Here is a 288,358-nt window from a genome sequence, read left to right as displayed (position 1 = left end):
ATGTCTTTTCCTCATAAACGGTCTATCCAAATGTTCCGATGCCATGCAACCCAAATGGACCATGCCGAGTCGGGTCAAGTACATACCAATTATAGTTATGGACTTAGACACTAATCCAACAGAAGTGTATGACATAGGCATCACTTTGGCTTCGGTAGAATAATATTCCTGAGTATTTTCCCGTGTTATTTTTATTTCTGCTATTTATGATAGCAAAGCTATACCTTTGACCATGTGATCAGTTTAAGAACTCAGATTCACAGTGGTACTGGTATGTAGCCTCTGGCCATGTAGAGCATGTCCCCCAGTAAGTGAATGACTCTATTCTATGGCATTGGCAGAAGGTTAGACAGGGCATGAAAACCTGAAATCTACCTTAATGTTAATCAGAATTTGTTTGTCTTCAGTGCCATTTGGGTCGAAGCGTTATTGATGTTTATCAAGTATGGAAATTGTTATGTCTCAATGATTGTATATCTTTGAATCAAATGAATAATTGTTAGGGAAAACTTATCACATTATGCCTTTGTTGTTCCTTGCTCCTATTTGCTTCTGCCATATTGGTATATATATGACATAACGTTATATTGTATCTATTATTGAACTCACTAAGCGTTATCGCTTACCCCTCCCATTGTTTTAACATAATGCAAGCAATAAGCACCCAGTATAGTTGGAAGACTTAGAATAGTTGTAATATTATTTTTTTTGTATTTTGGTTTAGGTTTGTATAGATTTACAATATCCTGCGTAGTCATGTAAAATCTTAAAACATAGTCGGTTTGTATCCAATCTTTTGTAATGACTTTATCAATGTAAAAATATTATTTTATAAATATGCATGTAGCATGTTTTGGAATAACTATATTGTCAAGTATGAAAGTTTGGGTCTTTTAGAAATATGAAAGTATAGAAAGGGGCCCTTTCAATCATGGTATCAGAGCAGTGGTTTAAGTGAACTAAATTCCACGGATTGGTATTTAGACTTAAACTATTGGAAGTTCAATATATGAACTTAATCATTGTAAGTATAGGGATACAAACCATAGGAAATATATATATATATATATATATATATATATATATATATATATATATATATATATATATAAGTATTAGGTAATAGTAAACCCTAATATTCTAAAAATACAATATTACTCCCTATTGCAGAGCGATGGCTGAACAGGTTAGTAGCCATACCCCCGAGGTTGGTAGAGGTCCTCAAGCTGAGGAAGTGAACACTCCAGTATCTCCTCGTGAGGAGCGACTCTTAGGTAAACTTACCGGCATTATTCGATAGACTCTCGAAGAACACAAAAAGAATGGTGATAAAGGAAAAGAGAAAGCCACTGGAGAATCTTCGAGAGGAGAGGTGAAGCGTCCCTCGTTCAAGGATTTCAAAAGTAGCGGTGCTACAGAATTTTCTGGTGTTCTTAATCCAATTGTTGTTCTTACTTGGATCCAGAACACAGAGAAAGTGTTTCGTATTTCTCATGTGGATGATGAAGACAAGGCTAACTATACTTCTGCAATGCTCATCGGAGAAGCCTTGGTCTGGTGGGAAGCAACCTATGAAGCTCTCAGCAGGTTTGACCAGGAGAATTTATCTTGGGAAATGTTCAAAACTCGTGTGCTAGAGAAGTACTGTCCTGTAGACATGAGGAGGAGGTTGGAGAAAGAATTCCTCGAGCTTAAACAGGGAGGAATGACTGTGAATGAGTATGAAACTCAGTTTAATCAAAGAGCAAGGTTTGCTACAAAGTATATCTCAACTGAAGACGAGAAAATTCAGTTGTTCATGGAGGGACTACGGCACGAAATCCACAATTTCGTTGCCAATCGGGAGGTTCTATCATTCGATAAAGCTGTTGAGTATGCTCGAAGGCGTGAGCATGACTTAGAGATACGTGGTGCCACTCTTACTGCTCCGAAGCATCCACGTACTGAAAGAACTGTTCATGTTCCTTCTTTTCTACCAGCTCAAACCGTTCGGACTGAGCCTTGTAATCAAGTGCAAACTCAAAATGCCTCTCGTGGACGCAGTAGATCACAATCTTTTTCTATTCAATCGCCTTCATGTCGTGTTTGTGGTAGGAATCATCCGGGCCCATGAAAAATAGACAAGGAATCTATTGTCTGTTTTGGATGTGGAGAAAAGGGTCATATTAAGCCAGCTTGCCCAAGAAAGGATGTTACTTATTTTGTATGTGGTATTACTGCCACAAGAAGCAATTTTGCCCCACTCTTACTAGTCAGATGACGGGAAGTCAAGCTTCTGTTCAACAACCGGCGAAAAGTCGAGCTCCTGTTCAACAATCAAGGGGTACTTCAACTAAAAAGGAGGAGGTTCCAAAAGCTAAGGGTCGTGCATTCCAGATCACCACAGAAGAGGCACGCGAGGACCCGAATGTTGTGACATGTACATTTCTTGTTAACTCTAGACCAGCTCACATCTTATTTGATTCTGGTGCCTCAGATTCTTTTGTGTCTTATGAATTTGCGCATTCTTTTCAAATTGCTTGCTATGCACTTGCGCAACCTTTTCACGTAGAGACTGCTGGAAGTATATCATTACTTGCCGATAAAGTCTATAGGAATTGTGTTATAGAAATTGAAGGCTACAATTTTCTTGCTATTCTAATTCCTATCTCCTTGCCCAACCTTGACATTATTCTCGGCATGGATTGGTTGTCAAAGAACCACGCAGACCTTTTGTGTTATGAAAAGATAGTGCGTATTCCCATTGAAGGGGAGAATCCTATCTATGTCTATGGTGAACAAGGAACCTTAAAAATAATATCTTTCCTCAAAGCCCGTAAATTCATATCGAAAGGGTGTTCTATCTATCTGGCCTACACAGTCGATGTCTCGAAAGAAGATAAGAAAATGGTGAATGATGTTCCCATTGCTAAGGAATATCCAGATGTTTTTCCCGAAGAATTGCCTGGACTTCCTCAGGACAAGCAAGTAGAAATCTGAATTGATCTTGTGCCTGGTGCTGCTCCGATTGCTAAGACTCCTTATCGTCTTGCGCCAGCTGAGATGAAAGAAATGATGATCCAACTGCAGGAATTACTTGACAAAGGCTTTATCCGACCAAGTACCTCTCCCTGGGGTGCTCCGGTATTGTTTGTCAAGAAGAAGGACGGATCGATGCGGATGTGCATTGATTATCGTGAGATGAATAAGGTGACTATCAAGAACAAATACCCACTACCTCGCATTGACGATTTATTTGATCAACTTCAGGGTGTTAGCTATTTCTCAAAGATTGATCTAAGATCTGGCTATCATCAGTTGAAAGTTCACGAGCAGGATGTACCGAAGACAGCTTTTCGTACTCGATATGGGCATTACGAATTCCTTGTTATGCCGTTTGGTATAACGAATGCTCCTGCTGTATTCATGGATATGATGAATCGGGTATGCCGCCCAATGCTCGATAAATCTGTCATCGTATTCATTGATGATATTCTAATCTATTCCAAATCTGAAGCTGATCATGCCATTCATATTCGTGCGGTATTAGAACTTCTTCGAAAGGAGAAACTTTATGCTAAATTCTCGAAATGTGAATTTTGGCTTCGCCAAGTTTAATTTCTCGGCCATGTTATTTCTAGTGACGGTGTATCCGTAGATCCTACTAAAATTGAAGCTATTCAAAATTGGGAAGTGCCTCGTAATGCTTCCGAAATGCGTAGTTTCTTCGGTCTCGCGGGATATTACCGGAGATTTATTAAGGACTTTTCTCGTATAGCCGTACCTCTCACGAGTCTTACACGAAAGGAAGTGAAGTTCGAATGGGATGAAGCCCAAGAAAAAGCTTTCTCAACTCTAAAGGATCTTTTGACCCATGCTCCAATCTTATCACTTCCAGAAGGTGATGATGATTTCTCTGTATATAGCGATGCTTCAAGATTAGGACTCGGTTGTGTGTTGATGCAACGTGGTAAAGTGATAGCCTATGCCTCAAGACAACTGAAAGATTATGAAAAGAATTATCCCACTCATGATCTCGAACTCGCTGCAGTGGTGTTTGCCCTAAAACTTTGGAGACATTACCTCTTTGGTACAAAATGCCAATTGTATACCGACCACAAGAGTCTCAAGTATATATTCAGTCAGCAAACTCTGAATATGAGACAACAACGAGCCATGGAGCTGATCAAAGACTATGACTGTGAAATCCTATATCATCCTGGAAAAGCTAATGTAGTTGCCGATGCACTTAGCAGAAAGGTTTATCGTAATAGTATGTGTTATGCTATTACTCACACCACAGTAAAGTTCACTATTCTAGATGAACTAGAGAAATGGCAAGTAGAGGCCCTAAAGCCAAAAAATGTGAAGAAAGAAGGGATGGTACATTACACCGATGTTTTACTTGATGATCCAAGAGGACTGAAGGTATTCAAGAATCGGCTATGGATTCCGAAAATTGGTGGATTACGAAAGAAGATTTTAGATGAAGCCCATAAGTCTAAACTGTCAATACATCCTGGTACAAGTAAAATGTACTATGATGTAAGAGCTGATTATTGGTGGCCTGGAATAAAGAGAGACATTGGAAGATATGTACAGGAATGCTTAGTATGTTTACAAGTCAAAACAGAGCACCAAAAGCCTTACGGAACCCCAGAAAGCCTTAGTGTACCTGTATGGAAATGGGAAGAACTGTCCATGGATTTTATTACCAAATTGCCAAAGACTGCTAGACAGCATGATAGCATTTGGGTAATCGTCGACCGCCTGACTAAAAGCGCTCATTTTCTTGCCATGCGTGAAACGGCTCCAATGGAGAAATACGCACAAGTATACTTGGATGAAATTGTTGCAAGACATGGTGTGCCACTAAAGATCGTTTCCGATCGTGATACTCGCTTCACTTCTCACTTTTGGGCGAGTATGCAACGTGAATTGGGATCTCGAGTTGCTCTCAGCACAACCTATCATCCCCAGACAGATGGTCAGACGGAGAGAACAATCCAAACTGTAGAAGATATGCTTCGTGCATGTGTCTTGGAGTTCGGTGGTAACTGGGATAAATACTTACCTCTTGTCGAATTCTCGTATAATAACAGTTACCACGCTTCAATTAAAATGCCACCATATGAGGCATTATATGGTCGCAAGTGTCGTACTCCATTATGTTGGCGTGAAATAGGACATAAAATCCTTGGAGGCCCTGAAATGATTCAAGACACCACCGACAAGATTCAAATTGTACGAGAAAGAATGAAAGCCGCCCAAGATTGAAAAAAGTCCTATACGGAAAGGAGGAGGCGACCAATAGAATTCCAGGTGGGGGATTTCGTAATGTTGAAGGTATCCCCATGGAAAGGTCTTATGCGATTTGGAAAGAAAGGAAAACTAAGTCCTAGATTTGTTGGTCGTTTCAAAATCCTCCAGAGGATTGGTAAACAAGCATACCGCTTGGAATTGCCTGAAGATTTGGCAGGTATTCATGATGTCTTCCATGTGAGTTATCTGCACAAATGCTTGAGCATCTATGATGAGGCAGTTCCATTATCCGAGGTGAAACTGGATAATAAGTTAACTTATGTAGAAGAGCCAAAAGAGATTGTAAACGAAAGAACGACTAAGCTACGTAATAAAGAAGTAGAGTTGGTGCTGGTCAAGTGGAAACACCATCGAGGCCCGAACTATACTTGGGAAAATAAGAATGAGATAAGAGCAAAATACCCCCATTTATTTTAATCGATGTAATTTCGGGGACGAACTTCTCAAAAGGAGGAGGTATTTGTAACATACACGTTTTGAGATCGTGTTTTATATAAATAATATTATGAAATATTATGTGATATTGAGTATTGAGTTCTAATAGATAGTTTTTACTAGAAATAAGGTAAAACTATGTTTAGAATCACTCATAAATTATTGGAAGTCTTATGAGATTCCAATTAAAAGCTAAATAGTGAAATTTAGTGAAAATATAAAACTTGAAATAGGTAAAATTTTATTGTTGAAAGTTGTAGATAATCTCGTTAGAAACACGTAGGCGAAAACCTCGTCGAAATCCGAGTTATAACGAAGAAGTTATGACCAATCGAAGATCCGCGATAAAACCGGCACGGTGCCGAATGACGTAAAAAGTGAGTTTTTGATAAACTACTTTTTATCCTTAGTGATCTAAATGAAAGTCATAGTATTCGTTAAACCGAGAAGTTCGATAAAAAGAACGCCAAAATCTGACTTCGTATGAGGAAGTTATGATTTTTACAAGTTTCAGCTTAGTAGTAGACAGCTAAAAACTCGAATTTTAGATCGATTGAAGCCGACACGACCTAAACAAGAATCGAAGGTCTCGTCATTAGTATTACAACGGTAAAAAGTCTGACGAAAACGGACGTCGGATGAAGAAGTTATGAATTTTTAACGGATTTACCAGTTCCGGTCTGTTAAAAATAATAATATAAAAATAAAGTCAAAATTTTCCGACGAAGTCTAAACGAAAGTTGTAGAGCATAATTTTCTCTACACGTGAATATAAAGAACGTAAAAAACGGAGCTTGTATGAGAAAGTTATGGATTTTACAAGATTTGGCACAATTTTCGAGAAAAATCGCATGAATAGTGATTGCCACGTCACCCTCGCTCGGAGCTGGCCACGTGTCCGAAGCTGCTGAGTGGCAGGTCCGAGAAGCGACGTGTGTCTCATAGGTGTCCGAAGGAAGCCACGTGATCCTAGCATGCTCCCACGTGATCTGACCCTCGTGTAAGCTCCTGATTCGACCGAGGAGGAGGCCCAATCCGAAGCAGCCAGCTCTCCGGCCGAAGCTTTGCCCTGCTGCCGCGTTTTCCGAGCCTCGCACAAATGCCCCCCTCTCCTCGCTTCGGATCCGAGGCTCGCACCTATATAAGGGGTGCGAGACCTCCCGGTTAAGAGTTTGAATTTTGGCCTTTTTCACCCCTTTTCAACATTTACTTTCATTCTAACTTCCCCCGAAGCCCCGATACTTATTCCAAAGCCCGAAACGCGCCCCGAGATTCCCGAGAAGCCCAAAAAATTTATCTTTTCGGTTTCGAAGCTCTACTTTCGCAGAGCCCGGTTTTCAACGACGAAAGTCATATTTAGAGCCGAAGTGCTGCCCAAATTATTATTTTGACCCCCGGTTAATTCACGGTGAGTTTAATATGTAGAAACATATGTATGTTATGTGTTATATGTGCTATGTGCTTTTCCATGTTATCATCTCGAGTTGTTGTATCCACTATTTTTATAGCAAGGCTGTACCTCTGACTTGAAGTGTATGACATAGGCATCACTTGGGTATTGGTATGAACCGTTGACCATGAAGTGTATGACATAGGCATCACTTTGGCTTCGGTAGAATAATATTCCTGAGTATTTTCCCGTGTTATTTTTATTTCTGCTATTTATGATAGCAAAGCTATACCTTTGACCATGTGATCAGTTTAAGAACTCAGATTCACAGTGGTACTGGTATGTAGCCTCTGGCCATGTAGAGCATGTCCCCCAGTAAGTGAATGACTCTATTCTATGGCATTGGCAGAAGGTTGGACAGGGCGTGAAAACCTGAAATCTACCTTAATGTTAATCAGAAATTGCTTGTCTTCAGTGCCATTTGGGCCGAAGCGTTATTGATGTTTATCAAGTATGGAAATTGTTATGTCTCAATGATTGTATATCTTTGAATCAAATCAATATTTGTTAGGGAAAACTTATCACATTATGCCTTTGTTGTTCCTTGCTCCTATTTGCTTCTGCCATATTGGTATATATATGGCATAACGTTATATTGTATCTATTATTGAACTCACTAAGCGTTATCGCTTACCCCTCCCATTGTTTTAACATAATGCAAGCAATAAGCACCCAGTATAGTCGGAAGACTTAGAATACTTGTAATACTATTTTTTTTGTATTTTGGTTTAGGTTTGTATAGATTTACAATATCCTGGGTAGTCATGTAAAATTTTAAAACATAGTCCAATCTTTTGTAATGACTTTATCAATGTAAAAATATTATTTTATAAATATGTATGTAGCATGTTTTGGAATAACTATATTGTCAAGTATGAAAGTTTGGGTCTTTCAGAAATATGAAAGTATAGAAAGGGGTTCTTTCACAAATGAGGCTATCATAAGGTTTAAATAGGGTGAAAACCCTAAAAATTAGGGTTTGGCTCAAACTCACGTACGCCATGCGTACTCTACATACGCCCCGCGTACGTGGTTAAGTCCCGTGACCAAGGCATTGGGCTAGTATGCAAAACGTACCACCTAATACGCCCCGCGTATTAGCTAAAGGACCAAAATGCAATGTTTTTTGATAAAGAGGGTTAAATGCAAAACTTACCAAACTTGATTGTTACAATTCCCCTCCACTTGAATCAGACTTCATCCTCGAAGTCTGCTGCTCCAAATAACTCCGGATAGTGCTCCCTCATCTCATCTTTCGGCTCCCACGTCCATTATGAACCCTTGCAATGTTGCTAGTGGACTTTCACCAACTCAACAACCTTGTTCCTCAAGGTTTTCGTCTTTCGGTTAAGAATCGCCACCAGTCTCTCAATATAATTCAGGCGGTCATCCACCTAAATATCCTACAATGGAATCGCTACATAATCATCCACTAAACACTCATGCAGCTGAGAGACATGGAACGTGCTATGGATCTAACTGAGCTTATTTGGAAGATCCAAACGTTATGAAACCTGGCCCACCGGGGCCAAAACCATGAAAGGACCGATGTACCGGGGCCCTGCTTGCCCCTCTTTCTGAACCGAATGACACCTTTCCCTGGTGACACCTTTAGGAGAACCATATCCCCCACCTGGAACTCTAGATCTGAAAGAAACTTGTCAGCATAACTCTTCTACCGACTATGAGCTGTCTGGAGTCTACTCCGAACCTGCTGGATCAACTCGGTAGTCTTAAGTACCACCTCGGTACTACCCATAACCCGCTAACCGACCTCACCCCAACAAATCAGGGTCCTGCATTTCCTCACATAGAGCATCTCAAGAGGAGGTCAATCGATGTTGGCGTGATAGCTGTTATTATACGAAAATTCTGCTAATGGAAGATACATATCCCAAATCCCACCGAAGTCCAAAATACACGCCCGAAGCATATCCTCTAAAGTCTGAATGGTCTGGTTGCTCTGACTGTCAGTCTGCCGATGAAAGGTCATGCTGAAATGCAGACAAGTACCCAACTCGTCATCGAACCTCTTCCAAAACCTGGAAGTAAACTGGACATCCCAGTCTGAAACCACAGAAACTGGCACCCCACGCCGTGCTAGAACCTCCCTGATGTATACCTCAACTAACTTCTCTGCAGAAATGCTCTCCTGAATCGAGATGGAATGCGCGCTCTTGGTCAACCGATCCATGATGACCCAAGTCGAATCCACTGCGCGCCCAGTTCGAGGCAACTTTGTAATGAAATCCATGGTAATATCCTCCCATTTCCAAATGAGAATATCCAATGGTTGCATCTTTCCATGAGGTCATTTATTCTCGGCCTTTGACTTTCCTACAAGTCAAGCACCGCTCCATGTACCAGGCTATATCCCGCTTCGTGCAAGGCCACCAATAATCAATATGAAGATATCGATACACCTTTATCGCCCTCAGATGAATGGAGAATCTCGATTTGTGCACCTCCTCCATCACATCTCCCCAATACGGAACCCATACCCTCCAATGAAGAGTCAAAAACCCTCAACTATCATAATCAAAGGAAGCCACCTGGACCACAATGCGCTCACTTTTCTGGTGCTCTCCTTCATAGCCTTGATCTGAGCCTCATGAATCCGCTCCAACAACGATGTAATCACGGTCATCCTCAAACAAATATCTCTGATCGGAACCACGACGTCCTTGTGGCTGGGAGCATTGGCCACCATATTGGCCTTCCCCGGATGGTAAAGGATCTCAAAATCATAATCTTTCACCACGTCCAACCATCGGTGCTGCCTCATATTCAGATTTGGCTGATCCATCAGATACCTCAGCCTCTTGCGATCTGTGTAAATAGTATAGCGGACCCCATAGAGGTAGTGTCACCAAATATTGAGGGTGAAAACCACATCCCCCGACTCCAAATCATCCATCAGATAGTTTGCCTGATGAGGCTTCAGCTGCCTCGAAGCATAAGCGATCACATGACCCCTCTCCATCAAAAATTCCCCCAAACCCGTGATAGAAGCATCAAAATAAACCAGAAAATCCTTAACACCCTCCGGCAGGGTCAAAATCGACGCCTCGCATAATCTCTGCCTTAGGGTCTCAAAAGCTGCCTGGTGCTCAGGCCCCCAACAAAATGTGACTATTTTCTTCGTCAACCGAGTCAAAGAAACAACTATCTTGGAGAAATCATGGATGAATCTATGATAGTAACATGCTAAACCAAGGAAACTCGGAATCTCAGATGGAGACCTCGGAACCTCCCACCTCATCATGGCCTCGACCTTGGCCGGATCAACCAGAACTGGTTGACAAGGTGCCCCAGAAATTGCACCTCGCGCAACCAAAAATCACACTTGGATAAATTCGCACAAAGTCACTCCCTCCTCAAAGTCTCCAGTACCTCCCTCAAGTGCTCATCGTGCTGCTCCTGGGTCTTGGAATAGACCATGATATCATCAATGAATACAATCACAGACTGATCCAGCATCGGCCTGCATACGCGGTTCATGAGGTCCATGAACGCGGTTGGAGCATTGGTGAGCCGAAGGACATTACCACGAACTCGTAATGACCATAGCGAGTCCGGAAGGCCGTCTTCTGAACATCCTCCTTTCTAACCCTCATCTGATGATAACCCGAATGCAAATTAGTCTTGGAAAACCAAGATACACCTTGAAGCTGGTCGAACAAATCATTAATCCTCGGGAGCGTATAACGGTTCTTCACCGTTACCTTTTTCAGCTCCGGTAGTCAATGCATATATGATGATACCCATCCTTCTTCTTCACAAACAAGATCGGTGCTCCCCATGGCGAACTGCTTGGTCAAATGAATCCTTAGTCTAACAGCTCGTGTAGTTGTGTGGGAAACTCCTGCATCTTAGAAGGAGCCAACCGATATGGTGTTTTGGCTATCGGAGCCGCACTTGGAACCAGATCAATCCTGAACTCAACTTGCCTCTCCGGAGGCACCCCAGAAAAATCCTCCGGAAACACATTCGGATACTCCCGCACAATCGGCACATCATCCACAGTCGCCTTACCCTTATCCTGGGTATCCATAACATAGGCGACGAATCCAGAACAATCCTGGTGAATATAGCGTCTGGCCCTCGTTGTTGAACACAAAATCGGCCCACGCTGAGCTCTATCTCCCTGAACCACTTAGGCTCCCCCACTTGGGTTTTGAATCTGAACTAACTGGTGCTCACAATCGATCACCACCCCATTAGGGCTCAACCTATCCATACCCACGATAACCTTGTTCCCGTGTAAAGGAATGGGAACCAAATCAATCGGATAATGCTCGCTGAACATCTAAAGAATACAACCCTGATGAACCCTCGCTACCCAGACAGATCGATCATCCGTTATCTAGACGTCTAAAGACAATCCAGCTCCCTCGGAGCTCCAACAAACTCTTGCTAAGCACAAGCGATACAAATGATCGGGTAGAACCCGAATCAAACAATACCAAAGCAGAAATATCGCTCACGAGGAACGATCCTAAAAATAAAACACATTAATATAAGCAGGGAAATCGACATAAATAAAGAGATAATGAGAAGATACATACCTGTCACCACATCTGGTGCCGTGCGAGCCTCCTCAGCCGTCAACTACAAAGCCCTGCTCTTCACCATCGGTGTATCCTCCTTGCCCTGGCGGCCGTTGGTGATCCGTAGAGTCGTAGGAGTGGCTGCTGACACCGACCCTGCTGCAGTCAAACTCGGACAATAGGCCTTTTGTGGCCCCTCTGATTGCAATGAAAGCAAATCAGATCAGATCCTAGGGTGATGGTGGTAGCAATAAAGTCCCTGCAAAAATGACCTGTCCGTCCGCACTTGAAGCAGACCGAACAACCCACCCTACACAATCCCTCGTGCGTCTTGGCACACTTACCACAGTGTCTCCAGCCCTACTAGCCTCTCGATCTAAAATCTTGAACCTTAGGCCTCTTTACCGACCCCCTGAAACCTGAGCCTTATCCGGATCCCTCTTCCTCTCCATCTCAATATCAATCTCTCTCTCTCTCTCTCTCTCTCTCTCTCTCTCTCTCTCTCTCTCCCTCGCTATCATATCCTTTAGTGTCTTGCAACTGGATCGGCTCACAAACTACCAAATACCACTCGTCAGCATCTCATGGTACCTCGACTTCTTCATCTCCTCGTCGGCCACATACTGCGGAACCAAAAGCGCCCTCTCATGAAACATCACGGTGATCTCATCCACCGTCTCTTTAGTCTGGCGGAGATCCTAAAACTCTCGTGCCAACTGTTGCACCTCTATCACTGGTGCAAACTCAACCCTGAATCTAGTCACAAAATCATCCCATGACATGGACTCAATCGCCTTGCCTCCCAAGGCGTGTCCTACCTCCTCCCACCAGTCTCGAGCTCTGTCTTTTAGAAGACAGGAAGCCCCCCCCCTGATAAAACTGCTGGTGTGGAATGCGTTAGTGACATCTGCTAACCATCACCTGCTCACTATCGGGTCCTTCTCCCCGTAGTAGTCTGGAGCCCCACATGCTCGGAACTCCCTGAAGGTCAATGAACACAACCCTATCAAGGCCACCATCTCAGAACGGAAAGAGCCCAAGCGCTCCTCCAACACCTCCATGATACCCTCCTTGATCGTACCAAAGATCACAGGAGGCTACTCAAGAATGGTGCGGGTAATCTCAGACGAAATAAATTCCTGCATCTTATCATCCAACTGCCCGACTCCAGAGCCTGAGCCTGAGCCCTCACCAGAACCAGAACTACCAACCGGTCTGCCTCAAAGAGTCACCATACTGAAAATAGACGATATAAACCATTAGAATACAAATCAAAATATATATCGAGGAATCTCATATCTACAAGCTTCCTGGTTTCATCGCAGCTCTCCTTGACTCGAGTACGGATCCTCTACTTCCAGTAGTACGGGCCCATACTACCTTCCACATCTATCCGTACTTTCCTCAAGGATTCCCTTGAATTCTCCAAGTCACTCCTTATTCATACAAATAAATCCTCATCAAGATAAGGCTCCCGACACTAAATCTCTTCCTAGGTTTTCCTAGGGCAACCACCACGCCACTGTCCACCATCAGCTACAGAAGGAACTCCTACCAGCACCCTCTAACTAGCTCACGAATACAATTACATACCACATACAACAGATAATTCTTTAAATGAAAGGTCTCAGTTTACAACGGTTGGACTCAGACAAGAGCTGCGCAATAGAGTTAAAACCTAACCTTCTAAAATTATCTAGTCTTAGTAATACGTAACTTAACATATTCTCTTACTAGTTAACTGATGTTAGTGAGAATGCCTAAAAAGCACAAAGTAAGCAACATTCGACATCAAGTAATCGGAATCAAGCTTAACCTAATCAGGCCATCCTATCACCGACTGATCAGTACTAGCATCCAAGTCTACAAGATCATATAGAAGGCATACATAGGCATCTCTCCTAGCATTCTATCATGAAAATCCTGAGCAGATCCTTAGCCCTAACTAGCATGCGATTCATAGATAAATCAAGGCATATCATGTATGGGTATTTTGGGAAAACTTACTTGAGCTCAGTCGATTGCACGCACCTCACCCTTTCCTTTTATGAGAAATTCTTTTTATAAAACATTTCCTTTTTGAAAAAATTTACCAAACCCTCAGTTTGAGTTCATACATACCCAAGAGTACGTCTACATCCCTCAAACTAAGGCTTTGATACCAATTTGTAACGTCTCAAACATATAACCCAAAAAAATTTCGTTTTTGAAATTAATAAAATAGTAGTCCAAAACATCATCATAAAACCAGATGGTTCAAAAGTGTATCAATACATCATAAAATATTAGAGTAAATCACAAAATCCGGAATAAGGTAATGTGTGCTCTACAATCATCCCGGGCTCTTCCCTTTCGAACTAGAAGTACCTGAAACATAAACTGAAAATCGTAAGCACAAAGCTTTGTGAGTTTCCCAAACTACCACATACCATACATAATAAACACATACTGGGCCCCCGCCCAACATCGAGCCACGCTCGGTATACAGACCTGCCAGTCTTCAAGCCCAGCCTGGCAATTGGGCCCTGTCCGGTACACATATAAACATATAAACATATAATCATATGAACACATGCGATAATCACAAAGATAATAGCATACAATACAGTCCTCGAGTCCCCCGGTATCGAGCCTTGCCTGGTAAGCATACCATCATATGACACATGCAAGAGTCACACAAACATTTAGCACCCTAACATAATAAACAATGGGCCGACATTGGTGCATTCGACCCGCTAAACACAGTGATGAAACTCACCTCAAACTGCTGAATCACTCAAATGAATCTCTGCCTGCTGGTCCGACAAATCCCCGTGCTAGCAATACCAATAAAATCCAATTATTAATTGAATCCCAATCCATAACCATCAGTCTAGTTAGTTGGGCCCATCATCAGGGCAAAAGACCTTTTTACCCTCTATCTAACTTGGCCCAAGACCAAGTCCAAATTCAACTACTATGAAGGCCCAAATTCTACTTGGCAAGCCAAGGCCCAAACATGGCCCAATCTTGTAATGACGATTGAATCGAGTATAAAAACGAAATCAGATTAAGAACAAATTTAGAACACACAATCTAAATAATATATGGTTGGCTCGTTGTATTGCTTGATCAGTGAATACAAGAGGATTAGAGAAAATGAGTACTATCGAGAGAAAAAGTTCTTAACCTCTAGGTGTATCCACCCCATATTTATAGGGATACTGAAAGCACAAAAAATATAAGGACGTTCCACATTACAAGCTTCGAAACTAAGGTGTCCGTATAATAAAATTACAAGCAAACTTTCAACATTACAAACAACAAAGATATATTCGACATCTCACAATATTCTTCGAACCCCAAATTTCTCCCCCTTTGTGAGAAGTGTCGAATCTAAATTGTAAACATTTGAGCTGCTTGATGCAAAACCCTTCGAATCTCTGTGTACCTACCAATTGACAATATTCTGAATTTCAACTTTCTCCTTGTCATTATTCTTAGCACAACTATTCATACGAACTAAGAGGTTCGTGTAATGAGATGAAGTATACTTTTCGATATCACACACCTGAAAAAGAAATTTTGTAGTGTTTCCCTTCTTGTTCTTGCTTACAAACACAATCCCCAAGGGTTTCAAACAAATCTCCCCATCTTCATAATCTTTCAGCATGGCTTGATTCTTCAACATTGACTTGGGAACAAAAACTTGTTTTCCCAATGTAGTAGCTAACTCGATATCAGTGAAAGCTAAAGCCCCGTAGTAGCCATCAATGAATACCTTCAGATGTGCGAACCCAATCATAAAATCTTCTTTGTTAGTTACTTGCAGTTTCTACACATCAACTGACTTCAAAATCTTTGCAACAATCAGCATATCATAAATATTCATCAACAAAAAGTCAGCAACCGTGAAGTCGAAAGTGACAGTGTTTGCTCGGACTGCATAGAATCGATAATTCTGCAACATACCCTCGAACAAAACTTCTTTGGATACATTGAGAACTCGAACTATTTTGACTAACGACCAGATTTCCTCCTCACTTTTCCCCAGAACTGCATGGAATCAAAACTTCATGCGTTTGAATTCAATTTTATCCTTGTACTGATTGGCGAGTTCAAATTGTTCATCAAGAAACATCATTGGACTGATCCGAAAATCCAGTTGATTAAAGTCAGTGTTTTCAATGTCATAACTCTTCTTGGGTGTCTTGCTGAAATAATGCATCTCACCAGAAACAACATTGGCTTCGATATACTCGTAATTGTAATGTTTTGAAGGGTCACCTTTGTTAAGACATGGTGGATCATTGGATCTCTTTCGAAGGATGTTCTGAATCTGCCTTTGTTTTTCCATTTCTTGCTCCAATGCAGCTTTCTTTTCTTCAGCTGTGAGCTCATGAAGAATTCCTTTTCCTTTGTTTCTATCTGTTACGTGGTAGGAGGTGGTTTTGAAGAACTGGACCCTCCACCAGTAGAACCAATTACGACTCCTTTTGTTATCGGCTTTGTTCTTGTTGTTGTAGAATTCGAAATTGTAGACACATTAATAAGAGAAGTTGGAAGTTGAGTAGAAGATACCTTTCCAACAACCTTCGCATCCTCTTCATTTTTCTTTGATGCACTTCCACCAATACCAAACTTTGATCCACCGCCAACACTTCCCTTTTCTCCACCTTGCACCCCTGTGGAAACAGGTGGGGCATCCGTTGGCATCATGTTGATCAATTTCGCGAGTGGTGCTAACTCCTTCTGAATTGTCGATTCCAGCAGTGAAAAGTTATCAGAAAGAAGTTCAGGAGTGATCAACGAAGATGAAATAAAGCTTGATTTCAACACCAATCCCTTTAACTCTATCAACAATTTATCAATTTTCGCAAAACTTTGAACATCAGCATCAACCATCTTCTCAACTTTCAGAGCAAGAGCTTCATACAAAGTAACAAATTTTGTTACAACATAAGTAATTATATCAACCTTCTTGTGAAGAGATGAATAATTATGTTCTAATTATGCAACTTCCTTTCCCAGATCCTCACGAAGTTCTTGAATTTTAAGATTCACATCTTCTCGAACCTTCTTCACATCTTGAATAAAAAGAACATGCCTTTCCCTTGCAGCATCCTTTATTCCTTTCAAGTCAGAAGTAAACGAAGAAGATTGTGCCTTGACCCTTTGCTCATTATTTTTATCAACATGATCAATTGCCTCTTGAATTCGATTCTCTTTTCGTTTTAGCAACACATCAACCTCGAGACTCGAAACAGAATGTTTTCCCCCTCCATCAGCCTGAAGTTGTAATAGAAAATTGAGTTTTCTGTTGAAAATTTTGAATTGTTTCCCTATCAGCAACATATTATCCGGAATGTTCTTTTCTTCAGGATCAAACTCAATATCAACATAAGTACCATCAAACTCATCATCATCATTTTGCTCATCTTCTTGAACAAGTGGGGGGGGGGTCAGTGGATTGAGAAGAAAACAGAGATGTAATGGGTTGGTTAATGATGTTATCGAAAGTGGGTGAATGGGTAGAAGTAGAAACAGTGGTGATAAATGGTGGTAGAGAAGTTGAAGTATCAACTGTGGAGGTTTCGAAGGATGATGAAATAATAAAATCAGGATTACCTTGATATTGATTGATAAGATCTTCGTTATGCGAAGCCTCAGGTGGTACAACTGTTGTATTCTCTGGAGTTGATACCTTCGAAGGATCACCAAGATTAGTGGTTGTGTCCACAGTAGATGCTTTCACAGGGCCACCAGAATTTCGAATCTCCTCGAAGTTCGACTTGATTGGAGAATCCCTCTGTGGTGATGGAATATTAGTATCATGAAGCGGTGATTCTGGAATAACAACATCTTCCTGAGAATCTTCGATAATCAACTTTCTTCTCTTCTTGGAAATCTTCTTGGCCATATCCTTCGCAAATCTCTTCTTCGAAGCAGGTGATGGAGGAGGTGGAACATCACGAATTATAACACCTTGTTAAGTGACTTGATGTTTACGAGTAAACTTTGGAGAAAAACTACCTGACCTCTCAGGTGAATGAGGTGGTCTATGGGCCATTTTCTTCAATCTCTTCAAATTCCCAGATTTCGAAGGTAAAACTTCAGTTTCAGGCTGAGAAACTTCTGTAATAAGAGGTTTCGAAACTGGTTTAGGAACAACAATCGGAGGTGGCTCAGTTTGCACTTTCTTCTTTGGAGTAGACTTAACAACCTTTTCGACTTTCTCAGGTTGTGGTTTTGATGGACTTTCCTTTGTATCTTTCTTCGACCCCTTCTTCTTCTTTGATGGACTAGTGTTTTTAGGTAACAAAACACCAGTTTCGATATCAGGATTAATTGTTTTCAAATAACTCACCAATACAGGGTGAGATGGATCAACCTTGCGAAGCATTGCATATGGAATTCTTGCAACAGTTAGAAAAACCTCCTCATCATCTTCAACTATTTTAGGATGATGAAACATCGAAAATTCAGCAGTTGCATCGTTTTCTGGAACCAAAATACCTTCCTTCTCATAAGCAAATTGTAAAATTAAGCTCCAATAACGAGCACACGAAATCCCATCCACTGCATTCATTTTCCCCACACTTTTCATAAACTCATTCCAGAGTTGAGTTGCATAATCCACTAATAAATCATAGTATAATCCTGCCACCATTGCATAAACCTCCAAACAACCTTTATCTAACCCCACTGTTCTTCCAGTTAAACAACGAAGGAATATCCCAAAGGAAAATTTCCATATACACAGTAATCCAGACTTCTTAATTCATTGATTTTGGTAAGAGTAGGTTGATAACCCATCTCGTTGAACATATGAATGATTTTTTCATTCGTTACCTTGTAGAAGGGTTCAATATTAGGAATACCGAGAATCTGAGCAAAATTCTTCTTCGACAATCTAAGCTTCTTGTCATTCATCAGTTGAAAAGTCACAATGTTCATCGTCATGCTGTAAGTAGCCGTAGAACCATCAAGAGATAACCAAGAAACTAGTACTGTAAAAGAATTAAACATCGCCTTGGATAATACAGAATTTTGAAGAGCAACGATTAGCATCTTCAATTCTTCTGGATAAACAGAGACATTGCCTTGAACTTGAAAGTTTGTGCTTTGAATCTTAATCAGCGGTTGCGATGTGATATCTTCAGTAGTTTGTGATGGATCACCATTGACATTTGGTGCGGCCATGGTTAGGGTTTTAAGAATCGATGAAGAAGACAGAGATTTCTTTTGATTTGGGGATTTTCTAAATGCGTAAAGTTGGAATGAACACCAAAACCCCTTTTTATACGTAAGCTGAATTTGAATTTGAAGCGGTTTGTGGCATTAAATGCAGCTGACGTGGTTCCTTGAAAATCGTACCAGTCGCCGGAAAATTAGCCACGTCTGAAAAAGTGATTAGCACTTTTTCCTTGAAAACCGGACAGGAACTCAGAACGTCACATCATACAACCTGTTAACTTGCCCAAGAGAATTAGAACTGTCAGAACCCTTCGACATGGAGGTTAGGCTCTTTTGCTTTTGGGTTTGAGAAGCGAAGTCATTTACCAGACTTTCGAAATCATCAGCCTGAGTTGGTATTACTTAGAAGCTCAAGGATTTCGTAAGTGCAAGTGTGCCAAAGAAATAGATAAGAAGCAAATGTAATAAAATTTGGATCTGTGATGTCAATTAAAAATCAACATAAAGCAGTAAGATCCCGGGCAAAGATCACTTCATTCAACATCAAGAGAGATGTCGAACTGCTTGTGTGGTTTCCCGTGAATTACAATCGAATACTTATAGAGAAGTATTGAAGGGCTTCTTTTATCAGGATTCGTGGGTGGCTAAAAATTTCGTTACAAATCACATCTAAACATAAGAGTGACAAATTGTAAACGAAATTACCTGTTTGACCAGTGTAGTCAGGGACAAGTAATATTTGGAAAAAATTATCAAGTAATGAAGATTCAGATTGATACTCACACTAAAATCATATTCCACAAAACAAAATTATACCTGTATCTTGTTGGGTAACAAATGTCGTGGGTTTCGAACATTTGATCAAGATCACACGAAATGAAATAATATGATTTGGAGTATCAAAAATTTGTACAGAAACAAATGTTTCGTTAAAGTCTGGAACAAAGTTCCCCGTCAATTCCTTGAATGGTTCGAAACGTTGGGTTTCACTTTCATCACGGTCTCAAGAATCCAGATCATAAACACAGTTGTTTGATATGTCTAAATCCTGATTGGTTTAAATCAGAGATCTCTTGAACATATGTCATTGTGTGTGAATGTGAAAGAATCTTAGGATGAAAAAGAATGGTTGAAGTTTCAAAAGTACCTTTGCTATGATTGGACCAAGCAGTTAACTCTTAACTCATATGAGAAGAGTGAGGTAGCTTAGGAACTAATGTGAATATATCTTGATTGGGTAGGAAACCTCGTGATGAGAAATCCATTAAGGCTTCGATACACATTGAGTTATGGAGGCTTAAGTCGACATGCTGCAGCATGCTTCTAGGGACATCTTAACTAGTATATAGTATCGAAATTATACCTTCCGATAAAGCAGCCGCAATCATTTGGCATCAAAACTCTTTGCTAATAGCTACACGAGAAAAAAATTAAAATAACACAAAAAAAATATTTTTGGATTTTTGTATTTTTGAAAGAAAATTACAAAAATAAGAAAATCTTTTTGGTATTTTTGAATTTGGAAGAAACAATACAAAATTGAAAAATCTTTTTGTTGTTTTTAATTTTTAAAGAAAAGTAGAAAACAATAAAAGAAATGTAAATGATTAGCGAAAACAAGATAAAGACAAAAATAGCGAAGATTTTGTCAAACCATGATGCACGATGTTGAAAGCAAAGCATGTTGAAGCGTTCACTATGAACAATAACCGCTGACTCGACAGTTGTCCTCCATTTTGGCTTGTCATTCTTTCGATATCAGTCCTGGAACAAAATTCGCATCGATCATCCCTAAGCCCGTTAGTATTCTTACGAAAGATTTTTCGTCCAATGGTTTTGTAAAAATATCAGCAACCTGATCAGTAGTTTTTACAAAATGAACTTCAATGTTTCCATCTTCGACATGGTCTTTTATGAAATGATAACGAAGAACAATGTGCTTTGTTTTCGAATGTTGCACAGGATTGTGACAAATGCGTACGACGCTTTGTGAATCACAATACAACAAAATTTTCTTCATATTGATTGCATAATCACGCAGTTGACTTTGAATCCATATGATTTGAGAAGTACAAGCTGCAGCAACAACATATTCTGCTTCTGCTGTGGAAATCAGAACACATGTCTGTTTCTTCGACTGCCAGGTGACGAACTTCCCATCTAAAAGTTGACATCCATCACTTGTGCTTTTTCGATCAAGTTGACACCCACCAAGATCAGCATCAGAAAATGCTTGAATGAAAAACCCCGTTTTCGAAGGATACCATAATCCTAACGAAATTGTGCCTTTAAGATAGCATAAAATATTCTTTACAGCAGTAAGATGAGATTCTCTAGGATTTTATTGGTACCTAGCACAATTGCACACAGAAAACATAATATCAGGTCGACTATCCGTGAGGTATAGTAACGAACCTATCATGCTTCGATAAAATGTGAGATCAACAGCTGATTTTTCCAATGAAGGACTTAGTCTTGTTCCAACTGCCATCGGTACTCTCAACTTTGTGTTATTCGTCATTCCGAACTTCTCAAGCAGATTTGTTGTATACTTCTCTTGATTGATGAAAACTCCTTCTCTGCTTTGACGAATATTTAATCCTAGAAAATTACTTATCTTCCCCATCATGCTCATCTCAAATTGAATTTTCATCATATTTTCAAATTCAATAGATAACTGAGGATCAGTTGAACCAAAAATAGTATCATCAACATAAATTTGAACAAGCATAAGATGATTCCCAACTTTCTTTCGTAAGAGAGTGGGATCAACAGAGCCTTGTTTAAATTTCGAATATTTTAAGAAATTAGTAAGAGTAGCATACCAGGCACGAGGAGCTTGTTTAAGACCATAAAAAACTTTGTCTAAAATATAACAATGATCCGGGTATTGAGTATTGACAAAACCTGGTGGTTGTTCAACATAAACTGTCTTTTCGAGAACTCCATTGAGAAAAGCACATTTAACATCCATGTGATATACGTTGAAATCCTTATGTGCTGCATATGCTAAAAAGATTCGAACAGCCTTGAGTCTTGCGACAGGGGCGAAGGTTTCTTCATAATCTATTCCTTCTTGTTGCGAATATCCTTTAACAACTAGCCTAGACTTATTTCTCACAATGTTACCTTCTTTATCCGTTTTATTTTTATAAATCCATTTAAGGCCAATTATCGAAGTATCTTGTGGTTTTGGAACAAGTCTCCACACTTTGTTTCTTTCGAACTCAGCCAATTCAGATTGCATAGCAACAATCCAATCAAGATCATCCATATCAATCTTTACTAACTCTGGTTCAATTTTTGATATAAAAACACTGAACATGCAAAATTCCTGGTGAGTATTGAGTACCTCATTTTTCACACGAATCTGAGCCCTCGTTAATACTCCAACTTGTGGATCACCAAGAATTTGTTCACGTGGATGATTTCGAGTCCATCTATCCATCGGAGGATATTCTGGATCAAAATCCAACGGTGCATCTTCGAATTCTTCTTCATTGTCCAAGTCATCTCTTGCATTCGACACATTGTTAACCAAATCATGAAAAACATCATTTGAAGAAATTGGTATAGATCCATTTTGCTCCCTCTCAACAATTGGATCATTTGTATGATGCTCCCCCTCAACATTTGCAATTTCTTAATGTTGCTCAACTTCAGAATTTTTCTCCCCCTCGACTTCATCAGTCGAACTCAAGTGCTCCCCCTCCACTCGAGCATTGGGTTGAACTGGTATACTTTCTACATGTATAGGAGAATTTGTTGTTGAGTTTAAATCAGCACTTTGTTGTATCACTGTCGAATCCTCAGAGTGTTTCGATGCTTCAGGAATTCGATTATAATCAGCATGAACTTCAGCATTAATAGCCTTATCAGGAGTGCCAAAAATTAAATCATAATCAAAATCTACCGAATTAATAATTTCAGATTCATCATTTGATTCATTAATGATTGGTTTTTGTTCAAAACATTTTTCGACTCTTTTGACATAGTGATCATCGAATGTGAGATTGAAGGTTTCTTCGATCTTCCTTGTTCGCTTGTTAAGCACCCTGTATGCCACATAATTATGAGAATAGCCTAAGAATATTCCTTCATCAGCCTTGGACTGAAATTTTGAAAGATTATCCTTTAGATTCATAATGAAGCACCTGCAACCAAAAACATGGAAAAATTTAACATTTGCTTTCCTTTTGTTAATGATTTCATAAGGGGTGATCTCAACTCTTCTATGAATAAAAGACCGATTTTGAGTAAAGCAAGCGGTAGAAATAGCTTCAACCCAGAGATATTGTGGAAGATTCGCATAAGTAAATATTGTTCCTGCAGCTTCGCAAAGTGAACGATTTCTCCTTTCGACAACACCGTTCTGTTGAGGTGTGTAAGGAGATGAAAAGTTGTGCGAAATTCCTTTGTTAGCCAAAAACGAATCAAGAATCTTGTTCTTGAATTCTGATCCATTATCACTCTTGATTTTGCAAACCTTTTTCTTCAAACTTAATTCGATGTGTTTGATGAAATCGATCGTCACTCTTGATTTTGCAAACCTTTTTCTTCTTGTTGAGTGTTTCAACTGTCGAAGGACTATATAGGGCAATATGGAGAAGTTCCAAAGGTTTGACGATCTTCGAATCAATTACAATAGGATGACCTTGTCTATGATGTTTTCCTTGTTCACAAGCTACACATAAAGTATCATTATCAAATTTTAATACAGGCAAACCTCGAACAAAATCTTTTACCACCAATTTGTTCAGATTCTTAAAGTTCAAATGGGACAATCTTCGATGCCACAGCCAGCTGATATCTGAGGAAGCCTTCGAAAGTAGACAAACAGAAGGAACACCAACAATGGGTTTGATGTCAAGTGTAAACATATCGCCTTTTCGCTTTGATTTAAGAACTTCTTTTGTTTCTTTGTTCGATATGACACTTCCTTCTTCGTCCAAAACAACTTGATTGCCAGTTCCCACAACAAGTTGCGAAATGCTGATCAAATTGAGTCGAAGACCTTCGACATAAGCGACTCTGTTGACTGTAAAATTTCCATTGGTCACCTTTCCATAGCCTTTGACTTTACACTTGTTATTATTTCTAAACTTCACAACACCAGCATTCTCAAGACTTCGAAAGTCTCTCATGTTTTCCTTCTTCCCAGTCATGTGACGAGAGCAACCACTATCGATATACCATTTATCATCATATTGCTCGTCACTCAAAACCTACGATCATTTAAAAAATTTAGGTCCCCAAGGCTATTTGGGTCCTTTGTTATTAGAACAAAATGCTTGATGAAATGAAGACCCTATTATTCAATTACGAACTTTTGATTTAACACTATCAATTAATTCCAGTTCATTATTTAAGGGTATCGAAATGTAATCATTCGAAGGTTTAAAGTCAACTTTAACTTTCGCCTCATTCTTCTTAGTTTGTTTCTCACTGACCTTTTCTTTCAAAATTGCTCACCATTTTTGAACAGAAGGATTTGATTCTTTCGATGAAGAACTTCCATTTGATGATTCATTCAGATACTTCTCATATGTGTTAAGGTCGAAGTTAGGTTGTAAGATGTCGAAATTGTAATGTTATTTTACAAAGGCAGTTTATGTCGAAACTTCATGTTTAGTCCTTTGTAATTTTTTTGTATGCTTTAATGTTCTCCTATAAATAGGGGTGTTGCTTAGAGTTAGATAAGAAATTTGATGAAATCTTGTCTATTTTTCTCTCTGTAACTTTGAAGCATAATATGAGCTGAAATCAGATTCTATTTACATTCCGTGTTCATCATTCTCGTTACTCTGATTTACTTTACATTTCTCGATTCAATACTTCATTAATTCGTATCAGAGCAGTAATCATATCTTTGCGATCTGATTTTCATTCTGAATCAAAAGGTTTTTGAATCAATTTGTGATTCAAAAGTTTCCTCACCTTTTGAAGTGAAAATTGTTCTTGATCTACAGTTGTGATTCGATTCTGCAACTGATTTGTTGAATCGAGTGTTCTACTTGAAATCTCTGATCGTTTCAGCAATTTGCTTTTAAAATCTCTTAAGTTTTTCTGGAAAATTTGTCCGTACATTCATGGCAAATTTCAACTTGAATTCAATGACTTCTTACTCTCATATACTAGGATCTTCAACTAAGATTCCTATGCTCATTCCAGAATACTATGATCAGTGGGCAGATCGTATGCAAGACTACTTGAACGGGCTGGATGAGGAGCTTTGGTCATGTATTACTAAATTGTACTCCTCCATCAAATGTTGAAGCATTTGGATCTTCATCTGGTGTTTCAAGTGTTGTTGATGTTGGATTAGTGTCTAATTCCATAACTATATTTGGTATGTACTTGACCCGATTGGCATGGTCCATTTGGGTTGGATGGCATCATGCATTTGGATAGACTAAAATGAGAGAAATAACACTTAAGGTTTACTAATATATTATAAGTTCTAATATATTAATAAGATTATTTAACTAGTATTGATCAAGAATTAATTTGGAATTAGTTAAGTGATTAAAAGGAGACTAATTAAATATATGGGTTGATTGTGTAAATCATCCATACTTGTATAGTGGGCTAATGCTCCATGGATTATCAAGTTGGGCTAAAACCCATAGGATGCTCCATGGATGCTCCATGGTGTTTTTGTACCCATGGATCATGGAAATGAAAGGCTATGACAATTAGGGTTTACATGGTGTAACCCTAATTGTGACAAACTATATAAGCATCTTATTCTTGTCAAAATCGGCAACCATGAGAGAACTATCTGTGTATGGTGAGGGCTAGCCGATTTCATGAAGTGATTCATTTCTCTCTAAGTTATTCCAAGTGTATTTGATGTTGTGTGAACCATTTGAGGTGTCACACTTGGGGCACTCGGCTCATAAGCATCAAGGAATCAAGCTACATAAAAGGTATGTCTTCAAACTTGTTTTTATTACCCAAGTATCAAAGATTGTATGCTAGATAGGGTAATACCTTGGAATATTCATATTTGCATGTATAATAGAGAAAACATAGATCCAAGGTATTTAGGGTTGCATGTACACTTAGGAGTGTTAGAATGCTCAAAACTCAACAGTGGTATCAGAGCCTAGGTTTGTTTTCAATTATACTTGATTCAAAGTGCTGAAAAATGCTGAAAAAATCGATTTTCGGGCTGTCTGGGCACTGGACTCGCCGAGTCCACTGATGGACTCGCCGAGTCCATGAGGAAACTCATCCTACTCGTCGAGTAGGTTCATACACTCGACGAGTAGGACCCCCTAACAACATATTTTCGACTTTTAAGGCTGGAATTGGACTAGAATCATTACCCTAAGCTGTTTTTGAACCTATAAACCTGTTTTTGATGTGGTAATGTTCATTCTAATCCAATTTCAAAGATAATTGTCAATAGATTCATGTTTTGTATTAGTTTAATGGTTAGTCTAATTACATGAAAAAGTTTGATTGAATTATCTTGTTCTTATGAGTTGCTTAGATTAATAGAAAAGTTATGTGAAATTGTTGTTTTCAATCCATTTTAATCTAAGAGTTGATTCTAAAATGTGTTTTTGTAACTTGTCCTCAAGTTACATGAAAAGTCACATTTAAGAATCATAAAACTCATAAATATTTCATAAGTTATGAATAAAGGAAAAGTTACATTCTTTTAATAGTTTAAAGTCTTCCATAACTTGTCCTGAAGTTATGGAACTTGAAGAGTTTTTTGTATTAAAACTAATTTAAACACATAAGTTATGGAATTGAATAGTTTCAAAACTTGCCCTCAGGTTTTGGAATTTGAAAAGTTTTCCCTTATGAATACTTTAATTCCAAGTTAAGCCCATAGAATTTTAAAAGTTAAAATTCAACCCTTATACTTTATAATATTAAAAGTTAATAATATATATATGTATAAGAGCAAGTCAGTCTTACCGTTAGTAGGCCTCATTCACGAAGCCGGTCTATAAGGGGGTATAAGGTTACTGCCTATAAAATGGCAGTTTAATGGGTGTCCACTCTCACCCACCGCTTCCTTGACTGGTGGAGGGTCGTTAGCCGAACGGGTAGGACAAGGACTAGAATTCTCCCTTCATTAAAAGTATTAATGATAAATACTAAGTAACTAAACTTTTATAAATTCCCAATCTTAGTTACTTAGGAAAAATGTGAATTTGGTGCTAACCCATGAAATTACACTTTGCACTTTGCTTAAGTCGGTTAGTGGAGCATGTGTGGTTAACCGGCACACTAACTTGACTTAACAAGGTAGGCAATTGGTAACTTAATGTTTATCATAGTATCGGTGGAGCGCGTGTGATTAACCGACACATCGATTAAGGGGTAAATATTAAGGGTACCAAGTATATTTGCATGGTTATTCACACCTTGTTTTGTAATCCTCGGCATCCCAGTCATAAAACTTGAGAGGGCACAATCGAGATTGAAACATGCCATTGAAAAGTTCAATGAATCTCAAAAGAATCTAGGAGTTTCAAAACCAATTAAAACCTAAAAAAATTATTTCGTTTTTCATGGTGGAAATTGGTGAATCGTTATTCACCTACCTTCAAATATTTTATAGCCTGGATTACGGCATCCCTCTTCCAAGTTATAAAATATTGTGTTGGGTCCTAGCCTTAATATTTCATATTGGGTGTTATATTAAGGACTTTAGATCAACTATCTTGAATATCTCCCAAAAGATGTCTAGTTCAGACATTTATGATCTTCCCAAATCTCTTGGAACTTCACTTCCTCCACCTCCTCCAATTATTTTTCCTAACCCACAAGTTCAAGGTCACTCAAGCCCTATTGGCAAGCAAGGTCTATGTGTGATTGCATCTTGGAGATGAAGTCACATATTGACAAGCCGGGAGAGTTGGGTGTCAAAGTCTTAAGAAAGTTGAATGTTCAATCACTTTCTAAGTCACATAGTGAGTTCCTTTGGGACTACCATGAAACAGACTATGACATGACCCTTAAATGATCTTATCTATTTGCTTGGTGTTGCTGAATCAGCAATGATTTGGAGGACTAGTGAATCAAGTTTGATTAAGAAGATCAACTTCCCAAACCTTAAATGGACATTGACAATGGTAACATTGGATATCCAGAAAAAGCTTTCTCTTCCCAATGGAAAGGGATCGGCCATAGTCAACTCGATTGACCAAATGGTAAAGAGAAAGTCTAAGACTGTGATAGTCCTATGTACCATTTCCATAGAGTCCATATGTTTATATTGCCAAAGGAAGGGGCATTGGTTACAAAACTGCCTATTTACCTGAAGGATCATAGGGTTGATCAAGTCAAGATGTTTGATTCTACTTCAGGTGAAGTCCACTATCTAACTTTGTTAAGTTTTTATTCTGAGATTCTCATTACAAGATGTGACTGGGTCACATGTTGTTTTAAGAATCAAAGAAAAGTGAAGAAACTTAAAGGAAATATATGCTAATTCTGATCGCATGATTCGGTGATCAGAATTTTTGAGCTATTGCTTAGGAGTTATGATATATTGCTTAGGAATAGATAACAACAAGTTTTTCATATGCATTTGCACTATTAGGATAAGTTTTTCCACAAAGTTTTGAAATAAAATAAAAAGGTTTTCATTTTATATTTATTTTAAATATCCTTACAGTGGCATTTGTGAAAAATGGTTGTTTATATGATTCCATTGATAGCAATACTGGAAAATTGGACTTGATTCTTTCGTTTGTGGTAGTGTCATAATTTACCAAATAAGGAAAGATTCTCATCAACCAAGGTTTTAGTTGGATAGAAACTTGGAAATCATGCAAGTTGTATAGTATGATGAATGAGAATTTTCATCTTTGGAAAATTAAGATTAATTCCTTGTTCACATGTATATGTGAGTCAAGTGAAGGACTAAGGGATCAAGTACACATTCTGTTGCACTGATCAAGTCCACCACAAAAGATCGATAAGACTATTCGTCATGATTTACTAAAGTTTAGTAAATATGATTATATTTACAAGTTTAAGTATAGTTCTGAAACATTGGAAAAGTTTTGAAGTATGGCAGAACGAATGAGAAGAATCAAATTAGGCAGAAGGATAAAAGTTTCTCAAATCTGAAAAGATAGGAGAGTACTTTAGTATCATGTTTTATGATCATCTTAATGATTAAGATACCATATCACAATTAGTCCTCTAAGGAAATCTTAGTGCATTCCTATGGCTAAGAAGAGGAATCAAGAATTGCTGAAATGGTTAAATCAAGAAGATGAGTCATACTTCGTTCCAAAAACAAATCTTAGAATCATACTCCAAGATTGTAACTTGAGTGACACATCTTAAAGAAGGTTTATAACACTTGTCAAATGTAAGAGTAAAAGTTTTCTATTATTGTACATTTGAAGTTGGTAAGTTGTGTTGTTTAGGATAAAACAAAGACCAACTAAGGCCAATTGTGTGAAGTGTTTGTCTTGATTAGAATCCACACTATCTCTTGAATATTTGGCAAGAAAGTCTTATAGGCCAAGAGGACAGTGGGAGTCTAAAAGATCCTGAAATAGTTTCAAGAACTAATCAAGAATAAAAACTCGTGTTTCATCACTAGCACACGACTAGAGGTTTATAACCTATCATGTTGACATTTCTGTGCCCCATTCCAGTTAAAGTTGGCTATACATTTGAGTTCTACATGTTCTTAATTGTTTGCATAACTACTTGGAAGCAATGGCAGGCCCTTGTACTGCCCGGTGGCAAGAAGATAGCACAAGTGCAGTCCATATGAGTTTGGATTTGTCACTAACCTAGTCTTGTGATTATGGTTTTGACAAATTCACTTGGATAAGAACACATACACCATAAAATCTAAGGGTCATAAGGTTTCTCTCCGATTCATGAAAATGATGGTGAGGAAACATTTCCACCAAGTAGACTTTAAGTAAGATAGCAATTGTGATATTTGCATTCTCAAAGTCGTTAGTGGAGCGTGTGTGGTTAACCGGCACACTAACATGGACTTGTGAGAAATGGAAAAAGTCTAAACAATCGAGACTATGATTATGAAATCCCTTTTCATAGTTCTAAAATTGTTTAGACACACCTGTGAGCTATCTAAGATAAGGTGTATGATTTTGATAATGTCTTATCAAAGCAATCTCGTATCAGAAATCTGAACTTTGGTAAGAAAGTCAATAAAGTATTGGGTTCTAGAAGTCCAGCTGTTTTCTAGATACATGTCAAAGCTAGTGGGAGCATATGTGTTATGCTAATAATCATCATGTTAGTGGGAGCATGATAATTATGATAAGTATTGCAAGTTAGCAATGTTAATTATAGAAAACAAAACTTTCAATCCGTGAAGTTGCAGGGGTTGAAAAGTTGTTTTGCTATAACTAAGGGAGAGGAAATTATACTTCATTTCAATTCTAAAAGCTTAGATTGAGGTTTTAATCATCTTTAGTCAAGGATATATATGAATTTTGTGTTGGAATGGCTCAACATAAGGAAATTTTATATAAGGGTCCATTATTTGCATTCTAAAATTCGATTATGATTACGGCATCCCTTTTCATAATCTGAATTATGAGAACTTGGCAAATAGACATAGAAATATTATAGCAAAAAGACTGGTCTAGTATCATGTCTTTATGTGAGACATCATGAATCGTGTTCCATATGCTTCGGATATATGATCGATTGCATGTGCTATAATATTCATCCTTTCTAAATTTTCCAAATGCTCTGGGCATTAAGGGGGAAAAATCTAGAATTGGATATGACTAAAATGATTAAGCAATTGTCGAGAACAATCTAAGGTTTACCAAAGATTGGTTGCTCAGGGACAGTTGGAAGTATAGTGTTTCTGGAAGGACCATATTGACATGTTCTGAAAAGAGGAAACTCTTGTTCATAAATGATAGTCAAAATGGGAATATGGAGTTGTCTCCATAGGTGGATTCAATCTGTGTAAGATTAAAAAAAAACTTAATGCAAGAAGGATATTTCCATGCAGTTGATCTCCATTGGAATACTCTGTAATGTCTGTTGACAAGTCTTTGTGACTTTGTGCATAATCATTACAAGAGGATCAATGCATATAAGTTTAGAATCTAACAGATTTTGGTAAATGGCAGGATTTGGAATTCTTGCATTTGCGGTAAGGAATTGGGATTGTGAAATGAGAATCAGTAGAATTATGTTCAATCGACCTATTTCACAGAGTAAAGATCATAGACAAACTTAGTGTGCATACTTGATGTATGGCATAACTAATGTTTCGACAAACATAGTGTGCATACTTGGTGTATGGCATGACTAGTGTTTAGAAAACATAGTGTACATGGTTGGAGCATGGGACAACTATTGTTTTAATTCAAGTATAACGTTGACAGTCGAAACAGTATACAATGAATAATGGGTAATCAATATGGTGATAAATAAAAGGTGTTTTATTTATATTCATATGTTCTGAGACCATATTGGATTCGATTATTCTTGTCTTTCACTTTGCATGTTTTGACTTCCAGAATAACTAGGTCGTTCTTCCTGAATGACTAAGTTATTCAAACCATCCATAGTCGGTCATATGTTGGAAGTAGATATGAATCAAGACTGTCATGGGTTGGCTTGTAGATGTCTAAGATGTTGGACATAGAAAAGTATTGCTATAACACTCATGAGTACTCATAAGTTCTGAGTATTGGATTCAACCCACGCTCATTTAAATCACTTCATGGATTTTATCACGAGTGATCATGAGACGATAATATCTTATATTCTTCAAACCTAGAGATATGATTTGTTACTATGAGTTGGTTATACATTGATTGCACGAAAACGCATTGGTAACTCGATGTTATAAAACGAGCCTTTGTGTATGATTCAACAAGTAGTAGAACAAGCAATATGAGTCTAAGTTTATCCATTCCTTTTACCTACGGGATAAAATCGATATCTGTGGGCCCCTCGATGATTTAGCGATGACACATGTGAGTGCTTGGCCAAGCCAGGACTGATTTGATCTGTTCAATCAGTCAGTCATCATGAATTGGAAATCGAGAAACAACAAATGGACTGAGAGAATGATTGATAATCCATGTCTTAGTTCTTATGATATCTAGAATGGAGGAATATATGATCACTTATGTAATGGACAAGTCATTGACGAGATCAGAGTACAGTTACAACGTCAGAGTTCGACAGCGGCTTAAAGAGCTACGATTGCCAGTCGGTTCTTGAAGTCATACTCAATAATAGTTTTAGACTTATCCAAGTGGGAGACTGTTGGATTAGTGTCTAAGTCCATAACTATATTTGGTATGTACTTGACCCGATTGGCATGGTCCATTTGGGTTACATGGCATCAGGCATTTGGATAGACTAAAATGAGAGAAATAACACTTAAGGTTTACTAATATATTATAAGTTCTAATATATTAATAAGATTATTTAATTAGTATTGATCAAGAATTAATTTGGAATTAATTAAGTGATCAAAAGGAGACTAATTAAATATATGGGTTGATTGTGTAAATCATTCATACTTGTATAGTGGGCTAATGCTCCATGGATTATCAAGTTGGGCTAAAACCCATAGGATGCTCCATGGATGCTCCATGGTGTTTTTGTACCCATGGATCATGGAAATGAAAGGCTATGACAATTAGGGTTTACATGGTGTAACCCTAATTGTGACAAACTATATAAGCATCTTATTCTTGTCAAAATCGGCAACCATGAGAGAACTATCTGTGTATGGTGAGGGCTAGCCGATTTCATGAAGTGATTCATTTCTCTCTAAGTTATTCCAAGTGTATTTGATGTTGTGTGAACCATTTGAGGTGTCACACTTGGGGCACTCGGCTCATAAGCATCAAGGAATCAAGCTACATAAAAGGTATGTCTTCAAACTTGTTTTTATTACCCAAGTATCAAAGATTGTATGCTAGATAGGGTAATACCTTGGAATATTCATATTTGCATGTATAATAGAGAAAACATAGATCCAAGGTATTTAGGGTTGCATGTACACTTAGGAGTGTTAGAATGCTCAAAACTCAACAGTGGTATCAGAGCCTAGGTTTGTTTTCAATTATACTTGATTCAAAGTGCTGAAAAATGCTGAAAAAATCGATTTTCGGGCTGTCTGGGCACTGGACTCGCCGAGTCCACTGATGGACTCGCCGAGTCCATGAGGAAACTCATCCTACTCGTCGAGTAGGTTCATACACTCGACGAGTAGGACCCCCTAACAACATATTTTCGACTTTTAAGGCTGGAATTGGACTAGAATCATTACCCTAAGCTGTTTTTGAACCTATAAACCTGTTTTTGATGTGGTAATGTTCATTCTAATCCAATTTCAAAGATAATTGTCAATAGATTCATGTTTTGTATTAGTTTAATGGTTAGTCTAATTACATGAAAAAGTTTGATTGAATTATCTTGTTCTTATGAGTTGCTTAGATTAATAGAAAAGTTATGTGAAATTGTTGTTTTCAATCCATTTTAATCTAAGAGTTGATTCTAAAATGTGTTTTTGTAACTTGTCCTCAAGTTACATGAAAAGTCACATTTAAGAATCATAAAACTCATAAATATTTCATAAGTTATGAATAAAGGAAAAGTTACATTCTTTTAATAGTTTAAAGTCTTCCATAACTTGTCCTGAAGTTATGGAACTTGAAGAGTTTTTTGTATTAAAACTAATTTAAACACATAAGTTATGGAATTGAATAGTTTTGAATAGTTTCAAAACTTTCCCTCAGGTTTTGGAATTTGAAAAGTTTTCCCTTATGAATACTTTAATTCCAAGTTAAGCCCATAGAATTTCAAAAGTTAAAATTCAACCCTTATACTTTATAATATTAAAAGTTAATAATATATATATGTATAAGAGCAAGTCAGTCTTACCGTTAGTAGGCCTCATTCACGAAGCCGGTCTATAAGGGGGTATAAGGTTACTGCCTATAAAATGGCAGTTTAATGGGTGTCCACTCTCACCCACCGCTTCCTTGACTAGTGGAGGGTCGTTAGCCGAACGGGTAGGACAAGGACTAGAATTCTCCCTTCATTAAAAGTATTAATGATAAATACTAAGTAACTAAACTTTTATAAATTCCCAATCTTATTTACTTAGGAAAAATGTGAATTTGGTGCTAACCCATGAAATTACACTTTGCACTTTGCTTAAGTCGGTTAGCGGAGCGCGTCTGGTTAACCGACACACTAACTTGACTTAACAAGGTAGGCAAATGGTAACTTAATGTTTATCATAGTATCGGTGGAGCGCGTGTGATTAACCGGCACATCGATTAAGGGGTAAATATTAAGGGTACCAAGTATATTTGCATTGTTATTCACACCTTGTTTTGTAATCGTAGGCATCCCAGTCACAAAACTTGAGAGGGCACAATCGAGATTGAAACATGCCATTGAAAAGTTCAATGAATCTCAAAAGAATCTAGGAGTTTCAAAACCAATTAAAACCTAATAAATTATTTAGTTTTTCATGGTGGAAATTGGTGAATCGTTATTCACCTACCTTCAAATATTTTATAGCCTGGAATACGGCATCCCTCTTCCAAGTTATAAAATATTGTGTTGGGTCCTAGCCTTAATATTTCATATTGGGTGTTATATTAAGGACTTTAGATCAACTATCTTGAATATCTCCCAAAAGATGTCTAGTTCAGACATTTATGATCTTCCCAAATCTCTTGGAACTTCACTTCCTCCACCTCCTCCAATTATTTTTCCTAACCCACAAGTTCAAGGTCACTCAAGCCCTATTGGCAAGAAAGGTCTATGTGTGATTGCATCTTGGAGATGAAGTCACATATTGACAAGCCGGGAGAGTTGGGTGTCAAAGTCTTAAGAAAGTTGAATGTTCAATCACTTTCTAAGTCACATAGTGAGTTCCTTTGGGACTACCATGAAACAGACTATGACATGACCCATAAATGATCTTATCTATTTGCTTGGTGCTGCTGAATCAGCAATGATTTGGAGGACTAGTGAATCAAGTTTGATTAAGAAGATCAACTTCCCAAACCTTAAATGGACATTGACAATGGTAACATTGGATATCCAGAAAAAGCTTTCTCTTCCCAATGGAAAGGGATCGGCCATAGTCAACTCGGTTGACCAAATGGTAAAGAGAAAGTCTAAGTCTGTGATAGTCCCATGTACCATTTCCATAGAGTCCATATGTTTATAATTCCAAAGGAAGGGGCATTGGTTACAAAACTGCCTATTTACCTGAAGGATCATAAGGTTGATCAAGTCAAGATGTTTGATTCTACTTCAGGTGAAGTCCACTATCTAACTTTGTTAAGTTTTTATTCTGAGATTCTCATTACATGATGTGACTGGGTCACATGTTGTTGTTTTAAGAATCAAAGAAAAGTGAAGAAAATTAAAGGAAATATATGCTAATTCTGATCGCATGATTCGGTGATCAGAAATTTTGAGCTATTGCTTAGGAGTTATGATATATTGCTTAGGAATAGATAACAACAAGTTTTTCATATGCATTTGCACTATTAGGATAAGTTTTTTCCGCAAAGTTTTGAAATAAAATAAAAAGGTTTTCATTTTATATTTATTTTAAATATCCTTACAGTGGCATTTGTGAAAAATGGTTGTTTATATGATTCCATTGATAGCAATATTGGAAAAATGGACTTGATTCTTTCGTTTGTGGTAGTGTCATAATTTACCAAATAAGGAAAGATTCTCATCAACCAAGGTTTCAGTTGGATAGAAACTTGGAAATCATGCAAGTTGTATAGTATGATGAATGAGAATTTTCATCTTTGGAAAATTAAGATTAATTCCTTGTTCACATGTATATGTGAGTCAAGTGAAGGACTAAGGGATCGAGTACACATTCTGTTGCACTGATCAAGTCCACCATAAAAAATCGATAAGACTATTCGTCATGATTTACTAAAGTTTAGTAAATATGATTATACTTACAAGTTTAAGTATAGTTCTGAAACATTGGAAAAGTTTTGAAGTATGGCAGAACGAATGAGAAGAATCAAATTAGGCAGAAGGATAAAAGTTTCTCAAATCTGAAAAGATAGGAGAGTACTTTAGTATCATGTTTTATGATCATCTTAATGATTAAGATACCATATCACAGTTAGTCCTCTAAGGAAATCTTAGTGCATTCCTATGGCTAAGAAGAGGAATCAAGAATTGCTGAAATGGTTAAATCAAGAAGATGAGTCATACTTCGTTCCAAAAACAAATCTTAGAATCATACTCCAAGATTGTAACTTGAGTGACACATCTTAAAGAAGGTTTATAACACTTGTCAAATGTAAGAGTAAAAGTTTTCTATTATTGTATATTTGAAGTTGGTAAGTTGTGTTGTTTAGGATAAAACAAAGACCAACTAAGGCCAATTGTGTGAAGTGTTTGTCTTGATTAGAATCCACACTATCTCTTGAATATTTGGCAAGAAAGTCTTATAGGCCAAGAGGACAGTGGGAGTCTAAAAGATCCTGAAATAGTTTCAAGAACTAATCAAGAATAAAAACCCGTGTTTCATCACTAGCACATGACTAGAGGTTTATAACCTATCATGTTGACATTTCTGTGCCCCATTCCAGTTAAAGTTGGCTATACATTTGAGTTCTACATGTTCTTAATTGTTTGCATAATTACTTGGAAGCAATGGCAGGCCCTTGTACTGCCCGGTGGCAAGAAGATTACACAAGTGCAGTCCATATGAGTTTAGATTTGTCACTAACCTAGTCTTGTGATTATGGTTTTGACAAATTCACTTGGATAAGAACACATACACCATAAAATCTAAGGGTCATAAGGTTTCTCTCCGATTCATGAAAATGATGGTGAGGAAACACTTCCACCAAGTAGATTTTAAGTAAGATAGCAATTGTAATATTTGCATTCTCAAAGTCGTTAGTGGAGCGTGTGTGGTTAACCGGCACATTAACATGGACTTGTGAGAAATGGAAAAAGTCTAAAGAATCGAGACTATGATTATGGCATCCCTTTTCATAGTTCTAAAATTGTTTAGACACACCTGTGAGCTATCTAAGATAAGGTGTATGATTTTGATAATGTCTTATCAAAGCAATCTCGTATCAGAAATCTGAACTTTGGTAAGAAAGTCAATAAAGTATTGGGTTCTAGAAGTCCAGCTGTTTTCTGGATACATGTCAAAGCTAGTGGGAGCATAGGTGTTATGCTAATAATCATCATGTTAGTGGGAGCATGATAATTATGATAAGTATTTCAAGTTAGCAATGTTAATTATAGAAAACAAAACTTTCAATCCGTGAAGTTGCAGGGGTTGAAAAGTTGTTTTGCTATAATTAAGGGAGAGGAAATTATACTTCATTTCAATTCTAAAAGCTTAGATTGAGGTTTTAATCATCTTTAGTCAAGGATATATATGAATTTTGTGTTGGAATGGCTCAACATAAGGAAATTTTATATAAGGGTCCATTACTTGCATTCTTCGATTATGATTACGGCATCCCTTTTCATAATCTGAATTATGAGAACTTGGCAAATAGACATAGAAATATTATAGCAAAAAGACTGGTCTAGTATCATGTCTTTATGTGAGACATCATGAATCGTGTTCCATATGCTTCGGATATAGGATCGATTGCATGTGCTATAATATTCATCCTTTCTAAATTTTCCAAATGCTCTGGGCATTAAGGGGGAAAAATCTAGAATTGGATATGACTAAAATGATTAAGCAATTGTCGAGAACAATCTAAGGTTTACCAAAGATTGGTTGCTCAGGGACAGTTGGAAGTATAGTGTTTCTGGAAGGACCATATTGACATGTTCTGAAAAGAGGAAACTCTTGTTCATAAATGATAGTCAAAATGGGAATATGGAGTGGTCTCCATAGGTGGATTCAATCTGTGTAAGATTAAAAAAAACTTAATGCAAGAAGGATATTTCCATGGAGTTGATCTCCATTGGAATACTCTGTAATGTCTGTTGACAAGTCTTTGTGACTTTATGCATAATCATTACAAGAGGATCAATGCACATAAGTTTAGAATCTAACAGATTTAGGTAAATGGCTGGATTTGGAATTCTTGCATTTGCGGTAAGGAATTGGGATTGTGAAATGAGAATCATTGGAATTATGTTCAATCGACCTATTTCATAGAGTAAAGATCATAGACAAACTTAGTGTGCATACTTGATGTAGGGCATAACTAATGTTTAGACAAACATAGTGTGCATACTTGGTGTATGGCATGACTAGTGTTTAGAAAACATAGTGTACATGGTTGAAGCATGGGACAACTATTGTTTTAATTCAAGTATAACGTTGACAGTCGAAACAGTATACAATGAATAATGGGTAATCAATATGGTGATAAATAAAAGGTGTTTTATTTATATTCATATGTTCTGAGACCATATTGGATTCGATTATTCTTGTGTTTCACTTTGCATGTTTTGACTTCCAGAATAACTAGGTCTTTCTTCCTGAATGACTAAGTTATTCAAACCATCCATAGTCGGTCATATGTTGGAAGTAGATATGAATCAAGATTGTCATGGGTTGGCTTGTAGATGTCTAAGATGTTGGACATAGAAAAGTATTGCTACAACACTCATGAGTACTCATAAGTTCTGAGTATTGGATTCAACCCACGCTCATTTAAATCACTTCATGGATTTTATCACGAGTGATCATGAGACGATAATATCTTATATTCTTCAAACCTAGAGATATGAGTTGTTACTATGAGTTGGTTATACATTGATTGCACGAAAACGCATTGGTAACTCGATGTTATAAAACGTGCCTTTGTGTATGATTCAACAAGTAGTAGAACAAGCCATATGAGTCTAAGTTTATCCATTCCTTTTACCTTCAGGATAAAAGTGATATCTGTGGGCCCCTCGATGATTTAGCGATGACACATGTGAGTGCTTGGCCAAGCCAGGACTGATTTGATCTGTTCAATCAGTCAGTCGTCATGAATTGGAAATCGGGAAACAACAAATGGACTGAGAGAATGATTGATAATCCATGTCTCAGTTCATATGATATCTAGAATGGAGGAATATATGATCACTTATGTAATGGACAAGTCATTGACGAGATCAGAGTACAGTTACAACGTTAGAGTTCTACAGCGGCTTAAAGAGCTACGATTGCCAGTCGGTTCTTGAAGTCATACTCAATAATAGTTTTAGACTTATCCAAGTGGGAGACTGTTGGATTAGTGTCTAAGTCCATAACTATATTTGGTATGTACTTGACCCGATTGGCATGGTCCATTTGGGTTACATGGCATCAGGCATTTGGATAGACTAAAATGAGAGAAATAACACTTAAGGTTTACTAATATATTATAAGTTCTAATATATTAATAAGATTATTTAATTAGTATTGATCAAGAATTAATTTGGAATTAATTAAGTGATCAAAAGGAGACTAATTAAATATATGGGTTGATTGTGTAAATCATCCATACTTGTATAGTGAGCTAATGCTCCATGGATTATCAAGTTGGGCTAAAACCCATAGGATGCTCCATGGTGTTTTTGTACCCATGGATCATGGAAATGAAAGGCTATGACAATTAGGGTTTACATGGTGTAACCCTAATTGTGACAAACTATATAAGCATCTTATTCTTGTCAAAACCGGCAACCATGAGAGAACTATGTGTGTATGGTGAGGGCTAGCCGATTTCATGAAGTGATTCATTTCTCTCTAAGTTATTCCAAGTGTATTTGATGTTGTGTGAACCATTTAAGGTGTCACACATGGGGCACTCGGCTCATAAGCATCAAGGAATCAAGCTACATAAAAGGTATGTCTTTAAACTTGTTTTTATTACCCAAGTATCAAAGATTGTATGATAGATATGGTAATACCTTGGAATATTCATATTTGCATGTATAATAGAGAAAACATAGATCCAAGGTATTTAGGGTTGCATGTACACTTAGGAGTGTTAGAATGCTCAAAACCCAACAGTTGATCAATCTGACAAACTGAAGAAGCTTGAGGGATGTAACATTGAGAGTGTATGTATGTATGTTATTTATGTAGATTTAGATCTAGATCCCTTTTTGTGTAACACCATACATAATTGAATACATCTCTTAAACACCGAAATCACCCAATTGGAGCATTTTTGGTGAGTCTCTCTCTATGATCTCTCTTAATTTTGTTGAATGGCGCGTCACGTTTTTGAATTTTGATCAATTTGTTTCGTTGAATCTAATCCGTTTTTTACCCCATTGGTGATTCAACAAATTTTGTTTAAAGATCAAGCCCAAACAAAAGTTTTAATTCATTCGATTCATTCAAATCTAAATGTTTTAATCGGTGTACTGTTCATCTTGACACTTCGAAGCCCAATTTAATAACAATTCATTGAATTTTGCTTCATAAGCCCAAATTATCATAATCCATTATTGTTCAAGTATCTTTAGTCCAAAAGTGTTTGATCCAATTTCTTTAAACTGTGAGCATCTTAATCTGATTAAATTCATTCGGTTGTTCGTTCGTCAATGACATATACAATATCAAATTGTATGTTCGATTCAAGATCTTTCCAGTTCTTTCATCGCTTGTATTTCAATTTTGTGTTCTTGAGTTTTCTTTTTCGTCTATGTGATGTTTGAAAATCGATCAATGATTCATGATTCGGACCTTGTGAATCAACTTTATTTGATGTCGTTATCATCAATCGATTATGATCAAGCAATCAGTTGTCAATATAAGAAAATTTAAAACCGTTAGAAGTCAAAATATGTTTTGTGATTGGGTTCGATTCGATTGAATGTTGTTAATTGTATTATCGAATCCACTTGAAAGCTTGAAAGGTGAACTCGATTCAGTAGATTGGAATTGAAAGGATGTTCTTTGCAGTCAAAATCGATTTCGAAGGATTTATAAGACTTATTTGGGAACGAATTCAAGAAATCGATTTGGCAGTTGACTTTTTGAAGTCAAACTTTGTTCGACTGATTTTGAATCTACATGACAATTGAATTAGGTTTCGATGTGTATGGGTTGATTGATTTCGAAAGTATTTGATATCGGTGTTGATTTGGTGATTTGGTATCGACCGGGAAGCAATAGTAGAAAAGCAAAGAACGATGCGATTGTTTCATAGTTGAGTTTGGGTTGAATTGTCAAGAATCGTTGATGTCGAGTCGATCTTGAATGCAAAGCGATGAACTGGACTTGTTGATGTCAATGTGGGTTTGTTGTTTGAACTAGAATTGAACTATGTTTTGAGTCATTGGAGTCTAAATTGAAAATGGGATGAGTCAAATAAAGATTGTGTTAACAGTCGAATGAATTCTTGACGAATTGAATCGGAAAGGTTTGGGATCAAGATGGTGAGGTTGATAATGAATATTCGATAATTGATTTTGGAGTCGATGGGTTTTGTTGATGAAGTGTGACAGAGGAGGACTGGTTGATTTCATTATCAAGGATCTGTATTTCGTTAGCAAATCCTAAGCTACGCTTCGTTGATAAAGAACAAAGATTTGGATTTTGGTGTCTTGATTTCGAAAGGTTAATGGTAATTTCGAAAGTTTTGATAACGAATTGAAAAGAAAATTTTCGTTATTGAGGCATGAAGATGAAAAAGCGAAACATGTTGTCTGTTAACGAAGCTAACGAATGGGAAGGAAGCAAACCTTTGTTGTCTTTGTAACAAATTGAGAAAAAGGAAGAAACACATAAATTTTCGACATTAGTCTTTATTGTTTCGAAAGTTTGTCGCCTTTTACACATTTCGACATTTTGAGTTATTTTCGATAGTTTGGAAGAAAGGAGGAAGAATTTTCGAAAACAGTCCCTGAAATTTCGATAGTTCGGCACAACATAACCAACTTCGACATTTGGGGTGATTTTCGACATTGTGGGACAAAAAGCAGAAATTTCGAAATTAGTCATTGAAGTTTTGAAAGTTTGACAGTTTTTGCCCAATTTCGAAAATGGACTGATTTTGCTGAGAAATTGAAGAAAATGCATTTCAGGTCCCTGTAGTTAATGCAAATTGACGCTTTCTACCCAACTTCGGAAAAAGGGGAGAGTTTTGCATTTTTGGATGTTTTGGGCGCACCCGGTCATTGCAGAATTTGAAATTGACAATTTCTACCCATTTTTGAGAAATTATGTCAAAGGCGGTCCGTGAACGAAGCTAAAATTTGAAGATTTTTTCAGTTTTCCGGATTGAAGAAAAAAGTTTATGTCACATGTTAAGGGAGAGTTTTGACATGAAAAATTCCAAATAGAGCACGTTCTCTTTCCTTCATGGTTTTATAATCAAATTTTGATTATAAAAAGGGGGAGAAAATTATATGGAAATTCGAAGTTGAATTTTTCATACTACGCGAACTTGAAGACCGAAGTGACCTTGAATTTTTGAAGTTTATGAAATGATGCGATTGGAGATTCGGAAGTGATTTCGGTTCGAGATGGGTTTGGATTTATTGAAGATTTTCAGGGTGTGTTTTTATGCTCAACTTTAGAGTGATTATTTGGAGTTTGAGAAGCTCTTGATCATTCATTGATGCTCGGTTCGTATGGTCTCACATCCTAGAGCCCAAATTGAAGGATCGTGGAAGAATTGAAGATTTGAAGTTCATCTCAACATGTGTCACGCTTGAGGCTCGGATCGCGTATTTGCTCTATTTTGGAAGATTTGAAGTGGGTCATCCATTCCTAACTTTGAGGGGGAGAATGTTGGGTGCAAAGTTATCCATGTATGACTTTGTAAATGGGTTGACTTTTGTAGACCCACTTGCATGTGGTGCATTAGCCTTGTGACATGAGATAGAGAGTGAGAGAGAGACATGTAAACACCTCTATATAAGGTGGGTTCATACCACCTGTAGAGGTGTACTTGAGGGATGTAACATTGAGAGAGAGTGTGTGTGTGTTATTTATGTAGATTTAGATCTAGATCCCTTTTTGTGTAACACCATACATAATCGAATACATCTCTTAAACACCGAAATCACCGTGTTCATTTTGCGTTCTTTAATTCCGCATGACAAACCATGTTCATAATTCACTACATTTGGTATCAGAGCGGGTCTTCAAAGATCAACGTGATTTTTTGAAGAACGATTCTCGGTTTGGCAAAATTTGTAACAATTGGAGCATTTTTATAACTATGTCAGAAAAGATGTATGAGAGAGTTGCGTGGTGATTTGCCTCATGTTGTTTATAACTATGTTAGAAGTTGTACAACTGCAAAAGAGTTTCATAACAATCTCCAAGAAAAGTTTCACGGAAGTGAAAAAACGAAGATCAATTCTGTGAAACACTGTTTGATTGAATTGAAAGATTTCAAACAGAAGGATGGTGAATCGATTGAAGATTACTATGATCGGTTGAACGAATTAATCTACAAGTGCAATCGCCATGGAATTACTCGTACAACCATGGAATTCAATCTGACATTCATCATGGGTTTGCGTAAAGAATGCAGGAATGTTACATTGATGGTGAAAACTCAGCAGAGTTTCGATACTTCGACGCTTAATGATTTGTACAATCTGCTAAAAACACATGAAAGAGAAGTTAATGAAATTGCTGATGAATCAAAAATGAGCATTGGAGGACCATTAGATTTGATGTCGAAAGTTAATGAGAAAGAGTCAGTTGAAAAGGAAGATTATGATGAAGAAGGATTTTTGGTTAATTCGGATGATGAGGCTGTTGCATTTTATTCGAATAATAGGGTGAAGAAGTTCTTCAAGAAACCTTTTAATTCAAAGACGAAAATTGGTGAGGGTAAAGGAAAATTCATGACAAAAGCAGGAGGAGAAGAGAAAAAGAAGAGTGGAAAGAAAGATGTGGAAAAAGAAGAGTTGAAAGTTGAGAAGAAGATTAAAGGAGATTCTGGCATTGATTGTCACTACTGCCATGGAGAAAATCATATGGCTAGTGATTGTCAACTTCGTAAGAAAGAGGAAAAGAAAAATAAGGTGAAAGGCGAAGCATACTATGTCGAACGATTGGAGGAAGTAAGGGAAAAAGCGAAAGGAATCTCTCTAGTGGCGAAAGGTGAGGATGAAGATGAAGGAACATATCAAATCTGGTCCTCGGGCTCTGATGATGAGGAAATGCGTAATCCTACGCATGGAGCTATGTATGCGAAGTCTGAAGAGGAAGAGAACGAAGTGGTGACTGGAAAGTGTTTCATGACCAAAGGAGGAGATAAATCACCAATGACCACAAAGGTACGTTATATTCTTCAATATTTTAATATTCCTTTAAGTGCGTATGATTCTGAATTAATTGCTTTTGATGATACTGTTGCTTATTTCGATACTTTGGTTATCTCTGCTAGTAACGAGGCTAAGAAATCAACTTCTCAGTTGATATAGCTTCAGAAGCAGTTAGATTCCAAGAAAATAAAAATAGAGTGTTTAGAGTTGTAAATTACAAATATAATGTGTGATAGGGACTCATTGAATAGTGAAGTGAAAATGTTATTAGCCCAACACAACATTTATTGTAATTCTGCAAAACGTCTTTATGCTAAACTAACTGCTTTGCATCATTCGTCTGATATAAGCAAGGAACAACATATGAAGTTATTACCTTTTCTAGCTTATGAAAGAGAGAAGGTTGATAACATTTCTTATGATTGTGAGAAAACAATTGCAGAATTTGATAAAATTCCTGATGATCGATATGCTTATGGAATAGTGAAAATTGATGAATATCTTGATACAAATGAATTAGTTGATATTGTGAATGATACCTTGACCAAAACTGAACAAATTAAAATTTTGAAAAGGACTGAGAATTCAACATCCGATTCTCAATCTAATTTTGCTGATAACGAAGATAATTCTGATAATATTAGCAAAATTAGTGATATTGAGGATGTTGATTGTTCTCAGTTGTCTATCGTTAATGTTGCATCTAAGTCTAAAGGAAAAGAAAAGTGTAAGGATTCGTTGGTTAAGATTGACACTGACAAACCCTCAACTTCAAAAGTTTGTGATCTTGATCATGTGGATATCAGAGATAGTCAGACTGATAGCAGTGATGATGATGAAATTTCACACAAATCCATGTCCTCAAACAAAGGTTCGAAAGAAACAGCAATTCCACTAATTGTTGTTGATCAGGTGTATGGTGATACTGAAAACTTCGACAAAGTGATGATTGAAAAGGGTGCTCATTATCTCGAAAATAATTCAGTGGTGTATCCTAATTTCAAATGCACAGATGACGTTGTTTTTCCAAACCAAGTGTTCGTGACAACAAGAAATGTCGAAAACATCAAACCTGAGATTAAGAAATTGGTTGAAGAAGATAACAAACATACAACTGATGAAGGATTCTTTTCAAATCAAAGCACTATCGAAAATAATCTCACAAAGAACACATACACCTTTCAAAGACAAAAATCTCAACGAAAATGGGTTGAAAAACAAAAGTTGTGAAAGAAGTTTCAAAACAAGTTGTTGTGAAAAATGAACAAGTTATCAAAATAAATTCACATGCATTCAAAGATCAAATTGACAAATTTTAGAAATATAATGAAATTTCAAAGAGACAAGCTCGAAAGAAAATTTTCTAGCAAACTGTTGAGTCTCTAAAGAAACAAAACAGTTTGACAAAGAAAACATCTGAAAAGACAGAGTCTAAATCTGTTAAGACTATGTCTTCATCACATTCAGACAATCAGAAAAATCCCACTAAATTTACTAAATCATTGTCTGAATCTCTTCCACAAACAACTTTTTCAAAAGCTAAAACCACATCATTTTCAACAAATGTCAATCATTCATCATAGAAATTTCAAAATTAATATTTCACAATTCGATTTTCTTCTAATTCACAACAAAGATTTTCTCAAAATCCAAACTTAAAACACACTTATTTCCCAAATCATTCAAAGAATTTTCAAAATCGATTTTCTCAAAATACAAATGTCGAAAACAGGGTTAAAAGTCGACAATTTGAGAAATTTCGTCCTAAATCAAATGTTGATTTCACTCCACAAAAACCAAATTTTCCAAATCCTTCTGGGAAACAAAATTTGAAAGTTTCATACACTAAGGGTTTGTCTAATGAGAAAAACATAGACCATTGGCTTGAAGGAAAATGAAAAATGTTTCAATCTCGGAAACTTTCCCAACAACAATTTCGAGAAGCTTATGAGAAGTATGTGAATCATTCCTCAAATGAAAGTTCATCCTCGAAAGAATCAAATGTTTCTGTAAAAGCTTGGAAACCAGTTTCGAAAGAAAAGAATGGTCAAAGACAAACTGAGAAGAAGAAGGCATGTGTCAGTGACAATCCTGAACCATCGAAAACTTATGTTTCTTCTCCTTTACCTAATGATGTGGACTTAATTGATAGTTTCAAATCAAAAGTTCATGATTGGGTCTTAGGTTCTTCATTTCACTATGTTTTTAAAACTAATTTCCAAGGACCGAAACAGCCTTGGGTGCCTAAATTCTTTCATTAATTGTAGGTTTTGTGTGACGAGCAATATGATGATAAATGGTATATTGATAGTGGTTGCTCTCGTCACATGATTGGAAAGAAGGAGAATTTGCGTGATTTTCGAAGTTTACAAAATGCAAGGAGTTGTTAAGTTTGGAAACAATAACAAGTGTCAGGTAAAAGAATATGCAAAGTCACAAATGGCAAGTTTACTGTTAATAGAGTAGCATATGTTGAAGGTCTTCAACATAACTTGATAAGTGTTTCGCAACTTGTTGTGGGCACTGGTAATCAAGTTGTGTTTAATGAAGAAGGAAGCATAATTTCGAATGTTCACACAAGGGTAATTTTGCTCAAATCCAAACGAAAAGGAGACATGTTTACTCTGGATATCAATCCTATTGTTGGCAAGCCATCCGTGTGCTTACTTTCGAAATCTTCATCTGACATCAGCTGGCTTTGGCATCGCAGGCTTTCACATCTGAATTTTCGAAATTTGAACAAACTGGTGGTTCAAGATCTGGTAAGAGGCTTACCAGTTTTAAAGTTTGATAATGATACTTTATGTGCAGCCTGTGAACAAGGGAAGCAGCATAAACAAGGTCATCTAATAACCATAGATTCAAAAATTGTCGAACCTTTGGAATTACTTCACATTGACTTATGTGGCCCTTCGACAGTTGCAACTCTTAACAAGAAACGGTACATTCTCGTTATTGTTGATGATTTTTCTAGATTTACTTGGGTTTATTTTCTCAGGTTGAAATCTGAAGTTGCACAAATAATGATCGATTTTATCAAAAAGATGGAAACAAGCTTAAAGAAGAAAGTTCGAAAAATCAAAAGTGATCATGGTTCTGAATTTAAGAACAATGTTCTTGAGTCTTTTTTAGTGGACAAAGGAATTTTGCATAATTTCTCGTCACCATATACACCTCAGCAGAATGGTGTGGTTGAAAGAAGAAATCGTTCTCTTTGTGAAGCAGCACAAACAATGCTTACATATACGAATCTTCCTCAATATCTTTGGGCGGAAGCTATTTCCACTGCATGTTTTACTCAAAACAGATCATTTATTCATCGTCATTTCAACATTACTCCTTATGAAATACTAAATAACCAAAAACCTAATGTCAAATTCTTTCATGTTTTTGGTTGCAGGTATTTTATCATGAATCTCAAGGATAATCTCTTGAAATTTCAGTCTAAAGCTGACGAAGGAATTTTCTTGGGATATTCTCATAATTCGGTTGCATACAGAGTGTTGAAAAAACAAACATGAAAAGTGGAAGAAACTTTTAATCTTACCTTTGATGATTATTTTGTTAAACAAGTCGAAAAGCGTTTTGATCATCAACCAATTATCAATGAGTCAAATGATGCATCTGAAATTTCAAATCCGACAGATTTTGATTATGATTTAATCTTTGGTATTTTAGATAAAGCTGCTGATGCTGAAATTAATGCATATGATAATCAAATACCATAATCTTTGAAGCATTTTGATGATACGACATTCACACAAAGTGTTTCAGACTTGAATTCAACATCAAATTCTCCAAGAAATGACGAAAGCATGCTTACTAATCATGTGGAGGGGGAGCACTTGATTTGGACTACTCAGGTTGAGGGGGAGCATCCTTTCGAGGGGGAGTATAGGAGAATGGATAATGATGTTGAGGGGGAGTGTCCAATTGAAGTGAATATCGAGGGGGAGCAAAATGATCCAATAATGTCGAATATTGATCATAATGAAAATTTTCATGATTCAAATGACAATGTTGCTATTGCAGGATCTGAAAATGACGAAATGTTTGAAGATGCACCATTGGATTTTGATCCAGCATATCCACCATTAGATAAATGGACAAGAAATCATCCAAAGGAACAAGTTCTTGGAAATCCACAAGAAGGCGTGTTAACGAGGGCTCAACTTCGTGCAAAGAATGAGGTACTTAATGTGCATCAAGATTTTTGCATGTTTAACGTTTTCATTTCGAAAATTCAACCAAAAACTGTTAAGGTTGCAATGGAACACTCAGATTGGGTTGTTGCAATGCAATCTGAATTGGCTGAATTCGAAAGAAACAAGGTTTGAAGATTAATTCCTAAGCCAAAAGACGTTTCGATAGTTGGGTTAAAATGGATTTTCAAAAATAAAACAGACAAAGATGGTATATTGTTCGAAATAAAGCTAGGCTTGTAGTAAAAGGTTATTCGCAACAAGAAGGAATAGACTATGAGGAAACCTTCGCCCCTGTCGCAAGACTCGAGGCAGTTCGAATATTTTTGGCTTATGCAGTTCATAAAGATTTTTATGTTTATCAAATGGATGTGAAATGTGCATTTTTGAATGGAGAGCTCGAAGAAACTGTGTATGTTGAACAACCTCCAGGTTTTATAAATGAAGAGTATCCTGATCATTGTTATATTTTAGATAAGGCTGTTTATGGGTTAAAACAAGCACCAAGAGCATGGTATGGCACTTTAACTTCTTTCTTATAACAATCGAAATTTAAACAAGGATCAGTTGATCCCACTCTATTTCGAAAGAAAGTAGGGGATCATCTAATGCTTGTTCAAATTTATGTTGATGATATTATTTTTGGCTCTACTGACCCTGCTTTGTCTAATGAATTTGAAAATCTGATTAAAAGTAAATTTGAGATGAGTATGATGGGAAAAATACACAATTTTCTTGGTTTAAATATTCGTCAGAGCAGAGAAGGGATTTTTATCAATAAAGAAAAATATACCAAGAATCTGCTCGAAAAATTTGGTTTGACAAATAGCACGAAATTACGAGTACCAATGGCAACTGGAACAAGGCTTACACCTTCGTTAGATAAACCAGCTGTTGATTTGACTCTTTACACAAGCATGATAGGTTCGTTACTTTACCTCACGGCAAGTCGACCTGATATTATGTTTTCTATTTGTAATTGTGCTAGGTATCAGTCAAATCCTCGAGACCACATCTCACTGCAGTGAAGAATATTTTTCGTTATCTCAAAGGCTCAATTTTGTTAGGATTGTGGTATCCTTCGAAAACTGGATTCTTCATACAAGCGTTTTCAGATGCTGATTTAGGAGGTTGCAATCTTGATAGGAAAATCACAAGTGACGGATGTCAATTACTGGATGGGAAGTTAGTAAGCTGGCAATCGAAAAAGCGAACATGTGTTTCAATTTTGACAGTAGAAGCTGAATATGTTGCTGCTGCAGCTTGCACTTCAAAAATCATTTGGATTCAAAGTCAACTGCATGATTATGCAATCAATATGAAGAAAATTCCGTTGTATTGTGATTCACAAAGTACAATACGCATTTGTCACAATCCTGTGCAACATTCGAAAACCAAGCACATTGCTCTTCGTTATCATTTTATAAAAGATCATGTGGAAGATGGTAACATTGAAGTTCACTTTGTGAAAACCACTGATCAACTGGCTGACATTTTCACAAAACCATTAGATGAAAAATCTTTTGTGAGAATTTTGGGGGGACTCGGAATGATAGAAGGAAATTTTGTTCCAGGTGCTAAGTGATAAGATTACAAAAGTGTCTATTTAGAGGTGCTGAATGAGTTTACAAAAGAATTTCATTAACCATTCAGAGGTTACTGTTCATGTTCAGCGCTTCGACACGCTTCGATTTCGACAACATGTGCAATTCGTTTTGTAGCAAAACTTTTCGTTAGTCTGTCAAAATTTCGTTAAATTTACACATAATATTTTTGATAGACTGTTACAAAATTTTCATTAGTGTGAACAAAAACTTTTCGTTAGATTATCTTAATTTTTTTTTCAATAGTATGTCTCAAAAGAATTTTCGTTAAGATGTCCATAAATTTTTCGACAAGTTGTCATGCAAATTTTCGTTAATATGGAACAAATTTTTTTTGGTATTTAGTTAAGTTGTTTTCTTTTCGAAAAATCAAAAACCCCAAAAATATTTTTGTTTTTTTTTTCTTCTATTGAAAATTCAAAAAATTCAAAAAAGATTTTCTTATTTTTGTTATTTTCTTGTCATTAAAAACAAAAATCCAAAAATATTTTATCTTTATTTTTTTGATTTGTAGGTTTGCATGGATTATGAAGAAGAGGGTGATCACGTTTTTTGAGATTACATGTTTGCTGTTTCAAGGGAAGGTAATTTTTCGACATTTAATGTACTAGTTAAGTTGTCCCTAGAAGTATGCTGCAACATGTCGACCCAAGCCTCTTTTGACTCAATGTGTGTTTTGAAGCCTTAATGAAGTTTTCATCACGAAAATTTCTTCCCAATCAGGTTGTATTCACATTAGTCCATGAGCTACCATACTCTACTCCGATGAGTTTAGAGTAATCTGCTTGGTCCAATATATAGCAGTGGTACTTTCGAAATTCTTTACCCACCCTTTTTCATCACAAAATTCTTACACTTTCACACACAAATGACATATGTCCAAGAGATCTCTGGTCAAACCAATCAGGATTTAGACATATCAAACTTTTGTGTTAATGATCTAACATCATGAGACCGTGATGAAAGTGAAACCCACAATATCGAACTCATTTAAGGAATTGACGGGGAACTTTGTTCTAGATCTAACGAAACAATCGTTTCTGTAGCAAACTTTCAAAACTCCAAATCATATTCAATTCTTTTGAGTGGTCTTGATCAAATATTCGAATCCCACGATGTTTGTTACCCAACAGGATCCAACGCACCTTTTTTTTCTTGAATACGATTTCCGTGTGAGTTTCATTTGCTTTCTAAGTCACTTTCTATATTTTTCCAAAGCATACTTGTCCCTGACTACACTGGTCATACAGGTAATTTCTGTTACAATTACTCACATTTATGTTAAGTGTTGATATGTAACGAAATTTTCAACCACCCAAGAAGCTTGTTAAAAAGAGGCCCTTCGATACTTCTCTACAAGTACTCCATTGTAATTCACGGGAAACCACACAAGCATTTGATCATCTCTCTTGATGATTAATGAAGCAACCTTTGCCTGGGGTTTAACTGCTTTTATGTTGAACATTTGTGTTTCGACATCACAGATCCAAAATTTTCGTTTATTTGCTTCTTATCTTATTTTTTGACACACTGCACTCACGAAATCCTTGACGTTCTAAGTATTACAAACTCAGGCTGATGATTTCGATAGTCTGGCATATGACTTCGCTTTTCATCCTAAAAGTGAAAGAGCCTTACCTCCATACCGAAGGTTTGTAACGGTTACCATTTCATTGGGGTATACAAACAGGTTGTTTGACAAGACGCTTTGTATTCTATCCGGGTTTTAAGGAGATGTGATGGTTACTTTATCACACGTGGCGAGTTTATCGGCGTGAGGGTGCGATCTTCAAGGTGCCACGTCGGATTTCATTTAATGCTGATCCCGCTTCACATTCAAATTCAAGGGTCACTTATAAAAGGGGTTTCAAGGGTTCTTTATTCGGTTACACTTTCTAAATAAAATTCCCAAATTTCCACAGAACTCTTTACTCGTTCTTCAAGCTTCAAACCCTAATCATGGCTAATCCTACTGATGCTGATGTTCCAGCTCAAACTACTGAAGATGTTTCTTCTCAACCCATCATGAAGATCCAAAGCACCAATTATCAAGTAGAGGGTGATGTTTCTGCGTACCCTGAGGCACTGAAGATGTTGATCGTAGCTTTGAAACATTCTGTTTTATCTACTGCGATGTTCAACTCTTTTGATGTTCCATTATCCTGGCTATCTCTAGCAGGATCCACTGTAACTTACAGCAAAGCTCTAAATGTGATTACATTCAACTTGGTGAATGATAAGAAGGTTCGTCTTTCCAAGAAACTGTTTTGTCAAATTCTTGAAATCCCCAATTCTCCACCATACTGTGATCTTTCAAATGCTCAAATCATCCATATGTTCAACGAGATGGGTCATCAACCCCCACTCACCAAGATCAGTGAGTTCAAGAAATCAAGCCTTCTAAGCATTTGGAACTTTCTTTTTGGTACTTTTCTTCGCTGTTTGACTAGTCGCAGTGTTGGATTAGACAAAGGAAGAATGGAAGTATATGTCATGGTTGTTGGGATTTACTATGATCTTGATGTTGATTATTCTACTCAAATGTGGAAAGAGTTTCAATAGAGTGTGGAGAATAGAAATGTTGTACAAGGAATTTCATGTGGAAGGTACTGGAGTTTAATTCTTCGTTATATGTATGGCAAAGAAGGAATTGAGGTGCCTATTGATGAACAAAAAGCTGAGTTTTTGAAGTATCACTTTTCGAAGGATATTATGGATGATGAAGAGGTGTTTCCACACATTGCAAGAATTCCAGATGCAATGTTAAAACGAGTTGATCCAACCAATCCGGTATTAATGGAGTATTCAAAGACAATTAATCCAACTGTCGAAATAGGTGTGTTGTTGTCAAAGACAGATGAAGGTCCTTCTAAGAAGTCTAGACGGTCAAAAAAGGATGCTAAGTCTACTCCTGAGAAAACTGTGCAAGAACCGAAAGTTAAGAAGTCTCCGAAGAAATAATCTAAGGACGTGGGGCAAGTTTCTACGACAGTTACAACGCCTGTTGAGCCTGATCTCGTTGAACCAGTTAAAGAAACAATTCCTTCGAAGTCTGGTATGTTCAAGCGAATTAAGCAGAAAGCTCGTGGTTCACGAAAGTCTCCGGAAAGATCTTCTAGTTTTTCTCCAACTATGGTTCGCAAACCTCATGTAACACGACAAGCGGTTGTAATTCGTGAAGTCCAAGCTCCAGTTTCTCCTTCATCAAAGAAACGAAGAGCTGAAGATATGGCGAAACATATTTCTAAGAAGATTAAAAAGCGAAAGTTGGTTCTTCAAAAAGAATCTTCCGAAGATGAAGAAGTTCCTGAAACTCCTGAAGCTATTCTTTCCAAGACAGTTTCATCTCCTGAGAAGACTCAAGTCACACCACCCGAGGTTTCGTTAACCAATTCATCTAATGAGGAGGTTCGAACTTCAGACATCACTACACACGTATCTGATACGGATGTAAATGTCACCATGGGTGAAGGAGATTTGAATATAGAAATTCCAGTATCGACTCAAGGTATTCCTGAAACTTCTACAATCGATAATTCTGTTTGCTTACCACCATATATCATATATGTTGCTACAACCACGAATTCACCCACATTTGATCATGTTATCAATCATCCCCTTCACTTCTCTTTTCTCATCACAATCCACTGATCCACCCAAGCCTATTAATGATATTGATACTGATGATTGTGGCTTTGGATGTACTTTTTGAGGATCTTGAATTCGATTCTGAAGAAGAAGACATCCTAGATGACATGTTAATGTCAGGGAAAAAATTCAAAATTTTGAACAAAAAGCTGAATTCGATACTTCAGTCTCAAGCAGATGCCCGGAAGGAATTATGTTTCCAGTGTTGAAGTTGATGTGATGCTCAAAGCACATGAAGTTCGATTGTTCAATAAAATCTCTGGTTTGATTCAAGACTCTGAATCTCGAATTCTTGAGAAGGTTGATGGTAATGATAAAAGTAATGAGTTACGAGTAAAGTCACAATCTTCGACTTTCAATGAGGAAATCAGAGATCTTAAAAATGTTGCTAAAGAACGTCATGTTTTATTTGTTCAAGATGTTAAAAAGATTCGGGAGGATGTGAACTTTAAACTGCAAGAACTTCGTGAAGATATGTCTAAAGAGATTGCTATTGTGCAACAAGATTATTCATCTCTCAACCAGAAAGTAGACATTATTGCAGATGCGGTGACGAAATTTGTCAAATTGTATGAAGCTTTAAGTCCTCAGCTTGCTCAACTGTCTACTCAGGAAAGTAAAAGCTTAACTGAAATCACCACTTTGTTGAACGAATTGAAAGCTTTAATCTCGAAGTCTGGCTCGTCACCTGTGATTACACCAGAATTTTTATCACAAACAATTGGCCCCATTATCGAGAATTATCAGTCTTTTACCAACGGATGCCCCGCCTGTTGTTACAGGGGTGCAAGGGGGAGAACACGCGAAGGTTGGTAAAGGAGAAGGTGCATCTGGTGTAAGAAATGAAGAAGCAAAGGTAGTTGGCAAGGTGTACACAACTAAAATTCCAACATCAAAACCAACTGTGTCGAAAGCTGAGCCAGTAAGTTCGACGGTTGTCATTACAAGGCCAATTACGAAAGGCATTGTAATTGGTACAGCTGGTGAAGGGGGAAGTGGATCAAAGCCTAAGAAAACTCCTGTGAATCAAGATAGAGGGAAGAAAATTCTTCTTGAAAAATCCAAAGAAGAAAGAAAGGCTGAAATTGAGGCGGAAATGGATTTACAAAGACAGATTGCAAGTGCTCTGAGGCTTCGACAAAATGATCCTCCGCATTTGAATAAGGGAGATCCAAACAAGATGCACAGTTACGAGAATATCGAAGCCAGGGTGTCTTATAATGAAATGTATGCGTTTGAGATAAAGCCCAAGGGAAGTTATGCTATTGAGAATTCTGTTCTTAATCAACTTGATTTTCCCATCAACGAAATGTTGTTTCTTTCTACTCAGTACAAGGTGGTGGAAAGATTTAAGAATAAGGATGATTTTTTACACATGAAATTAAGGTTTCATGCTGTCTTGGGATAAGATCAGGAGGAAGTTTGGTCGTTAGTAAAAATTATTCAAGTTGTCAGCATATCGAAAGGTGAACTCTTTGAAAATATGCTACAAAATTTTCGTTATCATGTATTAAGGGCGAATAAGGTTCCTTTAGAGTTTTCTATTGCTGATTTCCCTCTGATGAACTTGAATGACTTAATTCAAGTTGCATACATGCTCAAAGACATTGATGTTTCAAAACATCAAAATACCAGCAAAGAGGAGTTAAGATTGGGATTCGAACACGTCAATTTGTTTATAGACAATTATTATGATTGTCTAGCAATGACCGATGTTGAGTTGGTAGCTTCGATTGGAAAAGAAATAATTGTTCCTCTGGAGAAAGTTTTTACTGAAGCTCAATTGAAGAAATTTGTTGATGGCGAAATTTGTTTGAAGCCGTTCAGATTAGTTTTTGCTGGGAAGAGCAAGAAGGGAAAGTCATCGAAGTATTTTTTTTCCAAGCAAGTGAAGTCGAAAGATATACAACTGCTTATTATACGAACTTAATCATGCGTATGAATAGTTGTAAAAAGAACAATGACGGAGATAAAGCGGAGCTAAAGAAAGTGATGAATTGGTATGCTGAGATTTGTAGAGCATTACACATGGCAGGTCAACTTTTGATCAATTGATATCGACATTGCTTACAAAGGGAGATTGTTAAGGTCGAAGTTAGGTTATACGATGTCAAAATTGTAATGTTATTTTACAAAGGCAGTTTATGTCGAAACTTCATGTTTAGTCCATTGTAATTTTTTTGTATGCTTTAATGTTCTCCTATAAATAGGGGTGTTGCTTAGAGTTAGATAAGAACTTTGATAAAATCTTGTCTATTTTCTCTCTGTAACTTTCAAGCATAATATGAGCTGAAACCAGATTTTATTTACATTCTGTGTTCATCATTCTCGTTACTCTGATTTACTTTACATTTCTCGATTCAATACTTCATCAATATGCATCCTTGATCTGTTCTTGAGAGAATTTCCCAGATTGAAAACTTTTTCCCTTTCCTTCCAACCAGTGATTTATATTCTTCACATTCATTTTTCCTTTAACAAATGAATCTTTTACTATTTGTTTCGAAGGTAGGTTTGGAAAATAAGGTTGATCAGGCTTGAAAGGTTCATATCTTCTACCTTGAACTTTCAACTTTTCATAGTTTCTTGTTGGCATTCTTGTTGATACATGAGGTTTATAACGATTCTGAAACCAATTTTGATAACCAATGTTATTTCTTGGAAAAACTTTTTGTGAATTCGAAAATTTATTTTGATAGGAACACTATGATAACTCTTTTGTTCATTTGATTGAAAATTACTTCTTTGAAAATTATGTTGTGAAAACTTTTGATTTTGAGAATTCTTAACAAAATTCTTTGACTGTTGATTCTTCACATAACTCTCATGATAAGAAGTTTGAACATTAGATGTTTTTCTTGGTTTCGAAACATGTTCCTTATTTTTAGAAAAATCGTTTTGTGATTGTGAAGGTTTTGAAATCTGTTTCTTTTCAACAAAAGATGGATTTTGTGACTTTGACTTAACAGATTCAGACTTTTTCTTTTCAGACTTTTTGGATGAAAGACTTTCTTGTTTCTTTTTAGACACATAATTTTGCCAATAATCCTTATTTCGAGCTTTGTTCAACGAAATTCCATTTTCTTGAGAAATCTTTTGGACATTTTCTTTTAAACTCTGAACTTTTTCAATTTGTTTTTCGGAAACATGGACATTTGTTTATTTTTCAACTTTTGATGTTTCTGTTTTAACAACCCAAGTTCGACTTGGCTTTTGTCGTTGAAAAGTATATGAGTTTTTGGTAAGATTATTCGCAATCGTGCTCTGATTTGAGAAAAATCCTTCCTTCGAATCTTTCTTATTGTCCTCTTCAACAAGTTTGTTTAGCTCTGGTTTTACACTTTCTCCATTTCCCTTTGTGACAAAAACTTGATTTGGAAAGACGACATTATCAGTGCATTTGAAGTGTGGGTAAACCACAGAATTTGGTTCAAGATCGTGGGAACCTTTTTCTTTCATGATTTTGTCAAATTTCTTTGTCTCTTCATAAACTTTGATCTTCAACAATTCGGGGAATGGTTGTTTCATTCGAAACACGTAAAATGGTTGTTTCTTTTGATACATCTTCATCGTCATCACTATCAGTTTGAGTATCTTCGACAGTCACATGGTCAGGATAAAAAATTTCGAAGTAGAGGGTTGGTCTTTGTCAACTTTAACATTTGAATCATGACATATTTCTTTACCCTTAGCTAATGATTTGGCATTAATGATAGCTAACTGAGAACAATCTACAACTTCCTCTTCTTCAATTTCACTGATATTGTCATCTTCGATATCAGAAAAATTGTTTTGGGAATCAGATGTCGAATTCTCGGTATTTTTCAAAATCTTGATTTGTTCATTTTTAGTTAGGGTCTTATTAACTATATCACAAGATCATTTGCATTCAGATATTCATTAATTTTCACAATTCCATATGGATATCTATTATCAGGAACCTTATCAAACTTCAAAATTGTCATCTCACAGTCATAAGAAGTTGCATCTACTTTCTCTCTTTCGAAAGATAAAAACGGTAGAAGCTTCCTATGTTGTTCTTTACTTATATAAGATGAATGATGCAATTCAGTTAGTTTACCATATAATCTTTTAGCTTAGTTACAGTAGATGTTTCTTTGTTTCAACAAAATCTTATTATCAGTACTTAGACTATCCCTATCACACATGATGTTTGTAATTTGTAATTCTAGATGATCTATCCTAGCTTTCTTCGCGTCCAACATCCTTTGTGTTTCAAGTAATTGTGTATTAGACTTTTTTAGCATCATTGCTAGCAGAGATAACCAGATTATTGACATAAGTAATAGCATCATCAAACTCAGTTAAAACAGAATTATAAGCACTTGAAGGAATATTAAAGGACTGAAGTAGAGAACGTACCTTCGAAGTCATTGGCGCATTGTGCCCAGATGTCGAAACAAAACAGCTACTAGTGGTTTTCTCTTCTTCTTCCTCCTCATACCTCGCAAACATGGCTTCATGTGATGGATTTCGCATTTCTTCGTCATCCGAGCCTGAAGACCATATTTGGTATGCTCCTTCTTCTTTATCTTCTCCTTTTGCAACCAGTGACACTCCCTCTGTCTTAGCCGTCACTCCTTCCAATCTCTCTAAATAGTATGCTTCATCTTTGACCCTGTTCTTCTTTCTTCCTTCTTGTGCAACATGTAGTCATTCGACATATGGTTTGCTCTATTATAGTAGTGACAATCAACTCCCAAATCGCCCTTAAGCTTTTTCTCTTGCTTTGACTCCTCACCCTTCGCTTATTTCTTTTCAAACTTCTTTTCATCACTCACCTTCCCATAGTAGCTTCCCTTCACTTCCCCAGCTTTCGACTTCGCATTGAAATGCTTTTTGTAAAAATTCTTTACTCTATTGTTTGAGTAAAAAGCTACAACTTCGTCATCAGAGTTGACGATAAGACCTTCATCTTCCGAACATTCCTTCTTAGTCACTTCCTTCTCAGCTTCTCTTCCTGATACCTTCAACACCAATGCTAATGGACCATCCATATTGATCCTTGACTCTTCAGCAATTTCATTCACTTTAGCTTCGTGAGCTTTTAGCACATTGTAAAGGTCGTTTATAGAAAAATAATCGAAGCTCTGTTGTGTCTTCACCATCAAACTCACATTCCTCCACTCCTTGTGAAGCCCCATTATGAAGGTGAGATTGAACTCCATAGTTGACCTGGTAATACCATACCTATTGCACTTATAGGTGAGCTCATTTAGACGGTCATAGAACAATTCGATCGATTCTCCTTCTTTTTCTTTGAACTCTCTTAATGCAATCAAACATTGCTTGACCGAACTGATTTTGGTCTTCTCGCTGCCCTGATACTTTTCCTTCAGCGTGTTCCAAATTTCTTTTGAGGTTTTGTAGCTTCGAACTTTATTGTACACAACAGGAGGAAGAGCTCCACGGAGTTCTCTTATACACCTATTCTTGTTCTTCAGCAGCCTTTTTGTTTGATCATTGACATTTGTATTAGTTGCAGAAGTTACAACACTTTGAACAGAAGGAGGAGGATGAACACCATCGGTAATGCACTTCCATAGCTCTTCATCAATTCCGTTCAAGTAATCCTTCATACGATCCGCCCATTGATCGTAATATTCCGGAATTAGCATAGGAATCTTAGTTGAAGATCCTAGTAGATGAGAGTAAGAAGTCATGGTGTTCATATTGAAGTTCGCCATTGATGTATGGATGAATTTAGAGAAAATCTTGAGAAATTTGAAGAAAACAAGATGAATCAACCAGAAAATGATTAAAAAACACTCGGTTAGTCAATCGAAATGCAGAATCAAATCAGAACTGAAGATCTGCAGAGATTTTCAGAATCAAAAGTGCGATAACTTTTGAATTTTAGAACGAGATTCAAAAAGCTTTTGAAATAGATGAAAATCATATCAAAACAGTATGATTCCTGGTTTGATACCAATTGTAGTGACGATTGAATCGAGTATAAAAACGAAATTAGACTAAGAACAAATTTAGAACACACAATCTAAATAATATCTGGTTGGCTTGTTGTATTGCTTGATCAGTGAATACAAGAGGATAAGAGAAAATGAGTACTATCGAGAGAAAAATTTCTTAACCTCTAGGTGTATCCATCCCATATTTATAGGGATAGTGAAAGCACAAAAAATATAAGGACATTCGACATTACAAGCTTCGAAACTAAGGTGTCCTTATAATAAAATTACAAACAACTTTCGACATTACAAACAACAAAGATATATTCGACATCTCACAATATTCTTCGAACCTCAACAAATCTTTCAAATTGGCCCCAAACCCATCATGGGCCAAAAATCCAAAGAGCCCAAGAAACTAGCCAAAAGCCCAAATAAGAATTCTAATGGCCCAACAAAGCCCAAATGAAGAAAACCCAACTTATGGCCCAAACCGAGAATGCAAGCCCAAAAAGCCCATCTGGTGAGTACGCGGGGTGTACTCAGCTTGTACCACTTAGCATACACCTTCTAGGGATAGTACGCACAGAGTACCAACGTGCTACGCCCAACGTACAAACTTGGTACGCCCAACGTACTCCCCAACTTGCCACCCCACTTCATTAAGCACTTAATCCATTGAGACTTCAAGCTAAACTCCCAGATCTGATTCTATTAGACCGCTTATCACATAAAGTTGGCAACTTGACACACATGAATGTCTTAATGGGGCTCAAGAGCTCAAAAAGAGCTTAACAAAGGTCTTCACACATGCATGGTTCAAGATACACCATAAAGCTTGCATTTTTATTGTTTAGTATTAGATGTTTCGTCATTGGGCCTGTTTATTTAGTCTGTTTTGTATTAACGAGTTGGGCCTGTCCACTCGTATTTATTTCTAGGGTTAGAGTATTTAAGGTACATGCATGCCTTGTATTTTTGTTAACTTTGATATTATCTCTTGTAACCCTAATCACGCCTCTACATTAGCAATTCTTCATCGAGTTCTTCTGAGGCGTGACATTTAATCATTCAGCAACAGTTTGATTATCATTGTGTTCTTGTTTTACCTGTTTGAATCTTATCGATGAACAAGGATTTTCATCCTAACAATTGGTATCAGAGTCGGAGACTGTGTAATCTATACACATCTCTTCTGTTTACAGAGTTTTAGGGTTTCCTTTGATATAGGATCTAACTTAGTCGTGTTCATTGTCATATTGGCAACTTAAAGTGATCTTGATATTACCCTATAAACAATCTCAGTTTACACGTCTGATTCTTTACAGGTATCAAAGAGTATATCATCATGCAGCACGACGATTCCAACATCAATTCCTTGAATATCTCAAGCAGTATAGGATCAACAACCAGGATCCCGATTCTCTTTACTCATGAATATGAAGTTTGGGTGTTCCATTTTGAAGATTATGTTCTTGGTTCAGACGATATTGGTTATTTGATATGGGAAGCAATTACTCTAGGTCCATTTGTTCACACTGAGACCAAAAGAACCATCAAAACTAAAAAAGAATACAACCAATTACTTCTTGACATGAAGGATATGTCGCAGGACGAGAAAGAGAAACTTCTTAGCAACGTTAAAGCAATGAGGATCATCAAATTCGATTTGCAAGCAGATACTTTTCGTCTAGTTAGTTCATGTGATATAGATAAGGCCATCTGGGATAGGCTAAAGGAACTCTACTCTACATATGCATATCTAGAGCACTCCACTCAAACGCTTTTGCTATCAAAATTTGGTGAATTTGTATAGAAGCCCGAAGAAAATCTCAGTTCCAGTTTTAATCGTTACAATCATCTTCTGAGCAAGATGATGAAGCATAGAATTGGACGAGAATTGATTGAACAAAAAGTCACGTTCATGAACGGACTTCGATCAGAGTGGAAGGCGGTGGTCTCTACTGTTAAAGCACACGAGCAGTTTAAAAGCTACACTCTTGCGAAACTGGTGGATATCCTAAAGGCACAAGAAAGTGTGGTGTCAAAGGAAGCAAAAGTGGTGTATGGGATGGGATCTTTGGCTCTTGTCGCGAAGGGAAAGACGATTGCTGATGATGGGTCTGAGTCGGATCATTCTGAGTACGAGCTTACGAATGAAGAATTCTCTTTGATGGTGTCAAACCCTAAGCGATTCGCAAAGAAAAAGTTTCCCTCAAACAAGAATAGAAACTGGAAGGGAAGCTATAGCTCGGAAAAGGTGAAAGAGGAGAACAAAAGCGGTTCCCAGAAGGAAGAAGAGAAGAAGGAGAAAAAGCTTGCAGGTGATTTCGGCTATGACTGCAACTACTGTCATGGCAAAAACCATCTATCCAAGGAGTGCATGATGAGAAGATTGAATGAGAAAAAGGAAGGAGAGGATGATGAGGCCTATTACCTACGAAAGCTAGAGGAGATCAAGAAAAAGAAAAATAATGATAACTCAATGCCTGTTTTGATTGTGCAGGAAAATATGGCTCAAAATGAATTTGGTGGCGTTGAAGTCCGGTCGACAGACTCTGAGGACGAGGAAGTTCTCAAGCCCACACATGGAAGGGCATTCGTTGCGAAAGAGGAGAGTTTGAAGTTTTCGGGTAGATGCTTGATGGTGACTAACAGAGAGTCACAGATGCAGGAGAATGCCACCGGGAGTGGAAGAAAAGATGACAGGTGTTTCGCAGCACGACCAGTTCTAGAGCAGATCAATGAATGCGAATAGCTGATTAACAAGGTAAACTCCATTCTTGAATCTCTTAATATACCTGTATCTAGATACGAAACTGAATTAAATGACTTGAAATTCACCTTTTCAAGTATTAGTGATAGTTTAAAGTGAACCCGATTGTCAAACTCTAACCTAACCGATCAATTGAGCAGCGTTTCGTCGAAAACTGATGAGAGGCGCATGTGGATTTAGAAGATCGAGTCTGATTTGTCTAAGTCTAGAGATGAATCAATTTATTTGCAACGAGACAATTTAATGCTTTGAAAACAATATAACATTTTTTGTTTAATTGCTAAAAGGCTTTATTTTAACATTACTCAGTTCGACCTTGATTGTGAGATTGGTAAGAAAATCCACAAGATGATTTTACCTTTTCTTGAATTAAAGGAAGACGAAATAGACGCTGATTGCTACAAATGCGAATCCATCGTTTCGTTTGAAGAAACCTCTGATGCGTACAAATATGGACTGGAACGAACTGAAACATACATTAAGTCCAAGGACCATAAAAACATGTTGAAACAGATTTTAGATGAGAATGACAAAAAGCAAATCAAGTCTGATACTATGCAGAAATATGACTCATTGAGTGCCAAATTGAGTTCAGAGAATAAAATAAATGTTGAAAGCACATCTAAATTCGACGAGGATAGTGATATGAGTGAAATATCTGTAGAGGATGAGGTAGATTGCTCAGAGTTTGTTAAAAACCAATCTCAACCTGCGAAAGCTCTAATTTCTGAAAATTCAGTTGAGTTTGCAAGAATTTCTCAAAACAAACCTGAAATTTTGAAAGAAAAAGCAACTGTTTTTCCTTAGGTCCAAACTGTGCCCAATCCAGTTTTTAAAACTAATGTAGTAGATGAAACTCAAACTGTTGAACTAACGTCCATCGTCGACAATGACAACAAAGATGGTTGTGATGAGTTTTTCTGATCTGCCCTAATAGATAATGCAGACGAAACCATCGGCTTATCTGAATAGAGTTCGTGGAAAGTGAAGGGAAGATATGTGGCTGAACCATTGAACAATCGCTCAGCATTTGAGAAAGGTAGCCTAGGTGGTACCAAGGAGGTTCAAAGCGAACCCAAAAAGGTTAAGAGCAAATATCAGTCCTTGAAGAACAAACCTCGTGCAAGCAGAGCAAAAGCGAACATTCACAAGTCGTCAGAACAACTTGCAGATAAAAAACGCCAGAGAAATGTGAGATATCAAAGAAATCTCAACGAAAGGAAGCAATTTTGGCAATCCCAAAATTCTAACTATATTCGCAAAGAAAAACGGGTCAATCAGAATGCGAAAGCTTCTTCGCATGCGAATCCCAGTCAATGTTCGCACTGCCAATCTCACAGTCCAAAGGACTCTAAGCAAAAGATCGTTCAAAAACCTTTCTTTTCAAAGAAACCCATGGAAAAGCCAATACTTTATCACTCTCAATCTACAAAGGCTATACCTAAGGATATCAAAGGAAAGGGAAAGCTAGTTTCAGATCCTAAAGTTCCAAACAAGAAAACGAATGCTAACCCAAAGAGAGCTGAAAAGAAGTTCGTTAAGAATCAAATTAGAAATAAGCAAAAGCCGTCTGATTCAAAGGAAATGAAGAAGAAAAATAACAAAATAAAAGTTTTCACCATCAAAAGAAAAGATGAAACCACACTAATTAAACGCACATATATGGTTGATCTTGCTGTTACTTTTCCTCTTTCTGTGAAAGGCTCACAAGGAACCAAGTGACTTTGGGTTCCTAAATCTGCTTAATTTTTGCAGGTAATTCGTGACGAGTAGTTTGCACTGAATGATACATCGATAGTGGCTGCTTCCGTCACATGACAGGGAGGAAGGAAGAGTTACTAGAGTTTCGGGCTCTTAAAGATGGAGGAAATGTGAAGTATGGGAATAACTCTTTTGGAAGGATCAAAGGCTATGGAATGATAACGAATGGAGAATTCTCGATTCGCAAAGTGGCATACGTTGAAGGTTTACAACACAACCTTATCAGTGTCTCGCAATTGGTTGTGGGAATTGGATTGAAGGTGTCGTTTGATGACGAAGGCTTCAAAATTATTAAAAAGAAGACAAAGACTGTTCTTTTGAAATCACAACGAAAAGGCGAAAGGTATCCGTTAAATTTGAATCCAATACGAGGGAAGCCAGCCATTTGCTTGCTTACAAAAGCTCATTCAGACGAAAGCTGGTTATGGCATAGAAAACTTTCGCACTTAAACTTCAAAGACATCAACAAGCTCGTTCTTGGTGATGATGTGCGAGGACTTCCTCTCTTAAAGTTCGACAAGGATGATTTGTGTGCAACCTGTGAAATGGGGAAGCAAAGCAGAAAAATTCATCCAACGATTGTGAAGACGAAAGTCATTGAACCATTGGAGCTTCTACACATCGACCTTTGTGGACCTTTTGCTATTGAAAGCGTTGGTGGTAGTAAGTACATTCTTGTTATAGTTGATGATTTTTCACGTTTCACTTGGGTATTCTTTCTTAAACAGAAATCTGAAGTAACGCCAAAGCTCAAAGATTTTATCAAGCAAATCGAGCTTCAACTGCGAAAGCTGGTTTGCAACGTTCGCAGCGACAATGGGCTTGAATTTAAAAACCAAGTGTTTGAAGAATTTCTTGCTGAAAAGGGAGTATCACACAATTCCTCTGCTCCTTATATGCCACAACAGAATGGTGTAGTTGAAACATGAAACCGTTCTTTGTGTGAAGCTGCACGAACCATGCTGACATTCGCATGTATGCTACTCTACTTCTGGGCAGATGCTATTGTGACAACTTGCTTTACCCAAAACAGATCCATCTTGAATAAGCGATTTTCCATCACACCTTAAGAAATCTTAAATAATCGCAAACCTAATGTTAAGTTTTTCCACGTATTTGGTTCCAGGTGCTTCATCTTCAACTCCAAGGAACAACGAAACAAGTTCGATGCGAAAGCTGACGAGGGTATATTCTTGGTATATTCGCTGACCTCTAAGGCCTGTAGGGTTCTGAACAAACGATCCAAGAGGATAGAAGAAACCTATTATGTCACGTTTGATGACAACTATTTGAAGAGGATTCAGTCGAACGAAATTCACACGAAGGAAATATTTCCAAAGCCTAGTCCAACCACGATTCCCATCTCTAATTTGTATGAAGAATTCATGTTGCTCTTTGATGAGCTTGAGAAAGCCATCACATCTGATGCGAAAGCAGTTCACAAAAAAGTCGATGAATTAAAGAAGATCATTGACGACGCTGCGAAATTCATGCACCATCAACCGTCAACTGCGGATATCCCTCAAGACACGAACACTACTTTCCAGGGGGAGAATTCTGAGTTTAATGCACATTTCCAGGGGGAGGTTTCTACACCTCAAAGTTCGAATACTCCACTACAAGGGGAGGGTTTTACTTCAACTTTTTCTTCTAAGCCTCCTTCTGATGGGGATGGTTCACCTACCACAATGACTCACGAACCTCTGTTCGCAGGCGACGACTCTATTCTAGAAGTTAGGGAGCTCTCATCATTCGAGGAGGAGAATAAGGAAGCAAATGATGATTCGGAAGTTCAATCTGAATTCGAGGAAGTGAACGCTGAACTGGATCCATCCTATGATCCTAACTATCCTCCACTAACCAAATGGACCAGAGATCACCCGAATGCTCAAGTCATTGGTGAATCGTTTGCAGGTGTCCTTACACGATCCAAACTCAAAGCGAAACAAACTGCATTATTCTCTAAAGTAGAATTTTGTATGTTTAACTAATTCGTATCCAAGATTGAACCCAAAACCGTCAACAAAGCTCTTGATCATTCTGATTGGGTGCAAGCGATGCAAGACGAACTCAATGAGTTCGAGCGTAACAAGGTTTGGAGACTGATTCCAACTCCACCAGATGCATTGGTTGTTGGTTTAAAATGGGTGTTTCGTAACAAGATGGATAAAGAAGGGAACGTTATCAGGAACAAAGCGAGACTCGTTGTTAAAGGATATTGCCAGGAAGAAGGTATTGACTACGAAGAGACCTTCGCACCCATTGCAAGGTTAGAATCTGTTCGCATCTTCTTGGCATATGAAGAACACAAGAACTTAGAAGTATTTCAAATGGATGTCAAGTGTGCATTCTTGAATGGAGAACTTGAAGAAACTGTTTACGTGGAGCAACCACCTGGGTTCGTAAATGAAAAGTATCCCAATCACTGCTATATTTTGGACAAAGCAGTTTATGGTCTAAAGCAAGCTCCTAGAGCCTGGTATGAAACTCTTACTCGTTTTCTCAAAATGTCCAAATTTAAACAAGGTTCGGTTGACCCAACCTTCTTTCACAAGAAAGAGGGTGACCACTTGATGATCGTCTAGATTTATGTTGATGACATCATCTTCGAATCTACTAATCCCAGCCTAACAGTTGAGTTCCGAAAGTTGATAGAAACTAAATTTGAGATGAGCTCCATGGGTCCAATTAACTTTTTCCTTGGATTGAATATAAGACAGGGACATGAGGGCATTTTCATAAATCAGGAAGCTTACACAAAGACCTTACTTGCTAAGTTTGGAATGGTGGGAGAATCAAGAGCGAAGGTTCCAATGGCATTCGGAACCAGTTGTAGATATGACCCTTTATCGTCAGATGATAGGTTCTATTATGTATCTAACAGCTAGTAGACCAGACATGTTTTCCGTTTGTTATTGTGCTAGGTTCTAAGCCAATCCTCGCGAACCACATATGGTGGCAGTCAAGAATATCTTCAGATACTTAAAAAGAACTTCATCTCTTGGCATATGGTATCCTGCGAACTCAGGCTTTTTTGTACAAGCATTTTTAGATGCCGAACTTGGCGGATGCGGCTTAGATAGAAAGAGCACTACTGGTGGATGCCAATTTCTCGATGGCAAATTAGTCAGTTGGCAATCCAAGAAGCAAAAATGTGTATCATTATCAACAGCTGAGGCCGAATACATAGCTGCAACTTCATGCACATCCTAGGTCATTTGGATTCAAAGCCAGCTTCCTGATTATGGGTTGATTATGAAATAAATCCCTCTTTATTGTGACTCTAAAAGTGCAATTCACATTTGTCACAACCCAGTGCGACACTCAAAGACGAAACATATAGCACTGAGGTATCACTTCATCAAGGATCATGTGGAAGATGGCAACGTTGAGATACATTTTGTGAGATCCTTTGTTCAGTTAGCTGACATATTCACCAAGGCCCTACCTGAAATAACCTTTAATAGAATTATTCAAGGGCTAGGAATGATGGAAGCTGAATCTATACCAAAACCACTTTTCACTTTCATAAAGGTATCGCTGCGAATCGGTGCGAACGTTCGCAGTCGTTCACAATCTACTGTTCATTCGCAGTCTACTTTATCGAAGCGAATTGGTGCAAACGTACGCAGTAGTTCGCAGTCCACTATTCATTCGTGGTTTGGTTTTTGTTATATCCTTTTGTACTTTATGTATATTATTGCTTATCCTTGTTTCATTCTTGTATATGTTCTGTTTTTTTTTTCAGAAAATCTCCAAATCCAAAAATAATTTATCTATTTTTTGTTTTTAATTCTTTTTCAGAAAATTTTAAAATCCAAAAATAATTTATTTGTTTCTGTTTTATTTCTTTTCGGAAAAACCAAATTACAAAAATAGTTTCTTTGTGTTTTATTTTTATTTCTTTTATTTTCACAAATCATATAAAAACCAAAATAGTAGACATATAAAGCCTATGGAGAATGTTCGTGAGTTCTATAAATTCGTATGATGGGACAGGTATAAAATTCTTTATCTTTGTATTAGCTAAGTGTCCCTAGAAGCATGTTGTTGCATGTTGTCCTAAGCCTCAACGACTCAATTGTGAAGCCTTAATGAATTGATTCTACTAATCGATTCTTCCCAATCAGGCTGCGAATTCACATTAGTCATGAGCTACCTTACTCTACCTTCTTTGAGATAAGAGTTATCTGCTCAGTCACTTTCGCATAGCAGAGGTACATTCATTTTTCTGAAACCACCTCCATATTTCTCCATTACCTTCACTCTCATAAATGTAACCCATGAGACTCTCAGCAATACCACTGAGGTTTATGGTTGCACAACTTCTGTGTTAATGATCTTAGCTTCGTTCACCATGAACTGAGTGAAACCCAACATTCAACGCACGTACATGAATTGAAGGTGAATAATTAAAGGTTCTAGATTTTCACCATGGAATTAACGAAAGCCATATTCGTGGTTGGTACCTAGGAATCTCATTTCTTTTACGAGGTCTTTATGAAGTGTTTTTTTATCAAGTCACTTCTTCCCAAAAGATCCAGTTTTAATTTTGTTTGAGATTTTAAAGTTTTATCTCATCACCAAAATAATTCCAAACCTACTCGTTCAACTGACTACACTGGTCACACGAGTACCTCTTTCAACTTTCGTACTTATGTCAAGTTCGTAGTTTGATAGAAGATTGAACCACCCCTTTAGCCAAGTTAAAAGATGCCTTTCAATGTTACTTATCAAACATTTGATCGTATTTCAACGGGAAACCACACAGACACTTCTTAGTCTCTCTTGACTTCGAAGGAAGAGATTTATGCCAGGGATCAACTGTTTTGTGTCTATAGTTAAGACATCACAAAATTCATCAGATATGTTTTGCTTTATTTCTTTGTCTTTGACACTCTTGCACGAAGATCCTTGTGATTTTCCAAAATTCTTGTTTGTGGTTCTTAATGTTATTTCAGGTTCGTAGTTCAATCAATGTCCTGTGAAAACGAACGTTCGTGTTGGATATGTTAAATGATGTTTAAACTGTGAAAGAGCAAAGCTGACGCGGCAATTTCAGATGATAAGAATTCAAATGGGCACGTGAAAATTGGAATTGACTGCTACTTTATCGCCGCGTGATGTATAGACCTGACATCTATATTTGTCACGTCGCGCTTTTTCAGGTGACATTTCAGTAACCGATGCACTCTCTCTCTCCGGATTTTCCTCACAAATCGAACCGTATATAAAGATTTTGTCGATTTACCTCTCATTACCACTTACCAAAATCTCTCAAAAAGATTTCCGGCGATCAAAACCTCTCCACTGTTCATCTTCTTCATCAAGCATCTCCAATGGCGGCTTCATCTGAAAAAGTCTCTGCTCAAGATCAAACAGAGCATTCTTCTCTTCTTTCTATCAAACAACATCAAAACTTAGTGATTGATCTCGATCTGGTCAAATACGGCAGCTTCATGCTTCCCATTATCGAATGCCTCAAGTATTCTCCTCTCATAATCTCTTTTTCGAGAATGGAGAATGTTCCTCTCTCTCTCTCTCTCTCTCTCTCCTGTCCAAGGCTTACTCATCAGAAAACTACATCAAGGAAGAACAAAGGATTACGTTCGAGATAAATGATCGCAAAACCTCAATCACAAAATCTTGATTTTTTACTCTTCTTCAACTTCCTCGGTCTGATGATATGATCAACCCAGAATCTGTGTCAAATGCAACGCTTCTTGAGATGTTCTTCCAAATGGGTTATAAAGAACCCCTGTCTGCTGTCTCAAAATTCAGATAACCCAACTTGCCTCCTCAATGGAATGAACTTTTCACCTTACTGTTTAAAGGGTTCTCTGAAAGGGTGACAGTATCAGACTGTGCTAGCAAGCCCTTAATGTCTATTCTCTACGGTCTCTACACAGGTTCCAACATTGACTATGGCTCTGTTATATTGGCTCAAGCTATTAACAAAACTCTCTCTGTTACACGTCACAGTGAAATATCCTATGCACGTTTTTGGGATCTCATAGTTCACCGCTCTATTCAAAAGCTCCAAATCCCAGTGATGCAAATATCTTTGATGGCTTCAATCTCTACTTTTCACACTACAGGAATTATCATTTCAGATTCTTCGAAATTTTCCTTCGTTGGTTCAATCCCAGAAGTCATGTTTAGAGATGTGCCTCCTTCTAGCAAGATCTTGGATGGGTACAGGAAGTTAACTCCATCAGGGCCTCGTGAATTGACTGAAGAAATGCAACTTATCCTTGCTGAAGCAGACAAGCCCAAGAAAGGGGGCAAGTGTGCGAAGAAAGGAGGAAAGAAAACCACAGATAAGGATGGATCTTCTACCACTGAGAAACCTCCAACTAAAAAGCGAAAGGCTGCAACAATTTCTTCTACAGCTGCTCCTAAAAGGCGAAAGCAGCCTGCTCACAAGCTAAAGTCTCCCACTCCGAGTGCTACTGAAGATTCAGACTCTAAGGCAGATTCAGATGTCAGGGTTGAGGGAGATCAACCTGTTCACAACGAGGAGGAAGAACTGGTTCAGAACGAAGAAGAAGTGGTTCGTAATGAAGAAGAGCAAGGTCACAATGAAAGGGAATCCGTTCACAACGAACAAGACACTACGAACCCTGAGGTAAACCAAACCTTCAATGACTCTATTCCTTCACCAAACACTACCACTATACCTATCACAGTTGCACCTTGTCCTCCACCTGTTTCCTCATCAAAACAAACCACTACTCCACTTTCAACACCCTTATTCACAGATTCAATTGTTCCACCCACTACTTCAACCAACCTTGAAGTCACAGTCAACGTATCTGATACGGGGGCTAAAAGATCAGACTTCTCATCCCATGTCTCACCTCCCATCTCCCCTATCCGCACTGATGATCCAGATATGATATTTGGGGATGATGATGATGACCTTGGCGGATTCACTTACAGTCCATTTTAGATAAGGACCGACAGTGAAGTTGAAGCCACTGTCACGAAATGGCAGCTGAAGTCCCTTCATGAAAAGATTGACCAGCTGCTTCTCGCTTCCAAGACTTCCTCTTCTGAAGCTTATTCAAAAGCAGCAGTTGAATCTTTGTTTGAACGCATCACTAAAGAACATGTAGATAACGCTGCAAAGATGAACAAGACAGTGTCTGATTCTGATGATGTATGCAAGACTACGACCGAAAAAGTTGATAAACTAATCTCCGAGACAACTGCTTTAATGGAGAATTACCAATCCACCTACAACACCAACACTGCATCTGCGAATGAAGCTCTCCAGAACTTGGGTTCTATGTTCAAAGCTGAGAAGGCACACTTGCAAGAGATTCGCACCGGCTTACAAAAGGACCATGAATCGTTTCAAACATCACTCTCTTCGCAGATTACAAAACATCAAGATGATTTGGCGATGGAAAGTAAGATCATGGATGCTCTCGCCATCAAGACAGAAAAGGTCAAAGTGTTGGATCTCAAGCTTCAACATGCTGAGAAACAGGTCAAGGATCTGTTATCTGAGAAGTCAGTTATGTGAAGCTGTATTTCAGATGTTATAGGATTGCTCTCAGATATCATTGAGACCAGGGACTCAATGATTTCCATCACTGTTCGGAAGCACTTAGCTGAAAAGTTAAGTCCTGTATTCGCTATGTTGCACAAGCTTCAGGGTGTTTCGCCTCAATGCTTTGATCTGAAACAAGGGGGAGAAGGTGGATCTAGTGTAACAAGAAACAAACCTCCCAAAGCCCCAGTCAAACCAATCGTCAAGCAGGAACCTAAGGGCAAGGAAAAATTGGTTGATAACGAGCCCATAATTGACGATGACGAAGATGAAGAGCCTGATGAAGCTGTGCTTAAAAGGCAGAAGGCTCGTGAAGCATAATTGAATGAAAATGCTCATGTCGCCAGGGAGGCAAAAGAAAAAGAAAGGGTTGAAAAAGAAGCTCAGGGCACTCTCAAAAGCAAAATACTCTTATTTCCAAAGTGGACCCTGAAGCGAATCCATCATGAAGCTGTGGGGTTGCCCAGCCAGTATTGGTTGGATCCGATTGCATCCTTTGATCTCCAAAATTCTCAGGATTCGCAACTAGACCTTCCCATTACTCCTAAGGCTTTCAGGTTTCGTGCTTTTGTGAAGGTTGTGAATGCTCCTTTTTCAGACAGCGGAGCTGATCACTTACTGTTCTCTTTTTACTTAAAGCACATGAAGCCTTAATACGAAACTTGGAGTGCGAACAAGATTGTTGCTGTGAAAGTCACTGGGCCAATCGAGATTGAAAGCTTCCCCAATGCGAAGTTCAAGGTAAGGAGAGGTTCGACTTGTCAAGCCTACGAATTCACTCTCGCAGACTTGCCCTGTCTGAATCCTCATGACTGGATCGTGCTACATAACATGCTGTTGAAAGAGAAAGAGAAGTAGGAACCTGTTATGTCCCACCTCCAACTGATGATCAAGTCGTATATTCAAGAAGTTGGGATGATGGATGTGGATATTGTTGCAGTTCTGAGGAAGAAGCCTACTGCCGTTCACAAGGAAGCTCCGAAAGACTTCGAAAAACTAAAGCCAGGAAAGATATACAAGGAAGCATGGTTCGTAGTGTACCAGTCTAGAGAACACCCTTGAGCTGACTTTCGCAAGTCTTACTTCTATCTCGAAGACAAACATCTGTACACTACTTCGTGTCTGGAATTTATATTGGACTTGGTTACCAAGTTCAAGGGCAACCACAAGGACGAAGTTAATTGCTTTTTGGATATGATTTTTTGGTATATCCAGGTTCGCAAGGTGTTGTTGTGCTTCATTCCCAAACTCTATGCAGTGCTGAAGCGAATCACTAACTAATGGACTATAGCCTCAATTGACGCAAAGGGGAAGATTGTTGAGTATTAGATGTTGCGTCATTGGACCTGTTTATTTAGTCTGTTTTGTATTAACGAGTTAGGCCTGTCCACTCGTATTTATTTCTAGGCTTATAGTATTTAAGGTGCATACATGCATCGTATTTTTGTTAACTCTGATATTATATCTTGTAACCCTAATCACGCCTCTATAGTAGCAATTCTTCATCGAGTTCTTCTGAGGCGTGACATTTAATCATTCACCATCAGTTTGATTATCATTGTGTTCTTGTCTTACCTGTTTGAATCTTATCGACCTACAAGGATTTTCATCCTAACATTTATGAACTTGGGGACTGAAAGGAGCTAAGATCTAGCATTCATAGCCTCTAGAGTAGATCAAGAGCTCTCCTTTAATACAAAGGACTCAAAAGATGCACAAAAGTTCCATGAACTAGATCTAGCATAGAAGAGCACAAAGGTGTAAGCTTTTTACCTCAAAAAGTTTGCAAATATGGAAGTGATCCTGAATCCACAAGCTTAATCAACTTCTTCAAGGGTTCCTTCTTCTTCTTCTTCACCTTAAGACACAAAATCTCTTTATCAAGCTCACAAACTCACTAACACACTTAGTGTTTAATTTATGGGACAAGGAGAGGTGGAGGCTGGCTAAACTTGACCAAATGAAGCCATCATAAGGCTTAAATAAGGTGTAAACCCTAAAAATTAGGGTTTGTCTTAGACTCGCGTACGCCATTTGTACTCCACGTACCCCCCCACCCCCCGCGTACGTGGTTAAGTCCCGCGACCAAGGCATCGGGCTTGTTGTCACACCCCCAAACCAGACGGCGGAAACGTCCAAGGGCTCATGTGACTAAAATTGAAATATCATCACATTGAATAAACATGAAACATAACATAAACATCACCATGCATTAATATATTACAACTGGCATTGTTCACATCAAGTACATTGTTTCATATTACATATTCCAAAATATAGACTATTTGATGATTAACATTTCACAAAAGAAGTTCTCGAAACACACTTGAAGGTTCTTCAATCTAACGATTACCTGAGAATACAAGTTATTTTGAAAATGGTCAACATATATAATGTTTGTGAGTTCATAATCATGTTTGATCGAAAGGTTTTTGTATCGTTTGTATAATCCAGAAAATCCGATATTTTCTATAAAATTTGTCTGAGAAAAATTGATGTGATGATCAAGTATAAATGTATGTGTGATTCTCATTTCAAAAATATGCATGAAATAAATGAAACCAAAAGTCTCGTTGTTTTGTATTTGATGTAAGAGAAAGGAAGTGAATGATAGTAATTTTTCCCGGAAAATCCGATATTTTCCGATCTAAATCAGTATTATAGTACTTGCATTATCGTATGAATTGTTTTGTATCGTCACATTGTATGAATTTGATTTCCCCATAAATGTTTAGATGGTAATGGATCTCTATGTGAGTCGTTATAACCATGAATGATAGTGACTAATTCGCCTATCTTGGCATTTTTCCAAACGCCGGTTTTGATCAAGATTTTGTCACCCTAGACTGGCCGAGTCTAACTGTAGCGAACAAATCAGTGTGGGGGAGTCACCCCCATATAGATCTATACACAAACTCTCGCTCTCCCTCCAGGAGACTCTGATTATAACTACAGGCTACGGCCAAACACTCAATGGTGTCAACCGATAGGTTTCACTAGATCCCAATTATTACCCCATGAATATGTATAACGCGGTATGTATCTTGATGATAGTTCACAATTTGTTACGTGATTATGAGAGAATAAAGCCCAACAAACATGAAAAGGAACGACCGTGGCCCACTAATCATGTAAGTTACTACTAGGCTCATAGGTATGCTACGAACCCGATATAGCCCATTAAGCATATAATGAATGATCCAGGCCTAATTATCATGTAAATGGGCCACTAAAACCCAATAAACATGTAAAAGATAAATTGGCCCCATTGAGCATGTAATTGAGTCACTAAGGCCCAATAGACATGTAAGGATTTTATTCGGCCCAATAAACATGCGGTTGCGTCACGGAGGCCCAATATGCACGTGTAGGAAATACTAGGCCCAATAATCGTGTCGTTGATTCGTTTTTTGTATATTAATTGTGGTATAGGGTTTGTTTTACACGGAGTATTTATTACAAAGTTAAAATACCCAATGTTTGATTTATAACGATACTATGGTATTATATATATATATATATATATATATATATATATATATATATATATATATATATATATATATATATATTTAAATCCATATGTTATAAAAATTTATTTCTTTGGCCCAATTGTTTAAATATTAACATATTTGACCCAAAATATTTATTTGATCATTTCAGCCTCTTTTCACATGAAGTTACATTTTCAGCCCCTTCTTAGTGTAAAATGACATTTTTAGTCCTTTTTGATGAGAAATGACATTTTTAGTCCTTAAATCATTTTACTTGACTTTTTTGGCCCAATCACAATTTAAATTACACTTTCAGCCCAGAAATGCAACTTTGGACATTTCCAACCCTTGTTTTGTGAAAATTTACATTTTCTGCCCTTATTTTATAAAAATGACACTTTCGGCCCAAATTTTATAAAAGTTACATTTTTGGCCCAATTTCGAAATAAGTGTCACTTTTCAGCCTTTATTTTGTTCATTTGCAATTTTTGGCTCATGTTTTGATGAAATAATATTTTAGCCCCTAAAAACTTAAAATTTTCGCAATTTGGGCCCAAAAACCGTAAGGCCCAATTTTTAAGCCCATAAGGCTAAAATTTACATCTTTGGTCCTTTAAAAAGTGTGATTGTCTAAAAAATTCAGTTTTATACAAACACTCTTTTGATCCTCATAAAATCGAAAATGACATAAATGGCCCAATCTTTTGTTTAATTTACAAAAATGATCTTACTACACAAGTTTTGTTTGAATTTTCACATCTTAGCACATAGAACACTTGTATCTTTGTTATATGTTGTCTAAGGTGTTTAGTTTATAGATCTCACCCAGTTATGCTATAGATCTCGAAATATATCAAGTTTTATCACATAATAACAACATAAATCAAGAAAATCACACATAACATGTATAAGCACATAGATCTACACATAAGACTTGTATTCTCCCCCCAAAAGCAAGTAAAAACCAAAAACAAGGGGGTATGAACTCACCTTTGCTTGTTGTTCTCAGTTTTGAAGAAGAATGGAAGAAGATGATGTGATTTTCGGCTCTAGCTAACTCCTTGAGTGAACTTTCGAACTTAGATGAGTTCTAGGAAGTTAGATCATGGAGTAAAGCCATGTAAGAAGGAGTTCTTAATATTAAAATGGAAGTAGATGTTTGTGCTTGATAACAACTTACCAAAACTTGATGAAGATCCTTGAAACACAAGCAAAATTTCGAGATTCTTGATGGGAGAAGGAGGATGATCTTGAAGGTATTTTGGAGAGAATTTGAAAGTGTGTGTGTGTATAGTTTGTTGCTCTCGGTCGTGAGTAGAAAAAGAGGGGGGAAGAAAAGGTTTTTGCATGGAGGGCAATGTGTCTTATGGATGTTTATGATTGCATGGATATATGTTAGTCCATGTTGTGTTGTCACCTTTTCCTTAATCCCCTTTTATCTATTATTTTTTTTATCACAATGGCCGAGAACTTGGGCTAGAAGAAGAGAAGTTGAGTAGTTTGGGCCTTTAATTGTCTTTACTCGAAAGTATGAGGCCCAATAATTTCTTTTCGGCCCATTGGGCCCTCATAGATGTTCACGGCCCAATGAAGCCTAATTAAGGAGGTTTAGGGTCCATTAAAGCTATTGGAATTACTTTAGGCCCACAAGGCCCATTAGAGGTACTCCAATCCATTTTAGGCCCATTATGCCCCAAAATGTTAAGTTTCATGAAAGTGGGTCCAATTAGAGCCCATATAACGGTTCTAAGCCCAAGATAGTTAAAGTGGAAACTTATTGGTCCATTAGGCCCAATAAGGGAATCCTAGACCATATTAGACTTGAACTGGGATTTTTAGAGTTTCAAACTCTTTGTTGAACATGAGAGGTTTATCTGAATGAACATTGAGTGATATTTACTTAGAGTACTTGCTTTACAATGGCTGAGTGATTACATGAAAATAGAATTTCCTAGCTAAATTGCTAGTTGTGACATCATCCCCCCATTAGAGGGAATTTCGTCCCGAAATTCTTTTGAAAACTAGGTTTGAAGATGCGAGAATAAGTGAGTGTACTTCTGCTTCATTTGGTCCTCGCGTTCCCATGTGAATTTCGGTCCACGCTTCGAGCTCCATCGAACCTTCACAATTGGAATGCGGCTTTGCTTAGTACGCTTCACTTCCCTGTCCATGATTTCAACTGGTTCCTCAATGAACAGGAGATTCTCGTTGATTTTGATTTCTTCTAATGGAATGGCTAGAGTTTCGTTGGATAAGCACTTTTTCAATTTGGATACATGGAACACGGGGTGTATGTTGCTGAGCTCCGCAGGTAGCTGCAGCCTATAAGCCAATGGACCGATTCGGGAAAGAATCTCAAATGGTCCAATGTATCGCGGGTTTAGTTTCCCTCGTTTCTCGAAACGAATCATCCCTTTCCAGGGAGAGACTTTCAATAGTACCCGGTCCCCAACTTGAAATTCCAAAGGCTTTCGCCGTTTATCAGCGTAGCTCTTCTGTCGGTCTCGTGATGCTTGGAGTCTAGCTTTGATTTGAGTTATCTTCTCCGTCGTCTCGCGAATAATCTCTGGCCATGTTAAAGTACGGTTCGGTGCTTGCCCCTTTGCTAGATGAGAGTCACCAACCTCAGCCCAGCATAGAGGTGATCTGCATTTGCGACCATATAATGCTTCTAAAGGAGCAACCTTGATGCTCGTGTGATAACTGTTGTTGTATGAGAATTCAATCAAAGGCAAGTGGGTATCCCATGATTTGCCGAAGTCGATCACACATGCTCGGAGCATGTCTTCGAGCGTTTGGACGGTTCGTTCGCTTTGACCATCCGTTTGAGGGTGGTAGGCAGTGCTCATATCTAGTTGTGTTCCCATTGCTTTTTGTAGCGACTGCCAAAATCATGAAGTAAATCTACTATCTCGATCCGAGATAATAGATACTGGTACTCCATGAAGTCTTACAATTTCCTTGATGTAGATTCTAGTCAATCTTTCCATCATGTAAGATTTCTTTATTGGCAGGAAATGGGTGGATTTTGTTAATCTATCGACAATTACCCATATAGCATCTGATCCATCAGTTGTCTTGGGTAATTTGGTCACAAAGTCCATAGTAATCCTTTCCCATTTCCACTCGGGTATCACTGGCTGTTGTAATAGTCCTGAGGGCTTTTGATATTCCACTTTCACTTTAGCGTAAGTGAGACACTTGCCCATGTAAGTGGCAATTCCTACCTTCATATTAGGCCACCAATAATGTCGCTTGATATCCAGGTACATCTTATCTGAACCCAGATGGATAGAGTATCGTGTCTTGTGAGCTTCATCCATGACTACTTCTCTGAATCCCCCAAGTTTAGGGACCCAGATCCTGTCCATGAAGTAGTATGCTCCATTTTCTTTGACTTCAAGGTTCTTCTCCATCCCACGCAATGATTCACTTATGGTGTTCTCTGGTTTCAATGCATCCAACTAGGCTTCTTTGATCTGCGAGGTTAGGTGGGATTGAATGGTTATCGAGAGAGTTTTCACGCGACGACTTGAATATTCTTTTCAGCTCAGGGAATCAGCTACCTCGTTAGCCTTGCCCGGATGATACTTGATATCGCATTCATAATCATTTAGCAGTTCAACCCATCTTCGCTGCCTCATGTTTAACTCTTTCTGATTCAGAATATGCTGGAGGCTTTTGTGGTCGGTGAAAATGGTGCACTTAGTGTCTCCAAATCTTCAATGCGAAGACCACAGCTCCCAGATCGAGATCATGTGTGGTGTAATTCACTTAATGAGTTTTCAGTTGTCTGGATGCATAAGCTATCACTTTTCCTCGTTGCATAAGTACACAGCCTAAACCCTGATTTGAAGCGTCGCAGTAGACTATAAAGTCTTCGGTTCCTTCTGGTAAGGATAGCACAGGTGCACTACAGAGGGCTCGCTTCAAGGTTTGGAAGGTGGCTTCTTGCTTTTCCGTCCAGTCGAAGGGCACGCCCTATTGCGTCAACGTGGTGAGGGGTTTGGCTATTTTGGAAAAATTTTGGATGAACCTTCGGTAGTAGCCTGCGAGTCCCAAGAATTGACGGATTTCGGTCGGGGTTTTCGGAATTTCCCAGCCTTCGATGGACTTGATCTTGGAAGGATCTACATGAATCCATTCCTGGCTGACTACATGGCCCATAAAGTTCACACTGTGGAGCCAGAACTCACATTTGGAGAGTTTCGCATACAACTTTTCAGCTCGCAGTGTTTCAAAAATTTGACGGAGGTGTTGACTGTGCTCTTCTCTACTTCTAGAGTATACAAGAATATCATCGATGAAAACAATTACAAAGTTATCAAGGAATGGGCGGCAGACTCGATTCATAAGGTCCATAAATGCAGTGGGGGCATTTGTCAGACCGAAGGGCATCATGATGAATTCGTGATGACCGTAACGAGTTCGGAATGCGGTCTTTGGGATGTCCTCCTCTCAAACTTTGAGTTGGTGATATCCAGATCTCAGATCTATCTTAGAAAAGTAATTTTCCACTTGAAGCTGGTCAAATAGAACATCGATCCGAGGAAGTGGGTAGCGATTCTTGATAGTGAGCTTATTCAGCTCTCTATAGTCGATACACATCCTGAAGGATCCGTCTTTCTTTTTAACGAAAAGGAACGGAGCTCCCTATGGCGAGAAGATGGGTCTGATGAATCCGTTATCCAAGAGTTCCTCATTTGGCTTGATAATTCTTGCATTTCAGTGGGAGCCAACCTATAGGGCGATTTGGCGATTTGAGTGGCTCCTGGTACAAGGTCAATTCGAAATTTGACCTGTCTATCAGGGGGTCTTCCCGGAATGTAACATCCAAAATTCTGGTATGTCTTGAAAACCCTAAGGAATGATAATTTTTGCATAAATGGTCCCTTAACTACGCTGGGCGTATTTAAGTGTACGCTTAGCGTACTGCATGGAAGCTGGTCGCGGAGGAATTAAGGTACGCTGGGCGTACCTTGAGTTACGCGGGGCGTACGCGCCAGGGACTCAAAACCCTAATTTCCGGACTTGAGGTCTATTTAAACAACTTTAAGTCCCTTGGACTAAACCCTAGAGAGCCTCCACAGCTTTAGAACGTCCATATACTCCTCGAAACCTTGTGAGATCATTATTGAGCCTTAAAGAGTGCATTTGTGGCCTTTTAGTGTGTATTTCAAGAAGAAGGGGTGGTCAAGCAAGCTTGGATCAAGTGGGTGCTTCAAGATCCTGTATCATAATCATCCTGCAAAGCTTCTGGAGGTAAAAATCTTGCATCTTTCCTTTCTACACTTTAGATCTAGCTAGGGTTTTGGTGGTTTGTCCCTTTGATGAACTTTGGACCGCTTTTGTTGAGCTAAGCGTCCCCATTTGATAAAAAGGCAGATCTGAGGTCCCTTAGTCATTTAGAAGTATAAAAATGGAAGCTTGATGAGAGATTTGACCTCATGCATGGGTAAAGGACCTTGGAAAGGTCTTAATGGAGTAGTTGGGTGTGTATGAGACATGCAAAGGCATAAAGTTGCCAACTTTATGCCTTAGGACATCTTTTCAGACCTAGATCTAGCTTTTGGACGTGAAGGATTCGAGCATTAAGCACTTAGCGGAAAAAGTGATTAAAATGGTTGTACGTTGGGCGTAACCGGCTATACGCGGCGCGTAGTCCCTAAACCTTTAGTACGCCGCACGTACCAGGGTGGTACGCTGGGCGTACGCAGCTTAGTTGGGCCCTAAGCTGTTTTGGGCCTTTGGGCCTCATTTGGTTGTTGGGCTTGATTGGATTCTGTGAGTTAGAGGCCTTTTCATCTGTTTGGGCCGTGGACATATCGGTTGGGCCTTATTGGGCCAAGGGGCCCATTAAGGATATTGGACTTGGACTTTGGGACCCATTTGTAAGGAAAGGGTAATTGGGCCTTGGGGGTAGGGTTTGAAGGTTAGGCCTTTCCTTGGGTAATTTAAGGTCCTATCATTGATTATATTATTATTGTTATTATTCAGCTCGGGAGGTTGTGGATTATTAGGAGGACAATATTCGTATTCATCGGACAGAGGTGAGTCTTCTCACCATACCTATGGGTCTACATCACCAAGGCCGGCCCATTATATGAACATGTTATGTGTGTGCTATTCATTTATGAATTGATATGTTATGTGATATTATGTTGGTATGGAAGACCCCGAGGGGAGCCCGTGGCATTGGATATAAGACCATGTGGGGTAGCCCATGGCATTCCTAGGTAAAGACCATGTGGGGTAGCCCATGGCATTGTATGTAAGGCCATGTGGGGTAGCCCATGGCAGTCCTAGGTAAAGACCATGTGGGGTAGCCCATGGCATTCTTACTGAATCGTATTGCATGGTTTCTGTGGTATGTTTATAGCTTTATTAGCTATCAGGATATGTGTATGTGAATGTGTGTGGTATGCTCTGGGAAACTCACTAAGCATTTCGCTTACAGGTTGTTGATTTGTTTCAGGTACTTCTGAGCCCAAGGGCAAGGGCAAGGCGTGATGATGCGGCGTGCACTCTATCTCTGTTTTTAGTGTGTTTGGGACCCTCTGATGTTTTAATAAGGAAAACAATGATGTAATAATGTTGATTTGAAAATAAATGTTTTGGGAATTTATGGTTTATGCAATTGGTTTTGATTAGCTAAAAATGAAAATTTTCTTTGTAAAAAATTGGGTTGTTACAAGTTGGTATCAGAGCCTTGGTTTGAGGGATTCGGGCACATCCTCGGGAGTGTTGGGACTTAAACTAAGGAGGTGGTAAAATGTTTTCAAAAAGTAACCTAAAAAAAGGGTTTAAAAGAAACCCAAAAGATGAGAGTGCAACGCGCGTGATCAGCCGAGCCAAGTAAGTAGTTTCCCAATTTGAATAGCCATATTATACTGATATTGAGCTTTGTTGATTATATGGAATTTGCTAAGTGTATGCTTTTAAAATTATATACAGTTATGAGCTTATAGCCTCAGAATGATTGATTTGGCCTTATTTTCTTTTCCTTGTTTGGATGTGGTCTTAGGGTAAAATCTCTTACTCGAAAGTCTATTTGATCCCTTCTGTGTATAATTTGCATGCATAAAAGCAGCCGGTTGTGATTGGTTTGACTGTTATGGGTAGAGCAAATTGTAGGGCAACCTAGGATTTGATTCATGCGGTCATTGTGGGATATGGTTTTGTGATGGGACGAATTGGAGTCGTCAGGTAAAGCAATGGGGGAAAGGTACAGGTAGGCGTGTAAGGTAGTATTGGTCCCGTACTACTGGAAGCACAAGACCTGTACCCAAATCCATGTCTTACCTGGGAGCTCCAAGGGGGACCAGTGTGGAAGGAGCCTCGTTATGGATATCCTGATCATTATGTTTTGGTATTTCAGTTCAGCATGGTGATGACACGGTTGGGAGCAGGGGGATCAGGATCGGGATCTGGATCCGGGGTTGGGTTAGGCAGCACTACTGATGGTATTGATGAGAGGCTACGTGAGTTGATTGTGGCCGAGGTTACGAGGGGCATCGTTGACGCAACCCCGGTCATCTTTGGGACGGTAAAGGAGGGTATGGTGGAGATCATGGAGGAGAGACTTAGGGCATTCAGGGCTGATGTTTCTGCGGGTCAGAGTGGAGCCCGAACTCCCTTGTTTCGGGAGTTCAAGGCATGTGGAGCTCCAGATTTCTCTGGGGTCAGGGACCCCATTGTGAGCAGACACTGGGTAGCGGACATTGAGAATGCCCAACGCATGAGTTCTTGCTCGAAGGAGGCAAAGGTTGGATTTGCTTCCTGTATGCTGAGGGACAAGACCCGAGATTGGTGGGGCGAGGTTACTAGCCAGGTGGGAGCAGCCGATGTGGCTGAGATGTCGTGGGCTAAGTTTGTTCGACGTTTCGATGTGGAGTTTTCACCACCTATTGAGGTGCAACGGTTGGTGAGGGAGTTTCATGGGTTGCAGCAGACCACCGAGACTGTGGCGGAGATCACCACCAAGTTTCAAGAGCGAGCTTTGTTGATTCCTCAGTATTCTACAGATGATGAGATGAGGCGGACCCGATATCATGCTATGCTGAGGGATGATATTCGGGAGTTTGTGAGCTTTAAAGGGTGCAAAACCCTGAACGAGATGGTGGAGAAGGCCCGTGAGAGGGAGATGGAGTTGGAGTCCCGCACGAAGGGGAAGACTAAGCAGGTACAGGCAGCAGGGGCTCAGGCTAAGAAGCCTAAGACGTTTGATTCTTCGGGTAAGGGCCAGCAGGGCCGGGGCCGGTGTGCCAAGTGCGGGAGGTTTCATAGTGGGGCTTGTCGGATAGCCGGGATATCAGGATGTTACTCTTGTGGCTAGCAGGGCCACATGAGAAAGGATTGCCCCAAGAAGGGCTTGATATGTTTTCACTGCAACCAGAAAGGCCATAAAAAAGCCGATTGTCCGAGGTTGCAGGGAGGAGGAGGAGGATCAGTGGCGGCACCCGCGCCCGTCACTATGAGGAATACTGATGGCCGCCTTGTCAAGGCGGAAGCTCCAGCGGTGAAAAGCCGCACATTTCAGCTGACTACCGAGGGGGCTCGGGCAGCGCCAGACGTCGTGGCTGGTATGTGTTTATTCTTCTATGCCTTATGTTTGTTAAATGCTTATATGTATGTATTATGCTTTGTATAGGGACCTTTTTGGTCAATGGTATGTCGGCTCATGTTTTGTTTGATTCGGGTGCTACCCGATCGTTCGTGTCTCTTGCGCTTAGCAGAAGTTCCGAGACGCGCCGGGACTCTAGATACCCCGCTTGAGGTGGAGATTGCAGATGATCGCACTGTGAGTGCTGCGAGAGTATATCGGGGTTGTGTCCTAAATGTGTATGGCGAGAGGTTCCGCGTTGATTTAGTTCCGATATCGCTGCGAGGATTGAAGGTGATTGTTGGGATGGACTGGTTGGGGGCCAACGGGGCCATGATTGATTGCGAGCGTCAGTTGGTCACGGTTCGAACCCCAAGTGGGGGAGAACTGGTTATTCCTGGCGAGAGGGCCTCGCAGGGACCGACTCTCTGTTCGGCTGCGAGAGCTAGGAGGCTCTTGCAGCAGGGTTGCACGGGAGTTTTGGCTTATGTTTCGGAGACGCGAGTAGAGACGGTGACAGATATTGACAGTGTGCCAGTAGTGCAGGATTTTCGGGACGTTTTTCCCGAAGAGTTGCCTGGAGTGCGTCTGGAGAGGGAGGTGGAGTTTCACATCGATTTGGTGCTGGGTGCCGCTCCGATAGCCAAGGCACCGTATCGGTTGGCACCACCTGAGATGCATGAGTTATCTACGCAGCTTCAAGAGCTGCTAGACCAAGGGTTCATCCGTCCGAGCAGTTCTCCATGGGGAGCACCGATCCTTTTCGTGAAAAAGAAGGACGGATCGCACAGGATGTGCATTGATTATAGGGAGCTAAACAAGCTGACGGTGAAGAACCGTTATCCTTTGTCAAGGATCGACGATTTATTTGATCAGCTTCAGGGTGCATCTTGGTTCTCCAAGATTGATCTTCGGTCCGGGTAGCATCAGATGAGGATTCGGGATGAGGATATACCTAAGACAGCTTTCAGGACTCGTTATGGGCATTATGAGTTTGTGGTGATGCCATTTGGGCTCACCAATGCCTCGGAGATTCGTAGCTTCTTGGGTTTAGCGGGTTACTATCGGAGATTTATCCAGGATTTACCCAAGATTGCTATGCCTTTGACCCGTTTGACCAAGAAGAATGTGATCTTTCGGTGGGATGTGGATCAGCAGAGGGCTTTTGAGACCCTGAGGCGGAGGTTATGCGAGGCTCCAGTCCTAGTACTGCCTGAGGGGTTGGATGATTTAGTGGTATACTGTGACGCATCGATTTTAGGGTTGGGTGCAGTGTTGATGCATAGGGGGCATGTGATTGCTTATGCCTCGGGGCAGTTGAAGCCTTACGAGGCAAATTACCCCACGCATGATCTGGAGCTGGGGGCGGTGGTGTTTGCCCTCAAGATTTGGAGGCATTATCTGTATGGGGTGCGGTTCATTATTTATACCGATCACAAGAGTCTAAAGTATTTGATGGATCAACAGAACCTTAATATGCGGAAGAGGAGATGGTTGGATGTGTTGAAGGATTATGATTGTGCGGTCCTATACCATCTAGGGAAGGCCAACATGGTGGCCGATGCATTGAGTCGCACAGAGACAGGGTCCCCGATCAGGGATATTTGTTTGAGGATGACTGTGAGTTCACCTTTGTTGGACATGATTCGAGGGCCCAAGTCGAGGGGGTGAAGAAAGAGAATTCAAAAATGGAGAAAAATCGGGGGCAATATCCTTTGTTTGTTAAGGGTAGCCGCGACTTGTTGACGCAGTGTGGCCGAGTATGGGTGTCGGTATCAGGAGGAGTGAGACAGAGGCTATTAGAGGAGGCACATAAGTCAAAGTTTTCTATACATCCAGATGCAACAAAAATGTATAGGGACTTGAGGCTGAGTTATTGGTGGCCCTGCATGAAGCGGGAGATCGCCTGGTTTGTGGAGCGATGCTTGACCTGCAGGAAGGTCAAGGCCGAGCATCAGCGGCCTCATGGCAAGGTTCAGCTGTTACCCATTCCCATGTGGAAGTGGGAAGAGAGCACTATGGACTTCATTACGAAGCTACCGAGGACGGAGAGGGGAGTGGATGCCATATAGGTTATCGTGGACAGACTGACGAAGAGTACCCACTTCATTCCGATCTCCAAGAGTATATCCGCAGAAAAGTTGGCGGACATCTATGTTCGAGAAGTGGTGGCTAGGCACGGGGTGCCGGTGTCGGTGGTTTCGGATAGGGATGTTCGGTTTACATCCAGGTTTTGGAAAAAGTTCCACGAGGAACTGGGTACTCAGCTACATTTCAGTATAACATATCACCCTCAGACTGACGGTCAGAGTGAGAGGACGATACAGACATTGGAGGACATGCTGCGAGCATGCGTGCTGGATTTTGGAGGAAGTTGGGATACGTACCTCCCACTGGCAGAGTTCTCGTACAATAACAGTTATCATGCCAGTATCGATCGAGCTCCATTCGAGATGTTATATGGTCGGAGGTGTAGGACCCCAGTATGGTGGGACGAGGTTGGACATCGGGTCATGGGAAGCACGAAGGTGGTGCTCAAGACCACCGGGTTGATCCAGCAGGTGCGCGACCGGTTGCGAGTCGCGCAGAGCCGTCAGAAGAGTTATGCTGATCGACGGTGATCGGATCTTGAGTTTCAGGTGGGGGATTTTGTTTTGCTGAAGGTGTCACCCTGGAAGGGGATTATCAGGTTTCGTAAGAGGGGCAATTTGGGGCCTCGATTTACAGGCCCGTTCTGGATCACAGCCCGAGTGGGCAAGGTAGCATATCGTTTAGAGCTTCCAGAGGAGCTTAGTCAGATTCACAACACCTTCCACGTGTCTCAGCTTCGGAAGTGTGTTGCTGACGAGTCCGCAGTTATATCTTTGGATGATATTCAGGTGGATGGGGGCCTAAATTATGTCGAGAGGTCGGTTTCTATTTTAGACAGGAAGACGAAGAGTCTTCGGAACAAGGAAGTAAAGTTGGTAAAGGTGCAATGGCAGCACCGAAGAGGCTCCGAATGGACTTGGGAGCCAGAGGAGGAGATGCGTGAGCATTACCGCGAACTGTTTTCAGCCACAGACTTCGAGGGCGAAGTCTAGTTCAAGTGGGTGAGAGTTGTAACATCCAAAATTCTGGTATGTCTTGAAAACCCTAAGGAATGATAATTTTTGCATAAATGGTCCCTTAAGTACGCTGGGCGTACTTAAGTGTACGCTTAGCGTACTACATGGAAGTTGGTCGCGGAGGAATTAAGGTACACTGGGCGTACCTTGAGTTACGCGGGGCGTACATGCCAGGGACTCAAAACCCTAATTTCCAGACTTGAGGCCTATTTAAACAACTTTAAGTCCCTTAGACTAAACCCTAGAGAGCCTCCACAGCTTTAGAACATCCATATACTCCTAGAAACCTTGTGAGATCATTCTTGAGCCTTAAAGAGTGCATTTGTGGCCTTTTAGTGTGTATTTCAAGAAGAAGGGGTGGTCAAGCAAGCTTGGATCAAGTGGGTGCTTCAAGATCCTGCATCATAATCATCTTGCAAAGCTTCTGGAGGTAAAAAGCTTGCATCTTTCCTTTCTACTCTTTAGATCTAGCTAGGGTTTTGGTGGTTTGTCCCTTTGATGAACTTTGGATCTCTTTTGTTGAGCTAAGCCTCCCCATTTGATAAAAAGGCAGATCTGAGGTCCCTTAGTCATTTAGAAGTATAAAAATGGAAGCTTGATGAGAGATTTGACCTCATGCATGGGTAAAAGACCTTGGAAAGGTCTTAATGGAGTAGTTGGGTGTGTATGAGACATGCAAAGGCATAAAGTTCCCAAACCTTCAATACGTTGTGTGTACCAGGGTGGTGCGCGGCGCGTAACCGGCTGTACGCGGCGCGTAGTCCCTAAACCTTCAATACGTTGTGTGTACCAGGGTGGTGCGCTGGGCGTACGCAGCTCACTTGGTTTTGATTAACTAAAAATGAATTTTTCTTTGTAAAAAATTGGGTTGTTACACAGAAGGTCCTAGGGAAATACGTCTGGAAAGTCACACGCCACTGGGATATCTCGAATGTTTATTTCTTCCTTGGACTTATCCACGATGTGAGCAAGGAATGCGCAGTTCTTCTTATGCAAGCACTTTTGTGCCTTAATGCATGAGATAAGACGGAGATTGTCGCCAGGTTTATCACCATAAATTATTAGGGTTTCTTGGTTAGGGAGATGAAGGCGCACGGCCTTCTCGTGACACATAATATCAGCATGATGGGGGCTCAACCAATCCATGCCGATTATCACATCAAAACTCCTAATATTCACTGACATCAAATTTATTTGGAAAGTGTGGTGGTTTAAGGTTAACGTGCACCCTACATAGATATCCCAAGTTGATTCTGTTTTCCCATTAGCCATTTCCACCGTGAAGGCTTCATTGAGCTTCTAGGGTTGTTGTTTTAGTAAATGTTTGAACTTATTACTCACAAAGCTTCGCTCTGCTCCACTGTCAAACAAAATGCATGCGTATGTGTTGTTAAGAAGGAACATATCGGTGACAACAGTAGGGTCTCGGACTGCTTCGCCTTGTCCCAAATTCAAAACCCTTCCCGACCCTCCATTTCCTTGGTTATTAGCGTTGGGACAGTTCCGACGGAAATGTCCAGTTTTCCCACACCCATAGCAGGTGTGGTTGGCCCCGGTGTTGTTGTTGTTGTTGTTGTTGTTGTTGTTGTTGTTGTTGTTGTTGTTGTTGTTGTTGTTGTTACGGTTGTTGTTGTTGTTTCCTTGTTGCTGGTTCTGCGGAGGGTAGGTCCTACAGTATCTTGTCGTATGACCTTTTCGGTTGCAACTGGTACAATGCATCTCCCTGCACTCACCGTGGTGATGGAAATTGCATTTGTTGTACTTTGGGAGATTTCCGGTGTATTGTCGGGGAGCATGTGGTGTGGATGAGGCTGGAGCATGTGGTGTGGAGGGGACTTGGGTGGTTGCAGCATGAACTGTCACTGTTTGTTGTTTCTTTGATGACTATGAGCTTTGTCGTCCCTTCCTCTTGTTATTCTTTCCCTTCTTGTTATCGCCTTCCTTCTTGCTTTCGGTTTCCCCTGCTTTTTCTTCCTTCTTGTTGTTGTGATCGTACAACTTTTTAGCTAACCTCTTCGTGCTGTCAAAGGTTTCAGGATTTGCGGCTATTACATTTCCTTGGATTGGGGAGGTTAATTCCCAGATGAATCGTTCGATCTTCTTTCCTTCCGAGGTAATCATTCCCAGGCACAATAGAGACAGTTCACTAAACCTTGATATGTAGGCATCGATGTCGTAGTTCCGGACTGTGAGGTTCCATAACTCTTGCTCCATTTTCTGAATCTCTCCCCATGAGCAGTATTCAGCCATTAGCATTTCTTTCAACTCTGCCCATGGCATGACATTAGCTACTGTAAGTGTCATGGCCTCCACATGTCCATTCCACCAGGTGAGAGCTTGATCAACAAACGTGAAGGCTGAAAACTTCACCTTGAACTCCTCAGGGCATCCGTATATCTCAAACACCGATTCAACCTTTTCTATCCATCTCTTGAGAGTTATCACGCCTCCTATTCCGTTAAAGGTTCATGGTTTGGCGTTGGTGAAATCTTTGTAGGTACAGGTATTTGTAGGTCCTCGATTCGTTCCGTTGTTTGAACTTCCGGCTCCCTGACCGTTTCCTCCGCCGTTGTGTCCATTGTGAAACTGTGCCAATGTTGTTGTGACTGTAGCGGATACAGCTGCTTGGAATGCGACGGAGTTAATGTCCGGTGGAGTTGGAGGCTGATTGTTTCCGCGGATGGGTCTTTGAGGCATCTTTTTGTCATGGAACAGAAGGATGTTGAGTGCATAGTATATCTTAAGTTTAGGGTATTACTATCTAGATGAATTGATTTGTGTATGTAGTTAGTTTCAAGATTTATAACATAGAACAAAGAAATAATTCACATAGTAGATAACAACATCACGATAAAACACATAATATCTTTCATTGATAATAATATCCGATTTGATACATGAAAATTTGCCCGAGAGGTCATACATAATAGTACAAAGTTTGGCAGCATGACGACTCTATGAGTAGTGTGATCACTTAAACATAGAGTCAGTAGTACATAACATAGTGCACATAAAGGAAACATAATACTACTAGGGGGGTCAACTGATCCTGGGTGCACCGAGATATTGTTGGATAAGGTGTCTAAGTCCATAACTATTTCTGGTATGTACTTGACCCGACCCGGCATGGTCCATTTGGGTTGCATGGCACCATGCAATTGGATAAACTAAAATGAGAGAAATAACACTTATGGTTTATTAATATATTATAAGTTCTAATATATTAATAATATTATTTAATTAGTTTGATCAAGAATTAATTTAGAATTAATTAAGTGATCAAAAGATAACTAATTAAATATATGGGTAGATTATGTAAATCTTCCATATCTTATATAGTGGGCTAAGAGGCTCCATGGATTATCAAGTTGGGTTCCACCCATAGGATGCTCCATGGATGCTCCATGGGAGTTACAAACCCATGGGTCATGGAAATGAAGAGTCATGACACATTAGGGTTTACATGGTGTAACCCTAGATGTGTCAACACTATATAAGAAACCCATTCTCCACCAAAATTGGCGACACTAAGAAACAAGAGGGCTAGAGCCGATTTTGCAAGTGTAAGATTCTCTCAAAGTTTACTCCTTTGCATTTGGTGTTGTGTGAAGCATTTGAGGCATCACACTTGGGGTGCTAGGCTCACAAGGTTTCAAGGAACATAATCAACAACAAGGTAAGTTATTCTATCTTTCATTCAAGTTAAAAATGTTCCCCATGTATGCTAGATAGGAATATAACCTTGGAATTCAACTTTGCATGATTATTAGACAAACATAGATCCAAGGTTATTAGGGTTGAATGTACACTTAGGAAGTGTTAGAATGCTCAAAACCCATCAGTGGTATCAGAGCCTAGGTTTGTTTGTTGTTTTTTTTTTGTGTGCAAACAGCTTGAAAAAAAATCGTTAAATTACAAGTTTTTTTTAAGTGTAATTTTTGATTCTTGAAAGTGTTCATATTCATGTTCTTGAACTTATGAAGATTAGATGATCATAGGAATTGTTTGTAACCTTCATGGTAGTTTAATTCATGATCATAATGTGTTTTAATGGAGTCCATAACTTGTCCTCAAGTTATGGAAAACCAAAAGTCTCACTTTTATTAAAGCCATTAAAAGAACACAAGAGTTATAAAAATGAAGAGTCTTCATTTTTATTACTCAATTAATTCATAAGTTATAAGAAATGAAAAGTTTTGGAAGTTTACAAAACTTGCCCTCAAGTTTTGAAACATGTAAAGTCTTGATTAAAACTTTAGTTCCAACCCTTAGAATTTTAAAAGTTAAAATTCAACCCTTATACTTTATAATATTATAAGTTACTAATATATATATGTATAACAACAAGTCGTCTTACCGCTAGTACGCCTCATTCACGAAGCCGGTCTATAAGGGGGGTATAAGGTTGTTGCCTATAAAATGGCAACTTAATGGGTGTCCACTCTCACCCACCGCTTCCTTGATCGGTGGAGGGTCGTTAGCCGAACGGGTAGGACAAGGACTTATAAATTCTCATTAAAAGTATGATGAATATTATAAAGTAACTAAATGCTTTTATTAAACTCCCAATCTTAGTTACTTTAGGAAAATGTGAATAAGGTGCTAATCCATGAAATTACACTTTACACTTTGTTTAAGTCGTTGGTGGAGCGTGTGTGGTTAACCGGCACACTAACTTGGACTTAACAAGGTAGGTAAAGGGTGACTTAAGGTTTACCATAGCATCGGTGGAGCGTGTGTGGTTTACCGGCACATCGATTGAGTGATAAACCTTGAGGGTACCAAGTGATTTGCATGGTTACTTCACACCTCGTTTTGTGATCCTCGGTATCCCAGTCACAAAACTTGGAGGGCACACTCGAGATTGAAACATGCCTTTGAAAAGTTCATTGAATCTCAAAAGAATCTAGGAATTTCTAAGAACCAATTAAAAACCTAATATCTATATTTCGTTTTTTCATGGTGGAAATTGGTGAATCGTCATTCACCTACCTTTCAAATATTTATAGCTTGGATTACGGCATACCTCTTCTAAGTTATAATATATTGTGATTGGATCCTAGCCTTAATATTACATTTGGGTGTTTTATTAAGGACTCTCTTAATATCTAAACTAATCTTGTTCTCTTCTTTCAGATGTCTTCAAACAATGCTGCTTCTGGCTCTAATCCTAATGTCTCCTTTACCCTTATGAACTTGTGTGGGACAGTCACTTTTGATGGATCCAACTTCAATGAATGGATCAAAAACATCAGGATGATTACCCGCTACGAGGACAAAGAATATGTCCTTGACAAGGAGCTTAAGGAGATTGATGAGACCACTGCAACTCCCCAGGAGATCGCTGACTTCCGGGCACATGAAAGGGATGCTACAAAAGTGGCATGCATCATGTTGGCCACCATGACAGCGGAACTCCAAAAGTCCTATGAGGACTTCTACCCTTTTGAAATGCACCAAGATCTGATGGAAAGATACCATCAAAGTGCACGACAAGAGAGGTATGAAATCATATGCTCTATCATAACAACCATGATGAAGGACGGGGAATCCGTCACGAGCCACATGCAGAAAATGAAAAGGTATGTGGATCGGTTGCTGAAGCTTAATGTGAACTTCCCTGAGGAGCTTGCAATAGATATCATTTTGCACTCCTTACCATCGTGCTATGATCAATTCCGCATGACATATCACATGAAGAAGGAAGAGGTCACACTCAGCAAACTTCAGGGACTCCTCAAGACCGCAGAAACAGGTCTTAAGGGTAAGTCGGTTGTTAACACTCCTACTCCAAACTCCGCCCCGGTTTTGGCAATCGGGAAAGGTAGAGGGAAGAAGAGGAAGAGGTCTATAAGAGCAAGTCAGTCTTACCGTTAGTAGGCCTCCTTCACGAAGCCGGTCTATAAGGGGGGTATAAGGTTTTTGCCTATAAAATGGCAGGTTAATGGGTGTCCACTATCACCCACCGCTTCCTTGATTGGTGGAGGGTCGTTAGCCGAACGGGTAGGACAAAGACTATAATTCTCATTAAAAGTATAATGATGAATATAAAGTAACTAAACCTTTTTATAAATTCCCAATCTTAGTTACTTTAGGAAAATGTGAATTTGGTGCTAACCCATGAAATTAACATTGTGCACCTTACCAAGTTGTTGGTGGAGCGTGTGTGGTTAACCGGCACACTAACTTGGACTAGTAAAGATGGCAAAGGGTGACTTAATGTTTATCATAGATCGGTGGAGCGCGTGTGGTTAACCGGCACATTGATTCGGTGATAATATTAAGGGTACCAAGTGAATTTGCATGGTTATTCACACCTTGTTTTGTGATCCTCGGCATCCCAGTCACAAAACTTGAAGGGTACAATCGAGATTGAAACACGCCATTGAAAAGTTCAACGAATCTCAAAAGATCTAGGAGTTTCAAACGAATTAAAACCTAATTTTATTTCGTTTTTCATGGTGGAAATTGGTGAATCGTCATTCACCTACCTTCAAATATTCTATAGCTTGGATTACGGCATCCCTCTTCCAAGTTATAAAATATTGTGTTGGGTCCTAGCCTTAATATTTCATATTGGGTGTTATATTAAGGATTTTAAATCAACTAACTTGAATCTCTCCCATTATAGATGTGTGGTTCAGACAATTATGATCTTCCAAATCTCTTGAAGATGATGTCCCACAACATCATGATTCACTTCCTCCACCTCCTCCAATTATTCTCCCCGAACCACAAGCTCGAAGACTTGAAAAGTTCAAACTCACGCAAGTCCTATTGGATAGTAAACACAATGATGGAAAGCCAGTGTGTGTACATGTCTTGGAGATGAAGGCACACATTGACAGGCTAAGGATGATGGGTGTCGGGTTCCCAAGGAAGTTGGCTATTGACTGGGTTCTTCACTCACTTCCTGAGTCATATAGTGAGTTTGTTAAAGACTACTATGTGACAGATCTCGACATGACCCTAATAGATCTTACCTATTTGCTAATTGCTGCTGAATCAGCAATTATTTGGCGCAATGGTCAAGCAACTTTAATTGGAAGGTCTGCCTCCCAAGCTGACATGGACATCCCAGAAATGATTCCTTCTCCGAAAGGGAAGGAATTGGCCATGGTCAGAAGTGATGATCATAAGAGAAAGGCCATTTCTGAGACTGCTCTATGTGATGGCTCAGATGAGCCTGTGTGTTTCTATTGCCAAGGAAAAGGACATTGGAATCGAAGCTGCCCTGACTACTTGAGATCTTTAGTCAGAATGTATGGTTCTACTTCAGGATCAAGCAACGGGAAGGAAGCTTAAAGGAAGAGTATGCTGAATCTAATCACGAAGAGGAATTTCAATCACATGGTTCGAAGATCGGATTCTTGAGCTACTACTTAGAAGTTATGATAGATTGCTAGGAAATATGTAATAGCATAGTTTCCATTTAAAGTTGCATTGTAAGGGAAAAGTTTTTCCACATTTATAATAAATAAAATTTTTGTTTTACTTTATTTTATATCTCCTTGCAATGGCATTTATGGAAAGTTAATGTTTATATGTTTCTAGACATAATGAATTTGATTCTTTCATCTGTGGTGGTGTCTAAATTTACCAAATAAGGAAATATTCTCATCAACCAAGTTTCAATTGGACCGAAACTCGGAATCATGCAGGTTGTATTGCATGATGAATGAGAATTTTCATTTTTGGAAAGTTAAGACTAATTCCCTGACCATATGTATATGTGAGTCAGGTGAAAGACTAAAGGATCAGGTACACTGGGTGTGTGTAGGTTAAAGTCCACTACAAAGATCGATAAGACTATTCGTCATGATTCACCAAAGTTTAGTAAATATGGTTATACTTAATAGTTTAACTATAATTTTGAGACATTGGAAAAGTTTCGATGTATGGCAGAACGAATGGGGAGAATCAAATTTGGTAGAAAGATAAAAGTTTCTCAAATCTGGAAAGATGGGAGAGTACTTTAGTATCATGTTTTATGATCATCTTAATGATTGTGAGACCATATCACAATTCATCCTCTAGGGACATCTTAGTGCATTCTTATGGCTAAGAAGAGGAGTCATGAATTATTGAAGTGGTTAAATCGAGAAGATGAGTCATACTTCGTTCCAAAACAAGTCTTAGAGTCATACTCCAAGATTGTAACTTCAGTGATACATCTTAAAGAAGGTTTATAACACCTGTCAAATGTAAGAGTAAAATGTTTTCTACTCTTGTGCATTTGAAATTGGTAAGTTGTGATGTTTTGGATAAAACAAAGACCAACAAAGGTCAATTGTGTGAAGTGTTTATCTTGATAAGAATCTGCACTAACTCTTGAATATTTGTTTGGTTGTCAAGGAATGGTTCTTGACAAAGAGAACTTATATGTCAAGAGGACAGTGGGAGTCTTAAAGGTCTTGAAAGTTTCAAGAGCTAATCAAGGATAAAACCTATAGTTTATCGCTAGCACACGACTTGAGGTTTGTAACCTATCGTGTTGACATAATTCTTGTTTCTGTGCCTATTCTGGTAAAGTTGAGTATGTATATGAGTTCTGTGAGTTCTCAGTTGTGTGCATAATAGCTTGGAAGCAATGGTGGGCCCTTGCGCTATCAAGAGGCAAGAAATCAAGATTGAACAAGTTCAATCCATATGATTTTGAGTTTGTCACTAACCTTGTCTTGTGATTATGGTTTTGAGAAATTCTTATGGACAGGAACACATACACCATAAAATCTAAGTGTCATAAGGTTTCTTTCCGATTCATGAAAATGATGGTGAGGAAATGCTTTCACTAAGTAGATTTTAAGGAGATAGCAATTGTGATATTTGCATTCTCAAAGTCATTAGTGGAGCGTGTGTGGTTAACCGTCACACTAACATGGACTTGTGAGAAATGGCAAAAGGTCTAAACATTATGATTACGACATCCCTCTTCATACCTATTTAGACACACATGTGAGCTATCTAAGGAAAGATTTATGAGTCTGAGAAGCTTAGATAAAGTTTTATCAAAGCATCTCGTATCAGAAATCTGAACTTTGGTAAGAATGTCAATAACGTATTGATTTCTAGAAGTCCAGCTGATTTCTGAGTACATGTCAATGCTAGTGGGAGCATAAGTGTTATGCTAATAATTATTATGCTAGTGGGATCATAATGATAAGTATTGTTAATTATAGAAAACAAAAGTTTTGCTTGGAAAAAAGTTGCTTTGCTATAATTAAGGGAGAGGAGATTATACTTCATTTCAATCCTAAAAGTTTAGTTTGAGATTTTAATCATCTTTAGTCAAGAATATATATATGAATTTTATGTTGGATTGGTTCAACATGAGGGAATTCTATATTGCGTTCTCAAATTTCGATTATGATTACGACATCCCTCTTCATAGTCGATTTTTAAAAACATGGCAAATAAAAAATATTGTAGCAAAAGACTGATCTAGTATCATGTCTTTATGTGAGACATCATGAATCGTGTCCCATATGTTTCGGGTATAGAATCGATCGCATGTGCTACAATGTCTATCCGTTCTAAATTTTCAAAATGCCTAGAGCATTAAGAGGGAAAAAGGAATAGAACGGATATGACTGAAATGATTAAGCAATTGTCGAGAACAATCTGAGGTTTACCTAAGATTGGTTTCTCATGGACAGTTGGAAGTATGATGCTAAATTTTGGAAAGGGCCATATTGACATATTCTGAAAAGAGGTAGCTCTTGTTCAGAAGTGATAGTCAAAATTGGAATATGGAAATGTTTTCCATATTGGGAGTTGGATTTTAAAATTCTATGAGAAAGTTAGAATCTTTTATGCAAGAAGGATATTCAAAGGAATGTACTTTGAATGTGAGACTTCGTTTCCATGGAATGGATCTCCACTGGAATACTTTGTAATGTCTGTTGTCAGGTCTCTGTGACTTTTGTGCATAGTCATTGCAGTAGGAACAATGCATATGAGTTTAAAATCTAACAGATTACAGTAAATGACAAGAATTTGATATTCTTACGTTTACGGTAAGGATTTGGGATTGTGAAATGGGGATCATTAGAATCATGTTCAATTGATCTACTTCACAAAGTAAGGATCATAGACAAACATAGGTTGCATACTTGGAGTATGGTATGACTATTGTTTAGAAAACATAGTCTACATGCTTGGAGCATGGGACAACTGTTGTTTTAATTCAAGTGTTAAGTTGATAAAACGAAACAGAATAATGTGTAATCAATATGGTGATGAATAAAAGGTGTTTTATTCATATTCATAAGTGCTGAGACCATATTGGATTCAATTATTCTTGTGTTTCACTTTGCATTTTTTGACTTCCAAACTAGGTTATTCTTTCCGAATGACTAAGTTATTCAAACTTCCACAGTCGGTCATACGTCGGAAGTAGGTATGAATTAAGACTGTCATGAATTGGGCTTGTAGACGACTAAAGGTGTTTAGCCATAGCAATGGTTGCTACAACATTCATGAGTGCTCATAAGTTCTGAGTATTGGAATAAACACACGCACACTTGCATCACTTCATGGAATTTATCTCGGGTGATCGTGAGACGGTAATATCATATAAGTCTTCAAACCTAGAGATATGAGTTGTTGCCTATGAGTTGGTTATGCATTGATTGCATGAAAACGCATCAGTAACTTGATGTTATAAAACGTGCCTTTGTGTATAATTCAACATGGAGTAGAAACAAGTATATGGTCGAAGTTTATCTGTTCCTTCTAGTCCTTGGAGGATTAGAAGCGATATCTGGGCCCCTCGATGATTTTGTTTTGACCTGTGTACCGGGCCCGGTCAGAACCTAATTGATGTATTCAATTTAGTTCTATGTCAAACAAATCGGGAATTGAGAAACAAAACTGTTGGACAATAAGCAAGACATTGTTCCATGTATTTGTCCGGCTGATATCTAGAACAGAGGATTATATGATCACTTATCTAAAATGGCGCTTCATAGTTCAATAGAGTTTTGAGAGCTACGATTGTCGGTTGGTTCCTGAAGTCATATCTGCAAATATAGTTATTAGACTTATCCAAGTGGGATACTGTTAGATAAGGTGTTTAAGTCCATAACAATATTTGAGATGCACTTGACCCGACCCGGCATGGTCCATTTGGGTTGCACTTCACCCGAACGATTTGGATAACCTTTTGAGAATAATATGTTTATGATTTGTTAATATATTATAAGTTATAATATATTAATATGAAATCGTATTATTTAATTAGTATTGATCATAAATTAATTTAGAATAAATTTGGTGATCATAAGGTGACTAATTAAATATGGGCTCTTGTATTTTATATAGTGTGGGCTAATACTCATTTGGAATGGGCTTGGCATGCATGGGAGTCCATGGATAGTCCATGGAGCTTTTAACCCATGGATGCTTGGAAAGGAAGAGTCATGGGTATTAGGGTTTACACGGATGTAACCCTAATCCTCCATACTATATAAAGGAGTCCTTGGCACTTGATTTGGCACTAGTTGTGTGTGTACAAGAGTGGTGGCCATTTCAAGAGAGTGTATTATTCTCTCAAGAGTTTCCTAAAGTTTGTGGTGATTGGTCATTTCTATTTGAGGCATCCACACTATTGGTGCTAGGCTCTCAAACTCCAAGGAATCAACCACTATTAAAAAGGTATGTCATTCTACTAGTACTTTTATGATACAAGTTCCCCATGCCATGCTAGTTAGGATGAAAACCTTGGAAATTCTTATTTGCATGTATTTTAGAGAAAACGTAGATCCAAGGTTTATAGGGTTGCATGTACACCATAGGAGTGTTAGAATGCTCAAAACTCAACAGACTTAACCTCCTGCAAAGTTGGGATGTCATTTCCTATGAGTAGTATGTCATCTACATACAATACCAGAAAGCTAACTATACTCCCACTAGCCCTAAAATACACACAGGACTCATCCTCGCTCCTCGAAAAGCCAAACTCTTTGACTTTCTCATCGAAGCAACGATTCCATCTGCGAGATATTTGTTTTAATCCATAAATGGATTTCTCAAGCTTACACACCCTATTAGGGTACTTTGCATCGACAAAACCCTCTGGCTGAGCCATGTAAACATCCTCAGCCAACTTCCTATTAAGGAAAGCGGTTTTGACATCCATTTTCCATATTTCATAATCATGAAATGCAGCTATGGCCAGCAAAACTCTAATAGACTTAATGTTCGTAACGGGTGAGAAGGTCTCATCATAGTCAACTCCCGGAGTTTGAGTAAAACCCTTTGCCACCAGTCTTGCTTTGTAGGTGTGTACCTTCCCATCCATGTCGGTCTTCTTTTTGAAAATCCATTTGCACCCAACTGTCTTACGACCTGGTACATTGTCAACCAAGTTCCAAACTTGATTCTCATACATGGACTGAATCTCGATGTCCATGGCCTCCTTCCATTTAGCAGACTCAGGGCCTGCCATGGCTTCCCTATAATTATTAGGTTCATCCAAATCTATTAGTGTACTATCACTAATAAATGTATCACCTTCATTGGTGATGTGATAACCATAATAAAAATCAGGTGTGTTCCTAACTCTAGTGGAACGCCTCGGAGGTACGGACTCATCTATTGTCTCAACAGGAGTTTCCTCCTCAGGTTGGTAGATAGTGTTTGAGGTTCCTTCACTACTTGACTCTTGAAGCTCTTCAAGGTCAATTTGCCTCCCACTGTTTCCTTGGCTTATGAATTCTCTCTCACGAAAGACTCCCCTTCTTGCTACAAAGACCACATTTTCACTAGGCCTGTAGAAGAGGTAACCAAAGGATCTTTGTGGATAGCCGATGAAAATACACCTCTCACTTCGAGGTTCAAGCTTGTCATGAGATTCGCGCCTCACAAAAGCCTCGCAACCCCAAATCTTGATGTGGTCCAGATTGGGAACTTTCCCAGTCCACATCTCGTGAGGTGTTTTGGCAACCTTCTTAGTAGGGACTAGATTAAGGATATGGGCGGCAGTTTCTAAGGCATACCCCCAGAATTAGATTGGTAACCAAGCCCGACTCATCATGGAACGAACCATGTCCAATAAGGTCCGATTGCGCCTCTCGGCAACACCATTCAGCTGTGGTGTCCTAGGAGGTGTCAATTGTGAGACTATCCCACATTCCTTAAGATAGTCAAGGAACTCAATACTAAGATACTCTCCTCCCCGATCGGATCGGAGCATCTTGATATTCCTGCCCAACTGATTCTCGACTTCCTGCTTAAACTCTTTGAACTTTTCAAAGGTTTCTGACTTATGCTTGATTAAGTAGATATATGCATATCTGCTATAATCATTAGTTAAAGTCACATAGTACCGATTAGCATCCCTTGTGACGGTTTTGAAGGGTCCACACACATCTGTGTGTATGAGGTCCATCAAACCTTCACCCCTCTCACAAGAACCAGTGATGGGTGACTTCGTCATTTTTCCAAGTAAACAAGACTCGCAACTATCATCCGACTTTAGGTCAAATGATTCCAAAACTCCAGCCTTCTGGAGTTGGCCTATGCGCTTCTTGTTAACATGTCCAAGACGACAATGCCACAAGGATGCTTTATCTAAGCTCATCGAAGAATCGATATGATACACATTATTTCCTAAGTTGTCTACAATCGACACAGTTTCATATACACCATCACAAGGTAATGCTTTAAAATAAAACACATTATTATAAAAAGCATCAATAGCACCAATTTTATTATCAAAACAAAATGTGAAACCTTGTTTGTACAAACTATGAAGGGAAATAATATTTCTCGCCATTTCTGACGAGTAACAACATTTATTCAAATCTAAAGTTAACCCATTATTAAGCAATAAAGAATAAACTCCAATCTTTGTCACAGGTCATGCTTTCCTATTGCTCATGATTAGGTTTATCTTCCCGTGCTCCATTTCTTCACTACTTCGTAGGCCCTGCAAATCAGTACAAATGTGAATACCACAACCTGTATCGAGCACCCAAGAGTTAGTATGCAATGAGTTACCAGACAATATAGTATAAATACCTGCGTGGGTGGGTTTAACTTTCCCATCCTTCACATCCTGCATGTATTTAGGGCAGCTTCGCTTCCAGTGCCCCTTTTCGTGGAAGTAGAAGCATTGTGCTTCCTTTGGGTTTGAAGAAGGTGGAATGAGACCTTTCTTGGTCCCACTTGAAGAGGAGCCATCAAGGGACTTTCCCTTGGTACCCTTCGAAGGGGTCTTCCTCTTCTTCCCCTTTCCCTGCCCAATTTCCAGAACAGGGGCTGCTGTAGGAGTAGGAGTAGAGATAACAACCGACTTACCTTTAAGGCCACTCTCAGCGGTCCTTAAAAGTCCTTGGAGTTTGCTAAGTGTAACTTCCTCCTTGTTCATATGATAAGTCATACGAAACTGATCATAACTTGGAGGTAAGGAATGGAGAATGATATCAATCGCCATGTCCTCAGGGAAGTCCACATTAAGCTTCAGTAACCGGTCCACGAACCTTTGCATCTTTTGCAAGTGACCGGTGATGGATTCACCCTCCTTCATCCTGACTGTTATCATAGAGGAGATGATTTCATACCTCTCTTGACGTGCGCCCTGATGGTACCTTTCCATCAGATCCAAATGCATCTCATAGGGGTAGAAATCTTCATAGGATTTCTGGAGTTCGGGAGTCATGGTAGCCAACATGATGCAGGAGACTTTGGTAGCATCCCTCTCATGTGTAGTGTACTCCGCAAGCTCCTCAGGAGTAGCAGTGGACTCATTGATGACCTTAAGCTCCTTATCAAGGACATATTCCTTGTCCTCATAGCGGGTAATCATCCTGATGTTTCTAATCCATTCATTGAAATTAGACCCATCAAAAGTGACTTTCCTACACAAATTCATGAGGGAAAAGGAGCCTGTAGGGTTTGAGCCAGCAGCAGTGTTGTGTGACATCTGAAAAGAAAGAAGGACAAGTCTAATTAGATGAAGAATCCTTAATAAGTCACCCAAATGAAATATTAAGGCTAGGACCCTACAAACTATTTCATAACTTGGAAGAGGGATGCCGTAATCCAAGCTATAAAATATTTGAAGGTAGGTAAATGACGATTTACCAATTTCCACCATGAAAAACAAAATGAATTATAAAGTTTTAATTGGATTTGAAACTCATAGATCTTTGAGATACATTGAACTTTCAATGGCATGTTTGAATCTCGATTATGCCCTCTCAAGTTTGTGACTGGGATGCCGAGGATCACAAACAAGGTGTGAATAACCATGCAAATTAACTTGGTACCCTTAATTTTATCACCTAATCGATGTGCCGGTTAACCACACGCGCTCCACCGATCTATGATAAAACTTAAGTCACCCTTTGTCACTCTTACTAGTTCTTGTTAGTGTGCTGGTTAACCACACACGCTCCACTAACAACTTGGTAAGGTACAAAGTGTAATTTCATGGGTTAGCACCAATTTCACATTTTCCAAAAGTAACTAAGATTGGGAATTAATAAAGGTTTAGTTACTTTATAATTTCATTATACTTTTAATGAGGATTTAGGTCCTATCCTACCCGTTCGGCTAACGACCCTCCACCAGTCAAGGAAGCGGTGGGTGAGAGTGGACACCCATTAAACTGTCATTTTATAGCTAGTAACCTTATACCCCCTTATAGACCAGCTTCGTGAATAAGGCCTACTAACGGTAAGACTGACTTATTATTATACATATATATAATAATTAAACTTTTAATATTATAGAAGTATAAGGAATGAATTTTAAACTTTTAAAATTCCAAGGATCTATTTGGAATTAAAGTATTAATGTGTTAGACTTTACAAATTCCAAGACTTGAGGGCAAGTTTTGAAACTATTCAAGACTCTTCAATTCATAACTTATGAGTTTTAATGGTCCATAAAAATGAAGACTCTTCATTTTATGTAACCTCTCATTCTTTAATAACATTTTTAAAGAAGTGACTTTTGGTTATCCATAACTTGAGGACAAGTTATGGACTCCATCATTAGCCATTAAGATCAAGAATTATACTACAAGCAAATTACACATAATTCCTATGATCTTCTAAAAACTCATAAGAACATAACCATTTATATCAAAATTTCAAGAATCATATTAACACATATAAAACATGGAATTTTGATATTAGCCATTGTAAATGGATTAGCATAAACATTACACCATCAAAAACAAGTTTTAAATCACCAAAACAGTTTAGGGTAATGTTTCTAGTCCATTTCCAGCAACAAAACTCGAAAATCTGCATTCAGGGGCTCCTACTCGTCGAGTGCAAGAACCAACTCGATGAGTAGGATGAAATATCGCACAGACTCGTCGAGTCCCCCCATGAACTCGGCGAGTTCATGCTGCAGACAGCAGATTTTTGAGTTTTTTCAACAAGTTTGCATCAAGTATCAAGAAAACAAGCCTAGGCTTTGATACCACTGTTGGGTTTTGAGCATACTAACACTCCTATGGTGTACATGCAACCCTAGAAACCTTGGATCTATGTTTTCTCTAAAATACATGCAAATTTGATTTCAAAGGTTTACAACCTAACTAGCATGTTATGGGGTACTTGTAATACAAAACTTTAAGTAGAATAACATACCTTTCTTTTGTGGTTGATTGCTTGGAGTTTATGAGCCTAGCACCAATAGTGTGGATGCCTCAAGTGGTGTCACAAATCACCAACACAAGTTGGAAGCTCTTGAGAGAATAAGAATACTTCTAGAAATCGGCCCACCCTTATGCTCACACACACTCTAGTGCCAATTCTAGAACCAAGGACTCCTTTATATAGTATAGAGGATTAGGGTTAAACCCTAATACCCATGACTCTTCATTTACCTAGGATCCATGGGTTAAAAGCTCCATGGACTATCCATGGACTCCATGTACTCTTAGCCCATCCTAAATAAATCTTAGCCCAATCCATATATATAAACAAGAGTGCATATTTAATTAGCTACATTTTGATCACCAAATTAAATCTAAATTAATTCTTGATCAATTTAATTAAATAATTATGATATCATACTAATACATTATAACTAATAATATATTAATATATCATAAACCTCTTATTCCCAAAAGTATATCCATACAAGTTGTTAGGTCAAATGCAACCCAAATGGACCATGCCGGGTTGGGTCAAGTTGATACCAAATATAGCTACGGACTTAGACACCTTATCCAACACAAACATGCTGAAGGCTCTCTCTCTCTCTCTCTCTATATATATATATATATATATATATATATATATATATATATATATATATATATATATATATATATATGTGTGTGTGTGTTGTTTGTTGTTATGTTTATGATTATGTGTTGTGACGGTATTTTAGGGGAACTCCTTAAGCTTCGTACTTACAGTTTTGGTTTATGGTTTCAGGTATTTCAATGGATCTTGTCAGGGCGAAGGCGTGCCCGTACACATCCTCGCGTTTTGGACTTATGATTTCTGAGAAAACTCTGATAAAGCGAATGTTTTGAAAACTATGTGGAAAGCGATTCTGACTTTTAAATAATGTCTTGGAAAACAATGCTTTTTGTAAACACTTCTTTTTTTAAAGGGTTGATTTGAAAAGTTTAAATTTTATTGAAATTTTTGGGATGTTACAGCTACGGGCCACCCCGCAGTCTCGCAACACTTCCCACACTAGCTGACCACTAGTGAATGATACGGCCACCCCGCAGTCTTATAACACTTCTACACAAACTGCTAACTAGTGAGTGTTACGGCTACCCCGCAGTCTTACAACTCTTTACACTGCCACTACCGCCGCCCAATGCCTTACAGCGGATCTATCAATCTGAATGTCGCTGGATTCAAACACACACCTAACGAAACTCCCCAAACGAACTCCTATCATGACTCGAACCCCACCGCGGGTTCCCCTCCATAAGCTTGCTCGCTGACACCAAGAAGACGCGAACCCAATGTTGGGAAGTTTCGAACTCCCAACTCACGCAATCCTCAATCCAGACAGCCACTTGGGCCACCCTCCTTCCCGACGGGGATGAGAAACTCATCCTAGTTTCCAACCTGCTTCTGTTCCTGAATACCTGAACGATTCTCCCCCACTTTGGTTCGACTAAGTTCTCACAGCACACCAGAATTGAAGGATTCCCAATCCTTCTTACCTTCCAATGATAGATTTGTTGACAATCAGCGCTTACCAATGCAAGTGCTCCATCACTAGCCAAACCCCAAAAGACCGCACAACCTTTAAAGAGCAGATGAACACTTCCCGAATCCTAACGAAACTGATAAGCCCATATGCCTTGAAATGATACCACACGACGTGAGCATGATTTCTCACGACGTGAGGAGTCAACGGACACTAATAGGAGCTAGAAAACACGTGTTAAGACCACGGGATGACTCATGGAAGTTCACGACGTGAACCTATCATGTTCACGACGTGAATGGGCCTAGAACAACCTATAAATAGCCATCAAGGCTCATTCAATCGTTACATCATTCTCGTTCATTCTCTCTCGTTTTCCGAAGTCCGTTTCCCTTCCCGAGCCTGACAACGATGAACCGCTGACCGTTTCTAGCTAGATTCTAACCACAATCAAATTCGAGGTGAGTTCATACCCCTACACTTTTCTAAACTTTTTCTATGTTTTAAGGGGGGGGGGGAATACAAGTAAAACACAAGAAATATTGTGTTTAAAAATATAAATCGTTTATTACGTTCTCTTATACTTTATAAACACTTTACGTGAAAATGCTAAATAAACGTTATTACCAAACTTATAAATTTTAAAAAGTTGTTAAAATACCAAAGTTTTATTACATAATTTATATGCATGTAAACTATAATAGGTATAGTTTATGGAAATTACAGACTATTTTACTAAGCAGGAAAGACGTTATGAAAACAAACATATAAATTATAATAGGTATAATTTATGGGTCAGTTCACAAAATTTATCATCATAAACATGTATAAATAAAAATTACATTTTTATTTACTAAAAGGTTTTTCACTGTATTACTCGTGAACTCGTTGAAGCAATAAATTGTGAGACACATCTTCATGTACTTACCTAAGTACCATCGGAAGTCCTGACTTATTAACCAGAGTCTCCTGGAGGGAGAGCGTGAGTTTGTGTATAGATATATACGGGACTAACAATCCCGCACCCTGACTGTTAGCTACAGTTGTTCTGGGGTGACAAATGTCATTAACGATACCGACGTCCGAAGAACGTCGTATCAGGATATCCGTCATGTTAGTATGGTTATAAGAATTCACATGTAGAAAACAACGATACACTTACGTACTAATATACTTTTAAAAAGTCTTAAGGGGTGTTAACTCTGTGATTACTTGGGGTATACATTAAGGTTATATATAATGAAGAACCGATAGACAGTGGAATGTGTTATTTCCGCCTTACTTCATTTTCCTTGTTTGGATGTGGACTTAAGGTAGAATCACACAATAGATTGTCCGTCCGATCTTGATTATATATAACATGTATGTACTTGTTGGATTAGTGTCTAACTCCATAACTATTTTGGTATTTACTTGACCCGATTGTGAGCATGGTCCTTTTGGGTTGCCTTCACACTGGTGACTAGACAGGATGACAGTTGAGGAGAGAGGTTGATTAAGGCATAAATATGATTTATTTGTTATATTATATGAATAATATATTAATTTGGAATCATATTATTAATTAGTATTTAATCAGAAATTAATTAGGAATTAATTTTGGGATTAAAGGAATTAATTAAAACTACAGGGGCTGTTTTGTAATTATTTGATAGTTGAGACTTTGGGCTATTGGATCACCTTTATTAAGGCTTGAACGAAAATCCTAGAAGGATCTAGGAGTTTTCGTCCAAGGGCTTAAGGAAAGGAGTCCATGGACTTGCTTAGGCCCTAAGCTAAGGGATTAGGGTTTCCACCTTGAAACCCTAGCTAGCCTCAAGTATAAATAGCACCCTAAGGCACTAGAATTCGTCCAAGCCTTGGGAAACCCTAAAAGGGACGAATTTTAGGGCAAGATACCCTTCTCTCATCTCTCCCATATTCATCCTTTCACCTAGTGTGTTTGTGAGCCATTAGAGGTACTACACTTGTGGTACTTGCTTTCAAGAGCTAAGGAAATTCAAGGAACTAGTTGTTATTACTACATAACAACAAAAGGTATGTATTCTATTCTTCTATGTCAATTTCGAAAATAGTAGATGCATGCTAGGGTTCTTTTGTGTTCATAAAGTTGTATAACTAATAGTGAAAACATAGATCCAACTCTAGGGTTGCATGCACACATAGGATTGTTTGTAGAAAACCCAACAGTGGTATCAGAGCCAGGTTTTTGTTTTCAATTAGCTTTATTCAAATGTATGAACTTGACATACTAGGGTTTATAGCCAATAAACCCTAGGAGGCTAGAGATTTCGAGATTAGGGTTTCTATACCCTAATTTGCGAAATTTTGAAAGGGTTTTCAAATCCTTTCCTTAAGCCTCAAGATTTCGAAATCTAGGGTTTGTAAAACCCCATGATTTTCGAAATTAGCCTCTTCCCCAAGATAAGATCCTAAATTTTAGGGATTTGGATTACCCCATATCTTGTAATTATCCTTTAATGGTTATATATGGTAATTAAAGATTTTGAATTATCCTATCCCATGATTTTCGAAATTTAGAGGGATTAAAAGGATTAGGATAAATTAATTGTTTAATTGGTAATTATCCTTTATGATCTAGATAATCGCTTATGATTTAATAATTTAAATTAATAGTTTAATTCAAGATAATTATTAAATCAAGAGTTTTAATATTTAAAATTTTAATTTAAATAGTCTTAAATTTCGAAAAATTTTAAAGTGAGATTAAAACCTAATTGTTTTGAAAAGTTTCAAAACTTGCCCTCAAGTTTTGGAATTTAAAAGTTGATTAAAAGTTTAATTTTGAAATGTTAAATTCTAAAACCCTCGTATTTTGAATAAGTTCAAATTACACCCTTATGGTTTTGGAAAGTTAATAAAACCACCTAGTATTTTAAAAGTGTAAAATACACCCTATACTATATATATGTAACATTAAAAGTCTAAAATTATATATATGAGTAAACAGTCAGTCCTACCGTTAGTAGGCCTCATTCACGAAGCTGGTCTATAAGGGGTGTTTAAGGAAATTGCCTATAAAATGGCGATTGAATGGGTATCCACTCTTACCCACCGCACTCTTGACTAGTGGAGGGTCGTTAGCCGAACGGGTAGGATGGGACGAAACCTTCCATTATAAGTATAATGAAGTACAAAGTAACTACATGCTTTTACAAATTCCCAAATTCTAGTTACTTTAGGGCAAAATGTGAATTTGTATGCTAATCCATGGAATTACACTTCGTACCCTTGTCAAACGTTAGTGGAGCGTGTGTGGCTAACCGACACACTAATTTGGGATTGACATTGGTGGCGAAGGGTGGCTCGATGTTTATCATAGATCAATGGAGCGTGTGTGGCTAACCGGCACATTGATTAGGTGATAGTAGCAATTGGGTGCACCACGTGATTCGTATGGTTATTCACACCTTGTTTGTGATCCTCGGCATCCCAGTCACAAATAGAAGGGCATAATCGAGATTAAACATGCCATTGAAAAGTTCAATGAATCTCAAAAGATCTAGGAGTTTCAAAACATTTAAAACTTAAATTTCTTTTTCGTTTTTCATGGTGGGAATTGGTAAATCGTCATTTACCTACCTTCAAATATTCTGCAACTAGATTACGGCATCCCTCTTCTAGGTTGTAGAATGTTGTGTTGGATCCTAGCCTTGATGTTTCATTTGGGTGTTACATCAAGGATTCTTATCAACTAACTTGAATTTTCTCCCGTTTTGTAGATGTCTAAATCTTACAATGGTCTTCCCAAGTCCCTTGGAACAAGCTTTCCAAATGAAGATGACGTTCCACGATACGATCAAGGAAATGAGTGTCATGCTTCACTTCCTCCACCTCCTCCAATTATTCTCCCTAACCCACAAGTTCAAAGGCTTGAAAAGTTCAAGCTCAGTCAAGCCCTATTGGCAAGTAAACACAAAGATGGGAAACCTGTGTGTGCACACATCTTAGAGATGAAGTCACACATTGATAGGTTAAGGACGATGGGTGTCGATATCTCAGAAATGTTGGCTGTTGACTGGGTTCTTCAGTCACTTCCTGAATCATATAGTGAGTTCGTTAGAGAGTACTATATGATGGACCATGACGTGACCCTCATTGATTTGACCTATTTGCTTATAGCTGCTGAATCAGAAATGATTTGGCGTGCTAATCGAGCAAATTTGTCTAGCAAATCAAACTCCCAAACTTCAATGGACATTGAAAATAGTGACATTGGAAATCCAGAAAAGGTAAATTCTGAGATAGTTCCTTGTGCCATTCCAAAAGAGTCCATCTGCTTCTACTGCCAAGAGAAGGGGCATTGGAGACGAAGCTGCCCTGTTTACCTGAGAGATCTAAGAGATGGGAGAGTCAAGACGTATGGCTCTACTTCAGGTAAAATCCAATAACTAACTCTATAAGTTCCTATTCTTTGATTTTCAATACATGATGTGATAAGATTACATTTTGATGTTTTGTAGGATCGAAGAAAAGAGAGGAAGCTTAAAGGAAGAAGTAAGCTGAATCTGATCGTGAATAAATGGATTTCGATCGCATTGCTTGAAGATCGGATTTTTGAGCTACTACTTTAGAGTTAGAATAGATTGCTTAGAAATTGAAATAGCATAGTTTTCATTTGAATTGCATTGTAAGGATAAGTTTTTCCGCAATAAAATGAATTTTGATTTCGTCCTATTTATTTATCCTTGCAATGGCATATGTGAAAATGGATGTTTATGTATTTCTAATTTTAGCAATGTTGAATTGGATGTGATTCTTGATTATGTTATTTGTGAAATGTCGAGGATTTGCCAAATAAAGGAAGATTCTCATCACCCAAGTTTCAATTGGACATAAACTTGGAATCATACAACTTGGTTGCGTGATGAATGAGAAACTTCATATTTTGGAAATTAGACTAATTCTTTGGCAAAGTGTCAAGAGAAGGACCAGGAGATCGAGTACACTAGGTTGTGCGTTGATCAAGTCCACCACAAGAGTGATAAAGATATTCGTCATGATTTACTAAAGGTTAGTAAATATGATTATACTTATAAGATTAAGTATAATTCTGAGTTGATTGAAAGAGTTTCAATCAATAGCAGAACGAATAAGAAGAATCAAGTAGGCAGAAAGATAAAAGTTTCTCTATTCTAAGAAGAAGGGAGAGTACCTTTTATTGTGTTTTATGATAAGTCTTAATGATTAAGAACCATATCCCAATTGATCCTCTAAGTGAGTCTTAGTGCAATTGCATGTCTAAGAAAAGGAATCAAGAATTGTAGAAATGGTTAAATCAAGAAGTCAATCATACTTCGTTCCAATATCAAGTCTTAGAGTCAAGATTCTGACATGAGTGACAAGTCTTAAGTAGGTTTATAACACTCGACAAATGTGGAATTTGGAAAAGTTTTCTTATTCTTGCACATTTGAAATTGGTAAGTTGTGATGTCTTGGATAAGACAAAGACCAACCAGGACCAATTGTGTGAAGTGTTAAACTTGACAAAAGGCTACACTAACTCTTGAATATTTGTTTGTCAAGAAATGGTTCTTGACAAGAGAATCTTATATGTCAAGGAGTCAGTGGGAGTCTTAATGGTCTTGAAAAATTTCAAGAACAAATCAAGAGTAAACCTAGTTGATCATCACTAGCACACGACTTGAGGTTTAAAGCCTATCGTGGATGACATACTCTTTTTCTGTGCCATTCCAATTGAGTTAATTATGCGTGTGAGTTCTATGAGTTCTCATTTGAATGCATAAAGACAAAGCACCTTGATCAATGGAAAGTACATTGATATGAAAGGGTGAGTTGCTTGGAAGACATGGTGGGCATTCATGTTACCATGAGGCAAGAAATCAAGATTGAACAAGTTCAGTCCATATGGTTTTGGATTTGTCGCAAACTTTCGTTTTGACAAATTCACATGGATAGGAACACATACATCATAAAATCTGAGTGTCATAAGGTTTTCCTCCTTCATGAAAATGATTGTGAGGAAATGCTTTCACTAAGAGAGATTTTAAGAAGATAGCAATTGTGAAAATTGTATTCTCAAATTCGATTATGATTACGGCATCCCTTTTCATAGTTCGAATTGTGAGATTTGGCAATTGATCTGAAATTTGGGACTTAGTAACATAAATTCTGAATTGTTTAGACACACATGTGAGCTATCTAAGGCAAAGGTGTATGAGCTTAAAAAAAAACTTAGATAAAGGCTTATCAAAGCATTAGGTATTAGAAATATGAACTTAAGGAATTCAATAAGCATTGTTTTCTAGAAGTTCAATTGTTTTTTGAATACTTGTCAAAGCTAGTGGGAGCATAAGTGTTATGCTGGTAAGAAAATAATCGTCATGTTAGTGGGAGCATGATTATTATGGTAAGTATTGCAAGTTAGCAATATTAATTATAGAAAACAAAGATTCATTTTTGCAAAGTTGCAAGGGTTGAAAAATAGTTTTGCTATAATTAAGGGAGAGAATATTATACTTCATTTCAAAATTCTAAAGCTTAGATTGAGAAATGTTAATAAATTTAGTCAAGGATACATAGTGCATTCTCAAAATTCGATTATGATTACGGCATCCCTCTTCATAGTTCGAATTGTGGGAACAGGGCACATAAAATATTATGGCAGAAGGATGATGAAGTATCATGTCTTTATGTGAGACATTATGCATCGTGTCCAATACGCTTCGGGTATAGGATCGATTGCATATGCTATAATATTTGACCATTCTAAAATTTTCCAAATGCCTAGGGCATTAAGAGGGAAAATGGACTAGGACTGGTTTTGACTAAAATAATTAAACAACTATCAAAGGACGATCTGAGGTATACTGAGGATTTGTCGCTTATGAGTAGTTGGAAGTATAGTACTGGATGGACTATATTGACATTATTATGAATAGATAAGATTCTATTAAGAATGAGTTGTCATATGGAAAATATGGAAATGTTTCCATTAATGGGAGTTGGATATTAAGAAATATGTCTAGATTAGAAACTTTTATGCGAGAAGCATGTTCAAAGGAATGTACTTTGAATGTGAGACTTCACGTCTATGGAATTGTCTTGTAACAATTTCCGATAGAATACCTTGTAATTTCATTAGCCGGGTCTTCGTGACTTTTGTGCTATGACATTACGAAAGAATCATTGCATAAAATGTTAGAATCTGACATATTCTAAAAGTGGCAAGAATTTGGTATTCTTATACTAATAATAAGGATTGGGGATTGTGAAATGAGTTTCATTGGAAAAGTTTTCAATTGATCTATTTAACAAAGTATGGACCATAGGAAACCAAAGTGTGTATGCTTGGAGCATGGGACAATTGTGGTTATAATTCGAGTAATAAGTTGATTTTCTGAAACAGTAAGCAATGAATAATGAGTAATCAATATGGTGTTTAAATAAAAGTGTTTTTATTCACGCTCAAGAGTTTTGGGACCATATAGGATTAATATTATTATTGTGTTTCATTTTTCATGTTTTGACTTCCAGAATAACTAGGTTATTCGAACCTCCACAGTCGGTCATACGTTGGAAGTAGGTATGAAGGAAGACTGTCATGAATCTGTCTGCAGATTGTCTAAAGTGTTTAGACATAGCACAAGTTTGCTGCAGAGTTCATGAGTGCTTTGGTAAGATTAAAGTATTGGATTAAACCCACGCTCACTTGAATCACTTCATGGATTTATCACGGGTGATTAGTGAGATGATAACATTGTATATTCTTGAAACCGAGATGTGTGAGTTGTTATTTGCTGGTCGATTGCACATTGATGATAAGTAAACGCACCAGTAACTTGGTGTTATAAAACTTATTGTTGTGTGTGATTCGATTAGTAGGTGCAAGAAAGCATTTGAGTCAAAGTTTATCCATTCCTTTTACCCAAAGTGGGATAAAAGCGATATCTGTGGGCCCCTCGATGATTTAGTGATGACAAAGGAAAGTGCTCGGCCGGGCCAGGACTGATTTGATTTGTTCAATTAGTTAGTCATCATAAATCGGAAATCGGGAAACGACACATAGACTGAGAGAATGATTTCAATCCATGTCTCATGTCTATACGATATCTTGTAGAATGGAGGAATATATGATCCCTTATCTAAAGGACACGCGTATCTGATAAGATCAGAGTTGACAGCGCTTTTGGATGCTACGATTGCTGATCAGGTTCTGAAGTCATACGCAGAATAGTTATTAGACTTATCCAAGTGGGAGACTGTTGGATTAGTGTCTAAGTCCATAACTATTTTGGTATTTACTTGACCCGATTGTGAGCATGGTCCTTTTGGGTTGCCTTCACACTGGTGACTAGACAGGATGACAGTTGAGGAGAGAGGTTGATTAAGGCATAAATATGATTTATTTGTTATATTATATGAATAATATATTAATTTGGAATCATATTATTAATTAGTATTTAATCAGAAATTAATTAGGAATTAATTTTGGGATTAAAGGAATTAATTAAAACTACAGGGGCTGTTTTGTAATTATTTGATAGTTGAGACTTTGGGCTATTGGATCATCTTTATTAAGGCTTGAACGAAAATCCTAGAAGGATCTAGGAGTTTTCGTCCAAGGGCTTAAGGAAAGGAGTCCATGGACTTGCTTAGGCCCTAAGCTAAGGGATTAGGGTTTCCACCTTGAAACCCTAGCTAGCCTCAAGTATAAATAACACCCTAAGGCACTAGAATTCGTCCAAGCCTTGGGAAACCCTAAAAGGGACGAATTTTAGGGCAAGATACCCTTCTCTCATCTCTCCCATATTCATCCTTTCACCTAGTGTGTTTGTGAGCCATTAGAGGTACTACACTTGTGGTACTTGCTTTCAAGAGCTAAGGAAATTCAAGGAACTAGTTGTTATTACTACATAACAACAAAAGGTATGTATTCTATTCTTCTATGTCAATTTCGAAAATAGTAGATGCATGCTAGGGTTCTTTTGTGTTCATAAAGTTGTATAACTAATAGTGAAAACATAGATCCAACTCTAGGGTTGCATGCACACATAGGATTGTTTGTAGAAAACCCAACAGTACTAAGTAATCATAGGGTGGTATTAACATCACATCTAGTTTACAGGGCAAACACATCTTTAGCTAGTTTTACTTATGAATAAAACTACGTATTATTAAATTAATTATGGTAATTATACTGGTACTTTGCGGTCTTGGAACGGTTTAGACTACACTTCAGCTTTATTGGAAAATATAAGATTTTCTGGGATAAACATCATCATTTTACAAGCAAACAGTTTACAAATTAACTTTCTGGAAACAAATACGATTACTTACCAAAAACAACACTTTATAGTAGAGTGGGTGAAACTAGGAATATATTTACAAAAGGTTCAACATAGAGCGCTTATACTACTATAACATAAAGGACCCTTAATTGTTAATTCTATGATTCCTTAGCTTATACACTAGAGTTATATATAATGAAGAACCGATAGACAATGGAATGTGTGATTTCCGCCTTACTTCCTTTTCCTTGTGTGGATGTGGACTTAAGGTAGAATCACACAATCGACTGTCCGTCCGATCTTGATTATATATAACAAAACTAAGTGATCATAGAAGGAAATTAGTATGGTCACATTATTATTAAGAAAATATAGGATTTTCTGGAGGAACACACGATCATTTTCAAAGAACAAATAATATATCTTTTCAAACAAAAATACTTATGAACTCACCAACTTAAATGTTGACACTTTTTCAAACCACTTGTATTCTCAGGAAATTAGTAGACTGGTACCCTCGCAGGCGTTACGAAGACGGAGCATAGTAGCATCATGTCATATCTTTTGTTATAGTATTAATGTTAAACAAACAATGTTTTGAACACAATGTAAATAATATGTTATCAATACAATGGATGTTGTTGCTTTGATTACTATTATACTATTGTTGTGATACTGTACATGACGTCCTCCGCCCCCGAACGTTTCTGCCGTTCCGGTTTGGGGGTGTGACAGATTGGTATCAGAGCATTGTTTATAGTGAACTAAGTATATCAACCTATAAAAAATATACAACTATAAATACAATTGGATAAAAACACTCTGACCAAGAGTTATACTTTTTGAATATAACGATATTTTTATAAAAGTATACATACATGTATATATATATATATATATATATATATATATATATATATATATATATATATATATATATATATAGTAGAACAAGTATCACAAGAAGAACAAAACAAAAGTATTTAGATGTTCGACACTACAGCCAAACCTAGACAATTATGTAATCATATTTGGGATAAATATAGCCTGATCAACTATATTTATTTGAGATACGACCAACATGTGTTTGGGAGTGATAGTGGTGTTGCAACAAGTCTAAAACTTACCAACTCTACATACAAACGAACATTGGAACCAAAGATAAAGTTTAAAATACTATAGGAGTATTTTATGATACTATAAGATAACAACAAGTCTAAAAACTTACCAAGTTCATATATCAAGAAACTCTAGAATCAAACATAAAGCTAAAATACTATAGGAGTATTTTGAAGTACTATAAATAACTTATGTAAAAATTAAAAGAACCTTACTGGTAGATATATAATTACAGAGTGTATGCTCCTAGGGTTATATATAATTAAGATCTTATAGACTTAGAATTTGTGGTTTTGCTTTACTTCCTTCCCTTGTTTGGATGTGGATATAGAGTAGGATCACTTATTCGAAGGTCTATTATATCTGAGGTATATATAACTTGTATACACTATGTGATTATAGGAGGATCCGGTAAGGATCACACCATAAAAATTTCAATAGAAATGTTTTATTAATCTCATAGATTCTTTAGACACTCCCATTCTTGCACCAATAACATAGCTAGATATAGCCACTCCACTACGACATTCAACAGAAGAGTCGAGGAAGAACCATAAGGAGTTCATGAGAAGGATTCCAAGAAGGGATCAGACGAAGAGAAAAGCGCTGGAGAGATCGTTAATGAACCTTACACTATTAGGAGCAGACATGCGAGGCCCACTCAGACATTCGGGTTCAAACTCTCTATCATAAAGTAATGGGGATTAGTGTCAAAAACTGAAGCATGACAGAGCAAAGATCCAACACATCTACGAAGAACAAGAACACCATATAGATGCCAGGAGACAACAAATCATTACAACTGAAGATAGGACATAGAACAGATGAAACCACTCGCGAGACATGCGAGGTGGCAGAGCACTTTAAGTATCACTTTAATAATAAATAAACTAATATAACTTAGTGAGTTAGTGACTACACTACTCACACTATGTGTTAGGCTTATCGCCTCTTTCATCGCAACTAGTAACTGTTGGATTAGATGTCTAAGCCCATAACTTTTATTGGTATGTACTCGACCCGAGAGTAGCATGGTCCATTTGGGTTGCATAACACCAGGACAATTTGTTAGGATGGATTCTTGAGAGAAGGTTACACTACAAGAAAAACGCGATTTTGCTACGGAAGGAATCCATTGCGAAAAGCTGAAATTCCGTTGCAAAAGACGAATAGCGACGGAATTTGCAACGACCTATTTTTGTCCCTAAAAACGTCGTAGCGAGGGCTTTGCAACGGAAACGATAATTCCGTCGCAATTGTGACAACAGAATGAAATTCGTGGTAGATGGTATTCCGTCGTGTATTCCGTAGTACGTTTCCATCACAAATTCTGTGGTAGTTCTTCCGTCACAAATTCCGTTGTAGTTAATCCCTAGCAAAATCCGTGGTGATGAATCCCTAGCAAAATCCGTGGTGATGAATCCCTAACTAAATACGTTGTGATGAATCCCTAGCAAAATCTGTAGTGATAAATCTCTAGCTAAACCCGTTGTAATGAATCCCTAACAAAATCCATGGTTTATATTCCATAGCAGATTCCATAGAAAATAACGTAGAAATATTTTCGTTGCAAAGCTGGATAGCTACGAATGGATAATTAATTTACAAATTAAATCCAAATTATTTTGTATTAATATATATAAACAAAAATAAAAAAATCAAACAACATTTATATCATAAAATAAAAAATAATATGTATTACATGGAAAATGAAAAGCGGTTAATCTAAAATTAATACTTTGCGATAAACAAATCAACACTCTATTATCTACTATTTTTGCAGTTCTTTAAAAGTCTTAACAATTTTCTTTGAAGATTGTAGTTGTCATTCAAGCTGCTTGCGTTTTGTGTTGTGTTGTTGATCTTTGGCTTTCATTATTTCCATAAGTTATTCGTTTTCCTCTTTTTGTTTAGTTGGAAACTCTCTCAATTCTTCTAATTCATCATTTTTTTCCGAAATATACCATAGTTCCATTGTACCGTTAATCATCGGAATCACCTTTACAAATGAGCCAAATACAAATAAAATACAATTAGCATGTAGCAGGAATGTAAACGGAATCAAACTAATAGCAACCACCTAAAAATCAATTGACACTTTTAAATTTAACAGCAACCAAACCTACTCCATTGTGGGGACATATAGCAAAACGACATTAACTTTTGGGGCTTCACCAAAAAAGCATCAAACCAATAAAGCAATGACCTGCATAGAACAACAAACAAATTTAATATACGATCCAATCAAAACCCACAAATTTTGATGAAAACACCTGAGCAAAAACATATCCAACAATCTCCAATGAAACCAATTAAGAATGATATCCCTACATGCTAATTTACAATACCATTGACCCTTTCAATGGTATTGTAAATTGTTGACTCCACCAACATTTGAAACTAAAAAAAACAGCAAGCACTTGCATTAAGAAAAATAAATATATAAACTCCATAATTATCTCATTAACAATCATGTCTAAAGAAAGTTAAATAATTGACTCATTCCATCACTCCCTTTCTCTACACACACTAACACAAACATTACATGAAAGATGTAATACATTAATACAGATAAATCATAATAATACTAATAAAGATGGTATGAAAAAAAGCACAAAATCAAACAAAACTATAAACTGACGCACCCATAAGCTATAACATAGGTCAACAACAAGACGATAAAAATGCATGTCTTGGATACTCATACACTATGACACCTTTCTTAATCCATTAAAAGATTTCTTGCCATGGCCACTGTACCCTCTCTTAGGCATTTAAACAAACAGGTTGTATGCGTATCAATGTTCCACAAGGTAGATATGAAAGTAGTACCTTCAATGAACCTGTGTAATTAGATGTATTCCAATCGAGCAATAGAAACATGAAGTACATGAAAAATGCAAAATAGGGCAGCAAAAAAATACAACCTGTAAAACAGCAAGCAAAACATATGAAAAAGAATTTAAATAGAGAAAATAAATCAATTGAGAATATACAAGATACCCAAGAACCCTAATTTATCAATCAGCTTAGTTAGGGTTTTGAAAATACCTCGTGTTTTTATTTAATTTAGCATAACAGAGAACTGGGTAGACATATTTAACATCAATCTCAGTCATTGATGACCAGTGCCTTCGTGAGTACCACATCTGACACCTCCCCCAACCGTATTTGTATCGCCTTCCCGAACAGCCCTGCTCCTACTCTCGAACTCTCTTCGTCTTCATATATGTGATATCTCTGATTCAGTCGATCGAACACACACAGTGTGTGTGATGTTCGTTTCTCCCTATCGCAGACAAAACACACACACACACATATCTTGATTTGTTTCTCTTTGTTTTGCCCTCTTTTGATCGTTTTATAGGGATAGATTTTGGGAAGTGGGGTTTTCAATTTTTTTTTGGTGATTTGCGTTTAGGAAGGAGGGAACACCGAAATATTTTAAAAATATATGAGGGAATATCAAAATTTAAAAAAATTTAACTATCTTAAATTTAGGAAAAAAATTTAATACATAAATTTTTTTATTATGTAATTTTTATTTTATAATATTTATTATTATTTTTTATCTTATAATTAATAAATTTTTAATATAATCATTATTTTAAAACTTATATATCTATTAATATTTATAAATTCTGAATGATAATATAAATATTTTTATTTTTCTACTCATGGCTTGAGTAGTGAAAAATAAAAATTTAGTAACTAGTGGTGAAGTGGTGAAGTAGGTGTCAATGGTAGTTGCTTATGATGTCCATGGATGACATATGGATGACATATGGGTCATTGGTCAACATGGTAGTTGCTTATGAATGACATATGGATGACATATGGGTCATTGGTCAAACATGGTAGTTGCTTATGGTGTCCATGGATGACATATGGGTCATTGGTCAACATGGAAGTTGCTTATGGTGTCCATGGATGACATATGGATGACATATGGGTCATTGGTCAACATGGTAGTTGCTTATGGTGTCCATGGATGACATATGGTGTCATTGGTCAACATAGTAGTTGCTTATGGCTTCCATGGATGACATATTGGTCATTGGTTAACATGGTAGTTGCTTATGGTGTCCATGGATGACATATGGGTCATTGGTCAATATGGTAGTTGCTTATAGTGCCCATGGATGACATACGGATGACATATGGGTCATTCGTTAACATGCTAGTTGCTTATGGTGTCCATGGATGACATATGGGTCATTGGTCAACATGGTCGTTGCTTATGGTGCCCATGGATGACATATGGGTCATTGGTTAACATGGTAGTTGATTATGGTGTCCATGGATGACATATGGATGACATATGGTTCATTGGTCAACATGGTAGTTGCTTATGGTGTCCATGGATGACATATGAGTCATTGGTCAACATAGTAGTTGCTTATGGTGCCCATGGATGACATATGGATGACATATGGGTCATTGGTCAACATGGTAGTTGCTTATGGTGTCCATGGATGACATATGGATGACATATGGGGCATTGGTCAACATGGTAGTTGCTTATGGTATCCATGTATGACATATGGTGTCATTGGTCAACATGGTAGTTGCTTATGGTGTCCATGGATGACATATGGATGACATATGGGTCATTGGTCAACATGGTAGTTGCTTATGGTGTCCATGGATGACATATGGGTCATTGGTCAACATGGTAGTTGCTTATAGTGCCCATGGATGACATATAGGTCATTGGTCAACATGGTAGTTGCTTATGGTGTCCATGGATGACATATGGGTCATTGGTCAACAATGTAGTTGCTTATGGTGCCCATGGATGACATATGGGTCATTGGTCAACATGGTAGTTGATTATGGTGTCCATGGATGACATATTGATGACATATGGGTCATTGTTCAACATGGTAGTTGCTTATGGTGTCCATGGATGACATATGGTGTTGGATTAGTGTCTAAGTCCATAACTATAACTGGTATGTATTTGACTCGATTGGCATGGTCCATTTAGGTTGCATGGCATCATGCATTTGGATAGACTAAAATGAGAGAAATAACACTTAAGGTTGTTAATATATTATAAGTTCTAATATATTAATAGTATTATTTAATTAGTATTGATCAAGAATTAATATGGATTTAATTAAGTGATCAAAAGGAGACTAATTAAATATATGGATTGATTGTGTAAATCATCCATACTTGTATAGTGGGCTAATACTCCATGGATTATCAAGTTGGGCTAAAACTCATAGGATTCTCCATGGATGCTCCATGGTGTTTTTGAACCCATGGATCCAAGAAATGGAAAGCCATGATAATTAGGGTTTACATGGTGTAACCCTAATTATGACACACTATATAAGCTTCTTATTCTTCCCAAAATTGGCGACTATGTGTGTATGGTGAGGGCTAGCCGATTTCATGAAGTGTTCCATTTCTCTCAAATTATTCCAAATGCATTTGATGTTGTGTGGACCATTTGAGGTGTCACTTGGGGCACTAGGCTCTTAAGCTCCATGAAATCAAGCTTCATCAAAAGGTATGTCTTCTAACTTGTGTTATTCCATTTGAATCAATGTTTTGTATGCTAGTTAGGATAATACCTTGGAATAATCATATTTGCATGTATAATAGAGAAAACATAGATCCAAGGTATTTAGGGTTGCATGTACACTTAGGAGTGTTAGAATGCTCAAAACCCAACAGTGGTATCAGAGCCTAGGCTTGTTTTCTTGTTATACTTGCAAAATTGGCTGAAAAATCGAAGTTTGATGTTGTCTGCCCAGCAGACTCGCCGAGTTCATGAAAGGACTCGACGAGTCCAAGGCTAAACTCATCCAACTCGCCGAGTTGGTTCATGCACTCGACGAGTTGGACCCCCAGACAGCATATCTTCGACTGTTTTGGATGAAATTGGACTAGGAACATTACGCTAAGCTGTTTTTGGACTTGTAAACCTGTTTTTGATGTGGTAATGTTCATGCTAATCCAATTTCTAAAATAATTGTCATAATTTCATTATTTGTATTAGTTTGTATGTTCATGCTAATTTCTTGAAGATTGATGATTTGAATAATCTTGTTCATATGAGTTGCTTAGATTAATAGAAAAGTTAATTGATAATGTGTTTTCAATCCAAATTAATCTAAGAGATGATTCTAAAATGTGTTTTTGTAACTTGTCCTCAAGTTATATGAAAAGTCACATTTAAGATTCATAAAACTCATAATGTATTCCATAAGTTACAAATTAGGAAGAGTCATTTTCTTTAGTGGTTTAAAGTCTTCCATAACTTGTCCTCAAGTTATGGAACTTGAAGAGTTTTTTAATTAAAACTACTTTAAACACATAAGTTATGGAATTAAATAGTTTTGAATAATTTCAATACTTGCCCTCAAGTTTTGGAATTTGTAAAGTTTCCCTTATGAATCCTTTAATTCCAAGTTAAGCCCTTAGAATTTTAAAAGTTAAAATTCAACCTTTATACTTTATAGTATTATAAGTTAATAATATATATATATATATATATATATATATATATATATATATATATATATATATATATATATATATATATATGTATGTATAAGAGCGAGTCAGTCTTACCGTTAGTAGGCCTCATTCACGAAGCCGGTCTATAAGGGGGTATAAGGTTGTTGCCTATAAAATGGCAGCTTAATGGGTATCCACTCTTGCCCACCGCTTCCTTGACTGGTGGAGGGTCGTTAGCCGAACGGGTAGGACAAGGACTATAATTCTCCCTTCATTAAAAGTATTAATGATAAATACTAAGTAACTAAACCTTTTATAAATCCCCAATCTTAGTTACTTGGAAAATGTGAATTTGGTGCTAACCCATGAAATTACACTTTGCACTTTGCTTAAGTCGTTAGTGGAGCGCGTGTGGGTAACCGACACACTAACCTGGATTTAACAAGGTAGGCAAAGGGTAACTTAATGTTTATCATAGTATCGGTGGAGCGCGTGTGGTTAACCGACACATCGATTGAGGGGGTAAATATTAAGGGTACCAAGTATATTTGCATCGTTATTCACACCTTGTTTTGTGATCCTCGGCATCCCAATCACAAAATTTGAGAGGGCACACTCGAGATTGAAACATGTCATTGAAAAGTTCAATGAATCTCAAAAGATCTAGGAGTTTCAAATCTAATTAAAACCTAATAAATTATTTCGTTTTTCCATAGTGGAAATTGGTGAATTGTCATTCGCCTACCTTCAAATATTTTATAGCTTGGATTACGGCATCCCTCTTCCAAGTTATAAAAGTATTGTGTTGGGTCCTAGCCTTAATATTTCATATTGGGTGTTATATTAAGGACTTAAATCAACTAACTTGAATATCTCCCATATTAGATGTCTAGTTTAGACATCTATGATCATCCCAAATTCCTTGGAACAATCTTTCCTAAATGAAGATGATGTCCTATGGAAATCATACTTCTTTCACCTCCTCCAATTATTCTCCCTAACCCACAAGTTCACAAAAAGTTTAAGGTCACTCAAGCCCTATTGGCAAGCAAGGTCTATGTGTGATCACATCTTGGAGATGAAGTCACATATTGACAAGCCGAGAGAGTTGGGTGTCAAAGTCCAAAGGAAGTTGGATGTTCAATCCCTTTCTAAGTCACGTAGTGAGTACCTTTGGGACCACTATGAAACAGACTATGACATGACCCTTAATGATCTTATCTATTTGCTTGGTGCTGCTGAATCTGCAATGATTTAGAGGACTAGTAAAGCAAATTTGATTAAGAAGATAAACTTCCCAAGCCTTCAATGGACATTGACAATGGTAACATTAGGATATCTAGAAAAGGCTTTCTCTTCCCAATGGAAAGGGAACGGCCATTGTCAACTCGGTTGACCAAACGGTAAAGAGAAAGGCTAAGTCTGAGATAGTCCCATGTACCAGTACCAAAGGGTCCATATGGTTCTATTGCCAAAGGAAGGGGCATTGGTTGCGAAGCTGCCAAATTTACCTGAAAGATCATAAGGATGGTAAAGTCAATAAGTTTGACTCTACTTCAGGTAAAGTCCATTGTATAACTCTATTAAGTTCCTACTTGGAGATTCTTATTACATGATGTGACTGAGTCACATATTGATGTCTTAAGAATCAAAGAAAAGAGAGGAAGCTTAGGAAGTATATGCTGATTCTGATCGCGAAGATGGATTTCGATCGCATGGTTCGGTGATCAGAATTTTGAGCTGTTGCTTAAGAGTTATGATATATATTGCTTAGGAATAGATAACAACAAGGTTTTCATATGGATTGTAAGGATAAGCTTTTCCGCAAAGTTTCAAAATAAAAGAGGTTTTAATTTTATTTTAAAATATCCTTACAATGGCATTTATGAAAAATTGTTGCTTATATGATTCCAGTAATAGCAATATTGGAAAGTGGATTTGATTCTTTCATTTGTAGTAGTGTCTAAATTTACCAAATAAGGAAAGATTCTCATCACCCAAGTTTCAATTGGACCGAAACTTGGAATCATGCAAGTTGTATAGTTTGATGTATGAGAATTCTCAGTTTTGGAAAATTAAGACTAATTCCTTGTTCACATGTATATGTGAGTCAAGTGAAGGACAAAGGGATCAGGTACACTTGGGTGTGCGCTGATCAGGTCCACCACAAAGACTATTCGTCATGATTTAGTAAAGCTTAGTAAATATGGTTATGCTTACAAGTTTAAGTGTAATTCTGAAACATTGGAAAAGTTTCAATGTAAGGCAGAACGAATAAGAAGAATCAAATTAGGCAGGAAGATAAAAGTTTCTCAAATCTGAAAAGATGGGAGAGTACTTTAGTATCATGTTTTATGATCATCTTAATGATTGTGAGACCATATCGCAATTGATCCTCTAAGGACATCTTAGTGCATTCTTATGGCTAAGAAGAGGAGTCATGAGTTGTTGAAGTGGTTAAATCAAGAAGATGAGTCATACTTCATTCCAAAAACAAGTCTTAGAGTCATACTCCAAGATTGTAATTTGAGTGACACATCTTAAAGAAGGTTTATTAACACTTGTCAAATGTAAGAGTAAATTGTGTTTCTACTCTTGTACATTTTAAATTGATAAGTTGTGATGTTTTGGATAAAACAAATACCAACTAAGGCCAATTGTGTAAAGTGTTTGTCTTGATAAGAATCCACACTATCTCTTGAATATTTGGCAAGAGAGTCTTATATGTCAAGAGGACAGTGGGAGTCTTAAAGATCTTGGAAAAGTTTCAAGATCTAATCAAGAATAAAAACCTGTAGTTTATCACTAGCACACGACTTGAGGTTTATAACCTATCGTGTTAACATATTCCTATTTCTGTGCCCATTCCAGTTAAAGTTGGCTTTGCATCTGAGTTCTACAAGTTCTCAACTGATTTCATAACAACTTGGAAGCAATGGTAGGCCCTTGTGCTGCCAGGTGGCAAGAATTTAAGATTGCACAAGTTCAATCCATATGAGTTTGGATTTGTCATTAACCTTGTCTTGTGATTATGGTTTTGACAAATTCATATGGATGGGAACTCATACACCATAAAATCTAAGTGTCATAAGGTTTCTCTCCGATTCATGAAAATGATGGTGAGGAAACGCTTTCACTAAGTAGATTTTATTTGCATTCTCAAATTCGTTAGTGGAGTGTGTGTGGTTAACCGGCACACTAACATGGACTTGTGAGAAGTGGCAAAGGTCTAAACAATTGAGACTATGATTACGACATCCCTTTTTATAGTTCTAAAATTTTTTAGACACACATGTGAGCTATCTAAGGAAAAGTGTATGATTTTGATAAAGTTCTATCAAAGCATCTCGTATCAGAAATCTGAACTTTGGTAAGAAAGTCAATAAAATATTGATTTCTAGAAGTCTAGCTGATTTCTGAGTACATGTCAAAGCTAGTGGGAGCATAAGTGTTAATCATCATGTTAGTGAGAGCATGATAATTATGATAAGTGTTGCAAGTTAGCATTGTTAATTATAGAAAAACAAAAAGTTCAATTGGGAAAAGTTGTGTTGCTATTATTAAGGGAGAGGAAATTATACTTCATTTCAATTCTAAAAGCTTAGATTGAGGTTTTAATCATCTTTAGTCAAGGATATATATATATATATATATATATATATATATATATATATATATATATATATATATATATATATATATATATATATATGAATTTTATGTTGGAATGGCTCAACATAAGGAAATTCTATATATGGGTCCATTATTTGCGTTCGAAAATTCGATTATGATTACGGCATCCCTTTTCATAATCTGAATTATAAGAACTTGGCAAATAGATATAGAAATATTATAGCAAAAAGACTGGTCTAGTATCATGTCTTTATGTGAGACATCATAATCGTGTCCCATATGCTCCGGATATAGGATCGATTGTATGTGCTATAATATTCATCCTTTCTAAATTTTCCAAATGCTCAGGGCATTAAGATGGGAAAAGTCTAGAATTGGATATGACTAAAATGATTAAGCAATTGTCGAGGACAATCTGAGGTTTACCAAAGATTGGTTTCTCAGGGACAGTTGGAAGTATAATGTTAATTTTTGGAGAAGACCATATTGACATATTCTGAAAAAAAGGCAACTTTTGTTCAGAAGTGATAGTCAAAATGGGAATATGGAAATGTTCCCATTGGTGAAAGTTATTCGTTCAATCTGTGTAAGATTAGGGAACTTAATGCAAGAAGGATGTTCAAAGAAATGTACTTTGAATTTGAGACTTCATTTCCATGGAATGCTCTCCATTGGAATACTCTGTAATGACTGTGACAAGTCTTTGTGACTGGGTGCATATTCATTACGATAGGTTCAATGCATATAAGTTAAAATCTAACAGATTTCGGTAAATGGTAGAAATTTGGAATTCTTACATTTACAATAAGGATTTGGGATTGTGAAATGAGAATCATTGGAATTATGTTCAATCGATATATTTCACAAAGCAAATACAAACTTAGTGTGCATACTTGGTGTATGGCATGACTAGTGTTTAGAAAACATAGTTTACATGCTTGGAGCAGGGGACAACTATTGTTTTTAATTCAAGTATAAAGTTGATAGTTTGAAACAGTATGCAATGAATAATTTGTAATCAATATGGTGATAAATAAAAGGTGATCTATTTATATTAATAAGTTCTGAAACCATATTGGATTCGATTATTCTAGTGTTTCACTTTGCATGTTTTGACTTCCAGAATAACTAGGTCGTTCTTTCAGAATGACTAAGCTATTCAAACTATCCACAGTCGGTCATATGTGGGAAGTAGATATGAATCAAGACTGTCATGAAGGTGGATTGTAGAAGTCCAAGGTATGGGACATAGCAAGAGGTGCTACAACATTCATGAGTGCTCATAAGTTCTGAGTATTGGATTCAACCCACGCTCATTTGAATCACTTCATGGATTTTATCACGAGTGATCATGAGACGATAATATCTTATATTCTTCAAACCTAGAGATATGACTTGTTGCCTATGAGTTGGTTGTACATTGATTGTACGAAAACACATTTGGTAACTCGGTGCTATAAAACGTGCCTTTGTGTATGATTCAACATGTAGTAGAACAAGCATATGAGTCGAAGTTTATCCATTACTTTTACCCTTAAAGGGATAAAAGTGATATCTGTGGGCCCCTCGATGATTTCGTGATGACACCCCGAAGTGCTTGGCCAAGGCAGGACTGATTTGATTTGTTCAATTAGTCAGTCGTCATAAATCGGAAATCGGGAAACAACAGATGGAAAGAGAGAATGATTATAATCCATGTCTCAGTCCATATGATATCTAGAATGGAGGAATATATGATCCCTTATCTAATGGACGGGTCATTGATTTGTTCAGAGTTCGACGGCAGCGACTTTCAAGAGCTATGATTGCCAGTCAGGTTTTGAAGTCATACGCAATAATAGTTTTAGACTTATCCAAGTGGGAGACTATTGGATTAGTGTCTAAGTCCATAACTATAATTGGTATGTACTTGACCCAATTGACATGGTCCATTTGGGTTGCATGGCATCATGCATTTGGATAGACTAAAATGAGAGAAATAACACTTAAGGTTGTTAATATATTATAAGTTCTAATATATTAATAGTATTATTTAATTAGTATTGATCAAGAATTAATATGGAATTAATTAAGTGATCAAAAGGAGACTAATTAAATATATGGATTGATTGTGTAAATCATCCATACTTGTATAGTGGGCTAATACTCCATGGATTATCAAGTTGCGCTAAAACCCATAGGATACTCCATGGATGCTCCATGGTGTTTTTGAACCCATGGATCCAAGAAATGGAAAGCCATGACAATTAGGGTTTACATGGTGTAACCCTAATTATGAAACACTATATAAGCTTCTTATTACTCCCAAAATTGGCGACTATGTGTGTATGGTGAGGGCTAGCCGATTTCATGAAGTGTTCCATTTCTCAAAAATTATTCCAAGTGCATTTGATGTTGTGCGGACCATTTGAGGTGTCACTTGGGGCACTAGGCTCTTAAGCTCCATGGAATCAAGCTACATCAAAAGGTATGTCTTCTAACTTGTGTTATTCCATTTGAATCAATGTTTCGTATGCTAGTTAGGATAATACCTTGGAATAATCATATGTGCATGTATAATAGAGAAAACATAGATCCAAGGTATTTAGGGTTGCATGTACACTTAGGAGTGTTAGAATGCTCAAAACCCAACATATGGGTCATTGGTCAACATGGTAGTTGCTTATGGTGTCCATGGATGACATATGGTGTCATTGGTCAACATGGTAGTTGCTTATGGTGTCCATGGATGACATATGGGTCATTGGTCAACATGGTAGTTGCTTATGGTGCCCATGGATGACATATGGATGACATATGGGTCATTGGTCAACATGGTAGTTGCTTATGGTGTCCATGGATGACATATGCGTCATTGGTCAACATGGTAGTTGCTTATGGTGTCCATGGATGACATATGTTGTCATTGGTCAACATGGTAGTTGCTTATGGTGTCCATGGATGACATATGGATGACATATGGGTCGTTGGTCAACATGGTAGTTGCTTATGATGGGTTTTGAGCAATTCTAACACTCCTAAGTGTACATGCAACCCTAGAAAACCTTGGATCTATGTTTGTCTAAAATACATGCAAAATACTTTTTCCAAGGTTCATAAACCTATCTAGCATACATGGGGAACTTTAATCATAAAAGATGGCTAGAATTACATACCTTGTAGTTGTTATGATTCCTTGAAAACCTTGAGAGCCTAGCACCCCAAGTGTGATGCCTCAAATGCTTCACACAACACCAATTGCTCTTGGAATGACTTTCAGAATGTATAACACTTATATAAATCGGCTTGCCCTCTCTTGTTCTTAGTGTAGCCGATTTTGGTGAGCAACATGTTCTTTATGTAGTGTGTCACATCTAGGGTTACACCATGTAAACCCTAATGTGACATGACTCTTCATTTCCATGACCCATGGGTTTGTAACTCCCATGGAGCCTCCATGGAGCTTCCAATGGGTTTAACCCAACTTGATAATCCATGGAGCCTTTTAGCCCATTATACAAGTTATGGATGATTTACATAATCAACCCATATATTTAATTAGTCATCTTTTGATCACTTAATTAATTCCAAATTAATTCTTGATCAATACTATTAAATAATACTATTATAGAACTTATAATATATTAATAAACCACAAGTGTTATTTCTCTCATTAAGTCTATCCAAATGCATGATGCCATGCAACCCAAATCGACCATGCCGGGTCGGGTCAAGTACATACCAGAAATAGTTATGGACTTAGACACCTTATCCAACAGTCTCCCACTTGGATAAGTCTAATAACTATAACTGCAAGTATGACTTTAGGAACCGATCAGTAATCGTAGCTCTTTTCAAGGTCTCTCAGAACTAAGAAGATGATGATATGCCATTTAAGATAAGTGATCATATAATCCTCTGTTCTAGATATCAGCCGGACAAATACATGGAACAATGTCTTACTTTTGTCCAGCAGTTTGTTTCCCGATTTCCGATTTGTTTGACATAGAACTTAATTGAGCACATCAACTTAGTTCTGACCAGGCCCGGTACATAGGTCAAAACAAAATCATCGAGGGGCCCAGATATCGCTTCTAATCCAAGAAGGAACAGATAAACGTCGACTCATATGCTTGTTCTACTACTTGTTAAATCACACACGATGGTACGTTTTATAACATCGAGTTACCAATGCGTTTTCGCACGATCAATGCATAACCAACTCATAGTCAACAAGTCATATCTCTAGGTTTGAAGACTTATATAATATTACCGTCTCGCGATCACTCGAGATAAATTCCATGAATTGATACTAACGAGCGTGGGTTGAATCCAATACTCAAATCTTATGAGCACTCATGAGTGTTGAGGCCATGTCCAAAATCTTAGACCTCTACAACCAACTCATGACAGTCTTAATTCATACCTACTTCCAACATATGACCGACTGTGGATAATTTGAATAATGTGTAAAACACAACATAAATATTCTGGAAGTCAAAACATGCAAAAGAAATAATAGTAAACGATTGACAAAAGATAGCAACACTTTACTCATAAATAAACATAACTTTTATTCATCATCAAATGTCAATTACACTTTACAAATTTCGAAAATTATCTAACTACTAAAACTAATATCATCCTTCAGCCCTATGATCCTTGCGTGCTGGAGATGCTTAACCCTACCCAGTCCCTTCCTGAGGGGATCTGCCGGGTTCTCATCCGATGATACCCTCTTTGCCACGAGGAGTCCTTCTTCTATACGATGTCTGATGAAATGGTATTTTCTGTCAATGTGTCTGGATCTCCCGTGATCCCTTGGTTCCTTTGCTAAGGCAACAGCACTTTCACTATCACATAAAATCTCTATGGGATCCTTTATAGCTGGTACAACTCCAAGGTCTCCATTGAAGTTCTTTAGCCATATCGCCTCCTTGGCTGCCTCGCTTGCTGCTATATACTCTGATTCTCAAGTTGAATCAGCCATTGTCTCCTGCTTGGAACTTTTCCAAGATATTGCTCCTCTGTTTAAGGTAAAGACCCAGCCTGACTGAGAGCGGAAATTATCCCTATCAGTCTGGAAGCTAGCATCACTATACCCTATAACTCTCAAGTCATCACTCCCACTAAGGGTAAGGACCCAATCCTTAGTCCTTCGCAGGTACTTGAGAATGTTATTTACCGCAGTCCAGTGAGCCTTACCAGGGTTCCCCTGATACCTGCTAACCATGCTCAAAGCAAAGGCTACATGAGGACGAGTGCAGGTCATAACATACATGATCGAGCCTACTGCAGAAGCATAAGGTACTCGACTCATTTCTGCTATCTCAACCTCGGTACTCGGGCTCTAAGTCTTACTCAATCTAACGTTACTCTCGATGGGTAACTCTCCTTTCTTGGAATCTTGCATGCTGAACCTCTTCAGCACCTTATCCAAGTATGTACTTTGACTAAGTCCAATTAGTCTTTTACTCCGGTATCTCAGAATCCTTATCCCTATAATATAGGCAGCTTCTCCTAGGTCTTTTATAGCGAAACACTTCCCAAGCCAGGACTTCACTTCCTGCAGGGTTGGGATGTCATTTCCTATGAGTATTATGTCATCCACATACAATACCAAAAAGCTAACTATACTCCCACTAGCCTTGACATATACATAAGATTCATCTTCACTCCTCGAAAGCCAAACTCTTTGACTTTCTCATCAAAGCAAAGATTCCATCTGCGAGGTGCTTGCTTTAATCCATAAATGGATTTCTCAAGCTTACACACTCTATTAGGGTGTTTTGTACTAACAAAACCCTCTGGCTGACACATGTAAACATCCTCAGCCAACTTTCCATTAAGGAAAGCAGTTTTGACATCCATTTGCCATATTTCATAGTCATGAAATGCAGCAATGGCTAACAATACCCTAATAGACTTAATCTTGGCTACTGGTGAAAAGGTATCATCATAATCAACTCCTGGAGTTTGAGAAAAGCCCTTTGCAACCAGCCGTGCCTTATAAGTGTGTACATTACCATCCATGTCGGTCTTCTTCTTGAAGATCCATTTGCACCCCACTGTCTTACGACCTGGTACATTGTCAACCAAGTTCCAAACTTGATTGTCATACATGGACTGTATCTCGTTGTCCATTGCCTCTTTCCATTTGGCAGACTCGGGGCCTGCCATGGCTTCCGCATAACTGTTAGGTTCATCCAGAATTACTACTATCTCATCACTCATAAGTGTCTCACCTTCCGCAGTAATATGGAAACCATAGTAGTGCTCAGGTGCATTCCTAACTCTCGTGGAACGCCTCAGAGGTAGAGACTCGTCAATTGGATCAACAGGAGTTTCCTCCTCAAGTTGACTGCTAGGGTTTGAGGTTCCTTCACCACTTGACTCTTGAAGTTCTTCAAGGTCAATTTGCCTCCCACTGTTTCCTTGGCTTATGAACTCTCTCTCTCGAAAGACACCCATCCTTGCTACAAAGACCACATTCTCACTGGGTCTGTAGAAGAGGTAACCAAAGGATTTTTGTGGGTAGCCGATGAAAATACACCTCTCACTTCGAGGTTCGAGCTTGTCGTAAGTCTCGCGTCTCACGAAAGCTTCGCAACCCCAAATCTTGATGTGGGCTAGACTAGGAACTTTTCCAGTCCACATCTCGTGAGGTGTTTTGGCAACCTTCTTTGTAGGGACCAGATTAAGGATATGGGCGGTAGTCTCTAAGGCATACCCCCAAAATGAGATTGGTAGCGAAGCTCGACTCATCATGGAACGAACCATGTCCAACAAAGTTCGATTACGCCTCTTAGCTACACCATTCAGCTGTGGTGTCCTGGGAGGTGTCAATTGTGAGACAACCCCACATTCCTTAAGATAGTCGAGTAACTCTGTACTAAGATACTCACCACCACGATCTGATCGAAGCATCTTAATGTTCCTGCCCAATTGATTCTCTACTTCCTGTTTAAACTCTTTAAACCTATCGAAAGTTTATGACTTGTGCTGAATTAAGTAGAAATATCCATATCTACTATAATCATCTGTAAAAGTCACATAATAACGATTAGCATCCCTTGTGGCAGTTTTGAAGGGTCCACACACATCTGTGTGCACTAGATCCAACAAACCTTCACCCCTAGCACAAGAACCTGTGAAGGGTGACTTTGTCATTTTTCCAAGTAAACATGATTCACAACTATCATCTGACTTTAGGTCAAATGACTCCAAGACTCCATCCTTTTGGAGTTGACCTATGCGTTTCTTGCTTACATGTCCAAGACGACAATGCCATAATGATGCTTTATCCAAGTTATCATCATTAGTAGCATCAATACACAACACATTATTTCCTAAATTATCTACAACAGACACAGCTTCATACACACCATCACAAGGTAATGCTTTAAAATAAAACACATTATTAAATAAAGCATTTATTCCACCAACTTCATTATCAAAAGAAAAGGTAAAACCTTGTTTGTACAAAACATGAAAGGAAATAACATTTCTTGCCATTTCAGGCGAATAACAACATTTATTCAAATCTAAATTAAACCCACTACTTAGCAACAAAGTATAAACTCCAATCTTGGTGACAGGTGAAACTTTCCTATTCCCCATGATCAAGTTTATCTTTCCATGCTCCACATTCTCACTTCTTCTTAGTCCCTGCAAATCAGAACAAATATGAATACCACAACCGGTATCAAGGACCCAAGAGTTAGAATAAGGTGAGTTATTAGATAATATAGTGTAAATACCTGCATGGTTGGGTTTCACTTTCCCATCCTTCAAATCTTGCTGGTACTTTGGGCAGTTCCGCTTCCAGTACGCCTTTTCGTGGCAGTAGAAGCATTCAGCCTCTTTGGGATCAGAAGAAGGTGTAACGAAACCTTTATTGGTTCCGCTTGAAGAGGAGCCATCAAGGGTCTTACCCTTGGTAAACTTTGAAGGGTTCTTCCTCTTCTTCCCTCTACCTTTCCCGATTGCCAGGACAGGTGCTGAGTTTGGAGTAGTAGTAGAAGTGGTCACAACCGACTTACCTTTGAGACCTGATTATGCGGTCTTTAGGAGTCCTTGAAGTTTGCTGAGGGTGACTTCTTCCTTGTTCATGTTATATGTCATGCGGAATTGATCATAACACGATGGTAAGGAGTGCAAAATAATATCTATTGCCAACTCCTCTGGGAAGTTCACATTCAGCTTCATCAAACGGTCCACATACCTTTGCATTTTCTGCATGTGGCTTGTGATGGGTTCACCATCCTTCATTCGAGTTGTGATCATAGAGGAGATGATTTCATATCGCTCTTGACGAGCACTCTGATGGTAGCGGTCCATCAAATCCTGGTGCATCTCAAAATGATAGTAGTCCTCATAGGACTTTTGGAGCTCGGCTGTCATAGTGGCCATCATGATGCATGCCACTTTGGTAGCATCTCTTTCATGTGCCTCATATTCAGCAAACTCCTCAGGAGTAGCAGTTGGCTCGGGTACCTTAAGCTCCTTGTCGAGAACATATTCTTTGTTCTCGTATCGAGTGACCATCCTGATGTTTCTGATCCAATCAGTAAAGTTGGATCCATCAAAGATGACTCTCCCACAAAGGTTCATGAAAGAGAAGGAGTCAGTAGGGTTTGAGCTAGGAGCAGCATTGTTGGAAGACATCTGAAAAGAAGGAAAAACAAGTTTAGTTTAGATATAAAGATAGTCCTTAATAAAACACACAAATGTAATACTAAGGCTAGGATCCAATCACAATATATTATAACTTAGAAGAGGGATGCTGTAATCTAAGCTAAAACATATTTGAAAGGTAGGTGAATGACGATTCACCAATTTCCACCATGAAAACGAAATATAAATTATTAGGTTTTATTTTGTTTTTAGAAACTCCTAGATTCTTTTGAGATTCATTGAACTTTTTCAATGGCATGTTTCAATCTCGAGTGTGCCCTTCATGTTTTGTGACTGGGATACCGAGGATCACAAAACAAGGTGTGAAGTAACCATGCAAATTACTTGGTACCCTAATGTTTTTCACTTAATCGATGTGCCGGTTAACCACACACGCTCCACCGACCTATGAAAAAAACCTTAAGTCACCCTTTGCCTACCTTGTTAAGTCCAAGTTAGTGTGCCGGTTAACCACACATGCTCCACCAACGACTTAATCAAAGTGCAAAGTGTAATTTCATGGGTTAGCACCTTATTCACATTTTTCCTGAAGTAACTAAGATTGAGAATTTATAAAACATTTAGTTACTTTATAATAATCATTATAATTTTAATGAGAATTTTTAAGTCATTGTCCTACCCGTTTAGTTAACGACCCTCCACCAGTCAAGGAAGCGGTGGGTGAGAGTGGACACCCATTAAGCTGCCATTTTATAGGCAACAACCTTATACCCACCTTATAGACCGGCTTCGTGAATGAGGCCTACTAACGGTAAAACGACTTGATCTTATACATATATATATATATATATATATATATATATATATATATATATATATATATATATATATATTATTAAACTTATAATATTATAAAGTATAAGAGTTGAATTTTAACTTTTAAAATTCTAGGGGTTGGAACTAAAGTTTATTAGATGACTTTACATGTTCCAAAACTTGAGGGCATGTTTTGTAACTTTACGAAACCTTTCAATTCATAACTTATGAGTTATTAAAAATGAAGACTCTTCATTTTGTAACTTATGTGTTCTTTTAATGGTTTTAAAACAAAGAGGCTTTTGGTTATCCATAACTTGAGGACAAGTTATGGACTCCATTAAAACACATAAAGATCATGAATTCAGCAATAAACAAGTAATTCCTATGATCTATCAAGAACTCATAAGAACATGAATAATCATATCAAAATTTCAAGAACATATGAACACATATAATCATGGAATTTTGATATTAGCCATTGTAAATGGATTAGAACAACCATTACACCACCTAAAATAAGTTTTATAACACTAAAACAGTTTTGGGTAATGTTTCTAGTCCATTTCTAGCAGCAAAAGTCGAAAATCTGCATTCTGAGGCTCCTACTCGTCGAGTGCACGAACCTACTCGACGAGTAGGATGAGTTTGGTCATGGACTCGGCGAGTTCATCATGCAGACAGCAAGAAAATCGACTTTTTTCACTATTTTGCATCAAGTATCAACAAACAAGCCTAGGCTCTGATACCACTGATGGGTTTCGAGCAATTCTAACACTCCTAAGTGTACATGCAACCCTACAAAACCTTGGATCTATGTTTGTCTAAAATACATGCAAAATACTTTTTCCAATGTTCATAAACCTATCTAGCATACATGGGGAACTTTAATCATAAAAGATGGCTAGAATTACATACCTTGTAGTTGTTATGATTCCTTGAAAACCTTGAGAGCCTAGCACCCCAAGTGTGAGGCCTCAAATGCTTCACACAACACCAAATGCTCTTGGAATGACTTTGAGAATGTATAACACTTATATAAATCGGCTTGCCCTCTCTTGTTCTTAGTGTAGCCGATTTTAGTGAGCAACATGTTCTTTATATAGTGTGTCACATCTAGGGTTACACCATGTAAACCCTAATGTGACATGACTCTTCATTTCCATGACCCATGGGTTTGTAACTCCCACGGAGCCTCCATGGTGCATCCAATGGGTTTAACCCAACTTGATAATCCATGGAGCCTTTTAGCCCACTATACAAGTTATGGATGATTTACATAATCAACCCATATATTTAATTAGTCATCTTTTGATCACTTAATTAATTCCAAATTAATTCTTGATCAATACTAATTAAATAATGTTATTAATATATATTAGAACTTATAATATATTAATAAACCACAAGTGTTATTTCTCTCATTAAGTCTATCCAAATGCATGATGCCATGCAACCCAAATCGACCATGCCGGGTCGGGTCAAGTACATACCAGAAATAGTTATGGACTTAGACACCTTATCCAACAGCTTATGGTGTCCATGGATGACATATGGTGTCATTGGTCAACATGGTAGTTGCTTACGGTGTCCATGGATGACATATGGGTCATTGGTCAACATGGTAGCTGCTTATGGTGTCCATGGATGACATATGGGTCATTGGTCAACATGGTAGTTGCTTATGGTGTCCATGGATGACATATGGATGACATATGGGTCATTGGTCAACATGGTAGTTGCTTATGGCATCCATGGATGACATATGGGATGCAATATTAATGAACGTAATATTATGGTTTTTCAATTAGATGAAACGGAAGTTAATTTAGTTTAGCTGGCAAACGCGTCTTACTTTCCACCCGAAGTCGGAGGTTCGAATCGTACTTATGTCATTATTTTCATTTAAATTTGTCTTTATAAATTTAATCAATAATTTTATTTAACTTCCTCTTTTTAAATTTAAACTGTTAATTTATTTACAAAAATGCCCATAGGTATTTACAAAAATACCCTAACCATTTACGTAGTAATCTTTGTTACTTAAAGGGCAATTATGTCAATTCACAGTCTACATATTTAGGCGCCATAATTCGTAGTCAGAGTCATGCCGTCGATTCAGTTTATCGGCGATTGATCATCTACATTCCATCCCCACCAGTCAAAATTTCGGCACGTTGATCAATAAACCCTAAACTCGTTGTTGTTATATAATTTGAATACATTCGACGCAGTTCAACATAATGGCAACGAGTTGTTCATCAGAAAGAATGCAAACAAGACAACAAGGAACAAGAATTACTGCTTTGCCATCGCACTTGATCGAAAAAATAGTGCTTACAGTTGGAGGAAATTCAACAATCGATGCTTTTAAGTGCCACTTAGTGTAAGTATGATGTGTATTACTTATATTATACTTATATACATATTTAATTTAGTGGTTAATAGTTTAACTTTGTTGATTTGTGTGAATTACAGTTGCAAACTCTTTAGAGATTCCGTAACATCAGACGCAATATATAAAATCATAGACACAAACCGACTAAGGTTTCGTCCCTTGAGTATTCAACAGTATGAAGTCATAAGCAGATGCAAAATGTTGAACAACCCACACGTACTCTTCAACGATGGAATGATAATCTTTTTTTAAGCAATCGGATAATTGCGAATTCAATTAGTTTTCTATATTTGTATTTTTAAAATTGAATGATTACTTATTTGTATGTCAGGCGAAGTATTTTACGTTAGGGGAAGAATTAGCAGGGAAACAGTTGCTTCAAAATGCAGCCGATCAGGGGCAGTTGGATGCGATCTTCGTTCTGGGAATGATGTTGATGGCCGAAGGCATTGAAAGGAAGCAAGAAGCTCTGATCATGTTAAATAATGCCTACGTTAATACTAGAAGAATTTGGAATCTAAGGCATGCCTGTAACAAGGTTCAAAACCACTTGGTAAGGAGGTCAAAGCAGATAACATTCCATGGCTTACATAGAAGTTGTGCAAAGCATCCTTCTGTGAGCAGTTATGGAATAGCTTTTATGAATCAATACAGTTGGTTGTTGAATTGTGAAATTTGTTTGTGGGATGCATATTTTGTGAAGTTTGCTAGGATGTTTGACATTACTGTTGAGTAGTTATATATATGATAGTTGTTTGATTCACACAATTAGTGATGAATATGGTATGTGTATTTTGTTGTTACTTTTGATATGTATGTATATATATGTTACTTTTGATATGTATGTTATTTTTGTATTTTCCATTTTACTAACCAAAAGTTCATTGTGACCTATTTGGTTAGATTTCAAGGGCATTTTGGTCTATTTGCAATTTATAAAGTGAAGGCGGCATTTTTGTTATGGAAATAAAAAATTTTGTTTAATCAAGTCGTTATTAAGAAAAATGCTATATATATAGAATTTATATTTTAGGTAGATCTATATTTATATTTATTATGAATGTTATTTAAATTTATAATTACCTGTATACTACATGGGTGTTAACCTGTTATTGAATAATATCGACCCAATAATATGACCTAGTATCCATCCAACGCATTGAAATCAAGGGTTGTCGAAGGTTCCCTAATCGATACACACTCTGTTTGAATATGTGTTCTGCAAGTGTCGATCTCAATTAAAACATTCTACTAATATTCTAAGCCATTATCCAATTATATAAGTTGTTCATCCATTCAAATTAGAAAACATTGAAGATTTGTTCAGCATTCGGTCATTAGCTTTGTGAAACGAGTCCTTGTGAAGGTACCTTTGTGATGTTTGTATGGTAACTATATATTTAATTCAAATGTCATATATGAATTCAAATCAACATTAATGAACATACAATTAATATTGTGTTATTTAAATTTATACTTTACAGATTTAAGACAATGAACAATCCAAGTAGAAAGTGGATGTATGAAAGAAAAGATACTAGTAGTTGTATATCGCATGTTTTCATACAAGGAGTGAAAAAATTTATAGATTTTGCTACCAGTCAACATAGGTTCATGGACGAAGATAAAATCAAATGCCCATGCATAAAATGTCGTAACATACCATATATAGAAGTTGATACTGTTAAGACTCATTTGTACAAGTTTGGTTTTGTTGAGGAATATTGGTGTTGGGATAAACATGGGGAAAAATCAATTGATGATGACAATACGTTTTTAGGGGTGGATGATTCAAACACAAATTTTAGTGAAGGTGCATGTTCTTATAGAGATATGGTCATAGATGCAATGGCTTCTGATTTAAATAATAGTGATCCTGAAGAGTAGCCAAATGCACTAGATAAAAAATTCTTTGATATGCTAGATGAGGCCGATAAAGAATTGTGGCCTGGATGTAAAAAAGTGCCACAACTATCTGTTGTAGCTAGAATATTGAATATAAAATCAGAGTATCGCATACCTGAGCAAAGTTATGATGCTATCTGCCAGTTGATAAATGATGTGTTACCGGAGGAGAATAATATGGTAGGTAGTTTATACGAGAGCAAAAAGTTAATACAAGCACTAGGTTTTCCTATGGAGATGATTGACTGCTGCAGATCTGGATGTATGATATATTGGAGGCAAGACAAAGATCTTTATCGGTGCAAATTCTGCAATGCAGATAGGTACAAACGGTCAAAAAAATTTGGCCAGATGTTCTCGTGTATCCTTCAAGAAAATGCATTACTTTCCTTTGACTCCAAGGTTGAAGAGACTGTATGCTTCACAAGCCATAGCTGCTTCCATGCGATGACACTCCGAGAATCATGGACATGATGCTGGAGTAATGTGTCATCCATCCGATTCAAAAGCTTGGAAGCACTTTGACAAAAGTCATCCTTCATTTGCAGCAGAAGTACGTAACATAAGATTAGGCCTAAGTACAGATGGGTTTGCACCACATGGAGCATTTGGAAAACAATATTCATCTTGGCCTATTATTATAACTCCTTATAATTTTCCACCTTCTATGTGCATGAAAGAGCCTTACATGTTTTTGACCACACTTGTGCCAGGACCGTCAAACCCTAAGCATAAAATAGATGTATTTTTGCAACCAGATGTTGCAGAGTTGGAGCAATTATGGGAAGAAGGCGTAGTAAAATATGATATATCTTTAAAACAAATTTTCCATCTAAGAGCAGCTTTAATGTGGACAATAAGCGATTTTCCAGCATATGCAGTGTTGTCCGGATGGTCTACAGCAGGTAAGCTAGCATGTCCACACTGTGGGAAACATACACAAGCATTCAGACTAGAGAATGGTAATAAGATATCATGGTTTGACTGCCATAGAAGATTTCTACAGGTAAATCACCCATATAGAAAGGATAAAAATAAGTTCAGGAAGAATCGTCAAGTGATAGAAGGTCCTCCTCCAAGTAAGAATGGTGAACAAACTTTAAGGGAGATTGAACAATTAGGTTTGGTAAAAGTAACTGAACTAAATGCTGATGATGTAAACAAAAGATGTGGCGATCATGGTTGGAAAAAGAAAAGCATATTTTGGGATTTACCATATCGGAAAACAAACCTCATTAGACATAATTTTGATGTTATGCATATTGTTAAAAATGTATTTGGAAACTTTTTTTACATTGTAATGGATGTCAAGGGGAAGACGAAGGACAATGTAGTAGCCAGAAGAGATCTGAAGCTCTATTGTAGGAAGAGAAAAGGATTCGAAGATAATGAAAGAGCATACTACACTCTGGACAAGAATCAAAAGAAAGCCATATGCCAATGGCTGGAGAAATTGCGTTTTCCCGATGGTTATGTTTCTAATTTGGGGAGGTGTGTTGATTTAACAGGGTGTATACTGTTCGGAATGAAAAGCCACGATTGTCATGTTTTATGCAAAGATTGATGCCAATTGCATTCCGTGAGATGTTGCCACAACAAGTGTGGGAAGCATTAACAGAGTTGAGTATTTTCTTTAAAACATTAACAACAACATCAATCACAACAAAAGACATTGAAAGGATTGAAACCGAGATCCCAATAATATTATGTAAATTAGAGACCATCTTTGTCCCTGGTATTTTTAACTCCATGGAACATTTACCAGTACATTTTCCATACGAAGCGAAGATAGCCGGTCCTATCCAATATCGGTGGATGTATCCATTTGAAAGGTTTATATGGTACATCGTAATGTATGTTGCTATTTTTGTAAGCTAATTTAAATAATCTTCACTATAGGTATCTAAATCAGTTGAAAAAAGATGTGAAAAATAAAGCTCGAGTGGAAGGGTTCGTTGTTAACGCATACTTGCTACGTGAAGCATCAATATTTTGCTCTCATTATTTCGAGACTGGTGTCCCCACACGTCATAGAAAGTTGCCTCGAAATGATGATGGAGGAGGAGATGAGCAAGCGGATGCTAACAACGACATGTTATATATATTTTCATATCCTAGGCGTCATTATTGAAGATTCACGAATAGAATGATGTCTGATGAGGAAGTGCATGCTGCCCAAACTTACATACTCCTTAACAAAGATAAGATCAAGCATTACATCAGGTTCGTACGTAACATATGCACCACTTTTAATTATAATAATCATTTGTTGTGTAATTGTTATGATCGAATAACACTTACATGCATGATTTTGTTTATTACATTCATAGTTACTTTAAAATGTTATTGAAATGGTGATACAGAATATTTGAAGAACATTTGAATGAACTTATGGGGGATATGGATGAACAGGTCCTTACAGCTGAAGTTGAGAAGAACTTTGTATTATGGTTTCAAAACTATGTGGGTGTTATTTTTGTATATTTTAAAATTTATTATTTTTTGTTATGGTTATAATTAACTCTAATTAAGTGTTTTACCATTTTTCATATAGGTACGTAAGATCCCGATAAACAACAAGTATATATCTGACCTTTCCAAAATGCCATTCAAAAAAGTGAAATTATATAGTGTATACTTTGTCAATGGTTACAAGTTTCACACAGAAGCTCATAGTCTGAACAAATCAACAACCAATAGCGGATTGTGTGTTAGTAGCCAAGGAGGTGATTATTATGGTAAGGTAGAGGAAATTTTAGAAGTCGAGTACCCTGGTTACCCAATTAAAACCACGGTTTTGTTTAAATGTCATTGGTACGATCCAACACCTAACATAGGAGTTAAGGTTCACAAACAATATAACTTGGTCGAGATAAACGTTAAAAGAAAATACAACAAGTTCGAGCCATTTGTTTTAGCCATGCAAGCCACTCAAGTGTGTTACATTCCCTACCCAAGTTCGAAAACAAACAACTCGGACTAGTGGGCTGTATTTAAAGTTAAACCTCGTGGTTGGACCGATGAAAATCATCCTCAGAAAGACGTTGCTTTCCAAGAAGATGAAGTTGAATCAAATGAAATCATTATACCAAGTCTAGCCGATACAGACAATCATGATGATGATCACGAAATGTCAAGAAACGGTTCAGATAATGAAAATAATATTGATGAAGAAGGTCAAATTCATGAGGATGACAATGATGGTATTCCTGACAGCGGGGGTAGTTATGAGTATAGTACATCGAGCAATGAAGAAGAAGAGGATGAAGAATTGTAGAGATTATAGAACATGGTTTGGCATGCGGAATTAAAGATTGCACAATGAACACGGTGATTTCGGTGTTTAAGAGATGTATTGAATATGTATGGTGTTACACAAAAAGGGACATAGATCTACATCTACATAAATAACACACACTTATACACTCACTTTTACACCTCTCAAGCACACCTCCATAAGTGGAATAAACCCACCTTATATATAGGTGTTTACATGTCTCTCTCTCACTCTCTTTAACTCATGGGTCAAAAGGCTAATACACCACATGCAAGTGGGTTTTACAAAAGTCACACATTTACAAAGTCAATCATGAATAACTTTGTACCTTAACATTCTCCCCCTTAAAGTTAGGAATGAATGACCCACTTCAATTCTTCCAAAATCGAGCAACTACGCGATCCGAGCCTCAATCGAAACGAACTTCAATCTTCAATTCTTCCATGATTCTTCAATTTGGGCTCTAGGATGTGAGACCATACAAACCGAGCATCAACGAATGATCAGGAGTTTCTCAAACTCCAAATTGATCACCAAAAGTTGAGCATAAAAACACACCCCGAAAATCTTCAATAAAACCAAACCCATTTCGAAACGAAATCACTTCCAAACTTCCAATTGCATCATTTCGTAAGCTTAAAAAATTCAAGGTCACTTCGGTCTTCAAAATCCGCGTAATATGAAAAATTTAAGTTCGAATTTCCATATAAATTTCTCCCTCTTTTTATAATCGAAATTTGATTATAAAACCTTCAAGGAAAGAGAACGTGCTCTATTCGGAATTTTTCGTGTCAAAACTCCCCCTTAACATGTGGCATAAACTTGGTACTTCAATCCGGAAAACCCAAAAGATATTCAACTTTTAGCTTCGTTCACGGATCGCCTTTGACAAAATTTCTAAAAAATGGGTAAAAATTGTTAATTTCAAAATTCTGCAGTGACCCGGTGCGCCCAAAACAGCCAAAAATGCAAAACTCTCCCCCTTTTCCAAAGCTGGGTAGAAAGCGTCAATTTGCATAAACTGCAGGGGCCTGAAATGCATATTCTTCAATTTTTCAGCAAAATCAGTCCATTTTCGAATTTGGGTAAAAACTGCCAAATTTCCGAAACCCCAGGGAATGATTTCAAAAGTTATGCCTTTTGTCCTCCAAACATTCGAAAAATACCCCAATTGTCGAAGTTGGACAAAAACTGCCAAACATTAGAAAGTTCAGGGACTACTTACGAAACTCTTCCTACTTTCTTCAAAAGTAACGAAAAATTGTGCCTATCCGTACAAAGGTTTTAAGTTTTGTCAAACTGTCGAAACTTTAAGGTCCATTTACGAAACTTTGGGTTTCTTCTTCAATTCCTCAATTCGTACGAATCCACCTTCACCCTTCGTTAGAATTTTATAGCACCCTTCGTACAAAACTTCATCTGCCCATTTTCTCTCTCCCCTTCGTTCAATGAGAGCACCAATACCATATCCCATTCTAACAAAAAAAATTCTCACACTGGTTAACGAAATCGAAAGTAGTCGAAGCCTCTGAATCAAATCTGAACCATCTGTATTGACTCGCTGAATCAATATTTCGTTAACACCAGTTCTTCCAAAATCATCAACAGCAAACAGCCTTCGCTTTTTAACACATCGATATCAAACCCAACTAATGAATCAACGAATCCAAGTCCTATGATCGACTCTAAATCTTCGTTATTACGTCATAGTGTCAAAATCCGTTCTTCCAGTTCTTCCCAAAATCATCGACATTAACAAACAAGTTCATAGCCTTCATTCAAAACACCAAAACCTTTGTTTTTCATTCAAGACCTCAAAATCGAAGTCAGATACCTTCAAAATCTAACATTATCGATAATCAACTTAGACTCCAAAGACTTCAATCGATTGACTCCAACCTATTCCAGTTGATTTTCGATTCCAACACATTCGATCAACACACCCCAAATCAGATTCGTCAACGAACTCAAAATCAATAATCGACATTGATTTCTTGACTCCATTCGTTCATCAATCGACTTCAACATCTTTTAAAATCAATCGACATCCAAATCACGAACCGGTAAACGTCAAGCCATCGACATTGACTTTTTGATTCTAGAAGTAAAATTTGCTTAAACTTCACAACAATTGACTTGCAATTTCATATCACCAATTCTTCGAAATCATAGTACAAACAAAACTATTGATCCAAACTTGACAACCATCAATCGCGAATCAAACTCGACCATCGACAGTGTGTCATCGAGCATTGATATGTACAACTCAGTGAAGCTTGTGTATAAGTTGAACCAAGAACAACGACTTTGACTTTTTGTTTTGACTCTTCAATTCATCAATTGACAAACATAAATCCATGAATCAAAAATGCTCCACTTGTGACAAATGTTGCCAAACCGAGAATCGTTCTTCAACAAATCACGTTGATCATTGAAGACCCACTCTGATACCAATTGTAGAGATTATAGAACATGGTTTCGCATGCGGAATTAAAGATTGCACAATGAACACAGTGATTTCGGTGTTTAAGAGATGAATTGAATATGTATGGTGTTACACAAAAAGGGACATAGATCTACATCTACATAAATAACACACACTTACACACTCACTTTTACACCTCTCAAGCACACCTCCATAAGTGGAATAAACCCACCTTATATAGAGGTGTTTACATGTCTCTCTCTCACTCTCTTTAACTCATGGGTCAAAAGGCTAATACACCACATGCAAGTGGGTTTTACAAAAGTCAAACATTTACAAAGTCAATCATGAATAACTTTGTACCCTAACAAGAAGAAGAGGAGGAAGAAGATAATGACTAGATGTTTTTGTGTTTAATGTTTTTTGCGGTGAAGTTAATTTGTAATTTGGTTTAATATCAATACATAAATGTAAACTAGGAAGAAAGCTCGGGCTTCGCCCCGAGATGTTTTTTGTGTGTTTACATCATTCTGTTAAAAGGGTATTTTGGTCATTTTTTCTTGCTATGTTGTTTGAGTAGGATGAATTTTTTGTAAAACCCATGTTATTTTTGTGATGAAGTATACATAATGTAATTAAAAATAAGTTTGTAATGAATTCGTTATTACGAAAAATAATCTACATAGATTATATACTTTAACATGCCCAGTTAATGTAATTAAAAATAAGTTTGTAATGAATTCGTTGTTAATTATTCATTATATACTATGTTTTCAAGAAATTATACACAACTTGATTAGCACAACTGGCTTAACCGTGCTCTTTTCTAGCATAAGCTTAAGTTCGAGTATGCTTGCCAGCAATATCTACTTTATAATTCATTTTTACATTTTTAGCCATTAGTTTATGCCACATATTACCAATTCAAAAACATTTCATTCAAACCATATCTTACAAACTCCAATGATCATAATAATAATTCATCCATAGTATAACAAAATTAATTAAGCATACAACATCCCAATAAATGCCGTCACAAATTAGCTACGCGTTTTGGTCCATAGCAAAACAAGCAAACGAAATCATATTCCATAGCAGAATTTCCTAGCAAATACCTACGAATGGTACTTCCATAGCAATTCAACTATGGAATTGGTTTCCGTCACAAACTCCGTTGCATAGTAACCATGATGATGAATTCCATAGCAGCAGTACAACGGAAACTGATTTGGTAACAAATGTCGTTGGAAAATTGCTATGAATTTTTGTTCCATAGAACTATCGGTAGCATAATACCAACGGATATGGAGTCGGTAGCATTTTCCCTAGAAACTCCCACTCTAGCTACCAGAAATAAAATCCGTAGACAATGTGGTAGCAACATTGCTATGGAACGACATTCCATAGCACGATCCATTGCAGATTAACAACGAAAATACGTTCCATAGCGATCTTCCCTAGCAAAATCGTGTTTTTCTTGTAGTGTTATATATGATTTATTAATATATTATAAGTTCTAATATATTAATATGAAAGCATATGTTTTAATTAGCATTGATCAAGAATTAATTTGGAATTAATTTAGTGATAAAAAAAACTAATTAAATCTATGGGGACTAATTATGGTAATTAGTTATATTTATATGTGTTGGGCTTATGATCCATGTTGGACCAAGTTTATGTATGGATACATAAAGAGTTGGGCCACATGAACCATGGATCATAAAACCCATGGATATGGATTTGGGTTATATCCATGACCCTTGGAATCCAACATATAAATATGATAGTTCATGACCAAAACGTGTGCTTCTTTTCTTAGAGAAACTTGGAGGTGTTTTTGGTGCATGGAATTCTCTCTCAAGAATCACCTTTGTCATAGGTGAGTTGTGATTCCATTTGAGGTGCAACACTTGGGGCACTAAGTTCTTAAAGGCCAAAGTCTTTCAAGCAACATCAAATACATCAAGACTACAAGCCACATAAAAGGTATGTTACTCTAACTAGTATCTTGTATTGTTTATGACAAATTGCATGCTAGTTATAAGTTTAATGCCTTGGAAACCATTTGCATGTATAATTAGTGAAAACATAGATCCAAGGTATTTAGGGTTGTATGTGCATCATAGGATGTTGTAGTATACCAAAACCCATCAGTGGTATCAAAGCCAAGGCTTGTTTTCAATTATACTTGATGCAATTTGCTTAAAAAATGCTGAAAAATAGAATTTTTTGCTGTCTGGACAGCTGAATCGCCAAGTCTATTAAGGGACTCGACGATTCCATGTGTAACTTCATCCAACTCGTCGAGTTCATTCATGCACTCGACGAGTTGGACCCCCTGACAGCATATTTTCATGTTTTTTGGTTGGAGTTGGACTAGGAACATTATCCTAAGATGTTTTTTGAACTTATAAACCTGTTTTTGATGTGGTAATGTTCATGCTAATCCAATTTCAAAGATAATTGTCATAATTTCAAGACTTGTATTAGTTTATATGTTCATGCTAATTTCTTGAAGATGGATGATATGAATTATCTTGTTCTTATGAGTTGATTTAGATTAATAGAAAAATTATGTGATAATGTGTTTTCGATCCATATTGATCTAAAAGTTGTTCATAAAATGTGTTTTTGTAACTTGTCCTCAAGTTATATGAAAAGTCTCATTTATGAATTTTAAAACTCATAAAAATTTCCATAAGTTATGAAAATGAAGAGTCTCATTTTTTTAAATGTTTTAAAGTCTTCCATAACTTGTCCTCAAGTTATGGAACTTGAAGAGTTTTTTGATTAAAACTACTTTAAACACATAATTTATGGAAACCAAAAGTTTTTGAATTGTTCAAAACTTGTCCTCAAGTTTTGGAATTTGTAAAGTTTCCCCCCATGAACACTTTAATTCCAAGTTAACCCTTAGAGTTTTAAAGGTTAAAATTCAACCCTTATACTATTATAATATTAATATTTAATAGTTATATATATATATATATATATATATATGTATAAGAACAAAGTCAATCTTACCGTTAGTAGGCCTCATTCACGAAGCCGGTCTATAAGGCGGGTATAAGGTTAATGCCTATAAAATGGCAGTTTAATGGGTGTCCACTCTCACCCACCGCTTCCTTGACTAGTGGAGGGTCGTTAGCCGAACGGGTTTGACAGGACTATAATTCTCCCTTCATTAAAAGTATAATGAAAAATACTAAGTAACTAAACACTTATAAATTCCCAATCTTAGTTACTTAGGAAAATGTGAATTTGGTGCTAACCCATGAAATTTACACTTTGTACCTTACCAAGTCGTTAGAGGAGCGTGTGTGGTTAACCGACACACTAACATGGACTAGTAAGAGTGGCGAAGGGTAACTTAATGTTTATCATAGATCGATGGAGCACGTGTGGTTAACCGGCACATCGATTAGGTGATAAAATTAAGGGTACCAAGTTAATTTTCATGGTTATTCACACCTTGTTTTGTGATCCTCGGCATCCCAGTCACAAAACCTGAAGGGCACAATCGAGATTTAAACATGCCATTGAAAAGTTCAATGAATCTCAAAGGATCTAGGAGTTTCAATTTACTTAAGACCTAAAATTCCTTTTTCGTTTTTCATGGTGGAAATTGGTAAATCGTCATTTACCTACCTTCAAATATTTTATAGCTTGGATTACGGCATCCTTCTTCCAAGTTATAAAGTATTGTGTTGGGTCCTAGCCTTAATATTTCATATTGGGTGTTATATTAAGGACTTAAATCAACTAAACTTGAAATTTCTCCCATTGTAAATGTCTAGATTAGAAAACTATGGTCTACCCAAATCTTTTGAAACAAGCTTTCCTAATGAAGATGATGTCCCGTGATTGGATCATGGAAATCATACTTTATTTCCTCCACCTCCTCCAATTATTCTCCCTAACCTACAAGTTATTGAAAACTTCAAGGTCACTCAAGCCCTATTGGCAAGCAAAGTCTATGTGTGCTCACATCTTGGAGATGAAGTCACATGTTGACAAGCCGAGAGAGTTGGGTGTCAAAGTCTTGAGGAAGTTGGTTGTTGACTAGGTTCTTCAATCACTTTCTAAGTCACATAGTGAGTTCCTTAAAGACTACTATATGACAGACCACGACATGACCCATAATGATCTTACCTATTTGCTTGATGCTGCTGAATCAACAATGATTTGGAGCACAGGTAAAGCATATTTGGTTGGAAGATCAACTTCCCGAACTTCCATGGACATTGACAATGGTAACATTGGAAGTCCAGAAAAGCTTTCTCTTCCCAATGGAAAGGGATCGGCCATAGTCAACCTGGTTGACCAAATGGTAAAGAGAAAGGCTTAGTCTGAGATAGTCCCGTGTACCATTCATAAAGAGTCCATATGTTTCTTTTGCCAAAAGAAGGGGCATTGGTTGCGAAGCTGCCCTATTTACCTGAAAGATCATAAGGATGGTTAAAAGTCAAAAGTTTGACTCTACTTTAGGTAAGTCCACTATCTAACTCTATTAAGTTCCTATTTGAAGATTCTTATTACATGATGTGACTAGGTCGCATCTTGATGTTTTGTAGAATCAAAGAAAAGAAGCTTAAAGGAAGAACATGTTGATTCTGATCGTGAAGATGGATTTCGATCGCATGGTTCGGTGATCAGAATTTTGAGCTGTTGCTTAAAGAGTTGTGATAGATTGCTTAGGAATAGATAACAACATAGTTTTCATATGTATTTGCATTGTAAGGATAAGTTTTTTCCGTAATTTTAAAATAAAAGAAAATTTTTTGATTTGATTTATTTTAAGTATCCATACAATGGCATTTGTGAGAATTGTTGGTTATGTGTTTCCATTGATAGCGATATTGGAAATGGATTTGATTCTTTCTTTTGTGGTAGTTTACCAAATAAGGAAAGATTCTCATCACCCAAGTTTCAATTGGATAGAAACTTGGAATCATGCAACTTGTGTTGTATGATGAATGAGAATTTTCATCTTTGGGAAATTAAGACTAATTCCTTGTTCACATGTATATGTGAGTCAAGTGAAGGACTAGGGGATCGGGTACACTGGGTGTGCGCTGGTCAAGGTCCACCACAAAGATCGTAAAGACTATTCGTCATGATTTACTAAAGTGTAGTAAATATGGTTATACTTACAAGTTCAAATATAATTTTGAAACATTGGAAAAGTTTCAATGTAAGGAAGAACGAATAAGAAGAATCAAATTAGGCAGAAAGATAAAAGTTTCTCCAATCTGAAAAGATGGGAGAGTACTTGAGTATCTTGTTTTATGATTATCTTAGTGATTATGAAACCATATCACAATTGATTCTCTAAGGACATCTTAGCGCATTTGTTTGGCTAAGAAGAGGAATCGTGGATTGTTGAAATGGTTAAAATCAAAAGATGAATCATTCTTCGTTCCAAAATTGATCTTAGAGTAATACTCCAAGATTGTAACTTGAGTGACACAATCTTAAGAAGGTTTATAACACTAGTCAAATGTAGAGTAAAATGTTTTCTACTATTGTACATTTGAAATTGGTAAGTTGTGATGTCTTGGATGAGACCAAGACCAACTAAGACCAACTGTGTGAAGTGTTATCTTGATAAGAATCCGCACTAACTCTTGAGTATTTGTTTTGTCAAGGAATGGTTCTTGAAAAGAGAATCTTATATGTCAAGAGGACAGTGGGAGTCTTAAAGATCTGGAAAGAGTTTCAAGAACTAATCAAGGATAAAACCTATTGTTCATCACTAGCACACGACTTGAGGTTTGTAACCTATTGTGTTGATATTATTATTTATGTGCTTATTCCAGTTAAAAGTTGACTATGCATGTGAGTTCTATGAGTTCTCAATTGTTTGCATGACAACTTGGAAGACATGGTAGGCCCTTGAGCTACCAAGTGGCAAGAAGTTAAGATTGCACAAGTTCAGTCCATGTGAGTTTGGATTTGTCATTAACCTTGTCTTGTGATTATGGTTTTGAAAAATTCACATGGATAGGAACACACACACCATAAAATCTAAGTGTCATAAGGTTTCTCTCTGATTCATGAAAATGATGGTGAGGAAACGCTTTCACTAAGTAGATTTTAAGTAGATAGCAATTATGATATTTTAATTCTCAAAGTCGTTAGTGGAGCGTGTGTGGTTAACCGGCACACTAACATGGACTTGTGAGAAATGGAAAAAAGGTCTAAACAATTGAGACTATGATTAATGCATCCCTTTTCATAGTTCTAAAAAATGTTTAGAAACACATGTGAGCTATCTAAGGAAAGGTGTATGATTTTGATAAAGTCTTATCAAAGCATCTCGTATCAGAAATCTGAACTTTGGTAAGAAAGTCAATAAAGTATTGATTTCTAGAAGTCCAGCTGATTTCTGGATACATGTCAAGCTAGTGAGAGCATAAGTGTTATGCTAATAATAAATATGCTAGTGGGAGCATGATTATTATGTTAAGTCTTAATTATAGAAAACAAAAAGTTTCAATTTGCAAGATGTACTTTGCAGGGTTTGAAAAGTTGTTTTGCTATAATTAAGGGAGAGGAAATTATACTTCATTTCAATTCTAAAAGCTTAGATTGAGATTTTAATCGTCTTTAGTCAAGGTATATATATATATATATATATATATATATATATATATATATATATATATATATATATGAATTTTATGACGGAATGGTTCAACATAAGGAAATTCTATATATATTGCGTTCTCAAAATTCGATTATGATTACGGCATCCCTCTTCATAGTCGAATTATGAAAACATGGCAAATAAAAATATTGTAGTAAGAAACTGGTCTAGGATCATGTCTTTATGTGAGACATTATGAATCATGTCCTATATGCTTCGGATATAGGATCGATTACATGTGCTATAATATTGATCCTTTCTAAGTTATCCAAACGCCTAGGGCATTAAGAGGGAAAAAGTACTAGAACTGGATATGACTACAATGATTAAGCAATTGTCGAGGACAATCTGAGGTTTACCAAAGATTGGTTGCTCATGGACAATTGGAAGTATAGTGTTAATTTTAGAAGGATCATTTTGACATATTCTGAAAGGGGGCAACTCTTGTTCAGATGTGATAGTCAAAATGGGAATCTGGAAATGTTTCCATATGTGGAAGTTGTTCTTCAAATCTGTGTAAGATTAGAAAACTTAATGCAAGAAGGATGTTCAAAGGATTGTACTTTGAATTTGAGACTTTATTTCCATGGAATTGCTCTCCATTGGAATACTTTGTAATGTCTGTTGCCAAGTCTCTGTGACTTTTGTGCATAGTCTTTACAAGAGGATAATTGCATATAAGTTTAGAATCTAACAGATTTTGATAAATTGTAAGAATTTGGTATTCTTACATTTATCATAAGGATTTGGAGTTGTAAAATGAGCATCATTGAAATCATGTTCAATTGATCTGTTTCACAAAGTAAGGACCATAGACAAACATAGTGTGCATGCTTGGAGCATGGCATAACTACTGTTTGGACAAACATAGTGTGCATGCTTGGAGCAAGACATGACTATTGTTTTGATTCAAGTATAAAGTTGATTATTCGAAACATTATACAATGAATAATGAGTAATCAATATCGTGTTTAAATAAAATGTGTTTTATTTACTCTCAAACGTGCTTGGGGCCATATAGGATTAGTATTATTCTTGTGTTTCACTTTGCATGTTTTGACTTCCCGAATAACTAGGTTATTCAAACTCTCCAAAGTCAATCATACTTTGGAAGTAGGTATGAATCAAGACTGTCATGAATGGTTCTGTAGTTTGTCTAGGTGGCCTAGACATAGTTGCAGTGTTCATGAGTGCTCCTGGAATGAGATTCGAGCATTGGATTTAACCCACACTCATTTGACTCACTTCATGGATTTTATCACGAGTGATCATGAGACGATAATATCTTATATTCTTCAAACGGAGACATGTGAGTTGTAGTTGTGCGTCGGTTGCACATTGACATATGTAAACGCAACCAGTAACTTGGTTGTTATAAAACATATCGTTGTGTGTAATTTGATGATTAAGTACAAGCGAACATTTGGGTCGAAGTTTATCCATTCCTTTTACCATTGGAGGGATAAAAGTGATATCTGTGGGCCTCTCGATGATTTAGTGATGACAAACATAAGTGCTCGGCCAGGCCTGGACTAATTTGATTTGTTCAATTAGTCGGTCGTCATAAATCGAAGATCAGGAAACAACAAATGGATAGAGAGAATGATTATAATCCATGTCTCAGTCCATATGATATCTAGAATGGAGGAATATGTGATCCCTTATCTAATGGACACGTCATTGACTAGGTCAGAGTTCGACAGTGGCTTTTAAGAGCTACGATCGCTAGTCGGGATCTTGGAATCATACGCAATAATAGTTTTAGACATATCCAAGTGGGAGACTATTGGATTAGATTTCTAATCCCATAACTATTATTGGTATGTACTCGACCCAATAGTAGCATGGTCCATTTGGGTTGCATAACACCAGAACAATTTGTTAGGATGGATTCTTGAGAGAAGGTTATATATGATTTATTAATATATTATAAGTTCTAATATATTAATATGAAATCATATGCTTTAATTAGTATTGATCAAGAATTAATTTGGAATTAATTTAGTGATCAAAAGAAACTAATTAAATCTATGGGGACTAATTATGGTAATTAGTTATATTTATATGTGTTGGGCTTATGATCCATGTTGGACCAAGTTTATGTATGGATACATAAAGAGTTGGGCCACATGAACCATGGATCATAAAACCCATGGATATGGATTTGGGTTATATCCATGACCCTTGGAAACAAACATATAAATATGATAGTTCATGACCAAAACGTGTGCTTCTTTTCTTAGAGAAACTTGGAGGTGTTTTGGTGCATGGAATTCTCTCTCAAGAATCACCTTTGTCCTAGGTGAGTTGTAATTCCATTTGAGGTGCAACACTTGGGGCACTAAGTTCTTAAAGGCCAAAGTCTTTCAAGCAACATCAAATACATCAAGAATTCAAGCCACATAAAAGGTATGTTACTCTAACTAGTATCTTGTATTGTTTATGACAAATTGCATGCTAGTTATAAGTTTAATGCCTTGGAAACCATTTGCATATATAATTAGTGAAAACATAGATCCAAGGTATTTAGGGTTGTATGTGCAACATATGATGCTGTAGTATACCAAAACCCATCAGTAACAATAAATCAAATCACGAAATCTCATTTGAGGGTGGTTGCTATAAGAAATTCATAAGTTTAATTTACATAGACCTCTGTTATGAATTGTTTACAAAACACTTTAAAAGTCGAAGCATGATACGCACAAAACTGAGATAACCTAGTTCAAATAACACTCGACTTGTAATCGCTACTAAATACTTACCACCATGTCCTATTTTAAACTATATGGTAGAAAGATGCCGCCTCGTAGGTATATCAGGCGTAACAACAACACGTCAACAAATCCACCGCCACCACCTCCACAGTTTGACTCTGCTATGTTCCAGGCAGCAGTCACAGCCGTCGTGGCAGCAGCCATGACGCACATCAACACAAGTAGTGGCAGCGGGGTGGGTAGTGGTGCTAACAACTTTAACCACGGAAATAACCACAGACACCCTAGGGAGTGTACATATAAAGACTTCATGAACTGCAAACCCAAATCCTTTTTTGGAAGCGGAGGAGTCATTACTCTAATGCAATGGTTCGAGAAAACAGAATTAGTTTTTGAGATATGCGTGTGACCAGAAGGGAGCAAGGTGAAGTTTGCTGCCTGTACTTTCTTGGACGGGGCCCTTACATGGTGGAATGGCCATGTCAAGTCACTGACTCTTACAGTGGAAAATTCAATGGGTGGGAGAACCTAAAAGCGATGATGATGGAAGAATGCTGCCCGAGGGGCGAAGTACAAAAGTTGGAGCAAGAACTTTGGAGTCTCACCATGACAGGCTCTGACATAGTGGCCTACACTAATAGATTCACTGATCTAGCGGCACTATGCCCCGGACTGGTTACCCCGAAGAGCAAGAAAATAGAGAGATACATTTGGTAACTATCTCCTCGGATTGAAGGAAATGTATTAGCCTCCAAACCAACTACTTTCGATAGCGCCAAACGCTTGGCTCAGAGACTCGTAGGCCATGGAGTTCGCCAAGGCGTGATGACCCCTGTTCCTGAGCCAACAAAAGAGGACGACTATAAGCAAAATTCTAGGAACAAGAAGAAAAGACAGTCAACACAAGAGACCTTGAAAAGACAACAGATAGTTGATGTCCATGTTGTCACAACACCTGCCACTCCACCACCTGTTAGTCGATATGTTGGAACCCTCCCGAAGTGTAACAAATGTAACTTTCATCACACCGGATTTTGTTGGAATATGCATTGCAAGAACTGCAACAGAAAAGGGCACACCGCCCGTTTCTTTAGGGCACCGGCGCGATCAATCTCCCAAGTCCCCGGCATTGAAGTAAGCCAGGCTTGTTACGGGTGTGGTGAAACTAGCCACTTTAAGAGGGATTGTCCAATAACAAGGAACTCTGACGGAGATGGAAGAGTACTGATGATCACTGCAGGAGCGACTCTCCCGGAACCAGCGTCGAATATCAGTATGTTTCCTAACAATAATGTTTAGGCCTAGAAATTTTTCAAAAACTAGTGCCAATTAAATCATATCATACTATGAGATTTCATCACAATTCATATGAGCAATCGTACTGCTAGTACTCGTTAAATGCGGTACAAAATAATAGCAGTAGTAATAACAAGGATAAAACAGAAAGCACTAAAGACATATACATAGAATTCACTATCGCTCTAACAAACACCTTTTTCTAATCGGCTTAACACATATTACTATAAGAAGTTCTAACGTCGTCATTCGACATGAGTTGACTTGATCCTCACCGTACCAATTTCATGTGCTACGAAAAGACCCTTCGCCTTGACCGACCGACTAGCGAAACCCTTTTTAATCAATACCGACAAACCTGACACAAACCATCGAATCATCTCTCACTTCAAAACCTAGAAGTGCCCATACGAAGAGTACCATATCTTTCATAACCTTCCCGAAGTATTCCCAGCAGGCCTCCCAGGAATACCACTCTCCAAGCAAGTCAAGTTCAATAATGAAGACTAAGGACCAATGCGGTTAACCTATCACTATTAAGTGTATACACAAGGGTGGTACATAATTAAGGTTCTACAGGCTTAGAATTGATGATTCCACTTTAACTCCTTTTCCTTGTTTGGATGTGGGCTTAGGGAAGAATCATTTATTCGACAGTCTTTTCAATCTTAATTATATACGAATTGTATACACGAGACTGTGATAGATGAACCAGGTATGAATCCTACCATGAACTTCAGGACAAGTTACCCAGGACAATAGGTGGACACGCTATCACCTGAACAATTGTAAAAAAATTAACCAGGCCCACACACTTCTTACCGATCAAAGCAACAGATGAAATAGAAAAGCTGACAGGAACATATCACAAAGAGGTAGTGAGACTGCACAGTATACCGCTATCAATTATCACAAATAAGGGAGAATCGATTCTCCTCGCGCCCCTGACAGTCGTTACATGAGTCTTTTAAAACCCAACCCGTCTTGAGTACAGTTTGTCATCCCTAAGCAAACAGTAAGAGTAACCGAAACAAAGCCGCATACCAAAAGTGAAGGTCTGCTGGAATGCCAAGCGAGGACCCGAATACACTTAGGAAACGAGAAGACCAAATACAACGAAAATACCTGCATCTTTTCCTTAGTTCATGAGTCCCACTTTAGAAATAATTTCAGGACGAAATTCCCTCTAACGGGGGGATAATGTAACAACCCGTTATTTCCAGTCAAAATTAGGTCAAAGATAATCCCCACAAATATAACAAACACACATTATAATAAATATTTAATGATATTCTCATTCAACACTACAAGTCTACACGATTCCAAAAATATATAGAATGTCTAAGACTAACTTCGCATGAAGATGCTATGATAAATTCTATCACTATAGCCTTTGTAACAAGAGGAATTTAAAATAGACTTAGAACTAGCTATTGGAGCCTAAAAGAAAGTTGTAGTACTCGGAAATACCTATGCGTGGATATAAAGAACGTCAAAAATGGAGCTCGTATACAAAATTTATGACCTACCGAAGATACAGCTGTCCGAGAGCATGCAACGTGTCAGAAATCCTGATCTGACTGGACCCACGACGTGAGGAGTCAACGGACACTAATCGGAGCTAGAAAACACGTGTTAAGACTACGGGATGACTCATGGAATTTCACGACGTGAACCTATCATGTTCACGACGTGAATGGGCCCAGAACAGCCTATAAATAGCCATCGAGGCTCATTCAATCGTTACATCATTCTCGTTCATTCTCTCTCGTTTTTTGAAGTCTGTTTCCCTTCCCGAGCCTGACAACGATGAACCGCTGACTGTTTCTAGCTAGATTCTAACCGCAATCACATTCGAGGTGAGTTTATACCCCTACACTTTTCCAAACTTTTTCTATGTTTTAAGGGGGGGGATACAAGTAAAACACAAGAAATATTGTGTTTAAAAATATAAATCATTTATTACGTTCTCTTATACTTTATAAACACTTTACGTGAAAATGCTAAATAAACGTTATCACCAAACTTATAAACTTTTAAAATTGTTAAAACACCAAAGTTTTATTACATAATTTATACGCATATAAACTATAATAGGTATAGTTTATGGAAATTACAGACTATTTTATTAAGTAGGAAAGACGTTATGAAAACAAACATATAAATTATAATTGGTATAATTTCTGGGTCAGTTCACAAAATTTACCATCATAAACATGTATAAATAAAAATTACATTTTAATTTACTAAAAAGGCTTTTCACTGTATTACTCGTGAACTCGTTGAAGCAATAAATTGTGAGACACATCTTCGCGTACTTACCTAAGTACCATCGGAAGTCCTGACTTATTAACCAGAGTCTCCTGGAGGGAGAACGTGAGTTTGTGTATAGATGTATACGGGACTGACAATCCCACACCCTGACTGTTAGCTACAGCTGTTTTGGGGTGACAAATGTCATTAACGATACCGACGTCCGAAGAACGTCGTATCAGGATATTTGTCATATTAGTATGTTATAAGAACTCACATGTAGAAAATAACGATACACTTACGTATTATTATACTTTCAAACAGTCTTAAGGGGTGTTAACTCTATGACTACTTGGGGTATACGTTAAGGTTATATATAATGAAGAACCGATAGACAGTGGAATGTGTTATTTCCGCCTTACTTCCTTTTCCTTGTTTGGATGTGGACTTAAGGTAGAATCACACAATCGTTTGTCCGTCCGATCTTGATTATATATAACATGTATGTACTAAGTAATCATACGATGGTATTAACATCACATCTAGTTTACAGGTAAACACATCTTCAGTTAGTTTTACTTATGAATAAAACTACATATTATTAAATTAAGTATGGTAATTATACTTGTACTTTTCGATCTTGGAACGGTTAAGACTACACTTCAGCTTTATTGGAAAATATAGGATTTTCTGGGATAAACATCATCATTTTACAAGCAAACAGTTTACAAATTAACTTTCTGGAAACAAATACGATTACTTACCAAAAACAACACTTTATAGTAGAGTGGGTAGAACTAGGAATATATTTACAAAAGGTTCAACACTTATGTCACACCCCCAAACCGGAACGGCGGAAACGTCCAGGGGTGGATGACGTCATGTATAGTATCACAACAATTGTATCATAGCAATCATAGTAAACACAACCATTACATTGAATACATATATGAAAAGGGTTTACATCTGTTTGATACTTGTTTTTATACATCAAAAGTATAATCAAAAGAAAAAGACGAGACTCTATACGCTCCGTCTTCTCAAAACTTCGGGGGTGTACCTGTCTACTAGAACCCTGAGAATACAAGTAAGTTTTGAAAGAGTATCAGCATAAAGCTGGTGAGTTCATAAGCTTTTTGTTTTAGAAAGACGGTTCTCGGTTCTTTTGAAAACTGTGATATCATTCCCAGAAAACCTTATACTATCTGGTGTAATAAATGTATAAACCTTAAGTAAAATGATTCTTTGATATCTGCTGAAAGTGTTCCTCAAGAAAATCCCATATTTTCTTATGAAAATCATGATTAAACCCATTTCTTCTATGACTTCTTTGTTCATACTAGACACGCATAAACCAAGGAGTTATGGAAGTAATATGAATATACGTTAGTTGATTAATAGACGATCTGTTTATAAAATACTGATGTTTACCCTGGGAAATCCTATATTTCCCTTTTGTGACTTTAAGGGAAATATAGGATTTAAGGTGCAGCAAGGCTAGGATCATGTCCAATCTAGAAGATAGGGGTCAAACTCTCACTTTGGAGGGCCTTTAAGGTGTGTACGACCAACCTTATGAAGGTGTTCGGCCGTACTCCTTCAAAGGATGAAGAACATGATGAAACTTGATGAATCAAGGCTTAGATTAAGAGGTCTTTTAAGTATAACAAGTTATAGGATGGAATACTCACGTTTTTGAAGCCTTGGAGGGTTCACGGTTGAGTAAGCTTGAGAGAGAATGGAGTAGTGTGCAGCCAAGAGAAGAAAGGAATGAAGGGGGAGTCTACTCATATATATAGGGGTGGGTGACCCACCACCTTGAGTGTGCGGCCAGGAGGGGGGGTGTACGGCCGTACACCCATGTGTACGGCCGCACACTCCTCCTAAGGGAGTGTATGGCCCGAAAATGCTTATATACGACTTGCTAACTCATCCCCAATCTCAACCCCTGTTGTACTTAAGCTTAGAACACTTAAATGAAGCCTTAAACAGTGCTAAGAGGCAACAGAAACGAGTTTAACATTGATTGAATTGAATAGTTGCACAGGATAGAAGTTCCGGATTGTCACATCATCCCCCCGTTAGAGGGAATTTCGTCCCGAAATTCAAGGATAGAATACAAATCATGGACTTGGAAAAAGATGAGGGTACTTTTGTTTCATTGAATCCTCACGCTCCCAAGTGAATTCAGGTCCCCGCTTAGCATTCCAGCGAACCTTCACTATCGGGATGCGACTTTGTTTCGTTCGCTTGACTTCCCGGTCGATGATTTCAATTGGTTCCTCTACGAAGTGTAAGCTCTCGTCTAGTTCGATCTCGTCGAGGGGAATCACAAGGGTCTCATCGGACAGACACTTCTTTAGGTTCGACACGTGAAAGATGGGATGTACGTTGCTAAGCTTTCGGGGTAACCGGAGTTTGTATGCTACCGGACCAATCCTAGCGAGGATCTTGAATGGTCCAATGTATCTTGAAATTAGCTTTCCACGCTTTCCGAAACGTATCATGCCTTTCTAGGGTGAGACCTTCAAAAGGACACAGTGACTAACCTGGAATTCCAAGTGTTTTCGCCTCTTATCGGCGTAGCTCTTTTATCTATCTCTTGATGCTTTTAGTCGTTCTCGGATTTGTATGATCTTTTCAGTCGTCTCTCAGATGATTTCAGGACCGGTGAGAGTGCTATCGGGGACTTGACCCTTGGCTAGCTGCGTGTCACCCACTTCAGCCCAACACAGAGGGGATCTACACTTACGACCATAGAGGGCTTCAAACGGCGCATCCTTGATGCTGGTATGGTAGCTGTTGTTGTAGGAAAATTCGACCAAGGGCAAATGAGTGTCCCACGACATACCGAAATCGATGACGCAAGCTCTCAACATATCTTCCAATGTCTGAATTGTTCTCTCACTCTTTCCATCTGTCTTAGGATGATAAGTCGTGCTCATATCCAGCTTAGTTCCGAGAGCCTTCTGTAGTGACTGCCATAATCTCGAGGTAAACCTGTTATCTCGATCGGAGATAATGGACGCAGGTACACCATGAAGGCGGACTATCTCTTGAATGTATATTCGTGTGAGTCTCTCCATTTTGAAGTTCTCTTTGATTGGCAGGAAGTGGGCGGATTTAGTCAGTCGATCGACAATTACCCAGATGGCGTCGTGCCCACTCGGAGATCTGGGTAACTTAGTGATGAAATCCATGGTAATCCTCTCCCACTTCCACTCAGGTATTTCTAGCTGCTGAAGTAGACCTTAGGGCTTTTGATATTCTACCTTCACCTTGGCGCAAGTCAGACACTTGCCCACGAAAGTAGCGATCTCTGCTTTCATGTTCGGCCACCAATAGAGTTGCTTGAGGTCCAGATACATCTTATCCGAACCTGGGTGAACGGAGTATCTAGTCTTGTGAGCCTCATTCATGACAAACTCTCTGTACCCGCCGTACTTTGGTGTCCAGATCCGGTTCATGAAACAGTAAACTCTGTCTCCCTTGACCTCTAAGTTCTTTTCCATTCCTCTCAGGGCTTCACCCGACATGTTCTCTGGTTTTAAGGCTTCCAAATGAGCCTCTCTGATTTGTGTGGATAATTGGGAATGGATGGTCATTGTCAATTCCTTCACTCTACGACCTGAATACTCCTTTCGGCTGAGGGCATCTGCTACCACATTGGCCTTGTCGAGATGGTAGCATATTTCACACTCGTAATCACTGAGTAGTTCTACCCATCGTCGCTGCCTCATGTTTAACTCCTTCTGATCAAAGATATATTGTAAGCTCTTATGGTCGGTGAAGACAGTGCACTTGGTTCCGTAGAGATAATGTCTCCAGATCTTTAACGCGAAGACCACTGCTCCCAACTCTAGATTGTGAGTTGTGTAATTGACTTCGTGCGTTTTCAGCTGTCTCGAGGCATAGGCGATAACCTTTCCTCGCTGCATGAGCACACAGCCTAGGCCCTGATTGGATGCATCACAGTAGACAACAAAGTCTTCCGTCCCTTCAGGCAGGGACAAGATAGGTGCGCTACATAGGGCCTGCTTCAATGTTTGAAACGCAGTGTCTTGCTTTTCTCCCCAACTAAAGGTTACACCTTTTTGTGTCAGGGTGGTTAAAGGCTTAGCGATTTTGGAGAAGTTTTGAATAAATCTGCGATAATAGCCAGCAAGACCCAAGAATTGGCGGATTTATGTGGGTGTCTTTGGTGCTGAAAATTTCTCGATCGCTTTGATCTTGGAAGGATCTACATGTATGCCTTCCTCGCTAACCACGTGACCAAGGAAGGTTACTTTTCTAATCCAGAACTCGCATTTTGAAAACTTTGCATATAGTTTCTCTTCCCTTAATGTCTCTAGCACTTGCCTCAAGTGTTGTTTATGATCATCTTCGCTCCGCGAATAGACAAGTATATCGTCAATGAACACAATCATGAACTTGTCTAGGAAAGGGCGGCACACCCGATTCATCAGGTCCATGAACACCGCGGTTGTGTTGGTTAGACCGAAGGGCATTACTACAAACTCGTAGTGTCCGTCGCGAGTTCGGAATGCTGTCTTGGGAACATCATTCTCGTGAACTCGAAACTGATGGTACCCTGATCTAAGGTCTATCTTCGAGAAATAACTGGCTCCATGTAGTTGGTCGAAGAGGTCGTCGATTCTGGGTAAGGGGTAACGGTTCTTGATGGTAAGCTTGTTCAGTTCTCGGTAGTCAATGCACATCCGAAAGGATCCATCTTTCTTCTTCACGAATAAGATCGGGGCTCCCCAGGGTGAGGAACTCGGTCTTATGAATCCTTTGCTGATGAGCTCATTGAGCTGGCTGGGTAACTCTTGCATTTCTGCCGGTGCTAGACGATATGGAGATTTAGCTACAGGAGTAGCTCCGGGGATTAAGTCGATACGAAACTCGACTTGGCCTTCGGGGGGAATTCCTGGAAGATCTTCGGGGAAGACATCAGGAAAGTTGCAGACTTCGGGGATACTCTCGAGGTCTTTAACTTTTTGCTTTTCGTCAACAACATGAGCTAGGAATGCCTAGCACTCCTTCCGTAGATACTTCTGGGTTTTGATGCATGAAATGATACGAAGGTTCGAACTGGGTTTATCACCGTAAATTGTGAGGGCTTCGCCAGAGGGAAGATTGAGATGAATAGCTTTCTCGAAGCAAAGGATATCAGCACGATTGGGGCTCAACCAATCCATGCCGATTATGACATCGAAGCTCTTTATGGATACTGGCATAAGATTGATGGGAAAGGAATGACCGTCTAGGGTAAGAGTACAGCCTATGAATATGTCGTTAGTGCTCTCTTTCTTTCCGTTATCCATCTCGACGGTAAATGATTCAGTTAAAGGTTAGGATTTACATTTGAGTAGATGCTTGAATGCATGACTAACAAAACTCCTCTCCGCACCATAATCAAAAAGAATGCATGCATAAGAGTAGTCAAGGAGGAACGTACCTGTAACAACGATAGGATCAGCGACTGCTTCCTCCTGGCACATAGCTAGCACCCTCCCTGTGTTGCTAGTTGTTGTTGCCTTGGGGCAATTTCTTTTGAAGTGCCCAACCTCTCCACATCCATAACAGGCTTGACCAGCGCCTGCTCCTGGAGCCTGATTTGTTGGTTGGACTAGTGCCTTGTAGAATCGAGTTGAGTGTCCCTTCTTACCACAGCTGGTGCACAACATCTCCCAACACTGCCCATGATGATGGTAGTTGCACTTGTTGCACAGAGGTAGGTTTCCAGCATAGCGGCTGGGAGTTGTTGTAGTAACGGAAACCGCAGCAGGAGTAGTAGCAGCATGAACTGCTACTGTTTGTTGTTTCTTGGAGGGCTCCTGCGAAGACTGGCCCTTTCGTTTGTTCCAGGACTTTTTCTTTACACCACTAGTCTTCGGTGGTTCGGGAGCGGCTATTACAGCATCAAGATCAACTATGTGATCTATCAAGGTTTGCGCCAGGCACTTGGCGCTGTCAAATGTAGTGGGCTTAGCAGCCAGCACGTTCCCTTGAGCTGGGGGCGTCAGTCCCCAAATGTACCTTTCAATCTTCTTGCTTTCCGGGGTAACCATTCCCGGACAGAGGAGAGCCAGATCACAGAATCTAGTCGTGTAGGCAGCAATGTCGAAACCCTTCATCTTCAGGGTCCAGAGCTCATGCTCCAACTTCTGCATCTTGCCCCTTGGGCAGTATTCGGCGAGCATGAGTTCCTTCAGTCTTTCCTAACCCATAGCATTAGCCACTGGCAAGGTTAGGGATTTGATTTGACCATTCCACCAGGTCAATGCTCTGTCGGTGAAGATGCAGGCGGCAAACTTCACCTTGTTTGCTTCGGAACAGGTGCAAATTTCGAAGATGGATTCGATCTTCTCGAACCATCGAGTTAAAGAATTGACTCCATTGTTGCCGTCGAAGGACCTGGGTTTGGCGTTCATGAAGTCTTTATAGGAACACTCCTTTTGATGTCCCTGACTTCCATCATGGCTTTGGGTATCGGGTCCACCTCCAGATCCACCAGATCTGCCCTGGTTTATCTGTGACATCGCCGCAGCCACAGCTGCCGTAACTGCTTCCTGGAACATAGCTGGGTCGAACTGAGGAGGGAGTGGTGGCGGAGGGTCATTGTTCCTTCGGATGGGTCTTCTTCGGGGAGGCATCTTGTTCTAAAATGACCAGGAAGAAGAGGATGGTAAGTCCCCTAGAATTTTAGAATCAAGAGATATAATACAAAATATATCTCAGCCTGATAGATAAAGTGTTCTACGAAGCGACAAATAGATAAGGGTTACTAATGAAAGTAATCTATCGCTAAGAAGGAGTATGTAGCAACACTTGGAATGAATCTTTACGGTGTCTTCGGCTCTAGCTAAAATACTCCTATAGTATTTTAAGTTGTATGTTCTGTTCTATCGATATCTTGATGTATATATACTTGGTAAGTTTTAGGCTTGCTGCAACACCACAGTTACTCCTTTGCATGTAGGGTTTGTAAGTTTTAGACTTGTTACAACACCACCATGTAGGTTTGGTTCTAATGCTCCTTTGCATGTAGGGTTTGTAAGTTTTAAACCTTAGGTTTGGTTCTAATGCTCCTTTGCATGTAGGGTTTGTAAGTTTTAGACTTGTTACAACACCACCATCACTCCCAAACACATGTTGGTCGTATCTCGAATAAATACAGTTGATCAGGCTCTATTTATTCCAGATATGATTACATAACTGCTCAGGTTTGACCGTAGTGTTCAACATCTAAATACTTTTGTTTTGTTCTTATTATGATACGGTTCTAGCAAGTATGTATACTTTTAGAAGATACTTATATTCTTAAGGTATACTTTTAGTCAGAGTGTTTTTAGTCCCATTGTATTTATAGTTGTATATCTTGTATGGTTAGATATACTAGTTCACTATAAACAATGCTCTGATACCAACCTGTCACACCCCCGAACCTGGACGGCGGAAACGTCCGGGGGCGGATGACTTCGTGTACAGTATCATAACAATTGAATATAAATGAAGCATAGCAACCAAACATCATACATTAGAAATACACACTTACATAGTTTACATGTTGAACTTGTTCATTAGTTACACAAAAGTAAGAAAGTAAAATTTCTTGAAGTTGCACCACTTGATCTCCTAGTCGAACTTACTACCTGTTACCGGATCCCTGAGAATACAAGTCGTTTTGAAAAGCGTCAACTAAAAAGTTGGTGAGTTCATAAGCAGTTTTGTATAAAAATAACATTTTAGCCCCCATTTTGTTCAAAACTTGTGTTTTTGACTAGTTTGTTGTAAAAATAACATTTTAAACCCATTTTTGTCAAAAATATCATTTTTGGCTTGATTTTTGTGAAATACACATTTTTCTGGTTTTTGGCTTTTCTGACCTAGTTGTTGGAAAATTTGTAGAAAAATCATCGTAAGTCGAAATTTGGATCCGTAAATTCTAGAAGTTTGGAAACTTTGTCTACCGTGTTTACAATTTTTCTCATAATTTTTATTGGCGTCTAACAAGTGTGAAATTGCTCACCTTCACAGGTTGGTCCGAAATTATTTCAAATCAGATAGGCAATTTTGTAAAATTCGCCAAAAATAGTAGAAAAATCGTATGAAAACGTGAGAGTAGTCATTTTAAAGGTAATAACCTGAACATTTTTTCATGTAAAACAGTTTTGAAAAATATTACCATTAAGGAGGTCAAAACAGTTCGAGATTGGACTAAAACTTTTCTGTCAAGGGCTAATTTTTGAGTTTAAGTTATCTAAGTTTGTTCACAACACTTGTTTTTGCTATTTTAAGTGGATAAATCCCAGATCTACAAGTTTACATGTATTATATGTGATGACACATACTTTTCTCAAGGTTTTTATGAAGATCCAAGTGATAAACTTCATTTTCAAGTAAAGATCTAAAAGTTAAACACATAAACATGCATATATACATAGATCTAACACAAAAGCACTTGTATCCTCCCCCAAAAACATTATAAAACCAAAAACAAGGGGGTATGAACTCACCTTGGGGGTTTTTGAGATGTAGAAGAAGAAGAAGATGATGAAACTTTGAACCTAGCTTGAGTTCTTGATGAGATTTGTGTAGTTTTGGTGTTCTAAGAGCATAATCACGAAATTTAGAGTGGTTTTGAGGAATGATCTTAGCATAAGAAGGAATAAACAACTTGAGTGTGGAGTAAACTTACCAAGTTATGATCTTTGATGAGAACTCTTGGATGAACACTCTTAACCACGAAATTTTTGGAGGAAATGTGAGAGAGCACTTGAAGATTAGAGAGAAAGGAGGATGGGAGTGAAGTTTGAAGTGAGGAATGAGAGTGATGGTGGGGGTTTTGGCCTAGATAAGGAGGAGAGAAGAGAGAGGTTAATGGTCATTACTTGTTGGTTAACATTTAATTGCATAGATGTATGAGGTGTAATGTGCATGTTTACATGCAAGATATTGTGAGGTGTCACCTTAGATTAATTCCTTATTTCTTTTTTTTTAAAAGGCCCAACCGGCCCAAGAGGTTTCTCGGCCCAAAATGATGGCCCAAAAAGGATTGGTTTCGAGTTTTGGCCTTGGCCTAAAAGAGTTCTTGGTTCATTAAGAAGTTTTCGGCCCGTTAGAGCCCAAGGAAGGGTTTTCGGCCCAATATAAGGTCTAATAAATGTTTTCGGCCCAAAAAGACCAATTAAAGAAATTATCGGCCCAATAGGGCCCAATAAGGAAGTCTTGGTCCAATAAGGGTATTGGGTTAAGAATTTATGGGTTATGGCCCAAAAATTATTGGGCTTGGCTTATTGGATCGAGTTTTGGGTTTGAATCACAATATATGAAAGTATGAACTTAAATGGCGCCGTACTTCGAATTTTACTAGCTGGGTCCTTTTAAGTTTACATGGAGGAATCATCTTGTACACTATTTAAGATCTAACCCTAATTTGCTAGTTGTGACATCATCCCCCCGTTAGAGGGAATTTCGTCCCGAAATTCATTCTAAAGCAGCATTTCAAGCATCAAGGAAAAGGTGCGGGTATCTCAGGTTCGCTTTCCTATGCTCTTCCCAAAGCTTATTATCTCTTTCCAAATAGGGCTTTTAGTAGCACAAGGCCACTGACTTGGAATCCTAAAGACTTATGTCGTTTACTGCATAGTCCTTTTGTCAGTTCCTAGATGTCTTTAGTCACGCTCGAGTTTGTGTGATCTCTTCCGTTGCCTCCCTGGTGTTCTCAGGGCAGGTGACAGTGTCATCGGGTACTTGCCCTTCGGCTAGTTGGGTGTTGGTCATCTCAGCCCCACTTAGAGGCATCCTACTTTTACGTCCTATATGGTGAGGTGAATTGAGGATTTGTGTACTTGGCGTCCCAATAGTAGTGCCTCTAAACCTTAAGGCGAACACCGTCGTCACCAAGTTAAGGTTGCGTGCGGTATAGTTGGCCTCATACTTCTTAAGTTTCCATGGGAGTTTCTTACCACGAGATTTTGAACTAGTGGGAGGTTGATCTTATCTTGTTTCTACGAGTAGGTCGAGTAAATCCTTGATTTGGGATAGGGGATATCGATCCTTAAGGATGAGTTCATTTGATTCTTAGTAGTCAGTGGTCCTATGGACACTTAGAATTTCCTGTTTATGAGTTGGATAGACGTTCTCTAAGGTTCAAGTCTTGGTTTGATAATTCTCATACTTACTGGGTCATCCCATCGACCGGATACCTTCGGTGTCTATGTTGGTGATAAGTGGTCTTAGTGGTCTGGCTAAGAGGATGGTTCCATGAGTTGAGTCGATCTCCGAACTCAACTTGGCATGTAGGTTATATTTTCGGAAGGACTTTGGAGACATCTTAGGGGGTTATAAATCTCTAGGTTACTCTCGGTGTCCCTTGCTCCTTGGTTCTTATCCCTACTATGGGCTTGGAGAGAGCGTGGTATTTCTTGAACGGGTACCTAAGGGTCTAGATGCCCGAGATAATTCGAGTATTGTCGTTACAAGTTGTAGGGGTCTCGTTAATCGATTGGTTAAGGTGAAGAGTCTCGTTGGTACGTGAATTTCGTATGGTGAGGATCAAGTCAGCCCATGTCAATTGACACTGTTGGGCTCTTTATTGTAATAGGTGCTGGATTGATCTGAAAGGGATAATTGTTTGAAATGATAGTGTGTTCTATGTACATATTTGTAATGTTACCCATTTCATTCTTGGTATTACTACTGTGGTTGTCTCGGTCTGAATTTTTGGGTGCCCTAGCAATACGAGTGCCTTGGTATAAACGATGTGATTTCATAGTCTGATTTCTATTAGACCTCTCTATGATGGTTCAATGTAGCTTAGTCGTACGTAATTAAAGATTGAAAAGGTTGTAGACTGAGTGGTTATGCCCTAAATCCACAGTCAGCCAAGGAATAAGAATTAAGGCGGGTCCACGCACTCTAAGTTTGTAGAGTCTTAATTACACACGGCCTTACGTTTACACTAAGTTATCATAACTTTCGCAAGGATATTTAGTTTTCCTACGAAGGATATGATTAGTTCGGATGAGGGAGTACTTTATGATTATGAATTTTAATAGGCAAAAATTTTGTGAAACTGCGACGCTTAATTTTTGTTGTTTTGAAACGTACCGGTAATCCCAGTAGGGTTCCTTGTTGCTTCATCATGTCCTATTGTTAAACTCCTCCTGGTCCTCCGTCATTCTTCTCTGTTGGACAATTCCTCTTGAAGTGTCCCGTCTCACCGCATGCGTGGCATACTGGACTTACTTCTGGGTTGAGGGTTGGAGTGACGCATGGGGCCGGGGCCCTACAGTAGCGGGAGATGTGTCCCTTCTTGTTGCACCTATTGCAATGCAATTCTCAGCAGACTCCATGATGATGGTAGCGGCACTTGCTGTAGAGCGGGAGGTTTCCATGATACGGTTTTCTCGGTGCTGGGGTGGGGGCTAGTGGGATTAGGGGCTGCTACAACTTGTTTCCTTTTGGTAGGCTCTTGAGTCGATCCACTTCCTTTCTTGTTCCCTAGCTTTCGCTTCATGACCTTAGGTTTGGAGTTTGGGGCGTCTTGGTAAGTTGTCCCTTGTTGGTTTCCTTGGTTGTTACTACAGTTGGAGTTGCCGACACCGTTTCCATTTCCATTTGGGTTGTTGGCATTGAGTTGCGCCATGACGGCTGCCACGGCAGCTGTTACAGCGGCTTGGAAGGTTGCGGGGTTCATCTGAAGAACTGGTGTTTCGTCGGCTAGCTGGTTGTTTCCATGGAAAGACATGATTATGTTGCGTGATGAGAAACAGGTTCATGAGTAGCTATGGTTATTTCTACTCGTATCTCATCTATGATTATAGATATAAACTTATGCATGTACGCATATGAATCACATGTTTTGTTGTACGATTCTCGTTGTTTCGACCTACATCCCTATGATGTATTAATGGTAGTATGTAGAAATAGGTATTGTACAAATGTTAAGTTACCCTAATATATTATAGATATCAGATCCTTAAGTTGGCTCAGGTTACATGAGTTCTTGTAGGGCGTACCTCTCTTGATTTACTACTACTAGTTGTGACGAATTACATGGTAAACCTAGGACTTAATGCGAATAGTGTGATGACTCTCATATGCCTAAATAGCGTAAATGTGTCCAACCACTTCGCTCATTTCATGAGTGGCCTCTTCTGCTCTCTGCTCTGCTAACGCTGCCCTAGCCTCAGCTTCCATGAGCTGTTGCCTTAGGGAGGTCACCTCCTCTTCTAAGGGGCGGAGATGATTGGTAAGGTCTTCCTGTTCTGTGTGTTGGTTCGGTATTGCTTCCGAGGGGTAAGGCTCGCTAAGGATCTCTCTGGCGCCTTCATCCATGTCTAACTCCTCATCAGAATCCTTTCCCTCGGGGTTCCTCTCTTGGTATTCATTAGGACCCAATTCTGGGTTCTCCCTTTGAACTTCCTCTGGTTCTCCCTCGGTCCATTCGTTGGCTATCACCGTAGGGTAGTAGGGGTCTTCGGGGTGAAGCTCAGTAATGTTGCCTTCGCGAGAGTGGAGGTATGAGATACATGTAGAAGATTTAAGTGTGGAGGTCCTATGGTATTCTAAAATGCTACTATAGTATTACATGTTTGATCCTAGGGCTTCCTGATATACGAAATCGATACGTTTTTAGACTTGTTGTTATTATTTAGTATCATAAAATACTCCTATAGTATTTTAAACCTTAGGTTTGGTTCTAATGCTCCTTTGCATGTAGGGTTTGTAAGTTTTAGACTTGTTACAACACCACCATCACTCCCAAACACATGTTGGTCGTATCTCGAATAAATACAGTTGATCAGGCTCTATTTATTCCAGATATGATTACATAACTGCTCAGGTTTGACCGTAGTGTTCAACATCTAAATACTTTTGTTTTGTTCTTATTATGATACGGTTCTAGCAAGTATGTATACTTTTAGAAGATACTTATATTCTTAAGGTATACTTTTAGTCAGAGTGTTTTTAGTCCCATTGTATTTATAGTTGTATATCTTGTATGGTTAGATATACTAGTTCACTATAAACAATGCTCTGATACCAACCTGTCACACCCCCGAACCTGGACGGCGGAAACGTCCGCAGGCGGATGACTTCGTGTACAGTATCATAACAATTGAATATAAATGAAGCATAGCAACCAAACATCATACATTAGAAATACACACTTACATAGTTTACATGTTGAACTTGTTCATTAGTTACACAAAAGTAAGAAAGTAAAATTTCTTGAAGTTGCACCACTTGATCTCCTAGTCGAACTTACTACCTGTTACCGGATCCCTGAGAATACAAGTCGTTTTGAAAAGCGTCAACTAAAAAGTTGGTGAGTTCATAAGCAGTTTTGTATAAAAATGGTTTTTGTACTTGTTTAGAATAGTTTTCATAACGCTTTCAGAAATCCGATATTTTCTAAAAAGAAATGGTTTGAAATATCTGTGTTTGATCTTATATTAATGCATGTGTGTTAATGTTTACGAAAATAGAAAGAGAATGATTTCCAGACAACCCGATGTTGTCTGCGATAGCTGATGCTGGAATCTCAACCCCGTTGGTTGAGTACCGGTGCTTATAAATTGTCGTTTTATCAAAAAGAAGGTTTCCTGTTTTATCCCAAAAAGAAAATAGAATGATTTCCTGTTTTATCCCAAAAAGAAAATAGAATGGTTTCCTGTTTTGTCCCAAAAAGAAAATAGAATGGTTTCCTGTCTTATCCCAAAAAGAAAATAGAATGGTTTCCTGTTTTATCCCAAAAAGAAATTATAATGGTTTCCCGTAAATCTTATAACGTTAATTCCTCTAAGTGAGTCGTTACCAAGTTATGATCTTTGATGAGAACTCTTGGATGAACACTCTTAACCACGAAATTTTTGGAGGAAATGTGAGAGAGCACTTGAAGATTAGAGAGAAAGGAGGATGGGAGTGAAGTTTGAAGTGAGGAATGAGAGTGATGGTGGGGGTTTTGGCCTAGATAAGGAGGAGAGAAGAGAGAGGTTAATGGTCATTACTTGTTGGTTAACATTTAATTGCATAGATGTATGAGGTGTAATGTGCATGTTTACATGCAAGATAATTGTGAGGTGTCACCTTAGATTAATTCCTTATTTCTTTTCTTTTTTTTAAAAGGCCCAACCGGCCCAAGAGGTTTCTCGGCCCAAAATGATGGCCCAAAAAGGATTGGTTTCGAGTTTTGGGCTTGGCCTAAAAGAGTTCTTGGTTCATTAAGAAGTTTTCGGTCCATTAGAGCCCAAGGAAGGGTTTTCGGCCCAATATAAGGTCTAATAAATGTTTTCGGCCCAAAAAGACCAATTGAAGAAGTTATCGGCCCAATAGGGCCCAATAAGGAAGTCTTGGTCCAATAAGGGTATTGGATTGAGAATTTATGGGTTATGGCCCAAAAATTATTGGGCTTGGCTTATTGGATCGAGTTTTGGGTTTGAATCACAATATATGAAAGTATTAACTTAAATGGCGCCGTAGTTTGAATTTTAGTAGCTGGGTCCTTGTAAGTTTACATGGAGGAATCATCTTGTACACTATTTAAGATCTAACCCTAATTTTCTAGTTGTGACAGACGGTTCTCGGTTCTTTTGAAAAGTGCGATATCATTCCCAGAAAACGTTATACTATCTGGTGTAATAAATGTATAAACCTTAAGTAAAATTATTCTTTGATATCTGCTGAAAGTGTTCCTAAAGAAAATCCCATATTTTCTTATGAAAATCATGATTAAACCCATTTCTTCTATGACTTCTTTGTTCATACTAGACACGCATAAACCAAGGAGTTATGGAAGTAATATGAATATACGTTAGTTGATTAATAGACCATCTGTTTATAAAATACTGATGTTTACCCTGGGAAATCCTATATTTCCCTTTTGTGAAAGCTATTGAATTTCTCGTTCTAAATCGGAAAGTACAAGTATCTACCATACTTATATTGTTTAAGCTTTGTTCCTTTTGAAAACCCTGGCTACTTCCAGTGATGTACATTAGTCTTATTACATAAATAAAACTAATTGAATACGTGGTGATCTGAATCCTAAAAGTATTATAATACCCTCCTGTGATCAGTTAGTTATTAACTCAGAAGTTAGTTCGTTCGATCTATTATTACGTAAATACGTCGTTGTTATCTACATTGCGAGCTTTATGACCATACATTAACTTGATATGGCACGAATCTGGCACCAGTATCCTTTATGACTTTGTCACCCGTAGACCTACCGGTCCTACCGTAGCTAGCAGTAAGGTGCGGGATAGTCAGTCCCGTATAGATCTATACATAAAAATCACGTTCTCCCTACAGGAGATTCTGGTTCATAAGGGGTAGTCCTCCACTTAGTTAAGCTTGTAAGCGCCCAAGGACGTGTCTCCAATTAGATTAACGACTTTACAAGTAATAATACAGGAAAACCCTTTTTGTTATTAACATGAATCCTTATAAAACAATATCTTTTGTTTCATGATTCCTAAGTTCATTTCCTTAGTTTTGAAAACTGCTTTTGGCAAGGTTAGTATCTTCACACGTTTTGTAAAACTGATTTCTATATCCGATGTATATTATTAATTGAAATATATTAAACAAAATAATATATTTGAACACAAGATTTCTTGTGCTTTTACTTGTATTCCCCCCTGAAAACATTAAAAACTCGAAAAATGTAGGGGTATGAACTCACCTCGAGTGAGTGGTTTGTATGATTCAAATTAGGGTATTTCACGACTAGACATGATAGAAAACCACCCTAAGGACATGGAAACACTTGAACAAAGTGTTTAAACCATATGTGATTGAGTGAGGGAGGTGTACGGCCACCCTAAGGGTGTGTACGGCCATGGGTGTACGGCCTATGAGTGTACGGTCGTACACTCACGATGAGATGTGTTTTTGAGGCGTTTCCAAGGTTCTAACTAGCATTCAACGAGTGTTCTAGGTCCCATGCTTAGTTGTAATGCAAGTTTGAGGCTTAAAATAATCATCAAAGTGGGTTTGCGGCCCTAAGAGGTGTGTGCGGCCGTACAAAGGGGTGTGCGGCCGTACACCCTTCATGTTCATGCTAAAGTTGTCGACTTTAAGGTGCAGCAAGGCTAGGATCATGTCCAATCTAGAAGATAGGGGTCAAACCCTCACTTTGGAGGGCCTTTAAGGTGTGTACGACCAACCTTATGAAGGTGTGCGGCCGTACTCCTTCAAAGGATGAAGAACATGCTGAAACTTGATGAATCAAGGCTTAGATTAAGAGGTCTTTCAAGTATAACAAGCTATAGGATGGAATACTCACGTTTTTTAAGCCTTGGAGGGTTCACGGTTGAGTAAGCTTGAGAGAGAATGGAGTAGTGTGCAGCCAAGAGAAGAAAGGAATGAAGGAAGGGGGTCTACTCAAATATATAGGGGTGGGTGACCCACCACCTTGAGTGTGCGGCCAGGAGGGGGGTGTACAGCCGTACACCCATGTGTACGGCCGCACACTCCTCCTAAGAGAGTGTATGGCCCGAAAATGCTGCTATACGACTTGCTAACTCATCCCCAATCTCAACCCCTGTTGTACTTAAGCTTAGAACACTTAAATGAACCCTTAAACAGTGCTAAGAGGCAACATAAACGAGTTTAACATTGATTGAATTGAATAGTTGCACAGGATAGAAGTTCCGGATTGTCACAACTTAGTTACGAACTAGTATAACATAAAGGACCCTTAATTGTTAATTCTATGATTCGTTAGCTTATAAACCAGAGTTATATATAACGAAGAACCGATAGACAATAGAATGTGTGATTTCCGCCTTAGTTCCTTTTCCTTGTTTGGATGTGGACTTAAGGTAGAATCACACAATCGACTGTCCGTCCGATCTTCATTGTATATAACATGTATAAACTAAGTGATCATAGAAGGAAATTAGTATGGTCACATTCTTATTAAGAAAATATAGGATTTTCTAGAGGAACACACGATCTTTTTCAAAGAACAAAGAATATATATTTTCAAACAAAAATACTTATGAACTCACCAACTTAAATGTTGACAATTTTTCAAACCACTTGTATTCTCAGGAAATTAGTAGACAGGTACCCTCGCAGGCGTTACGAAGACGGAGCATAGTAGCATCACGTCTTATCTTTTCTTATAGTATTAATGTTAAACAAACAATGTTTTGAACACAATGTAAATACTATGTTATCAATACAATGGATGTTGTTGCTTTCATTACTATTATACTTTTGTTGTGATACTGTACATGACGCCCTCCTCCCCCTAACGTTTCTGTCGTTCTGGTTTGGGGTAGACCTGACAATGAAGCGGGTTTTAACTCTGATCTGATCCAAACCCGTAAGAATTATATGGGTTTGGAGCGCAGTTTTTGATTTGTTTACCCGTTAACGATCCATACCCGCTAACCCTTTTATTAAATGGGTCGGGTATGGATCATCACCGATCCGCTCCATTTATAACCCGCCCCATATAAATTCTAGAATTATACATTTATATTTTATACTTCTTAACGTTTAATTTTAATTCCAATCAAAAGTCCAAAGGGAAAAGACCAAAGAAAAAAACGCTTTTACATAGGAATCGATAAGTCGGTTTCTAAACTTATAGACTTCTAACAAGAATCATAATGTCATTCAATTTATATTCATCAAGAAATCGTCATATCTATTTCTAATTCAATAAATCATTTTTTAACATGAAAAAGTTGGCAATTGCTATTCGCTATAACTACAACCGACAGTCATAAATCAATTCAAAGTTGTTGCAATAGTGATTTTTAATTCCGATTGAAATTCCTCGAGTATGTAATGTCCTTTTCTAACTCAATTTAATTTATTTAAAAAAATGTTATTTTAAGTATTAAGATTTAGTACACATTTTTTTATTTAAGAAATTTTAGTTTAGGAATTAATTAAAATGTGTTTGATCATTTAAAAAACCTTTGGGTTACGGGGCGGGTTTGGATACTCATTGATTCGGTGGAGAAGGGTATGGGTCTGATTATTTAAAACCCTACGGGTTACGGAGCGGGTTTGGATCGGATTTTGAAATTTGTTAAAAGGGTTTGGATCAAGGCTGATTCGCTCCAAATCCGCTCGATTGCCAGGTCTAGTTTGGGGGTGTGACACGCACGTGCTGCACTGACTCTGGCCCTGCTGGCCTCTCGAATGTTGGTCAGAAGTCTTAGGTCTCTTCCCGTGACCCTCCACTACATGCACCTGATCTGATCCCATCTTCCTGAGGTGCTCCAAATCAATCTCCCACTCTCGGGCTCTAGAAATCATATCATTCAGGGTCTCACAGCCTGAAATACTCACGAACTCCATGATATCATCCTGCAGCATATCATGATACCTCACTTTCATCATCTCCTCATCTGATGCATACTGCGGTACTAATCAGCTCAGCACCTGTACCTGATCCGGAACCCGAACCAGAACCAGAACCAGCTCCCTAAGCGCTCATCTCCAAACTGAAATACGACAAGCCAACAATCAAAACATACCCAAGAATCCTCCTTCCATCAGCTTCTTAGATTCTCCAAGACTCTCACTGATTTGAGTATGAATCTTGTGTTTTCAATAGCACGGGCCCAATATTACCTTCCACACCTATCCATACTTTCCTCAGCAATCCTTCTGAATCCTCTAAGTCACTTCCTCAAACCAATGCGCCAAAACTCACTAAACCGCACCACTAACCCACTGAAGCATATCCTAGGCTTTCCTAGGTTTCCGACCTCACCCTGCCCTCAGCTGTTGAAGGATTCCCATTAATGTGAACTAGCTACCTTATGAATATAGTCACATGCAACAGAGATCAGATAATTCTTCGAGTAAAAGACTCAATCTTAGAACGGTTGGACTCAAATGAGAGCTACGCAATACCGTCAAGTCCATCACTCTAAGATTATCCAGCCTGTGCCACATGTGACTTAGTATATTCACTTAGTACCTAACTCACATTGCTAAGAGCCCCACCAAGCACAAAGCAACTAGCATTCAGGCAATGGAAAATCTAACCAGCATACCCAAATCAAGCCATTCTACCCACTTATCAGATATACATACTAGCTTACGATACTAAAGTTCATACAATCAGGCACATAAAAGGCATCTCTGCTATCATATAATCCTAAGCAGATCCTTAGCCCTAATCTAACATGCAATTCTCATAATCATATCATATATCATAATAATCATGTATTGGTATTCTGGGAACCACTTACTTGAGCTCGGCCGATTGCACGCATCACACCCCTTTCTTGATTAGAATATTCTTCTTAATTAAATATTTATTTCGTAAAAATTTTCACCAAACCCTCAGTTTGAGTTTAGGCACACCTGTGAGTATGCCCGAATCCCTCAAACCAAGGATCTAATACCAACTTGTAACAACCCAAAAATCCAACGTAAAAATTTCATTTTTATTAAAAACAAAACACTATTGTAACTTTGTTCAAAACATTGAAAAGCATTTTAAATAAAACAATTATCATAGTCCAATCCCAAAGATCACATATTGCAGAAAACACGGGTGTATGCGATGAGATTGTCCCGAGCTCTTTCATTTGAAAACTGGAGTACTTGAAACAAAAACTAAAAACGGTAAGCACAAAGCTTAGTGAGTTCCCCCAAATACCACATACCATACATATCAAATGCTCCATATATGCCTTACATAACCGCAAGCCATACATATCGTTCATATATCATAATCAATAAAGGTGCTATGTGTCGCACATAGTCTTGCCATTATGCCACGAACCGCCTCGTAGTCTTCCTTTCCAGGTCGGGGGCCACAACCCTGGGTCTTATAGATAAGTGTCAGGAGCCACCTCCGGGTCCTCCATGCAAGCATCATAAAGACAACTAGCATACAATATACACTACTTAAATAAGTAACTGCCACAAACATATAAGATCACATAAGTCCAGATAATTCATGCATACACACATATTGTTGGATAAGGTGTCTGAGTCCATAACTTATTTGGTATATACTTGACCCGACCCGGCATGGTCCATTTGGGTTGCACTTCACCCAAACTATTTATATGGATAATATTATGAGAATAGTATGTTTATGATTTATTAATATATTATAAGTTATAATATATTAATATGAAATCATATTATTTAATTAGTATTGATCTTAAATTAATTAAGAATTAATTTAGTGATCAAAAAGGTGACTAATTGAATATGGGCTATTGTATTTATATAGTGTGGGCTTACACTCATTAAGAATGGGCTAAGCATGCATGGGAGTCCATGGATGATCCATGGAGCTTTTAACCCATGGATCCTTGGAAAGGAAAAAACATGGGTTATTAGGGTTTACATGGATGTAACCCTAATCCTCTACACTATATAAAGGTGCTTATGTTGTTTCAAATTAACTATGTGTGTGTGCATAAGAGTGGCTGATTTCTAGAAGCAAATATACTCTCTCATAAAGTTTTCCAAGTCTGTGGTGTTTTGTGACTTCCATTTGAGGCATCCACACTATTGGTGCTTGGCTCTGAAACTCCAAAAGAATCAACTCACTACTACAAGGTATGTATTTCTTCTAGTCTTTTATGTTTAAAAGTACCCCATGCCATGCTAGATAGGTTATGAACCTTGGAAAACAAATTTGCATGTATTTTTAGTAAAACATAGATCCAAGGTTTCTAGGGTTGCATGTACACCATAGGAGTGTTAGAATGCTCAAAACCCAACAGCGGTATCAGAGTCTAGGAATGTTTTCTTGAATACTTGATGCAAACTATTGAAAAATCGAAAATTCTTACTATCTGGACAGTGAACTCGTCGATTCCATGGGGGGACTCAACGAGTTAATGCATATCTTCAACCAACTCGGCGAGTCAGTTCATGCACTCGACGAGTTGGCTTGTCAGAGTGCAGATTTTCGAGTTTTGCTGCTGGAAATGGACTAGAAACATTACCCTAAACGGATTTGGTGTTATAAAACTTGTTTTAGATGGTGTAATGGTTGTGCTAATCCATTTACAATGGCTAATATCAAAATTCCATGTTTTATATGTGTTCATATGATTCTTGAAATTTTGATATGATATTCATGTTCTTATGAGTTATTGTTAGATCATAGGAATTACTTGCTAAATTGTTTAATGATTAATTCTTGATCATTTATGTGTTTTAATGGAATCCATAATTTGTCCTCAAGTTATGGATTTCCAAAGGAACTTTCTTTTATGTACATTTAAAACACATAGGTTACACAAAATGAAGAGTCTTCATTTTTATGAACCATTAACTCATAAGTTATGAAATGAAAATTTTTGAATAGTTTCAAAACTTGTCCTCAAGTTTTGGAATTTGTAAAGTTTCACACACTTTAAAATACTTTAATTCCAACCCTTAGAGTTTTAAAAGTTAAAATTCAACCCTTATACTTTTATAACATTAATGGTTAATTATTATATATATGTATAAGATCAAGTCGGTCTACCGTTAGTAGGCCTCATTCACGAAGCCGGTCTATAAGGGGGGTATAAGGTTGTTGCCTATAAAATCGCAGCTTAATAGGTGTCCACTCTCACCCACCGCTTCCTTGATCGGTAGAGGATCGTTAGCCGAACGGGTAGGACAATGACTTTAATTCTCATTAAAAGTATAATGATTATTATAAAGTAACTAAATGTTTTTATAATTCCCAATCTTAGTTACTTTAGGAAAATGTGAATATGGTGCTAACCCATGAAATTCACACTTTGTACCTTACCAAGTCGTTGGTGGAGATCGTGTGGGTAACCGGCACACTAACATGGACTAGTAAGGACAACAAAGGGTGACTTAATGTTTATCATAGATCGGTGGAGCGCGTGTGGGTAACCGGCACATTGATTAGGTGATAATATTAAGGGTACCAAGTGAATTTGCATGGTTATTCACGCCTTGTTTTGTGATCCTCGGCATCCTAGTCACAAAATTTGAAGGGCACATTCGAGATTGAAACATGCCATTGAAAAGTTCAATGAATCTCAAGAGAATCTAAGAATTTCAAAACCAATTAAAACCTAATACTCTATTTCGTTTTCATGGTGGAAATTGGTGAATCGTCATTCACCTACCTTCAAATATGTTATAGCTTAGATTACGGCATCCCTCTTCTAAGTTATAATATATTGTGTTGGGTCCTAGCCTTAATATTACATTTTGGTGTTTTATTAAGGACTCTATATATCTAATCTAAACTTGTTTTCATCTTTTCAGATGTCTTCCAACAACAATGGTTCGGGCTCTAACCCTACTGGCTCCTTCTCTCTCTTGAAACTTTGTGGGAGAGTCATCTTCGATGGTTCCAACTTTATGGATTGGATCCGGAACATCAGGATGGTCACTCGTTACGAGGACAAGGAATATGTCCTCGATAAGGAGCTTAAGGAGCTTGATGAGTCTACTGCTACTCCTGAGGAGATCGCTGAATTCAGGACGCATGAGAGAGATGCCACCAAGGTGGCATGTTATCATGATGGCCACGATGACAGTCGAGCTCCAAAAATCCTATGAAGACTTCTACCCTTTTGAAATGCACCAGGACCTGATGGAAAGGTACCATCAGAGTGCTCGTCAAGAGCGGTATGAAATAATCTCCTCCATGATAACAACCTGAATGAAGGATGGTGAATCCATCATGGGCCACATGAAAAAGATGCAATGGTATGTGGACCGTTTGCTGAAACTTAATGTGAACTTCCTCGAGGAGTTGGCAATTGATATCATTTTGCACTCCTTACCCTCGTGTTATGATCAATTTCGAATGACATACCACATGCACAAGGAGGAAGTTACCCTCAGCAAACTTCAGGGACTCTTGAAGACCACAGAAAGTGGTCTTAAAGGTAAGTCGGTTGTTACTACTCCTACTCCTACTCCTACAGCTACCCCTGTTTTGGCTATCGGGCAAGGCAAAGGGAAGAAGAGGAAGACCCCTTCGAAGGGTACCAAGGGAAAGTCTCTTGAAGGCTCCTCATATGGAACCAAAAGTGGTTCTATCACTCCTTCTGCCATCCCTAAGGATGTTGATTGCTTCTATTGCCAGAACAAGGGGCATTGGAAGCGAAATTAACCTAAGTACTTGCAGGATATCAAGGATGGGAAAGTGAAACCATCCCACGCAGGTATTTACACTATATTGTCTAATAACTCACCATATTTTAACTCTTGGGTCCCTGATACAGGTTGTGGTATTCACATATGTTCTGATTTCCAGGGCCTAAGAAGAAGTGAGGATGTGGAGCACGAGAAGATAAACCTAATCATGGGGAATAGGAAGGCTTCACCTGTTACCAAGATTGGAGTTTATACTTCGTTGCTAAGTAGTGGGTTAAAATTAGATTTGAATAAATGTGTTTACTCGTCTGAAATGGCGAGAAATGTTATTTCCTTTCATGGTTTGTACAAACAAGGGTTTACCTTTTCTTTTGATAATGGATGTGGTGGTATTAGTGCTTTCTTTAATAATGTTCTTTATTTTAAAGCATTACCTTGTGATGGTGTGTATGAAACTGTGTCGGTTGTAGATACCCTAGGAAATAATGTGTTGTGTATTGATTCTTCTGCTAGCTTGGATAAAGCATCATTGTGGCATTGTCGTCTTGGACATGCAAGCAAGAAACGCATAGGCCAACTTCAAAAGGATGGAGTCTTGGAGTCATTTGACCTAAAGTCAGATGATAGTTGTGAATCTTGTTTGCTTGGGAAAATGACAAAATCACCCTTCACTGGTACTTGCGTAAGGGGTGAGGGTTTATTGGACCTTATACATACTGATGTATGTGGACCCTTCAAAACCGCCACAAGGGATGCTAATCACTATTATCATACTTTTATTGATGATTTTAGTAGATATGGTTATGTCTACTTAATCAAGCATAAGTCAGAAACTTTTGAAAGGTTTAAAGAGTTTAAACAAGAAGTAGAGAATCAATTGGGCAGGAACATTAAGATGCTTCGATCCGACCGAGGTGGTGAGTATCTTAGTACAGAGTTCCTCGACTATCTCAAGGAGTGTGGGATTGTCTCACAATTGACACCTCCCAGGACACCACAGCTGAATGGTGCGGCTGAGAGGCGTAATCGGACTTTGTTGGACATGGTTCGCTCTATGATGAGTCGAGCTTCGCTACCAATCTCTTTTTGGGGGTATGCCTTAGAGACTGCTGCCCACATCCTTAATCTAGTCCCTACAAAGAAGGTTGCCAAAACACCTCATGAGATGTGGACTGGGAAAGTCCCCAATTTGGACCATATCAAGATTTGGGGTTGCGAGGCTTTCGTGAGACGCGAGACTCAAGATAAGCTCGAACCCCGAAGTGAAAATGTGGTCTTTGTGGCAAGAAGAGGGGTCTTTCGAGAGAGAGAATTTATAAGCCAAGGAAACAGTGGGAGGCAAATTTACCTTGAAGAAATTCAAGAGTCAAGTGGTGAAGGAACCTCAGACACTAGCAACCAACCTGAGGAGGAAACTCCTGTTGAGCCAGCTGACGAGTCTGTACCTCTGAGGCGTTCCACAAGAGTTAAGAATCCACTTGAGCATTACTATGGTTTCCATATTACTGCGGAGGGTGGTACATTTATCAGTGATAGTACACTGGTAAATTTGGATGAACCTAACAGCTTTAAGGAAGCCATGGCAGGCCCGGAGTCTGCTAAATGGAAGGAGGCTATGGACAGCGAGATACAGTCCATGTATGACAATCAAGTTTGGAACTTGGTTGACAATGTACCGGGCCGTAAGACAGTCGGGTGCAAATGGATCTTCAAGAAGAAGACCGACATGGATGGTAAGGTGCACACTTATAACGCGCGACTGGTCGCGAAGGGTTTTACTCAGACTCAGGGTATTGATTATGATGAAACCTTTTCACCAGTTGCGAAGATTAAGTCTATTAGGGTTATGCTAGCCATTGCTGCATTTCATGATTATGAAATATGGCAAATGGATGTCAAAACCGCTTTCCTTAATGGAAAGTTGGATGAGGATGTTTACATGAATCAGCCAGAGGGTTTTGTCAGTGCAGATTAACCTAATAGAGTGTGCAAGCTTGAGAAATCCATTTATGGATTGAAACAAGCATCTCGCAGCTGGAATCTTTGTTTCGATGAAAAGTTCAAAGAGTTTGGCTTCTCGAGAAGCAAAGATGAGTCCCGCGTATATGTCAGAGGTAGTGGGAGTATAGTTAGCTTTTTGGTGTTGTATGTGGATGACATACTACTCACAGGAAATGACATCCCAACCTTGCAGGAGGTTAAGTCTTGGCTTGGGAAGTGCTTTGCTATGAGGGACCTTGGGGAAGCTGCCTATATCCTAGGGATAAGGATATTAAGATAAAGGAGTAAAATGATAATTGGACTTAGCCAGAGTACCTACTTGGATAAGGTGTTGAAAAGGTTCAACATGCACAGAGGCTAAAATAGCTGAGATGAGTCAATTACCATATGCTTCCGCTGTTGGCTCGATCATGTATGTTATGACTTGTACCCGTCCTGATGTGGCCTTTGCTTTGAGCATGGTCAACAGATATCAGGGGAACCCTGGCAAGGCTCACTGGACTGCGGTAAAGAATATTCTCAAGTACCTGCGGAGGACTAAGGATTGAATCCTAACCCTTGGTGGGAGTGATGACTTGAGAGTTGTAGGGTCTGGGTCTTTACTCTAAATGGATGGGCAACTACTTGGAAGAGTTCCAACCAGGAGACGGTAGCTGATTCGACTTGTGAATCAGAATACATAGCAGCGAGTAAAGCGGCGAAGGAGGCGATATGGCTGAAGAACTTCATCGGAGACCTTGGAGTTGTACCAGCTATTAAGGAGCCTATGGAGATTTTCTGTGACAGTAATAGTGTGGTTGCCTTAGCCAAGGAACCAAGAGATCATGGCAGATCCCGACACATTGACAGAAAATATCACTTCATAAGACACAAGATAGAAGAAGGACTCCTCGTGGCAAAGAGGGTATCGTTAGAAGAGAATCCTGCAGATCCCCTTACGAAGGGACTGACGAGGGTTAGGCATTTGCAACATGCGAGGCACATCGGGCTGAGGGACGATATTAGTTTTACAGATTAGATAGTTATTTCTGAAACTTGTAAAATGTAATCGACATTTGATGATGAATAAAAGTTGTTGTTTATTTATGAGTAAGGTGTTGCTATCATTGTCAGTTATTTACTATTGTTTCAGCTTTGCATGTTTTGACTTCCAGAATAAATTAATTTATTCAAACCTTCCACAGTCGGTCATACGTCGGAAGTAGGTATGAATTAAGGCTGTCATGAATTAGGCTTGTAGATGGCTAAAGGTATTTAGGCATAGCAATGGTTGCTGCAACATTCATGAGTGCTCATAAGTTATGAGTATTGGAATAAACCCACGCTCACTTGTATCACTTCATGGAATTTATCTCGAGTGATCGTGAGACGGTAATATCATATAAATCTTCAAACCTAGAGATATGAGTTGTTGCCTATGAGTTGGTTGTGCATTGATTGCACAAAAACGCATCAGTAACTTGATGTTATAAAACATGCCTTTGTGTACAATTCAACAATTAGTAGAACAAGCATATGAGTTGAAGTTTATCTGTTCCTTCTTGGATTAGAAGCGATATCTGGGCCCCTCGATGATTTTGTTTTGACCTATGTATCGGGCCCGGTAAGAACCTAATTGATGTGTTCAATTTCGTTCTATGTCAAACAAATCGGAAATCGGGAAACAAACTGCTGGACAATAAGTACGACGTTGTTCCATGTATTTGTCCGGCTGATATCATGAGAACAGAGGATTATATGATCACTTATCCAAAATGGTGCTTCTTAGTTCAACAGAGTTTTAAGAGCTACGATTGCCGGTTGGTTCCTGAAGTAATATAGGCAAATACAGTTATCAGACTTATCCAAGTGGGAGACTGTTGGATAAGGTGTCTAAGTCCATAACTTATTTGGTATATACTTGACCCGACCCGGCATGGTCCATTTGGGTTGCACTTCACCCGAACTATTTATATGGATAATATTATGAGAATAGTATGTTTATGATTTATTAATATATTATAAGTTATAATATATTAATATGAAATCATATTATTTAATTAGTATTGATCTTAAATTAATTAAGAATTAATTTAGTGATAAAAAAGGTGACTAATTGAATATGGGCTATTATATTTATATAGTGTGGGCTTACACTCATTAAGAATGGGCTAAGCATGCATGGCATGGATGATCCATGGAGCTTTTAACCCATGGATCCTTGGAAAGGAAAAGACATGGGTTATTAGGGTTTACATGGATGTAACCCTAATCCTCTACACTATATAAAGGTGCTTATGTTGCTTGAAATGACACTATGTGTGTGTGCATAAGAGTGGCCGATTTCTAGAAGCAAATATACTCTCTCATAAAGTTTTCCAAGTATGTGGTGTTTTGTGACTTCCATTTGAGGCATCCATACTATTGGTGCTTGGCTCTCAAACTCCAAAGGAATCAACTCACTAATAAAAGGTATGTGTTTCTTCTAGTCTTTTATGTTTAAAAGTACCCCATGCCAAGCTAGATAGGTTATGAACCTTGGAAAACAAATTTGCATGTATTTTTAGTAAAACATAGATCCAAGGTTTCTAGGATTGCATGTACACCATAGGAGTGTTAGAATGCTAAAAACCCAACACATATAAGGACGCCATGGAAACCCTCCATGCTCTTACTCCGGGTGCCATGGGAACCCCCACATGGTCTTCATATAAATACATAACTCATTGATAGCACATTCGCAAATAACCACTACAAATAAATATCATGGGCCGGCATTGGTGCCTTCGACCCATACAAACAATGAGGAGACTCACCTCGAATGTTGAAGCTTACTGCAAGAAATCCTTAGCAGATGCCCTGACAACTTCCCGAGATAACAACACCAAAATATCACCCAATTAGCAATTGGGTTCCAAACCATGATCCATAATCCAAACTTAGGGTAAAATGACCATTTTACCCCTGTCCCAACAAGACTCACAACTAAGGCCCAAGCCCAAAATCAAACAAACCCAAAACCACAAAATCCATAAAAGCCCACTAATGGCCCAATTTTCCAAATTGGGCCCAAACCCTTACATGGGCCTTTCCCTAAAGCCCATTTACTTTTTCTGAACCAAAAGAAATAATCATAGCTAGCCCAACAAAACCCCATGCAATAAAAGCCCATAAGATAGCCCGAACCCGAAATGGCACCACAAGGCCCAATTAACCTAATTAGGCCCAAATCCATCATGGCCCTATCTCGAGAAGGCCCAATATCCAAAAAGGCGTGAAATATTGAATGGTCAACCCTAGTCAACTCCTGGCCCAAGTTTCAAAGCCCAAAAAGTCAACAAAACAAGATGAGTCAACCAGGCCGAGTACGCCCTGCGTACTCATCTGGTACGCCAAGCGACCACCCTTTGGGGCCAGTACGTGCAGCGTACCAGGTGGACACACCCAACGTACTCCTCTAGACTCCAAACTTCTTCAATAAGCACTTAATCACTTCAGCCCTTGCTCAACTCTCCAGTCTGATTCCTATGGATGACTTTTCAAGTAAAGTTGGCAACTTTACTAGCATGCATGGCTTAATGGGACTCTAGAGCTCAAAAGAGCTTAATGGATGGTCTAAACTCATGCTTGAACTCAAAAACTCCACAAAGCTTGCACCTTGATGAATGAGGGACCCGTAAATGTCTAGATCCACTAGATTGAGCTCCTAAAACAACCCTAGCTCACCAAGACCAAGCAAAAGCGACTAAAATGGCCAAAAACCAACAAAAAGTAGATCTATACAATGAATAGCCAAGATAGAGACTGTATACCTCTAAAGTCCCGAAATGGAGATGCTAACACTGGATCTCTAAGCTCTTCTCTAGAGGTTAAGTCTTTCACCTTCTTCTTCTCTTACACAAACCACCAAGAATCTTCCTTCAAGCTCCAAGCTTCGCCCAAGGCACTCTAGGGTTTCATGAACGTCAAAAGGGGTGGTGGCTGGCTTAAAATGACCAAAGGGGTGGTATAATGTTGCTTATATAGGGTAGGAACCCCGAAATTAGGGTTTTGCTCTGAAGGGAGTACGCCCCGCATACCCCTTAGTATGCCCGGTTTACTCATAAATCACCCGCGACCACTTTTCTTTATACGTTGGGTGTACCCTAGCTTACGTTGGGCATACTCAGCCAAACACGCACATGCATCCTTGCATGCATGGGACTGATCTGCCAAATATTTCCATAAGGGGCCAATTCTGCCAATATATTCAAAATACCATAACTCTCTCATCCTAGGTCCGTTTCCAACGATCCTTATATCCATGAAAAGGTGGAAAGAAGCCCTAAACTCCTAACGATACACCCAAACCTTAAAACCTCCCGAACAAAACCCAAAGTCCATAAAAGACCGAGGTATCAAATTACAATCATACCTTGGCCTCCACAGAAACAATCGAATGCTTGGATCACTTATACCATGACAACCATATACGAAATGGGCCAAATCCTTCCTTTCCCAAGGCTCTAAGCCTTATGAGAACTGATTATTGGGCCGCAGCCGCGAACAACGAAGCAAATCCAAAACCGAGTGTTACAGCCGAACATCAGTGGCCTCACGATAAGATGGAGTTGTTGGGTGTTCCCGTTTGGAAATAAAAGAGATAACAATGGATTTTATCACAAGCTACCGTGAAATGCACGAGGGGTGGGTTCGATTTGGGTCATCGTGGAACGATTGACCAAGAGTGCACATTGTATCCCCATTCGGGAGAGCATTTCCACGGAGAAGTAAGTAGATGTCTATATCTGGGAGGTTGTTGCACGGCATGGAATTCCCATCTCAATGGTTTCGGATTGGGATATTCGGTTCACTTCCAGGTTTTAGAAGAGGTTCCATGAGCAGTTGGGTATTTGGTTGCACTTCAGTACAACTTTTCATCTGCAAACCGATGGTCAGAGCGTGCAGACTATTCAAACCTTGGAGGACATGCTTCGGGCATGTGTACTAGAATTTGGTGGTAGCTGGGATACATATTTCCCATCGGCTGATTTTTTTTACAACAACAGCTACCGCGCTAACATTGACCGACCTCCTTCTAAGATGCTTTATGGTAGGAAGTGTCGGACCCTAATTTATTAGGGCGAGGTCGGTCAGCGAGTCATGGGTAGCACAAAGGTGGTGCTCCGGACTACCGAGTTGATTCAGCAAGTGAACGGGAGATTGCAGACTACACAGAGCCTTCAAAAGAGTTATGTGGATAGACACCGGTCAGATTTGGAATTTTAGGTTGGGGATATGGTACTCCTAAAGGTGTCACCTTGGAAAGGTGTCATCCGGTTCAAGAAGAGGGCTAAGCTGGGTCCCAGATATATCTGTCCTTTCAGGGTTATTGCCCAGGTGGGCAGGGTTGCTTATCGTTTGGAGCTACCCGAGGATCTCAGCAGCTTCACAGCACTTTCCACGTCTCTCAACTGCGGAAGTGTTTGGTTGATGATTCCACAATGGTTCCTTTGAACGATATCCAGATGGATGGGCACCTGAATTACTTAGAGAGACCGATCGCGATCCAATACAAGATGACGAAGATGTCGCAAAACAAGGTTGTTGGTCTAGTGAAGGTGCAATGGCAGCATAGGAAGGGTTCAGGATGGACATGGGAGCCTGGGGAGGAAATGAGAGAGAATTACCCAGAGTTTTTTGTAGAGGTGGACTTTAAGGACGACGTCTGATTCAAGTGGGGGAGAACTGTAACGTCCGGTTTTCAGGTAAATCTATTAAATTCTAAAGTATTAGGTTATTTTGTGTAACAGCCCAAAAACCAAATAAAATCTTTTCATTTTCAAATAGGAAATTACATCCATAATTTGTTTCAAAGATCCATTACATAATAAACATGTCCAATTATCAGAGTAATAACATCAGTAAGTGCGGAAAACAGTGGACAATGAATGTTGTGTCATCAAGTCGGTCCCTTCCCCTTAGTACCGGAAGTATGTGAAACCACAATACAAACTGTAAGCAAAAGCTAAACGAGTTTCCCAAATACCACATAACATACAATCGCAAAATACCACACAGCATACATATAATTTCCATGGGCTACCCCCATGGTTTTTTCCGTGGAATGATATGGGCTACCCCTATGGTCTGATATCCAAGTGCCATGTCTTCCATGCCATGGGCTACCCCCATGGTCTTCCATACAAGTGCCACAGGCTACCCCCGAGATATTTCAGGCAAGCAAACACATAGTCAACTAGTATTCCACATGTCAAGTAATGGGCCGACATTGGTGCCTTCGACCCATTTATATAGTGAGAAGACTTACCTCGGTCTGTTGATAAATACCAACTGCTTGGCTACCACTCCAAAAATCTCACACTAAATACACAAATTACCCTAATTAGAATTAGGGCACAATCCCAAATCATGGGGCAAAACCCTAAGTCCAAATTCCTAAAATAAGGACCATAAAGCAATAATGGGCCCCAAGGCCCAACAATGCCACTTAAGGACCGTTAGCAAGCTCAAAGGCCCACCCACCCTAATCTAATCAAGGCCCAAAACCAATTAGGGAGCCAAATGACTCAAAAGTCCAACACAAGCCCAAAAGCTCACTGGGAGCGCACGTGGGGAGTAATCCTTGAACGCGTAGCATACTACCCCGCCATGTAGTACGCGTTGCGCACACGTTGGTACAATCAGCGTACTGCCCAGTTCAACCCATACAACCATTTGATGTTTAAACCATGTAGACATGGAATCCTAATACCAGATCTCAGTTGCAAAAGGGTCTTAGGACATAAAGTTGGCAACTTTATGCCTTGGCATGATTTATAGGAGCCTAACCTTCATTTTAGTCCACCAAAGCTCACTTAAAGGTCCTAGACTCATGAGCATGTGTAACATCCTAAAATTCAGGTATATCTATTTAACACTTCTTCTTTACCAAGTTGTCAAGTTTAGCCCTTGAGTGGAAATATTGCAAATGAGTACGATGGGCGTACTGAAGAGTACATTGCGCGTACTCATGCGCTTATTATGGACGTGGACTCAATGAGGTACGCTGGGCGTAACTGGCTCAGATGCAAAACCCTAAATGAGACTTGAGGACTATAAAAGGAATGATAAGGCCCTTACCCCAGCCACCAAATTTTAGTGAGTGAAACCCTAAGAGAGCAAAAACCCGTTATAAGCTTGTGTGTGTGTTCTTAAGCTTGGAAGTGCCATTTTATGGTGGTGAAGAAGAAGAGGAGGCCATTGTGGGAGCTAGAAGTTGGAGGACAAGCTTAGATTCGAGTTCTACAGAGGTTGGAGCTTCATTTGGAGTTAAAAAGCTCAAAGCTTTCCTTGCCATTTTTGATTTGTGCTTTATGGACCCATTTTTAGGGTTTTTGGTTCCAAGGTGCAGACTTTTTGAGCAAAAGGTCTCCATAAGCTTAGATCTGCCCTATTCCAATGTAATATGGTTGTAGGTTCATAAAAATCCAATCTTGGACGTGAATATTAAGTCATGCATGAGATATAGGCTTATTGAGGGAAGAGGAAAGGTGTTTAGGGTGATTGGTGACCCTTACAGCCATGCAAAGGCTTAAAGGTTTCGACTTTATGGATTAAGTGGCCTTAAAATAGTCAGATCTGGAGTTTGAGCTTATGTCTTAACCGTTTAAGACCAAAAATCAAAAAGAGTATAAAATTGGGACTTACGATGGGCGTAAATCTCAGAACGCGCCGCGTAAGGGGTTGAGACCGCGATTCTGGATCGTCGGAGTACGCCCCGCGTACAAGAGCTGGTACGCGCCGCGTACTGCCCTCTGTTGACTTTCGTTGACTTTTAGGGTTTGGTCAACAATTGGACATTTGGACCATTAGAGGGGTAAAATGGTCTTTTAACCTTCTGAGAGAATTTAGAGAAGGGTTAGTCTAGCCTTTGAGAGCCGTATAGATTATGAGTATTTATTTTAGGTGATTAGGCAGAGGTTAGATCTGTATATCAAGTTCGAGATTTATCCGAGTTACCCGAGTTGAGTCTTCTCACAGTACTTTACCAAGAGTGGTAATTAGAGTTATGTGACAGAGTATTTTGTATGCTATTTATATGATGTGATTTCTATGTGATTTGTGCTATGTGTGATTCAGAGTTTACAGAGTTAGGACCAGAGGGTCCATAGATTTAGGACCAGAGGGTCCATAGAGTTATGAGACTGGAGGGTCCCACTGAGACACATTGACCAGAGGGTCAAACAGAGCTATAGCCTCGAGTGGCTAATATGTGTTGTATGTGGTATTTTGGGGAACTCACTAAGTATTTATGCTTATAGTGTTATGTGTTATGTGTTTCCGGTACTAGTGAGGATCGCGGGAAGGCGCCGACATGATCCGTACACACTGACAGAGGATTGTATTTTATGATCTTGGGATATGTTTTATTATGATGATATTTGACGAACATGAGATTTGAAAATATTGTATGAGTTTTGTGTTGTTTGAAAAATGAAAAAAATTGTTTAAAATTTTCATGTCGTTACAAGTTGGTATCAGAGCCTTGGTTTGAGGGATTCGGATGCACCTTCGGGCGTATCTGAACTCAAACTGAGGATTTGAGGAAATTTTTCACAAAAGAAACAAATTCTTTCTAAAAGAGTAAAAGATTTTGAGAAAGGCAGAACGGAGCAGTGTGTACGATCAGCCAGCGCCCGAACGGTGATTTCCCAAAATACCCTTACATTATGTGTTATGATATTATGAAATGAGTTATGCATGCTAGAGTAGGCTAGGTAATTCATATTTTAGGACTAGAGTGGCATGATTTGTGATGCCTTAGCCTAGGAGTTCTACTGCTGTGAGTTGCTTTGAATGCATTTATGTAGCAGAGAGTAGCTTATGAGAGGCTTGCTAGAGAGTAGGTTGGATTCAGAGTAGTATAGAGTACTTGCGAGTTGGGATCCTAGGAGGAGGACTTGGGGTGAATACTGATGTGGTGTGGAAGGTAGTATAGGGCCCGTACTACCGGAAACACCGGGTCAGTGGACATTCCAAGTAAGAATCCTTAGGGTACTAAGGAACAAGTAGGGTTGAGTTATCGAGTACGAGTATACTCGAGCGAGTCTCTGATTTCTTTATGTTGTGTTTCAGAGGCATCATGGTTGGGACACGCAACATTCCAGAGAGCAGTGGGGTTAGCGATGAGGAGATTCGCCGATTGATTCATGAGGAGGTGGCCGCAGCCATCCGAGCTGAGATACCGGAGATGTTTGGGTCTATCAAGACCACGTTGATCGATACTTTTGATGAGCGGTATGCTGCTCTTACTGATGCTGCTGTTGCTGCAGCCACCGCAGCCGTCGCTGCTGCCAGGCCGTAAGGGGGTGACTCGTTGCTGTACCGAGAGTTCAGCAACACGAAGCCACCAGAGTTTGATGGGACTCAGGATCCGATAGCTGCGATGAGATGGATCTCTGACATTGAGGGATGCTTCTACACGTGTTCATGTCCGGAGCATCTGAGGGTACGGTTCGCGCTGAACCAGCTTCGCTTGGGAGCGAAGGACTGGTGGAAGTTCTTGACGGCGGATTTCACTTCTGCAGAGCTTACCGCGGTGACCTGGGAGAGGTTCACCGCTATGTTTCGTGATGAGTATGTTCCCCCGGTGGAAAGGGAACGGTTGGCCCAGGAGTTCTTGACCCTCAAGCAGGGTACTGAGTCTGTTACTATGATTACCAGGATGTTTCACAAGAGGGCGATGTTTTGCCCTGAGCATGTGTCTTCTGAGCAGGCACACATGAGTCGATATCTGAGTATACTGAGGAGGGACATTCGCGTGTTCGTGGCGAACTCGACGTACCGGACATTCGCCGAGCTCCAGGCGAATGCTCAAAAGAGGGAGATCGAGATCGAGACTCAGGCCAGGGAGGAGGCGGAGTCTCAAGGGAGGGATCGGCGACCGGCTCAGTTCCAACCGGCAGCTAAGCGGGAAAAAGCCCGCCGATTCGAGACCAGGGAACCAGAGGGGCCGCACTTGTGGTAAGTGCGGCAAGATTCATGAGGAGACTTGTCGAGCAGGGTCTTACTACAAGTGTGGCAAGGAGGGGCACATGGCTAAGGATTGCCCCAAGGGATTTGCAGTTTGCTTTCACTGCAACCAGACCGGTCATCGGAAGGCCGAGTGTCCACAGTTGCGGGGGTCGGCACAGGGAGCACCTCAGGGATCTGCCCCTGCTACCATACGAGCTACTGAGATTCGGCCAGCTAAGGCCGAGGCACCGAAGGCTCGCGGGAGAGCCTTCCAGTTGACAGCGGAGGAGGTCCGCGCAGCGCCCGATGTCGTGGCAGGTATGCATCCTTTCATTATTTATTCTGAGTTTGAGATATTGTGCTTATATTATGATATGCGTAGGTACTTTTCTTGTGACTTCTGTACCTGCCTTGGTGTTATTTGACTCGGGTGCGAGTCGATCTTTCGTGTCTTTAGCGTTTAGCCAGCACATCAGTATCCGTCAAGAGGCGTTGAGTCGACCTCTTCGAGTTTCCATAGCTGACGAGCGAGCGGTTTATGCTACGGATGTGATTCGAGGGTGTATACTCGAGATCTTCGGTGTTGATTTTCTGATAGATCTAGTCCCGATTGCGATGGGGGACATTTGCATCATTGTGGTCATGGATTGGTTGAGCCGATTTGGAGCTGTTATAGACTGCGAGCGCCAGTTGGTGACGATACGAGACCCTAGTGGGGAGGGGGGTACTTACGGTGTATGGCGAGGGTACCCGATCGGGATCAGCTTTTTGTTCGGCTGCCAGGGCGAGACAGAGTTTACAGCAGGGCTGTAAAGGATTTGTAGCCTATGTGATGGACACACAAGTGGCTGCAGAGAGGCTGAGCTCGGTCGATGATGTACCGATAGTGCGTGAGTTCCCGGATGTTTTCCCCGAGGAGTTGCCGGGAGTGCCTCCCGAGAGGCAGGTGGAGTTCCGCATTGATTTGGTTCCGGGGGCAGCGCCTATCGCTAAGGCTCCCTATCGCCTTGCGCCACCAGAGATGCAGGAGTTATCCTCACAGCTTCAGGAGCTGTTGGGGAAAGGATTTATCAGACCGAGTAGCTCACCATGGGGAGCGCCGATCCTTTTTGTCAAGAAAAAGGATGGTTCACACTGGATGAGCATTGATTACCGGGAGTTGAACAAGTTGACGGTCAAGAACCGTTATCCACTACTGAGGATCGACGACCTGTTCGATCAGTTGCAGGGAGCATCTTGGTTCTCCAAGATAGACTTGAGGTCTGGATATCATTAGATGAGGGTACGTGATGAGGATATCCAGAAGACGGCGTTTAGGACTCGTTATGGGCATTACGAGTTTGTGGTGATGCCTTTCGGGCTCACCAATGCACCAGCAGCGTTCATGGATCTCATGAACAGAGTATGCAGGCCGATGTTGGATAGATCGGTGATCGTGTTCATCGACGACATTCTGGTGTATTCGAGATCTAGAGAGTAGCATGAGGAGCATCTGAGAGAGATTCTCAGAGTATTGAGATCGGAGAGGCTTTACGCCAAATTCTCCAAGTGTGATTTCTGGTTACGAGAGGTCCAGTTCTTAGGGCATCTCGTCAACCAGAATGGGATATTGGTCGATCCAACCAAGATTGAGGTTGTGATGAGATGGGAGGTGCCGAGATCCCTCACCGAGATCAGAAGTTTTCTGGGATTGGCCGGCTATTACCGGAGATTTATCAGGGATTTCTCCAAGATTGTCGTTCCTCTCACCAGGTTGACCCGGAAGGGCGTGACTTTTAGTTGGGGTCCAGAGCAGCAGGCCTCATTTGAGACGCTTCGCCAGAGGTTATGCGAAGCCCCGGTGTTAGCCCTTCCAGAAGGGATGGAGGATTTTTTGGTGTATTGCGACGCATCGATATTGGGGTTGGGTGCGGTGCTTATGCAGAGAGGGCACGTGATAGCATATGCATCGAGGCAGCTGAAGCCTCATGAGACGAGGTATCCCACCCATGATTTTATGGGGTTCGGTGTACCATATACACGGACCACAAGAGTTTGAAGTACTTGATGGACCAGCCCAACCTGAATATGCGCCAGAGGAGATGGTTAGATGTGGTGAAGGATTATGATTGTGAGATCCTGTACCACCCGGGCAAGGCTAATGTTGTAGCCGATGCCCTGAGCCGCAGGGACGAGAGTGCCCTGATGCGAGATATTTGTATGAGGATGACGGTGATGACTCCGGTATTGGACACCATCCGAGAGGCCCAGGCAGAGGCGGTGAAACCAGAGAACTGCAAGAGAGAGCGGCTGATTGGGCAGGTGTCCGAGTTTGTTACCGATAGCTGAGGGCTATTGACCTTTCATGGTCCGAATTGGGTGCCATTTATGGGAGGGGCACGTAGCATACTGATGGAGGAGGCGCACAGATCGAGGTTCTCGATCCATCCCGGGGCCACTAAGATGTATTTGGACCTGAAGAGAGAGTATTGGTGGCCCTGTATGAAGAGGGATGTGGCGTGGTTTTTTGAGCGGTGCTTGACCTATCGCAGGGTTAAGGCCGAGCAGCAGCGTCCGCATGGAAAGTTGCAGCCACTTGAGGTTCCCTAGTGGAAGTGGGAACAGATTTCTATGGATTTCATCACCAAATTGTCGAGGACCGCGAGGGGTGTCGATGCAATTTGGGTGATCGTTGACCGGCTGACAAAGAGCGCTCACTTCCTTGCTATCGGTGAGAGCTCTTCCACGGAGAGGCTGGCGGAGATATACGTGAGAGAGGGGTGTCGAGGCATGGGGTGCCAATCTCGATTGTGTCAGATCGAGACATACGTTTCACTTTCAGGTTCTGGAAGAAGTTCCATGAGGAGTTGGGTACGAGGTTGCACTTTAGCACCGCTTACCACCCACAAACGGACGGACAGAGTGAGTAGACGATTCAGACGCTCGAGGACATGCTTCGAGCATGTGTATTGGACTTCGGAGGAAGTTGGGACACATACCTACCATTGGCTGAGTTTTCCTACAACAACAGCCACCATTCGAGCATTGGTATGCCTCCCTTTGAGCTTTTGTATGGGAGGAGATGTCGGACTCCCATCTGCTGGGGAGAGGTAGGGCAGCGAGTGATGGGTAGCACTGAGATAGTACTTCAGACGACCGAGCAGATACAGCAGGTCAGGCAGAGATTGCTGACAGCTCAGAGTCGCAAGAAGAGTTATGCGGATAGGCGACGATCCGAGCTTGAGTTTCAGGTTGGAGACTTCGTACTCCGGAAGGTATCTCCGTGGAAAGGATTGGTCCGATTCAGGAAGAGGGGCAAGTTGGGGCCCCAGTACATTGGTCCGTTCAGGGTGACCGCGAGGGTGGGCAGGGTAGCGTATCGTTTAGAGCTACCCGCGGAGTTGAGCCAGATACATGATACCTTCCACGTGTCTCAGTTGAGGAAGTGTATAGCCAATGAGACGGCAGTAGTGCCGCTGGAGGATATTCAGATAGATGCGAACCTGAATTACGTTGAGAGGCCAGTCGCAATCGTGGATCGGAGGATCAAGATTCTGAGGAACAAGGAGGTGCCCCTGGTTCAGGTCCAGTGGCAACATCGGAGAGGGTCCGAGCTGACTTGGGAGCTGGAGTCGGAGATGCAGGAGCAGCATCCGGAGTTGTTTACGGCATGAGACTTCGAGGGAGAAGTCTGGTTCTAGTGGGGGAGAATTGTAACATCCCGAAATTCAGGTATATCTATTTAACCCTTCTTCTTTCCCAAGTTGTCAAGTTTAGCCCTTGAGTGGAAATGTTGCAAATGAGTACGCTGGGCGTACTGAAGAGTACGCTGCGCGTACTCATGCGCTTATTATGGACGCGGACTCAATGAGGTATGCCGGGCGTACCAAAGTTACGCTGGGCGTAACTGGCTCAGATGCAAAACCCTAAATGAGATTATAGGACTATAAAAGGAATGATAAGGCCCTTACCCTAGCCACCATATTTCAGTGAGTGAAACCCTAAGAGAGCAAAAACCCGTTATAAGCGTGCGTGTGTTCTTAAGCTTGGAAGTGCCACTCTGTGGTGGTGAAGAAGAAGAGGAGGCCATTGTGGGAGCTAGAAGTTGGAGGACAAGCTTAGATCCGAGTTCTACAGAGGTTTGATCTTCATTTGGAGGTAAAAAGCTCAAAGCTTTCCTTGCCATTTTTTATTTGTGCTTTATGGACCCATTTTTAGGGTTTTTGGTTCCAAGGTGGAGACTTTTTGAGCAAAGGGTCTCCATAAGCTTAGATCTGCCCTATTCCAGTGTAATATGGTTGTAGGTTCATAAAAATCCAATCTTGGACGTGAATATTAAGTCATGCATGAGATATGGGCTTATTGAGGGAAGAGGAAAGGTGTTTAGGGTGATTGGTGACCCTTACAGCCATGCAAAGGCTTAAAGGTTTCGACTTTATGGATTAAGTGGCCTTAGAATAGTCAGATCTAGAATTTGAGCTTATGTCTTAACCGTTTAAGACCAAAAATCAAAAAGAGTATAAAACTGGGACTTACGCTGGGCGTAAATCTCAGAACGCGCCGCGTAAGGGGTTGAGACCCAGATTCTGGATCGCCGGCGTACGCCCCGCGTACAAGAGCTGGTACGCGTCGCGTACTGCCCTCTGTTGACTTTCGTTGAATTTTAGGGTTTGGTCAACAATTGGACATTTGGACCATTAGAGGGGTAAAATGGTCTTTTACCCTTCTGAGAGAATTTAGAGAAGGGTTAGTCTAGCCTTTGAGAGCCGTATTGATTATGAGTATTTATTTTAGGTGATTAGGCGGAGGCTAGATCTGTATATCGAGTTCGAGATTTATCCGAGTTACCCGAGGTGAGTCTTCTCACAGTACTTTACCAAGAGTGGTAATTAGAGTTATGTGACAGAGTATTTTGTATGCTATTTATATGATGTGATTTCTATGTGATTTGTGCTATGTGTGATTTAGAGTTTACAGATTTAGGACCAGAGGGTCCATAGAGTTAGGACCAGAGGGTCCATAGAGTTATGAGACTGGAGGGTCCCACTGAGACACATTGACCAGAGGGTCAAACAGAGTTATAGCCTCGAGTGGCTAATATGTGTTGTATGTGGTATTTTGGGGAACTCACTAAGTATTTATGCTTACAGTGTTATGTGTTATGTGTTTCAGGTACTAGCTAAGCAGTTATCACGGTCAAATATATAATAGCGGTCACCGGCCGCTATTTGAAATCGCGGTTTTCGCGGTGGTATAGCGGTGATATAGCGTTTTTAATTATTATTTAGATTTTTTATATATTATAGTATTAATCAGTCAATCATACTTTAAAGTTCAACCCAATCCAGTTTATTAGTTAATCAGTAAATCATAATTCACATATCTTATTTAGTTAATCATACTTCACATATCATAATGAGTTAATCATACTTCACAGATCGGTTACCAATGCCCCAGTTAATCATACTCTAACACAATTAACAAGAAAACATATGAAATACTTACACTCTAACACAATTAACAAGAAAACATATGAAATAGTTACTATTTTATCATACTTTAACACAATTACAGTTATCAAATAAAACTATTAAACAATTTTATAGTTAATCATAATGTAGTACTTCAAGTTTTCAACACAATTAGCAACACAACACATACATGGTTTCAATGGAAGTCATGACACTCACAAAATTACAATTTTATTTAATGGAATGACATAAAAGTTTTAGTTAGGGGCTAAGAAAAAACAATTTTATTCAATGGAATGACACAAAAAAATGTTTTTTTTATGTAAAATAGCCCAAAAATGAAATTTATTCAAATAGCGGTTATAGCGTCGCTATAGCGGTGACCATAATCGCGGTAAATAGCGGTAAATCGCGGCGCTAATAGCGTCACCGCTATTCTAAACCGCTATTTCGAAATAGCGTTTCCTTACCTCCGCTAACCGCTATAGCGCCGCTATTGACTACATAGGGTACTAGTGAGGATCGCAGGAAGGCGCCGGCATGATCCGTACACACTGACAGAGGATTGTATTTTCTGATCTTGGGATATGTTTTATTATGATGATATTTGAAGAACATGAGATTTGAAAATATTGTATGAGTTTTGTGTTGTTTGAAAAATGAAAAAAATTGTTTTAAATTTTCACGTCGTTACAGCATGGCTTCATATCCATCAAAAATATTACATTTTTATGCTTCTGACATGCCAAAGGGACTAAGATCTAGCATTTCTAACCTCTGGAGTTGCCCAAACTCACAAAAGATGATCCATGGACCAAAAATGAACTCATAACCAAACCCTAACTCAATATAGCAGGAGGATCAACAAGGTATGAACTTTTTACCTCCAAAAGCTTCCCAAGATGATGTAGATTCAGGATATTGAAGCTCAACCACGTCCAAGGCTTTCTCACCAACTTCTTTTTCTTGCAAACACACCAAAAAGGGCTACTAATGTCAGTTTCAAGCTTAAAGATCACTCTCAATGGAAAATAGGGTTTTAGGGACGTTCAAAGGCAGTGCAAGCTGATAAGAATGAGGGTCCAAGGTCATAAATGAGCTTAAATAGGGATTATGCCTGAAAATTAGGGTTTTAGTGAAAGGCTACATACGCCCCGCGTACGCTACGTACGCCTCACGTACGTAACTAAAGATCCTGACTCTGCATGTCTCGTGTATGATAAGCATACATAAACGTACACCCAGCATACGGAGGGACTTCTTTCACAATAAATCAATAACTCGGGGGCTTAAAGGGACATACCAGAATCCTAGTGTTACAAATCTCCCCCACTTGAATTAGACTTCGTCCTCGAAGTCTACTGCCACGAACAATTCTGGGTAGTGTTCTCTCATCTCGCCCTCCGGCTCCTAAGTCCACTTGGAGCCCCTTCGGTGCTGCCATTGCACCTTCACCATGGTCACCACCTTGTTACGCAGAATCTTCGTCTTCCTGTCAAGAATTGCAATGGGCTTCTCCACATAGTTCAAGCGCTCATCTACTTGAATGTCATCTAACGAGATAAATGTAGAGTCATCGGCTACACATTTCCACAACTACAATACATGGAAAGTGTTATGGATCTGATTGAGGTCATCAGGAAGATCCAGCATGTATGCAACCCTGCCAACACAGGCAAAAATCCTGAATGGACCAATAAATCGGGGACCCAGATTGCCCCTCTTCCAAAATCGGATGACACCTTTCCAAGGGGACACCTTTAGCAACACAAAGTCTCCCACATGAAACTTGAGATCAGAACGACGTCGGTTAACATAACTCTTCGGGCGACTCTGTGTGACTCGCAGTCTATCGCATACCTGCCGAATCAACTCAGTCATTTTAAGCACCACCTTAATGCTTCCCATGACCCGATGTCCGACCTCTCCCCAACAAACCACGGTCCTACACCTCCTTCCATACAACATCTCAAAAGGTGGTCGGTCAATACTAGCATGATAACTGTTGTTCTAGGAAAACTCTGCCATAGGAAGGTAAGTATCCCAACTCCCTCCAAAATCCAGCATGCAAGCCCTAAGCATATCCTCGAGCGTCTGGATCGCCGCTCGCTCTGATCGTCGGTCTGTGGGTGGTATGTTGTACTGAAATGCAATTGTGTGCCCAACTCCTCATGGAACTTCCTCCAAAATCGGGAGGTGAAACGAACATCGCGGTCCGAGACCACAAATCCCGGCACCCCGTGCCTAACTACCACCTCCCAAACATAGATATCTGCTAACTTTTATGTGGATATACTCTTGGCAATCAGAATAAAATGTGCACTCTTGTCAATTTGTCCACAATTACCCAAATAGAATCGACACCCTGCGCCGTCCTAGGCAATTTTTTGATAAAATCCATAGTAATTTCTTCTCATTTCCACATAGGGATGCTCTTCTTAGATGCATGGGAGGAGCCGATTTTGGCCATGAGGGGTTCCTTTTATAGTGTTGAAAAAGCTAGGGTTATATCCATGCAAACCCTAATGCACCATGACCTTTCATATTACTTAGGCTCCATGGGTTAAACCTCCATGGACTATCTCATTGGTTTAGCCCATCCTAAATAACCATGGATCATTGGCCCACACTATAGGAGTGATTGATTTGCATAATCAATCCCTATATATTTAATTAGTCTCTTTTGATCACAAAATTAATTCCAAATTAATTCTTGATCAATACTAATTAAATAATATGATTTCTCAATTAATATATTATACTTATAATATATTAATAAATCACAAATAACCTTATTCTCAAAAGTTCATCCTATCAAATTGCACTGGTGAAGGCAACCCAAAAGGACCATGCTACAATCGGGTCAATTACATCCCAGTTAGAGTTATGGGCTCAAACACCAAATCCAATAGTCTCCCACTTGGATAAGTCTAATAACTATAACTGCCAATGCAACTTCAAGATCCGATTAGCAATCGTAGCTCTCAAAAGCCGCTGTCAAAATCTGACCCAGTCAATGACGCGTCCTTTAGATAAGGGATCATATATTCCTCTGTTCTCAAGATATCTATGCGGACAAATACATGGAGCATAGTCATACTTATTGTCCTGCAATTTGTTTTCCGATTTCCGATTCGTCTGACATAGAACATAACTGAACACATCAATTTAGTTCTGACCGGGCCCGACACATAGTCAAAACAGAATCATCGAGGGGCCCAAGATATCGCTTTTAATCCTCTTAGGATAAAAGGAACAGATAAACTTCGACATTATATGCTTGTACTAACTACTCATTAAATCATGCACAACGATACGTTTTATAACATCAAGTTACTGATGCGTTTTCGTATCATCAATGCACAACCAACTCGTAGTCAACAACTCATATATCTCGGTTTGAAGACTATATGATATTATCGTATCTCAATCACTAGTGATAAATTCCATGAAGTGATTCAGGTGAGCGTGGGTTGAATCCAATACTCAAATCTTATTTCTGAAGTACTCATGAATGGTGTAGCAAACTTTTGCTATGTATAACGTCTTAGACAATCTACAAGACAACTAATGATAGTCTATCCTCATTACCTACTTCCAAAGTATGATCGATTGTGGATAGTTTGAATAATCTTATTATTCGGGAAATCAAAACATGCAAAGAGAAACACAAGAATAATACTAATCATATATGGCCCCAAACCTTTTGAGTATAAATAAAACACCTTTTATTTAATCACCATATTGATTACTCATTATTCATTGTATAATGTTTCGAATAATCAACTTAATACTTAAATTAAAAACAATATCCGTCCCATGCTCCAAGCATGCACACTATGTTTATAATGGTCCTTACTTTGTGAAATAGATCGATTGCAAACATTTCCAATGACTCTCGTTTCACAATTCCAAATCCTTACCTTAAGTGTAAGAGTACCAAGTCCTTGCCACTTACTGTAATCTGTTAGATTTTAACCTTATATGCAGTGATCCTTTTGTAATGACTATGTACACAAGTCACAAAGACTTTGCCAATTACAAAACTTCCCATTGGAGATTGTTACAAAACAATTCCATAGATACGAAGTCTCATATTCAAAGCACATTCCTTTGAACATCCTTCTTTGCATAAAAGTTTCTAACTTACTCATAGATTGTTGATATCCAACTCCCATTATGGAAACTTTTTCATAATTGTCATATGACTATCCATTCTTAATAGAATCCTATCTATTCAGAATTATATCAATATGGTCCATTCACTACTATACTTCCAACTATCCATAAGCAATCAATCCTTAGCGAACCTTAGATTGTCCTTGACAGTTGTTTAACCACTTTAGTCATATCTAGTTCTAGTCCTTTTTCCCTTTTAATGCCCTAGGCATTGGGAAAATTAGAAAACATGAATATTATAGCCTATGCAATCAACCCTATATCCGAAGCATATAAGACACGATTCATAATGTCTTACATAAAGACCTGATACTTTACTAGTCTCTTGCTATAACATTTCCAATATATAGAATTTCCTTATGTCAAATCTTTTCAACATAACATTCATATATGTCCTTGACTAAATTTGATTAAAATTCTCAATCTAAACTTTTAGAATTCAAATGAACTATAATTTCCTCTCCCTTAATTATAGCAAAACAACTTTTGAACCCTGCAACTTTGCGAATTGAAACCTTTGTTTTCTATAATTAACATTGCTAACTTGCAACACTTACCATAATAATTATGCTCCCACTAGCATAACAATTTTTGTTATTAGCATAACATTTATGCTCCCACTAGCTTTGACATGTATCCAAAATCAGTTGGACTTCTAGAAATCAATACTTATTAACTTTCTTACCAAAGTTCAGATGTCTGATACGAGATGCTTCGATAAGCCTTTATCTTAGCGCATACACCTTTTATTAGAAAGCTCATATGTGTGTCTAAACTATTTCAGAACTTACAGGAATAAGTTTCGAATGTTCAAACTTTATTTCCCATTTCTCACAATTCGAACTATGAAGAGGGATGTTGTAATCATTAACGAATTTGAGAATGCAATTAACACAACTGCTATCTCCTTAAAATCTTCTTAGTGAAAGCGTTTCCTCACAATAATTTTCATGAGTTGGAGAGAAACCTTATGACACTTAGATTTTATGGTGTATGTGTTCCTATCTATGTGAATTTGTTATAACCATAATCACAAGACAAGGTTAGTGACAAAATCTACCTCATATGGACTGAACTTACTCAATCTTAACTTCTTGCCACCTGGCATCACAAGGGCCTACCATGTCTTCCAAGTTGTTCAGCAGATCACGCTTACTGATCAATGAACTTTCACCGATCGAGGTGCTTTTCTCTATGCAAACAATTGAGAACTCATAGGACTCACATGCATAGTCAACTTTAACCAGGATGGCACAAAAATAAGAATATGTCAGCACAATAGGTTACAAACCTCAAGTTGTGTGCTAGTGATAAATGATAGGTTTATTCTTGATTAGCTCTTGAATTTTTTCAAGGTCTTTAAGACTCCCACTGACCTCTTGACATATAAGATTCTTTTGTCAAGAAACATTTCTTGACAAACAAATATTCAAGAATTAGTGCAGATTCTTATCAAAAATAACACTTCATATAATTGGTCTTAGTTGGTTTTTGTTTTATCCAAAACATCACAATGTTGGGTCAAAAATTTGGTTTATACTTTGCTTTTCTAAGCATTTATTGTTTTTATTATTTGGGCCGAAAATAGTATAGGATTAATTGTATTTTGGGCTTGGCCTTAGGTCCATATATATATAGGGTGAGGAGTGCATGTGAGGGTAAGAGCCAAGGAGCTTAGGTGTGTGCATTCTAAGGTGTGAGAGAAACAAGAGAGAAGAGTGTGTGTGAACTATGTGTATGGAGCTTCAATCATTTCATTGAATACATCATAGATTCATCTTCTTCTTCTTCTCCTTCTCTTCTATTTGATCTGAAATCATCCGTTTGATTGGGATTCCGCACCATCAAACGGATCTGATTGATACACAAGCAGTTTTGGGGACTTACAAGTGGTATCAGAGCTTGGTTGTATCAATCAATTTTTTCAAATCTGGAGCTTATTTGATCTTATTTTGAAGAGATTTTTGCGTTTTTGGATTAGATTTTGGCAAAATAAGGGGGGTGTGTTCTTCGCGTTTTTCATAAAAACGAGTTTTTGATCGAGTTTTGGAGCAAAAAGGAGCAAAAACGCTGTTTTTCGTCGTAACCAGCGATTTCCGAGGTTCTCGGTCACGTTTTCGGTCAGAGTTTTCGGCCCGAAGACACGTGTTCGGTCCGAGGTTTTCGGTCCGAGGCTTGCACGTGTTCGGTTCACACACGTTTTCGGTCTCGATCGCTAGCAGCCTCGTCCTCGGTCTCGCATCTGATTCAGCAAGCTTCGCAGCAGTCTTCGCACTCAGCAACCTCGCACAGCAGCTTCCATTAAAAAAGAATCGGATTTTTGGAGGTGTCGGGGATCGAACCCGGGTCTCCTCCCAACTCACCACACACCTTACCATCTGAGCTAGCTTGCTGGATGGTCTCCTCCTTCCCAATTTAATTCAAAAGGCTTCTCAATTTCGATTCCTATTTTTGCAAATTTGACACTTTTTGCCCAAAAATCAATTTTTTCAAATTTTCAAATTTCATTTTCTTCCCAACTTTCGCATTTTTGTCAATTTCATCCCAAAAGTAAATTTCCTTTATTTTTAAATTTCATTTTCAACCAAAAATTTTAGTTTTTAATTTTTGACTTTTATTTTTTGACTTTTGACTTTGACTTTTAAAGTTTGACCTTTGACTTTAAACTTTGACTTTTTCGTTTAACTTTTAAATTTTCAAATTTAGCCTTTCGGTTTGACTTTTCAAGTTTGACTTTTTAAGTTTGACTTTTAAATTTGAATTTGAAGGTTAACTTTCTCGGTTTTTAAGTCAAAGGGCAATTTAAAAAAAAATGATTTCCGCATCCATTCCGGTAAATGAAGTTTCATGTACTCCATCTTGTGAAACTACTATTAAATTTCTCCGAGATCAAATCAATTTATTAAAAAGAGAAAATGAGGACCTTAAATACGAAGGCTATACTCTTAGGAAAGGTCAGAAACCTCTGAAAGCTCAATTAGAGGCCAAGACTAAGGACTTTAGGAAATTACAAGAAGATTACAGCAACAAGTGTGAAAATTACGATCACATTAAGAAAAAACTTGTTGCTGTAACTAAAGAACTTGACGCTTTGAAAATTAAGTGTGGAAAAACAGATGTTAGTTTCAAAAATTATACTACGTCAAGTAAGACAGTCGAGTCCTTATTTGAAACCCAATTAAAATTCAAAGATAATCAAAACAAGGGTCTAGGGTATGATAGTGTTCCTCCACCTTTCAATCATAACTACACATCCATCCCTACGACACAGGAAGAAATTGACAGGGAGGCACATCTTCAATATGGCAAACCAGCTGGATTTGTGTCAGGAGGTATTCAGGTTGAAAATACTAATGTTTCTACTTCATGTGCAGGTAAAGTAGCAGAAGATGAGAACAAGGAGAAAACCATTGAACAAACCAACATCTCCTTGAGCTCTGAATCTGTTGCTTCGAACTCAGCTGCTTCTGATCAACCTGCTGTTGAGAAATACAGGCCACCAATTCCAGTGAAACAGAGTGACTCCTGCAAGTGTGCATGTGGGAACAACCAGAGACAAGGCAAGGATACGCCACCAGGGGCAGGAAGAAACAACTTCACAGTGAAGAAAAAGACATGTTTTCACTGTGGAACACCTGGACACATTGCCAGAAATTGTCCAAATCGTGCATATGTTCCCTACTACGAACAAGGCTGGCAGAATGCGCCACGAGGGAGATTCTACAATGGAAACCCTTCGAGGCCACGTTCAGAAAATGGCGACTGGAATGCCACGAAGGCAAAAAATCAATCCCACAAGACCAAGAATCCAACTCCCAAGGTCAAGAAGGGAATGTCGGCCAAAAAGCCCAATCCAAAATCAAAGTCAACTCGAAGATCGGCTTCCAGTTCAAAAACAAGTGCCGAGGCACCCATCGGACCGAAAAAGAAATGGATTAAACCCAACTATAAATGGGTACCAAAGGTTCAATCTCCCAAATCATCTAACGATTCTAATATTTCGTCATCTTCTATTTGTGATATGCAGGATATGTCGTGGGAGAGAGTTCCTTGCAAAGATGACAAAGGTCAACCCAGTTTCAAAATGGACTGGGTTCCAAAGACCAACTGATCCCGCTCGGTGTCGGAACAGCTATGGAGGCATATCATCAGACTTCGGTTTGTTGATAGTGGCTGTTCCAGGCACTTGATAGGAGACATCTCTCAACTGTACAACATTCAGAACTTTGTTTGAGAGTATGTGTCCTTTGTGGGAAAGGAAGAAAGGAAGGGATCACACATGGGGTTAGTGCTTAATGACATGAAGAATTTTCGGATCTGTTACGAGATTATGCATGCTGTTCTCAGACCTTCTGGATGCAAATTCAATCGGTGAATTACGGTTTGAGTTTTCTTCTCGATACTCCTGAGTTTATTTTACACTTATTCATTTTGAAGTTAATCTTTTATTTTCTTATAGTTTTCGTTAGTAGGTATTATTGGGAAGTGATATCAACAAGTGATAACAGGCAATCTGAGTCTGTGTAAAGTACCAAAGCTGAATTGTCTAGGCTCTGTGTTCGATGCGCTGGTAAGCACGAAAGATTTAAATGGACTTGACTAGGTACAGATGAACTTAAGGAATCTAGAGACTTGATAAATTCTGACCTAGATAGTTCCATTTAGCCTGACAATACGACGCTTGGATAGGTTGAGCAGGGAGATATGAATGAGAATCCACCAGTCACATTAAAGAAATTCGTATCTAGAACTGTGGTTTAACTTTTCCTCGATGTACGGATTTTGTCCTTAATTCCGATATTGACGGGGCGACTGGGGAATTCCGATAAAGTAGGTCTGTAGGAAATTATTTTCTTTCTCTCCTACTGTTAGTCATATGTTGCCTCCTCTGTGTGATCAAAAGATCCGACCTGGACTGCAGCATATGCAACTCTATTTCTCTGCATCTTCTATCTATGCAATTCTTCCTATCTGTTAGCCATATGTTGTCTCCTTTGCGTGATTAACAATCCGACCTGGTACACAGCATATGCAACCTTCTACTTCTCAATCCCTCTGAAATTCTAGTCAGTCATATGTTTCACTCTCTGCGAGATTGAAAGATCCGACCTGAGTGTACAACATATGCATTCTACATCTATCCTCCCTATTAATAATAGTCTGCTCACCTAAAGTAAGGAGTATCTCGGAAGTTCTTGATTATTGGGGTATATCAGGAAGCGGGAAACATGTTCTAGTACATCTAAAATTGAATAATTCTAGATTGTCTGTAGATCTCGCTTCTCAACTTAGGTGGACAATAATATCCTTGGTCGTCGTCAGATGAATGGTCCTTAGGAAGTTTTATCTAGGAACATAGGATCAACTTGTCTTGTCACTTATAGCATGTCCAAAATTTGTCACAATTTTTCGTGCTTAAGTGGACCACAATACCGGCGATCGACCAGATCTATTCATGAAAGGGGAGGTACCGATAAACGGATTAAGGCTGTCTAACAACTTTGATCCCAAATATCTTTGTTTTTGTTAAATTTGTTCACAGTTTTCCTCTATGCACAAATTTAGGGGGAGAATTAAAAAAAATCAAACAAAAATCAAAAAATTAAAAATCAAAAAAAAATCAGAAAATTAAAAATCAAACAAAAATCAGAAAAATCAAAAACTCAAAAATATTTTAGTTTATGTTTTAATTTGTGTGCTAAGTTTTCTTTTAGTTTTGTTTTGTCTTGAAAAGTAAATCCAGGTGTATATGAGACTCATGGAGACTGTATCGAAGATTTTCTGTGCCATGGCTTCATCCGTGATCATCGAAGAATTCTCATTCGAAGGAGCAAGAAATGAAGATTATTCTTTCGACATTCAATGTTTCAACCCTAGAAGCAAGGTGAAGCTGCACTTGAAGATTATGTGACAGATTGCATTGAAGCCTCCTCAATCAATTTGCTGTTATCTATGTACCTGCTGAAGTGATCCAGAAGATTCGTTCTCTCTGATGTTCTATCTGAAGATTCTCAAGCTGAAAGCGCTATCTTTCAAGAATCTTTTCAATAAGCCTCCTCACCCAATGCGCGTTCAATGTCAAATTTTGAAGATAAGCCCAACTACTCCAGATGAAGTCATTCATTGAAGATTCATCAAGTTCATCTTGAAGTTTTGAAGAATTTGAAGATAAATGATGAAGCCAAGCTCACAATGAATATTAACAAGAAAAACCAGCTACCTTTTTAGGGGGAGCTTGTTGGGTCATTTAGAAAAGAAAGCTATAAACCAAGGGGGAGATTGTTGGGTCAAAATTTGGTTTATACTTTGCTTTTCTAAGCATTTATTGTTTTTATTATTTGGGCCGAAAATAGTATAGGATTAATTGTATTTTGGGCTTGGCCTTAGGTCCATATATATATAGGGTGAGAAGTGCATGTGAGGGTAAGAGCCAAGGAGCTTAAGTGTGTGCATTCTAAGGTGTGAGAGAAACAAGAGAGAAGAGTGTGTGTGAACTATGTGTATGGAGCTTCAATCATTTCATTGAATACATCATAGATTCATCTTCTTCTTCTTCTCCTTCTCTTCTATTTGATCTGAAATCATCCGTTTGATTGGGATTCCGCACCATCAAACGGATCTGATTGATACACAAGCAGATTTGGGGACTTACACACAACTACCAATCTCAAATGTGCATGAGCAAGAAAACCTTTCTACTCCACATTCTATGATGTGTTACAAACCTTCTTAGGACATGTCACTCAAAATACAATCTTGGAGTATGACTCTAAGACTTGATTTTGGAACGAAGTATGATTTATCTTCTTGGTTTAACCATTTCAACAATTCACGATTCCTCTTCCTAGCCATACAAGTGCACTAAGATGCTCTTAGAGGATCAATTATGGTATGGTTTCATAATCACTAAGACAATCATAAAACACGATACTCAAATACTCTCCCCTCTTTTCAGATTGGAGAAACTTTTATCTTTCTGCCAACTTTGATTCTTCCTATTCGATCTGCTATACATTGAAACTTTTCCAACGATTCAGAATTATATTTAATCTTGTAAGCACAACCATATTTACTAAACTTTAGTAAATCATGACCAATAGTCTTATCGTTCTTTGTGGTGGACTTGACCATTGCACAAGAATGTGTACTCGATCTCTTAGTCCTTCACTTGACTCACATATACATGTGAACAAGGAATTAGTCTTAATTTCCCAAAGATGAAGGTTATCATGCATCACACAATACAAGTTCCATGATTCCAAGTTTCTATCCAATTGAAACTTGGGTGATGAGAATCTTCCCTTATTTGGTAAATTTTGACACTACCACAAACGAAAGAATCAAATCCATTTTCAACATTCCTAACAATAGAAACATACAAACATCAATTTTCACAAATGTCATTGCAAGGAAATATAAAATAAGATAAAATCAAAATTTTATTTATTTATAAAAATGTGCGGAAAAACTTTTCCTTACAATGCAATTACAAATGAAAACTATGTTACTAAACATTTCTAAGCAATCTATCACAACTCCTAGCATCAGCTCAAAAATCCAATCATCGAACCATGCGATCGAAATCCATCTCTTCGCGATCAGACTCAGCATGCCTTTCCTTTAAGCTTCCTTTGATCCTACAAAATGTTAAAATGTAATCTTATCACATCATGTATTAAGAATCTACAAACAGGAACTTAATAGAGTTAGATGGTTGACTTACCTGAAGTAGAACCATACAATTTGATTAAACTTCTTAGGTAGTCAGGGCAACTTCGATTCCAATGTCCCTTTTCTTGGCAATAGAAACAAACAAACTCTTCTGGAATGGTACAGGGGATAATCTCAGACTTGGCCTTTCCCTTTCCCTTGGAAAGAGAAATCTTTTCTGGACTTCCAATGTTTCCATTGTCAATTTCCATGGAAGTTTGGGAAGTAGATCTTCCAATCGAATTTGCTTTACCAGTGCGCCAAATCATTGCAGACTCAGCAGCAATAAGCAAATATGTAAGATTAATAAGGGTCACGTCACGGTCTATCATATAGTAGTCTTTAACAAACTGACTATACGACTTGGGAAGTGACTGAAGAACCAAGTCAACAGCGAACTTCCTCGAGACATCGACTCCTAACACTCCCAGCCTGTCAATGTGTGACTTCATCTCCAAGACATGTGCACACATAGACCTTCCATCTTCATGTTTGCTTGCCAATAGGGCTTGAGTGACCTTGAACTTTTCAAGTCGACAAACATGTGGGTCAAGGAGAATAATTGGAGGAAGTGGAGGAAGTGAAGTATGATATTGTGGAATATCATCTTCATGTGGAAAGCTTTTTCCAACAGATTCGGGAAGACCATAGTTGTCTGGCCTATACATCTATAATGGGAGAAATTCAAGTTAGTTGATTTAAGTCCTTAATATAACACCCAAAACGAAATATTAAGGCTAGGACCCAACACAATATTCTACAATTGCGGAGAGGGATGCCGTACTCCAATTGTAAAATATTTGAAGGTAGGTAAATGACGATTTACCAATTTCCACCATGAAAAACGAAATAGATTATTAAGTTTTAATTGGATTGAAATTCCTAGATCCTTTGAGATACATTGAACTTTTCAATGGCATATTTAAATCTCGATTGTGCCCTTCAAGTTTGTGACTGAGATGCCGAGGATCACAAACAAGGTGTAAATAACCATGCAAATTACCTTGGTACACTCAATGTTACAAATCACATAATCAATGTGTCGGTTAACCACACGCGATCCATTGATCTATGATTAACATCAAGATACCCTTTGCCACGCACTGTCAGTCCCAGATTAGTGTGTCTGGTTAAACACACACGCTCCACTAACGACTCAACAAGGTGCAGAGTGCAATTTCATGGATTAGCACCATTTCACATTTTTCCTAACGTAACCAAGATTGGGAATTTAATAAAATTTTAATTACTTTATAATTATCATTATACTTTTAATGAGAATTAATGTCCTATCCTACCCGTTCTGCTAACGACCCTTCACCAGTCAAGGAAGCGGTGGGCGAGAGTGGACACCCATTAAACCACCATTTTATAGGCAGTAACCTTATACCCCCCTTATAGACCGGCTTCGTGAATGAGGCCTACTAACGGTAAGACTGACTTGTCTTATAAATATATATAAGTATTAACTTTTAATATTATAATAGTATAAGGGTTGAATTTTAACTTTTAAAACTCTAGGATTTGGAATTAAAGTTTCATTAGTGAGGCTTTACAAATTCCAAAACTTGAGGGCAAGTTTTGAAACTTGTCAAAACTCTCTATATCCTTAACTCATGAGTTAATGTTGGTTTTATGAAAAAACTCTTGATTTTCCATAACTTGAGGACAAGTTATGGAGTTCATAGAAAACATTTATGAAAAGACTTTTCATGTTCCATAACTTGAGGACAAGTGATGGAAGTCATTAAAATCATTTAGATCAATTACAACAAATAAATTAATCATATAATTCATGATTGATCTAACTAAACTCATAAACAAGATAATACCAAGTCAACAATTTACAAGCAACTTTGTTTATCATATAAATTAACAATTATCTTAAAACTTTGACAATTATCTTGTATATTGGATGAATACAATCACTACCCTATCAAAAAAAAACTTTTGAATGATACAAAAACAGTTTGTAGTAGTGATCCATATTCAATCCAGGCCAAAAACTTGAAATTCTGCAAACAGAGGCGTCTACTCGACGAGTGCATGATCATGACTCGTCGAGTTGCCCTTTTACTGAGTGGACTCGTCGAGTCAGCCAGTGGACTTGGCGAGTTCATCTGTCAGAGGCCAGAAAATCGATTTTTTCAACTTTGAAAAATAGCAAGCATCAAATATAATAGAAAACAACCCTAGGCTCTGATACCACTGTTGGGTTTTGAGCACTATAACACTCCTGTGGTGCACATGCAACCCTAGATACTTTGGATCTATGTTTTCTCTAATTATACATGCATTTTCAGTTTTCCAAAGCATACATCCTAACTAGCATACAAGTGAAGATATACAACATAAAAACTAGTTTAGATGAATACCTCCTGATGTAGGGTGTAGTTCTTGGCCTTTGAAAGCTTAGCACCTCAAGTGTGATGCCTCCAATGTGTCACAAACACCAAATGCAAGAGGAGGCTTGAGAGAATAAGTTACTTAGCACAAAATCGGTTATGCTCTTCTTAGATGCATGGGAGGAGCCGATTTTGGCCATGAGGGGTTCCTTTTATAGTGTTGCAAATGCTAGGGTTACATCCATGCAAACCCTAATTCACCATGACCTTTCATATTACTTAGGCTCCATGGGTTAAACCTCCATGGACTATCCATAGACTATCTCATTGGTTTAGCCCATCCTAAATAACCATGGATCATTGGCCCACGCTATAGGAATGATTGATTTACATAATCAATCCCCATATATTTAATTAGTCTCTTTTGATCACAAAATCAATTCCAAATTAGTTCTTGATCAATACTAATTAACTAATATGATTTCTCAATTAATATATTATACTTATAATATATTAATAAATCACAAATAACCTTATTCTCAAAAGTCCATCCTATCAAATTGCACTGGTGAAGGCAACCCAAAAGGACCATGCTATAAACAGGTCAAGTACATCCCAGTTATAGTTATGGGCTTAGACACCAAATCCAACAGCAATCACATGCCCAATTTGCATAAGGACAACTCCCAATCCCGAATGAGAAGCATTGCAATAAACCACAAAATCATCCAATCCCTTAGGTAATGCGAGAATCAGGGCATCGCACAATCTCTGCCTCAGAGTCTCGAAGGCCAACTGTTGATCTGGACCCCACCGAAAAATCACATTCTTCTTGGTCAGGCGGGTCAAAGGCACTGCTATCTTGGAGAAGTTTTGAATAAATATCCAATAATACCCCGCAAGACCCACAAAACTCTGAATCTCAGATGCGTTCTTCGGAACTTCCCAACGCATCACAGCCTTAATCTTGGCCGGTTCCACCAAGATACCACCCTGGTTGATGATGTGCCCCAAAAATTGCACCTCACGCAACCAAAACTTACATTTGGAGAATTTGGCATAAAGCCTCTCCCTCCTTAAGGTCTCCAACACCTCTCACAAATGCTGCTCATGCTGCTCCTTGGTCTTGGAGTAGACCAGAATATCATCAATGAAAATAATCACAGACCGATCCAGCATCGGCCTGCAAACCCAGTTTATGAGATCAATGAACGTTGCTAGTGCATTGGTGAGCACGAAAGGCATCACCACAAACTCATAATTACCATAACGAGTTATAAAGGCCATCTTCTGTATATCCTCATCCCTGATTCTCGTCTAATGATATCCTGACCGAAGATTAATCTTGGAGAACCAAGATGCACCCTGAAGCTGATCAAATAAGTCGTCGATCCTTTGAAGTGGTTAACGGTTCTTCACCTTTAGCATGTTGAATTCCTGATAATAAATACACATCTTGTGAGACTCGTCCTTCTTTTCACAAACAGGATTGCTGCTCCCCACGGGGAACCGCTTAGACAGATAAAACCCTTGTCTAGCAGCTCCTGCAGCTGTGTAGACAAATCCTGCATCTCAGGTGGTGCTAGGTGATATGGTACCTCGGATGTTGGAGCCGAACCAGGCATCAAATCGATCCAAAACTCAACCTGCCTCTCGGGAGGAACTCCCGGCAACTCCTTGGGAAAGACGTTGGGAAAATCTCACATAATTGGTACCCTGATCAACTCTGACGTGGTCTCAACCCACAAATCTGAAACATAAGCCAGAAACCTAGAACAACCCTGCTGAAGAAGCCTCCTAGCCGTCGAAGCTGAACAGAGAGTTGGTCTGTGCGAAGCTCCCTCATTAGTAATGATTAGTTCTCCCCCACTTGGGGTTCGAACACTCACCAACTAACGCTCACAATCTATGACGTCCCCATTGGGCCCCAACCAGTCCATCCTGATGATCACCTTCAATCCCCTCAAGGGAATCGGTACCAAATCGATAGGAAACCTCTCACTGAACATGTTCAGAACACATCCTCGGAATACCCTTTCAGTGCTCACAGTGCGATCATCCACAATCTCCACCTCCATAGGGGAGTCCAAAGTCCCCGCATCTCGAAACTTCTTGTTGAGCGCAAGAGATATACAGGATCGGGTAGCCCCCGAATCAAATAAAACATGAGCCAACAACCCATTGACCAAAAAGGTCATATACAAGATCATAACAAACATAAGCATAATAAGAAAACAATAAAAGATAGAGTTAAGTCACATACCAGTAACTACATCCAGTGCTACTCTGGCCTCATCGGTGGTCAACTGAAACGCTCTGCTCTTCACCCTATGTGCCTCCGCCTTGCCTTGGCGGCCATCAGTAATCCTCAAGGTGGTTGGCGCAGGCACCACCACTGCTCCACCAGACAACCTCGGACAATCGGATTTTTTATGGCCGGTCTGGTTGCAGTGAAAACAAATCAAGCCCTTCTTAGGGCACTCCCTGCTCATGTGGCGCGACTGACCACAACTGTAACATACTGAGCCTGTTACCCGAAAGGCCCCGCTGTGCGGCTTACCACACTTGGCACAATGGCCCCAAACCTGCTGACCTCTACTAGAAATATCGGAGGTCTTAGGCTTCTTGGCCTGGCCCACTTTTGTCTGTACCTGTTTCGGCCTCCCCTTCATCCGGAGCTCCAACTCGATTTCCTGCTCACGAGCTTTCTCAATCATATCATTCAGGGTCTTGCACCCTGAAAAGCTCACGAACTCCCCGATATCATCCCTCAGCATAGCATGATATCTTGTCTTCTTCATCTCCTCATCCGTAGCCTACTATGAAACTAGCAATGCACTCTCTATAAATTTGGCGGTGATCTCTGCCACATACTACGTATTCTGGTGAAGGTCCCGGAACTCCCTCACCATCTGTTGCACCTCAATGGTTGGTAAAAACTCCTGATCAAACCTCTTCATAAACTCCTCCCATGCCATCACTGTCACACCCATCATCCCTACCTCACGGGTAACCTCCTCCCACCAGTCCCACACTTGGTCCCTCAGCATGCAGGACGCGATTCCTACTTTTTCCGCCTCAGGAAAAAGATCGTGCGTTGAGCATTCTCCATGTTAGTGATCCAGCGGCGGCTAGAAATTGGGTCTTTAGCCTCAAAAAACTTACACGCTCTGAACGCCTTGAACTCCCAGAACGAGGGATTCGAGTCCCAATCTGACCCGCGGCAATCTCGGCTCGAAATGATCTGAGTCGCTCCTTTATGATCTCCATGCCCCTCATTGACAGTACCGAAAATCACCAGGGTAGCGTCAAGGATGCCACGAGTAACCTCGGTTGCGATGAGCTCTCGCGGCCTCTCATCAATCGGTTCCGCACCGATTCCAAAACCCGAACCAGAACTCAATCGCGAAACTGAACCCCCTCAAGTAGTCATCACCATCCTCAACTGAAAATACAACATAGAAACAATTGATAAGAAGTTCGAAGGAATTCCTCCTCACCGAACTCCTTAGAGCTTCCAGGTCTGCTCTTGTCTCGGGTACAAGTCATGTGCTTTCAGTAGTATGGGCCCAATACTACCTTCCACACCTACCTGTACCTTCCTCAAGGTCATACCTGATACCTCTAATTCACCCAACTATACTCAGAAACATAACTTATATAATACATCACACACATCGTAGACTCTTCTATGATTTCTCATTCCTCCTAGAACGAGAAACCTCAATCAACACTACAGGTTGCCTTATGCATGCAAGTTATACACAAATACAATCACATAGACTGTCAAATAAAGTTTCTACCCTAAGTCCAAAACCAAACAAGGAACAGGAAATGAGGCAGAATCCATCATTCTAGGGCTATGCAATCCTAAGCATATATAACATTGAAAGCATACACTTAGTAAATAACAGAGTCAACATTGACTTCAAGAAATATATGGCATCAAATTTTCCTAGGCTATAAGGCATCACAAAAATTAGGAAATTTTATCATAGAATCCATGAAGGTATCCTTAGCCCTACTCTAGCATGCACGTCACATACCAACATACTAGCTTCAATACATAAGTATGGTTAATTTTTGGAAAACACTTACTTGATCTTGGCCGATCGCACGCATTGCACTCTCCCTTTTACTTAAGAAAACCTTTTTCAGAGAAATTTGGTTCTTTTTCTTTTGAAAAGATTATCATTTCTTCTGACACACCTGAGTGTGTGCCTGAATCCCTCAAACCAAGGCTCTGATACCAATTTGTAACAACCAAAAAACCAAATAAAATTTTTTCATTTTCAAATAGGAAATTGCATCTATAATTTGCTTCAAAGATCCATTACATAATAAACATGTCCAATTATCAGAGTAATAATATCAGTAAGTGCGGAAAACGGTGGAGAGTGAATGTTGCGCCATCAAGTCGGGCCCTTCCCCTTAGTACCGGAAGTACTTGAAACCACAATACAAACTGTAAGCAAAAGCTTAGCGAGTTTCCCAAATACCACATAACATATTGTTGGATAAAGTGTCTAAGTCCATAACTATTTCTGGTATGTACTTGACCCGACCCGGCATGGTCCATTTGGGTTGCATGGCACCATGCAATTGGATAAACTAAAATGAGAGAAATAACACTTATGGTTTATTAATATATTATAAGTTCTAATATATTAATAATATTATTTAATTAGTTTGATCAAGAATTAATTTAGAATTAATTAAGTGATCAAAAGATAACTAATTAAATATATGGGTAGATTATGTAAATCTTCCATATCTTATATAGTGGGCTAAGAGGCTCCATGGATTATCAAGTTGGGTTCCACCCATAGGATGCTCCATGGATGCTCCATGGGAGTTACAAACCCATGGGTCATGGAAATGAAGAGTCATGACACATTAGGGTTTACATGGTGTAACCCTAGATGTGTCAACACTATATAAGAAACCCATTCTCCACCAAAATTGGCGACACTAAGAAACAAGAGGGCTAGAGCCGATTTTGCAAGTGTAAGATTCTCTCAAAGTTTACTCCTTTGCATTTGGTGTTGTGTGAAGCATTTGAGGCATCACACTTGGGGTGCTAGGCTCACAAGGTTTCAAGGATCATAATCAACAACAAGGTAAGTTATTCTATCTTTCATTCAAGTTAAAAATGTTCCCCATGTATGCTAGATAGGAATATAACCTTGGAATTCAACTTTGCATGATAATTAGACAAACATAGATCCAAGGTTATTAGGGTTGCATGTATACTTAGGAAGTGTTAGAATGCTCAAAACCCATCAGTGGTATCAGAGCCTAGGTTTGTTTGTTGTTTTTTTGTGTAAGTTACTCGTCGAGTCTGTTCTTGCACTCGACGAGTAGAGGCTGCAGTTTTCAGAATTTCGACATTTGTTGCTGGAAATGGACTAGAAACATTACCCTAAACTGTTTTGGTGTTTTAAAACTTGTTTTAGATGGTGTAATGTTTATGATAATCCATTTACAATGGCAATTATCAAAATTACAAGTTTTTTTTAAGTGTAATTTTGTATTCTTGAAAGTGTTCATATTCATGTTCTTGAACTTATGAAGATTAGATGATCATAGGAATTGTTTGTAACCTTCATGGTAGTTTAATTCATGATCATAATGTGTTTTAATGGAGTCCATAACTTGTTCTCAAGTTATGGAAAACCAAAAGTCTCACTTTTATTAAAGCCATTAAAAGAACACACGTGTTATAAAAATGAAGAGTCTTCATTTTTATTACTCAATTAATTCATAAGTTATAAGAAATGAAAAGTTTTTGAAGTTTACAAAACTTGCCCTCAAGTTTTGGAACAAGTAAAGTCTTGATTAAAACTTTAGTTCCAACCCTTAGAATTTTAAAAGTTAAAATTCAACCCTTATACTTTATAATATTATAAGTTACTAATATATATATATATATATATATATATATATATATATATATATATATATATATATATATATGTATAAGATCAAGTCGTCTTACCGCTAGTACGCCTCATTCATGAAGCCGGTCTATAAGGGGGGTATAAGGTTGTTGCCTATAAAATGGCAACTTAATGGGTGTCCACTCTCACCCACCGCTTCCTTGATCGGTGGAGGGTCGTTAGCCGAACGGGTAGGACAAGGACTTATAAATTCTCATTAAAAGTATGATGAATATTATAAAGTAACTAAATGCTTTTATTAAACTCCCAATCTTAGTTACTTTAGGAAAATGTGAATAAGGTGCTAATCCATGAAATTACACTTTACACTTTGTTTAAGTCGTTGGTGGAGCGTGTGTGGTTAACCGGCACACTAACTTGGACTTAACAAGGTAGGTAAAGGGTGACTTAAGGTTTACCATAGCATCGGTGGAGCGTGTGTGGTTTACCGGCACATCGATTGAGTGATAAACCTTGAGGGTACCAAGTGATTTGCATGGTTACTTCACACCTCGTTTTGTGATCCTCGGTATCCCAGTCACAAAACTTGGAGGGCACACTCGAGATTGAAACATGCCTTTGAAAAGTTCATTGAATCTCAAAAGAATCTAGGAATTTCTAAGAACCAATTAAAAACCTAATATCTATATTTCGTTTTTCATGGTGGAAATTGGTGAATCGTCATTCACCTACCTTTCAAATATTTATAGCTTGGATTACGGCATACCTCTTCTAAGTTATAATATATTGTGATTGGATCCTAGCCTTAATATTACATTTGGGTGTTTTATTAAGGACTCTCTTAATATCTAAACTAATCTTGTTCTCTTCTTTCAGATGTCTTCAAACAATGCTGCTTCTGGCTCTAATCCTAATGTCTCCTTTACCCTTATGAACTTGTGTGGGAAAGTCACTTTTGATGGATCCAACTTCAATGAATGGATCAGAAACATCAGGATGATTACCCGCTACGAGGACAAAGAATATGTCCTTGACAAGGAGCTTAAGGAGATTGATGAGACCACTGCAACTCCCCAGGAGATCGCTGACTTCCGGGCACATGAAAGGGATGCTACAAAAGTGGCATGCATCATGTTGGCCACCATGACAGCGGAACTCCAAAAGTCCTATGAGGACTTCTACCCTTTTGAAATGCACCAAGATCTGATGGAAAGATACCATCAAAGTGCACGACAAGAGAGGTATGAAATCATATGCTCTATCATAACAACCATGATGAAGGACGGGGAATCCGTTACGAGCCACATGCAGAAAATGCAAAGGTATGTGGATCGGTTGCTGAAGCTTAATGTGAACTTCCCTGAGGAGCTTGCAATAGATATCATTTTGCACTCCTTACCATCGTGTTATGATCAATTCCGCATGACATATCACATGAATAAGGAAGAGGTCACACTCAGCAAACTTCAGGGACTCCTCAAGACCGCAGAAACAGGTCTTAAGGGTAAGTCGGTTGTTAAAACTCCTACTCCAAACTCCGCCCCGGTTTTGGCAATCGGGAAAGGTAGAGGGAAGAAGAGGAAGAGCTCTTCGAAGGGTACCAAGGCTAGGACCCTTGATGGCTCTTCTTAAAGTGGAACCAAGAAACGTTTGGTCACTCCTTCTTCTGACCCTAAAGAGGCTGAATGCTTCTATTGCCATGAAAAGTCACATTGGAAGCAGAACTACCCAAAGTACCAGCAAGATGTGAAGGATGGGAAAGTTAAACCCAACCATGCAGGTATTTACACTATCTTATCTAATAACTCACCCCATTCTAACTCTTGGGTCCTTGATACCGGTTGTGGTATTCATATATGTTCTGATTTGCAGGGACTAAGAAGAAGTGAGAATGTGGAGCATGGAAGAATAAACTTAATCATGGGGAATAGGAAAGCTTTACCTGTCACCAAGATTGGAGTTTATACTTTATCGCTAAGTAGTGGGTTTAGTTTAGATTTGAATAAATGTTGTTATTCGCCAGAAATGGCAAGAAATATTATTTCCTTTCATGCATTGTATAAACAAGGTTTCACCTTTTCATTTGATAATGAAGTTGGTTCGATTAATGCTTTCTTTAATAATGTTCTTTATTTTAAAGCATTACCTTGTGATGGTGTGTATGAAACTGTATCCGTGGTTGATAACTTAGGAAATAATTTATTGTGTATTGATTCTGTTAATGATAATAACTTGGATAAAGCATCATTATGGCATTGTCGTCTTGGACATATAAGCAAGAAACGCATAGGCCAACTCCAAAAGGATGGAGTATTGGAGTCATTTGACCTAAAGTCAGATGATAGTTGCGAATCATGCTTACTTGGAAAAATGACAAAGTCACCCTTCACAGGTTCTTGTGAGAGGGGTGAAGGTTTGTTGGATCTTATACACACGGATGTGTGTGGGCCCTTCAAACATGCCACAAGGGATGCTAATCGTTATTATTTGACTTTTACTGATGATTATAGTAGATATGGATATGTCTACTTAATAAAGCATAAGTCAGAGACTTTTGAGAGGTTTAAAGAGTTTAAACAAGAAGTCGAGAATCAATTGGGCGGGAACATTAAGATGCTTCGATCCGATCGAGGTGGTGAGTGTCTTAGTTCAGAGTTCCTCGACTATCTTAGGGAATGTGGGAGTGTCTCACAATTGACACCTCCAAGGACACCGCAGTTGAATGGTGTAGCTGAGAGGCGTAATCGAACCTTGTTAGATATGGTTCGTTCCATGATGAGTCGAGCTTCGCTAGCAATCTCATTTTGGGGGTATGCCTTAGAGACTGCCGCCCATATCCTTAATCTAGTTCCCACAAAGAAAGTTGCCAAAACTCCTCATGAGATGTGGACTGGTAAAGTACCCAAACTAGACCACATTAAGATTTGGGGTTGCGAGGCTTTCGTGAGATGCGAGACTCATGATAAGCTCGAACCTCGAAGTGAGAGGTGTATTTTCATCGGCTACCCACAGAAATCCTTTGGTTACCTCTTCTACAGACCTAGTGAGAATGTGGTCTTTGTAGCTAGGAGGGCTTTCTTTCGAGAGAGAGAGTTCATAAGCCAAGGAGACAGTGGGAGACAAGTTGACCTTGAAGAAATTCAAGAGTCAAATGGTGAAGGAACTTCAAACCCTAGCACTCAACTTGAGGAGGAAACTCCTGTTGAGCCAATTGACAAGTCTGTACCTCTGAGGCGTTCCACAAGGGTTAGGAATGCACCTGAGCATTACTATGGATTCCATACTACTGCGGAAGGTGATACACTTATCAGTGATGAGACACTGATAGGTCTGGATGAACCTAACAGTTACGCGGAAGCCATGGCAGGCCCTGAGTCAGCCAAGTGGAAAGAGGCAATGGACAGCGAGATACAATCCATGTATGACAATCAAGTTTGGAACTTGGTTGAGAATGTACCAGGTCGTAAGACTGTAGGGTGCAAATGGATCTTCAAGAAGAAGACCGACATGGATGGTAATGTACACACTTATAAGGCACGACTGGTTGCAAAGGGTTTCTCACAAACTCCGGGAGTTGATTATGATGAGACCTTTTCTCCAGTGGCCAAGATTAAGTCTATTAGGGTTCTGTTAGCCATAGCTGCATTTCATGACTATGAAATATGGCAAATGGATGTCAAAACCGCTTTCCTTAATGGAAAGTTGGTTGAGGATGTTTACATGAGTCAGCCAGAGGGTTTTGTCAATACAGAGTACCCTAATAGAGTGTGTAAGCTTGAGAAATCCATTTATGGGTTAAAGCAAGCACCTCGCAGATGGAATCTTTGCTTTGATGAGAAAGTCAAAGAATTTGGCTTTTCTAGGAGTGAAGATGAATCTTGTGTATATGTCAAGGCTAGTGGGAGTATAGTTAGCTTTTTGGTATTGTATGTGGATGACATACTACTCATAGGAAATGACATCCCAACTCTACAGGAAGTTAAGTCCTGGCTTGGGAAGTGTTTCTCTATGAAGGACCTAGGAGAAGCTGCCTATATTCTAGGGATAAGGATCTTGAGAGACCGGAGTAAAAGACTAATTGGACTTAGTCAGAGTACCTACTTGGATAAGGTGCTGAAGAGATTCGGCATGCAGGACTCCAAGAAAGGAGAGTTACCCATCCAGAGTAACGCCAGATTGAGTAAGACACAAAGCCCTAGTACTGAGGCTGAGATAGCAAAAATGAGTCGAATACCTTATGCTTCGGCTGTAGGATCGATCATGTATGCTATGACGTGTACTCGACCTGATGTAGCCTTTGCTTTGAGCATGGTTAGCAGGTATCAGGGGAACCCTGGCAAGGCACACTGGACTGCGGTAAAGAATATCCTCAAGTACCTACGGAGGACTAAGGACTGGGTCCTTACCCTCGGTGGGAGTGAAGACTTGAGAGTTGTAGGGTATAGTGATGCTAGCTTTCAGACTGATAGGGATAATTTCCGCTCTCAGTCAGGCTGGGTCTTTACCTTAAATGGAGGAGCAATTTCTTGGAAGAGTTCCAAGCAAGAGACAGTGGCTGATTCAACTTGCGAATCAGAGTATATAGCAGCTAGCGAGGCAGCAAAGGAGGCGATATGGCTGAAGAACTTCATTGGAGACCTTGGAGTTGTACCAGCTATTAAAGAGCCAATGGAAATTTTTTGTGATAGTGAAAGTGCAGTTGCCTTAGCCAAGGAACCAAGGGATCACGGGAGATCCAGACACATCGACAGAAAATAACATTTCATCAGGCATCGAATAGAAGAAGGACTCCTCGTGGCAAAGAGGGTATCATCGGATGAGAATCCAGCAGATCCCCTCACGAAGCGACAGACTCGGGCTAAGCATCTCCAGCATGCTCGGAGCATAGGGCTGAAGGATGATAGTAAATTTAGTAGTTAGATAACCTTGAAATTTGTAAAGTGTAATTGACATTAGATGATGAATAAAAGGTGTTTTATTTATGAGTAAAGTGTTGCTATCTCTTGTCGATCGTTTACTATATTTCTTTTGCATGTTTTGACTTCCAGAATAATTATGTTTGGTATATCATATTATTCGAACCTCCACAGTCGGTCATATGTCGGAAGTAGGTATGAATCAAGACTGTCATGATTGGTTGCAGAGGTCTAAGTTGTTGGACATGGCTACAACACTCATGAGTGCTCATAAGTTCTGAGCATTGGACTCAACCCACGCTCACTGGAATCACTTCATGGAATTTATCTCGAGTGATCGTGAGACGGTAATATCATATAAGTCTTCAAACCTAGATATATGATTTGTTACTTATGAGTTGGTTATGCATTGATTGTACGAAAACGCATTGGTAACTCAATGTTATAAAACGTGCTCTTGTGTATAATTCAATGAGTAGTAGAACAAACATATGAGTCGAAGTTTATCTGTTCCTTCTTGGATTAGAAGCTGATATCTGGGCCCCTCGATGATTTTGTTTTGACCTATGTACCGGGCCCGGTCAGAACTAAGTTGATGTGTTCAATTAAGTTCTTTGTCAAACAAATCGGAAATCGGGAAACAAACTGCTGGACAATAAGTAAGACATGTTTCCATGTATTTGTCCGGCTGATATCTAGAACAGAGGATTATATGATCACTTATCTTAAATGGCGTATCATCATCTTCTCAGTTCCGAGAGACCTTGAAAGAGCTACGATTGCCGATCGGTTCCTGAAGTATTGCAGTTATAGTTATTAGACTTATCCAAGTGGGAGACTGTTGGATAAGGTGTCTAAGTCCATAACTATTTCTGGTATGTACTTGACCCGACCCGGCATGGTTCATTTGGGTTGCATGGCACCATGCAATTGGATAAACTAAAATGAGAGAAATAACACTTATGGTTTATTAATATATTATAAGTTCTAATATATTAATAATATTATTTAATTAGTTTGACCAAGAATTAATTTAGAATTAATTAAGTGATCAAAAGATAACTAATTAAATATATGGGTAGATTATGTAAATCTTCCATATCTTATATAGTGGGCTAAGAGGCTCCATGGATTATCAAGTTGGGTTCCACCCATAGGATGCTCCATGGATGCTCCATGGGAGTTACAAACCCATGGGTCATGGAAATGAAGAGTCATGACACATTAGGGTTTACATGGTGTAACCCTAGATGTGTCAACACTATATAAGAAACCCATTCTCCACCAAAATTGGCGACACTAAGAAACAAGAGGGCTAGAGCCGATTTTGCAAGTGTAAGATTCTCTCAAAGTTTACTCCTTTGCATTTGGTGTTGTGTGAAGCATTTGAGGCATCACACTTGGGGTGCTAGGCTCACAAGGTTTCAAGGATCATAATCAACAACAAGGTAAGTTATTCTATCTTTCATTCAAGTTAAAAATGTTCCCCATGTATGCTAGATAGGAATATAACCTTGGAATTCAACTTTGCATGATAATTAGACAAACATAGATCCAAGGTTATTAGGGTTGCATGTACACTTAGGAAGTGTTAGAATGCTCAAAACCCATCACATATAATCACAAAATACCACACAACATACATATAAATGCCATGGGCTACCCCATGGTCTTTTCCCTGGAATGTCATGGGCTACCCCCATGGTCTGATATCCAAGTGCCATGGGCTACCCCCATGGTCTTTTATGCCATGCGTCACCCCGATGGTCTTCAATACAAATGCCATGGGCTACCCTCGAGGTCTTTCAGGAAAGCAAACACGTAGTCAACTAGTATTCCACATGTCAAGTAATGGGCCGACATTGGTGCCTTCGACCCATTGATATAGTGAGAAGACTCACCACGGTCTGCTGATAAATACCAACTGCTCAGCTACCGCTCCAAAAATCTCACATTGAATACGCAAATTACCCTAATTAGAGTTAGGGCACAATCCAAATCATGGGCCAAAACCCTAAGTCCAAATTCCCAAAATAAGGGCCCAAAAGCAATAATGGACCCCAAGGCCCAACAGCGCCACTTTAGGCCCATTAGCAAGCTCAAAGGCCCACCCACTTTAAACAGATCAAGGCCCAAAACCAATTAGGGCCCCAAATGACTCAAAAGCCCAACACAAGCCCAAAAGCTCACTGGGAGCGTATGTGGGGCGTAATCCTTGAACGCGCAACATACTAGTCTGCCATGTAGTACGCATTGCGTACACCTTGGTACACTCAGCGTATTGCCCAGCTCAACCCATACAGCCGTTTGACATTTAAACCATGGAGACATTGAATCCCAATACCAGATCTCGATTGGAAAAACGGTCTTAGGGCATAAAGTTGGCAACTTTATGCCTTGGCATGACTTATGGGAGCCCAACCTTCCTTTTAGTCTACCAAATCTCACTTAAAGGTCCTAGACTCATGAATGCCTTCATATCCATCAAAAAAATTACATTTTTATGCTTCGAACGTAACAAAGGGACTAAGATCTAACATTTCTAACCTCTGGAGTTTCCCAAACTCATGAAAGAGGATCCATGGACCAAAAATGAACTCATAACCAAACCCTAACTCAATATAGCAGGAGGATCAACAAGGTATGAACTATTTACCTCCAAAGGCTTCCTAAGATGATGTAGATTCAGGATATTGAAGCTCAACCATGTCCAAGGCTTGCTCACCAATTTCTTCTTCTTACAAACACACCAAAAAGGGCTACTAATGTCACTTTCAAGCTTAAAGATCACTCTCAATGGAAACTAGGGTTTTAGGGACTTTCAAAGGCAGTGGAGGTTGATAAGAATGAGGGTCCAAGGTCATAAATGAGCTTAAATAGGTCTCATGCCCGAAAATTTGGGTTTTAATGAAAGGCTACGTACGCCCCGCATATGTAACTAAAGATCCTGACTCCATATGTCCCATGTACGTTAAGCGTACATAAACGTACACCCAGCATACAGAGGGACTTCTTTCACAATAAATCAATAACTCAGGGGCTTAAAGGGACATACCAGAATCTGAGTGTTACATTTTGCATGTTGGTCTATTACACTGGGCATAATAATGATACGTTGGGCATACCGTGGCAAACTTTGGACACAAGGTTTTCCCCCTTGTACGTTGGGCGTACCTATGGTATGTTGGGCGTACTCAAGCCAGAGTCAAACCCTAAATTTTAGAGTTTGGACCCTATTTAATCACTTTATAACCCCAATGTTTCTTATATTATCAGTCTCCTTCGTCCCAAAGCAGCTTTCATGAAACCATAATCCCTCTTTAGATAATATTGAGTCATGTGTGTGTTTTGGTGTGTGTTTAGTGCTCCTTGAAGGAAAGAAGAACCCTTGGAGAAGCTCTTGTTGATTTGAAGCTTGTGGATCCAGAATCTACTCACTTTCATCATCTTCCAGAAGGTATAAAGTCTTTGACCTTGGTGATTCTTTGTTTAGATCTAAGCTAGTTAGGGTTTTTGGCATATTTTGGTCCCTTTAGTTGGTTCTTGTGAGTATAAGTTACTCCAAAAGTTTATAATAGTAGATCTTGATGTTTTTGAGGTTCCTTGTTCATAAAAATGTCATCTTGATGGATTTAGCTCAACCATGCAAAATTTGATGGTCATAATATGAAGTTAGAGTGTTAGAAATGGGTGTTGGGCATTGTTTGAACCGTGAAAAGGCACCAAGTTGATGAATTTATCATTTAAGACGTTCCCCATGACCTAGATCTATGATTTGGACGTTTGGAATTAAGCTATTAAGTGCTTAACATGAGTTTGGCCATCAAGGGAGTACGTTGGGCGTACGTATGCGTACGACCAATGTAATGCTTTCAACCCCCGTTTTCTCACTGTTGAAGGTTATATGTAGGGCATATTGGTGGTATGCAGGGCGCACTCACCAGAAGCCTTTTGGGTCATTTCATGGGCCTTAGGTCTTTAGGCTTGGTCCATGGCTTATTGAGCTTAGGGTAGGAAGGGTAAAAAAGGTATTTTACCCTTTGTATGAGTATTTATGAATGGACTTTTAGTTGTGGTCATTACCAGAGTATTTATTAGAATTAGTTTGGATGTGTTCATCTGAGGACCTATCGTAGCAGTAGCCTGTGTATGTGATTGTTCATCATTTGATTGAGGTGAGTCTTCTCACAGTGTTTTGGCGAGTCGAAGGCACCAATGTTGGCCCAATGATGATTGTTATTAGAATGCTAGTTATCTGTATGACTCTTGCATGTATTGTATGTGTTTGCATGTATACCGGTAGGGGCTCGATGCCAGGCGAGGCCTGATGAGCGTGTTGGGTGGGGCCCATCGCATTTTACTAACAGATCTGTACTGAGCGGGGCCTAATGTCGGGAGAGGCCCGATGGATGTTGGGCGAGGTCCATTGTATGTATGGTATGTGGTATTTTGGGGAGAGCTCACTATGCTTCGTGCTTACAGTTTAAGTTTTGCTTTAGGTACTTTCAGTTCGAGGGGAAAGGGCCCAACTTGATCACGGCGCATCCACACATGTTTCTGCACTTTTATGATTTTAGGATTGTACTCTGATAACTATTTTTACTTTGACATACTTTTGGATGGTTTGAAATGAATATTTATGGTTTTTGGTTGAATTAAAAACTAAAATTTTTACTTATGATTTTGGATGTTACAATACCCTTTTTGGCCTAAACACTTCTATTACAAAGTTACTCACTTTAACATACTCACATACGATATTTTATACTATTACTTAGTCACAAATTATAGTTTACTCTAATAAGAGGGTGAAAGGTATTTGTGAAGGAGAAGGAATCAATCAAGTTCAAAGGAAAATCTAGGAAGTGGTGTGATATTCTCCAAGTAAGTCAAGCAACTCTTTCCCTTCTTTTCTTCTTCTTTCGTGCGATTCTAGCACGACCGGGAACTACCATGGCCTTCGGCCATGGCTATCATCAACAAACACTATTTCCCACCGTGCTAGGGTGGAAATGGGTGGTGTGGTTTCTGATTTTAGGAGTCCTGAACTTGGAGAAAAACCTAACCCTAATTCATGATTTTATCTTTCTAGCATTGTACTTTGAAATTCTCCTTTAAAAAATGTACTTTGGGTTTGGGTTTGAGTTTTGGATTATCATCTGACTCGATTACTTATTTCTACCATTAGGTACTTAATTTCTAGCATTAAGAGTTTATGGTTGATGACTTGTTGGGTTAAGATGCCAAGTTAACCCAATAAGTTAAATCTGAGAATTTATAGAAAATACCTATTATGCTCATGTTTTGTAAAAATTCTATAAAAATAATTAGGAGTCAGATTTAGGATTCGTAAACTCTAAAAGTTTATATTTTAAGTCTAGTATGTCCTTTATTTTTTCCCTTATCTGATGTTGGTCCTAACTAAGGTGAAAATGGTCATTTTCACAGACTAGTCCGGAATGAGCTGCATTGATATGTAGTTTTGTAAAATCCATTATAAATTGTGTAAAAATCGTATTGACTTGTGAAAGTAGTCCATAGAAAGTTGTTGACCTGAAGTTCATGAATATGTTTTCGTAATTTGGTTTGGATGGGTTAGGGGGAAGCAGGTCTTGAACAGGCAGCTGTTTCATGTTAAAATTTAGAAATTTAACCTAGTAGTTTAATTATATGTTTAGGGTGAATGGTAGCATTTTTAATCTTGATTATTATTCTTAGAAGTGTTGAAGGGTGACTTGGTGTAAGTGGTGTGAGTGGGTTCCAGGATGCAGTTAGAGGTTTACAATGATACTTAAGGTGACTTTTTCACTACACTATGTGATGTTGTGCATTCTTTTCTTAACTCATGTGTGTTATAGGGTGTTTATGAGAGTAACACTAGGTTAGGTTAGTGTCTAGTGGGGGTATGGTATTTTCTCACATACTGAGGAATACATATAGGAGGGATTGACGAATCCTAGCGGGGATCGGGCGTAGCCAATGTGTCCCAAGGGCTCAACGAACTGAGCAAGGGGGATCGGGCATAACCAATGTATCCCAATGGGTTTAGGTTCAAGGGATCGGGCTTAGACAATATGTCTAAAGGGCTTAATGTAGTGAGCAAGGGGGATAGTGCATATAAAATATGTCCCAGTAGGTATATGTTGTTACTGATTTGTTCTTTAACATGCATATGTGGTTGTGTGGCTAATACTATTGTTATATGTGTATTAGGGGTAGAGCTTGTATGATATGATATTGTGTATGTGTGAAATTCACTAAGCTTTGTGCTTACTCCCTTTCCATTAAAAATTACTATTTCAGGATCAGTAGGTACTCAGGATAGCAAGGTGTGATAGTACACACTGGCTCAAGACAGATTGTTGGAGTTTTGATGTTACATTGGATTATGCTTTTCTTGAATTTCGAATTTATAATTATTAAATGGTTTTTGGAATTACTTGATCTTGGGGTTGTGGTTTTGAAACTTCATTTGAGTAAAATATATGATTTTGATTATACTTATGTCGTTTTTTAAAGTTCAAATTTATTGCAAATTTTTAGGATGTTACCGTTGAAGTGGTGTTTAGTACCAACCTTACATTCTTACCAGTTGTGGTGTTAGCCTACTTTGACTGGGAGGTGAGTCTTATCACTATACTATGTAGGATGTTTGATGCTAGTTGTCTTTTTTGACTCTTGCATGGGTATGTTTGAAAGACAATGATTTGGCCTAAGACATTTGTATGGAAGAACATGATTTGGCATGTGACATTTGTATGAAAGACCATGATTTGGCCCATGGCAGGAAGTGATTGTAAGATTATGATTTGGCACATGGCCTTCAATTAGGTTGAAACGGTCATATTACTTTATGTATGGTGGTATGTGGTATTTTGGGGACTCACTAAGATTTGTTTTTACGGTTTAAGTTTAAATGTTTCAGTATCTTATTGTAGCACGGGGAAGAGTCTGGCTTGATTGCATCGCCATTCATCGGAGATTCCGCACTATTGTTTTATGATACCTTGATGTTTTGTTCTAAAACTACTTTTGATACTATGACGATCTTTTGATGAAATGATATTTCGTTGGTTTTGTTTTATTTAAAATGAGAATTTTACTCTATATTTGGGGACGTTATAAATAATAGTCATATCTTTTTTATTTTATCATATGACTATTATTTATTTTTATACATACATAAAACATTATATCGAGGCCATAAAAATGTTATGTAACATACTGGTTTCTAGAAGTGTGATTTTAGGGTTTTATTGCGAATATGGAAGCCTACTCGACGAGTCGGAATCCCCAACTCGTCGTGCAGAAAGAAGTCAACCTGCGGGAATTAAGTGACCAACTCGACGAGTTGGAGCTGGAATGAGAAACCCTAAAATTTAAGGTTTGAACCCTATTTAAGGGACCTTAACTCTCCTCCCCAGACTCCCTTACCACCTATCATCCAGAAGAAAACCCTAGCAAGCTTACCCTCCATTGCTGAGTGTGTGAGGTCAAAAGAGAGTGTGTTTGGAGCATCTATTGAAGAGGAGCACGGAAGAGCCTGTAGATCCGGCCTTTGCATTGTTTTGGCCGCCACCTTGAGGTATAAAGCAACCACCTTTACACTTCATTGTTTAGATCTTCCCTTGTGAAAGGAAATGGTCATTTCTAGTGCAAAATATAGTCACCTTCGAGTTTGAGCTTGTCATAAGGACAAGGTTTCAGATCATGACTCCTCTAGGTCCATATAGTCATAAAGTCTCGGCCTTTATGCAAGATATGACCTTCTTCTCACCTAGAACATCTTCTCTAGCTTGGTTTTGATGAGTAGGGCCTTGCATGCACGTAAAGTTTGCAACTTTACGTGGTAAACATGCCCTAGGAGGTTAGATCTACTGTATGGAGCATTGGAGTAGCTTAGAATCATCTGGAAATGAAATGGACTGCATGAACTCGGCGAGTCGGATAATCCAACTCAGCGAGTTGGAAGGGGTTTTCCCGTTCTGAGTTTCTGCATGGGCTCGACGAGTCGGTGAGGCGACTCGACGAGTCAGAGGGCGTTTTCCCGACAATTGGACACGCTTGAACTCGGCGAGTTGCTTGGAAACTCGACGAGTAGACTAGGGTTTTATGACACTGTCAGTTTTGGATGAACTCGACGAGTCAGTATACTGTACTCGACGAGTCGGCTCAACATGGACTGTTGACCTTGACCGTTGATTTTGACTTTGACCAAGGGTTGACCAGTTTGACTTCTGAGGGTATTTTGGTAAATTGGACATTTATGGCAATGGACATTGGTGAATATAGGTGTTGAAGTTGGAGCTATATTTGGAGGAGTTTGACACTATCTTCCGAGCTACTTGCGAGGTGAGTTATCCTCACTATATCAACAGGGTCTAAGGCACCAAGGCCGGCCCTTTATGGATTTGTATCCGGATTATTGCATGATATGTTTATTGATTTACATCCTGGTAGTTAGGATGGTGATATGCTTAGTGACCTGGTTTAGGTAGGCATCCTGGTAGATAGGATGGTGATATGCTTTGTGACCTGGTTTAGGTCGGTATCCTGGTATATAGGATGATGTTATGTTAGTGACCGGTTAGGTCGGTATCATGGTTATAGGATGGTTGTTGTGTTAGTGATCTATTAGATCTGTATGATTATCTGTTATATACATACTAGCGTATGATACTTATGTGCACATGATTGTTTGTTGGTATGAGGGATTGGGTTGAGGCGGGTCCTGCTTTGTGTTGTGGGCCAACATACCCAGGGCGGACCGGATAGACAGCAGACCCGGGACGGCATATAGCCAGGTCGAAGGCCCGGGGAGCGGTCCGGATAGGCTGAAGGCCCCGAGAGGGCGGTCCAGACGTTCCGAGGCTCGGAGAGTGGGCCTGATAGACTGAAGGCCCGGTGAGGGCGGTCCAGTCATACTATAGATTCTAAGAGTGGACCAGGTAGACTGAAGGCCCGGTGCGGGCGGTCCAGTCATAATGTAGACTCGAGATACATGTTGTTATTTATATGATATGATTGGTTGTATGAGGTTAGTGTTTTGGGGGTAACTCACTAAGCCTTCGAGCTTACATTTATCGATTATTGTTTCAGGTACAGCGGATGACTGCGGGAAGACGAAGGCGTGACCGTACACTTGCTCATATTTTGATTTGGATTTCTGGGATACTCTGATGTTTAAACTATTTGAAAACAGATTTGTAATAACTAAGGGTTTTTGAATGATTTAAAAAGTTTTAAATTGGCTTGATTTTTATGGGTGTTACAAGTTGGTATCAGAGCGTAGGTTTGAGTGAATTGGAGGAACACTCGTGTGAATCCAGTCTCAAATAAAGGAAAAAGTTTTCAAAATGATTTTTCAAATGGTTTTCAAAATATGAAAGGAGGATGCAAGTGTACGATCAGTCGGAGCCAGTAAGTAGACCCCAAAATACCATACTATTATTTAATATTATGATGTGTTAGAACAGCATGTTAGTTATAGGCTAGGGATCTTGAGGAATTGCATGATAGAATTGCCTGATTATATGATGCCTTAGTTCCTATAGAGTTATCTTATTTGATTGTTGTGTGACTCTTTCGTGTGTGATTTGGCACCATTGGAGAGTCGGGTGACAGTTAGTGTTATAGTGAGTCGCGCGGGGTCCACCGACCAGTCGCATCGTTGGATGATGGAAAGTAGCTTGCTTGGAGCTGGTGCAGTGTATAGTGGGACGCCGCAAGGAATGATCAGCCACGCTTTTAAGAGTGAGAGCAGGGCGATGATGCACCGAGATACGGAAGCTGGAGATCAAGAGTCTCGTATGAGGGTCTGTACGATTGTAGTATGTTTAGGTGGCTCCTCTGCTCGAATGCTTCTTGCTTTGTGCTTTGTGGAGTTCACGAGTGATGTGAGTTAGCCATTAAGTGAATACGTCAAGTCACATGCGAAAGAGGTTAGATAATCTTAGAGTGACGGATTTGACCCTATTGCGTAGATCTCGTCTGAGTCTTAACCGTTGTAGGGATGAGTTTGTTACTCGAAGGATTATCTGATCTTTGTTGCATGTGATTGTATTCATGGAATGACTAATTGACATTGTGAAGAGTTCTTCAGCAACTGATGGGAGAGAAGCGTGGGCAAGTCCTAGGATAGCCTAGGGTGTATGATAGCGCAGTTGTTTCGCAGTTGCGCAGGTTTCAGGAGTATTTTATGACTAGGACTTAGAGGACCAAAGATAATTCTTGAGGAAAGTATGGATAGGTGTGGAAGGTAGTATTGGGCCCGTACTATTGAAAGCACAGGTTCCATACTCGAATCAAGGAAAGTTTTGGGGATTCTAAGGGCTGGTCAGGGGAGTTAGCATGGTTGGATACCATGATTCGTGGCAGTGTCCTTTTCCTGCCAATCTTTTGGCTATGGCTACTCAATCATGAGGAAGGGCTTGGTATGTGTTGTGATCCTAGTGGCGTTATGGATTCAAGTTGTTAGTGCATGCCTAGTGGGTTTTGGTTTGAGACCTCAAAGGTTTTATTCGAGGTCAGGAATGCGAGTCGCGGGACTCAGGAAGGGAGCGATGGTTGTGATTGGCTGAGTTTTGCAACTGGGAGTAGAATGATAGATTGGTGGATTAGAATTTCTTTGTCTATGGTGAGGGTGTACCCTTTTAGTTTTCAGAGTTCGAAGGAGTGAGCAGGTTTGTGACCCCAGGGTCAGGTTGTATGTTCAGTTCGGGGTGAGTTGGTCGCAATGGTTGGCGACAGGATGTCGATGCCGGGAGACGCAGGTGGATTGATGTGGCATGAGTATCTTGCGAGGCAGGATAGGGACTACAGTCTCGGGTATGCCGGGTGTCGGGTTTGTCTCCAGGATTACAAGCAGGATCGAAGAGGAGTTTTTTGACATACCCTTGGGTTGGTCAGGAATTCGGAAGGGGGATTCAGAATGTCTTTGCATGCCTTTGAGAGTATGACATCTTCTATATTCTTCGAGGTTGTATCAGGGAATCGTGTTGTGCTGGAGTTTTGATGGATTGGGTATGTCACATCCCGGGTTGACTATTTGCTATATTGGATATTGAGAGTCGCTATATGTCGTTCTGCATGACGAAGGTTTTCAATAGAGAATCATGTTTCTCTTGGGCTCGATTGATCTGTATTGGGAGGATTATTTTGTGTGGGTTATTCATTCTATGGTGAAGTATGGAAATACTTGGTTTGGACGGTTAAGTGGTGTTTTGGTTTCGCCACTAGTAGGTAGTGGTTAGTGTCCCAAGTGGGGGAGAATTGGGAATTCTCGGATGGAGCCTCAGCCATTGAGGGTTTTGTTTAGCTGCCAGGGTTCAGCAGTACTTTTCAACGGGTGTGCGGGATATTTAGCATATGTGGCAGATACGTGGGCCATGGATCAGACCACAGTTTTCCGAGAGGGTGGGAGATCAACATGAGGTCTAGGGTTAGTCCGGGGTTATAGTCCACGGATTGGATCAGGAGTTCGAAACCCCAAGTGGGTGAGAACCGGCTATATGGGGGAGAGCACCAGGATGGGTCCAGGGTGATGCTCAACAAACATGGGGCGGTCCGGATAGACTGAAGGCCAGCGCGGCGTACCAGTCAGGCTGAAGGCTCGGAGAACGGCCCAGACAGGCTGAAGGCCCGGAGAGGCGGTCTAGACATGCTGAAGGTTCGGAGAACGGTCTAGACATGCTGAAGGCCCGAAGAGGCGGTCCAGACATGTTGAAGATTCTGAGAGTGGTCCAGATAGGCTGAAGGCCTGGTAAGGCGGTCCAGTCATGTTAAAGAATCTATATGTGTTTGTAGATCTATGTTCGGGTATTGAGTATGCTGCTATGCTATAGTAATCAGTAGGTCTGTCTCCTGGTATTGAGCATGCTACTGAAGTATGGTGAAGACTCCGGTGTATTTTTTTTGTTTGTTCGGAAGTTGTTATTAGCGATCGGATGGAGTACGGAGGATCTTGGTGATCTCATCAGTTCGGAGTGTCTCACAGGATTAATCTTCTTGGATCTGGTAATGCTCCAGCTGGGGACTGGGAGTAGATCCGAATGGCTATTCTTCAGCTTTAGGAAGGCTTGGGATTAGAATGTCCTGTCTTTCAGGTTCTGGGGACCTGGAGGCTGGACCAGATGAGAGACTGGTACTCTCAGCGACGGGTGAGAGAATCTTTACACCCAGGATAATGAAAGGTTGCGACGAATCAGAGGAGTTTGGGTGAAATTCAAGGATAGACCCTTGGATTTCAAGTATGAGTTTGGACCCGAGTTATACGTATGTTGGTATTCCAATCTAGGGTATTCCATCCCGAGGATGACCGGACCCTATGATCGATTGGACTTGGCATGTTGGTATTCCAACTCGAAGGTTGATATAGGCTAGATATGAGTGTCGTGCCGGTTGGCTGGAAGTGGTAGGTATGTTGTTTGGTGGTAATCGCCTGCGGGACTGTATTTTATGGAAGTGGTGGGCGACAAGGAACGACATGGTAAATGATTGTCGGTATTATGTGTACATCTGATCCTGATGGTCTATTGGATGGCATGTTGTGCTCGATCGGGCTGAGGCGGTCCTGCTCTATGCAGTAGGCCAAGATACCCGGTGCGGAACGACGGTGAGTCGTGGGCACATAGGTTCTAGGGAGAACGATAGGGTAGAGGCAGTAGGCCAAGACACCCGGTGCGGGCCGACGGTAAGTCATAGGCACAGGGGTTCAGTAGAAAAGTATGATTGTGGCAGGTGGTTAGCGGACCAAGATGGTTTGGATAGACTGAAGACCTGGTAAGGTGGCCCAGTCAGGTCAAACGCCCGGCGAGTGGTCCGGGGAGGCTGTAGGCCCTAAGAGGGGGTCCAGTCATGCCGAAGGCTCGGTGAACGTTGGTTTGGTAATTTATGAAGGCGTTAAATTGTCGCATCAGCAGGTAATCTGCGGTTTTGTTTCTGGTGAGGACCTCGAATTATCAGGAGTTGGATAGTCAGACTAAAGGATCAGTGGAATGGAAGTAACAATGATTCAGTATATGAGGTCTTTCAGGAAGTCAGACCGGTTTCGAGATTCCAGATTTCAGGGTTCGGGTGAGGTGGGATTGGTTGTTATGTGGAATTATGAATTGAGTGTCTCCAAGGTAGTGATTTATGTTGGGTTGCTCGTCTTGGGAAGTCGTTGTGAGTTCGAGTGGTGGAGGTGCCCTTCAGGATGTTGGGCATGCCAAGAATGGTAAGAAAAAATTTCGAGGACGAAATCGAATTTAAGTGGGGGAGAGTTGTAACATCTCGATTTCCATAAGTGTGATTTTAGGGTTTTATTGCGAATATGGAAGCCTACTGGACGAGTAAGAAGCCCCAACTCGTCGTGCAGAAAGAAGTCAACCCGCGGGAATTAAGTGACCAACTCGACGAGTTGGAGCTGGAATGAGAAAACCCTAAAATTTAGGGTTTGCACCCTATTTAAGGGACCTTAACTCTCCTCCCCATCCTCCCTTACCACCCTATCGTCCAGAAGCAAACCCTAGCAAGCTTACCCTCCATTTTTGAGTGTGTGAGGTCAAAATAGAGTGTGTTTGGAGCATCTCTTGAAGAGTTAAGAACTTTGAGCAATGAAGAGCTTGTAGATCCGGCCTTTGCATTGTTGTGGCAGCCACCTTGAGGTATAAAGCAACCACCTTTACACTTCATTGTTTAGATCTTCCCTTGTGAAAGAAAATGGTCATTTCTAGTGCAAAATAGAGTCACCTTCGAGTTTGAGCTTGTCACAAGGACAAGGTTTCAGATTTGGACTCCTCTAGGTCCATATAGTCATAAAGTCCCGGCCTTTATGCAAGATATGGCTTTCTTCTCACCTAGAACATCTTCTTTAGCTTGGTTTTGATGAGTAGGGCCTTGAATGCACATAAAGTTTGCAACTTTATGTGGTAAACATGCCCTAGGAGGTTAGATCTACTATATGAAGCATTGGAGCAGCTTAGAATCATCTGGAAATAAAATGGATTGTATGAACTCGGCGAGTCGGATAATCCAACTCGGCGAGTTGGAAGGGGTTTTCCCGTTCTGAGTTTCTGCATGGGCTCGACGAGTCGGTGAGGCGACTCGACGAGTCAAATGGGGTTTTCCCGACAATTGGACACGCTTGAACTCGACAAGTTGCTTGGAAACTCGATGAGTAGACTAGGGCTTTATGACACTGTAAGTTATGGATGAACTTCACGAGTCAGTATACTGTACTCGACGAGTCGGGTCAACATGGACTGTTGACCTTGACCGTTGACTTTGACTTTGACCAAGGGTTGACCAGTTTGACTTCTGAGGGTATTTTGGTAAGTTGGACATTTATGGCAATGGACATTGGTGAATATATGTGTTGGAGTTGGAGATATATTTGGAGGAGTTTGACACTATCTTCCGAGCTACTTGCGAGGTGAGTTATCCTCACTATATCAACAGGGTCTAAGGCACCAAGGTCGGCCCTTTATGGATTTGTATCCGGATTATTGCATGATATGTTTATTGATTTACATTCTGGTAGTTAGGATGGTGATATGCTTAGTGACCTGGTTTAGGTTGGCAACCTGGTAGTTAGGATGGTGATATGATTTGTGACCTGGTTTAGGTCGGTATCCTGGTATATAGGATGATGCTATGTTAGTGACCGGTTAGGTCGGTATCATGGTTATAGGATGGTTGTTGTGTTACTGATCTGTTAGATCTGTATGATTATCTGTTATATACATGCTAGCGTATGATACTTATGTGCACATGATTGTTTGTTGGTATGGGGGATTGGGTTGAGGCGGGTCCTGCTTTGTGTTGTAGGCCAACATACCCAGAGCGGACTGGATAGACAGCAGACCCAAGAGCGCATATAGTCAGGCCGAAGGCCCGGGGAGCGGTCCGGATAGGCTGAAGGCCCCGAGAGGGCGGTCCAGACGTGCCGAGGCTCGGAGAGTGGGCCAGATAGACTGAAGGCCCGGTGTGGGCGGTCCATTCATACTGTAGATTCTAAGAGTGGACCAAGTAGACTGAAGGCCCGGTGCAGGTGGTCCAGTCATAGTGTACACTCGAGATACATGTTGTTGTTTATATGATATGATTGGTTGTATGAGGTTGGTATTTTGGGGGTAACTCACCAGTGGCGAGTTTAGAATAAAACACCACCTGGTTCACTAACCAAGTTTCGTCGGACCAATACATGCATGGGATTGAAAATTTGATCGCACCAGCGGTTCTACCGGTTGAACCATAACAGTTGAGATTATCGTTTTTAACTCAAAGACCGCATGTTAGCAAACAAGGGGGAACCGACCAACTTGCCAAAAAAACGGGTTCGACCGGACCGATTAGACCTTTCAAAAACCGGTTTTGATAAATATATGCATTAAAAGTACAAACCAATTTATGATAAAAAGGCATCCCGACTAATCGATTTTTAACTTATTAGGTAAGTCATACACATCAAACACAAACGTACTTTAAAGTTTTCTCTGATCTTATTATTTATAAGACATCATCTCTTATATATTTCATTCGGTTAGTCGACGTAAGACTAACTATAGACGGTAAATACATGCTTTTGAATCAAAATGGTTTCTCAAATATATTTATTTTTCTTTAACTAATATTTTTTTTTCTTTTTCTTTTTCAACACAAGGTAGGTCCTTCAATATTTTTAAGGTGGGTCCTAAACTTTTTAGGTATATAATTCATGGTAAATCTTTAACAATTAGGTGGGTCAAAGGACCCACCTTATAGTATAGTAGCCTCGCTAATGTAACTCACTAAGCCTTCGAGCTTACATTTATTAATTATTGTTTCAGGTACAACGGATGACTGCAGGAAGGCGAAGGCGTGACCATACACTTCCTCATATTTTGATTTGGATTTATGGGATACTCTGATGTTTAAACTATTTGAAAACAGATTTGTAATAACTAAGGGTTTTTGAATGATTAAAAAAGTTTTAAATTTGCTTGATTTTTATGGGTGTTACATGTTACCATTGTAATGACGTGAAAATTCAGAACAATTTTTCATTTTTCAAACACCATAAAACTCAATTAATATTCTCAAAATCTCATGTTTATCAGTATCATCACAATAAGACATATCCCAGAATCTCAAATACAAATCCTCTATCAGTGTGTACAAATCATGTCGGCGCCTTCCCACGATCCTCGCTAGTACCTGAAACACATATCACATAACACTGTAAGCATAAATGCTTAGTGAGTTCCCCAAAATACCACATACAACACATAAGCCACTCGAGGCTATAACTCGGTATGACCCTCCGGTCAATGTGTCTCAGCGGGACCTTCCAGTCCCGTAGCTCGTTGGACCCTCCAGTCCGGTCTGATTGAGGACCCTCTGGCCTCGTAAGTCGTTGGACCCTCCGGTCCGGTCTAATATCATATAGCATACATAAATCAAAAATCACATAATCTCAAGCAAGCACATAACACGTAAGACCCTCCGGTCTGCACATAGATACCACTCTAGGTAATGTATAGTGAGAAGACTCACCTCGTAAGATGTCTAGGAACTCTCGTGCTCGAATCCCCGATCTAGCCTCCGCCTATCAAAATGATAACATCTCTAATCAGAACACTCCTTACATCCTCCTCTCTAAGAATGGGTAGAAGACTATTCTACCCAAAGATTTAGGGTTTCTGCCAACAGCACGGACTCGTCGAGTTCACTCACCGACTCGTCGAGTCCACTCATTAATCCGAGTCATCAGTCGCGATCCTACTCGACGAGTTTAGGCGTTAACTCGTTGAGTCCCTCTTCTTAACTCAAAGATAAATACTCAAATTATGATACATGGGAATCCGGATGTTACAATTCTCCCCCGTAGCTCGTTGGACCCTCCAGTCCGGTCTAAATCGTTGGACCCTCCGGTCCGGTCTGATCGAGGACCTTCTGGCCTCGTAAGTCGTTGGACCCTCCGGTCCGGTCTAATATCACATAGCATACATAAATCACAAAGAACATAATCTCAAGCAAGCACATAACATGTAAGACCCTCCGGTCGGCACATAGATAGCACTCTAGGTAATGTATAGTGAGAAGACTCACCTCGTAAGATGTCTAGGAACTCTCGTGCTCGAATCCCCGATCTAGCCTCCGCCTATCAAAATGATAACATCTCTAATGAGAACACTCCTTACATCCTCCTCTCTAAGAATGGGTAGAAGACTATTCTACCCCTCCCTGACCTCTCTTAAATCAGTTTGACCAACCCTAAGGTCAACTGAAGTCAACTCAGTCAACAGTCCAACTTTGACCAGACTCGTCGAGTGCACTCGGGTGACTCGGCGAGTCCATGCGTGTCCTCTGACTCCACCTAAGGCCTCACTCGACTCGTCGAGTTAGCCTTCAACTCAGCGGGTTACCACTGGTCACGAATCGCGGGGCAACCCGATCCGACTCGTCGAGTTCTCTCATGGACTCGGCGAGTTTCCACCATGGCCATACTCATTCGACCTCCTGAGGTCAGATCTGTTTCTCTAACTTATAGATCTGGCCTTCTAACACCCAAAAGTCACGTAAAGGTTCAACCTTTATGTCCATACACCACACATCAAGCTCTATTTGATGGAATAACTCTTAAAATGACAACCTAGATTCAAAACTCCAATAGGACTGAATAAAGCTAGATGATTGGGACTCTCTAGACCTCTCAAGGTCCAGATCCAATGCCTATTCCTCAATGGGACTTCACATGCTCCAATACTCAATTAAAAAGGGGGTAAGGAAACCCTAGATTCATGGAATCTGCTATATATACGAGAATATGCCTGAAATCATACCTCAAACAGCAACCCTTGATGAAATGATAGCAGACCTGAGCCCCCTCCAATCAGCCTAGCTTGAATCTCCTTTCCTTCCTTGCAAGAATGCACTAAAATGGTGTAATTAGCTCCTTCTCTCACTCTCTATGCTCTCTGGTTCGTTAGGGTCTCTCAAGGGTGTAAGTGGCCGCCAATGAAGGCCATAAGGTCCCTTAAATAGGGCACGGGCCCAAAGATTTAGGGTTTCTGCCAACAGCACGGACTCGTCGAGTTCACTCACCGACTCGTCGAGTCCACTCATTAATCCGAGTCATCAGTCGCGATCCTACTCGACGAGTTTAGGCGTCAACTCGTCGATTCCCTCTTCTTAACTCAAAGATAAATACTCAAATTATGATACCTGGGAATCCGAATGTTACAACCACAAGTTTTGTTCTAAATGTGACAATAAAATAGTTTTAGTTACATGCTATGTAGTTAATAATTAATATAATTTTTTGCTATTATACACACATAATAAATAAATCAATGACCATTACATACTTACCGTTAATAGAACTGTTATCACTTGTTCTATTCTATATGTGGCAATAAAATAGTTTTAGTCATATGCTATGTAGTTAACAATTAATATAATTTTTTGCTATTATACACACATAATAAATAAATCAATGACCATTACATACATACTGTTATATTTTCTTCTTTTAATATGACTATTTTTTACTTATATCATGGTTGTAGAACTCGCCACTCGGTACCTGTTCGGCCAACAGCCGAGTAGCGAGTGTCGGGAGTACTTAAGAGTACTCGGGTTTGGTAATTCATGTAGAAATATTTTTAGGAAAATTATATATGTCAAAATTATAAGTTAAAATCGTAATTTGATTGAAATATATAACAAAATTAGATACATGTGAATACACAAACACTTAAAAACGCATAATTGTCTCGCTTTGTGAATAAGTATTGAAAATTTAAGATAAATATGTAGAAATAATCACATGTGTGTGTTAAATAATAAATCATTAAGTATATTATACATATTAATCATCGAGTTGGCCAAGTTTTACAACATAGCTTGTTTCAGTAAGGGGCCGATCGGGGAGTACTCAGTTTCTGTAACTCGTCTCGGTAAGGGGCAGAGTAGGGAGTAGTCGGCCGAGTAATTCGCCAACTCGACGAGTTTTACAACACTGACTTATAGACATACAACATAACGTAAAGTGTGACCATAAAATACTTATAGTCACACCGTTTTCATTTAATTAATAATAAAATAAAACATGACAATAAATAAGTTATAGTCTCTTGTTTTGTTACATTTAAAAAATGATACATATGAACATACGAATAATTCATATTGTAACACCCAAATTTTCGAATAATTTTTCACAATTTTAAAACATACTTTTATTCATAAATTAATAATAAACATAATGTATCCACTGTCATCATAGAAAAACATATCCCAGAATCATATAAACAAAAGCTCCATGAGTGTGTACAGATCATGTCGGCGCCTTCCCGCGATCATCACTGGTACCTGAAACACATACACAAAACTCTGTAAGCATAAATGCTTAGTGAGTTCCCCAAAATACCACATAAACACATATCAGCCACTCAAGGCTGTAACTCTGATGACCCTCTGGTCGAATATCTCTGTGGGACCCTCTTGGTCCCATAACTCTGTGGACCCACTGGTCCTAACTCTGTAAACTCTGAATCATGCATATCACATATCACATAGAATAACAACACATAAATAGCATACAAGATACACTGTCACATAGCTCTGATTACCACTCTAGGTAAAGTATAGTGAGAAGACTCACCTCGGGAATCTCGGTAAAATCTCGATATCAGAATACTGCCCTAGCCTCTACCTAGTCACAATAATAAATTTTACTAAATAAATGTCTCTTCACAATTTGGATATTCTTTCATGCAAATCCCTGGAAGGGTAAAAGACCATTCTACCCCTCTACAGGCCCAAGGCCCTTTTGTTGACAAACCCTAAAAGTCAACCCAAAAGTCAACTGTCCATTTTGACCAGACTCGTCGAGTGCATACGACGACTCGACGAGTCCCATCGTCCCCACAGACTCCTCCCTTTCTAAGCCTCACTCGACTCACTGAGTCACCCCTCAACTCACCGGATCACCACTGGAGTCAGACCCCAGGGCAACCCGGTCCGACTCGTCGAGTCTACATATGGACTCGACGAGTTTCCTCCATGGACTTGCTCATACAACCTCCTGAGGTCAGATCTGCTTAGCCAAATCATAGATCTAACCCTTAAACACTCAAAAGTCACGTAAAGGTGCAACCTTTACGTGCATGCAACCCAATTCAAGCCTCAAATGGAGAAATAACACTAGAAATGGCAACCTAGTCTCCAATTGCTTATTTGCTTGCAAAAAGCTAGAATGTAATGACTCTAGGGACCTCTCATGGTCCAGATCTGATGTCATAACCCCAAAGAGGACCTCGTACTCACTAGATCTTTCATAAAATGAGGGTAAAAACCCTAAAATCAAGAAGTCCATCAATATAACACGAAATGGAAAGGTTTATACCTCCAAAGATGATATCACGAGATGATTAGCTCAGATCCAGTCCCCTTCACACTCTAGATTTGTGCTCCTATCTTCCTTCAAGCAAAACCACACAAAAAGATGAAGAAATAGCCTCCTCTTGCCCTCAAACTCACTATCTCAGCTCTCTAGGGTTTCTCTGGAACAAGGTGGCCGCAAATGAAGGCCATAAAGGTCTTTAAATAGGCTCCCAAACCCGGGGATTAGGGTTTTCCTAATCAGCACCGACTCGGCGAGTCAGGTCCCGACTCGTCGAGTCCGTTCACGAAAATGCGCCAATAGATCAGACTCTACTCGACGAGTTGAGGCATCAACTCGTCGAGTTCCTCAATAAAACAATAAATAAATAATTAAATTAACATACCCGAACTCAGGATGTTACAATTCTCCCCCACTAGAATCAGACTTCGCCCTCGAAGTCTCGCTCTGCAAATAACTCTGGATACTGCTCACACATCTCAATCTCTGGTTCCCATGTCAGCTCGGACCCCTTCCAATGCTGCCACTGAACCTGCACCAAGGACACCTCCTTGTTTCTCAAAACCTTGATTCTCCGATCCCGAATCGCAATTGGCCTTTCAACATAATTCAGGCTCGCATCCACCTGAATATCCTCTAACGGTACCACCGCCGATTCATCGGCAATACACTTCCTCAACTGAGACACGTGGAAGGTATCATGAATCTGACTCAACTCCGCAGGTAACTCCAAACGATACGCTACCATGCCTACTCTCGCGATCACCCTGAATTGACCAATATACCGAGGCCCCAACTTGCCTCTCTTCCTAAACCGGATCACACCTTTCCAAGGTGACACCTTCAGGAGAACGAAATCACCAACCTGGAACTCGAGCTCTGAGCGACGCCTATCCGCGTAGCTCTTCTGACGACTCTGAGCCGTCAGCAACCTCTGCCTGACCTGGTGTATCTGCTCAGTCGTCTGAAGCACTATCTCCATGCTACCCATCACTCGCTGTCCTACCTCTCCCCAACAGATGGGAGTTCGACACTTCCTCCCATACAACAACTCGAAGGGAGGCATACCAATGCTCGAATGGTGGCTGTTGTTATAGGAAAACTCAACCAAAGGCAGATACGTGTCCCAACTCCCTCCGAAGTCCAACACACATGCCCGAAGCATGTCCTCGAGCGTCTGAATCGTCCGCTCACTCTGTCCGTCCGTCTGTGGGTGGTAAGCGGTACTGAAATGCAGCCTAGTACCCAACTCCTCATGGAACTTCTTCCAGGAACTGGAAGTGAAACGCACATCTCGATCTGACACAATCGAGATCGGTACACCATGCCGCGATACCACCTCCCTCACATACACCTCTGCCAGCCTCTCCGCGGAAGAGCTCTCGCTGATAGCAAGAAAATGAGCGTTCTTTGTCAGCCGGTCGACGATCACCCAAATTGCATCGACGCCTCTCGCAGTCCTCGGCAATTTGGTGACAAAATCCATGGAAATCTGTTCCCACTTCCACTGGGGAACCTCAAGCGGCTGCAACTTGCCATGTGGACACTGGTGCTCGGCCTTAACCCTGCGACAGGTCAAGCACCTCTCTACAAACCACGCCACATCCCTCTTCATACAGGGCCACCAATAGTCTCTTTTCAGGTCCAAATACATCTTGGTGGTCCCGGGATGGATCGAAAACCTCGACCTGTGCGCCTCCTCCATCAAAATGGCACGTGCTCCGCCCTCAAATAACACCCAAATCCGGCCTTGGGAGGTCATAAGTCCCCGGCTATCGGCAATGAACTCAGATATCTGTCCAATCACCCGCTCTCGCTTGCGGTTCTCCGGTGTCATGGCCTCTACCTGGGCCTCCCGAATGGTGTCCAACACCGGAGTCATCACTGTCAACCTCAGACAAACATCTCGCAAAGGGGCACTCTCTGCCCTGCGACTCAAGGCATCGGCTACCACGTTAGCCTTGCCTGGGTGGTACCGGATCTCACACTCATAATCCTTTACCACGTCCAACCATCTCCTCTGACGCATGTTCAGGTTGGGCTGATCCATCAGATACTTCAAGCTCTTGTGGTCTGTGTATATGGTACACCGAACCCCATACAAATAGTGACGCCAGATCTTGAGGGCGAACACCACAGCCCCCAACTCCAGATCGTGAGTAGGATACCTCGTCTCATGAGGCTTCAGCTGCCTCGATGCGTATGCTACCACATGCCCTCTCTGCATCAGCACCGCACCCAGTCCCGATATCGACACGTCATAATATACCACAAAGTCCTCCATTCCCTCCGGAAGGGCCAACATTGGGGCTTCGCACAATCTCTGGCGAAGTGTCTCGAATGAGGCCTGCTGCTACGGGCCCCAACTGAAAGTCACGCCCTTCCGGGTTAGTCTGGTGAGAGGAACAGCAATCCTGGAGAAATCCTGGATGAATCTCCGATAATAACCAGCCAACCCCAAGAAACTCCTGATCTCCGAAGGGGATCTCGGCACCTCCCAACTCATCACCGCCTCAATCTTGGCCGGATCGACCAATATCCCATTCTGGTTGACGAGGTGTCCTAAAAACTAGACCTCTCGTAACCAGAAATCGCACTTGGAGAATTTGGCGTAAAGCCTCTCCGATCTCAGAACTCCGAGGATCTCCCTCAAATGCTCCTCATGCTGCTCTCTGGATCTCGAATACACCAAGATATCATCAATGAACACGAGCACCGAATGATCCAACATCGGCCTGCACACCCTGTTCATGAGATCCATGAACGCCACCGGTGCATTGGTGAGCCCGAAAGGCATCACCACGAACTCGTAATGCCCGTAACGAGTTCTGAATGTTGTCTTCTGGATATCCTCATCACGCACCCTCATCTGATGATATCCAGACCTCAAATCAATCTTGGAGAACCAAGACGCTCCCTGCAACTGATCGAACAAATCGTCGATCCTCGGTAAGGGGTAACGGTTCTTGACCGTCAGCTTGTTCAACTCCCGGTAATCAATGCACATCCGGTGTGAACCATCCTTTTTCTTGACAAAAAGGATCGGCGCTCCCCACGGTGAGCTACTCGGCCGTATAAACCCCTTTCCCAGCAGCTCCTGAAGCTGCGAGGATAACTCCTGCATCTCTGGAGGAGCAAGGCGGTAGGGCGCCTTGGCAATAGGCGCTGCCCCCGGAACCAAATCGATACGGAACTCCACCTGCCTCTCCGGAGGCACACCCGGCAACTCCTCGGGGAAAACATCCGGGAACTCACGCACTATCGGGACCTCATCGACCGACCTCGGTCTCTCTGCACCTACCCTCGTATCTACCACATAAGCCACAAACCCACTACAGCCCTGCTGTAGAGTCTGCCTCGCTCTCGCGGCTGAACAAAATGCTGACCCAGAACGGGTACCCTCGCCATAAACCGTAAGAACTCCCCCACTAGGGTCTCGTATGGTCACCAGCTGTCGCTCGCAGTCGATAACCGCTCCAAATCTGCTCAACCAGTCCATGCCCACGATGACACAGACATCTCCCATAGCAATCGGGACCAAATCAATCGGAAACTCAACGCCGAAGATCTCGAGTACACATCCTCGAATCACATCAGTGGCATACACTGCTCTCTCGTCAGCTATGGAAACTCGCAAAGGTCGACTTAACGCCTCTCGACGAATACTGATGTGCTGACTAAAGGCTAACGACACAAAAGACCGACTCGCACCCGAGTCAAATAACACCAAAGCAGGTACAGAACACACAAGATATGTACCTACGCATATCACAATATAAGCATAACACCACAAACTCAAAATAAACAGATGAAAGAATACATACCAGCCACAACATCGGGTGCTGCGCGGACCTCCTCCGCTGTCAACTGGAAGGCTCTCCCGCGAGCCTTCGGCGCCTCGGCCTTCACCGGCCGACTCTCCGTAGCTCGAACAGCAGCAGGGACAGATCCCTGAGAAGCTCCCTGAGCTGACCCTCGTAACTGCGGACACTCGGCCTTCCGGTGTCCGGTCTGGTTGCAGTGAAAACAAATTGCAAACCCCTTGGGGCAATCCTTGGCCATGTGCCCCTCCTTGCCACACTTGTAGCAAGACCCTGCTTTGCATACCCCCTCATGACTCTTGCCGCACTTGCCACAAGTGCGGCCCTTCTGGTTCCCTGATCTCGAATCGGCGGGCTTAGCCCGCTTGGCAGCCGGCTGGGACTGTGTCGGTCGCCGATCCCTCCCCTGAGACTCCGCCTCCTCCCTGGCCTAAGTCTCTAGCTCAATCTCTCTCTTCCGGGCATTTGTCTGAAGCTCGGAAAATGTCCGGTATGTCGAGTTCGCCAGGAACTCGCGGATATCTCTCCTTAAAATACTCAAATATATGCTCATGCGTGCCTGCTCGGAAGACACGTGCTCAGGGCAGAACATCGCCCTCTCATGAAACATCCTGGTGATCACTGTAACAGACTCGGTACCCTGCTTAAGGGTCAGAAACTCATGGGCCAAACGTTCCTTTTCCACCGGGGGAACGTACTCATCTCGAAACATAGTGGTGAACCTCTCCCAGGTCACCGCAGCGAGCTCTGCAGAAGTGAAGTGTGTTGTCACAAACTTCCACCAGTCCTTCGCTCCCAAGCGAAGCTGGTTCAAAGCGAACCGTACCCTCAGATGCTCCGGACATGAACATGTGTAGAAGCACCCCTCAATATCAGAGATCCACCTCATCGCGGCTATCGGATCCTGAGTCTCATCAAACTCTGGTGGCTTCGTGTTGTTGAACTCCCGGTACAGCAACGCGTCACCCCCCTGCGGCCTGGCTGCAGTGCCTGCAGCAACAGCAGCATCAGTAAGAGCAGCATACCGCTCATCAAAAGTCTCAATCAGTGTGGTCTTGATAGACCCGAACATCTCTGGAATCTCAGCGCGGATGGCCGCAGCCACCTCATCATGAATCATCTGGCGGAGCTCCTCATCACTCACACCCCCTTCGTTAGTCCCTGGCATGTGGCGTGTCCCAACCATGATGTCTCTCTAAAATACAACACAAGATATCAGAGACTCGCTCGAGTGTACACACACTCGATATCCCATTCCTACTTGATCCCTGGTACCCTAAGGATTCTTACTTGGGCTGTGCACTCATCCGGTGCCTTCGGTAGTACGGGCCCAATACTACCGTCCACACCACATCAATATTCACCCCAAGTCCTCCTCTTAGGATCCCAAGTCCCAAGTACTCTACTCTCTCTATACATAGTCTACTCTCTAGCAGATCTCTCAATATGCTCCTCTTTGCTATCTATTCACTCTCAAGCATCTCCTAGCAGCAAAATCCCTAGGCTAAGGCATCACAAATCAGGCCACTCTAGTCCTAATAAGAATACCTAGCCTACTCTAGCATGCATATTATATCATAACATATCTCATAACTCATAATGTAAGGGTATTTTGGGAAATCACCGTTCGGGCGCTGGCTGATCGTACACACTGCTCTGCTCTGCTCTTTCAAAACTTTTTACTCTTGAGAAAAATTTTGTGAATTTTATTTTGAAAATCCCTCAAATCCTCAGTTTGAGTTCAGAGACGCCCGAAGGTGCACCCGAATCCCTCAAACCAAGGCTCTGATACCAACTTGTAACACCCAAATTTTCGAATAATTTTCCACAATTTTAAAACATACTTTCATTCATAAAATAATAATAAACATAATGTATCCACTGTCATCATAGAAAAACATATCCCAGAATCATATAAACAAAAGCTCCATGAGTGTGTACAGATCATGCCGGCGCCTTCTCGCGATCATCACTGTACCTGAAACACATACACAAAACTCTGTAAGCATAAATGCTTAGTGAGTTCCCCAAAATACCACATAAACACATATCAGCCACTCAAGGTTGTAACTCTGATGACCCTCTGGTCGAATATCTCTGTGGGACCCTCTTAGTCCCATAACTCTGTGGACCCACTGGTCCTAACTCTGTAAACTCTGAATCATGCATATCACATATCACATAGAATAACAACACATAAATAGCATACAAGATACACTGTCACATAGCTCTGATTACCACTCTAGGTAAAGTATAGTGAGAAGACTCACCTCGGGAATCTCGGTAAAATCTCGATATCAGAATACTGCCCTAGCCTCCACCTAGTCACAATAATAAATTTTACTAAATAAATGTCTCTTCACAATTTGGATATTCTTTCATGCAAATCCCTGGAAGGGTAAAAGACCATTCTACCCCTCTACAGGCCCAAGGCCCTTTTGTTGACAAACCCTAAAAGTCAACCCAAAAGTCAACTGTCCATTTTGACCAGACTCGTCGAGTGCATATGACGACTCGGCGAGTCCCATCGTCCCCATAGACTCCTCCCTTTCTAAGCCTCACTCGACTCACTGAGTCACCCCTCAACTCACTGGATCACCACTGGAGTCAGACCCCAGGGCAACCCGGTCCGACTCGTCGAGTCTATATATGGACTCGGCGAGTTTCCTCCATGGACTTGCTCATACAACCTCCTGAGGTCAGATCTGCTTAGCCAAATCATAGATCTAACCATTAAACACTCAAAAGTCACGTAAAGGTGCAACCTTTACGTGCATGCAACCCAATTCAAGCCTCAAATGGAGAAATAACACTAGAAATGGCAACCTAGTCTCCAATTGATTATTTGCTTGCAAAAAGCTAGAAGGTAATGACTCTAGGGACCTCTCATGGTCCAGATCTGATGTCATAACCCCAAAGAGGACCTCGTACTCACTAGATCTTTCATAAAATGAGGGTAAAAACCCTAAAATCAAGAAGTCCATCAATATAACACGAAATGGAAAGGTTTATACCTCCAAAGATGATATCACGAGATGATTAGCTCAGATCCAGTCCCCTTCACACTCTAGATTTGTACTCCTATCTTCCTTCAAGCAAAACCACACAAAAAGATGAAGAAATAGCCTCATCTTGCCCTCAAACTCACTATCTCAGCTCTCTAGGGTTTCTCTGGAACAAGGTGGCCGCAAATGAAGGCCATAAAGGTCTTTAAATAGGCTCCCAAACCCGGGGATTAGGGTTTTCCTAATCAGCACCGACTCGGCGAGTCCGTTCGCGAAAATGCGCCAATAGATCAGATTCTACTCGACGAGTTGATGCATCAACTCGTCGAGTTCCTCAATAAAACAATAAATAAATAATTAAATTAACATACCCGAACTCAGGATGTTACACATATCACCATATCTATTACATTATATATATATATATATATATATATATATATATATATATATATATATAAAGGGCTAGGTTATAATGTGGATAGACAAGTATTGTGCGGACGTGTGGATAGTACTATACTATGAGAATTACTAGGAGAATAAGTTGTTTACTAATTTGAACACGTTTAACCTTACAAAAATATCGTCATTTTCATGCATTCTCACTAATTCTTATTCATTTTTGTTCTTACACATTGTTTTTCACTCATTTTCATTCTGACAGAATACGACTTAATAAACATTCTGACAACATTCTGACAGAATGAGGATAATAATAAAAAGTCTATAATAACCTTATAGATGATTTAATTAGTGAGAATGTGTGATAATGACAATAGTTATGTAAGATTGGACGTATTCATATTATCAAACAATATATTTTCTTTTTCATTCTCAAAGAATAGCACTGTCCACACGTCCGCACAATAGATGTCAATCCACATTTGAACCTAGCTATATATATATATATATATATATATATATATATATATATATATATATATATATATACACATTGTTGGGTCTGTTTAGTGTTGCGTCATTGGGCTTCTCGTTTTAGTCTATTTTGAACTCACGGTTTGGGCCTGTCCAACCGTGTTTAGCATTAGGGTTTAGTATTTATGGTGCATGCATGCATCATTATGAGGTTACGATTCCAGATTATAATTTTTCACATCTTTTGTATTGTAAACCCTAGCACACCTCTACAGAAGCATTTCTCATTGAATTCCTCTGAGGTTGAGCCTTTTAATCATTCGACATACGTTTGATTCTCACTGTTGTTTATTGTTCTTCATTGATTATAATTGTGTTCATAATATCTGATGAATCTATTGATCTTAAAGTATTTTCAACTCATCAATTGGTATCAGAGCGGGAGACTGTGTAAATCATACGCATCTCTTCTGTTTGAAGAATCTTTTTAGGGTTTCCGCTTTTATCGAATCCATAGGAGCCGTCATCTCTTCATTGACGCTGTTTCTGGTTTTGATAAAACCATAATTTAATATTTACAAGTCTGATTCTTTGCAGATATTTGAATCCAGTCATTATGTCTCACGAAGATTCACAAAACAATCCTATCAATATCTCCAACAGCATTGGATCTACAACCAGAATTCCAATTCTTTACACTCAGGACTACGAGGTTTGGACGCACCACTTTGAAGATTACGTCGTCGGTTCTAAAGATAATGGTTATCTCATCTAGGAAGCAATAACAATAGGTCCATTTGTTCACTCTGGAACAAACCGAACCATTAAAACTCAAAAGGAGTACAATCAGCTCTAAACCGATGTTGAAAAGATTCCTCAAGATGAAAAAGATATGTTACTGTACAACATTAAAGCCATGAGAATGATTAGGTTTTCCTTGCAGACTAATACCTTTCGCTTGGTCAGCCCATGCACCACGGCAAAAGAGATATGGGACAGGCTTAAAGAGTTGTATTCCACGGATGAGGACCTGGAACACTCCATTCAAACTTTGTTGCTTTCTGAGTTCGGTGCATTCCAACAAAAGGCGGACGAAACACTTATTCTGGCGTTTGATCGGTTCAACCATTTTCTAAGCAAAATGATCAAGCACGGTATTGGAAGGGAAGTGATTGAGAAGAAAATCACTTTTCTGAATGGTTTAAGACCAGAATGGATGGTTGTGGTATCAACTGTGAAGGCACATGAGCAGTTTAAAACCTATTCATTGGCAAAAATGGTGGGAATTCTAAAGTCACATGAAAGTGTTGTGACGAAGGAAGCGAAGGTGGTAACGAGTATGGGATCCTTGGCCCTCTTCTCCAAAGGCAAGAATGTGGCAGAAGACGAGGAAGAGTCAGAACTATCTGAATGTGATCTGACAAGCGAAGAGTACGCCCTGATGGTTTCCAACCCAAAGAATTTTGCACGCAGAAAGTTCCCCGCTACCAAGAACCGAAACTGGCAGGGAAGTTATAGTTCAGAAAAGACGAAAGAAGAACCAAAAGGCAATCCTCAAAGGGAAGAAGAAAAGAAGGAAAGTAAACTGACAGGAGACTCTGGGTATGATTGCAACTTATGCCATGGCAAAAACCATTTTGCCAAAGACTGCATGTTGAGGAAGATGTCGGAGAAAAAGGAGAGTGAAGATGATGAAGCGTATTATATGCGCAAGCTGGAGGAGATAAAGAAGAAGAAATCTTCTAACCAAACTATGAATGATTTGATTGTGCAGGAGAATCTTGTGGATGATGAGTTTGGTGGAGTAGAGGTCTGGTCTACAGACTCTGAGGATGATGAAGTTAGAAAGCCCACACACGGCAGGGCATTTGTGGTGAAAGAGGATCACGCTGAGCTAGCTGGAAAGTGCTTGATGGTGACGGCCTGAGTATCACAGATGAGGGGATACACAACCGAAGGCGAGCGCGATGAGGCGAAAGAGAGGGAAGATAAGTGCTTCGCTGCCAAGCCGATGAGCGAGAGGATCAACGAATGTGACCTGTTGATCAAGAAGGTACATTCTATTCTCGATTCACTTAAAATACCCGTAACAAACTATGAAAAGGAATTAAACGAATTAAAATTCAAGTTTTCTAGTTTAAGTGGTAGTCTAGTGCAAACCCGTCTTACAAATGCTAACCTAACCGATCAACTTAGCAGGGTGTCATCCAAGAGTGAGGAGCGAAGGATGTGGATAGAGAAGACGGAGTTAGATTTAGTGAGGGCGAGAGATGAGTCGATTTATTTACAACGTGACAATTTAAAGTTTTTAAAACAGAGGAATATTTTTTGTTTGATTGCAAAACGTCTTTACACTAATATTACTCAGTTGCATTTGAATTGTGATATTGGCAAAAAGATTCATAAAATGATTTTGCCCTTTCTTGAATTAAAAGAAGACGAAATAGATGCAGATTGCTATAAATGTGAATCTGTTGTTTCATCTGAAGAGATTTCAGATGCTTACAGGATTAGTCTGGACAAAATTGAGGCCTTTATTAAGTCCAAAGACCATAAGGACATGCTTAGGAATTTAATGGACGAAAATGATAAATTAAAATTAAAGACCGAAACCATACAAAAATTTGACTCATTGAGTACCAAAGTAAGTTCAGAACACAAAATAGATGTGGAAAATTCTTCTGAATTTAATGAGGACAGTGATATGAGCGAAATTTCTATAGAGGATGAGGTTGACTGCTCTGAATTCCTCAAAAGGGAACCGAAACTGGAAAAGCCTCTAATTTCTGAAAACTCTGTTGACTTCGCTTGTGCTTCCAAAGACAAAACCAAAATCCTTAAAGAAAAGGTGGTCGTATATCAAAAGGTGCAAACCGTGCCGAATCAAGTATATGCAACCACTGGAATCACCAAGAAGCAAACAGTGGAGTTAACCTCTTTGGTAGATGAAGATAATGCTGATGGGTGTGATAACTTTTTCTGGTCAGCTCCTATTGACAATGCAGACGAAACAGTCTATTTCGGATCCTAATTTTTCGGGAACCGAAATGAACCGTGGAGTTAACCAATGGAATCACCAAGAAGCAAACAGTGGAGTTAACCACTGGAATCACCAAGAAGCAAACAGTGGAGGTAACTTTCGCTTTCGCTTTTATAAAAAAAATTAACAACCGAAATGAACCGAACACTTGGTCTATTTCGGATCCTAATTTTTCGGGAACCGAAATGAACCGAAGGCTCGGTCTATTTCGCCTCTCTTAATTTTTGAAAAGCGAGCGATTGTTTTTCTCTATGGTTTGGGACTCACATATCCTTTGTATATTTTGTATATCTTTTTGCTTTATCTACTTTTTGTCTTAAGTTAAACTCCAAAATTCGAAAAATATTTCCTTTTCTATTTTTATTCTTTTTCAGAAAACTCCAAAACTCCAAAAATATTTTCTTTTCTGTTTTTATTCTTTTTCAGAAAAATTGCAAAATCCAAAGATATTTTAATTATTCGTTTTGATACTTTGTCACAGATGAAATCTCATGATTGAGCTGGGGAAGGTATATTTCTCTTTATCTTTATAATAGTTAGGTGTCCCTAGAAGCATGTTGCTGCATGTAGACGGAAGCCTCCTTGACTCTGAGTGAAGCCTTAATGATCTGATTTATACCCATCGGTTCTTCCCAAGTAGGCTGTCAAAATCACTTAAGTTCTGAGCTACCTTACTCTTCTCACATTGAGTTAAGAGTTATCTGCTTGGTCCATATTTTATAGCAGAGGTACTTTCGGTTCTTTAACCACCTATACACATTTCTCCATCTCCTTTCGGTTCACAATCGTAACCCTTGAGATTCTCAGCACTTACCACTGAGGTTTATGGTTACACAACATCTGTGTTGATGATCTTAGTTTCGTTTCACCACGTGCTAAGTGAGACCCGAAATCCAATACCTTAATCGAATTGACGGTGAACAATCAAAAGTTCTAGAATTTCACCCATGAATTAACGAAACCACTTTGTTGGTCTGTACCGTGAAATCTTTTTTATTTTTGAGTGGTCTTTATGAAATTGTCTAAAACCAAGACGTTTCTTCCCAAAAGATCCAGGTTTTATTTTTTTAAGATTTCAAATTATATTTCATCAAGTCACTGAATATATTATCATACCTACTTGTTCAATAGGCTACACTGGTCTCACAAGTACTTCATCCAACTTTCGGTCTTATGTCAAGTTCTGAAGTTCGGTTGAAGCTAAACCACCCTTAAAGCCTAATTTTGATAAGATGCCTTTCAATGTTTCTTAACAAACATTTGATCGTATTTTAACGGGAAACCACACAGACACTTCTAAGTCTCTCTTGACTTTGAAGGAAGAGATTCGTGCCCGGGATCCATCGTTTCGTGTCTATATAGACATCACTTAAATCCCACAAATATTTTTGCTTTATTTCTCTTTTATTGGCACACTCTTGCACGAAGATCTTTTGATTTTCACAATTCTTGTTTGTGGTTCTAATAGCAATCTTTCAGATTTGATGGTTCGGCTCTAAACCTTGTGGCGATACACTATCTCATAATCAACGCTGAAATTCAAATAGTCTTTGAAGATGGAGAGGCGGTAAACGGATAAGATTTTAAACCTAGTCACTGGATAACATTTAGGCGCGTGAATTTGAAACGTCTAACTTCATTCACGCTGCCTAACATCTTTTAGGGAAACAGTTGTCAAATCGCGCTTTTTATGGCGACAATTCAGAAGATCAAGTTATGATTACCCCTGATTTTTCTCTCTCCTGGTAACGGTATAAAAGGTTTTCTCACATTCCCTATATCTCCTTACCACTTCTAAATTCTCTTAAGGAGTACACCGGCGATTGATCATTCTCTACTGTTCATCATCTTCTCAAGCATCAACAATGGCTGATTCTTCATCTGTTCAAGATCAAACCGCATCATCCTCTCACCTGACGATCAAGCCTAATCAGAACCTGATTATTGATCTCAATCCTCACCTGTACGATGCTTACATGCTCCAAGTGGTTGAATGCCTCAAATATTCACCACTTGTGATGGCTTTGACGAAGGCTGAGTCCAAACCCATGACGCTGCTATCTCAAGTTTACTCCACTGCTTCTTACAACAAAGGCAAGGAGAGGATCTTCTTTGAAATCTACAATCAAAAGACCTCTGTCTCCAAGGTCAGATTTTCTTCACTGCTAGGGCTTCCTTACGATGAATCCATGGTAAACCCGGATTCAATCTTTGTGAGTCCACTTTTCTCGATGTTCTATGACCTTGGCTACACAGACGTTCTCACTACAGTCACGAAATTTAAGAAGTCATGCCTTCCTCCTCAATGGAATGGTCTTTTTACCCTACTTTTCAAGAGTTTTGTTGAGCGTGTTGTTGGGTCCGATGGCGCAAGTAAAGGGTTTATGGTTCTTTTCTATGGTCTCTACAATCGAATTAATCTAGATTATGGGTCTATTATTTGGTCACAGTTGGTACAAAGTCTTAATTCCACTTCCCGCCACTCTGAGATTTCGTGTGGTAGTTTTTGGACCATTGTTAGTCACAGAGCAATGGCAAGGTTCAACGTTCCTATCATGGCAGATTCTTTAATGTCATCAATTGCCACATTCCATACTACCAAGATTATTGTCTCTGATCCATCAAAGTTCTCTTATGTGGGCTCAATTCCTGAATCCATGTATGGCCCTGTTCCTGCTGAAAGCTCCATTATTGCATAATACAGGAAACTTCCTCCAACTGAACCTAGGGTTCTAACTCCTGAGATGCAGAAATCTCTTGAGGAAGCTGACAAGCCAGCAAAAAGGGGGAAACGCAGTGATCCCAAGAAAGCAGAAAAGGAGGGTCAGTCCTCCAAAGCAGCAGTGTCTAAAAAGCGCAAATCTGAAAAAGCTGCTTATTATGTACCTAAGAAGCGTAAAGTGAAAAAAATGGCAAAGAAACCGGTGACTCCTTCGACCAGTGATTCGGATTATGCTCCTTCGGATCAAGCTCGTGATGATTCAGGCGAAGATGAGAGTGATGGTGCCCATTCAGATGGTGAAAGGGGTAACTCGCCTCCACCTACTCCCACTTATGAGGTACCAGTAAACGACTCCGTACCATCTCCTCCTCCATTTCCAACTCAAACTTCAGTTCCTGTCACGATAGCACCCTGCCCACCTCCAGTTTCTATTGCACCATCTTTTAGTGATCCTATTCCTCCACTAGTTTTCTCACAAGCCACAACTGAACCTCGTGTCAACGTATCTGATACGGGGGCACCTACTTTTCAAACCGAACCTCCTGTTACTTCTAAACCATTATCACCATTATCATCTACCGAATCTGACACCGTTCTTGGTGGAGAGGATGTCAATTTTGAGTCCCACTACTTTAGTCCTTATAGAGTCCAGAGCGATGACGATGATGATGCTCCTGTGACGAAACGGCATCTAAAGGACTTAAATGATAAGCTTGACACTCTTATTGCCTCTTCCTCCTCTTCCTCATCTTCGGTCTACTCTGAGGCCGCTGTCAAAGCTATTTTGGAGATAGTGCTCAAAGAACACGACACTTCAATTCAAAAATCTACAGAAGCTGTCGATGCATCGGTCTTATCAAGTAAGAAGGCTGTTGATGACGTTAAATCTCTTATTCATGACGCGAGGATTTTTCTGGAATCACTTCAAGGAGCTGCAGAGGCAAACGCCAACAAAGTAAATGCTACCATTGAGTCCCTTTCAAAGTCTCTTCAGGCTGAGAAAGAGAAATTTGATCAAGTTCTTTCTAACCTTCAATCGGATCAAGCTTCGCTTCAATCCTCAATTGACTCTCGTCTTGAAAAGTTGCAAGCCGATTTAGCTCTCGAGAACAAAATTATGGATGAGCTCGCTCGTCAAACTACTCTGATCAAGACTCAATCAGTTCGGTTAACTCAAGCTCGAAGGGAAATAGATGAGCTCAAATCTGAGCGTGCTGTCATGAAGAGTTGTATCAGTGATGTCCATGCTCTTCTTTCCAACCTTTTAGACGCTCATGATTCGGTCCTCACTATCACTGTCAGGAGGCATCTCGCTGAAAAGTTGTGTCCAGGCCTTGATATGTTGAGCCGCTTGGCTGCTGTTCCGGAGTCTGTATTTACTCCGCAACAAGGGGGAGAAAGAACTGAAGATCCACCGAAATCACAAGTCTCTACTAGACTGAAGGGTAACGAAGCTTCGGGTTCAGGTTTGAATGATAAAGGTAAAGGTATTATAGGCGAGGAAGAAGAAGAAGAAACCGAAGAAGCTGCTCTCAAAAGAAAGAAACGTGACAAAGAGCTTGACGAGAATTCTCGGATAGCAAGAGAAGCAGAGGAAAGGGAGCGAAAGCAGAAAGAAGCTCACGACACTTTGGAAAGTCGCAAAATTCTTTTTCCTTTGTAGACGTTGCAGCGTTTGATAAAGGAAGCAATAGAGTCTTTAAGCACACATTGGCTTGAACCAGTCATTTCTTTTGACTGTGAAAACACGAAAAACTCTCAGTTCGACATGCCTATTACCCGAAAGGCATTTGTATTCCACTGCTTTAAACCGACCGTCGCCATTCCCTCACCAGATCTGAAGACAGATAGGGATTTGGTTGATTATTACCTTGAATTTGCCCAACCTCAGTACCTGACATGGAGTGCTCAAAAGATTACAACTGTCAAAGTCATGAAGCCTACCTCTGCAGGAAAGTTCATAAATGTGAAGTTCAAGGTGACCCGGGGATCAAATAACTCGGTTCATGTTATCTCGCTAGCCGATCTACCGAACCTGAATCTACATGACTGGATTCTGCTGAACAACATTCTGCTTACCAATCAGCAACAATATGAGCCAATTATTGATCACATCAAGCGAATGCTTGTTTGCTATATTCATGAGGTGGCAAAGATGGATCAAGAGATTGCTCTTGTTTTGAGGAAAAGGTCAACTATCAAACCGATTGGGAAGACGTGTGACGTGAATAAGATGAAGATGGGAGTGATTGACTCAAAGTACCGAACGGTCATGTTCACTCGAGGCGAAGGACAAAAATTTGTGTTCGCTCTTGATGATAAACACCTATTCCCCACAACTTGTTTGGAGCATATCATTGACATCATACACAGGTGCAAACAGAACAGTGCTGCTGATAAGAAATATTTTACAGACATGCTTCGGTGGTACATTGTTTTTCATCAAACTTTACTGGCTATTGTGCCGAAGGTGTTGAAGACTGTGAAGAAAACATCGGTTGCTCAACCAAAGTAAGTCTCGCCTCAATTGACGCAAAGGGGGAGATTGTTGGGTCTGTTTAGTGTTGCGTCATTGGGCTTCTCGTTTTAGTCCATTTTGTACTCACGGTTTGGGCCTGTCCAACCGTGTTTAGCATTAGGGTTTAGTATTTATGATGCATGCATGCATCATTATGAGATTACGATTCCAGATTATAATTTTTCACATCTTTTGTATTGTAAACCCTAGCACACCTCTACAGTAGCAATTCTCATTGAATTCTTCTGAGGTGGAGCCTTTTAATCATTCGACATACGTTTGATTCTCACTGCTGTTTATTGTTCTTCATTGATTATAATCGTGTTCATAATATCTGCTGAATCTATCGATCTTAAAGTATTTTAAACTCATCATATATATATATATATATATATATATATATATATATATATATATATATATATATATATATATATATATATATATATATATATATATATATATATTCTCTTCTAAAACTTCATTAATTTTTTTTATAAATCAAACATAACATGTCCGATGGTGACATTTGGCTACACACCTCGATTGTGGCCAAAATTTGTAACATTCTTTATTTTTAAGCATAGCTAACTTTTGCAATGGTGACACAAATAGTTAAATGTAGTGATATAAAAATTCATAATTTATCAATGACAATTTGTCACAGTTTATATCAAAATAGCCATATTTTTATCGAAAATGTGAATAGGATGTTTTCGAAAAAGTGTGAATGTATGTTATTTTTCTCATAATGTTTGTTAAAAACTGCTTCTTGGTTGATTAGGGCAAAGAAATTTAAAGCTACTAGATTTTTACGGTCACAAAAATTGTTGACCAACACACATATTTTGCAACAAATAAGCTATATCATTATACACGTTAGAAATAATAATAATAATAATAATAATAATAATAATAACTCCGAAACAGTAGATATGGTATGCCATCTACAACGTACAAACTATATCACTATACATGTTAAAACAACCATTTGTTTTTATCAAGTATTTGATACATTTTAGTCAATTTGCCACTATTTTATTTTTCTATTTGTTTATTACTATTCAATTATTTAACCTGTTTTCAATAACCTAGCAAAGATTGATGTTTTTACACATAAAATTTAAAATAACTACCTTTAATCAAAGATAAATAAAAATGAGGTCACATTTTATCATTTATTTGTTTACATGTCAAAAATCTTAATTTTATATTGATGTGCCATAAATAAATAATTTGAGTGTGGGTATGCGTTGAAACTTCTGAAACTGACCATCAATTTATTTTTCATTGTTTACTAGCTTTTTAAGTTACGTTTTGACCCATTTTTAATAAAACACATCTTAACTCGATTTTTTTTATATATAAATGAGTTTACATTATGGTAATGTATAACAGCTGGAGATGGCAAAAAAAACGCGAACCCGAGGGGGAAACCCGATTCTCAAAGTTTTCGGGTCGGGTCGGGTCGCTCTTATCGGGTGTCGGGTCGGGAATCGGGTCCTTATCGGGTATTTTTTCGGGTTCGGGGCAGGGAGTGGGGAGTGCCTGCCCCAACCCGCCCCGCCCCGAATATATATATATATATATATATATATATATATATATATATATATATATATATATATATATATATATATATATATATATATATATATATATATATATATATAGAGAGAGAGAGAGAGAGAGAGAGAGAGAGGTGGGTTCAATTGAGAAAATAAAAAAGGTTGAGAATGGGGGAATCATTCTCAGCCACTCATTTAATCTAAGCATAAAAAGACACGGTGGCAAACTTGTAAATATGATAATAACCTTCAATCTCAAATACGTAACTGTATAGAAATAGATAACAGTTCAAACTCATTTCTAATCGATCGTTCATCATCCAAATTTCTCCTCCAACCTTCAACAATCATCCAGATTTCTTCAATTAAACCATCATCAACATCATCCAGTGTTAATCAATCATCGATCTTCATCAATAACATGTTTATCAACACGATTCAACCGTTAACAACAAAAATTCGTTTTTGGTTCTTTTAATCCAACCTTCAATTCTGCTTGAATACGATCAGATCTTCAACATCTACGATTAATTATACTTCCAGCGTCATTAGATCAACATCATCGATAATCAACAAAAAATCCACTTCATATCATTCATTCAACATCGATTATCAAATAAAACTTCAAAACTAAGGTTAGAAAAAGATCAAATCGTTTTTTTTTGAAAAATTTCATATAATTCTCTATCAATCTACTATTTTGTAAGATTTAAATAGTCAAAGTATCATGTTTTTAATATTTTTAAAAAAGTTAAATTGTATGCACTCCAACTGTTTGATGAAATGCATAAACTAAATTACCACGTTATATTCATATATGAATATGTTTTCTCACCTGAATCAGTATATGATTATTAAAATAAAAAAACAAATATGCAAGTCTGTATGTTATTCATATGTGAATAACATATAAAAATTATATATATTTGTGAAAATACCTTGTAATATTCATATGTTAATATACTGTGTAATATTCATAAGTGAATATATCATCTAATATTCACAAGTGAATATACTATGTAATATTCACATGTGATATACCATGAAATACTATGTAATATTCATATATGAAAATATTATCTAATATTCATAAGTGAATATAGCATCTAATATTCACAAGTGAATATACTATGTAATATTCACAAGTGAATGCATCGTCTAATATTTAAATATGAATATATATATATATATTATGTTTATTATATGCTATATTCATATATAAATGATAGTTAAATTGTAAAAAAAATTAATCACTGTTTTTATTCATAAGTGAATAACGAATGTACTGTAGTAAAAATCTGATTCATTTTTATTCACTTATGAATAACGATAGCTGAAAATATAAAAAAAAAAAAATTTTATTTTATCTTAAAACTATATCAATATGGATGTCTATTTGTAGAGAATAAAAAATCATGAATTTTGGTATATTTAAAATCATTTTTCGATAAAAATAGCTTCTTAAAAATTAAAAAAAAACGAAAAAACTATGTTTTTGTATATATTAAGGTAATGCTTAGCATAGTTTAAGGAAACATGTTTTGTTGGAAAACACATGTCTATTCCTTTCCCATTTCCGCTGGTACGACGGAGGCTTTTGCGGCAAAAATAAATGAGTGGTTGAGAATGATTCCCTCATTCTCAACCTTTTTTTTTCTCAATTGAACCCTCCTCTCTCTCTCTTTCTTTCTCTCTCTCTCTCTCTCTCTGTATATATATATATATATATATATATATATATATATATATATATATATATATATATATATATATATATAGGGTTGGGTTCATATGAGACGGTCTAATTTTGTGAGACCGTGAGACGCAATCCTAGCCACTCATTTAGTAGATAAACAAAAAACATTTTTAAAATGCAAAATAATTGAAAATTTTCGAATTTTTTTTTTCAAATATTATTTTCGAAATATATATTTTCCAAAAAAATAAAAAAAATACCAAAAAAATAAAAATAATTAAAATAATACATTTTTTTTACATATTCTAGTAGAATATTAGAATATTCTACATATCTGACAAATCTAGTAGAATATTTTAACATTCTAAAAATCACATCAGAATTTTTACAATGTAATATTCTATTAGAATATTTCACGTATTTTTCAAAAAAACGGTAATTTTTTTTTTATTTTTTTAGGTCATTAAAGTTCCGAAAATAATAATTAATTTTTTTTTTTGGATTTTTCCTTTTATTTTTCATTTTAAAATTATTTTTAGATTTGGTCTCACGGTCTCACAAAATTAGCACGGTCTCAAATAAACCTAAACATATATATATATATATATATATATATATATATATATATATATATATATATATATATATATATATATATATATATATATATATATACTATATTATTAAGGATATTGCCCATTTCTTGAAAATTAAGAGGTACCACATCTACTACATTACATACAATCAAATTATGCTTGCCAATCAATTCATCATTTTACATTTACGTTTCACAAATCAAATGGCATTAAACATTAACTTTACAATTTAAATCATAAATTAAACAATAATTTCTATTTTCCTTTTCTGTACCTCTACAATCGATAAATCCCTCAAACAAATATCAAAACCCTAATGAGAAGAAACGCCGACATCGCACCTCATTCGCACGAGTCTTCGTCCTCATCACCATCGTCAATCGATGATTCCTACTCCGCTTTCTCCTTTGCTTGCCTCGGAAGCTGAGTCACTCTCAGGTTTAAAAATGAGGTTCAAAAAAATTCTCACCCTACAATCGTTGTCTCCTAATGGGTTTCAGTTTCAGGTTATATATGTTACTCCTCTGCCACTTCTTTCTAAGCCTTCCAAAGAAACCTTATTATTGTTGCTACTGTTACACCCCTCCCCTCTCTCTAGATTTGCATTTTTTGTCTTCAAATTAATCGAATATTGTTGATATTGGGTTCAAACTAAGAAGAGTAAGGTCATGTTTAGTTTTTGTAAGGTAAATTAAGGATGCCTCTATGTGTATTTGTGTGTTTGTTTAGTGTGCATAATCTAACTACTTTTTATATTGGTCGTGTTTATGATTGTAGTGGTCACCAAGGTTTGAAGGAGATGCTGAGATTTTGTGATACGGATGAATAATATGATCGACCTAGAGGGCGTCTTGGTGAATTTGGGAATTTGATGCGGATGTGATTTCCACCCTACTTTTAAAAAGGTAATACCGTAATATTTATTTTTGTAAATATATTTGCATTAGCTTTACTCATTTGTCGTGTTTTGGCCATGTTTGTGGTTTAGTATTTTGTAGGTTGTCACCATGGATTGTGTTGAATTTTTGTTTTTCTTTGTATAAGTTGCCACGATTCTAGAACCAATACTGATTTCAGGCCTGATTTTCACTCTCGATTCCGATTTGAAGGTAAGAAACATTCATATAATTCTTTTGGACCTTTTGTTCGAGTTTCGTTGGTGATCATGTTAACTATGTATTGATTATTTTTTTTATAGGATCAATAAACTCTTGCTCCAAAGTGAACCCCTTTGTAGAGGAGCAATCTGATGACAAGGTAACACCTGAATGCTTCGTTCCTCTCTTCTGCACTCCTTCTTTTCGGTTTATTTTTTTTATTTTCAAGCCATATCTCTTTTCACATAAATCAAATTCAAAATTCAAATCATCTCTGTTTAATACTCATGGATGAAATTGCTATTAGGTTTCTCTCCATCACTAAGCTTCACACAACAAATCTGAACTTTTTTATACTCATTGATGTTTCTAAGTAACTACTTGACAACCACTCACCATCACCCTTTGTAAATGCTTTGGTATATATATTTTTAGGGTTTAAAAGGCGTTTTCATCTTAATCTTTTGTGTGAGGAAAGTGTTATAGTCGTGTATTTTGTCTAATTTTTTTTTATTATTTATAGAATTTTCAATTATTTTCCTATGCTTTTAAAATTTAGTGTCTTTGCTCACTTAAGCAATGGGTGATTGTGAAAGAAGTGGACTTGAGTATCTAACTCAGGTTTGTTAGTGTGGTTTAGGGTTCATAAAAATATAACATTGAATTCAGCCTCTTCCCTAATATCTCTTTTTTATTTAATATGAGTAAAGATAGGTTTTCTTCTGCAACTATCTTACACTCCTTTTCACTTCATATTAGAAAGTTTCTTTTTCGTCTTTTCTGCAAGTTCATTTTTATTATATTCGCAAGTTTCAAAGTCTGAGTTTTTAGACTTCTTATCCTACATGGACCGCTGATTATGTTTGTTGTTGGTGGTTAGGATGGATTGTTTCTGTTCGTATATATTGTAGATGAAGGAGGGGGTGAAAGGGAATGGCTGCAAGGTGGGTGGGTGAGTTGTGGAGTAGAGTAGAGCCTATATGTTAATAATAATATAATTATTTTAATACTAATAAAAGTTAATAAGATTGTTAGAAGTAATGGTAAAATGACTCAGGTACATTTTTGTTTTAACCAAAGAAATAAAATAATGCTTTAAATTTGTTTTTATAAAAAACAAAGAAATAAATAAAAAGTAGGACACTGAAACCAAATATAAGTTATGTTTGCGACCATTACATTGGTCTTTATTCTTATTATCATTTTCTTATGTTGTTTGTAGTCGGAATATAACTAACATTGTTGTTTGCTCTGTTACAACTTTCTGATTGAATGAGTGGGAGTCCGTTTGGTAAACCTGTGACCACAAAGTCTAATGTTAGAACAAACATGATCAAGCCTTATTGTTGTTTATAATTCTTAGTGGGCAGTTTAAATTAGTAAATCATACATCATTATAATTTTTTTAGATCCCCCCTCTCATGCTTTTGGACTCATGGTTTCACATGTCATGCTTTTTATAGGTTACAGAACATCATCAAAAGTGGCTCTGGTATGAGGGAAAACTATCTAAGATTTATGTGTTTTTCTTCCATTAATAGACATTATGTGATTCTAATTTTTTTTATCATGAGTTTGTTTTATCTACATTTAACATGTCCTTTGATCTCCCAATCTCTTTTTGAAGATGGTTACAATTTGTCAAGGTCGTATTTCATAAATTTGTCGACAAATTTGTCTGATATAAATCTTTGGTGCCTGAATTAACTACCCAAAGGAGTTGCTACTGCCCACACAACCAAATGTTGTCACTGTCTCCAAAGAATGGTTAGTATTTGACGATAATGCAATCCATGATAGCTTTAGTCTGTCACTAAACATACATGATGCAGAGTCCGAGCTTCCTCTTAGACATGAGAAGATGCAAAGTGGGGCTACACTTTTGTTGTGGACAGATGTTAAAAATGAAACAAGGGCTGGCTTTGAAGAGTAAAAACAATAGTGTATCTTTTTCATGTATTCTTAAAAGGCATGGGAGAAGGCAGGTGGTTAGAGAATATGTGTCATTTTAAGTTTAAGTAATAGAATGCTTATTAAAAATACAATTTTAGTTTTCGCCCACTTTAGCCAATGCGAGCTTTTGATTTTACAAAAAAGCAATAACATAACTTGTATTTTTATCTATTAATTGTGATTTCTGCATTTTGAACTACTATATTATATAATAATTTGATGATAATAATTTAATAGCAATGCACTTTCAATCAATATGAATCATATCATTCAGACTTTCACTTTTGCTAAATGCAAGAAAATAACTTTGTTTCAACTTATATCAAAAACAAAAAAAACATACATTTATCTTTCATCCAAAGCAATAAAGCATTTTTATTTTAGACCAAAATGGCAACATATTCTTTTTAAATCAAAATAGAAACTTAGTTTCTCTTATATCCAAAAAAAATATCATACTTTTATTTTTATCAAAAACAACAATATACTTTTTAACAAAACAACAATATGTCTATTTTTCAACCAACAACAATAATATAATTTTATTTGTAACCCAAAATAACAATATATTTTGTTTTTAATGCAACATATTTTTATTTATAACCAAAAACTGCTACTACTTTAAATGAAACCATTTTCCAAAAGACAATTACTCGCCCAAAAGAGATTGGGAGATCAAATGACATGTTTCACGATGACAATCAATAAAGCTCAATGACAAACAATTATGAATATAGGTATTTATCTTCCAGAATCGGTTTTCTTGCGTGATCAACTTTATGTGTCATTATCTGGACCATATGCCAATACAAAGGTATCGTTGAATCCCGACAAGCAATTCAATGAAAGTGAATTCTATACATCAAATGTGGTGTATAAATAAGTGTTTTACAAGATGACTCTTCTTAATAAATGTTTAGAAGTAGAAAATTGTTTGCGCAAAAAAAATTAATCACCTCTAAAAACTAATTTATGAAAAACTATTGGCACCTGTCGCTTGGCGCGGGTAAACGACTAGTATATATATATATATATATATATATATATATATATATATATATATATATATATATATATATATATATATATATATATATATATATATATATATATATATATATATATATATATATATCGCACTTTTGCCCCTGGAAGACTAACCCTAAAATCACACATTCACGCTTCTCTTCTAGGTTCCGGACTTCCAGCCGACTCATTATTTCAAATTGACAAAATCAAATTTTCAGCTATGGTCCGATGATCGGTCGATCGTTTTCATCATTCATTTTCATCGAAGTCAACTAATCGAGTACACCATCGTCGATCAATAGGAAGCTATTGCGACCAGTGACCATTGTCTAGCAAGCAGCGTCCAGCAAGCAGCGACCTGTGACCCTTCTCTTCTTTAATCAATCGACGCACAGCTCTTCTTCTCTTCGATCGACGCCAAGCACAAGAAAAAATCGCAGGTAATATATCAACATCAAACTCGAAATTGGACCTCTGATTTCATTCTTTCTTGAAATTGATAACAGGTTGATCTGATTTCTCTTCTCTTCTTTAATCGACGCCACTAGTTGACATTTCACCCTTCAAATACATTGTTGAAACTGATTTCTGTTTTCTTATTGATCTGATTTCGAATTTGAGCTTGTTTGTACTGTTAATCTGATGTTGTGCTAATTTGTACTCTTGAAATCGATTTCTGATTTTCTGATTTCGGATTTGAGCTTATGTGAACTGTTTGAATCTGACTTTTTGCTAATTTGTACTCTTGAAACTGATTTTTGATGTTCTTATGTAGAATTTGTGCTTATTTGAACTGTGAAGCTGATGTTTGTGCTGTTGAAACCTAATCTGTGTAGAATTGTTGAATTTGATATTACATTGGTTGAAACCTAAGCTGATTTTTGTACTCTTGAAACTGATTTTTGATGTTCTTATTTAGAATTGTTGAAACCTAATTTTTTCTGCCACATTGCGGGTATTTATCAGGTTTAGGGTCGGGTTTCGGGTTTTTGGGTCCGATAAGAAACCCGTCGGGTATCAGGTCGGGGTCGGGGACACATTTAGAAATCGGGTTCGGGTTTGGGAAATCATGACCCGTCCCGTTGCCATTCCTAATAACAGCACAAGAAAGTTAGGGGTTAAAATGTTAATTCCGAAACTTCATACCGTAGAAAACATCATGAGTAAATCATAAGGGTGCAACTTTAACATTCCAATTAGTTGACAAATAAAGGACGCCGGAGAAATCGACCCAAACCCTAGCTATCTACTCACACTATAACGAAGGTACTGTATAATGATTCTTAATGCTGATGATTTTTTGTGCGTTTTGAGTTATTCACTCAAAGAACCAGTCTGATTTTACAGTAATCATAAATTCGATTCGACTGGGAGATTTTGGTAGGGTTTATATGATGACTCCATGGTTTCAGTTTTCTATACAGCTACTTGAAAACTAGTTTCACCTGAAATTCCAGTGTTATGTTTGAAATATTTTGTTTTGGATTGAGTTGTTCAAAATCACGTAAAGAGTTGGAAATAGGGTTTATTCTAGTTCCAATTTCTGTTAAGTTTCTTCTCATTTTGACTACGGAAAAAAGTTTTGATCTTGTAGGATTTTGTTGTATTGAGCAAGTTGTGATGAAAATGTTAGAATGTAGTAATTTTTCAGGAAGAAATGGTAGATTGGTGGATATCTTTGGTGGGGGCAGCAGTTCCTGCATTGGTGGCAGGTCAAGCTTTAAGAATGAAGAACAGAAGAGCAGAAGAGCAAAGATTGAAGAGTGCTCGAGGTCGTGAAAAAAGTTCTGATGATATATTTGTATGTGAAAGGGTATGCACTTCAAAAAGAATGTTGAAAAAAGTTGGTGCATTCTCAAAAGATCCAAATCCAGATACATGTGTCACTGTTTGTGGTGTCTCTGAACTCGATGCTTGTGCTGATGCTTGTGCAAGAACTGTTTGTGTCAACCAACATCAAGTCCCAAATTGGAATGATATTTGCCTCAAAAGATGCCAAAGCGAGTGCTTAAAGCTTTCAAACACTTTGCCTCTTTCTTCATAACATTTTTCTTCTGTTATTTATGTATGAAACTTTGATCACTGAGTTATGTTTTAAATATGAGATGTTCGTTTGTTTTTTTTCCTTTAGTGTTTCCATTGATATGTTCTTTAACTTGCTTGTAAGTGGGTAGTTTTTTTTTTTAAGGTTTAATGCCTAAATAAGAAAGAAATTGTAAGTACAATGTTATACTTGAGTAGATTTTTCAAAGTAATAGTCAATGATCCCCACTTGATGATACACAGAAAAATAAATCGGAAAAGTATGCGATTTTTTTATTGTCGCTATTTGTAAATGTACGGTTTTCCTATATTGGGATATGTAAGTTGTGCTTTATAGGCCTAGAATCTGTAATTTTAGGCTGTTAATTAGCCCACTTTTTTTGAAAGAGATGGCATCTTTTTTCCCAAAAAGTCTTAAATTTGTGGGTTGATGATTTAAGGGAAAAAGAGTAAAAATTGGAACTTAAAATATGATTGATAAATCATAAATACAAGTTGACAATTTTACCCTTGAATAGGTAGAGAAATTAGTGACCATTTTGAAACAGTGGATTACAATTAGAGGTTGTTGGAACAAAAGCAATAGCCTCTTTGTATGTATGTATGTATGTATGTATGTATGTATCATGTATGTGATGCATGGGTACATGTTTTTTTTTCCTTTGAATATTGATGGAACAAGTGAATGTATGTATTGTATGTATGCATAAAGATGATGATCAAAATAGTTAAGGTATGATATGATTAAGTGGGTATTCTTTGCTTAAAACCCATATAATACTTTCCCAACACTACAAGACATAATCATCAACGTGTTTCTTCTTTCATAAATTTTCCCATTAATCATTCCCCTTTTATTTTTTCTACAAAATGAACAAATGTCACAATCCCATTTCACTCTTTTATGCATGAAAAAGACTTGGTTTTTTTAGCTAAAATTGAAATGGGGGAGAAGAACTTTTAGTTATTTGGAGCTATGTTTTAGCAATGGTTGAAGAGTGGAATGTAGACGAAGTTTAGGTGGGCTGCTCAGTTTTTACGATTACCAATTTTTATTTATTTTTTTTATCTAATGGAAACATTTAACATTAGTTTTTATGTAAATTAAAACTTTTAAAATTAAAACTTTTAAAAAGTTTCCGGTAACACACATAAAAGTTATATAGTTTTCAGATTTCAATAACACCATATATTAATATATTTAGGGATAATTACTAAAATGACTAAAGTGAAGGCAGAGGATTTTGTGGAGTTGCTTTATAATCATCTTTATTAGAATTTTGCAAAAAGAAAAAGAGTTTTCACACATTATTCTTTTGGTTTTTATGAAAAAGAATTCATAAAGGAATTGTTTGTGAAGTCTATTTTTCAAAATAGTTTGTGATAACTGTTTAAAAATGGCTATTTCGTGATAGAATACCAGATATTATTGTTTGGTTATTTTTGTGATTATTTATTTATGTTTAATATGTTGATTATTTTTAAACAAATTTAAATTTAAACTTGAATAATAAGTGTTTCAGGTTAAGCTACACGCAAATGCTTACTATTTTTTTGGTTAAATTTATCTGTTACCAGGACCTAATCGAAAGATTCCCTTTTACCGAATTGAACTAGAATCATAGAATTTGGAAAAATGGGAAACTGTCACTCAATGCAAAAGAAATATGAAATAAAAAAGAGAAAATAGTAGTTACTATCTTTTTGTAGGTGCTCATTATTATAATATATTTTTATATTTATCCACATTCTAGAAATTTCAATTAATCATTTTTCATGATATACATGTGCAAGTATATTTTTTAATAAGCCAAATTCATTCTTCCAGAAGATATCCATATCATACTTCTTGAGAATTGAGATAAACTATTCTAAACGAATCAGGTTTGATTGCACAAACCTTTTTTTCCCACGAATTTATGTCAATATCATCTTTTTATTTGATAGGGGTATTCTTCGAAATAAAATACTACCAATCAAAACCGAAATATAATCAATACTGGAACCATAAGAGTTTTAATTATTATTATAAATACACTACTTTGGTTAAAAAAAAAACTCTAGATTTAACAGAGAAAAAATACATCGTCGTTTTATAGAATTTTATTTTTAAGATATTAAATAAAAATTAAAATTTATAGAGAGTAAAAATACAAGAGATATAGACCAATAATTTGAAGAAGAACATCACAATGAAGTTTGCTCCATATATAATAAGAACTAGGTGTGAGACTCATGTATTACATGAGTTTAATTAAAAAAAATTAAATATGAAATTTTAACAATTTAAAAAGTTTGAATTTATAAGAAAAATGAGAAAAATTTTGAATTATTAAAATTAATGAGGCTTTAATGTATTGAATACATTACATATATAAACATTTTTTAATAAATACCTTACATATATATTACCTTACATATTAAATGTGGAATTTTAATTTAATAAAATGAAAAATACAATAAAATGACAAGTGGAAAATAGAAAAATCTAAAAATTCTAGAAAATGTCATGTGTCCAAATGAAAGAGAAGATGACATGTGACAAAATCATTATTTATTATAATAGATTTAAAATACAAAACTAGAAGTAGCTTTTATTTACATCAAAAAACAAAAAATGGCTGGTGGCCAATTTAAATGCTAATAAATGGCCATAAATATTGTTTTAAAAAAATTTAATTGTATCTATTAGTATTACAACCATTATGATCATCCGCCTTAATTAAAAGGGAAATTGACTTGGTAATTACTTTTTCGTTTTGTTCACATTTGGGTAACTTTGTTATTTTGTACACATATAAATAACTTACTTGTTGGAAGTGTTCACATATGACTATTATGATTGGTTGTAACTTGCTACAGTCGATCATAATGGTCATATATGAACATTTCCAACATTTTCGTAACCTAGATGTAGGGATGTTATTCGGGTCGGAACCGAACCGAACCGACCCGAACCCGAATAAACCGAAAACCGGATAAGGGTAATTGTATGAACCGAAAACCGAACCAAATAAGCAATACGGGTTCGGTTCGGTTCGGTTCCGGCCCGAATAACCCAAATAACATGTACAAGATGATTGAGGAGCCGAATAACCCGAATAACCCGTATAACCCGAATAACCCAAATAACATTTAGAATGTGATTATAAATATTGTATTTGTATGACTTTTGTAGCTTATGATTTCATAACAAATCTTTTAAAGAAACAAATTAAAAGATTGAGTAGTAGATTAACACATTCAAATTTCAATGAGTAACATACATAATAACACATTGAAAGATTGAGTAGTAGATTAAGATACAAATACTTACTTGAGTTTCTTGATTTGGAACCTAATTTTCCATGACTTGAATGGGGTTTGATCACACTAGAAACTAGAAAACAAGGATGAGGAGACGATTATTTTTTCCAGACGCAAGGTCCGACTTTTTTTTTTTTTTTTTTTTATCGTGAATGCACTTTGAAGTTTGAACTTTGAACTAGTGATGATCGATCAATGAGTCCATGTTATCGCAAGTCGCAAGGGCAACAACCGCAATCGTCGATCAAAGAGTAATGTCGCAAGGGTGAGAAAAACCTCAATCGATCAAAGAGTAATGTCGTCGACTCGTCGATTTGGTGTAATACGCTACTGTCGATTTGGTGTAATACGGATGATCGAATTCGATTTCGTTGATTTTTTTTGGTGTATTACGTGGGTTTTGTTGGGTAACAATCAATAGAAAAGAAGATCGAATAAGCAATCGTGTTAGGAAAAAAATATGACTTTTCATATTCGGTTCGGTCCTTTTGGACCGAATAAGCCCTTATTCGGGTAACCCGGACCGAATAACCCGAAAACCGAATAAGCCTTATATAGATACCCGAAAACCGAATCAAATTGCTTATTCGGGTCTAATTCGGTTCGGTTCGGTTTTTGGTTCGGTTCGGGTTTTCGGTCCAAATTCTCATCCCTACCTAGATGTGTATAAAAAAAAAGTTACCCAGATGTGAACAAAACGAAAATGTAATTATTCTAATAAGTCAATCTCCCTTTTTCAAAGATGTATGAATTATTGTAATTTTGGTACCTTATTAGGTATGTTGTGGTTTTGGTACCTTAATTTAACCCCAATCTATTTTGTCTTTTAAATTTTATCATGTTAATTTTTATGAAATTACAATTTACCTCGTTATTTTATATAAAATAAAGACAAAATTACAAAAAGAAAAAAGAATTGTGTTTATTATTTACCAAATGTCATAAACTATGTCTCTGCAAATTTATTTTGACGAACATGGTCCCTATGATTTTCAAAACTTGCATGAATTGTCCTTTTTGTTCACACTGTGACTTTTCAACCGTTAAGACATATCACATGTTTCATATGTGGGGGTAATTTGGTATTTTAATTTTTGGCGCTCATTTAATGTTACTTAGGTGTAATGTACATAAATAACCCTTAAACTAACAATTACCAACACGCTCCCAGAAACCCCTTCGTCTCCACTCAACTTTGATCATGCTTTGTCAACATTGTAGATGAAATCCCTAATTTCCGCACTCTCGTTTCTAAAATTATGGTTTATCAACATGGTACTTTGTATGTGGAATGTACGTGATCCTACTACGATTGAACCATGCCTTAAAAAATTATGTTACGTCCTGAATTTCAAAGTCAAAATTTTCATTTTTATTTATTTAAAATATAAGTCTTACAAAACATTACAATTCGTTATTATATAAAAGAGTATCTTAGTGGAAGTCTATAAAACTTTATTGATGTTTCCATGTTGATACAGTCATGTGTGAGCCTTTCCACGGTCGGATGAACAACCTACAAAGCAGTTATTCAACAACTGTAAGCCAATGTTTAGTGAATCCCCTCAAAATATTCAATACCATAACACATATACAATACATACACATAATAGCCTTCAACATATAGTTGGTCCGCCCCTGGCCTTCAACATAAAGCTGGTCCGCCCTATCTTTGCCTGCAGCATATAGCTGGACCGCACCTTGGCCTTTAGCATAAAGCTAGTCCTCCCAAGTCTATTGGCCTTTAGCACATGGTTGGTCCGCGCTCAAACTCCACACACACACACACACACACACACATATATATATATATATATATATATATATATATATATATATATATATATATATATATATATATATATATCAACATACGTATAGCAGCAATCCACATAACAGACAACTAACTATCATAATCTAATTGCCTAAATGCATATTACAGGGTAACTATATCCTAACATACAGAGGATACATACTGGAGTATACAATATCGTGAGAAGAACTCACATTGACAAATTCTCAGAGGATTAACAGTTAACCGGACAATTTAGCTGACGACCAACACTTTAACGAGGATTAACCTATATTACTATAGTTTATTAATTCTTATGGTAACCTTGGTAAAGTAGGTTAGACCTATCACTACTCCCAATGAATACCCTATCAAATAAGGATCAACCAGGAAAGACAGTTGGGAGGCAGGACCGTTTCGGCGTATACCCTTCTAAAATCCAACAACCAAGCCAACATGACCATTCTAGTCACCTATCCCGTAAGTAGTCAATCAGTATAACGACTGGGAATTACTAATAAATCTTAATTATAGGTTCCTAGTAACGATTATAACTATAATTATAAATTACACGGAGGGAGAGTAAGGGTAGCTCACTTACAGAGTACTATTGATGAGAACTGGTATCTAAGCGGGCAGAATACTAACTCGGGAACTTCTACAAGGTTACAACTAGTTGAGCACTCATGGGGTGTTTTAGAGCTTCGTCGTAAGCTAGAAATGAAGGGAAAAGGGGCTAAAATAGGGTAGAACTCGAGAGAATCGGCTGAATGGGTGAGGGAATAACAAGAGAGACTGATTGCCATTTATAGGACGAATTGGGGGCAGGCGTGCCGCGCATGTAACGCCCATAGATCCGGGCTAGTCAATTTAGAGATAATAGGGGTCGAAAATGACTTTTCGACAAAATATTATTTAGAATAAATAATCTTAACCAAGTTGTATAATATGTCTCAAGGGTTCCGTACATATAAAGAACGCCGAAATCCGAGTTATAACGAAGAAGTTATGGCCCGTCGAAGTTTTTCGGCAAAACCGGCACGGCACCGGGAGACGTAAATAGTGAATTTATGATAGATAACTTTTTAGCCTTAGTGATCTAAACAAAAGTTGTAGTATACATTAAACCGAGAACATACAAAAAAAGAACGCCCAAATCCGACTTCGTATGAGGAAGTTATGATTTTTCTAAGATTTGGCATAGCAGTGCACGACCCGAAACTCGAATTTTAGTTCGAGCGGTTTTTGGCCTACTCAAACTAAATGAGAGTTGAAGATCTCATTAATAGGAACTCAACGATAAAAAGACAGACGAAAACGGAGTTCGTATGAAGGAGTTACGAATTCTTCGCGGTCATTTAACAGTCTAATCTCCTCTTACTGTTAAATTTAAGATCGGTCGAGAATTAGCCGACAGAGTCTAAATGAAAGTTGTAGATCTTGTTTTTACCTACGCGTGGATATAAAAGAACGTTGAAAACGGAGCTCGTATGCGAAAGTTACGGGGTTTAGAAGTTGGCAGGGTGTTGTGCGAAATCGGGTGACGTGGCCGAATATGGGCCAAGGCTTTCTCCCCAAGGCAAGCCAATAGGTGGTGACACCTGGCCATGGAGTAGAGCTTTTTTCCAGCCTATAAATAGAGGTTTCGGGTTCTCTCATTCTTCACACCATTCCAACCTCTTCTCTCTCTCTCTCTAAACTCTCTCTAGCCCCTAAACCCCCCCTAAGCCTAGGTAAACCCCCTAGCACCCGAAGGAAGCCCCGAGAAAAGAGCCTTTCGGCTCGGGAACGCTGCTCCAGCGAAGCCCGGTTTTGCAAAAAACCCGCTGTAAGTGAGCTACGCCTACCCTATCGTTAGTATATCTTATGTTTTAATATAGTAATGTTATGAGGACCTTATAATGAGTATTTGGGATATTATTATGAGTTATATAAGTGTCATTATAATATCTTTTAACCACTCGCGGTACGGGGAATATGGTTTAAAGGGCCGCATAGGGTTGTTGGATTTCAGAAGTGCTATATGCCAAAATGGTCCTGCCCTCCGGTGTGTTATGTCTGGCCCCTGTCTGTACATAGTGGGTGAAGAGTATTGTTTAACGCTTATATAATATTAATAATAGCTAGACTATTAATTAGTCTCGGTGAATGTTAGACTAAACTCTAGTGGTAATGATACTAGGTTCTGTCAAAGGAGTTGTTTAAAGTAAACGAAGTGCTGTCCGAGTACCGAATCACCACCTTATCAGGTGAGTGCATGGTCCCTTTCATCTTACACATAGATATGAAGTGTTTTATATAAACTACGTGCTATGTGTGCATATTATTTGTATACTTGCTATCTATGCTGGAAGAACGATTTTATACAAGTTTTATAGGATTTAAACAGTATATGTATTTATATCTACATAATATGTTGGGTAAAACATGGGTAGATGAAATATGAATTGGATGATGAGTTGAGAGGTGATATAGACCATGAGGTAAGGGTGAGAGGTGGACGATGTGAGAAGCCTTGTTCCCAAATGCTGGCCCCGTCATCTAGCAGAGTATGGATGACAACCACAGACTATTCTAGACAGTCCAGTGGAACACTAGCAGGCTCACAACCTGTAGGTGTTGTGAACGATGTGTTCACCGGTGTACTCTAAAAACCCATTGACATGTATTGCGAGTGGACTCTCGAAAAACGATACTGTCGATAAACGAGATAACCCTGGCAGCTATGGATTTAGTGCCTGATGAGCAAACCCTGGCAACTATGGATTTAGTGCCTGTTGAGTAAACCCTAGGCAACGATGGATTTCGTGCCTATTCCTTAGGATAATCCTTAGGAAAGAAGGAACGAGGAATAGCTAATTCTTAGGGTAAATCCTTAAGAGTAAATAAGATAATGGGGATGGGTAATTGGGTTAATTGTTTGATGATTAAACATAATAATTATATTATTGTGTGTTGAAAACCCTATGTACTCACCAGGTTTCCCAACCTGACCCACACAGTTTATTTATATCACAGGTGTTGATATGAAGTCACATTACACTGAGAGATTAAGGAGATATAAATCACTAGTGATAATGAATGTAAGTTCTGTTTATGCTTATGTTTCTGTATTGACGATGACATCCCAAAAGTTTTAAAACGAATAAAAATACTTTTCTTCGGAAATGCCTTGATAACATACCAAAGCAGGTAAGGAGTTTACTAAGAATGTACCTAACATGGTACAACACATATAAGCATAAAACAAATATTATCAACAAGATAATGGATAGTAACATACCATCAACCACATCTGGTGCTGCCCTAGCTTCCTCGACTGTAAGCTGGAAGGCGCGTCACTGAGCCCTCGGGGGCCCTGCTCTACCCTGACTCCTGTCAGTAATCCTCAGTGTAGTCGGGGATGGAGCTTGTGTCGGCCTGGCAGCGAGCACTGGACAGTTGGTCTTCACGTGACCAACCTGATGGCAGTGGCAGCAGATCCTCATATCCTGAACCGAGGCTGGATGGCGACAATCCCTCGCAAAGTGCCCCTCCTTGCCGCATTTGCGACACGCACTACCAGATCTACAAACTCCCGAATGACCCTTCCCGCACTTGCCACAAGTGCGGCCATGTTGGCCTCCAGACCTAGAATCAGCGGTCTTAGACCGATTTGGCGCTGGCTGTGACTGCGCCGGGGCCTGCCTCTATTCCCGTAACTGTAACTTGATCTCAAGATCATGTCGCCTAGTGTCCTCCTGTAACTCCAGTAGTGTATCGCAACGCACGGTAGCAACAAACTGACGGATGTCAGTCTTGAGCATGCTCAGATAACATGTCATTTGAGCCTGCTCGGAAGCAAACTCTAGGCAAAACATCGCCCTCTCAGTGAACATATGGGTGATCTCCGTCACCGACTCCGCATCCTGTCTAAAGTCCAAGAACTCCTGAGCCAGCCGCTCTCGCTCAACCCGTGGAATGTAGCGAGCACAGAACATATCCTTGAACTGCTCCTAAGTAACCACAACTCTCTTCTCATCAGTATACGACCCTGTCATTAACCTCCACCAGTCCTTTGCTCCAGACCTCAGCAGGTTCAGGGCACATCTGACCTTCTAGTCAGTAGGACATGAACATGTGAAGAAACACCCCTCCACGTCAGATAGCCACCTCATGTCTATGATCGGGTCCTAAATCCCCTCAAAAGTCGGGGGCTTCGTGTTATCGAAGTCCCGGTACTGGAAAGCCCGACTGACCCCATTGTCTGCATCTGCTACGGTTGTGGAAGCTGCAGCGGCAGCTGTCTCAGCAATGGTTGCATAACGCTCATCGAAGTACTCCACCATGGCGGTCTTGATAGACCCAAACATCTCCGACAACTGAGCCCGAAACAACGTAGCAACCTCATCATGCAGGATCTCCCAAATCATGGCGTCCATCTCGTCTGGCCTCATCTGGCTGATAGTATTGGGCACTGCCGGTGCACCCTGACTGCCCTGTCCTGATCCTGATCCGGATCCAGTCATGAATCGCCTTGTAACCACCATACTGAAAATATACCAGGAAGATATCAGATACTCTATATAACAATCAGGGAACCAACTCCCAACAAAGCCCTAGGGGTTGTGACTTCCTTGCTACGCGTATGGGTCCTGTGCTTTTAGTAGTACATGCCCATACTACCTTCCACACCTACCCATATTTGTCGCAATTATCATCACAACGCCCTAACAATACACATAAGTATAGGCGATCGCTCAATCCTCACTCCTATAGGAAGGCTAAATATTTCATAACTGGCTGACTGACCCCGCACAACCCACCCATGAAACTTCTACCAACCATGCAACACTCGTGTATGCTAGTCATACATAGCGCTGGACCCTATAGACTTTTGAATACCTGATCCTACCCTAAGCCCTTCATCAAACAAGAACATGAAATAAGGCCAAACCAAACATTCTCAGGCTATAAGATCTTAGTTATATACGACCGTGATGCATACACTAAGAAACTACAATAATGATGTCAATTTCATATAAGGAAAACCCTAGGCTACCAGGCATCATATAATCAGGCAATTCTATCATGCAATTCCTAAAGATCCATATCCTAGTACTAGAATGATGTTCTAACATATCACAAAGTCAAATAATCCGTAAGGTATTTTGGGGTCTACTTACTGGCTCCGGCTGATCGTACACTTGCATCCTCCTTTACTATTTCGAAAACCATTTGAAAAATCATTTTAAAATCTTTCCCATAGTTTGAGACTGGATACACACGAGTGTTCCTCCAATTCACTCAAACCAAGGCTCTGATACCAACTTGTAACACCCATAAAAATCATGTCCATTTAAAAAAAATTTAAAACATCCTAAAAACAATAATTATTACAAATTTGTTTTCAAAATAGTTTCATGTCAGAGTATCCCAAAATTAAATCATAAAAATATAAGGAGGTGCACGATCACGCCTTCGCCTTCCCGCGATCATCAGAAGTACCTGAAACAAAATCAACAACTATAAGCCCGAAGTTTAGTAAGTTCCCCCAAAATACCAACACCATAAAAATCATAACAGTATCATACAAACAACATGCATAATGAACCATCAGCCTGACTGGACCGCCTGGCAGGGCCATCAGCCTATTTGGACCGCTCTCCGATCCATCGGCACGTCTGGACCGCCTCGCATGCCTTCAGCCTATCTAGACCGCTCGCCGGGCCTTCGGCCTGACTAGTATGCCCTTACCGGGTCTGCAGTTTATCCGGGCCGCCCTGGGTATGTTGGCACAAAGCACAAAGCATGACCGCCTCAACCTAACCCCCAACCAAACAATCATGTGCACATAAATACCATACTCTAGCTAGCATGTACAGATAGTCATACAAATCTAACTGATCTCTACTCATAGCATCATCCTATATACCAGGATACCGATCTAACAAATCACTATCATAACATCATCCTATAACCAAGATACAGATCTAACAGATCACTAACATAGCATAATCCTATAACCATGATACAAACCATAAAGGGTCGGCCTTGGTGCCGTAGACCCTGTTGATATAGTGAGAAGAACTCACCTCACAATGTCGATCGGAACTGAAGTATCAAACTCCTGAAACACAGCTCCAAACACCAACACCTACATCCACCAATGATCCACTTCCATAAATTCCCAAATTACTAAAATACCCCCAAAAGTCAAACTGGTAAACCCTTGGTCAAAGTCAAAGTCAACGGTCAAGGTCAACAATCCATGTTGACCCAACTCGTCGAGTGTAGCTTACTGACTCGTCGAGTTCCTTCAGAACTCACGAAATCGCGAAAACCCCAGTTGACTCGCCGAGTTTCCAGACAACTCGTCGAGTCCATGCAGTGTCCAGAATGTCGGGAAAACCCTAACCAACTCGTTGAGTTACCTCTCTAACTCGTCGAGTTCATGCAGAATCTAGAAAGTGGGAAATCCTCATCCAACTCATCGAGTTGACTATGCAACTCGTCGAGTTCCTTTAGTCCATTTCTCATTCAGACGCTTTTAAGGGAAACCAAAGCTCCAAATTGTAGATCTAGGCTCCTAGGGTATAGTTACCACGTAAAGTTGCTAACTTTATGTGCATGCAAGGCTCCAAGAAGCTGAAACACTCATAACTAGCCTTAGAAGAAGGTTTTGGACATGGAAGAGGTCCAAAGCTTCATAAAGCTCGAGGCTTTATGTCCATAAGGGCCTAGAGGAGTCCAGATATGAAACCATGCCCTTATGACAAGCTCAAATCCGAATGTGACTCCATTTTGCACCAAAATGCCCATATACCAACATAAGAAGAGATCTAAGAAATGGAAGGCCAAGGTAAAGAATTTTTACCTTCAACTGGATGCCAACATGATGTAGATACTGGATCTACAAGCTTCTTCTCGTTCCAAGCCTCTAAATCTTCAAGCCTCTTCAAGGAATGCACCAAATACACACTTTAGTCTTACACGCTCAAAAATAGGGTTAGATCTATTAGGTTTTGCTTCTAGCCGTCAAAAGGTGGTAAGGAGGCTGGAGGGAAGGACTTAAGGTCCTTTAAATAGGGTGCAAACCCTAAAAATTAGGGTTTCCATGCACAATCTCAACTCGTCGAGTTGGGGTCCACCAACTCGTCGAGTAGACTCTAAAATCCATGCGGGCTGACCAGATTATACACGACGAGTTGGGGCCTCCAACTCGTCGATTTTACATAATAATATGCATATAAAAGATTTTAAATTTGTACCTGGGATTCGGTATGTTACATGTGTGGTCTTGTCTGGCGCGCCAAGCTCCTAGCGTATGCGCGTAGCGTTTTCCAGGTTTTCAAAATTACGTATCATCTTCATACAAACTCCGTTTTTGACGTTCTTTATATCCACGGAAAGCCCTCGATGAGATCCATAACTTTAATTTAGACTCGGTCGGCAAATTTTGACTTTATTTTTTTCACACAGTCTTAGACTGTTAAAGCCCGTATAAAATGCATAACTTTTTTATCTGGAGTCTCTTTTCGATTGTCTTTATATCGTTGAACTCCTATTAAAGAGATCTTCAATTCTCATTTATATTATGTCGGCTAAAAATGGACTGATCTAAAATTCAATTTTTGAGTTACTATTATGCCGAATCTTAGAAAAATCATAACTTCCTCTAATGAAGTCAGATTTAGACGTTCTCTATATGAACACTCTCGGTTTGACGACTACTATGACTTTCGTTTAGATCACTTAGGTTAAAAGTTAATTTATCAAAATTTTACATTTTATGATCCGTAGAGTCGTTTCGGTTTAATCATGAAACTTCGAAGGATTATAACTTCTTCATATGAAGTCGGATTTATGCATTCAATATATCTATGGAAATCATATCGACGTTTCCTATGTAACTATGACGATTATTTTGGCTTAAGAATAATATATCCTTTATTTCGTATTTTATTTCAATCTATAGTTATAGTAAAAATGGGGTGTTACAAATTCACAGTAAGTTCTTGAAATTTTTTTGTTATGTGTTTTTTGGTATGTTTTTTGAAAGTATTTTGATGCTCTTATTGTTCACATGGTTCCAAAAATTTCTTCACGATAAAGATACATCATGGTAGGTTTCTTACTGAGTATCTAGGAAGAAATTACATTGAAGGAAGGTTGTCATACTTCGACTTGTTGACACTGATCTTTTTTATGTTTGTGGTCTAAACAACATGATTCTTGAAATATGGTATACTAAGGACGCCACAATGTACTAAATGTAACACCCAAGTTTTGGTAAGTTCCCTTTAAGTCCCTAAAGTAAAATATCTTTCATTTTAGTCCCTTGGTTAGTACGCGGGGGGTACTCATTGAGTACACTTAGCGTACTAGCCACAGTTTGGTCGTGGATCTTAACCGTGTATGATGGTCTTACGTGGTGTACGCATGGCGTACTAATGTCTAAATAAAACCCTAGTTTTTAGGGTTTGCACTCTATTTAAGGACCTTAAGTCCCCCAAGTCCCTTACCTTTTCCGCCTCCATTGCCCTTGAAGTGAAAATATCGAACCCTAAGCCACCTTAGTGCATTTATGAGCTTCTTGAGTGATTTTTGGTGTTCTTTAGAGCCTTTGAAGAAGAATGAAGCTTGAGAATAAGCAAGGACGTGGGAAGATCTTGTATATCCAGAAGTTTGGCACCATTTCTGACCCATTGAAGGTATAAAGCTCAAACTTTGACCATTGCATGCTTAGATCTAATTTTAGGGTGGAAAATATCACCTTTTGGTCCCATAGTTTGGATTCTTGGAGTTAAGGAACTTTATACCACACGAGCTGTCCTTTTGAGCTCTTTGAGGTGTTTTAAGTCATGAAACTCGGATCTTGATGGTTAAGCCTCAATGCAAGTGTTAGGGACCAACCAAGTGTGCTTATGGAATTGATTCATGTTTCGAGCCCCATCCTTGCATGGAAAAGCATAAAGTTTGCAACTTTATGGCTTAGGACGTTTACAGGGGTTTGGATTTAAGTTTTGGACGTAAGGTCTTAAGGGATTAAGACATGGAGCTAAGTTTGGGTTGGCATACCAGTACGCCGTGCGTACTCAAGTGTACGTTGAGCGTACTGGGTCAGTGCCTCGACTTTGGTCAACACCAATGTAAGTTGGGTGTACAAGCCAAGTACGCCGCGCGTACGCAATCTGTGGGCTTGGACGATTTTGGGCTCGTTTGTTGTTAGGCTTTAAACTTGAGAAAGTTGGTGTTGGATTAGGTGTCTAAGCCCATAACTATAATTGGTATGTACTTGACCCGATAGTAGCATGGTCCATTTCGGGTTGCCTTCACCAGAACAATTTGATAAGTTGGATATTTGAGAAAGAGGTTATTTGTGATTTATTAATATATTATAAGAATAATATATTAATTGAGAAATCATATTATTTAATTAGTATTGATCAAGAATTAATTTGGAATTAATTTAGTGATCAAAAGAGACTAATTAAATTAACGGGGATTGATTACGTAAATCAGTGATACATATGGTTTGGGCTAATGATCCATTATTGATTTGTGATGGACTAAGCTTATAAGTTAGTCCATGAAGTGTTAGTCCAAATAAATTGTTGGATCATAAGCTTAAGTGTAAGAATTAGGGTTACAAATGACTCTTGGAATTCTACACTATAAATGTGTACCCTAAGCTCTAAAATCGGTTACCACATGCATTCCAAGAAGGGCTAGCCGATTTTATGTCTCCTAAACCTCTCTCATTGTCCTCTAATTGTTTATTGGTGTTTGTGACTTGTTTGAGGCATCACACTTGGGGTGCTAAGTGTTGGGTTTTGAGCATTCTAACACTCCTATGGTGTACATGCAACCCTATAAACCTTGGATCTATGTTTTCTCTATTATACATGCAAATATTAACTATTCCAAGGTTTCATCCTAACTAGCATATTATGAAGCACCTATACTACAAAGTTCTAGTTAGATGACATACCTTTTGATGTAGCTTGATGTCTTCAAGCTTTAAGAGCTTATCCCCAATAGTGTGGAAGCCTCAAATGGAATCACAAATCACCAAAACACCTTGGAAGAACTTGAGAGAATATGTATGCACACTAAAATCGACCCACTCTTATTTTCACACACTTGTTCCAATTTTGTGAGCCAAGGACCCCTTTATATATTATGGACGATTAGGGTTACATCCATGTAAACCCTAATACCCATGACCTTTCATTTACATAGGATCCATGGGTTAAAAGCTCCATGGACCATCCATGAAAGCTTAGCCCAACCTAAATGAACTTGGCCCATTCCATATATATAAGAGTCCATATTTGATTAGTTCTTTTTGATCACTTAATTAATTCTAAATTAATTCTTGATCAATACTAATTAAATAATATGATTCCATATTAATATATTAGAACTTATAATATATTAATATAAATCATAAATATACTATTCTCAAAAGACTATCCATATAAATTGTGCCGGTGAAGTGCAACCCAAATGGACCATGCCGGGTCGGGTCAAGTACATACCAAATATAGTTATGGAATTAGACATTAATCCAACAGTCTCCCACTTGGATAAGTCTAAAACTATTATTGAGTATGACTTCAAAACCTAACTGGCAATCGTAGCTCTTAAAGTCGCTGTCAAACTCTGACCTTGTCAATGACTTGTCCATTAGATAAGGGATCATATATTCCTCCATTCTAGATATCATATGGACTGAGACATGGATTATAATCATTCTCTCTGTCCATTTGTTGTTTCCCGATTTTCGATTTATGATGACTGACTGATTGAACAAATCAAATCAGTCCTGGCTTGGCCAAGCACTCACATGTGTCATCGCTAAATCATCGAGGGGCCCACAGATATCGCTTTTATCCCGAAGGTAAAAGGAATGGATAAACTTCGACTCATATGGCTTGTTCTACTACTTGTTGAATCATACTCAAAGGCACGTTTTATAACATCGAGTTACCAAATGCGTTTTCGTGCAATCAATGTATAACCAACTCATAGTAACAACTCATATCTCTAGGTTTGAAGAATATAAGATATTATCGTCTCATGATCACTCGTGATAAAATCCATGAAGTGATTCAAATGAGCGCGGGTTGAATCCAATACTCATAACTTATGAGCACTCATGAGTGTTGTAGCACCACTTTGTCCACCAACTTGGACCTCTACAAACCAACCCATGACAGTCTTGATTCATATCTACTTCCAACATATGACCGACTGTGGATGGTTTGAATAACTTAATCATTCAGGAAGAGCGACTTAGTTATTCTGGAAGTCAAAACATGCAAAGTGAAACACAAGAATAAATGAATCAAATATGGTATCAAACCCTATGAATATAAATAAACACTTTTATTTATCACCATACTGATTACTCATTATTCATTGTTTCGGTTTTATCAACTTTATACTTGAAATAAAAACACTAGTTGTCCCATGCTCCAAGCATGTACACTATGTTTTTCTTAAACAATAGCTTTGCCATACACCAAGTATGCACTCTATGTTTGTCTATGATCCTTACTTTGTGAAATAAACCAATTGAACATAATTTCAATGATTCTAATTTCACACTCCCAAATCCTTATCGAAAAATGTGAGAATTTCAAATTCCTATCATTTATCGAAATCTGTTTAGATTTTAAACTTATATGCACTGACCCTCCTGTAATGAATATGTACAAAGTCACAAAGACTTGTCAACAGTCATTATAAGGTATTCCAATGGAGATCAACTCCATGGAAACTAAGTCTCATATTCAAAGTACATTGCTTTGGACATGCTTCTTGCATTAAGTTTTCTAATCTTACACATATAACTTCCACCTATGGAGACAACTCCATATTCTCATTTTGACTATCACTTCTGAATAAGAGATGCCTCTTTTCAGAATATGTCAATATGGTCCTTCCAAAATTAGCACTATACTTCCAACTGTCCCTGAGCAACCAATCTTTGGTAAACCTCAGATTGTCGTCGACAATTGCTTAATCATTTTAGTCATATCCAATTCTAGACCTTTTCCCTTCTTAATGCCTCTGGGCATTTGGAAAAATTTAGAAATGACAAATATTATAGCACATGCAATCGATCCTGTACCCAAAGCAAATGGTACACGATTCATGATGTCTCACATAAAGACATGATTCTAGACCAGCCTTTTGCTACAATATTTTTATTTGCCATGTTTTCAAAATTTGACTATGAAAAGGGATGCCGTAATCATAATCGAATTTTGAGAACGCAATATATAGAATTTCCTTAAGTTGAACCAATCCAACATGAAATTCATATATATATTCTTGACTAAAGATGATTAAGGTCTCAATATAAGCCTTTAGAACTGAAATGAAGTATATCCTCTCCCTTAATTATTGCAAAACAACTTTTTCAATCCCTGCAGCCTCACGAATTGAAACTTTTGTTTTCTATAATTAACATTGCTAACTTGCAACACTAACAATAATTATCATGCTCCCACTAACATGATGATTATTAGCATAACACTTATGCTACCACTAGCTTTGACATGTACTCAGAAATCAGCTGGACTTCTAGAAATCAATACTTTATTGACTTTCTTACCAAAGTTCAGATTTCTGATACGAGATGCTTTGATAAAACTTTATCAAAATCATACACCTTTCCTTAGATAGCATGCATGTGTGTCTAAACAATTTCAGAACTATGGAAAGGGATGTCGTAATCATAGTCTCAATTGTTTAGACCTTTTGCCATCTGCTTCAAATCTACTTGGTGGAAGTGTTTCCTCACCATCATTTTCATGAATCGGAGAGAAACCTTATGACCCTTAGATTTTATGGTGTATGTGTTCTTATCCATGTGAATCGTCAAAATCATAGTCACAAGACAAGGATAATGACAAATCCAAACTCATATGGACTGAACTTATGCAATCTTAACTTATTGCCACCTGGCAGTACAGGGCCTGCCATTGCTTCCAAGTTGTTATGCAACCAATTGAGAACTTTTAGAACTCCTATGCAAATCCAACTTTAACTGGAAAGGGCACAGAATATGTCAACACGATAGGTTATAAACCTCAAGTCGTGTGCTAGTGAAGAACCTCAGGTTTTATTCTTGATTAGTTCTTGAATTTCTTTTTAGGATCTTTAAGACTCCCACTATCCTCTTGACATATAAGACTATCTTGCCAAATATTCAAGAGATAGTGCGGATTCTTTATCAAGACAAACACTTCACACAATTGGCCTTAGTTGGTCTTTGTTTTATACAAAACATCACAACTTACCAATTTCAAATGTACAAGAGTAGGACACTTTTACTCTTACATTTGACAAGTGTTTTAAACCTTTCTTTAAGATATGTCACTTAAGTTACAATCTTGGAGTATGACTCTAAGAATTGTTTTGGAACGAAGTATGACTCATCTTCCTGATATAACCATTTCAACAATTCATGACTCCTCTTCTTAGTCATAAGAATGCACTAAGATGACCTTTAGAGGACTAATTGTGATATGATTTCTAAATCATTAAGATGATCACAAACATGATACTAAAG

General features: G+C 38.7%; 1 protein-coding gene and 1 pseudogene across 5 annotated transcripts; both read left to right on the top strand.

Moving 5' to 3' along the window:
* The first annotated feature begins 139,658 nt into the window (after positions 1-139,658).
* On the top strand, positions 139,659-252,206 carry LOC145131806 (uncharacterized; annotated as a pseudogene).
* A 15,567-nt stretch (positions 252,207-267,773) lies between these two features.
* LOC145133649 (thionin-like protein) lies at positions 267,774-269,775 on the top strand. 5 transcript variants are annotated; one of them, XM_079068585.1, is made up of 3 exons: positions 267,774-268,090; positions 268,617-268,916; positions 269,302-269,775. In XM_079068585.1, exon 3 carries the CDS (start codon positions 269,308-269,310, stop codon positions 269,692-269,694), a length of 387 nt encoding a protein of 128 aa, XP_078924711.1. In that variant the 5' UTR covers positions 267,774-268,090; positions 268,617-268,916; positions 269,302-269,307; the 3' UTR covers positions 269,695-269,775. The 5 variants fall into 5 exon arrangements, with proteins under 5 accessions (XP_078924711.1, XP_078924709.1, XP_078924708.1 ...); XM_079068583.1 differs by having other exon boundaries at positions 269,291-269,775; XM_079068582.1 differs by lacking the exon at positions 268,617-268,916.
* The last annotated feature ends 18,583 nt before the right edge of the window (positions 269,776-288,358 follow it).

The sequence above is a fragment of the Lactuca virosa genome, chromosome 8 (genome assembly GCF_052849685.1).
Source record: "Lactuca virosa cultivar CGN04683 chromosome 8, Lactuca_virosa_CGN04683_v6, whole genome shotgun sequence".
Classification (NCBI taxonomy): Eukaryota; Viridiplantae; Streptophyta; class Magnoliopsida; order Asterales; family Asteraceae; genus Lactuca; species Lactuca virosa.
The sequence above is the reverse complement of the archived record's forward strand: the minus strand, read 5'-3'. Positions and strand labels throughout refer to the sequence as shown.

Coding starts and splice junctions, on each gene's coding strand:
- LOC145133649 (XM_079068582.1), top strand. CDS start 269,308: ATGGTAGATTGGTGGATATCTTTGGTGGGGGCAGCAGTTCCTGCATTG.